This window comes from Molossus molossus, unplaced genomic scaffold (assembly GCF_014108415.1).
Source record: "Molossus molossus isolate mMolMol1 unplaced genomic scaffold, mMolMol1.p scaffold_m16_p_1, whole genome shotgun sequence".
Taxonomy (NCBI): Eukaryota; Metazoa; Chordata; class Mammalia; order Chiroptera; family Molossidae; genus Molossus; species Molossus molossus.
Window position 1 is genome coordinate 179458160 of NW_023425344.1, and position 287129 is coordinate 179745288.

At 41.3% G+C, this 287129-nt stretch overlaps 5 protein-coding genes, 1 non-coding gene and 7 pseudogenes across 19 annotated transcripts; 4 read left to right on the plus strand and 9 right to left on the minus strand.

Moving 5' to 3' along the window:
- Positions 1-22862: 22862 nt before the first annotated feature.
- On the minus strand, positions 22863-23570 carry LOC118620837 (annotated as a pseudogene).
- A 4022-nt stretch (positions 23571-27592) lies between these two features.
- Positions 27593-27844, minus strand: LOC118618683 (annotated as a pseudogene).
- A 301-nt stretch (positions 27845-28145) lies between these two features.
- On the minus strand, positions 28146-31842 carry LOC118620905 (annotated as a pseudogene).
- Positions 31843-68589: 36747 nt separating this feature from the next.
- On the minus strand, positions 68590-69396 carry LOC118620963 (annotated as a pseudogene).
- A 7776-nt stretch (positions 69397-77172) lies between these two features.
- On the minus strand, positions 77173-89598 carry CCDC32 (coiled-coil domain containing 32). Of its 4 annotated transcripts, none has more exons than XM_036266688.1 (4): positions 89533-89598; positions 86921-87176; positions 81080-81236; positions 77173-77809 (listed from the first exon to the last, which is right to left on the minus strand). In XM_036266688.1, the coding sequence occupies exons 2-4, from the start codon at positions 87162-87164 to the stop codon at positions 77671-77673; spliced, it is 540 nt and encodes a 179-aa protein (XP_036122581.1). In that variant the 5' UTR covers positions 87165-87176; positions 89533-89598; the 3' UTR covers positions 77173-77670. The 4 variants fall into 4 exon arrangements, with proteins under 4 accessions (XP_036122581.1, XP_036122600.1, XP_036122591.1 ...); XM_036266707.1 differs by having other exon boundaries at positions 89529-89575; XM_036266698.1 differs by lacking the exon at positions 89533-89598 and adding an exon at positions 87298-87416.
- Positions 84274-85283, minus strand: LOC118633113 (annotated as a pseudogene).
- Positions 89599-94421: 4823 nt separating the features above from the next.
- Positions 94422-99015, plus strand: RPUSD2 (RNA pseudouridine synthase domain containing 2). The gene is made up of 3 exons (XM_036270831.1): positions 94422-95053; positions 97116-97412; positions 98093-99015. Exons 1-3 carry the CDS (start codon positions 94430-94432, stop codon positions 98825-98827), a joined length of 1656 nt encoding a protein of 551 aa, XP_036126724.1. The 5' UTR covers positions 94422-94429; the 3' UTR covers positions 98828-99015.
- On the minus strand, positions 96009-96372 carry LOC118635864 (annotated as a pseudogene).
- Positions 99016-103543: 4528 nt separating the features above from the next.
- On the plus strand, positions 103544-107739 carry LOC118621018 (annotated as a pseudogene).
- A 15048-nt stretch (positions 107740-122787) lies between these two features.
- On the minus strand, positions 122788-122869 carry TRNAS-GCU. The gene has a single exon. It is a non-coding gene; the product is annotated as a tRNA-Ser (tRNA).
- Positions 122870-123200: 331 nt separating this feature from the next.
- Positions 123201-209876, plus strand: KNL1 (kinetochore scaffold 1). 8 transcript variants are annotated; one of them, XM_036260029.1, is made up of 26 exons: positions 123201-123329; positions 128481-128532; positions 130162-130201; positions 131082-131141; positions 144562-144623; positions 167679-167731; positions 167959-167992; positions 168971-169008; positions 174395-174447; positions 175270-180336; positions 182950-183088; positions 183504-183571; positions 183940-184038; positions 186202-186317; positions 191502-191592; positions 192132-192248; positions 193127-193214; positions 199818-199895; positions 200053-200092; positions 202201-202302; positions 202721-202821; positions 206658-206726; positions 207758-207867; positions 208054-208172; positions 208841-208963; positions 209710-209876. In XM_036260029.1, exons 2-26 carry the CDS (start codon positions 128498-128500, stop codon positions 209843-209845), a joined length of 7038 nt encoding a protein of 2345 aa, XP_036115922.1. In that variant the 5' UTR covers positions 123201-123329; positions 128481-128497; the 3' UTR covers positions 209846-209876. The 8 variants fall into 8 exon arrangements, 6 of the variants coding, with proteins under 6 accessions (XP_036115922.1, XP_036115959.1, XP_036115946.1 ...); XM_036260023.1 differs by lacking the exon at positions 123201-123329 and adding an exon at positions 124561-124588; XM_036260053.1 differs by lacking the exons at positions 123201-123329; positions 202721-202821; positions 206658-206726 and adding an exon at positions 124439-124588 and having other exon boundaries at positions 202201-202219; positions 207808-207867.
- A 10366-nt stretch (positions 209877-220242) lies between these two features.
- Positions 220243-252460, plus strand: RAD51 (RAD51 recombinase). 3 transcript variants are annotated; one of them, XM_036247454.1, is made up of 10 exons: positions 220256-220345; positions 220770-220809; positions 223779-223916; positions 230853-230970; positions 232313-232404; positions 240818-240912; positions 250414-250527; positions 251294-251423; positions 251637-251758; positions 252240-252460. In XM_036247454.1, the coding sequence occupies exons 2-10, from the start codon at positions 220807-220809 to the stop codon at positions 252361-252363; spliced, it is 936 nt and encodes a 311-aa protein (XP_036103347.1). In that variant the 5' UTR covers positions 220256-220345; positions 220770-220806; the 3' UTR covers positions 252364-252460. The 3 variants fall into 3 exon arrangements, with proteins under 3 accessions (XP_036103340.1, XP_036103354.1, XP_036103347.1); XM_036247447.1 differs by lacking the exon at positions 220770-220809 and having other exon boundaries at positions 220243-220345; XM_036247461.1 differs by lacking the exons at positions 220770-220809; positions 223779-223916 and having other exon boundaries at positions 220243-220345.
- A 1148-nt stretch (positions 252461-253608) lies between these two features.
- On the minus strand, positions 253609-275759 carry RMDN3 (regulator of microtubule dynamics 3). 2 transcript variants are annotated; one of them, XM_036247429.1, is made up of 13 exons: positions 275703-275759; positions 275147-275340; positions 270871-271063; positions 269215-269358; positions 262264-262549; positions 261399-261501; positions 257715-257775; positions 255831-255906; positions 255596-255673; positions 255315-255413; positions 255000-255053; positions 254780-254860; positions 253609-254539 (listed from the first exon to the last, which is right to left on the minus strand). In XM_036247429.1, the coding sequence occupies exons 2-13, from the start codon at positions 275331-275333 to the stop codon at positions 254486-254488; spliced, it is 1416 nt and encodes a 471-aa protein (XP_036103322.1). In that variant the 5' UTR covers positions 275334-275340; positions 275703-275759; the 3' UTR covers positions 253609-254485. The 2 variants fall into 2 exon arrangements, with proteins under 2 accessions (XP_036103322.1, XP_036103326.1); XM_036247433.1 differs by having other exon boundaries at positions 275619-275758.
- Between the last annotated feature and the right edge of the window lie 11370 nt (positions 275760-287129).

The window sequence follows — 287129 nt, forward strand, 5'->3', positions numbered from 1 at the left end:
GTGGTGGAGTTGGTAGGTGTGCCCAGGCCGAACAGCGGGGCTGGACCCAGGCGTGGTGGCCTAAAAAGACTACTGAATTTTTACTGCGTAAGCTTGAAAGTGTAGAGAGCAATGCTGGACTTAAGGGTTTAGATGTATGTTCTCTGGTCATTGAGCACATCCAGGTGAACAAAGCTCCCAAGATACAGCATAGAACTTACAGAGCTCAGGGCTGGATGAACCCACTCATAGGCTCTCCCGCCACACTGAGATGATCCTCACTGAGATGGAGCAGATTGTTCCTAAACCGGGAGAGGAGGTTGCAAAGAAGAAAAGAAAGGAAAGTTTACGGCCAGGGAGTATATTCAGCATAAAATAAATGCTAATATAGTTTTAAAAGTCCTGACCAGTTTGGCTCAGCGGTTAGAGTGTTGGCCTGCAGTCCAGAGAGACCCGGGTTCGGTTCCTGCTAAGGACGCGTACCTCGGTTGCAGTTTGTCCCCGGCCCTGGTTGGGTCATGCGGGTGGCAACAACTCGATGTGTCCCTTCACATCGATGTTTCTCTCTCTCTCCCTCCCTCCCACTCTATCTGAACAAAAAATGGAAAAAAAAGTCCTTGGGTGAGGATCAAAAAAAATGTTTTTAAGAAATAAAAATTAGCCCTGGCCGGTTTGGCTCAGTGGTTAGAGTGTTGGCCTGTGGTCCAGAGAGACCCGGGTTCAGTTCCCGCTAAGGACGCATACCTCTGTTGCAGTTTGTCCCCGGCCCTGGTTGGGTCGTGCAGGTGGCAACCACTTGATGTATCCCTTTCATGTTGATGTTTCTCTCTCTTCCTCTCTCTCCCTCCCACTCTATCTAAACAAAAAATGGAAAAATGTCCTTGGGTGAGGATAAAAAAAAATAATAATAATAAATAAAAATTATAAGATAATAATAATGGCAAGTCCATGCATATACAGATGCATATAAACTCTTAAGAATCTAAATATTATTTAAAAAGATACACAAATGTTAAAACGTTAACATTAAACTAGGGACAGAAGAGTTCAGTGGGGTCCTTCCCCTATATCTGGTTTGATCCCCATCATCTATCAACTTGATTCTCTCAGAAAATGAAGGTGGTGGACAGGATGATTCTTCTGAGCATACGCTCCAACAAAGGTCTCTTTCCACAAATTTTAAGGCGGTTGTCAAAGCTGATGGAAAGATGTTAGAGGCAGCCGTGCGAAAGCAAGTGCCTGAGGCTTGCAGAGAGAGCAGCCAAAGTGTGGCACCTTTCTGCCATGCCCACTCTTCTGCTCAGCCCCCAGAGTAGGAAGAACTCACTCCTGTCTCACAGTTTCTCTCTCCCCTCCATTCCTGTCAGACCCAAGTCTGAGCTAAAGCCAAAATGTGAATTCTGTCTGCCTTGCACAGACCTTGCCTTGCAGCACCCCTTGTCCTCCTGCGGGTCTTTCCCCCACTCTCCTTCAGGCCCGACCAGCTTTTCTGGAAGCATCATTTACACTTGAGGGTGAATTTAAATCTCTGAATCACCTTCGGCAGGGTCATAAGCATTTATACTTTAATCTCTAAAGTGATTCTAGACTTGCAAGGAGTTTGTGATTGTTATTTGTCACCACTCCCACCCTCCTCCCAGAGGGTCCTTTCCGCTGGAAGTTCACCCCAGGCAGGAGGTGGCCTTCTTCCCCCAGAGAATAAGTGGCTCCAATAGGAGACCCTGCCGTCCTCTGGCCAGTCCACTTGGCATCCTTCCTCAGCCCACCCACCTCGTTCTCCTCCAAGACGTGGAAACATTGATATTTGTTCAAGTGAATTGTGGCGCAAAGGAGATATTTTTGTAGCTCTGGCGTTTTTCTTAAACCCAACGAAGAACGCAGTCACTAGGAGAAACAAGCACCAGATATCTGAACATAGCTTACTGTCAAATAACTATCTCTGAAAACCCTGCCTTTAATATTTGCACGGTCTATGAATAAATGTGTTTCAGGTGTGCCCAAAGCCATTTCTAAGTAAGTCCCAGCACTCTTGGTGTAGGGCATCTCTGCTGTCAGTATGACTGTGCCAACGAGATACGAACACAACGTTGCAAACATTCTCTATTCTGCTGACATGTATTTCAACTTTTCGGGATTCTCTTCTTTCCAGGTAAAAAGGATAAAATAGAAGGAGGGGCACTTGCCTCTAAAATGGGGCCTTTGGGTGTCAGAAACTAGAGTTAGGAGATTTGGGGCATAAGCACGCAGATAAAAAAAAATGTTGATTTCATAGGGAATATAGACAATAATATTGTAATAACTGTATGGTGTTATATGGGTACTAGATTTACAGGGTGATCACTTCATTGGTTATATAAATGTCTACTCATTATGTTGCACACCTGAAACTAAATATTATATGTCAACTATAATTTAAAAAAATTTTTTAATATTTTTTAAATGCTGATTTCTATTCAGTACCAAGTCAGTGTTGTTAATGTCTTCAAATGGGTCATAATGACTGAAGTGTTGGGATCCAAAATGATTGAAATAATTCTCTACCTTTGCTTTTGGGTATCAAAGTTGTGGGTGTTATTTTATATTTCAGTATCCAAGTCCCTTGTCCCTCATGGTTCTCATTTGTTCCTTGAATGAATGCCATGTGCTCATGTTTCCACAGCAGACCCTTCTTCTTGGTTTTCAGGTGGCCTCAGTGCTGTTTGGAGCAACCCAGGCAGTGGTGGTGAGACGTGGGTGCTGATGCATGCTATGAGTCAGGGATTCTGATGCACGCATCCATCACAGTGATTAGTCTCTTTTCCTGTCACTTCCTGTTCCTAGTAGATCAACAGGCTAAAAATGCCCCCGTATCAGTCATTGTTTACCAAACCATCTGCACACAGAGATCATGCTGTTTAGGTTTGCAAGTGCATACCCAAAATGAACATTTGTCTTGTTGCTGCCATGATAAATGCAGCAATCCCACCAGAATCAATGCTCCAAAGATTCATTAAGGGGGCACCGATTTTGTTAGTATGTGAATCCTATTGACAAATGATGGCTATGTTTCCACTGAAATATGGTACTTGCTTCAGTGAATCCTAATGTACAGTTTTCTACATCACAACTGCAGGCTCTAACAGAATAATCAGGCTTCTAGAAAGAATTGTTGTCCGGCTGGTGTGGCTCAGTGGTTGAGCATCGACCCATGCCCCAGGAGGGTGCCGGTTCGATTCTCAGTCAGGGCACATGCCCAGGTTGTGGGCCAGATCCCCAGAGGGGGGCGTGCAGGAGGCGGCCAATTGATGTTCTCTCTCATCGATGTTTCTATCTCTCTCTCCCTCTCCCTTCCTCTCATTAAAATCAATGAAGAAAAAAATTTTTTAAAGAATTGTTTATACCCATTGTCTCTATTTTCCAACTTCCTATTTATTCTTCAGCTCTGGCCCTCACCACTTTATAGAAACATCTTTCCCCAAGGTCAAGATCTAGGGACCTCTGACTCACTCGATCGAGTGGGCATCTTCGGGCCTCATTCTTGACATCCCAGCGGCATTCAACCCAGTGGACCAGCGTGTTCCTGAAACACCCTCCTCTCTTGGTTTCTAAACAACCCCCTCTGCTGGTATTCCTCTTCCCTCTCTGACCCTAACTGCCCCGGCAGCTCTGTGGTCTCATCTCCATTCAGTCAGTGAGTTTGCAGCGCATCAAGATCGGGGGCCTCTTTCTCTCTCACTGTATGTTTTCTCCACCAGCCATCCATTCGTGCTCAATGTTTCAAGTACCATATATGTCAATAGTCCAGGCACACGCTAATGTTAGTTATCACCTTATTTTTGGCACTATGGAGATGGAGTAGAGACAGAGAGAAAAGGAGGCATTTTGGAGGTAAAAGGAACAGGGCTGGTGATTGACTAGAGTCCTGATTTTGGGAGTAAAAGGTGTTAAGCAAGAATCCCAGGTGTGTGGCCTGTGGAGCTGGAAGAAGGCGGTCATGTGCACTAGTTATTCCCCAAGAAAAGGAAGAAGGAGTGGGGTTGGGGGGGAAGAAGGGAAAGGAAAAGAGGAGAAGGAGAAAGGAGGGGAGAGAAAGGAAGCAACAAACCAGCAAGTGTGGCTCTGTGCCCATCCCTGCCACAGTGCACATGACCACCACTCTTCCAGCTCCACAGGCCACACACCTGGGATTCTTGCTTAACACCTTTTTCTCCCAAAATCAGGATTCTAGTCAATCACCAGTCCTGTTCCTTTTACCTCCAAAATGCCTCCTCTGTCCTTAGGGTAAAGACCCACATCCTCAGCAGTAAGCCCTGCGTGGTCCCACCCCATCCTCCTCTCTGACCTCCATTTCCCAGAACTCTCCCACCACACAGGCCTTTCAGTTCCTCAGCTACCCCTCTTCCCTGCCTCCCACAGGGCCTCTGCACATGCTGTTTCCTCTATCGGAAATGCTCTCCCTCCCTGGCTCCACCAAACTTTGCCTGTGTAACTCCTTCTCGTCCTTCAAATCTTCTCAATTGTCACTTCCTCAGGGGAGCAGCCTCCCTGACCCCCTAGAGTAGATCAATTGGCCTGTCACGAGCCCTCACAGTGAGATGTACCTCATCTTTATGGCACCCCTGTCTATGTGTGCTTACATATCTACTGGTATAATCATTTAATTAATAGCTGTCTCTCCGTTAGCCAGTGGGTAGGGGCTGTGTCTCTAGCTTGCCTTCGTACCCTCAGCTTAGCTTTAGAGTCTTACCTATTAGAAATACTGAAAGTGTTTAACAGTTTAACAATAAAAGTAGCATTTCAATATTGCTTTAAAGAGCTATTTAATGGGTTTGTATATATATATTTACTTAAATGACCAGAAGTAGAGAGGTTCCCTACTCTCGCCTTTTTTCTTGTTGAATGTGTTTCAGTCATGGGTGAGTCTACAAAAATGAGGAAACGGTGGGCACCCAAAACGTCAGAGTTTACAGTAAATGGTGTTTTTGTTGCCCCCGGTCATATTTAACCCTCGAATGTTCTGGGTGGTTATTGCACTTGCTGCTTATCACTGTTGCTGTAAATGTCTCTCGAGGCTGCCACTTGTTTCAAGGGACTGTGAATACATGCCTCCCAATTCTGGACATTTTTTTTTTAGCTTTATCATCATGTTTTCACAACCTGACAACCTGGAAGTCAATCAGAGCATAAACAATGCCAATGATCTCTAATGACCAGCCCCTGGCACACTGAAGTCACTGGGTGAGGCCCCCGCGCCCTGGGCCCACCCTCTCTACTGGGCCATCTCCACTGGCTCATGCCCAGCTGAAGCTGCCCTCGCTGTGCTTGCCTCCCCCACCTCTGCCACTCTGTAGCTGCCACTTTCTTACTGCTCCAGCCACTGACTGCCAGAAAGAGACCAAGGTCACTACCCCTTTCAACTGACATTCAACTGCAGCTGCCGTCCCCCTTCAGTGCAAGGGAGGGGTGATGGCTCCTCCAAGCCCCGCTCTCTCTAGTCTAGGCCAAACCCTGAACAGTCTGGCTTGTGAGCAGAAATCCAGCTAATTTCCCTGGATGCTGCCCACCCAGGTCGCTTCTCTCAGAAGGTTGGGGCAGCATTTTTCTACCTTTCTTATTTAGGAGAGTTTGTTTTGGAGCACCCAGAGCCCAGCCTTAGATTCCAACGTCCTGCTGATTCCCCAGGACACACAAACGGGTCTTCATGTAGGGGAGGATCTGGACACCAGCTCTGTTATCCTAGACCCTGAGGTGGCCCCACCATAATCCCTGCTGCCCTTTCCCCTGTGGAAACATCGCTCCACACCCTCTCACCCCTCACACAGTCTCTGCCTCCTCAGCTCCGTCGTTACTTTCTCAGGGAAGCCTTCTCTGACCCGAAGACCAGATCAGATCTCTCCGTGGTTTGCTCCCCTCTCCTCGGTAGCTCTTACTACAGTTTGTAATTCTATATTTGATTTCTATCTACATCCCCCTCTAGAAGATAAGGTCATCGAAGGCAGCAATTCTGTCTTTTTTGCCCACCATCGTGTCCCCAGCACCCTGCACAGCACCTGGTCCGTGGTAAGGGCTCCATAAGTATTTATCAGATGAGTGAATAAACTATGATTCATTTCATTATGTATCCATCTTTCGAGAGCCTGTCTTCAATAAATCCATTTCTCTGTGACGGCAAACAAAGCACTCTGGGGGTAGTCACTAACCAGCAAGCACTGCATGTGTGAGCAGACACTATTTCTACCTGTGGGCTTGATACTCCAGCCCCATATTTTATTAAAGTATTTAACTTTGGCTGGCGGGAAGTTAAACCTGGCTCTGGGGGAAGGGGTCATGTTACGACACTGCAGATAAGTGAGGATACTAGCGCCAGGTGAGGAGGAGGCTGCAAGAAGGCCCTTGCTCCTGCCTGGGGACTTTCTACCTCCTTCCTTCAGCTGTGTGGATTGCAGAGGACTTGAAGAAGGGGTGGACAGTCCCAGAACCGACTGGCAGCTATTCCTACAATCCCCCCAGTCGTGAGGTGGCTCTTTGGAGGGGTCTCATAATGGGACCGTGTGATTGGCCTCAAACATTTCCAGATTTGATTTGTGGTTTGGCAGGTCATCACACCCTGTATTGTTGGACGATGACAACAATCGGTTTGACTGAAAACGACAACAAAGTAGATGTGATGTAAAGGGGTGAGGCTGGCCTTAGAGTCAGAACCATTATCCGGTTCACTGGTTCTCAGTACAAGTCACACATCAAGAATGAACCCCCAGGGAATGGAAGGAGAAGCTCCTGCAGAGCAGCATGGGAAGGTGGAGAGAGCACTGGGCTTGTGGTCAAGGTTCTGGTCTTGCCATAGGTGAGCTCTGTGTTGAGCACTTTGCATGTATTCTCTCATTTAATCCCACAATAGCCCAGGAGGGTTCTTATCATTACCATTTTTCAGATAATAGAACCAAGTGTTAGACTAAAAAGAAAAATGTGCCTGAGATAACACACTGAGTAAATGTCAGAGCCAGGATACGAAGCCAGATCTGTTTGACTCCACGTGGACCCACTTAACCCTGGGATACACCACCCATCAGGAAAGTTGGGTTTGAGCCCTGGTTCTTCCATCATGGTGGTTTGTGTTGGAATAATTGTTTCATTTCTATAAAAGTTTCATTATCTGCAAAATGTAAATAATATCTATGGTGGAAGGGTTCTGTGAGAATTAAAAGAGACAACGTGGATGGAGTCTTTAGAACTGTGCTAATGCACCAGCCACCAGCCACACGTGGCTACTGAACACCTGGACTGCGGCTAGTCTGAACTGAGATGTGCTGCAATCATAAAATATACACTGGAGTTTTGAAGACTTAGTATGAAAAAAAAATGCAAAATATTTTATTAATATTTTTTCATATGGAATATATGTTGAAATAATAATATATTGGGTTAGGATATTACCAAATTTGCCCTGGCCGGTTTTGCTCAGTGGTTAGAGCATCAGCCTGTGGTCCAGAGAGACCCGGGTTCGGTTCCCGCTAAGGGCATGTACCTCGGTTGCAGTTTGTCCCCGGCCCTGGTTGGGTTGTCCGGGAGGCAGCCACTCGACGTGTCCCTTTCACATTGATGTTTCTCTCTCTCTCTCTCTCCCTCCTACTCTATCTGAACAAAAAATGAAAAAATGTCCTCGGGTGAGGATAAAAAAAAAAGATATTACTAAAATTAATTTCACCTTTTTTTTATTATTATTATTGACGTTAGAGAGAGAAAGGAAGGGAGAGGAAGAGAGAGAACATTGATCGAACACCTCCAGCACAACCCCCACTGGGATCAGGCCCACAACCTGGGCATGTGCCCTGACTGGGAATCAAACCAGCAACCTCTTGGTACATGAGTTGACACTCAACCACTGATCCACACCGGCGGGGCTCTTTATAATATTTATTTATATTTGTATTTTTATTATTTATTTATTTTTTAATTTTAGAGAAGAAGGGAGAGAGAGATAGAAACATTGATGAGAGAGAACATGGATGAGAGAGAACATCGATTGGCCACCTCCTACATGCCCCCCACTGGGGATTTGGCCCATAACCTGGGCATGTGCCCTGACTGGGAATTGAACCAGCAACCTCTTGGTGCATGGGTCGATGCTCAACCACTGATCCACGCTGGCTGGGCTCTTTTTACCTTTTAAATTGTGGCTGCTAGAAAGTTGAAATTACGTATGTGACTCATATTTCTATTGGATAGTACTGCTCTAGAGCACTATAAAGATGAGTGATTATTGTTATGATAATTTCATACATTATTATATTCCATTTCACCACTAAGGTCAGCACCTAGACAGTCTGACATAGAATGAGTCCTCGTTTTTCTATACATGTTTTAATTAATTTGTAGGTCTTAATCCTTTGAATTCAGTCTGTCTGATGTGTGTTTTATTGTTTTTCAAATAAACAAGGTCTTCCAAGTGGAGGGAAGTCTCTATGTCTGAGTATATAGATGAAAATTGAAAACATTCTGACCCAGGTTCTTTATTTGGGTAACTGGAGAGTAAGCCTCATCTCTTGGAGCACAAGAATCACATTTCCCTTACACATAGGGAAATGATCCCCGGTTTTCTTCCATTGCTTAAATGTTGCTTATCCCAAGTCCTAATAATATCTGAATCATTACAGTTGTCTCAAACCACTGTCTATCAAAGCACATCATTTTAATGAATGCCTAAATTTCATCTTATTATTCTGGACCTATCATTTCAGTCTAGATCATTTAGGATCCTGATTCTGTCACTGAGCATCATGCTATCCCGCTCAGCTTTGTGTATGTCTGCAAATTTCTTCTAAACCTTCTGTTGGTCATTCAGGTCAATAAATGAGAAAGGGAGTCGAGACAGAACAGTCAACTAAATTGTAAACTTCCATTAGGACAGAGGGACCACACTTACATAGTTGAAATAGAGGACTGATCTACATTCCATATTGCAGGAGATTGAAACTTATAATGAAATGATTTTTGCTTTAGTTAGGGTAACACTACCTATGTAATACAGAAGCCCCAACACTGCAGAGGTTTAGTATAACAAAAGGTTCTTTCTCCCTCACATAACAGTCCAGTGCTGACGTTCCTTCTGGTGACTCAGGCTGAGGGGATGTATTTCCTCACCTGGCTCTGCCATCTCTTAGGACTTTGTCCTCCTCTTTAGCCAATCAGCAAAGAGAAAGCGCCCACATTTGTTAAGCCTGGTCTGAAAGTGGTATACAATGACTTTTGTTCACGTTCCATCAACTTGAATTTAGCACATGGTCCCACCTAGACACAGCGGAGCTAGAAATGCAATTCCGGTATGGAAAGCCCCTTCCTGGAATACACTATACTATGAAAGAGGAACATGATGTCTGAGTCAGCTGTCCATTTCTACTGCCTTAGGGTAACTATTTCCATAAGGATGAAAGCAAAAATGTCCAGATGTACTTTCAGACTTCACCATTACCCATTATAACTGTCCTCAAACACATTAAATAACACTTCAAATGCATTGTGTAAACTAATAGGAATAATAAAAGAATGTGTAACCACTTATATTTTAGAGGGACACTACACTACTGCACCACAGGCAATGGTCATATAAGTGTACCCTTGGAGGAAATGAGTTAGGCATGGGGGATAAACAGAGAGTGACAAGATGGCCCACATCCATCTCTATTCACTCCATTAAAGGGGCAGATGCAGAGAGAGGTCAAATGAGTCAGCTTGAGGGAGGCTGTAGTCTAGTCTCTGTCTTATAAACCTTCAAGTTGGTAAGGAAGTGCAGTGTCAGCTATTTTCCTCTTTCAATTTTAGTAACAAAAATTTCATGGTTATTCATATTGGCTCTCTCGGCCAAAGTTTCTGGATGACTTGCCAACTAAACAACTTAGAAAGATGGCTTAATACCTAAATTATCATATAAAGAAGTGCAGCCCTGGCCTGTTTGGCTCAGAGGTTGGAGCGTCGACCTGCGGACCAGAGTCCGGAGTTCAGTTCCCGCTAGGCCCTAGCGGCTAGGGGCATGTACCAAAAAAAAAAAAAAAAAAGAAGTGCAAAATTATGTAAAATGTTAAAGGGTAAACATGAACAAAGACCCCTCACTTTCTTTATATTCCCCCATCGTGCCTAACAGCGCCTCTCCACAGCAGGCTCCTGCTAAGTATCTGTTGGTTTTTATTACTTAAAGTGGAGCCAGAGTTTGTTATAATTGTATCTTACCTGAGCATTCTATTCTAAAGTACTTATTTTAATAGTTATATGTATTATAACTATTAAATGTATATATATTAGACATCAATTTTCCCTCATGGATATTTCTTTCTTTGATGTAAAAGTGGTACATTCTATAAAACTGTGAGGTCTTCCCATATCTTTAGTTCTGAATCTGCTATCCAGCTCTGAATCTGGCAATTGGTTAAGGAACTTAATTTCTATTCTTTATATGGAAACATAATTAATAAAATGTCTAAAAACATCTGAATATGGACATTTTTCTGTTTGAAAGAGCAGTTACTTTGATCATATCATGCTTATTTATCTATGTATTAACGTAAGGAAGGGGAGGGGATCAACATGGAATAAATGCCTTGTAGTCTTACAAAATTTTAATATATTCTGCTAGGTTTTGTTGTTTGTTTTGTTTTCATTTCTGCAGAATCCACTGCCCCCCTCTCATTATGATTTTTTCAATTAAGTTTATTGTGGTAACATTGATTAATAACATTATATAAATTTCAGGTGTACAATGTTATCATACGACATCTGTATGCTCAATTCTGTGCTCACCACCCAGAGTCTGTCACCATATATTTGATCCCCTTTACCCTCTTTGTCTTCCTTCAACCCTCTTTCCCCTCTGGTAACCACCATTCTGTTGTCTGTAACTATGAATTTGTTTTTTGTTTGTTGCTTTTTATTTTATTTTATTTTATTTTATTTATTTTTAAATCCTCACCCAAGGATTTTGTTCAGATAGAGTGGGAGGGAGAGAGAGAGAGAAATATCGTTGTGAAAGGGACACATCGAGTGGTTGCCACCCGCATGACCCAACCAGGGCCGGAGACAAACTGCAACCGAGGTACATGCCCTTAGCGGGAACCGAACCCAGGTCTCTCTGGACTGCGGGCCGACGCTCTAACCGCTGAGCCAAACCAGCCAGGGCTGTTGCTTTTTATTTTATATACCACATGTAAGTGAAATCATATGATTCTTGTCCTTTTCCATCTGACTTATTTCACTTAGCATACTCTCAAGATCCATTCATGTTGTTGCAAATGGCAATATGTCATCTTTTTTATGGCTCAGTAGGAATTTCATTGTATATATGTGCCACATCTTTATCCAGTTGTCTATTGAATGACACTTAGATTGTTTCCATGCCTTGGCTATTGTAAATCATGCTATGTTCTGCTGTTTTAAGACGCTCCTCCCTTAAAGTGGGAGGATCTTTTTTTATCTATGACTAAATCCCAGAAGCCACACACACACACACAATGTTGATATAGTTAATCACATTAAAAAGAAAACACTCCTGCATGACAAAAATACTATAAGCAAAGTCAAAAGACAATGTAAAATTTGGGGAAATATTAGCAAATTGCATAAACAAAAGCTAATTTTCCTGTAATATAAATAACTCTTAGAAATAAAACAAACCACCCGGCCAGTGTGGCTCAGTGGATTGAGCGTCATCCCATGGACTGAGAGGTCCCGGTTTGATTCCTGGTCAGGGCACATACCCGGGTTGTGGGCTTGATCCCCAGTGGGGGTCGTGCAGGAGGCAGCCGATCAATGTTTCTCTCTTGATGTTTCTATCTCTCTCTTCCTTCCTCTCTTTCTAAATAATCAATAAAAACATATATAAAAAAGAAATAAATAACCCAATAGAAAAATGAGCAAAGGATATAAAAGACTATACATAGAAAATAAATACAGCTCTGGCCGGTTTGGCTCAGCGGTTAGAGCATCGGCCTGCGGTCCAGAGAGACCCGGGTTTGGTTCCCGCTAAGGGCATGTACCTAGGTTGCAGTTTGTCCCCGGCCCTGGTTGGTTGTGCGCGTGGCGACCACTCGATGTGTCCCTTTCACGTCGATGTTTCTCTCTCTCTGTTCCCCTCTCTCCCTCCCACTCTATCTGAACAAAGAATGGAAAAATGTCCTCGGGTGAGGATGATTAAAAAAGAAAAAAAGAAAAAAAGAAAATAAATACAATGGGCCTTAAATATATAAAAAGATGTTCAACATCATTCATAAGTGTAAATTAAAACTACACTGAAAATATTTTTCACTAAGAGTATGGCAAAAATCTGAACCTTTGATAAACACTCTGTAGGTGAGAGTGTGGGGAATAGGAGGCTGTTGTGGAACCGCTTCTGCAGAGTTAAAGGGTAAACATGACAATTTGACAATATCTCTCAAATCGCTTACCTTTCCACCCAGCGATTCCACTTCTAGGAAGTTACCTCAAAACTTAACTTATGTACAAAGTGACATGTATACTAGAGTATTCATTGTATTATTGTTTATAATAGCAAAAATACTGGAAACAACCTAAATTTCCATCAATAAGAGGAGTGGCTAATTAATTTATGGTCCATTCCTACAGTGGAATACTATAACATGATGGGAAACAAAAACTTTTTTAAAAATGTGTTTTAAAATTGATTTGAGAGAGAAAGAGGAAGGGAGAGGGAGAGAGAGAGAGAGAGAGAGAAACATCTATGAGAGAGAATAATAGGCTGCCTCCTGCATGTCCCTTACTGGGGATCAGGCTCAAAACTTGGGCATGTGCCCTGATTGGTAATCCAACTGGTGACCTTTTGGTGTGTGGGACAACACTCCATCAACTAAGCCACACCAGCCAGGGCTGGAAAAAAATCTTTTTTAATAAGGAAGCTCTCTGTAGCTGACATGGAAAGACGTTAAGATATACTCAGGAGAAAAGCAGATGCAGAGCAATGTAAATGTATGCTACATTTTGAATAAAAGAGGGAATTATTTTACGTGCTCATTAGCACATAAAGAAACTCTGGGACCTGACTAATAACAGTGGAGGAGAGTGGAAGGGAACTGGTGGCTAAGAGATGCCAGTGGAGGAAGAATTTTATGGAAAAGTTTCAAATATCTTCCGATGTTTGAACTTTGTTAATGTATTGCTTATTCAACAAGTTCAACTTTAAAAAGTAATAAGATCTTGCCCTGGCTGGCATGGCTCAGTGGTTAGAGTGTCGGCCCAGGCACAAAATGGTTGCGGGTTTGATTCCAGTCAAGGACATGTACCAAGGTTGCAGGTTCAATCCTCGGCCCTGGTTGGGGCACATTCGTGAGACGACCAATCGATGTGTCTCTCACATCAGTGTTTCTCTCTCTCTCTCTACTCTCTCTCCCCCTCCCCTTTCCCCTCCCTTCCATTCTCTCTAAAAATCAATGGAAAAAATATCCTCTGGTGAGGATTAACAAATAAACAAAAGTAACAAGATCTCAGTGAACTTTTAATTCAGCTTTGGTAAAATGATGATGGTTTCAAGAAAATGTGAATTTTCATGCCCAGTAACATAATTGTATGGTACAGATCATCTTGTATGGCCTGTCCTGTGCCCAAGTCTTTTCTCCCTAATGAAAATGCCAGCCCTCACCCCTTCAGGAGCCTCCACAGTGTCTAACCTGGGCACCCAGTCAGGATCTGAGGACAACCTGTTGGTTGATTAGGCCTCTCAGATTTTCATCACAAGCACTTATGTGTTTTTCACTTCTTCCTTTCAAATAATTCAAACTATTAGAACAAAAGGAGAAGTAAGGTAGAAAGTTGCCAGGTAAATTGAGCCTTCTGAGAGTGCATCTTCAGGTTTAAAAAAAAAGCAGATTCCATTTCATTGATGCAAATATGTTTGCTTTCTGTTCAGTCAATTACCTATTGTATGTTGGATGGTCTTTTCTGGTTCAAATGGCTGTCTGCATCAAATGACAACATTTAAAAATCTATTTCCTCACTATGAAAAATCTATTTCCTCCATTCCTGTTTCAATGTCGACAATTCTACCGCAGAATCTGCAAGTTGGTGGTGTCGTTCAGCTAAAGGAGAATTCAGCTGAGATGTCTGATTTTACAATACAACTGTGATCTCACTTCTCCATGTGAGCTGCTTCCTGAAAAATCACTTATTGGAGGAAAGACAAAGAATGTAAGACTCCAGCATCCGCTGTGCTGACTGCTGAGGCTGCAGTCACAGGGGCAGCCAAGTCAGACAGACTTCTTGCCAAGGCCTGAGCCCCCCCCCCCCAAGAGGTGTAAACCTGCCTTCCACCAGCCTCTGGAGGTGAGAGTGGGTCTCCCCTGCAGGAACTTCAGAGAATCGTTTCTAGGCAAAGCATTCTAGCCTCTTGTTTATCGGGGGCCTAGGTATAAAGGGCAGCTTACTACCTGCCAGCCTGCAGCTTCCTGGTGGGGGAGTCTGGGCCAGCAGTGGTGGGCCAGGGGCCTGAGAAGATAGGGAGAAAGGGTATCATCTGCTAACCCCCAGGCTGGGGCTCCAGGACCCAGCATGGACAGCACTGTCTCATGACTGCACTGGGTCCCTCCCCCAGGACAGAGAGTGAGCCACTTAAGGCTGAGTCCCCTGGGATTAGCACCCTCTTCCCTCCACCTCACAACCTTTTTTTTTTCCAGCCCCAGCTTTTCCTCTTTCTAATTCATTCCCAACTAGAGAGACTCTAAAACACTATGCTTAGACAAGGTATTTGGGGGCAATGAATTAATCTGGCTGGGCCTCATTTCCTCTTTTGTATAATAATATCAAACTTCACAACCTTTAGAAAACTGTATGTTAATTTCCTATAAAGTTAAATATACACTTACTTAATTCAACCCATAAATAACTGCCCAAGAGAAATCTATGCCCACTGAAATACTTGCCTACAAATGTTCATTGCAGCTTAATTCATAATAGCCGAAGACTAGGAACAATTCAAATGTCCATCAACAAGTAAACAGAACACATTGTGATGTATTCATATAACAGAATACTACTCAGCAGTAAAAGGAACAAACTTCTGATACATGCTTCAGCATGAGCAGATCTCAAAAGCATTATACTAAATAAGGCAGACTCTGTGATTCCCTTTATATGAAGTTCTAGAAAACGCAAAGCTAATCTATGTAATAAGAAGTCAGAACAGTAGTATCATTGGATGGTATGGACTGAGAAGGGCACAGGAAACTTTCTGGAGTGATGGAAATGTTCTTTATCTTGCCTGAGATGGTTACATGAGTATACACATTTGATAAAACTTATAGAATTGTACTTTAAATGTTATGTTTTATGTAAATTATATTTTAATTTAAAATTATCTTTGGCCCTGGCCCATGTGGCTCAATTAGTTGGAGCATCTTTCCCTGAACCAAAAGGTCAAGGATTCGATTCCTGGTCAGGGCACATACCCAGGTTTCGGGTTTGATCCCTGGTTGAGGCGGGTACAGAAGGCAACTGATCGATGTTTCTCTTTTACATCAATGTTTCTCTCTCTCTCCCCCTCTGCCTCTCTCTCTCAAATCAATAAAAACATATCCTCGGGTGAGAATTTTAAGAAATTACCTTTAAAAAATAATAGAACCTATCTTACAGGGCTTTTGTAATTATTAAATGAGTGCATATGTAAAGTGTTTAGAGCAGTATCTAGCACAAAGGTCTTACCATTTAAGTATTTATATACCATTTATAGTATATTCATGTATTTATATAGGATTTGTATATAGTATCTGTAATTAATCTAAAATCCGTGACACTGTGGGAAAGACTTACATTTTAAAGTATTATGTGACAGAATTTTTCACAAAGGAATTCACACTGGGGGAGGAGGAATCATACCACTGTCCCCACCTCATAGGAGGTTGTGAGGATTAAATGGGCCATGTATCTCAGCTACATTTGTATTTGATTAATCATAGTTTAATTGTGGATAGTTAAGTCATCCAATTTAACTTCCTGACATAATGTCTATATCTGTGAAATACTGCTTCAAGTTCAAATACCAAAGAAGCACAGAATGAAGCAAGGAACACCACACATTCTGTGACCCGGATGCCACATATGCAACAATTCCATGATGACTGTAGGTGCACCAGAAGACTTCACCTCAGATGTGGCTATTTAAACTGTCCCTCTGTGAGGCTGCTTGGCAGGAGAAAGGGCATGACTGCCTGGGTTTTAATGCTGATCAGCCCTTATTACATGTGGTATTGGGAAAGATACTTAATATCGCTAAGCCTCAGTTTCCTCATCTGTAAAATGGGAATAATGCCTACCCTATGTGGTTTTGGGGGTGATTGGATGAGAGAAGTTATGTGTTTCAGAAATAAAAACTGTGCTGATCTCTGCAGAGGGTGAATGCTGGCAATGAGAGGGTCTTTTTTCAGTAGGCTGTCTGGTGTGGGACAAAGTATGTGTTCCCATGAGCAGTTTGGGAAAGGCAGGACCCAGCTGCTCTTTTCTATATGAGGAAAGGGAAGAGATGGAGAAGCCCAGAGAAAGATCTTGGAGGGAGTGCCTGGGGCTGGGCGAGATTCAGAGGTCTCTAAGAGAGAGGATGGGGAACAGCCAAAAAGGCAAATAAGGAAAGAAATGGTTAATGAAATGAAATGCTGCATCCAGTGCTGTAGGTATAAAATTCCCTTCCCTTGGTCTCTTCTATAAGCCTTCAAAAAAATCTGTAAGATTTACTAAAGTTCTTGAGTAAATGAATTTTTTGTAGAAGAGTGAGAGGAATTGCTAAGTCCTGCTTTGAGGCTAGTACAGGGAGAAAAGGTAGGCTGCAAACACCCAAATCTGGATCACTCATCGGCCTTGCACAGTCCTGGGTTCTAGCAGGAGGGCCTGCCTCAGCCACACCGCGGGCTCAGGTCAGTGCCCTAGCACAAGTGGTCTGTTTGTGCCTTCAGGTGGGCGCTGATGCGGTGAGGATGTGGCTACCTTGGCCTCCAGTTCTGCCTTGCCTGTGGGCCAGCAAAACCTCCCTCTCTGGGGTGCAAATGATTTCCCGTCTCAGTTTAGCTCCCTGCTGGTCGTAGGCACCGGGCAGTGACCGGCAAGCCCACTCAGCCGTCGCGCCCCGCCGCGGCCTGGAGTGAATCTGCCGCCTGGGTTCTCGTCCAGCCCCCCAGGGTCTGACCACAGTGGCCCATAGTCCGGCCGCTGACTGGACCCTGTGCTCCCCTCGGCCCGAGGCGGGAGTGCGGCTTTGCTCCCTGAAGCCCTCTGCTCCTGACTCCGGCCTCACGCCGGCAGCCTCCCCCTCCCCGCTCCCCACCGGCCTGCTCGGCAGTGCGCAGGGGCACGTCCCCGCCCAGCTTTCTCCGGCCGGGCCAGGGTCACGGTCTGGCTCCTCCGCTCGCAGCGCCACCCCCTGGCGCCGAGCCAGCCGGAACGTGCGGCCGATCTTCTCTCGCAGCCGGTTCCGCGGCAGACCCGCCCGGCTGGCTCCCGAGACGCGGGCGGAGGGCGGGCCGCGGGCCGGTGGCCGCCCGCCCGAGGTCACTCGCGCCAGCTGAGTTCACGGCGCGCTAGCGTCCCTGGGGCCTGAGCTCTGCCTGATCGGAACAGAATGTTTTAGACCCGAGTTTTAAGACCACGCTCCCGCTTAGCTTGGACTGGGACAGGCGTGTGTAAAACAGGGTCACAGCCTCAGTGTGCTCAGGTGGTGATGCAGCTGTGGAGGAGCCAAGCCTCCTACAGGTAAGTCCCGGGCAGCCCTCCAACCCACCGCAGATGTCAGCAGTTCTGACCTCTCATCATTACTGTACTTCACCCTGCCCCTCTGCTTCCCAAACCTCTATTTTGGTGATACTCCCCTCTATTTTGGAACTCCCCTGGCTCTGACACCTGTGTCTGCTGAGTGTCCATCTTTCTCCTCTTCCTCTTCCATCATCCATTCTTCCAACTCTTCCTCTTCCTCCTCCTCCTCCCCATCACCCTATCTTCTCCACTTACTCAATCTCCCCCAGACTCTTTCTAAACCCTACCCCTGACATTTAACCATCATCACAACCCCTGCTCATTTAACAACTTTAGCAATAACGCTAGTACTCAACTCCCATCCCCATTCTCATCCCTGTGTCCCAGTCTTCACAATTCTGTGGCTATTTCTGGCTCCCTATCCCTCACCTCACTAATCTCCATCCTTAATGAATGCTCCAAACACTGCCCTCCACCAGCCATCTTCATGGTCCCTGACTCAGCCCTCACCCCCAACTCCCTTGAATCTAGAGTCACTGTCCCAGTCCAGCACAGAACCTTCTTCTGACCAGGCCTGATGGAGTTTGTGTAACATACTGCTGTCCCCAGACCCCACTCCAACCTGTACGCTCACTTGTAGCCAGAGCTATTAGTGGAGTCCAGAGGCCTGGCAGGATCCTCTCTTGTCCAGTAGGCCTGCTGAAGGTTCACAGAGTAGATTCAGCATTTTCTACCCAAAGGATTAGAGCCCTATTCTTTAATCTCACCTGCCTTTGAGGGTCCTGCATCCTCTAAGGACCAAGAGATGTTTAGAATGTCAGCTAAACATTCCAATGAATAATTGGTAAAGGAAACAAGGGCTGGTTTGATCCTCAAAGTTTTGGTTGCCCCTGTTTCCTGAAGTTGATAATGGCAACATAGCCACTTTACCTCTGTAGGACCCCGCCACACTTAGACTGGACAGCCAGTCACATGCCAAGGGAGCCTGTCCTCCCTTTTCCAGGGGCACTCAAAATGTGTGCTATGGATGGGTACCCAAGAAGATATGTGTGTACAGGTCCCTCATGTCCAGAAAGCTGTTCTTGGCCCATTACTGAGAATATACTATGTCCTGCCTCTGGATGAAGTCAGGAGTTAATCCTTTCAAGGATACACATAAAAATAGGGTTTCTTGCCCAGCTGGTGTGGCTCAGTGGCTGAGCATCAATCTATGCACCAAGAGGTCACTGGTTCCATTCCCAGTCAGGGCCCATGCCTGGGTTGTGGGCCCCAGTAGGGGACATGCAGGAGGCTGCTGATCGATGGTGATGCTTCTCTCTCTCATCAATATTTCTCTCTTTCCCTCTTTCTTCCTCTCTCTCTAAAAAATCGATAAAAAACATTTTAAAAATAGGGTTTCTCATATTTTTGGATTTTTTGCACCAGGAAAAACATTGGCTAACTTTTTACTTTGCCAAGTTCATTGATAATAACTGCCATCTACTCTCACCAGCATTTCATTTATAAACAAACTTCTTAATTATAAAACTGGAATGATGTCATTGAAGGATTACTAACAGATTTTACTTTTTGTTTTGAAATGATTTCAAACTTACAGAAAAGTTGCAAGAATAGTACAATGAACTGCTATATACATTTTACTCAGATTTGCCGATTACTAACATTTTTGCCATATCTGATTTATCATCGTCTTTCTCTCTCCATACACACATACACATACACACAGAGAGAGAGGTAGATGGAGAGGAAATGGTCTCTATATATACATAAATTTCTTATCTGAACCATTTGAGAGTAAATTATGGGTATGACAACTTTTAATCATGAAATACTACATTACTATTATCAAAATCAGGAAATTTAACATCATTGATACAATACTATTATCTAATACACACAACTTATTCAAATTTTGTCAACTGTTCCAATAATGTCCTCTCCCCTCCCCCTGCTGATGCAGCTTCCTCCTCTCCCCTTTCTCTTCCTTCTCCTCTTCCTCCCCTTCTCCTCCCTCTCCTTCCATTTCCTCCCTCTTCCTTCTCTTCCTCTTTCCCTTCTTCTTTTCCTCCCCCTTCTCTTCCTCCACCATCCTCTTCTAATACCTATTGTTATCTCCAGTTCAGGATCACATATTGCATTTAGTTATGACTCTTTAGTCACCTTCAATCTGGAACAGTTCCTCCACCTTTCTTTGTCTTTTATGACATTGACTTAAAAAAAAAAAAAAATACAGCCAGTTAATATGTAGAATGTCCCTCCGTTGAAGTTTGTCTGATGTTTTCTCATGATTAAATGAAAGCAATGCATTTTTGCCAAGAATACCACAGAAATGATGTGTCCTTTCTCAGTATATCACATCAAGAGGCACATGACATTTGTTTGTCCTATTTTGAGAGATGTTAACTTTGGTATCTTGGTTGGAATGGAGGCAACTAGGTTTCTCCACTGTGAATTATTTCTCCTTTGGAATTGGTAAATAATTTGTCAGGTGAATTAAAAAGTCTTTTAAATGATATAAAATTGGCTTTTTGGAAAACTCACTTCATAGTCCTTATTTTCCTCATTTTGCTCTTGCCTGGTGAAAATATTCTCAAGATCATCAGTGAGCCATAGATTGGCTCTTGAAAATCACTACATAAAGATGCAAACAAAATGTTCATTTTTCTGTTGTTGTTGTTGTTTTTTTTCATCCTCACCTGAGGACATTTTTCCATTTTTTGTACAGATAGAGTGGGAGGGAGAGAGAGGAAGAGAGAGAGAGAGAGAGAGAAACATCGACGTGAAAGGGACACATCGAGTGGCTGCCACCCGCATGACCAACCAGGGCCGGGGACAAACTGCAACCGAGGTACATGCCCTTAGCGGGAACCGAACCCAGGTCTCTCCAGACTGCAGGCTGACGCTCTAACTGCTGAGCCAAACCGGCCAGGGCAAAATGTTCATTTTTCTAATAAATACTGAGTTCTGCATATGTCAGGCACTGTTCCAGATGCATTCTCCATCTAAACGCTTCTTGTTAAAATTTTATTCTTCAATTACAGTTTACATTCAATATTATTTTATATTAGCTTCAGGTGTATAGCATAGTGGTTAGATAATCATATAGTTTACAAAGTGGTCCTCTTCGTATTTCAAGTACCTACCTGACACCATACATAGATATTACAATATTATTGACTGTATTCCATATACTGTACTTTACATCCCCAAGACTATTTTGTAACTACCAGTTTGTATTTCTTAACCCTTCACCTTCTTCACACAGTCCCCTAATCCTCCTCCCTTCTGGCGACCATCAGTCTTTCTCTATCTATGAGATTGTTTCTATTTTATTTGTTCATTTATTTCACTTAGCATAATACTCTGTAGGTCCATCCATACTGACGCAAATGGTAAGATTTCATTCTTTTTTATGTCCAAGTAATATTCCACCACACACACACACACACACACACACACACACACCATATACCACAGCTTTTTTATACACTCATCTATTGATGGGCTCTTGGGTTGCTTGCTTAGTTTGGCTATGATGAACTTGGGGTGAATATGTCTTTTCAAATTGGTGTTTTGGGTTTCTTTGGATGTATACCTAGAAATGGAATGCTGGATCATAAGGCAATACCATTTTTAATTTTTTGAGGAAGCTCCATACTGTTTTCCATAGAGACTGCACCAATCTGTATTCCTACCAACAATGCAAAAGGGTTCCCCTTTCTCCACATCCTCATCAACACTTGTTTGTTGATTTATTGATGATAGCCATTCTGACAGGTGTGAGGTGATATCTCATTGTGGTTTGGGTTTGCATTTATCTGATGATTAGTGACATTGAGCATCTTTTCATATGTCTGTTGGCCATCTGTGTGTCCTCTTTGGCAAAATGGCTATTCAGGTCTTCTGCTGACTTTTTAATTGGATGTTTTTGGTGTTGAGTTGTATGAGTTCTTTATAAATTTTGGATATTAACCCCTTATCGTATATGTCATTGCCGACTATGTAATTGAAGAATAAAATTTTAACAAGAAGCATTTAGATGGAGAATACATCTGTTCATTTTGTTGATGGTTTCCTTTGCTGAGCAAAATCTTTTTAGTTTGATGTAGTCCCATTTCTTTATTTTTCTTTTGTTTCTCTTACCCAAGGAGATATATCAGAAAAAAATATTGCTAAAAGAAATGTCAGAGATTTTACTGCTTATGTTTTCTTCTAAGAGTTTATGATTTCAAGTCTTACATTTAAGTCTTTAATTCATTTTGAGTTTATTCTTGTATATAATATAAGAAGGTGGTCTAATTTCAGTTTTTTCATGTATCTGTCAAATTTTCCCAGCACCATTTATTAAATAGACTGTCTTTACTCCTATTGTACGTTCCTGCCTCCTTGGCCACATATTAATTGACCATATAGGCATGAGTTTATTTCTGGGCTTTCTATTCTGTTTCATTGATCTGTATGTCTGTTTTTATGCCAGAACCATGCTTTTTTATTTTATTTTTTTATTTTTATTTTTGTATTACTATAGCCTAGTAGTATAGTTTGATATTAGGTAGTGTGATACCACCAACTTTGTTCTTCTTTCTCAAGATTGCTGTGGCTATCCAGGGTCTTTTGTGGTTCATATCAATTTTTGGACCATTTGTTTTAATTCCGTAAAAAACACCATTGGTATTTTGATAGGAATTGTGTTGAAACTATGGATTGCTTTAGGAAGTATGGACATTTTAATGATCTTATTCTTCCTATCCATGAGCATAATATATGCTTCCATTTATTTGTATCTTCTTCACTTTCTTTCTTCAATGTCTTATAATTGTTTGAGTACAGGTCTTTTACCTCCTTGATTACATTTATTCCCAGGTATTTTCTTTTCTTTTAATGTCATTGTAAATGGAATTGTTTTCTTAGTTTCCCTTTCTTTTTCTTTTTTTTCATAAATGTTTCTATTTTATTGTTTCTTCTTGTAATAAAGGGAAGAGGATAAAACCATAGGTAGCTTTGTCTTCCCAAATAACCCCCACCCCACACTGTTGTACAAACTGCTTGATTTGAGGGTGCCTAGCCCCTGAGGTAGTTGCATGGAGTCTCATTCCCAACGAGGCTGGATGGAGGAGAGTGTGGGGAATGGAGGGAAAAGGTGTTGGAAGAATCTCTTTGTCCTGTGCCTCCACCTAGCCTACTGTCCATCTTTTTCTACGCTTTGCTGGTGGTTCTTGGTGGGGTTGGTGCAGGTCAGCACTGAACAGCACTGCTTGGGCCCAGCCAGCATAAGGTCCCCACAGGCTCCGGAAAAAGATTCCTAGTTCCTTGTTGGCCTGGGGGCTTGAACCCTTGGCCTGGGTTGTGGTGGGGTGCCAGCTGTAGTCACATTGGGCGATCTGCCACACATGGACATCCACTGGCACGGCCTGGGGCTTGTCTAGGGCCATCAAGCAGATGCAGTTGGCCACCTTGGTACCCACAGGCAGGGTGGGGAGGGCCTTGTGGGCCTCTTCGTAGGGGGCCTTTCATAGCTGCTGTAGCCAGGGCAGCCTACCTTGTTCTTTAAGGATGGCTTGGGCACTGGTATTCACATAGCGGGCACGGTACCCAAGGCCCAGCTTCCTGAGCTTAGCCTCCACCTCCAGCCCAGCCAGGGCCTGCAGGCTGGGGAAGCCATGGTAGGTGACATCATCGAGCTGGATGATTTGAGGTCCAAAGGCCTGGCAGAGCTGCTCCACCATGCCAGTGATGTGGGCATTGTTGTTGTTGGATGAACAGATGAAGGAGAAAAGGCACTCGAAGGGGTCCTGTTGTAGGAGTCGGACACCGGAAGGATTGTCCAGAAGCCAGAACCAAGTCCAGGTGCAGCTCAGAGCGTGGACGGGATAGAGGCCCATAGGGCCAGGGCTGAGGATAGAGTATGATGCCCCATGCTCTAGTTTCCCTTTCTGATAGTTCATTACTGGTGTATAAAAATGCAACCAGCCCTGGCCGGTTTGGCTCAGCAGTTGGAGCGTTGGCCTGCGGTACAGAGAGACCTGGGTTCAGTTCCCGCTAAGGGCATGTACCTTGGTTGCAGTTTGTCCCCGGCCCTGGTTGGTTGTGCGGGTGGCAGCCCCTCGATGCGTCCCTTCACATCGATGTTTCTCTCTCTCTCTCTTCCTCTCTCTCCCTCCCACTCTATCTGTACAAAAAATGGAAAAATGTCCTCGGGTGAGGATTTAAAAAAAAAAAATGCAACCAATTTTGCCCTGGCCTGTATGCTCAGTTGATTGGAGCATCGTCCTGTATATCAGATGAGATTGGGTGTGTTCAGGGTGGTATGGCCATAGACCATTGTACTGTATATTAAAAGGTTGTGGGCCCTGGCCAGTTTGGCTCAGCGGTTGGAGCGTTGGCCTGTGGTCCAGAGAGACCCAGGTTCGGTTCCTGCTAAGGGCGTGTACCTCATTTACAGTTTGTCCCTGGCCCTGGTTGGTCATGTGGGTGGCAGCCACTCGATGTGTCCCTTTCACGTCTATGTTTCTCTCTCTCTCCCTCCCTCTCTACCTGAACAAAAAATGGGAAAAAAAAAAAGTCCTCGGGTGAGGATAAAAAAAAAAAAGGTTGTGGGTTTGATCTCCCAGGAATATACAAAGGCAACCAATTGATGCTCTCTCTCATTGATTTTTTTTCTCTTTCCTTCTCTCTCTCTCCTCTTCTTTCCCTTCTTCTCTTTCTCCCTCCCTTCCCCTCTTTCTCTAAAACCAGTAAGTTTATCCTTGGGTGAGGGTTAAAAATAAATGCAACTGATTTCTGGATATTTATTATGTATCCTACTACTTTACTGAATTTTTTCAGTAGTTCTAGTAGTTTTTTGGTGGATTCTTTAGGGTTTTCTATGTACAGTATCATGTCATCTGCAAATAATGAGTTTTACTTTTTCCTTTTCAATCTGGATGCCTTTTAGTTCTTCTTTTTGTCTGATGGCTGTGCCTAGCACCTCCAGTACTATGTTGAATAAGTGTGGTGAAAGTGGATGTTCCTGTCTTATTCCTGATCTTAAGGAAAGTGCTTTTAGTTTTTACCCATTGAGTATGATGTTAGCTGTGGGTTTGTCAAATATGGCTTTATTATGTTAAGAAATGTTCCCTCTATTCCCAATTTGCTGAGAATTTTTTTCATCATAAATGGGTGCTGAATTTTGTCAAATGCTTTTTCTGAATCTATTTATGTGATCATATGATTTGTATCCTTCATTTTGTTTATGGGGTGTATCACGTTAATTAATTTGTGGATATTGAACCAACCTTGTATCCCAGGAGTAAATCTCACTTGGTTGTAGTGTATGATCTTTTCAATGTATTGCTGAATTCAGGTTGCTAATTTTTTTTTAAATACTCACCGGAGGATATTTTTCCATTTATCTTCAGATATAGTAGGAGGGAGAGAGAAAGAGAGCGACACAGACAGACAGACAGACAGACAGACAGACAGACATATGAGAGAGACATATCGACCAGTTGCCTCCCACAAGACTCCATCCAGGGCCGGGGACCCAACCACAACCGAGGTATGTGCCCTTGACTGGAATCGAACCCAAGACTCTTTGGTCCGCAGGCCAACACTTTAACTGCTAAGCCAAACTGGCCCAGACAGGTTGCTAATATTTTGCTGATGACTTTTGCATTGATGTTCATCAGGAATATTGGTCTGTACTTTGTTTTCTTTATAATGTCTTTATCTGGTTTTGGAATCAAGATACTGCTGGCCTCATAGAATAAACTTGGGAGCCTTCCCTCCTCTTGAAATTTTTGGAATAGTTTGAGAAAGATAGGTGTTATTTCTTCTTTGAATGTTTGGTGAAATTCACCTGTGAAGCCATCTGATCCAGGACTTTTGTTTGTTAGGAGTTTTATAATTACTGCTTTGATTTCATTAATTGTATTCAGTCTGTTCAGATTTTTTGTTTCTTTTTTATTCAGTCTTGGAAGATTAAATAATTTTTTTTTTCCTTCATTGATTTTAGGGAGAGAGAGATAGAAACATGGATGAGAGAGAACATCGATTGGCCACCTCCTGCATGCCTGCCACTGGGGATTTGGCCCACAACCTGGGCATGTGCCCTGACCAGGAATCAAACCCATGACCTCTTGGTGCATGGGTTGATGCTCAACCACTGAGCCACACCAGCCAGTCGTGTCTTGGAAGATTTTATGTCAAGGAATTTATCCACTTCCTCCAGATTGTCTAATTTCTTGGCATAAATCATTGTGCACAGTATTTTCTTATAATCCTTTGTATTTCTGTGGTGTCAGTTCTACCTTACCTTTCATTTCTGATTTTCTTTATATGGGTCCTTTCTCTTCCTGTCTCCCTCCCTCCCTCCCTCCCTCCTTTCTCCCTCCTTCTTTTCCTCCCTTCCTCCCTTCCTTCCTTGTTTCTTGGGGTAGGCCTGGATTCCTGTGAATTTCCCTTATAGAACTGCTTTTGTTGTATCCCACAAATTTTGTTTTTGGTATTTTCATTTTCATTTGTCTCAAGGTATTTGATTTCTCCCTTGATCTCATTGTTTACCTATTCATTGTTTAGTAACATGTCATTTAGCCTCCGTGTATTTATGTGTTTTTCAGTTTTTTTCTTGTAGTTGATTTCTAGTTTCATACCACTGTGATTGGAGAAGATGATTAATAGGATTTCAATCTTCTTAAATGTACTCACACTTGTTTTGTGGCCTAACATGTGATCTATCCTGGAAAATGTTCCATGTGCACTTGAAAAGAAGGTATATTCTGTTGCTTTGGCATGAAATGCTCTAAAAATATCAATGAAATCCATCTAGTCTAATTTGTCAATTAAGGCTGCTGTTTCCTTGTTGATTTTCTGTCTGGAAGATCTATCCAGTGATGTCAATGGGGTGTTAAAGTCCCTTACCATGACTGTATTACTGTCAATCTCTCTCTTTATGTCCATTAATATTTTCTTTATATATTTAGGTGCTCCTGTGTTTGTTTATGTTTACAAGGGTCATATCCTCTTGTTGGATTGATCTCTTTATCATTATGTAATGTCCTTCTTTGTCTCTTTTTATAGCCTTTGTTTTAAGGTCTATTTTGTCTGATATAAGTATTGCTACCCTAGATTTTTTTCCCCATTTGCATAAAATATTTTTTCCATCCCTTTACTTTTAGTCTGTATATGTCTTTCGATCTGAAGTGGGTCTCTCATACACAATATATGTATAGGTCTTGTTTGTTTGTTTGTTTGTTTGTTTCTAAATCAATTCATCTACTTTATGTTTTTTTATTCAAGCATTTAATCAATTTACATTTAAAGTAATTATTGATAGGTATGTAGTTATTGCCATTTTATTATTCATATTTTTAATCTCTTTTTCCTTCATCTTCTTAAAGAATTCCCTTTAATATTTTTTGTAATACTAGTTTAGTAGTAATGAATTCCTTTAGCTTTTCCTTGTCTGGGAAACTTTCTATTTCTCCTTCAAGTTTTTTTAATTGTTAAAACTAGGTGAAGTACATACAAGTTTTTATTATACTATTTTTATGTGGCTCAAAAATCACCTAAGAAAAGTTTTAAAATTATACAGATAAATTTTAGCACATATGGGGCATGAGGCCATTTCATATAATCATGCAGTCTATTGCCTAGCACAGAAGAGGTGGTCAAATATTGATAAAATAAAAATTAAAAACAAAAATACTTACTTTGAAGCCCCTCTTACTGATCTAGGTACTCTTTCCAACCTAGCTTCTTGCCCAATCATCCAGGTTTTTTACACATACACAGTGTTACACTTTTCCAACAAGTATCTCTTATTAGTTAAGCCATGATTTAGGACCCCTGTGGTGGGATGTACCCAGGTCCCCCTTCGCCTCCCTGGGAGAAAGCTAGAAGACGGGGCAGGTGGGGTGCAGCCAGTTCAGATCTTCCCAGGAAATGTGCCTTCCGCTTGCCAGCCGTCCCAGGCTGACACCCAGCACATGGCGAAAAGGGACTTGTACACATGCCAGTACCATTCGCATATGGAGACATCACCCCTGTTAGCAGTCATTGTCTTCTCACAGAGGAGGCAGTTCTGCCATTAGTTCCTGATCTGGTTTTGGGTGGGGAAGTTGCTGTCAAAATGGGCAGTCTGATAGCTCTTGTTTTTGGTCTTGATGTCTTCTGCCATACTGCTGACTCTTAAAAATGCCCCTGAAGCTGCTTGTAGCTCAATAGACCCTCAGCCTCCTTTTTTTTTTTTTTTTTTCAGGTTGGCAGAACCAGCTGAGGCTTTGTTTTAAAAAAATTTTTTTGATTTGGCTTTTAGTGGGGGCGTGGGAAAGAGGCGAGACAGTCCCCCAGGCAGTAAACTCCACCCCAAGGTGAGCTGAGGACTGGGGCTGAGCCTCAGGTGGCCTCCTGTGCTCACCACTCCCCTGCACAGCTCCTTTCCCACAGGCTGGCAGGACAGGAGGGACCACAGTAGTCATTCACTTGAGCAGAACATCAGGTGACTCAGTCACCAGCTTCCCATTGTGGTTCTCAATCTTCTTCACAACTACTGTCTTGGAGGAGCTGGTGCTAGTGCGGCTGAAGGAGCCAGAGTCCCCGTCAGAGCCCAAGCTGGCCTGGAAGCCCAGGCCATAGCTGAGGTTCCTGAAAGATGGGCTCAGCACACCTGAGTAGCTGCTGGTGGTCTTGGTATGGATACTCATGTTCTGCATCCCAGACTCCAGCTGGTTCTCCTCGCCCTCCAGCAGCTTGCAGTAGGTGGCAATCTCCATATCCCGGGCCAGCTTGACCTTCATGAGCTCCTGTACTTGTGCAGCTGCCTGGCCATGTCCTGCTTGGCGGTTCTCAGAGCAGCTTCCAGCTCAGCCACCTTGGCCTGAGCATCCTTGATGGCCAGCTCCCCATGCTGCTCGGCATCAACGATGGCGGCCTCCAGGGATGCCCTCTGGCATTTGAGGCCCTTGATCTCAGCCTGGAGTCAGCTCATGTTCTGGTTCATCTCAAATATCTCAGTCTCATGCTCGGCCGGTGTGACTCCGTGGTTATGCTTGATGTTTTCCCAGAGGTCCCTTAAAAAATCCTCTTTTTAAAAAAATTCTTTTTTCTTTTTGCTGCTTCGATTAGGTGTTTTCTGCTACCTTGTCTTCCAAATCACTGATTCGATCTCTGTTTCATCTGATCTGCTATTATTTCTTCCAGCGTATTGTTCATTGCAATTATTGTCTTCATTTCTGAATATTTCTTTTTTGTGGTTTCTATGTCCTTTTTTATGCTTACTATCTCTTTGTTGAAAGTTCTCACCAAGTTCATCTATTTTTTTCCTAGGTTACTTGAGCATCTTCATAACCATTGTTTTGAACTCTGTATTTGTAGATTGCTTGCCTCCATTTCGTTTAGTGCTTTTTCTGAAGATTTATCCTGTTCTTTCATTTGGGGCATGTTTCTTTGTCTCCCCATTTTGGCTACCTCTCTGTGTTTGTTTCTGTGTATTAGGTATATCTACTACATCTCCCAGTCTTGGTAGTGTGTGCCTTAGGTAGTAGGTGTTCTGAGTTGCTCAGTGGAGCAGTGCTCCAGGAGTGTCACTTGTGTGGGTTATGTGAGCCCTCCTGTTGTAATTGAGTCTAGATGGCTGTTGGGACATCCATGGGTAGGGTTAACCCTCAGACTGGTTGGCTGGGAGGATTGGCCCTGACCATATGTTTAAGCTGCTATATGGTACTTGACCCCAAAAAGCCCCAGCGGGATCTAGTGTCTGTTGAGATCTTCCTTTGTGTGTGCTGCTTGTGGAGTTAATCAAGTCATGCCCTGTTGTGGTCTGAATCCAGCTACTGGGTATGCTTATTCTGAGTCCTCTAGGGAGGGACTCCAGCACAGGTCAATGTCAGATGCTGCCTGTGACCAGCCCTGGGCTATCTGTTAGGAGCTCAAAACAATCCATGGTTGGTAGCTGTCTGTGCTGGGCCTGGGTGCATGTGGGAGGGGCCAAGCTGTGTACAGAGGCCAGCTGACACCAGTACTGGTAGAGCAGGTCAGCACAAGGCCCAAGGTACTCTAAGACACATTGCTACCAGTCAGCTGCCCTTTAGGCTCAACCACTGAAAGAGCTTCGGGCGGTATTCCAGTTGCATGAAGTAGGTTCTCAGGAAGTCACCAGGCAGGGGCAAGTAGTGTTCACCAGGTTAATACAGGTTCAAACTTAGCACCAGTGCTGTGTCTGAGACGACTCAGTAAAAGTCTCAGAGTACACTGAGGCCAACCACCACCTGCTTGGGGCATGGGGACCTTTGCAGTGGGACAGGGTCTCAGAGAGTCGTCAGAGTGGAGCCAGGTGAGTTCATCAGATTAAAGCCGATTAAGATTTGGTGTTGTAGAGGGAGAACTGCACAGGCACCATGGCACCTCACAGGCATGCAGGAAGGTGGCCCTCACTCTTAAGCCACACAACTCAGCCTTTCCCTGTGTGTCTCCAGCACCCCCAAACCTGACCACCCCGAGCTGAGCAGAACTCCCTGAGAGTTTTTTAAGAAAGACTGCCCTGGCCCTGGCCAGTTTTGCTCAGTGGTTAGAGCATCGGCCTGCGGTCCCAAGAGACCCGGGTTCAGTTCCCGATAAGGGCATGTACCTCGGTTGCAGTTTGTCCCCGGCCCTGGTTAGGTCGTGCGGGAGGCAGCCACTCCATGTGTCCCTTTCACGTCGATGTTTCTCTCTCTCTCTCTTTCCTCTCTCTCTCCCTCCCACTCTATCTGAACAAAAAATGGAAAAATGTCCTTGGGTGAGGATAAAAAAAAGAAAGAAAGAAAGACAGACTGCCCTGGCCAGTTTGGCTTAGCTGTTAAAGCATTGGCCTACAGACCAAAGAGTTGCGGGTTCGATTCCGGTCAAGGGCACATACCTCAGTTGTGGTTCAGTCCCCAGCCCTGGCCCTGGTCAGGGTCCTGTGGGAGGCAACCAGTCGATATGTCTCTCTCACATCAATATTTCTCTTTCTCTCTCTCTCTCTCTCTCTCTCTCTCTCTCTCTCTCTCTCTCTCTCTCCCTCCCCCCTTCCCTCCCACTCTATTTGACAATAAATGGGAAAATATCCTCAGGTGATGATTTAAAAAAGATTGCAATATGGGCCCAGGTTGGCTGCTATGGGCAGAGCCTACAGTTGTATGTGTGCTTCACAGGGTGGGGCCTCAGGGAGTCTCAGGGTAGAGCTAGTGCAGATCCCCAAGCTAATGCAGGGGAGGGGCAGGTCTGAGGATGGGGAGGGGGTGGGCAAAAAGGAACAGTGGCTCTGGTCAGGTGTGTGGAGATAATGGCACTTGCCCTGAAGCCATACAACTCAGTCTCTCCCTGTATATCTCTGGCACCCCTAAGCTTGCCTGGAATTCCTTGAGAGTTTTTTAAGAAAAACTACAGCCCTGGTCAGTGGCTCAGTTGTTTAGAGCATCATTTCATACACCAAAAGGTAGTGGGTTTGATTCCTAGTTGCAACCAGTCAATGTCTCTCTCTCACATTGATGTTTCTCTCTCTTCCTCTTTCTCTAAAAATCAATAAAAACACATCCTCAGGTGAGGATAAAAAAGAAAGACTGTAGTGTGGCCCCCCTGTTGGCCAATGCTGACGGAGCCCACAGCCATGTGTGACCTTGGCAGGGCAGGGCCTCGGGGTGTCATCAGGTTGGAGCTAGTACAGAGCTACCCGAGCTAATGCTGTATTGGGGGAGTGCTCGACCCAGGAAAGAGGGTGTCCATGGCAGTCTGGGAGAGGGACTCAACACAGGAACATTGGCAGATGTTTTATCCCTCTCCCTGAAGCCACACAACTCAGTCCTCCTTGTATGACTCCTGCACCTTCCAAGCTGTCATCCCTCTGCAGGAGCCGAGGGTGAGTGCCTGTGAGCAATATTTTGCATATTTTCCCTTTAAGACAATGCCTGAGTTTCCAGCAGTCTCCCATCTCACAAGGGCAGACTGTATCCCTGCTGGTTTTCACAGCCAGCTATTATGTGTGTTTCTCTTCCCAACACTGGTGCTCTAGGTTGGAGATCCTGACGTGGGGTTGAGACCTGTCGCTCCTCAGGCAGAACCTCTGTAGCTGAGATATACCTCCAGACTCTCAGCTGCTGTATATGGGTGTGGGGCCAGCCCTCCTTGCATCTCTGGCCCTCCTACCAGTCTCGACATGGCTTCTTCTGTATGTCCTTAGTTTTAAGACTTCTGTTCAGCTAATCTTCAGATAGTTATCCAAGTTGAGTATTCTGTAATTTAGTTGTAATTCTGATGTGGTTGTGGGAGAAGGTGAGTGCAGCTTCCACCTACTCCAGCATCTTGGATCCCTCCAAACCCTTCTTTAGTCAACCTGGATAGACCAGCTTGGGTTCCCAGGGCCGTTTCTTGAGCTACTTGAGAGCAGGAGCTATTACAGCACACAGTAAGTTATGTTTCTAAAACCCAAGAGACACAGTCCTGCCCTCAACTCCATGGATTCAGCAAGGTTGTCCTGTGTGAAATAAATAACATCACTTCTTTAATGTTTGGTAGAATTCACCTGTGAAGCCATCTGGTCCTGCACTTTGATTTGTTAAATGCTTTTTTTTTTTTTTTTAATCCTCACCCGAGGATATTTTTATGTTTACCTTGAGACAGAGTGGGAGGGGGAGAGAGAGAGAGAAACATCAATGTGAGAGAGACATATTGACTGGTTGCTACTCACACAACCCCAACCGGGGCTGGGGATGAACCACAACCGAGGTACGTGTCCTTGGCTGGAATTGAACCTGGATCTCTTTGGTCCATGGGCCGATGCTCTAACCACTGAGTGAAACCAGCCAGGGCTATTAAATGCTTTTTTGATTACTACTTCAATTACATTGCTGGTATTTGGTCTGTTTAGATATTTGTCGTTGTTAATCCTCACCTAGGATATTTTTTCCATTGATTTTTATTAATTAATTAATTAATTTATGTATTTATGTATTTATTTATTTATTTATTTTTTATCCTCACCCGAGGACATTTTTCCATTTTTTTGTTCAGGTAGAGTGGGAGGGAGAGAGAGGAACAGAGAGAGAGAGAAACATCGACGTGAAAGGGACACATCGAGTGACTGCCACCCACACAACCAACCAGGGCTGGGGACAAACTGCAACCGAGGTATGCGCCCTTAGCGGGAACGGAACCCGGGTCTCTCGGGACCACAGGCCAATGCTCTAACCACTGAGCAAAACTGGACAGGGCTCCATTGATTTTTAGAGAGAGTGTAAGGGAGAGAGGGATGGAGAGAGAGAGGGGGAGAGAGAAAGAGAGAGAGAAAGAGAGAGAGAGAAATATGGATGTGAGAAAGACACACTAATCATCAGAGAGATGCAAATTAAAACAACAATGAAGTATCACCTCACACCTATCAGAATGGCCACCGTCAACAAATCATCAATCAACAAGTGTTGGCAAGGGTGTGGAGAAAAGGAGACTCTAGTACACTGCTGGTGGGAATGCAGACTGGTGTAGCCACTATGGAAAACAGTATGGTATTTCCTCAAAAAATTAAAAATTGAACTGCCATTTGACCCAGTGATCCCACTTCTAGAAATATACCCTAAGAAGTCTGAAACACCAATCAGAAAGAATATATGTACCCCCATGTTCATAGCAGCACTATTTACAATAGCTAAGATCTGGAAATAGCCCAAATGTCCATCAGTAGATGAATGGATAAAAAAGCAGTGGTACATATAAACAATGGAGTACTATGCAGCTGTAAGAAAGATCTCTTATCCTTTGAGTCTACATGGAGGGACCTGGAAAGTATTATACTAAGCAAAAAATGCCAAACAGAGAAAGGCAAGTTTCATATGATCTCACTTATTTGTGGAATATAATGAACATAACAATCTAAGGAATGGGGTAGTCCCAAAGACATGGAAGTGGGGTAAAGACTGACAATCCCCAGAAGAGGGGGTGGTGGGGGAGAGACAAACCACAGAACTTATATGCATGTATGCATGAACAATGGACATGGACAACAAAGCTGGGGACAGGGCTGGGAGGGGGGGAGGGGGGAATCAGTGGGGGGAAAAGGAGAAAAACTAATTAATTAATTAAAAAATAAATAAATAGCCCTGGCCGGTTTGGCTCAGCGGTTGGAGCGTCAGCCTGCGGTACAGAGAGACCCGGGTTCGGTTCCCGCTAAGGGCACGTACCTCGGTTGCAGTTTGTCCCCGGCCCTGGTTGGTCGTGCGGGTGGCAGCCACTCGATGTGTCACTTCACATCGATGTTTCTCTCTCTCTCTCTCTCTCCCCCTCCCACTCTATCTGAACAAAAAATGGAAAAATGTCCTCGGGTGAGGAAAAAAATAAAATAAAATAAAAAAATAAATAAATAAATAAATAAATAAATAAATAAATAAATAAATAAATAAAATAAAAAATAAAAAGACCACACACAGGAAAAAAAAAAAATGTGAGAAAGACTCATGATTGGTTGCCTCCCACATGACCCTGACCAGGGCCGTGGATCAAACCTACAACCCAGGTACATGCACTTGACTGAGAATCAAACCCGTGACTCTTCAGTCCATGGGCAAATGCTAACCTCTGAGCCAAACCAGCCAGGGTGATCTGTTTAGATTTTGCACTTCTTCCTGGTTCAGTCTTAGAAGGTTATATATACTTTTACAAATGTATTCATTTCTTTTAAATTGTCAAATGTGTTGGCATATAATTGTTCATAGTATTCTTTATTGATTCTTTGTATTTCTGTGGTATCTGTTGTAACTTCTCTTTCATTTATGATTTTATTTATTTGGACGCTCTTTTTTTCTTGATGTGTTTGGCTAAAGGTTTGTCTATTTATCCTTTCAAAGTTTTATTGATCTTTTCTACTGTTTTTACATTTTCTATTTTGTTTATTTCTCCTCTGATCTTAACTCTTTCCTTTCTTCTCTTTTCTTTTTCTGCTTCTTTTATATGTAGATTTAGATTGTTTAATTGGGATTTTTCTTTTCTTTTTTTTTATTTTGCTGACATTATAGTATTTTAAGAAAATCATTGTAAGTTTTCTCCTCACTATCATATGGGAGAAAGTCTTCAATTTTTTTATACTTAAAAAGGCTCCTAATTCAGTGATTTGGGAAAGTATCTTGGTAATATGTGAAACACTTTACAAAATTCATATTCACTTTGACTTGGGAATTTAACAAAGAAAATAACCATGAATTTCTGTATAGATTCAGCAACAAAGATGTTCATCCCAGTATTGTTTATATCAGTGAAAAACTGGGTAGAATTTAACTGTTCAACAGTAAAGGATTGATTAGATAAACTATAATTAGTCACCCAAAGAAAGGAATACCATGCATCCATCAAAAATGTTTTGGTATTAGCCATGTGTTGATAATTGTTGAAGCTGGGTAATTTGTATGTAGGAGCCCATTATGCTATACTCTCTACTTTTGTATACTTAAACTTTTTAAATTAAAAATAAAGTGTTGCAGAACAATGTTTAGCAAGTGGAAAGATATTCATACAATATATTTAGTTTATTTTGGGGGAAAATGTGTACTGTATGTCCCCATTTAAATACATATATATTTATATATTAAATATATTAAATATGTATATTTATACACACACATACACACACACACACACACACACACACACTTAGAGAAAATACATACACTTAGAAAAAAGACTGGAAAAAATATACACCCAAGTGCCTAACCTGGGTTATCTCTGGAGATTGTATTTACAGGTAAATTTTATTATTTTATTTTTCCTTAGTTCTACTTTGTAAAATTTATAAAAAGTGAATATGAATTACTTTTATTTTAAGAAAGAAGAATAAAAATATTGTCTGAAGGAACATTACTGAATTATCCAATGTATTCTGAGAATATGAAGGAGCCCCACTGAAGGTCCCTGGGGCCTTATCTAGAGGTGGGACCATCCCCAGCCACAAGGTGGCAGTGCTGCTTGCTGAGGCCACCCTCCTTGGGCAGAGCACCCTCTGCTGCATCCTTGAGAGTGTCCTCTGCCCCCTGCTGTCCTCTTATCCTGAAAACACAGGGGCATCCTCTGAAAGAAGAAAGACAACCTGGTGTACACTGGCAGCTCCTCCCCCTCTCTGGCCTAGTTTAGGGGTGCAGATGGTGTGGGTCAGTAGAAATGACAAATCAGGAAATGTTTCTTTTCTTGGGGAAACTAGGAAACCTCCCTAACCAATACTTGTCTAGTTATCTCTAGATGTGATTGTTAGTGGCTGCCAGTTTGAGAGTGAAAAGGGGAGAGAGAGAGAGAGAAAGAGAGAGAAATACGTTTTTAATGATGCATTCTGCATGTTACTAATTGTGTCATTTTCCTCATTTTTGTGTGTGTTTGTTTTAATGCTTACAACCTATTCTTTTATTATAAAACAACAATGTGGATATAAAATGTTGAAGAAAACATTTACTTTGTACCTAATTCTACACATATTTTCTTCTGTTTTTCAGATCACACATTGTTCATCATATTGGAAATCCTTTCTATACCTGCCTTTAAAGCAGAATCAATGCTCTATACTGATATAATTTCAGCAAATAACTTAATAACCAATATGAAGTGTATTGAAGCATGGTATCATTTTGTATTATGCTCGGTGGGCTTATAATAAAAGTACTTTATTTATAAAACAATAATGTAACTATATAAAATAATTTTCTAATTAAGAAAATGTTTAGTAATTTATAAAAGTGGACATTTGCATAATGGGTGTTTTTCACAATTCACCTACTTGTGTAAGCATAAAATTTAATGTTTTTAGTATACACTTGTCCCTTGTTTATCGTGGTTAATCCATTCCAGACTCTAGAGGTTGCACCTGGCATTGAAGGATTCCTGGGGTGCTCGGATACACAGGCCTACAGTCCATACGTACAGTAATTTTAATTTTAATTGTAATACAGGGGTGTATAATTGATTCAGACAACCGAGTGCACGCTGTATCATTTTCACTGTCTTGATTGACTTTTTAATGAATATATTTGAAAAAAAAAACGCTATAGAGTGAAGCTGCGAAAGTCGAAGCACAAAGTGGTGAGGGACGACTGTACTTACAGAGTTCCTCTACCATCTCCACAGTCCATTTTAGAAAATTTTTATCAACCCCAGAAGAAACTCCATAGTCATTCCCCATTTCCCCCCAAACTCCCTCCTCTGACCTAAGCAAGCACTAATCTGTTCTCTATATATATGCTCCTTCTGGACATTTCATATGAGTGGAATCATACAATATTTGGTCATTTGCAACTGGCTTCTTTTACTTGGCATAATATTGTCAAGGTTCATTGATGTTGTGACATGTATCGGTAATTGTTTTTTTTTTTTTTTCCTTTATTAATTTTTAGAGAGAGAGGAAGGGAGAGAGAGAGATAGAAACATTGATAAGAGAGAAGATCAGCCCTGGCCGGTTTGGCTCAGTGGTTAGAGCGTTGACCTCCGGTACAGAGAGACCCGGGTTCGGTTTCCGCTAAGGGCATGTGCCTCGGTTGCGGTTTGTCCCCGGCCCTGGTTGGTCGTGCGGGTGGCAGCCACTCGATGTGTCCCTTCACATCGATGTTTCTCTCTCTCTCTTCCTCTCTCTCCCTCCCGCTCTGTCTGAACAAAAAATGCAAAAAAAATGTCCTCGGGTGAGGATAAAAAAAAAAAAAAAAAAGAGAGAAGATCAACTGGCTGCCTCCTGCATGCCCCCCACTGGGGATCAGGCCCACAACCTGGGCATGTGCCCTGACCGGGAATCGAACCTGCGACCTCTTGGTGCATGGGTCAACCAACGCTCAATCACTGAGCCACACCGGAGGGGGGGGTAATTAAGTTTTTTAAATTGCTATATAATACTCCATTGTATGGAATTTTACTTATCCGTTCATCAATTGATTGATATTTGGGTTGTTTTTACTTATTGGTTTTTATGAACAATGTTGCTATAAAAATTTGTATACAAGTTTTTATGTGGATATGTTTTCATTTCTCTTGGGTATAGACCAAGGTAATTCTGTCTGACTTTTTGAGGAACTACCAAACTACTTTCCAGTTGCAATATATGTGGGTTTCAATTTCTCCACATTCTAGACAACACTTGTTATCTATCTTTTAGATCATAGTCATCCTAGTAGGTGTGAAGTGGTTGTTTCCTTATGGCTTGATTTGCATTTCCATGGTGGCTAGTGGACATTTGCATATCTTTGGAGAAATGTCTATTCAGAGCCTCTGCTCATTTTTTAGTTGGATTATTTGTCATTTTATTATTGTGTTGTAAGAGTTCTTTATATATGCTATAGATACAAGCCTTTTAGCAGACATCTGATTTGCAAATATTTTATCCCTTTCTATGGGTTAAATTTTTACTTTCCTAATGGTGTTCTTTGATGCCCATAAGGTTTTCATTTTGATAAAATTTAATTTATTTTTATTGTCACTTATGTTTTACCCACTCCAGGGTCACAAAGATTTATGCCTATATTTTCTCCTTTTTTTCTTTATTGACTTTTCTTTATTTTTTATTTTATTTTATTTTTTATATTATTTTTGTTACAGATGTTTCTCCTTTTTTACCCCACTGACACCCTCCTCCTAATCCTGCCCACCCCGTCCCCAGTTTTGCTGCCAATGTCCATTGGTTATGTGTACATGCATGTAAGTTCTGTGGTTTATCTCCTCCTTCCCCCACCACCCCCTCTTCCAAAGGTTGTCAGTCTGTACCCTACTTCCACATCTCTGGGTCTACCCAATTCCTCAGACTGTTATGCTCATTATAGTCTGCAAATAAGTGAGATCATATAGTATTTGTCTTTTTCTGCTTGACTTATTTTGCTTAGGATAATACTTTCCAGGTCTCTCCATGTCGTCTCAAAGGATAAGAGATCTTTCTTACAGCTGCATAGTACTCCATTGTGTATATGTACCACAGCTTTTTTATCCACTCGTCTACTGATGGGCACTTGGGCTATTTCCAGATCTTAGCTATTGTAAATAGTGCTGCTATGAACATGGGGGTACATATATTCTTTCTTATTGGTGTTTCAGGTTTCTTAGGGTATATTCCTAGAAGTGGGATCACTGGGTCAAATGGCAGTTCAATTTTTAATTTTTTGAGGAAATACCATACTGTTTTCCATAGTGGCTACACCAGTCTGCATTCCCACCATCAGTGTACTAGAGTCCCCTTTTCTCCACACCCTCGCCAACACTTGTTTGATGATTTGTTGATGGCGGCCATTCTGACAGGTGTGAGGTGATACCTCATTGTTGTTTTAATTTGCATCTCTCTGATAATTAGTGATGTTGAGCATTTCTTCATATGTCTCTTGGCCATTTGTATGTCCTGTTTGGAGAAGTGTCTATTCAGCTCCTATGCCCATTTTTTAATTGGATTCTTTGTCTTCCTTTTGTTGAATTGCATGAGTACTCTATATATTTTGGAAATTAACCCCTTATCTGATGTATCATTGGCAATGATGCTCTCTCATACAGTGGGTTGCCTTTCCATTTTGATGGTTGTATCTTTTGCTGTGCAGAAGCTTTTGAGTTTGATATATTCCCATGTGTTCATTTTTTCCTTTGTTTCTGTTGCCTTCGGTGATGTATCAGTGAAAATTCTGCCGCATATGATGTCTAAAATTTTGCTGCCTACATTTTCTTCTAGGATTTTTATGGATTCACGGGTCACATTTAAGTCTTTTATCCATTTTGAGTTTATTCTTGTGTAGGGTGTAAGTTGATGGTCTAGTTTCATTTTTTTGCATGTAGCTGTCCAATTTTCCCAACACCATTTATTAAAGAGGCTGTCTTTACTCCAGTGTATGCTCTTGCCCCCTTTGTCAAATATTAATTGAGCATAATGTCTTGGGTCCATTTCTGGGTTCTCTGTTCTGTTCCACTTGTCTATATGCCTGTTCTTGTGCCAGTACCAGGCTGTTTTGATTACAGTAGCTTTGTAGTATAACCTGATATCTGATACTGTGATCCTACCTACTTTGTCCTTCTTTTTCAAGATTGCTGTGGCTATTCGAGGTCTTTTTTGGTTCCATATGAAATTTTGAGGTATTCTAGTTCTGTGAAATATGTCGTTGGTATTTTGATGGGGATTGCATTGAATCTATAGATTGCTTTGGGTAATATGGACATTTTAATTATGTTAATTCTTCCAATCCATGAACAAGGTATGTGCTTCCACTTTTTTTTTAATCCTCACCCAAGGACATTTTTCCATTTTTTGTTCAGACAGAGCGGGAGGAAGAAAGAGGAAGAGAAAGAGAGAGAGAGAGAGAGAGAGAGAGAGAGATCAACGTGAAAGGGACACATCCAGTGGCTGCCACCCGCATGACTCCAACCAGGGCCATGGACAAACTGCAACCAAGGTACATGCCCTTAGCGGGGACTGAACCCAGGTCCCTCTGGACCGCAGGCCAACGCTCTAACCGCTGAGCCAAACCAGCCAGGGTGTGCTTCCACTTTTTGATATCTTCCTCTATTTCTTTTTTCAATGTCCTGTAGTTTTCTGCAAATAGGTCTTTTACTTCTTTGGTTAAGTTTATTCCTAGGTATCTTAATTTTTTTGCCGTGATGGTAAATGGGATTGTTTTTTCAGTTTCTCTTTCTGTGACTTCATCATTGGTGTATAAGAATGCTGTCAATTTCTTGACATTAATTTTGTATCCTGCTACTTTGCCAAATTCATTTATTAAGTCTAGTAGATTTTTGATGGAGTCGTTAGGGTATCTATGTATAATATCATGTCATTTGCAAATAATGACAGTTTCACTTCCTCCTTTCCAATTTGGATCCTTTTATTTTTTCTTCATATCTGATTGCTGTGGCTAAGACTTCCAGTACTATGTTAAATAAGAGTGGCAAAAGTGGGCATCCCGGTCTTGTTCCTGTTCTTAAGGGAAATGCTTTTAGTTTCTGCCCCTTGAGTATGATGTTGGCTGTAGGTCTTTCATATATGGCCTTTATTATGTTGAGATATGATCCCTCTATTCCCACATTGCTGAGCGTTTTTATCAGAAATGGATGGTGGATTTTGTCAAATGCTTTTTCAGCATCTATTGATATGATCGTGTGGTTTTTCTTCATTTAGTTTATGTGGTGTATTACATTTATTGATTTGCAAATATTGTACTAGCCTTGCATCCCTGGGATGAATCCCACTTGGTCATGGTGAATAATTTTTTTGATGTATTGCTGGATCCGATGTGCTAGTATTTTGTTCAGGATTTTGGCGTCTATGTTCATCAGGGATATTGGCCTGTAGTTTTCTTTCTTTGTAGTGTCTTTTTTTCTGGTTTTGGAATTAGAAGTATGCTGTCCTCATAAAATGAGTTTGGAAGTCTTCCTTCTTCTTGAATTTTTTGAAATAGTTTGAGGAGAATGGGTGTGTTCTTTTTTGAGTGTTCGGTAAAACTCCCCCCTGAAGCCATCTGGGCCTGGGCTTTTGTTTGCTGGAGTCTTGATTACCTCTTCAATTTCCTTAGTTGTTATTGGTCTGTTCAAGTTTTCTATCTCTTCCCAGTTTAGTTTTGGGAGACTGTGTTTCTAGAAATTTGTCCATTTCGCTTAGATTGTCGAATTTGTTGCCATATAATTGATTGTAGAAGTTGTTAAGGATCTTTTGTATTTCTGTGGTGTCAGTTGTTACTTCTCCTCTTTCATTTCTGATTTTGTGTATTTGGGTTCTCTCTCTTTGTTTCTTGGTGAGTCTAGCTAAGGGTCCATCAATCTTGTTTATCTTTTCAAAAAACCAGCTCTTTGTTTCATTGATCCTTTGAATTGTTTTTTTTTTGGTCTCTATGTCATTTATTTCTGCTCTGATCTTTACTATTTCCTTCCTTCACTTGCTCTGGGGTTTTCTTTTTGTTTGCTTTCTGTAAGAACGAGGCGGTGCTGAGTAACCAGAAGAGTGCAGGTTTATTGAGGGAAAGACCTGCTGGGCTATGTCTAAGGTGAAAATAGCAACTGGCTCGTCCAGACTAAGGATTTTTAAACTTAGGGCTGGGGTGAGTGGTCGTCCTTGATTGGTCAGGGCTAGGGTCTCCTGAAACTTGTTTTTCTTGTCAAGCAGCCATTTGTAGTTTTGGGTGGGTTAGGGTAGTTCTGTCATTCTGCCTGACTGGAGTGATGGGTTTTGGTTTTCTGGAATGAGAGGCTTAGGGCAAGGTTAAACGATAAGAGACTGGGGGCATCCAATATGAAAGTAAAAGATTTAAGAGGCTTGGGGCAGTAATATGGAAGTTACGAGCTAACACTTTCTAGTTCTTTGAGTTGTGAGGTTAGATAGTCTATTAGAAATTTTTCTTGTTTCTTGAGGTAGGCCTGTAGTGCTATGAACTTCCCTTTCAGAACTGCTTTTGCTGCATCCCATATATTTTGTGTTGTTGTGTGTTCATTTTCATCGGTTTCCAGGAAGTTTTTTGTTTTTTTTTTATCCTCACCCGAGGACATTTTTTCATTTTTTGTTCAGATACAGTGGGAGGAAGAGACAGAAAGAAACATTGATGTGAAAGGGACACATCGAGTGGTTGCCACCTGCACAACCCAACCAGGGCCAGGGACAAGCTGCAACCAAGGTATGCGCCCTTAGCAGGAACCAAACCCGGGTCTCTCTGGACTGCAGGCTGACGCTCTAACTGCTGAGCCAAACCAGCCAGGGCTCCAGGAAGCTTTTAATTTCTTCCTTGATCTCCTCGGTAACCCATTCATTGTTTAATAACATGCTATTTAGCCTCCATGTGTTCAAATGTCTTTGCATGTTCTTGTTGCAATTGATTTCTAGTATCATGCCATTGTGATCTGAAAAGATGCTTGATATCATTTCAATCTTCTTGAACTTGTAGAGATTTAGTTTGTGTCCGAAGATGTGGTCTATCTTTGAGAATGTCCCATGTGCACCTGAGAAGAATGTGAATTCTGTAGTTTTGGGGTGTAATTCTCTGTAGCTATCTATTAAATCCATTTGGTCTAGTGCTTCATTTAGAGTCTCTGTTTCCTTGCTAATTTTTTGTCTAGAGGATCTATCCAGTGATGTCAGCGGGGTGTTGAAGTCCCCTGCTATGATTGTATTGCTGTCAATTTCTCCTTTGAAGTCCTCCAGAAGATTTTTAATATATTTTGGTGCTCCTATATTGGGTGCATATATGTTTATCAAGATTATATCTTCCTGTTGGATAGATCCTTTCAATATTATGTAGTGGCCTTCTTTGTCTCTAGTTGTGGCCTTCATTTTGAAATCTATTTGATCAGATATGAGTATTGCTACCCCAGCTTTTTTTTCCTTTCCGTTTGCTTGGAAGATTTTTTTCCATCCCTTCACTTTCAACCTATGTAAGTCTTTTGTTGTGAGGTGGGTCTCTTGTAAACAACATATAGATGAGTCATGCTTTCTTATCCAGTCAGCTACTCTGTGTCTTTTTATGGGAACATTCAATCCATTTACATTTAAGGTGATTATTGATATGTACTTATTTATTGCCATTTTTGTTTAGTGTGGTTATATTTTTCTTCCTGTTTCTTCTACTAATTATAGCAGTCCTTTTAACATTTCTTGCAGTGCTAATGTATTCCCTTAGCCTTTTTTTTGTCTGGGAAGCTCTTTATTTGACCTATTTTGAATGATAGCCTTGATGGGTAGAGTAGTCTTGGATTCAGATCCTTGTTTTTCATGACCTTGATTAGTTCGTGCCATTCCCTTCTGGCCTGTAGTGTTTCTGTTGAGAAGTCAGCTGATAGCCTGATGGGGGTTCCTTTGTAGGTAACCTGTTGCTTATCTCTTGCTGCTTTTAGGATTCTCTTTGTCTTTAATTTTTGGCATCTTAAGTACTATGTGTCTTGGTGTGGGCCTGTTTGGGTTCTTTCTTGGGGCTCTCTGTGCTTCTTGAACTTGAATGCCTTCTTCCTTCACCAAATTAGGGAAGTTTTCTGTCACTACTTCTTCAAATATATTCTCTAACCCTTGCTCATTTTCTTATTCTTTGGGGACTCCAATGATGCAATTATTATTATGTTTCCAGTTGTCCCTCAGTTCCCTTAAGCTGTTTTCTTGTTTTTTAATTGTTTGTTTTTTTTTCTTTTGGTTTTCTGATTGATTGATTTTTTTCTACCTTGTCTTTTAATTCACTGATCCAGTCCTCAGCTTCCTCTACTCTGCTGTTTAGACTTTCCAGGGTGTTCTTTATTTCTGATATGTCATTCTTCATTTCTTCTTGGTGGTTTTTAATTTACAATTGGTTGATTTTCAACATTTCTATGTCTTTACTCATGGTGCTCATGTCCTTACTCATGCTGTTGAGCTTCCTCAAGATCATGGCTCTGAATTGTAGCTCTGTTAACTTGCTTAACTGCACCTCATTTATCTCACCTTCGGTAGAGGTGTCTTGTTCTTTCATTTGGCATTTGTTTCTTTGTTTCACCATTTTGGCTATCATAGTGGGCTTTGGAGCCTGTCAAATTTTCCCTGTGGGTGTTAGAATTCTGCTATTTGTGGCTCCTTCTCCTGGGTTTGGATGAGTGTGGGAGGACCCATTAAACACCACTGTCAAGTCTTACTTTCCTGGGCAGAGTTACAAGCTCTCTGTTATCCTCTAGCTTTTTGCCTAGAGGCTATCAGTAGCAGTTACTTGAAGAGCCTTGGGTTCTCAGTTGAATGAAAAACTCCCTCAGGTGCTCAGCTTAAGGGGATTTCTGAGGGTGGGGCAGATGCTGGTTGTTAATGAGTCGCAATTTGCATTTCAGTGGCCCACCGGGTGGGGTTGAATCTCCCAGGGAGGGGCCGCTGCCTCTCTCCAGAGCCCTGGGAAGGAGTAAGATGGCCACCATTCTGCATGGCTGCAACTGAACAAAAGCTCTGAGCACCCTCCAAATCCAAATGTACACACACAGTTCCAGTCCAGTCCGCCCTTCCTCTGCCGGAGACCAAGGTGAGTGGCAGTGACTATTTCAGCGTCTGTCCCAGCTCTGTGCTGTGGCACCGCTTGGGAGTTTAACCCTGAGGGCGCTGCTCACAGCTAAGGCCGCTGCTGTCCATGGGCTCCCTGCCCCCCTCTCGCACCTCTGCAGTCCTTCTAGGATCAAGTCAGTGTCCCTGGTTATATGATCCTCGCAAGCTGCTTTTCTGTTGCTTTTTTCCTGACAATTTGTCTTTATTTTAATTGTAGAGGAAGAGACCAGAACTCACTCTCTCCACCATCTGAGGATATAGAAGGTGACTGTAAACCAGAAAGAGGACGCTCACGAAGAACTTAATCATGCTGGTACTCTGAGACTTCCCAGCCTGCAGAACTGTGAGAAATGTCTGTTGTGTAAACCACCCAGTTTACTGTAATGTGTTATTGCAGCCTGAAGAGTCTAAGACAGACCTCATCCTGGCAAACTGGGAGTGAACTGTGCCCTTTCTCTAAAAGTCCCCCGAACTATGTTATGTTTCCTAAATTTTGAAAAATTTCTTCTGAATATTTCAAAGCCATACTGTTTTGTATCTATTTCTAAAATCTCAGGGAGGCCTGCCCGTTCTCTTCAGTCCCCTATAACTGACTCTGCTGCTCTTAAGTGACCTCTCACCCAGATCCAGGTGTTTCTCTGACCTTGCCCTGGTGCCACTAGGGCCTACATGATCCTTAGAGCTGACCTGCCTGACCTCCCCTTTTTTTTTTTTTTTTTATCCTCACCTGAGGACATTTTTTCCATTTTTTGTTCAGATAGAGCAGAGGGAGAGAGAGGAAGAGAGAGAGAGAGAAACATCAATGTGAAGGGACACATCGAGTGGCTGCCACCCGCACGACCAACCAGGGCCGGGGACAAACTGCAACCGAGGTACGTGCCCTTAGCGGGAACCGAACCTGGGTCTCTCTGTACCGCAGGCCGATGCTCCAACTGCTGAGCCAAACCGGCCAGGGCATGACCTCCCTTTTTTATTCCTTAAGCTTTGAGCACAGGGACCAAGACTTTCAGGATTTAGCCACTGGAACATGAACCCCCTGCTCAAGGCATATTGGCTGGCTCTGGCCTGGGTTCTCCAAGCCTTAGACACCACCCGCCCACGATGTTTGGCCCGCCCAAGGCCCAGATCTCTGGAGGTTTCTCCTCTGGTGTCTCTCCTTAGGTATAAATAAAACAGTGTTCTGATTAATTGCACATCTTGTCCTTGGCTTTTTTCTCTCTGCCCCTGCAAGTTATCTTGAGTAGTGGTTGGGAGTGGTTAGGCTTTACTGTTCTTTCCTACCGAGAGAGCAGGACTAGAGGCAACCTCCAACAACACCTCGTGTGGGCTGCCTACTGCAGCCTCACTTCACACGATGTGGCTTCTGTAGCCAGAGCCAGGGAACCTTAAAGATGCTCATACCCCAGGGGTAAACACAGTTAACAGTGGTCACTGTCCTTCCAGAGCTTTTTTTAGGCACATGAAAATAGATGGGCTTGTTTGTAAGTGTGGGCGTGGTCATTTTCTTTTGAAAACAGTCTGAGGTCATATTCTTTCAATTCAATAAAGTATTTGTTTATTACCTACCACATGCTAGGCAGTTTTTGATCATTGAAAATAATTCTGCCATTTGCTGTTTTTGCTCAAAAGCATCAAATCTTTCCATGCCACTCTATAATGGTCATTTTTTTTCATTGTAAAACATTAGTGTATTTATCACTTTAATGTATTTTATCCTCTGATAAATATGGAATTTACTGAAGTTCCTCCAGCTACTTCTATCACCATCACTGAGTGTTTGTGACAACTGATACTGAAGGGAACTTTTCGTGGTTGGAGGACAGCATGTGGAGACGAAGTAGAGCTGATGATGGCCCCTGAGCACCTGGGACATTGAAGGCCACATGAAGAGCCATGGGCGGAATTGTAGAGTTTTAAGCAAGAGCAAGATTAGAATTTTATTTTGTTTTACTTTCCAGTTTTGAGATATAATTGACACATAATATTGTATTAGTTTTAGATGTATAACATAATGATTCGATATATGTATATATTGCAAAATGATCAGCACAATAAGTTTAATTAACACCCATCACCTCACATAATTACAGATTATTTTCTTGTGATGAGATCTTTTAAAATCTACTCTCAGCAACTTTCAAATATACAATCCAATATTGTGAACTGTAGTGAACATGCTGTACATTATATCCCTAGAACTAATTCATCTTATAACTAGAAATTTGTACCTTTTGGCTAACTCTACCTATTTCCCCCATCCCCCAACCCGTACCTCTGACAACCACCAATCTGTTATCTATTTCAAATGAGTTTGCTTTTTTTAGATAACACATGTAAGTGAGATCATACACTATTTGTCTTTCTCTGTCTGACTTATTTCATTTAGCATAATGCTTTCAAGGTCCATCCATGTTGTTGCAAATGGATTGTTTTTCTTTATATAGCTGAATAATATTCCTTTGTGTACATATAACACATTTTCTTTATCCATTCATTCACCGACAGACACTTAGTTGTTTTATGTCTTGGTTATTGTAAATAATGGTGCAATGAACAAGGGGGTACAGATATCTCTTTCATGTCCTTTGGATATATACCCAGAAGTGGAGTTGCTGGACCATATAGTAGTTTTATTTTAAAAACTTTTTTAGGAAACTCCAATTGTTTTTCATACCCGCTGCACCAATTTACATTTCAGCATTACACAAGGGTTCTCTTTTCTCCACATCCTTGCCAACACTTGCTAGTTCTTGCCTTATGTTTTTGTTTTGTTTTTTATTGATTTTTTTGTTTGTTTGTTTTTTTAGAGAGAGGTAGAAACATCAATCAGCTGCCTCCTGCCTCTGGCATGCCCCGCACTGGGAACTGAGCCCGCAACCCCAGCATGTGCTCTGATTGGGAATCAGTGACCTCTTGGTGCATAGTTCGACATTCAACCACAGAGCCACACCAGCCAAGCAGCTAGTTCTTATCTTTTTGATGATAGCTATTCTAACAGGTGTGAAGTAGTATCTTATTGTGGTTTTTATTTGCATTTCCCTCATGATTTTTTTTTTTTAATTCTCACCTGAGAACACTTTTTACATTCAGAGAGAGAGAGAGAGAGAGAGAGAGAGAGACATCGACGTGAGAGAGACACATCAAGTGGTCGCCACCCACACAACCCCAACTGGGCCGGGGACAAACTTCAACCGAGGTACACCCCCTTAGCGGGAACTGAACCCAGGTCTCTCCAGACCGCAGGCTGACGCTCTAACCGCTGAGCCAAACCGGCCAGGGCACATTTCCCTGATGATTAGTGATGTTGAGTACATTTTTATGTACCTGTTGGCCATTTGTATGTCATCTTCAGAAAAATACCTATTCTATTTCTCTGATACTTTTTATTTCTTTATTAATTTTAGAGAGAGAGGAAGGGAGAGGAAGAGAGAGATAGAAACACTGATGACAGAGAACATCAATTGGCCACCTCCTGCATGCCAGCCACTGGGGATTTGTCCCACAACTTGGGCATGTGCCCTGACGGGGAATTGAACTGGCCTCCTCTTGGTGCATGGGTCGATGCTCCACCACTGAGTCACACCAGCTGGGCTCTGACCACTTTTTAATCCAATTGTTTGGGCTTTTTTGTTTTGTTTTGTTTTTGTGCTATTGAGTTGCATGAGTTCCTTATATATAGGGTGTTCCCCGAAAAATGTATACAGGGTGTCTGTAGATTCTATTACATTTTGAAAATAAAGTGTATTGTCATAAACAATGGTTTTATAATTACACTTTTTGTGTGTGTACATTTTGGGGGGACAACCTATATTTTGGATATTATCCCCTTATCAGCATATAATTTACAAATATTTTCTACCATTCTATAGGTTGCTTTTTCATTGTGTTAATGGTTTCCTTTGCTGTGCAGAGCTTTTTAGTTGGATGTAGTCCCACTTGTTTTTGCTTTTGTTGCTTTTGCTTTTGGTGTCAAATCCAAAAAATCATTGCCAAGACTGATGTCAAGGAGCTTACTAAGTATGTTTTTTTCTAGGTGTTTTATGGTTTCAGGTCTTATATTCAAGTCTTTCATTTATTCTGAGTTTATTTTTATGGTGTAAGACAGTGGTCCAGTTTCAGTCTTTTGCATGTGGCTGTCCAGTTTTCTCAACACCATTTACTGAACAGACTGTCTTTCCCCATTGTATGTCCTTGGCTCCTTTGTCATAAGTCAACTGACTATACATGCATGGGTTTACTTCTGGGCTCTCTAGTCTGTTCCATTGATCTATGTGTCTGTTTTTATGCCAATTCCATACTGTTTTGATTACTATAGCTTTATAATACAATTTGAAATCGGGTAATGTGATATCTTTAGCTTTGTTCTTTTTTTCTCAAGACTTCTTTGGCTATTTGGGGTCTTTTTGGTTCCATACAAATTTTAGAATTATTTGTTCTATTTATGTGAAAAATTCCATTCAAATTTTTATAGGAATTGCAGTGAATCTGTAAATTGCTTTGGGATCTGTCATTTTGACAGATGACTGTACCTCCAAAGCATGGAAGCATAACTCTACAACTTTTTTTTTTAGCACAAAATTCTCTAATTTATTTGTACATTTTTTAAAAAATATTTTATACTTACTAGTGTTTTCTGGAATAGGAATACACTTTGGGACACACTGCATTAATTTCTTCCAAAGTTATTTCCAGTGCTGGATTTTATTTTATTTTTTAGCTTCTTGATTTATTTTCTTTTCCAATTTTTATTAATTTATTTTTGTTACAGATGTTTCTCCTTTTTCCCCCTTAGACACCCCCCCCCATCCTACCCCTTCACCCCTCTAGCATTGTTGTCTATATCCATTGCTAATGCATGCACGCATATAAGTTCTTTGGTTCATCTCATCATTCCCTCCACCCCCTTACTCTGAGGTTTGTCAGTCTGAACCATACTCTTTTCTATGTCTCTGGATCTATGTCGTTCATCAGCCCACCTTGTTCATTATATTCCACAGATATGTGGTATTTGTCTTTCTCTGATTGGCTTATTTTGCTTAGCATAATACTCTCGAGGTCCCTCCATGTTGTCTCAAAGAATAAGAGATCTTTCTTTCTTACAGCTGCATAGTATTTCATTGTATATATTGTAAATAGTGCCGATATGAACATAGGGGTACATATATTCTATCTGATTGGTGTTTCAGGCTTCTTAGGGTATATTCCTAGAAGTGGTATCACTGGGTCAAATGGCAGTTCAATTTTTAATTTTTTGAGGAAACACCACACTGTTTTCCATAGTGGCTGCACCAGTCTGCATTCCCACCAGCAGTGTACTAGGGTCCCCTTTTCTCCACACCCTCGCCAGCACTTGTAGTTTGATTCACAATTTCTTTAGTTCCTTAATTTTAGACATTCAGATTGCCTCCATATATTTTTCTATTATAAATAATGCTGTTACAAATGCCTTTTCATTCAACCTTGTGCACATTTGTAAATATTTCTGATAGGCTCCTATGAGAGGAATTACTTAATTAAAAGGAATGTGCTAAATATTGTTAAATATTGTACCTAGGTATCAAGATTGTGCCCATTTATTCTCCTAATGCTAGTGTATGAGAAGACTCTGTTCCCTGTGGTCTATAAGTAATTTTGTCCATTGTTATTTGGGCAGTAACCTTTTCAATAAAAGCAGCCTCAGCTGTTGATATTGACTGAGCAACTTGTGACCTTCAGCACAGGGCACTTGTAGAGTATACATTAAAAGAGGGCAAACTCTAGCAGCTCCCAAGGATACGCGTTAGATTTGACTAATACTTGCCCCATTTAGTCATGTGCTTTCACATGCAATTCTCTTTTCTCCTTTACCACCATCCTCTGAGGTAAGTGTCATCGTGCTTTTATAGATGAGGAGACAGGTCCAGGGAGGCAGACTCCTCCAAATCACAGGGTTAACAAGTTAAGAGCCAGGGAGGAAGACAGCATTCCAGGGTGGAGGGAAGAGTAGCAAGGGCAAGGCCATTATTAACCCTAGGGCTTGGGTGGGACCAGGCCTGGGTCTCAAGGCCAGAGCCAGACCAGTAGGGATGAAGAGGGGCTGGGAATGATGCTGAATTCCTTCCCATGGGCTGCAGGGTATGGGATCTGTTCTGTTTGCACTTGCCCTGGTTGGATATGAGGCAGAGGCTGCAAATATGGAGAGAGAAATGCCCTGCGTCTGGTAACACAGAAGAGCCAAGGGAAGAGTGGGGCGGACTGTTTCCCTGGTGATAGCGGAGGTGTGTATGCGTTGATTATATGTATGCAGGCCTTGTCCACATGCTAATGAGAAACCTCTCCCATTCTTTACCTGGCTGCTACTCCAGTCACTACCCAGGGCCCTCAGCACCGACTTCATTCCTCCAACAAAAAGCACCCCCTTAAACAATCTTGTATAACACGGGCTCTAAGCTGGGAGTTCCAAGGACAGACTCTTGTTTAACCACTTTGGCCTCCAGCACTTGTAGTTTGGTCCTCAGAGCTCAGTGGTTTGAAGCAACATTTTCAGCAGTCTCTGGTGTGGGTGGGGGGCCAGTAGGGAGCTAAGTGACTTTCCCTTGAAATTCCATTCCTCCGGAAGCTTGGCCCAAGTGGACAAGTTTCCTGGATCACAGAAACCTCTGTAGCCCTGTACCTGCAGAATTCCAGTCCTGAAAAAGGAGCCTCCCCAGGGGTGGCTCCATCTCAATCCCTCCTCCACATAACCTGGGGGTTGGTACAATATACCATCCCCTCTATCAGGCATTTTAAGGGAGCCCTGCTCACTGGCAGCATGATTGACCTGGTGGTTTACTGGTGTTTTGAGATGTGAGATGCCCAAAGACTGCAGAGATGAGCCCTGCATTCTGAGCCTAGTGAGATTGTGGTCCAGGATCTGAAGAAAAGAAGATAAACTCTCTTGGCCTTTTTATTTGTAAAAATAATAAGAAATCTATCCTGAGATTATATAAGAGAATGTCTTTATTTTTAGGAAGTGTGTGTGTGTGTGTGTGTGTGTGTGTGCATGCAGAGAGAGAAAACATGCAAATAATTGGAGATCCTGGGTAAAATGTGTTTGGAAATTCCTTGTGTGCACTGGCAACTTCTGTAAATTTGAAATATATCAAAATTAAATGCTGTCCTGGCCAGGTGGCTCAGTTAGTTGGAGCATTGTCCCATACACCAAAAGTTTGGGGATTTGATTCCTGGTCAGGGCACATACCTAGGTTGCAGGTTTGATTATTGGTTGGGGCGAGTATGGGAGGAAACTGATCAATGTCTCTCTCTCTACTTTCCGCTCTCTAAAATCAATAAAGGGGAAAAAAATTAAATGCTGACAAAAAAATCAGAATTACAAAAATCAAAGGAGCATATTTAGGTAAATTAATTCTCATTCCCACCAGACTAGCTTAAGAATGTGTAGATTTTGAATTATTTTTAGCCAGTTGTCATCATGGACAATTTGGTAGTCTGCCTTTTTTTTCACTTAATATCACTCCTGAGCTGTTCTCTAGTCTACTACACATCCGCAGTAGCTATCATTTTAATGACTTATAATATTCCATTACATATCATAATTTATGCTTTCCTGTTGAGAAACACCCAAGAGGAAGAAGGGGGTTCATATTCATTCATCATGAACTTGGTACCAGGTGCTATTCACCACAGGCTATGCATAGGCATTATCTTATTTGACCCTCACGATTCTACTACGATAAATATTTTCACCCCCAATTTAGGGATGAGTTGCTTATAAAAGCCAACCTCATTCAATTAGGGCAGATTCAGAATTCAATTCCAGTCTCTCTGATTCATCAGCCCCTCCCAAGCCTCTGCTCAGGCCTTCCCCCGGCTTTCTCCTGACTGAAAGCTTTCTCCTCCTCCCACTGCCCAGCTCTTCCTCTGCACTGCGGCTTCTCCCCTGTATTGTCGTTCTTAACTCGCGTCTCAACTCTAAGGCTAGACTCTGGGCTCTTTGAGGGTAGAGTTCACAGCAGATTCATCTTTGGAGGCCTCAACTTGCTTAATTAGTGTCTTATACATAGCAGGAGCTCACATAATTTTCTTTCAGTAAACACTGTATTTATGCAAGACCTACTATGCCCCAGGCACTGTTCTAGATTCTTGGGACATATCAGCAATTCAATAGACAAAATGGAGCTGACATTTTGAAGGAAGATGATATACAATAAAGAACATACATAAAAAATAAGAAAAGTATATATTATGTTAGGAGGTACCAAGTAAAATAGAAAAATGCAGCAGGGTAAGGAAAATAAGGGGGTACATGAGGAGGAGGTGTTTGCATTTTAAGTAAGTCATCAGGGTAGGCCACACTGAGGGGTAGCATCTGAGCAGACTTGGAGAAGATGAGAGCATGTGAATAGCACATGGATGAGTAAATGAACAAATAAAATTACTTTTATGACTCATTCTAACTGCAATTAGAAAGCAGGCATTTAAAAGGGCTGAGACCCTAAATTTGGAAAGAAAAATTCCAAAGAGAGATAAGATCAAAGTGTAAAAGATTATACCAAGCACAAGAGGTGAACAATGACTCATTCCAGAAAGAATGCCAATCTGCTGCCTCAAAGTCATTTCGGAGCAAACAAAGAACACTGCTGTAATTTACACATGGCAAGCAGCAAATAAGTGAGACTTATGCTCTTGAAGATGACATAGGCTGAAGCAACAGGACAGTTCCCATTAAACCCACAGATGCAGGCCCTGGGGTCAGTGACTGACAGTTGGAGATATTTGTAGGGTATGCCCCAACCCTTTGATGTGATCCAGGGTAAAAGTCTATTCTCTTGCCAGGTGAGGACACAGGACCTTGGTAGGCTGGGCCCTACCAAATAGTTCAGATGACCCTGGACTGTGTATCTTATGTCAACTAACACTGAGAGTCTTTTCCTTTATACTTCACTCCATTGATATTTGTTAAACAAATTGCAAGTTGCAGGCATAATTATTAGAGTTGTGGCTTTTAATATATTTTTTTCTATATTGATTTTAGAGAGAGAGGAAGGGAAAGGAAGAGATAGAAACATCGATGAGAGAGAACATCGATTGGCTGCCTCCTGCATGCCCTCCACTGGGGATTGGGCCCACAACTTTGGCATGTGCCCTGACTGGGAATCGAACCGGCAACCTCTTGGTTCATGGGTTGATGCTCACATACACCATGCTTTTTGGCCAGGTTTTGGATATGACATTTTGACTGAAGTATATTTTTTTAACAATTGATTTGCTTAATACATAATTTCCAACTTAAATGGTCTGCTTCGCATAGAATGCTTCTGTCATAAATACGTAATCATAAATTCAATTAAATGAATCATAACTGAAATATGTGAAGTTGGCTTAATAGTTAGAGAATTTTTATACAAATAAAACCTTAGTTTGTGAAGTAACTGTCTCCTGAAAATGTGTTCAATATATGTAGATTTTTGTTTAAATTTTCTGAAGAGTAGAGCCCACTCTAAAGCACATTGAACACTATAGTGTTTTGGGTTTCTTTATTCCTCACCCGAGATATTTTTCCTATTTATCATTAGATAGAGTGGGAGGGAGGGAGGGAGAGAGAGATAGAGACAGAGAGAAACATCAATGTAATAGAGACACATCGACTGGTTGCCTCCCACACAACCCAATCAGAGCCAGGAACAAACTGCAACCGAGGTACATGCCCTTGATCAGAATCAAACTCGAGACTCTTAGGTCCGCAGGCCAACACTCTAACCACTGAGCAAAACTGGCCAGGGCTGGACACTATAGTTTTTAAAATGTACTTAAGTTTTCTATATGCTGATATGAAATGTTCTCCAAAACAGCAAAGTACAGGTCAGCCCGTATTGTATGCTATCATGTCTATTAAAAGTATAGATGTAGAGACTCATATATTCCTAGAATATCCCTGGAAGTATACAAAAGGAATTGGTAATAGTGTCTGTCTCCCAGAAGGAAAATGAGGTGATTAGGACAGGGGAGCACTGGCTCATTTGGCTCGGAGGTTAGAGCATCGGCCCACAGACCAAAGGGTCATGGGTTCAATTCCCAGTGAAGGGTTTATACCTGGGTTGCAGGTTCAATTTCTGGCCTGCATGCTGGAGGCAACTAATCAATGTCTCCCTCTGTCTCTCTCTGTCTCTCTCTGTCTCTCTGTCTCTCTGTCTCTCTCTCTCCCTCTCTCCCTCTCTCCCTCTCTCCCTCTCTCTCTCTTCCTTCCACTCTCTCTAAAAATTAATGGATAAAATATCCTCAAGTGGGGATTAACCAAAAAAAGAAGACAGGAAAGTGGGAAACATTTTCACTGTATGTCCTTTTATATCTTTTGACACTTGTTTCATGTATATGCTTAACTTGGTCAAAAAATAAAATAATTTTTAACACAACATAAAAAAATAAAGCATTGATGTTTTAGGATAATTATAATGTCAACACAATGAAATGAAATAATGAATGTTAGTGTTACGACACACTGACAGGGTCAGGAAAAATACATTCTGAGTTCAGGAAATGCTATCTCTTAAGTTTTCTCTTTAAGTGTAGACTAGTATTTTAAGTTAGTTGACCTCAATTTTGTTTTAAAGATTTACTCAAGATAGAGCTTATTTGCATGCCTTTATCAGATAGAGACCTCTGCTCTGATTTCACAAAGGCTACTATGTCTGCCCTTCAATTGACTTTTATTTTTTACATTGCAGCTTCTGAAATGTGAAGACTTTAGTAATTACATGAGCCACAGATATGAACACATAAGTCACAAAAGACAAAAGACAAATCTTAAACTGATGCATGGAAAACATTCCACCTCAATAGTCAAAGAAACTAAAACAAAAAAATTCCTTATTCAATTAGAAATGTATTCAAAGGTTATTCCCAGTTGAGAGGAGGATCTGGTGAAACTTGTATATATCATTGGCTAAAATACAAATCAACTCAGCCCACCCTGGCCGGTTTTCTCAGTGGTTAGAGCATCGGCCTATGGACCAGAGTCTTGGGTTTGGTTCCCACTAAGGGCACGTACCTCGGTTGCAGTTTGTCCCCGGCCCCGGTTGGGGTTGTGTGGGTGGCAACCACTCGATGTGTCTCTCTCACATCGATGCTTCTCTCTCTCTCTTCCCCGCTCTCTCCCTCCCACTCTATCTGAGGATAAATGCAAAAATGTCCTTGGGTGAGGATAAAAAATAAATAAACAAACAAACAGCCCTTTCGCAAAGCATATGTTAGTTCACCCAGCCATAAAAATACAAATGTCTTTTAACCTGGCAATCCTACTCTGGGAATTTGTCCTGAGGAAATTTTTCCAAATAAGAGAAAAGCTCTGTGGTAAGCTCTTCACTACAGCGGTGCCCATCTTAGTGAAAACAGGATGGGCTAGCAGGGGCATTGGTTTGGGGGCCAGGTGTCCATGGTTTGAGAGTTTGATTTCAGGATCTGCTGCTTTGTATCCATGTAGTCTTGGATACGTGACTTGCTATTCCTGAGCCCACATCTGCCAGGTTGGAAGGAGGGAAATCAGGTTAGGAAGATCATGTGGGACCAGATTACGGAGGATCTTGACTGCTAAACTAAGGTCTCCAGGCTCTGTGCAGTCAGCAAGAGGACCATTTGCAAGTATTTGATCAGAGCTCTGCATCAGGAAAATTAACCCAGCAGTGGCATATAAAATAAACGAAATGAGTGAGAAGGTGGAGGTGGGAGGCCACTTAGAAGACTTCTGCAGTAGTCTGTATGAGAGGCAGTGACTAATTAAATGAAACAGCCCAAATTGTGTGAGTATCTTGTGGGGGAGGAGCCATTATCATAAATTGCGCGCCTTCCTGTAGCATCTGTTTTATAGTCTGCACTGGGCAGAAATATTAGATAATAACTAACACCTTATATTTCTAAAACCCTTTGCAGTCCCCAAAGTATTCTCATGTATATTATCTCATTTGATCTTATAGGGTGTTTTTAAGTTGATATTTGTGAAGTTTTCCCGGATACTGGAGCCAGTCCTATGGGTTTATAATTTCCAGGGTCCACTCATCCTCTCCTTTTTCACTTAGCTTCCTTTTGTTCAGTGTTCAGGCACTTGGCGGTTTTTTATTTAAAGAAAGAAAAAGTGGCTGAACAATCCACCAGGCTCCTTGCTTAAATCCCTTTGAAGGCAGATAAGTCATCAGTGTGCTGGATTGGGGCACATTTATTTTATTTAATCATTTGTTCATCTTTCTCTGCTTGCAGTGGAGTTTCACATGTCCCACCATATGCTGTTCCCAAGATGCTCTGCGCACATAAGTGAGAGCCCAAGGGGAGACCTAGAGTTTCCCCCTCCTCCCTCCAGCTCCAGCCCTTCCCCCGTCCCAGGGAGGGGCCTCTCTCTCTGGAGGCTCAAAAAGGGATCCCAAGGCACACAGACCCCAATCCAGGAGAAGTGGAACCAGGATCACCCAGGAAATCTGAGGCCAGGGCCCACTGCAACTCCGGGCTTCTGGATTCCAGAGCACTAATGAGCAGGGCTGAGGGGTAATTAAGACTGTGCTCAGTTCCACATCACACAGCACAGCTGCAGCCAGTCAGAAGAAGGGAGAGAGAGGAAGACAGGAAGGATGCCTCCAGCCCCCTCTTCTCACTCTGAGCCCGCTCTCCAGGGCTCTTTAGTGCTGCAAGCGGAGTCAGTGAAAGCCATAGGACGAGCGGACAGGTATAGAAAACAGCTGCCCAGGGCTGGAGAGAAAGCATCCAGATGCCAGCCAGGTGTTACTGCTCCATCCCCCCGTGGTGTGCCAATGGGCCAAGTCATGTTTTTATTAGAGGTGAGGAGTCCCCTGTCTTGCAACCAGCCTGGCACTACAGGACCTGCAGCAGAGTAGGGCCGCGGTCTGACAAGGAAGCGGAGGCGTGGCACGTACCATCTACTACTACTCATTAGCATGCAGGTATGCTGCTGTCTCTGGGGAGTCTGGGACCTTCTCTGGTTCATACCCCAGACCAAGAGTCAGCTCTGGGTGGGGATCAAGAGCAGTAACAAATAATCAGCGAGGGACACTGAGCCAAATTCTGGAATTCTGCAGTTCTGGAGATCCACAGATCAATACGACCCAGTCCAGTTCAGAAAGCACGCCCTCTGGTGGGGGAGCCTGTGTAAAAACAGAGATATGGCTCCTATGATAGTGATAAGAAAAAGTTCTGAGGGCAACTGAGTAGCGTAGGGTAGATTGAGGCGAGTTTTACTTGGACAGTGGCATTTGATTTGAGCCTTTAAATAGAACATAGATTTACCAAAAAGATGTTTTTGGCAAAGAGAATAGACTGAGCAAATGCACGGGGCATGAAATAGCAGGTGGCCTCAATTCCCAAAGAGGCCCACAACACATAAACCTGTGAAACAGGGAAAGGGCAGTCTCAAAGTCGTTGCATCTTCGGCAACACTGTGACCACTTCCAAATATACAAATCAGAACTCATTTCAAATAGCCTTTTAGAAGTGTGCTAACCGATGACCGCAGGGTCTGCCATCCCCTCTCCTGCTGAGTATCGCAAGCCTTCCCCTTCCCCTATCTGACTGCCACAACAGTAGATCTCCACGGGGTTTGGGGGTGCACTGCTATATAAAAGAAAACCTGGAATGGTGGTGTGTTAAGTCACCCACCTCTTGTCTGGTGAGTGCCCCTTCACCTTTCCTGAATGTGGATTTTCAGTACCTGACAAGACTTTATTTTTCATTCTGAGGTTGTGATCTCATTTTCCATAGCAGTGTGTCCAAGGGGCTTGAGATCTCTTGTGTGGCCATGACTTGAAAGTCTGGAAATGAGATCCACAGGTGAGCTGTGTTCTCTGTGGAGCTGACCTGAGGCTACCCTGTACCCCTTGACTCCACCGCAAGGGGTCACAGGGTTACGGGGTTCCTGTGGGTACCTCTTCCTGGTACCTGCAGGTGTCCTTCAATAGGAAAAAGAAAAGATGTGGAGAGGTGTGTATGGGCTGGGAGGGGTACTGGGAGTCCAAGCCTCCTTCAAACACAAGCAACAACTGACCTGGCTTCCTTTCCTGTGCCCTTGTCAGAGAAATGGACACTGGGGTCCATTCTTGTCTGTGCCCCCTGACCCGGCAGGTGTGAGAAGCAATTGCAGCCCTTTAGAGCTGGGGCACGCCGAGGAAGGATTAGAATGCCTGTTATTTTTAGTGTCTTTCTTTGGACTTTTGCATTTATAATATTTCTATTTTTGAAAGAATCATTTGGCTCTTTTTATTTTAGCATATTTTCCTTACAGCAATAAAGGCTTTTGCAATATGGAAAAAGTGACATTTGATCTGAAGGAGTCTGGAGGGGAGGGAGCTCTGAGTGTGGGGAACTGACCTTTAGTAACCACCTACCCAGCGCTGCGAGCGTAAAGTGCAAGCTGAGCCTCCAGGAATGATGTCTAGTGCCCTCCACAGGTCAATTTGCAATGGGAGTCTTGGTGACTTCCAGGGGCTGTGTTTGCATGCCTGTGCTTCTGTCCCTCCCTCTCTCCCGAGGTTTCTCTAGAGGGCTACGGACAACCCTCTGTCCTGTCTCTCACTGTTGCCAGCTGTCCCAGTTCTAAGTCCTCCCTCTCTCCTTTCAGCCCAGCCCGGAAGCCTGAGGGCTGGGCCCCAGGGAAGCAGTTGTTGCTGTTTTTCCCCAGCTCCCGCTCAAACCTGACACCCACAGAAAGGTCAAGCCCACGTGGTTCCTCACGTCCCCTTCCTGGCCCGCCCTGGTTGTTACCATGACGACCGCTGGGCTGGAAATGTCCTTAGCCACCTCTTCTCCTCGGGTAGCTGTCCCAGGCTCTGTTCTCAGAAAAGCCACTCCTGCCAGGCATTCCAGAGTTATGGGGCTTCTAGGAATACAGACAGACAGAAAAACAGATCAAGTCCGAGGCACACACTGACTGAAACAAAGAGAAACGAGCATACTGAAGGGCACAGAAAATATGAAGATGCAAGAAAATGAGGTGGTGGCAGAACCTCAGAGATGCGGGAATGAGGGATGCATAAAGCAAAAACAGGGTCTGAGATGGAAATAAAGACAAAGATAGGCACAGGGGACCCATGAGGACATAGGGAGACAGAACCCCAAACTAAGAGAACAATGGAGAGGGTCCCAAGGGAGGAGGAGAAGAGGAGGAGGTGAGACGTGAGCTTTCACGTGCCCTCATTCCCAGCCAGTAAACCACCTGTTTTGAGCAGGGTTCGGATCCAATAGCTTTCTCTTTGTCTCCTTCTTTCTGAGGTCTCAGCCAAGTTCTTCCTCTGGCTGGATGACATTTGCCACCTTAGGATGGACCTCACCCTAAGCTAACAAAGATAAAATTGAATGCCACCCCCCCACACACAAACCCCTCCCTGCCCGTGGGAGGCTGTTGGTTCTATTTCACCCCAAACTCATCATAAATATCTATTCTTAGCCTCACCTCTCCCAGGAGGTGAAATGGGCATCAGAACACTGAACAGGGATATTAAGAAATGAGGCAGAATATCATCTCTAATGTGTGGACATTGGAGAGATAAAGCCCCTGGTGGCAATTAACATGAAAGAGGAGAGAAGAGCCCAGCTAGAAAGTCAGTAAGTACCAGACAGGGGTGTAGGGTTGCGAGGGCGAGAGGAGCAGAGGAAGGAATAGAGACAGGTTCAGAGCTGTGACTGAGGCAGGGCAGAGGAGAAATAACAGGAGAGGTGGGCTGGCTTGGCTAGGTCCTCTGGGTCTGGCCAGGAGCCCTGCCTCCAACCTCAGTGCAATGATTTCCCATCTTTGAAGTGTCTCCAAGGCTTTGAGTGAGGTCTCTCAGGGCCTTTGAGTTCTTGGTCATTCTTAGCTTTTTCTTAAGAAATAATGAGCCCGGCTCGTGTGGCTCAGTGGGTTGAACATCATCCCATGGACTGAGAGGTCCCAGTCAGGGCACATGCCCAGGTGCAGGCTCAGTCCTCAATGGGGGGCATACAGGAGGCAGCTGATCGATGTTTCTCTCTTCACGTCGATGTTTCTATCTCTATCTCTCTCCCTTCCTCTCTCTTAAAAAAAAAAATCAATAAAATATAAAAAAAAAAAAAAAGAAAAGAAATAATGAGAACATCAGCAGAGGAAACTCTGGAGCCGATCTAGCCTTTGATTTATCCTGACCTTGATCACAGTGTGGAGGGAATAACGGAGTCAGTGTCCCTAATGTAACCATGTTCCAAACTCATGTGTGGGTGCAGAGTAGAACAGGTGGCAGCCTGAAGAGCCCACTGCCTTGGTGCCCTCCGCCCACAGTGCCCAGTGAGGGAACTGGGCCCTGAAGGGAGACTTGAGTGCCAGAGAATCAGGAGTGGACATCCAGACAAGGCAACGCTGAGCCAGCCAACCTGGTGAACACACTGGGCCACGGAGGCTGGAATGTGAAAGTCAAGGGTCCCATATTCCTGGAAGATGGGTCCTGGACTGGGCAGGAAAGGGACTACGGCAGATGTTGTTGAAGCCCACATCCCTTTAGCCGTCCTTGCCCCTGCAGCTGCGGGGGACAGTTGTGGTGCATGCGCACAGCTTCCCACCTCTCCGCTTCTCTGCTGGAGGCTCAGCCCCTGCAGGGCGGCCTGGAAATAGCAGGAGCTTAACACTCCCAAAGGGCAAACTTCAACCAATGAGAGATGGGCACTGGTGGAATTACACTCCAGATTTCCCCATCCCTCAACGGGAAAATTCTGAGCTGCGATCTTTATGGTTCCTCAGAGTGATCCCAGGTGTACTAAGCCCTGCTCCATGCACCCCTCCCTGTCTCATTCCCCTTGCTCCCCCACTCCTGCTCACTCCCCCAAAACAAACTGCCTCCACCCAAATCCTTGCACACTGACTGTGTCCCAAGGACATAAAATAACACAAGGGCTATCTTTCTGTGCTCTTCCCAGCCGGAGTCTGCCCCACAGGCTGAGCTAAGATAAGAAGTGTTAGGGCTCTGCCTCTGACCACATACTTGTAGGTGATCAGGTGTTTGTCGGAAGGGATCATTATCGCCTGGGGGGTGGGGCAGAGCTGACTTATTAGCAGCAAACCCCCATAAGTCTCCACTGAACAACCACAAACTTTCACAACTGGAAAGGACCTTAGGGGTCACCTGACCTGGCTTTCTATGCAAGGCAGGCATCCCTTTTACAACCTCTCTGACACCTGCTTAAACAGCTCCAGTGACAGGGAACTCACTGTCTTTTATAAGGTAGCCCTGTCTACTCTTGGACAGCTACTAGAAAGTTCTACTTATAATGAATGGTAATTGATCTCTCTGAAACTTCCCCTCGCTGGTCCTAGTTTGTCCTTTGTACTTCAATGTCTCATTTTTCTACTCAAGACTTCTCCAAGTATTTTAAGGCCAACCATGTCTATTACATCTTCTATTTTCCAGACCAGATCTTATTGCCTTGAACTTTCTTCAAATGACTAACCTCCTCCACGTGAGTTTGTTAGCGCTCATATTTCAATGTGGTACCCAGATGATGCTTCAGAATAGTATGACCAGTGCAGAATATATTTTTATACTTCTATATCGGTAAGTACATTTCCACTATTGAGTCCTAGAATTTCAACTCTTTTGGCAAGTACACAAAACTGCTGACTCAATTGAACTGTAAAGACACTGAAAATGTGTTGCTTTGGCTTCTCAGCATCCTTTTTGCTTTTCTTCAGGCAACAGCAGCTCTCCTTTACTTCCTACTCTTGAATGTTCTGGTGGGATTAATACCACAGTACCTTGTGCCCCTAGTTATAACTTTGGACCCAAGATTTAGGCCCACCCAATAAAAATTTCCTTTCCCTAGTCATAATAATTGGTTGAGTGATGAGCATGTGACCAAGGCCAGGCCAATTAGAGTCGTTCCTTGGGGTTTATTATATAAAGTTGGAAGGGAAGGCTGTACCACTGGATTTGCTAAAATAGGACAATGTGCAGAATTCCCAGAACTCTCTGTACTATACCAACACACAAAGAAAAGTTAAGAGTGAAAGAAAGAGGAGACTTCCGATATTTATTGAGTTCTTGGATCCAGCTGACCTTGAGACCAACTCCAGTTCTTGATCATCTCATTCAAAAAGGACATGAGGCCCTGGCCAGTTTGGCTCAGCGGTTAGAGCGTCGGCCTGCGGTCCGGAGAGACCCGGGTTCGGTTCCCGCTAAGGGCACGTACTTCGGTTGCAGTTTGTCCCCGGCCCTGGTTGGTTGTGCGGGTGGCAGCCACTCGATGTGTCCCTTCACGTCGATGTTTCTCACTCTCTCTCCCTTCCTCTCTCTCCCTCCCATTCTATCTGTACAAAAAATGGAAAAATATCCTCGGGTGAGGATAAAAAAAACAACAAAAACAAACAAAAAGGACATGAGGTTGAAAAACCAAAACTGATCCTATTCTTTTTTTTTTTTTTTTTTTCCTCACCCGAGGACATTTTTCCATTTTTTGTTTAGGTTGAGTAGGGGGGAGAGAGAGGAACAGAGAGAGAGAGAGAAACATCGATGTGAAAGGGACACATCGAGTGGCTGCCACCCGCACAACCGACCAGGGCCGGGGACAAACTGCAACCGAGGTACGTGCCCTTAGCGGGAACCGAACCCGGGTCTCTCAAGACCGCAGGCCGACGCTCTAACCGCTGAGCCAAACCGGCCAGGGCGATCCTATTCTTTAAGATGCTCATACACTCTCAGTAACCCATCTCCTTACCTGTGCACGTATGCATGCACACACACGACACAATCCCTCACCCATCTCTGCCTCTGCCTCTTCTCTCCCTACTTTTGTCACCCGCAAAAGGGCCAAATTTTAAAAAGCATATTAGGTCAGCAGGAAGGGAGAAGAGAGTCAGTCTTTTGGGGAAGTGAAAACCTTTACTTCAGAACAATCTGTGACACGTGGCACTTGGGAAACAGAAGTGGGGAGAACGAAAGGAGGTGAGTATCTCTCAACCACACGTTGACTCATGGGGGCAGCACATTGATGGGCTTCGTGAAGCCTGGAGCTGAAGGGTGGGGACTCCAGGAGCGGAGGTCCACCGTCACTCCAGTCTGGCCTGTAGGTGGGAGTATTACGCAGCAAGAGCACATGTTCTGGAGAGAGCAGGCCTGGCTCTCAACCCTGGCACTATCGCTTGCTAACCACCTACCACTGCCTTGTGCCATCCCCAGACGCTATGCCTGGTTCTTCCCACTCTCTCACACATCATTCCACTCAAGTACCAAGTTCCAGTGGTCCTTCCCCCTAAATGCTTCTCACATCCACTTCTAATTTCATTGCCACATTCATGTAACCACAAACTCAAATATTTCTTCTGCCCCATTCCCGGTCTCTACCTTCTGGGACTCAAATTACGTTTATTAGATTGTTTGATATTGTCCCACAGCTTTTGGAAGCTTGGTTTTGTCCCTCTCCCCCAACCCCATTCCTTTTTCTCTTTCTGTTTCATTTTGAATGATTTCTATTGACCTTTCTCAAGTTCATTGGTGCTTTCCTCGGCGGTGCCTACTTATTGAAAAGCCTGTTGAAGGAATTCATCTCTGATATCATGGTTTATTTCTAGCATTTCCTTTTGACTTTATGATAGTTCCCACATCTCTACCGAAAGTCCCCATCTGTTCATGTAAGTTGCCCACCTTTTCCCACTGTACCCTTTAACATATCAGTCATTATTATTTTAAAGTCCCTGTCTGGTAGTTCCATCATCTGTATTATCGGTGACTCTGGTTCTATGGATTTCTGTATCTTTTGACAATGGATTGGTTTTTTTCTTTCTTGTCTTTTTGTGTTATGTAAATTTTCTGTTGAAGTCCATTCTGTGCAGAACAGCAGAGACTGAGGTAAACAGCATTTTTGCCTGGAAGTGGGCATGCCTCTTCCATCAGCCTGTTGGTCTGAGGTGGGAGGAGTCAACAGAGCTCGGAGCCAGGCAGGGTTTGGGTTTTGTTGTTGCTGTCATCACCTCAGAGCAACACAGGCTTTGAGTTTCTCTAGTGATGGGCTGCCTAGAATGGGGACCGGGGTGTCAGAGGGTTTTTCTGTGATCCTGCTTCACCCTCAGCTTTTCGGCCATCCTGCATGCCGGCCCTCCACCAGTGGTAGACTGCTATTGCTTGCCATCTGGTGCTAGGCTCGTGGAGGGGGTCTCTGTTATCCTGGTTCAGCTGCAGTCTTAGGCGGGTCCTATGTTCCTGAGCTTCAGGAGGAGGGCTTTCTCAGTATTGCTGCCCCTACTCCTGTGACAGCCAAACTTGGCCTTTTCTCTATGGTAGGTTTTGGGTGGCCAGAGTTCCCTGCTCTCTCCCCCAGATGAATAGACCTTTGCTTGATTCTTTAGCCCAAGGCAGTTTCCTGCTTCTTGGCTTAGGGTAGAGAGTTTTTGCTTCTGTTCTTCCCCCAGAAACAATGGATCTTTGCCTGTATTCAAGAGGGGCAAAAAGTTTTGTTTGTTTTTTTAAAATATGTTTTTATTGATTTTTGAGAGAGAGAGAAAGGGAGAGAGATAGAAACATTGATGTGAGAGGGAAACATCAGTCAGCTGCCTCTTGCACACCCCCCACTGGGGTTGAGCCCAAAACCCGGGCACATGCCCAGACTGGGAATCAAACTGGGACCTCTCAGTCTGTGGGACGACACTCAGTCCACTGAGCCACACAGGCTGGGCAAGAGGGGCAAGTAGCATTTTAGCCCTTACCCCAAAGCAGCTGAGTTTTGCTTTTATTCTTCCCTGGAAGCAAGAACTTGCCCCTCCCTCAGTGGTTTAAGGCTTTTGCTTAAAAGAGGATTGTGGAAGCAGCTGAGGCTGTCTTCGTTCCCCTAGCAGCTGCCCTCATCAGTTCGTATTTGCCTGCACCAAGGAGGAGAGCTCTTTGCCAGTCCTGCCCTGCTCCCCTTTTTCTCGTGAACCTCAGGGGAGGCCTGTGGAAAAAAGCTTGCCTGTGAGTACAAACTCCCCTGTGCCCACTAGCCCATGTGTAGCCTTCAAAATTGTGTTACGTTTTTATTGGGTTCTTCTTACCTGCTTTTATGACAGCCACCTCTTTCTCGCATGGTCAGCTAAAGTGGAAACAGGTCATGTGTCCCTCTCTCTCTTTGAAGAGGCTTTACTTGGTTACCCTGTGACCTCAGCTTTCTGAGGGCTCAAGAAAAGCTATGCTTTTGGAGATTATTTGGCTATTTCTCATGGTTAGGGTGGGAGTGGTATTTTCTTACAGCATTCCACATCCTAAGTAGAAATAGAAGTCCTCGTCACTATCATCTCTTCCTCAGACAGCTGCAGCCGCCTCACAGCTGGTCCCCTGCAGTTCTGCTCCTCTCCATACTGCAGCCACTAAGTATAAAAATTCAGTCACCATCAGAAACTAGAAGGAATACAAATACTTTAAATTAACTACATAAAATCTGAGACCTAGGTCATATTGTACCACTTATCTATTGCTGAGTATCAAACCAACCCAAGACTTAGAGGCTTAAACTATGAAATTTCTTTTGTTCATGAATCTTCAGGGCTTTGAGAGACAGCTGGGGCAGCTTTAAGACTCGGGCCTGCAAGTGTCCATCAATAGATGAGTGGATAGCCCTGGTCAGTTTTGCTCAGTGGTTAGAGCGTCGGCCTGCAAACCAGAGAGGCCCGGGTTTGGTTCCCGCTAAGGGCATGTACTTCGGTTGCAGTTTGTCCCCGCCCGGGTTGGGGTCATGTGGGTGGCAGCCACTCAACGTGTCTCTCTCACATCGATGTTTCTCTCTCTCTCTTCCTCCCTCTCTCCCTGCTGCTCTATCTCAAGATAAATGCAAAAAATGTTCTCAGGTAAGAATAAAAAAGAAAAAAAGTAGATGAGTGAATAAAAAAGTTGTGTTACATATATATACACAATGGAATACTATGCAGCTGTAAGAAAGAACAATCTCTATACTTTGAGATGACATGAAGGGACCTGGAGAGTATTATCCTAAGGGAAACAAGCCAATCAGAGAAATACAAATATCACATGATCTTACTTATTTGTGGAATATAATGAACAAAACAAACTGATGAACAAAATAGACCCAGAGACATAGAAGTAGGTTACAGACTGACAAACCTCAGAAGAGGGGGTGGGGGAAAGGAAAGAGATAAACCACAGAACTTATATGCATGTATGCGTAACCAATGGACATAGACAACAATGCTGGGTGTGGGGGGTGTCGATGGGGGAAAAAGGAGAAACATCTGTAACAAAAATTAATTTTAAAAATTAAAAAAAAAAAGTCTTGGGCCTGAAACGAGTGGAATCATTTCTATGTCTGATGTCTGGGTGGGAAGACTTCAAACAGCTAGGGACTAGGCTGCCGGGAGCACCTGTCTCTGTGTGGGCTCTCTGGTATGGTGACTTCAAGGTAGTCAGACTTCTTTCTTGTTGGTTCAGAACTACCGAGGAGCATGTTGAGAGAGAGAGAACCCAGGTGGAATGTTTGCGTGATCTATTCTCCAAAGTCACATTATTTATGCTGTACTCTATTAGCAAGGCTCTTACGTAGGTCTACCCAGGTTCAAGGGAAGGGAATATTGACCCAACACCTCAGTGGAGGACCATCCTCATCACCCTGTAAGATCAAAGTATGGGATGTGATATATCGATATAGCCATCTTTGGTAAATACAATCTGCCATACACGATTCTGTTTGTTCTGTAATAGTGAGAAAAATTAACATCAAAGAAATCAAGCTAAAAAAGGAAAACCACAGCCCTCCAATTGCATTATTTCATGTAGACATATTGCCAAGTGTGAATTTGTGTTCCTCTAATCAATTTAATCATGTCAAGCCCATGTCAGCCATAACCATCTTTCTAGATGCAAATCTGGGCCTGTCACTGGCCCTCTTAATACAACCCCTTTAGCTCCCTGTTGTCCCCACAATAAATTCCAGACTCCTTAACATGGCTTATTTATTCTCAACCTCACCTTTTGATGCCTCCTCCTTTGTCCCTTATGCTCCAGCTACACGGCACTAATTTCCAGTCTCCAAACTTTCTTTTGCATTCATGCCATTGTATATGCTTTTTTTCCTCTTCTGGGACTTTTCTCTGCCTCCATGCTCTATCCCTTTATTCTCTCTGCTATTCATTTTTCTGGACTTGGCTTCCTAACATGGCCTCTCTCTTACCTACCACTCTGATCTTCCTAGAGTTCTCACATCTCCTTCCTCTATGCTCTCAAAGCCTCCTGTGCTTACACCTAGGCTCTAGTGTAGTGATTACAGCACTAATTAGGTAGGCCATAGCTTCCCCTTCATCAAATTCCATGTGGGAAGATGTGGTTTCGTTGTGTCGTCCCCCCCACACCATTAATTTATACATTTTTAATTGTTTGCATGTATTTACATATGTATGTACATGTACTATAAGATTCTTTTCTAAGAAGCATTACATAATAAATGGATACTGTAAAAAGATCCGATTCGTTAAAAGTGACAAACATTAACAGATATATACAAAACTCAGCCTGACCAGCTTGGGTGTGGGCCTGTAATGAAACATGGGGCACCAGCTTCCCAGGTGATAACCTTCACTAGAGCAGGGTGGGGATGGAGGAAAAGATCACAAGACCATTAAAAAAAAATCAGATAACTAGACGCAGATTAACTGTAAACAGTTCTCTCTCCCTGGTGGACTAAAAGAGTAAGCTTCTGATGTCGATTCCACCAGAACAATTTCTACAGCTGGCCCATCCTCTTGCTATATGAGGGCTGATGTAGTGGGTGGGCAGACCCTGTGGAGCCATCACAGGCCTAGGCCGCTGGAGTCTGTCTGCTTGTGTCAGATGTGTGTGCGCATGTGTGTTGTAAGGGTAGATGAATGTGTCTGGTGGGGGTCTTTTTGGCAGCTGGATATGAGAGATGGCTTTATGTTTTGTTTGAAACAGGAGAGGGGGATTTGTGTTGGAAGGCCTAAGGGTGTTCTTGGTTTGTGAAGCGTTCTGTGCTCTGCTCTCACTGCCTATTCAGCAACTGCAGCTTTCCAGCCAGGCTTTGGCCCGGTCATTCTTGTCCAGTTTGATGGGTCCAGGAAACTCATTGCACAGCTCCACCTCCGTTTCCTGTTTAAGTGCATTCTGTGCAGTCGTCTGGAATGCCCGCTGCACGTCCATGGTGCTGGCACCGGTCTCGAAGTCGGGAATGTTGTTTTTGCTCTGGCACCAGGCCTGTGCTCCTTTCGTGGCCACTTATGTGTTTTCACGGTCAATCTTATTTCCCAACACCAAGAAAGGAAATTTTTCAGGATCCCGAGGACTGGCCTGGATGAGAAACTCATCTTTCCAACTATCAAGGGTTTTAAATGTTCAGGGCAGTCAAGTCAAATGCCAGGATGCAACAGTCTACACCTCTGTAGAAGGCCACACCAAGAGACTGGAACCGTTCCTGTCCTGCTGTCCCAGATCTGCATTGTCTGTCATCCACCATCACCTCCTTTGTCAGAAAGTCTGCTCCTATTCTGGCTGTGTACTGATTACTGAATTTCTTGTTCCCATATTGGTTCATGAGTGATGTCTTACCAACTCCAGGATGATGACGTTCAGCAACTCAGCCACTCTGCTGGGGACTCCGAGCCAGGCCTGTCATGAGGGCTCCATCCGAGAAAGAGACAGAATGGAGGACAGGGACAGAAGAGTCCAAGTTCCAATTCCAACAGACTCTTCCAAGACAGCACCAATGCAGCCACTGACTTGGGCTTTAGGGCCAAGACTCTAACTCTGCTCTGGTTTCCGCCACGGCTGCTGCCTGGTTTTGTTTTATTCACCATCTCGCATGGTGCCTGAAGCGCTGCAGGGGCTCAACAGACATTGGTTAGATGCATGAATCTGTGCCTTCAGTAACCCCCTTCTGGGTTCAAGTCAACAGCTCTCCCCACAAACCCAAGATTGCTAAGGCAGTGTCCTGTCTTGAATCTTGTAACTGAAGTAGGGCCAAAGCTCGTTGGAATAGTGTAGAATTTTGAGGAAAATACTGTCTCATGTGACTGGAGCTATTCTCAGTCTTGGGGACTCACTCCAAGGCAGAGCCGGAGAGTGGCTCCAGGGACTCTTCCCTCTTCCAGCAATAGTCCTTTTGGGCAGGCCTGCCTGGGAGGGACACACTTGGGCACTAACTGGTAGGGTATTTGTTTCCTTGCTGTGCCTTTATCTAGAGCCTATTTCTGGAGCAGGTACTGGGGGTCTGCCTGTGCCGTTCCAGCACGGATCTTGCCGAGCGCTGAGTGATGAGTGCATGCACCGAAGAGAACAGTGGTAGTCACTTAGCTTATCTCCCTGGCTCCAACCCAGACTTCTCTGGATAGACCAAGTTATTACTGCTTTGCCCTTGTTGGTAATTGTCCTTCCCTGGCCCTGAGGTTCAGTAATATTTATTGCTCCATTTGCTCTAACTTTCTGTTTCACTAAGGACATGAGGAAGGAAGAAAGTTTGGGGTGATAAGAAAGGCTCTCAACTCATAAATTTTACTGATTTGAGGAAGTCCTAACTAGAGTTCTTTGGGAGTTTCCAGGGTCAAAGGAAACAGATCAGTATTTTTGGCCAATACTATTTTTCCTATGGTTGTTCCAATTTCTGAAAGGGAACTGGAACACAAAGAGGTCATTTGATTTATTTATGACCACACAGTAAGCCACAAGACAGATAAAGATAGCACCCAAGACTCTTGGTTTCAAATTTAGTGCCACTTAAATAGCCTAAGGTAAATCTACATTAATAAGTTAGCTTTGGGAACTAATATCAAATTTGTTTTTGGTAGTTTCACCTTTTTTTAGATTTTTTTTTTTATCCTTACCAGAGGACATTTTTCCATTTTTTGTTCAGATAGAGAGGGAGAGAGAGGAAGAGAGAGGGAGAAACATCGATGTGAAAGGGACACATCGAGTGGCTGCCACCCGCACGACCAACCAGGGCCGGGGACAAACTGCAACTGAGGTATGCGCCTTTATTGGGAACCGAACCTGGGTCTCTCTGGACCGCAGGCTGATGCTCTAACCGCTGAGCCAAACCGGCCAGGGCTCACCTCTTTTTAGAGCCATCACTTAAATTGTCACCTCTAAACCAATTCAGAAACCATGGTTACAACTTATTGGACTCCTTTCTGTGGAAACCTATCTTTATTGAAGAGTTAAGCGAGAAGGTAAGCAGAGACCTGGGACCTTCTCCTCATACTTCATTCAGGTTTTCATGTGAGGCTAAAAGCCTTTCAATCCCACAATTCTTTTTTGGTTCCTCTAAATCAACTCCCCACCTTCTCATACTAAAATTTCTGTTTCTTGAAGAGAAAATGGGAGGGAGGTAGAGAAAAGGCAAAGTTAAAATCTTGTCTGAATAACAGATATACTACTTTCTGGTACAGAAATATTCCTTAACCATTTTATGATCTGCTCTTTGGGAGAGTGTTTTGAGACCTTATCACTTTTTTCCCTTAAATTGTTTATTATGCCGGGAGCAGAAAAATCATACTCTTTTGGATTTCTAGTCAAGATGGCAGTGTAGGTAAACACGGTACTCGCCTCCTCCCACAACCACTTCAAAACTACAACTAGCCCTGGCTAGTGTTGCTAAGTGGTTAGAGCAGCAGCCCGCACATCAAGGGGTCACAGTTTTGATTCCCAGTCAAGGGCATGTACCTGGATTGCAGGTTAGATCCCTAGACCCAGTCAGGGAGCAAGCAGCAGGCAACCAATGAACGGATGTGTGTCTCTCACATAGGTGTTCTCTCCCTCTCTCACTCACCCTCCCTACCTCCCCCCTTCCACTCTTTCTAAAAAAAACTACAACTAAACTACAGAATAACCATCATTCAGAACTGCCTGAAATGTGGCTGAGTAGAAATCCTACAACTAGGGAATTAAAGAAGCTACATTGAGACTGGTAGGAGGGGCAACTCGAAGAACAGGTTGATCCCACACCCACGTGGGGAGGATAAAAATCAGGAGGGAGCCCTGACCAGTTTGGCTCAGTGGTGGAAGTGTGGCCCATGGACTGAAGAGTCTCAGGTTCAATTCCTGGTCAAGGGCATACACCTCAGTTGTGGGTTTGATCCCTGGCCCTGGTCAGGTTTTTGTGGGAGGCAATCAATCGATGTGTCTCTCTCACCTTGATGTTTCTCTCTTTCCTTTCCTCCCTCCCACTTTATCAGGAAAAAAAATCAATGGAAAAATATCCTCAGGTGAGGATTTTTAAAAAAGCAGGAGGGATCAGCTACCAAGGTCCCCACTGAGGAGCAAGGGGTCCCAGCCCCACACCAGGCCCCCCAACCCAGGGTTCCAGTGTCAGGAAGAGAAGCCCCCATAAATTCTGTGGGATTGAGGCTGAGGGAGATGGGGGGCTCCTGTAGTCCCAGGCAGTTCCCCTTAAAGGACCCACACATGGACTTACTCGGACTCACTCTGAGCTCCATGCTGAGGCAGTGGCTCAAAGGCACCAGGAACATACAGAGAGGAACCGGACAGTCCAGCATCATGCAAGAGCTGGGGGCAGTTTTCTCCCAGACAGAAGTGCTGGCAGAGACCACTGGTCCTTGGATGAGCCCTCCCCCACAAAACCCTCAGGCAGGTGCCATATCTGAGACTCTATCAACCTGGCTCACACTGTTTGCCCCACCTTGGTGATTCCCTGGTGATGCTCCACTCAAGTTTCAGGCCCACCCAAGCTGTTTCCAGTGGCTTTTCCATACGAATGGTCTGTCTTGGCTCATACTTCAGATTTTCCTAAAATCTCTCAAACCAGCAGCATCTGGCCTTGGTGTGCCCTGTATCTCTCTCTGAGTGGCCTCAGTCCCAGCACCAGCAGCAGCCAGCCTTGGTTCACAGCTTGGCCTTGCCTGAGCACCACCAAGCCCAGGACAAGTAGTCGCCATCTGCAGATCGCTTTGTAGCTTATGCCAGGTGGTCCTGGGCAGAGCACAGGTGGCTGCTGACCTTGGCCTGCACCTCCTGGGAGGCCCCACAGCCAACACATGCAGTGGACAGCTTCAGACCACGTTGAAACACCACCAAACCACCTCCACAAGTGACAAACTCAAGGGGTAGACTCAGCAGGCACCAGAGCCTCCTTGAAGTAAGTCCTGCTCTGTGAGATGGATCCCTGCACAGGTGGTCAGAGGTCAGTGGTCAGTGGTCACAGCCAGTCCTTGCAGCTGATGGGCCTGGAGGTAAATCCCTCCCATTGATAAGAGAACAGCAATCAAGGTTCAACTGCAAGAGGAGGGTGTACACAGCCCACATAGGGGGTACACCTTGAGTGCCCAGCTTGGGTAATGGGGAGGGAAGCTGTGCCACTGGACCCTACAGAACACCTACTGCATTAGGCCACTCTACCAAGCCTGGGAGACATAGCAGCTCTACCTAATACAAACACAGGAAGGCTGTCAAAATGAGGAGACAAAGAAACATGTCCCAAATGAAGAACGAAACGCCAGGAAAGAAAGAAACAAACAAACAGAATGGAGATAAGCAATCTACTAGATTCAAAGTTCTAAACACTGGTTATAAAGATACTCAGTGAACTTAGTGAGAACCTCAACAGCATAAAAAAGGACCAGTCAGAAATGAAGACTACACTAACTGAAATGAAGAATAATTGACAGCGAATCAACAGTAGAGTATATGAAGCTGAGACTCAAATCAGCCATTTGGAATATAAGAAAGCAAAAAAAAAACAAAAAACAAAAAAACCCTATCAGAACAGCAAAATGAAAAAAGAATTTAAAAAAATGAGGATAGTGTAAGGAAACTCTGGGACAATTTCAAGCATACTAACATTCGCACCACGGGGGTGCCAGGAGAGAGAGAGAGCAAGAAATTAAAAACCTATTTGAAAAAATAATGACAGAAAAATTCCCTAACTTAGTGAAGAAAATAGACATACAAGTCCAGGAAGCGCAAAGAGTCCTAGACGAGATGAACCCAAAGAAGCCTACACCAAGACACATCATAGTTAAAATACCGAAGGTTAAAGACAGAGAGACTCTTAAAAGCAGCAAGAGAAAAGCAGTTAGTTATGCACAAGGGAGCTCTCATAAAACTGTCAGCTGATTTCTCAACATAAACTTTTCAGGCCAAAAGGGATTGACAAGAAATATTCAAAGTGATAAAAAGCAAGGATCTACAACCAAGATTACTCAAGGACACTTAGAGAACTTCCCAGACAAGAAAAAGCTAAAGGAGTTCGTCACCATCAAACTGGTATTAAATGAAAAGTTAAAGGGTCATCTTTAAGAAGAAAAAGACAAAAAGCAAGATAAAAACTACAATCAAATGGCAATAGCCCTGGCCAGTTTGGCTCAGCGGTTAGAGCATTGGCTTGCGGACAGGAGAGTCCCGGGTTCGGTGTCCGCTAGGGGCACATGCCTTGGTTGTGGTTTGTCCCCTCCCCGCTTGGGGTTGTGTGGGTGGCAGCCAGTCGATGTGTCTCTCTCACATCCATGTTTCTCTCTCTCCCTTCCCCCCTCTCCCTCCCACTCTATCTAAAGATAAATGCAAAGGTGTCCTCTGGTGAGGATAATAAATAAATAAACAAACAAACAAACAAACAAATGGCAATAAAAACATATCAACTGAATCTAAAAATCAAAACAAACAAACAAGCAGTACAGAAACAGACTCATACAGAGAACATTTTGATGGTTGCCAGACGGGAGGGGGATGGAGGAGTTGGGTGAAAACGGTGAAGGGGTTAAGAAGTACAAATTGGTTGTTACAGAATAATCATGGGGATGTAAAGTACAGCATAGGGAACATGGTCAATAATATTCTAGTAATTATGTATGGTGTGAGATGGGTGTGAGATTTATTGGGATGATCACTTATTAGTTATGTAATGTTTAATCACTGGGGTGTACACCTGAAACTAATATAATAATGTATGTCAACTGTAATTGAAAAATAAAAAATAATTTAAAATACAAAAAGTTTTTTAACCTTAGTCTGTTGTGTTTTTTTTTACCTATCCATCCAGCTGAAGCCATCCAGTGGCCCTAGAGGAAGAGGGAGGTCTGAACCCCAGGCAGAGATGGCAGCTTGCAAGCTCAGTCCAGAACCAGATGATTGTCAGTGTCTGGCTTCCTCAAAGTATCTGGGGAACATGAGGCCCACTCTAGGTCAAAGGTATCCTACCAATAAAAAGCAGTAAGAATAGAGCTAACACTATTGGTCAATGAAAAAAAAAAAGGAGGAAATATATCTGGCAATTACAACAAAAGTATTTATATAATTAAGCAAGGATATGGAATCACCTGGGTGATTATCATCCTTTCAAACAAGGCAAATACTTGATTTAGATATGAGCAATAGGCAGTAAAATTTCAGACATTTCTCGTAGCAATATTTGTGTCAATATTTCTCTCAGGAAAGGAAAACAAAGGAAAAAATAAATAAATGGGAGTACATCAAACTAAAAAGTTTTTGTATGGCAAAAGAAACATCAACAAAATGAAAAGGCAACCCATGGAATGGAGGAGTATATCTGCCAATTATACTTCTGATAAGGTGTTAATTTACAAAATATGAAAAAAACTTATACCCAAAAAAAGAACTTATACAACTCAACATCAAGAAGACAACACAATTAAAAAATGGGCAGCCCTGGCTCAGCGGTTAGAGCATTGGCCTGCGGACTGGAGAGTCCCAGGTTTGGTTCCTGCTAGAGGCATGTACCTTGGTTGCAGTTTGTCCCCGGCCCCAGTTGAGGTTGTGTGGGTGGCAACCACTCCATGTGTCTCTCTCACATCGATGTTTCTCTTTCTCTCTTCCCCCCTCTCCCTCCCGTTCTGTCTGAAGATAGGTGCAGAAAATGTCCTCAGGTGAGGATAAAAAAATAAAAGGGGCAAAGGGCCTGAATAGACACTTCTCCAAAGAGGACATAAAGATGGCCAATAAACATGAAAAAATGCTCAACATTACTAATCATCAAAGAGATGCAAATTAAAACCACAATGAGATATCACCTCAGGCCTGTCAGAATGGCTATTGTTAATAAATCAGCAAACAGCAAGTGATGTCTGAGGATGTAGAGATAGGGAACCCTCATACATTATTGGTGAGAATGCAGATTGGTGCAGCCACTTTGGAAAAGAGTATGAAGTTTCCTCAAGAAATTAAAAATGGAACTGCCTTTTGACCCAGCAGTCTCACTTCTGGGAATATCTGAAGAAACCCAAAACACTCATTCGAAAGAATAAATGCACCCCTATGTTCGCTGCAGCATTATTTACCATAGCCAAGATCCGGAAACAGCCCAAGTTTCCATCAACAGATGAGTGGATAAAAAAGCTGTGGTACATTTACATAATGGAATACTACTCAATCTGCCCAGCCAGTGTGGCTCAGGGGACTGAGCATCATCCATGGACTGAAAGGTCCCAGCTGGATTCCCGGTCAGGGCACATGCACCGGTTGGAGGCTCGATTCCCAGTAGGGGGTGTGCAGGAGGCAGCCAACTGATGTTTCTCTCTCACATCAATGTTTCTATCTCAAAAAAATATAAAAATGAAGGAAATCTTACCTTTTACAACACCATGGATGTCCTGGAGATTATTATGCTAAGCAAAATAAGCCAGTCAAAGACAAATACCATATTATCTTACTTATATGTGTAATCTAATGAACAAAATAAACTGATGAACAAAATAGAAACAGAAGCATGGATACATGGAACAGACTGACAGCTGTCAGAGGGAAGGAGGGTTGAGGAGCTGAAGGAAAAAAGGTGAAGGGATTAAGCCAAATATATATATCACAACAGTGTGGTGATAGCCAGAGGGAAAGAGGGGGTGGAGGTGGCCAAAGGGGAGATAAACAGGGATGGAAAGATTTTACTTTGGGTGATGGGCCAAATGCAGTATGCAGACGATATTTTGTTGAGTTGTACAGTTGAAACCTGTATGGTTTTGTGAACCACTGTCACCCCAATAAATTCAATAAAATAAACTAAATAAAATGAGCAAATGTTCTCTGAAGATTTTTATGGCCACCCTGCTCATCATTAGGGCCTAGGAACCTATAACCCAGGAAGAAGCTCCATAGAGCCATTGTCTCCAAAATGTACCCTCAGAACACAGAGGTTTGGTTTGTCAGAGGGCATGTGTTAAAATCAGGACGCTAGCAAAAGTTACCAGCTCACCTGCATTGGCGTGATTTTGTGTTTACCTCCCCACTGTCTGGGAGCATCTCTCTGGGAGGAATCAGGTCAATTCCACCACACACACAGCTATTCTGATGAGAAAAGTTGTATATGGACAATACCAACTGAACAAGAACACCGTAAACAAGGAGGAAAGTAAACTCAGCCAAAAAAAGCTGCTACAAGTAACAAGCAGGTAACTAGTCAAGCAATGGTGTCAAATACCAAAACCATATTTGCAAATATAATTTGGAACTTAGCCCTTTATAAGTGCAGGAGGAAGTTAGGGGAGAAGCCATTCATGAAATTAAAACACACACACACACACAAACACCCACCTTTTCACACTTCTTTCTTCCATTTTCCCCACAAGGAACAAATCAGACAAAGAAAAGCCAGTCTCTTTTCCTAAAGTCTTCATATTTATTTTGGACTTGTTAGAGAAGCCCCAAATGGGGCTTGGATTTAAGGAGGCAGACTTTACTTTCCTTGGCCCCGCTCACCCCTGACAAGTTACCAAGGGAATGCCTGGGATACAGGCAGGAAAATCCAGAAGCAAGGGAAAACACGGCTCACTTCACTTATACATTATACACAAGGGCATCAGCTTCTGCACATACATTTACACCTGGGTCCTTCACTAGATTCTCAGCAGACTTCTCACCTGCAGCACCAGAGCTCAAGCAAGCTGTGAGACATACAGGAAAGTGGTATTTTGATCCAGCATGCACTGGGTCAGTCACTTCATCCAAGACAGTCACACGTGCCAGCCCCAAGCAAGTCCACAGGGACCCGCAGCTGTTTGCTTTGTGGAGTGGAAGGTTGGGCTTTTTCCCTCCCAAGTTTTTCCTTGCTGCTGCTGCCGAGCTCTCCACTGTTCCCTCTGGACTCAAGACAGCTGCTCCACGCAAGTGTGTGTGTGTAATTTATTGTTTCGCTGCCGCTGGCTCATCCCCAGCCACTGGATTCTCAATCTGTGACTCTGGAGGAATCAGATATTGGACCTCCTCTGTACTGACGGCTACTTTATCTGGCTGGAGCCACCTCTTGAAATGTTCCAAGGTGCTAAGAAAGAGCAAGAGAAAAGGGGGACTGCATCAGACCTCGATGATTAATTACTTAATGATTATCTCAGTTACTCAAATATTGCCTTCCCACCCACAACAAATTTCTTCCTACAATTGTTTTTCACTGCTAACATGGGGAGACTGACACTCCTCTGACAGCTGTGCATCCTGGCAGCCCCCAGGCATAATTTACCCCCTGGTGGGCACTTTGGCAATAAACAGCATCAGACCTCCTTCAAATGCAGCGCCTCTAAAAGCTTGAAGAGCTTATGCCTCAGTCCCGTCTCTTTTCCCCTCAAAACTGGAGAGGAGAGAAATTGTCAAGGGGAGGAAATATTCAAATAAATATCAGTGAGGCAGAAACCTGAACATCTTGAAATCTCATACCTGAGGCAGTATGAGATTCAATTACGTTTAGTTGCACTGAACACAATTTTGTTTGTGGGCCTTTTGTTTTTTAGTTCATCCTATAGCAAGTCCCCAAGATGGAAACATCTGAGCAGCAATGTCCCCCACAAAGGAATGGCCACTATACCAGAAGGCCCCTTTTTGTTTGAATCTGTGGGGAGGGGAGAAGTGTTCCCCTACTATGTTCCTTAAGTACACAGGATCCTCATTCTAAAGCCATTAGACATTCACAGTAAAAGATAAATGACCAGAAATAATGTTAATCTCATTCTATGCTCTTCAAGAGCACAAAGTCTTTAAGCCAAGCAATAAAGCCATAACCAGTAGATTTAAGAACACTGTTAGTACCCCGGCTGGTTTGGCTCAGCGGCTGGAGCGTTGGCCTGTGGTCCAGAGAGACCTGGGTTCGGTTCCTGCTAAGGGCATGTACCTCGGTTGCAGTTTGTCCCCAGCCCTGGTTGGGTCATGCGGGTGGCAACCACTTGATGTGTCCCTTTCATGTCGATGTTTCTCTCTCTCTCCCTCCCACTCTATATGAACAAAATATGGAAAAATGTCCTCGGGTGAGGATAAAAAAAAAAAAAAAGAGGGTCACCTACCTGGCCTTCATCACAGAGATGAAGAACCACATAATTTCCCTACAAAATGGCTGTTTAAAACATAAACTTTAAAGTTTGAAAACAAACACTTATCTACTGTTTCCTGGTGCTCGCTCTGAACAATGATAGAAGTGTTCCCACAGATGTAGGCTCCGGGGAACAGCAGCCCAGCCCAAGGCACTTAGAAGCTACACAGGCATTAAATCTTCATTTACCACACTTTTTGTAGAATTATTTCTATAGAGAAGGGAAAGCCACATTATTCTGGGTACTGATAAATACACAGAAATGTTAACTTGATGCTGATCTGATTTCAGAGAAAAAGAATTCCTAGTTGAGAATTAGGCAGGAGAAAGTTTTATCTTTTCTACTTAGAACTGGAGAGGAGGGAAATATTCACCAAATTATTAGTGAGTCAGACATCTGTGTATCTTCAAGTATTTTGTGTTTGGAGCAGTTTAAAACTCAATTGGGTTGAGCCTTTAGATACAAAACAAGAGCAAAATTTGTATTATTTTCTGAACCCCGAGAGGGTAGCTGGCCTGACCTTAGATGCCACACCAATTTCTGAAGGATCTCAGGGACTGCTGATTCAGTATTTAAGATAATGTAAGGGAAGGTACTTTGCAAATTAAAAAGTAATATGTAACTATAAATTTTATTCACATATTGTCCACAATTTCAGCAGCAGTATCTTCATCTGACACCATGGGACTCTCAAAATCAATGTTAATGATATGTTTTAAACTTAGGTTCTAAGTCACACTCCCCTAAGACCTTTTGTTAAAATTCAGGGTTTTACTCCCCTCACTGATCTTTATTTTGAATAATTTGTTACTGAACTTTACATTTCTGGTAAGAAGAATAACATTAATAATAGCTAACACTTGCATAGTACTTACCATGTACCAGGCACTGTTCTAAGCACTTGACACACAGTAACTCATTAAACCCTCATAATAACCTTATGAGGCACACACAGTTTACTTACCCAAGAACATACACAACCAGTAACTGACAGAGCCATCTTCCCAGTGTCAAGCGTTACCCTGCTTTGTGGCAGAATGCCCTCTCTACTTTCTGCATTGGGCCCACCTGCGGGTACTGTTCAAATCCTGTCTCCTTGCCTGGCGCAAACACCAGAGCTCAATGGTCTCTCAAATCCCAAAGCAGGTTCTATCTCTTCTTCTCATCTGGCCCTTCTCTTATGCTGCCTCATATTGTTAGGTACATCTTTATATACATTTGTCATCTCTCTCCAACTAGTTTCAGGGCAAAGAAAAAGGGTGTTAAACTTTCTTACATCTCCCCTCCACCCTACCTCACCCCAACCCTATGACATGAAGCACAGTGCCTTCACTCAGTAGAGGCTTTAGTCTACACAAATTTGTGTGGCTACAATTTGACACAAACTTGCCCTGGCCAGTTTGGTTCAGCGGTTAGAGCGTCGGCCTGCGGTCCTGAGAGACCCGGGTTCGGTTCCTGCTAGGGGCGCGTACCTCGGTTGCAGTTTGTCCCCGGCCCTGGTCGGTTGTGTGGGTGGCAGCCACTCGATGTGTTCCTTTCACATCAATGTTTCTCTCTCTCTCTCTGTTCCTCTCTTTCCCTCCCATTCTACCTGAACAAAAAATGGAAAAATGTCCTCGGGTGAGGATAAAAAAATTAAAAAAAAAAAAAAAAATTTGACACAAACTCTGTCATGCAATGGAGTTTCAGGGGTAAGATGGAGATTGATCTTTCCAGTTGCTGATTGATTACTACTTTCTCAAGTGCTGTATATACTTGTACCTAAATATGAAGACAATAGCTCTGACTGGTTTGGCTCAGGGGAGAGCATCAGCCCTCGGACTGAAGGGTCTTGGGTTTGATTTCCAGTCAAGGGCACATGCCTGGGTTGCAGGTTCAATCCCCGGCCCCAATCGGGGTTGTGCGGGAGGCAACCAATTGATGTCTCCCATACATCAATGTTTCTCTCTCTCTCTTCCTACCTAAAAATCAGTGGGAAAATGTCCTTGGGTGAGGATTTTTTAAAAAGTGTAGCTGGAGTATTTGCCTTTTGGCAAAAATACTCTTTGTAAAAAATCTGCTGTACTAAGAGCAAATAGAGCAAATTGACAAAGGATGATTTTAGTTTAGAAAAGCTGGTATTGATATCGACTAATTTCTGGACACGGATGTCACTCTCCCTGAATTCTTCACAGAAAAAGAAATGCCCACAGTAAAACAGACTGTCACCTAGAAGTGGACTGGGAATCAATTACCTCTCATCAGAATCAAGTCCATCCACAAAGAACTCTGAGGCTAACTTTTCCTGGAGGAACCGATCCCAGCATTCCTTCTTGGCTTGGGCTAGGGTTCGAAGCATGTCTTTAGAAGTCACTTCCTGATTTAAACCTTTGATTCTTCTCAGTTTATTCTCTAAAGAGAGAAGAAATGGAGTGTAACAAGGAAAGTGAGTATGAAAGGAAATTAAGTTTAAAATGCAAATGCTGCCCTGGCTGGTTTGGCTCAGCAAAGTGTCAAGGGTCTGAGTCCCTGTCAAGGGCACATACCTGGGTTGCAGGTTCGATCTTTGCATGCGGGTGGCAATCAATCGATATTTCTCTCTCTCTCTCCCCCCACCCCTCCCACCCACTCTATCTAAAAATCAATGGAAACCCAGCCAGTGTGGCTCAGTGGTTGAGCATTGGCCCATGCACCAAGAGGTTGCTGGTTTGATTCCTGGTCAGGACACATGCCCAGGTTGTGGGCCAGATCCCCGGTGGGGGGCATGCAGGAGGCAGCCAGTCGATGTTCTTGCTCATTGATGTTTCTCTCTCTCTCCCTCTCCCTCTCACTTCCTCTCTCTAAAAAATCAATAAAGAAAAAAAATTTTTAATAAATAAATAAAAATCAATGGAAAAATATCCTTGGGTAAGGATTAACAACAACAAAAAAGCTAATGTCAACTTAAAAAATTCTCTCACTGATGAGCACATATATTTTTCTTTTTCTTGCACAAGGTTTTCACTTTACATTGTACCACAGAAATGTTTAACTCTGGAAAAGGGAAAAACCATTGGTTCTCATAAATAAATTGATGGCATGTTTTCTTTGAAATCACAGAAGCCCAGCAGGTATCTCTCTAAGGAATGTATGTTTTCCCTGGCTTGACATGTGTATACTATCATCTTTTTTCAACTCCTTGAAAATAGTCTCTCTGAGGAGTAAATGGTTTTTCTTTTTGTTACAGTGACATGCAGTGGTTGCCAAACCTCATGAGAAAGAATCAGAGAAAATGATGAGAGATCCAATAGTTCATTAGACACTAAAATTGATAAGAACTCAGTAAGAGACTTTTAAGATTACTGTGTGTGATTAAATTCTTGATTAAAGAGAAGGAATCTCCCAACTTTAAAAAAAAAAGTTTTTATTGACATTTTTAGAGAGAGAGAAGGGAAAGAGAGATAGAAATATCGATGTGAGAGAAAAACATTGACCGACTGCCTCCTGCATGCCCCCCACTGGGGATCGAGCCTGCAACCCAGGCATGTGCCCCGACCAGCAATCAAACCAGGACCTCTCAGTCTATGGGACAATGCTCAATCCACTCAGCCACACCAGCCGGGCCTCCCAGCATTTTTAAAAGTTGCTCAATTTGTAGCCTGGATGTTGGAACCTAATAAAAACAAACATCTTGCTCTGGCCAGTTTGGTTCAGCAGTTAGAGCGTTGGTCCACGGATCAGAGAGTCGCAGGTTCGATTCTAGTCAAGGGCACGTATCTTGGTTGCAGTTCATCGTTGGCCCTGTTCAGGGTCATGCACGAGGCAACCAGTCGATGTGTCTCTCTCACATCAATGTTTCTCTCTCTCCTTTTCTCCCACTGTCTCTGAAGATAAATAGAAAAATATCCTTGGGTGAGGATTAAAAAATAATAATTTTTTTTAAATCTTGTAATCCCTTTGAGAGTGTTCCATATGGCTTCCTAATGCAAGATGTTTAATTATTCTTATTTGGCCTTGGCCAGTTTGGCTCAGCAGTTAAAGCGTCAGTCCAGAGAGACCCGGGTTCGGTTCCCGCTAAGGGCGCGTACCTTGGTTGCAGTTTGTCCCCGGCCCTGGTTGGTCGTGAGAGTGGCAGCCACTCAATGTGTCCCTTTCACATTGATGTTTCTCTCTCTCTTTTCCCCTCTCTCCCTCCTACTCTATCTGAACAAAAAATGGAAAAATGTCCTCGAGTAAAGATAAAAAAAAAAATTACTCTTATTTCCATTTTAAGTGTAACTGTTGAACAGATATCCCCTTTGAAGAATATAAGAAAGGATATCACCATGTACTGTCTTAGTTTAGTCTTTCCTTCAACTATAATAAATGGTTAAGCAATAGTTTTGGGGGTAGTGGACATCAAGCCCAGAACCAATAGAAACTATGATTTACAATCCTGTTTTCATTTCTAAACAAGCCACATCAGCTACCACTCATCGATAAAAACAACAAATACCTTTTGTTGATGCAAGTTACCAAGAGCTCACACATGTTAAACACCTGCAACTGATAAATAAATATTTGAGGAACTTTTTCTCCTTAAGGATATTAAAAGGATTATGTATATCTCACATTAAACTGGCTAAGTTTTTCATTGTACATCTTAGTGAATTCTCTTTGATATAGTTTATTTGGCACTAAAAACAATCTTTAAATGTCTGGCTTTTGCTGTCAGGGTGGAAGGTACTCTTGAGCTGGAAAAGGTCTTCCCCTCTCGGAGTGTGCTGAGTCCCTGATCAGGTGTGATCTTAGTGTGCACGGAGAAACAGGTGCCATTGCATTCTCCAAACCTGCCTGCCACTGTCTCCCAGGCTCTGCCATGGGAGCCAGAAATGGTTCTTATTTTCCTCAGAGAAGGAAATTTTAATCATCTTAACTGATTTTAAAAAATATCAAGGGAGTTTTAACTTTCTGAACCAATCAAAATTGTCACAGAATCCATGAAAGTTTCTTTTTCTTTTTTTTGGATATTTTATTCTAGATCTGGGAAATTTTTTTAAAGGGGGGTAAGGGGATAGGGAACACATCATTCCATATACCATTCTAATTTAGCTGACATTAATTACGAAAAGCTAAAGCAAATATATATGTGTGCAAATATTTTATATACACATACATGTTTTTTCAGATTATAGTCTCGTAAGTGTTCACATATTTACTCTATTTTTTGTTTCTTTATAAACAAACTTGAAAGTCATCAAATGCATCCTCATACTACTACCTCTGCCTCTTCACCAATCATTTAATATTGTTTGGATTGTATTCGCTCTGTGTGTTTTAATCACTTATGTGATGGGTCAAACTATAGATTAGAAGATGTAAAGGATATACTTGCTCTAAGTTGTACTCTATGTGTCCAGTTGCCCATTACATGACTTTTTCACCATCATTTGGAACTTTACACATCTTGTAGTTCTCTACGTAGACTATTTCAGCTTCTAGTGCTGTATATATCTACGTCTTCTGGATGGGACTGCCTGTGACCCGTGAGCTTGGGGTCAGTCACAAATTGTGTAGCACCTGAGGTGGATTCTAATTTGGTCTTCGTTTCAGAGCTGAGTTCTGTTGGCAAAGTGACTGAGTGTTTCAGGTTGCGAGTTGTTTTTGCAGGTATTTCTATTTCAGCAGAGTTTCCTTGCTTTTTTTCTTTAGGTTCAGGAGGTGACTCTTTTTTGTTGTCTTTTTTGTCCACAAACATTTAACTGCTTCATAAATTTGCTGGCTTGAAGCACATGCCTTTTTCCTAGTTACTTTCGCCACTATCTGGATTGTACTGGATAACAAACAGTTGTTCCTAAAGTGGCCAGTCCCAGTAGAAAACCAATTTAAAAAAATTTTTTTTTTATTGAAGTTACAGCGAGAGAGGAAGGGAGGGGGAGAGATAAAAACATCGATGAGAGAGAACATAGATTGGCTGCCTCCTGCATGCCCCCCACCAGGGATGGGGTCCACAACCTGGGCATGTGCCCTGACCAGGAATCGAACTGGCAATCTCTTAGTGAGTGGGTCCACGCTCAACCACTGAGCCACACTGGCCAGGAGAGAACCAATTTTCTTAAATCTAGAACCTTTTCTTGATGAAACCAAACCTGCCAATCCTTTTTGGAAGAAAATCTCATGGTGGATTCTTCAAATAAACATATGCATCTTTCCAAAATTGTACTGTATCCATTGTGCCATTTTTCACAAAGACATAAACACCCTTGCACCAGACAGTATAAGGACCAGCTGTAGTGTGGATGGAGGCAAAGCCCATTTATATATTACCAGGCTGTTCTTCAACATATTTAGACTAGAGAGGTGGTGCAGTATATAAGGGAAACTGCTCTGGTTTCACTAGCTGCTATTTGGATTCCTCCTCTTTGCTGCATGTACACTTATAGATGAGAACATCAGACCTGCAGGCAGAGTTGTCTGCTTTCCCACCCTAATGGCCACCATGTCTATGACCCATGAAAGTTTCTTATAACCCTTGGGCACAGAGAACCAACAAGCCAAAGGATCTGATTCTTCAGCTTTCTCAGCATTGTTTCCTCTCCTTATCATCATTAAACAGATGTTCTGACTATTATAAAACAGAATTGTCAACCTCCTCAGCCATGGCTGCAAATATTACTATCCTATCTCTGGTGGCTTCCTGAAAAATCTCACATTACACTCTCATCTTTCTCATTATCCATCATTCCACCTAAGTTTTTCTAGTATTTTTTTCCTCCAGTACACCATTAGCAAAATTCCTTTTGTTTCTCCAAGATATTTCTTAGCAATCATATAAACTCTATTCTGACTTTACTATTTTGTTTTTTTAATCCTTACCCGAGGACATTTTTCCATTTTTTGTTCAGATAGAGTGGGAGGGAGAGAGAGAGAAAGAGAAACATCAGCGTGAAAGGGACACATCAAGTGGTTGCCACCCGCACGACCCAACCAGGGCCGGGGACAAACTGCAACCGAGGTACGTGCCCTTAGCAGGAACCGAACCCAGGTCTCTCTGGACCACAGGCCAACGATCTAACCGCTAGCCAAACCAGCCAGGGCTATTCTGACTTTTCTTTCTGTCCTTCCTCAGAAGCTGATTTTTCCTGATTGCCTTTCCTTCCTCAAATAATTATTCCCAGGTTTGGTTTTGTCACACATAGATGGGTCTCATGAATGTTCAATAACAAAAATATATCAATTTTAAAGCATGGCAGTCACTGCCCTAGACTGGTATTTCTCTTTTCCTTAGCATGGGACACTCTGAATCTCTTCCCTGTGCTTTGAGTCTCTCCAAATACTTACACTTAAGGCCATAGGACAGAACAGTGAAGATGTGTTCATGAAATATTAAGAAAATAGCCCTGGCTAGTGTGGTACAGTGGTTAGAGCACTGGCCTATGCACGGGAGGGTTGTGGGTTTGATTCCCACTCAAGGGCACTTACTTGGGTAGCAGGTTTGATTCTCGGCCCCCAGTCAGGGCACATGCAGGAGGCAACCAATAGTAGTGTCTCTCTCACATGGATTTTTTTCTCTCTCCCCCCACCCGCCTCCCTTCCATTCTCTCTAGAAATTATAATCCTCAGGTGAGGATTAACAAACAAAACAAAAAATTTAAAAAATAAAATAGCTAATAAGAGGCAGAATGAATTTTACTTCAACATGCTCCCATTCCAACAATCGACCTATTTAATATAACAGTTTTTCAAACTGTAGCTTCAGAAATCCACATGTAGCTCTGGACCATGACCCTTTCCTTCAGGGTAGCATAAGGTTTGATACTTTTGAATTATTTGAATATATGAGCCACCAATAGTAGGCAAGAGGGTCTAAAGAATTCCAAGAAATAAAGCAGAATTTAGATAAAACAGATGCAAGAGATAACAAAGACCGTTTTAAGGGATGTACAAGGAAAAGAGGGTCCTTCCCACAAGCAACCTGAAACACCACTTAACTTACATCTGACAGATACATGTGGTGAAGACAAAAAAAAATTATTTAAGAACATAAAACCAGGTTTGAGGTAAAAGAACTTCAACAGGCATCTTTAAAGCCATCAATTTATAATTTAAAAAAATAAATAAAAGGCCATCTAACTTACCTAGAGATGCTAAATATACTTCTGAGTCCTGCAAGGGAGCCCAAGGCTTTATAGCTGGCTGAGTAGCAAAGTCTGGGACCTCCCTCTGGCCTGTGCTGGCAGGGTAAGAATCCATAAAGGAGTCTGAGAAGGCATTTTTGGCACCATCCTCTTGGTCAGGATTTGGCAGACAGGAACAGATTTCAGCCCAAAGATCCGGGCCCGATTTTGTGGCTGTAGAGTCAATGCTCTCAAACATTTTCATTTGGAATTTGAGCTGAAAAAACAGAAGCTCAAGTGAGCAAGGACTGACTTTAGGATACAGTATAAGTATGTAGTACCCAGATATGTTTACCCATTGAAGGTAATAGGCTCTTAAGAAATTTCTCTTAACAAACCTTAAAATGTTTTCTATTAGGTTTCTGTGTTACAGATTTTTTAAAACGATGACAAAAAGGTAATTTGGTTCCTCTTCTGGGTCTGCACTCAAGTTGTTTTCATAATGAAGTTGTTTTGTTTTTTTCTTTATTGATTTTTTAAAGAGAGGAAGGGAGAGAGAGAGAGAAACATCGATGAGAGAGAACATCGATTGGCCACCTCCTACATGCCCCCCACTGGGGATTTGGCCCACAACCTGGGCATGTGCCCTGACCAGGAATCCAACCAGTGACCATTTGGTGCGTGGGTCGAGGCTCAACCACTGAGTCACACCAGCCGGGCATGAAGTTTGTTTTTGTATTTTTTTTTATCCTCACCCAAGGACACTTTTCCATTTTTTTGTTCAGATAGAGCAGGAAGGAGAGAGAGAGAAATATCGCCGCGAAAGGGACACATCAAGTGGCCGCCACCCGCACGACCCAACCAGGGCCGGGGACAAACTGCAACGGAGGTACATGCCCCCAGTGGAAACCAAACCCAGGTCTCTCTGGACCGCAGGCCAACGCTCCAACCGCTGAGCCAAACCGGCCAGGGCTGAAGTTTGTTTTTAAAAATGTAATTTCACCCTGGCCAGTGTGGCTCACTTGTTTGGCTATTTTTCCGTACATCAAAAGGTTATTGGTTCAATTCCTGGTGGAGGCACATGCACAGTTGCGGGACTGATTCCTGGTGGGGGTTGTTTCTCTCTCTCCCTTGCTCTTACTCCAAAAATCAATAGTATCTTTAATTCCATATATACATATGGAATTTCTACAAGCCAGATACAAAAGAATAAATATTGAATGATTCCACTTATATGAGGTGCCTAGTAAGTTAAATTCATAGAGACAGAAAATTGGACAGTGGTTGCCAGGGGTTTTGGGGATTGGGGAATGGGAGTTATTGTTTAATAGGTACAGAGTTTTTCAGTTTGGGAAGTTCTAGAGCTGGATGGTAGTGATGTTTGCACAACAATGTGAATGCCACTGAACTATACATCTAAAAATGGCTAAAACTGCCGGGCCAGTGTGGCTCAATGGATTGAGCATCATCCCATGGACTGAGAGGTTCCAGTTTGATTCCTGGTTAGGGCACATGCCCTGGTTTCAGGCTCAATCCCCAGTGGGGGTGTGCAGGAGGCAGCCAGTTGATGTTTGTCTCTCACATGGATGTTTCTGTCTCTCTCTCCCTTCCTCGCTCTCTAAAAAATCAACAAAAACATATTTTAAAAAATAAAAATAAAAATGATTAAAATGGTAAATTTTACATTTGTATGTTTTAAAACATACACACACGTGCGTGGACATGTCTAGTGAAGACAATCATCCAGAACTTTTCTCTAAAACTTTTCCAAATTCAACTACTCTGTCCTCAGCCAATTAAATTCTGTTTTCAATAGGGCACAGACTAAAGGTCTTGCACAGTTCCATATACACAAGGATAATAAAAGTGCTGCTTGGTGAAAAGTGTCTCTCAGAGAGCACTGTCATATGCAAAGGCCCATTTGCTCATTATATGGAGAAGTTGATCTGTATGCCTTGTGTTCTTTTTTTTAATAGTCAGAAACACTGAAAAATATAGACATTTTCATCATTTTGCAGATGAAAAATCAGAAGGGTAACTTGTCAATGGCACATTACTGATATAGGGTGAATCCTTGATTGGAAAATAGACCTGTGACGCTCCAAAATCCATGTTTTTACCCAATACCATTCTGCCGGATTGGGAACATCCTTAAAGTAGCCCAAGCATAGGTAGGTGGTAAGGGCTACACACAGCGCCTGGGGCTTTCATGACCATCTAGTCTTATGGGATGGGCCTTTGAGATTAGGAAGGTGCATGCATAAAGGTCTGAATAGTTCCAGGAGAGCCCAACCAGCGCAAGGGCTCGGAAGTAAAAGGGACAGATATGTCACGGTGGCCCTAAATGAACTGATGCCGGGAGCCACAGTGAACCCCCACCCTCATCCCAAAATCGTTTAAATGCACCCAAATCAAAAATTTGCTCACACCGGAGCCCCGGTCCCCCTTCCCTCCTAGGAAGTCCAGAACAGCGCAGGGCACTTTGGTGTCCAGACCCCGGGCCTCAGTCACTCTGGCCTCAACGACTGGCTGGGAGGGATGAGTCAGGCTCCGAGGCCTCTCTGTGGTATTCCGGGATAGGGCTGGAACCGCCAACACAGAATGCTGGGTCCCCCCGCCCCCTCCTCACCTACCGCAACAGCCTGCCCAGCAGCCCGCAAACCCTCCGCTCAGCTCTTGGTTTCTGGCAGCCGGGAAGAAATGGGTGGGTGGAGTCTCCGAGTGACGGATCCTGGAAGTCCTCCAACCACAGGCCGACCTGGTGATGTTCTGTGCGTCCATAGGTCGGGTGGATAAGGAAGTGAGGAGGTGAGTGCAAGGAGGCGGTGGGCGGGCCTGTTGTTTCCGGGAAACGGTGGAGTCAAGTTATCCCGGCTCCTGCTTTTCCCTGGAGCTAGATTGATTCCATTTATTTCTGTGTGTTCCCGCCACTCGGACAGTGCCCCCACCCATCCCCAGCTCGGATGAGGAAGTTCGGTTTTCAAGGCCTTTAACTTTGCTTGGTTTTCTGAGCGCGTTCACCTCGTTAGCAATTCTCTGGGCCACTGGCTCCGAAAATTTCAGCCCTACAGCAACTTCGCAAACCAAGTTAGAGCACTTCTACCGCTAGGAGGGGGAAGGCGGAGACTTCTCTTACAGGAGACCCATGTCCCATTTAAGTTATGAAGCTTTCCTTCATTCATTTAGTGACTAAGACGCCAAACTATTGCTGGGTTCTAGGCATTGTGTTAAGCGGGAATTCAAGACAGATAGACTTGGTATGGGTCCCGGAGGTCTTTACAGCTTAGTGTAAGAGGGTGCGCCACGGGGCAGACAACTTTACAAATAACAGCAAATAGTTATAGAGTGTGGCCAGAGTAGTTGAAGAGGAGGGTGGTTTTGGGAGGTGTGTGTCTGACACACTTTTTAAAAAGGAGATGACCTGTTCCGCCGTTGTAGCTCAGTGGATTGAGAGTCCTCCAATGGATTGAGAGGCCCTGGTTGGATTCCCTGTCAGGGCACATACCTAGATTACAGGCTGGATCTCCAGTGGGGGCGACCAGCAGCTGATAGATGTTTCTCTATCACATCAATGTTTATATCTCTCTCTCCCTAAAAAAAAAAAAATCAATAAAAAGATGATCTTTGCCTTGGCCAGTGTGGCCCAGTTGGTTGGGCATCATCCCATGCATCTTCCTGGTCAGGGCACATGCCCAGGGTTTCAGACTTGATCCCTGGTGGGGGACATGGAGAGGGCAGCCAATAGATGTTTTGCTCTCACATCGATGTTTCTCTCTCTCCCTCTCCCTTCCTCTCTCTCTAAAAATCAATAATAATAATAATAAAGATGACCTTTGCCATCTTTTAGCTGAGATGCAACTGTTTCTCACACCTACAACCCCAATTTCCAGGGCTTACTCCTAAAAAAAAGTGCAGAAAGACATTAGCCAACCATCATCAGTAACTTGTCGTATGATGTAGTTTCTAGATAGGTAGGTCCAAAGCCAATTAATATGGTTATGGTATTAATAACTGCCAACATGTGAAAAGAAAACTACGAGGTACTCTGTTGCTCACATATATAACCATTCTTAGAATATGCAAACAGAAGAAATTGAAAAGCAAGGAGGTTACAAAAAAGCAAATAATAGGCAAGATTTTGACAGTGCTTATTTACAGGGAATAACCAGAAGCGTGCAATCTCCTACTGACAGACCCTTAAGAGTCCAGCAACTACCACCCAATGTAACATGAATCTGGCAGCATCTGATTCATAGAAAGGGGCAGTCTCATAGGCTTATGGGTGCTTCATCAAACTGCTCTATGGTCTCTCAACTCACTTATGCCCTTTTCTCTGATTTCCTGCTCACTAAACTCTTGATTTCCTGCTCACTGAACTCTTGATTTCAAATTTGGCCTCTTAAATATCTTGATAAGGATGCCTTTAACAGTAGGCACAAATGGAATACATTTTATAATGTAAAGTTACAGTTGTAAATTGCAAATTGGCACCCTCAGTGATTCACCCATGTCCTCTGAGTAATTAGTGTGTGTGATGAATAAATCCAAACCAGATCCTGGACTTGCACACCTGAAACCATGGTGATCTTCTTCTTTCCAATGACTTCTCACACTGGGAAACCATGTGAAGGCAGTTAGCATTCCTCCATTTGGGACTATGCTTAGGACCTGAATAGACATTTCTCTAAAGAGGGCATATAAATGGTCAATAGACACATGAAAAGATAAGCAACATCACTAATAATCAGGAAAATGTAAATTAAAACCACAATGAGCTATCACTTCACATTTTTCAGAATGGCTATAATCAATAAATCAACAAAAAAAAATGTTGGCAAGGATGTAGAGAAAAGGAAACCCTCTTGCACTGTTGCTAGCATTTAAATGGGAAAACAGCATGGAGGTTCCTCAAAAAAATAAAAATAGAAATACCTTATGACTCTCAATTCCATTTCTGGGTATTTATCCCAAGAAACCCAAAACACTAATTTGAAAAGACACATGCACTCCTATGTTCATTGCTGCATTATTTACAATAGCTAAGATATGGAGGTAACGTAAGTATTTATCACTAGATGAATGGATAAAGAAGATGTGGTATATAAATACAATGGAATAGTATACAGCCATAAAACAGAATGAAATCTGCCCTGGCCAGTTTGGCTCAGCGGTTGGAGCATTAGCCTGTGGACCAGAGAGTCCCGGGTTCAGTTCCTGCTAGGGGCACGTACCAAAAAACAAAAAAACAAAAAACAAAACAGAATGAAATCTTACCATTTGCAAAAACATGAATGGACCTAGAGGGCAGTATGCTAAATGAAATAAGTCAGAGGAAGACCAATACCATTGATTTCACTTATATGTGGAAACTAAAAAACAAGATAAGCAGAAACTAACTTATAGAGACAAAGAACATTTGATAATTGACAGATGGGGAGGAGTTTAGGGGGATGGGTGAAAAGAGGGAAGGATTAAGATGTGCAAATTTCCCTAGCTGCTGTGACTCAGTTGGTTGGGTGTTGTCTGGTTTGGTTCAATTTCCCCCGACAGAGCACATGACCAGGTTGCAGGCTGATCCTCAGTAGGGGGTATACAGGAGGCAACTGATCCATGTTTTACTCTCACATGGATATTTCTCTCTCTCCCTCTCTAAAAAAAAATCAATTAAAATATTTAAATGATGCACACATTGCCAGTTATAAAAACAGTCATGTCAAGTACAGCATAGGGAGATATAGTGAATAATATTGTAATAATTATATATGGTATCAGATGAGTTCTAGATTTATCAGGGCAATCATTTTGTAAGTTACATGAATGTCTAACCACTATGTCATATACCTGAAACTAATATAATATTGTATGTCAACTGTAATTTTAAAATTATTTTAAAAGCCCCCAAAATATATTAGACTCTAATTTAACAGCAGTGCAGTTAGCACACATATATTTTTTATTTGTATCCCAGACCAGCTTATGTCTTCTTTGAGATCAGGAACCATGCATATCTTTCTTACCTCTGTACCTCCAAAGCCAAGTGATGCCTGGCAAATGTTCAAAATTTGTTTGGTGTGTGAATGTTTGAATTAGAACTCTCATGGTCAAGAACCACAGTGAAGTGGAGCTAGAACTTGTGATTCCTTCTTTACTCCCTTCTTTATGTTGTAACGAGGGTGATCCTTTTGGAATGGAGATCCGATTATGTCACACACACTCTTTGATGATGTTCCATTACTCTTAAAATACTTAAATCCTTATCATAGAGTTCTTAGTTCAACTAATAGAACTCATTCTAGACAGTTTGAGCTGTAAAAGGATTTGATTTAAGCTGCTTTGTCCAATAGAGCTTTCTGTGATAAAAATATTCTGTATCTGAGCTGTCCAATATAGTCACTGGCTTTATGTGGCTATTGAGCTCTTGAAATGCAACTTGTACAATTGAAGAACTAAATTGTAAGTTTTATGTCATTTAATTAGTTTAAATTTAAATAGCCACATGTAGCTAATGGCTACTCTGTTGTACAGCACAGGATTAAAAGATATTAAGTAGTTTAGAAAATCTCACATCCCTGTGACTGTTTTTATAACTGGCAATGTGTGCATCATTTAAATATTTTTAATTGATTTTTTTTTTTTTTTAGAGAGAGGGAAGGGGAGAGAGAGAGAAACATCCACGTGAGAGTAAAACATGGATGGGCCAGAGAATGAGGCTCCGGGTCTATAGAGCCAGGAAATCTCCTAAACTTACTGAGGAACTGCTCAGGGAACACCACACTGCCACTAACCATAAACACTGCAACTGGCATTGCTGACTGGGAACTGGACACGAGAACCTCTCCCACTGTTAGCCCCCAAATCAGATTCCAATACTATAGGATCAGACATGATGCTTGCTTTCTCAGCTATGTATCTCTCTACCAAAGGATCTGGCTGATCAATAGAGGCCAGGTTAAATACCAATGTCCAAGATGCAAAGGAAGCTAGGAAGGGTTTGATTCTTTTTTATTTTTTCCTTTATTGATATGAGAGAGAGAGAAAGAAAAGAAGGGAGAGGGAGAGAGAGATAGAAACATCAATGGGTGAGAACATCTATTGGCTGCCTCTTGCATGCCCCCACTGGGGATCAAGCCCACAACCTGGGCATGTGCCCTGATCAGGAATCAAACCAGAGACCTCTTGGTGCATGGGTCATGCTCAACTACTGAGCCACACCGGCTGAGCGGGTTTCACTCTTTTAAAGTATGCAGTACAGTGCTTAAATATTCTTAGCATATTCAGAATTGAGCACTCTGTTTTGTTAAATAAAGTTCCTTTCAGGTGCTTTTCCATACCCAAGAAATTTTGAGTATATCTATAAGAAGTCAATGCTTTTAATGAGTCTTTCTCAGACTCTCAACTCGCCACTCAAGTCATTCCACTCATTCCCTCACTCCCATCTTCGCAGTCCCCGCCTCGGCGCTGGGGCTCACTGATTGGCTAGTACTGAGTGACGTATTCAGATCGCGACCCAGGAGTGGCGCCGGCCCGGTTATGTGGCTTGGCGGCCGCGGGCTGCTCCGGATTCTCGAGGAGTGTTTTAGCCTCACGTGCCTCAGCTCTGCCAGGACTTGGGGTGGGCTTAGAGGCTCGATGGCCGAAACGCTCTCGACTGGGACGGAGGCAGCGTGCGAGCTGAGGGCTCCGACTCAGCAAAACGGAGACGCGGATGGTGACGTGGGGGATGAGCGACCCCCAGTGTGGCCGGAGCTGTCTGCTCAGGGAGTGGAGCTGGCCCCGGGGTTCGGGAAGCAGGCCACCGGGAGCGAGGAACAGGCCCCGGCTGCGGCGCCGGTACCAGGCAAGCGGAAGAAGCGGCGGGGCGCGACTGGGGAGCGTGTAGTGCCGCCCCCGAAGAAGCGGCGGTCAGGGGTGAGCTTTGCCGATGAGCACTTCGCAGAGACCAGCTACTACTTCGAGGGCGGTCTGCGCAAAGTGCGGCCCTATTACTTTGACTTCCGAACCTACTGCAAAGGCCGGTGGGTGGGCCACAGCTTGCTGCACGTCTTCAGCACTGAGTTCCGGGCCCAGCCACTGACCTACTACGAGGCCGCGGTCCGAGCGGGGCGCCTGCACCTCAACGAGGAGCCGGTGCGGGACCTCAGCATTGTGCTCAAGGTGGGGTCTGATGGGGCCAGTCGGAAGGGGGCGAGGAGAGGGGCAAGGGTTGTTTTTTGGTTTGTTTGTGAGCTAGTAGGGCATAGGCACTGGAGTAAAATTGGGGTAATTCTCGCTTTCACTTGGAACAGTCTTTTAGTTCCCTCCTCTTACCCCATCTCCGCAAGTATCCTCAGTGCTTCAAAAACACTTTCTTGTTTCCAAGGGATAAAAGTTGGGATTCTCGTGGCTCCTTTTATGTAGTCTTGTGCCACTGGCAAAGACATTGACCACTTTCTGTTTTGCATTGTGGATCCCTGTACAGGTAGTATAGGAGAGGCTATAATTTATGTCTCCTTGCTATGTGCTGGGCACAGAGTTAAGCATTTTAAGTATTTGAACATTTACTTTTACCGACAGCCTTGTGGGGTAGGTATTGCCACCTTATTTTACCTGTGAGGAAACTAAATTAAGGTAAACCTCACAGAGGTAAGGGAACAGTGTCGCCTCCAAAGCCTGTGTTCTTATAATCACTTAAGTTATTTATTATAGAGCCTGATATGATAGAATTGTGAACTATCAGGGATAAAGACTATAGCTGTCTTGCCCAGTGTTTTGACCCTTTAAAATTCCTTCACAGTTAAGAGGTACCAGATATCCCTGGCTAACCAGGTTGTGAGGAGAGACAAAGTGATTTCAGAATTTAAGAAGTGGGTGGCTTGAAGTCCTTCTCCCATCCCAATTTTGAAAAGCACAGGTCTAGTTTAGCCCTCACATTTTACAGATAAGGAAACTGAGACTTAGAAAAGTTAAGTGACTTGCACTGAACCAGTGGGAAATCCAGGTCTAGAGCTCAGATCTCTGGACTTAAAGCTTGGTGTTATTTCTTCTTCTTTTTTTTTTTTACGGAAAAGACATTTATTACCAAACTATAAATTAGAGGTAGAGGGTGGGGTGGGTGGGAAGAGCCAAGTGGTCACGTTTGGGGCCTCTGCTCTTTGTCTTTGTCCTCTTGGGCCTGGATTCGGAGCTCCTCCTCCAGGGCTCCTTGGCTTGGACCACCTTTGACTGCAGGTAGGAGCCGCCCACAGATTTATCGTTCACCTTGAATAGGTGTTCATAGTTCTTCTGGATTTCCTTGGGGTTCAACTTGGAGACATTGAGCCTCCTGAAGGCTGAGGGTTAGCCGGACACGTTAGAGGCAGCTGCAAACTGGTGTCCAGCACATCCCCGGGCATCAGTTGCTGCCCATCTGGCTGCAGACTCCTGCAAACAGCTGCAAAGGCCCTGCCCACCACCTGTGCCCCCATCACAATGATCTGGGCCAGGTACTTGGCCATGACCAACACTCTGCCTTGGGAGCACAAGCTCCGTCTTCCAGGCCCTGCGGCCCCACCTCAAGGGCAGCAGGTGGGTCAAAGGTCAAGGGAAGCTACCTTGGTGCTATTTATTCAAGGTCACGAAAAGTGAAGATTTGTGGAGGGTTTTTTCCCTCCGTTTTAGAAAAATTTACCTTTCATTTATTTATTTATTTTTTAAATCCTCACCCGAGGATATTTTTCTATTTATCTTAAGATAGAGTGGGAGGGAGAGAAAGGGAGAAAGAGATAAACATTGATGTGAGAGGGACACATTGACTGGTTGCCTCCCACATGACCCCCACCAGGGCCAGGGACAAACCGCAACCGAGGTCATGCCCTTGGCAGGAATTGAACCCGAGACTCATCGGTCCTCGGGCCGACACTCTAACTGCTGAGCCAAACCAGCTAAGGCAAAAAATTTATCTTTTAACTGTAACATTATTGTAGAGAAAATACAAATAAGCAAAATAAAAACCATCCATAATCCCACCACCTGGAGATAGTACCATTAACATTTTTATGTATATCCTTCTAGTTCTTTTCTGGTGCCTGCTATTTGCCTGTGTGTCTGTCTGCATTTTTACAAAATAAGTATGCACTATGCATACTACATTTTCTGTGTAAGGATATACTGTGATCATTCTTCTGTGTTAATAAATAATAGAGGAAACTGACACAGGTTGCTGGTCCCTGTGCTGATCGATTGCCTATGTCATTGGCAGGACAATGACTTCTTGCGGAACACAGTGCACAGGCATGAACCACCAGTCACAGCAGAACCTATCCGCCTGCTGGCTGAGAATGAAGACATGGTGGTTGTAGACAAGCCTTCTTCCATTCCTGTCCACCCCTGTGGCCGCTTCCGACATAACACAGTCATCTTCATCCTGGGTAAGGAGCACCAACTTAAGGAGCTACACCCACTGCATCGGCTTGACCGCCTTACCTCGGGGGTCCTCATGTTTGCCAAGACAGCAGCTGTTTCGGAGAGAATACACGAGCAGGTTCGAGACCGTCAGGTGAGCCTGGTTTTTGTCTCATGCAGGTCACTTTCTAAGCTCACAAATGCTGTGTGACAAAAGGGCATCACAGACTTCTGTCTAAAGTGGGCCTTCATATTTGTCTAGTCAAGTTTCCTACTTTCAGAGAGGTCAACACCTAAAGTGCTAAAGAAAAGTTATTATCGCTTATCTTTCAAGATATTTATAGAGATGGCATATACTACCTATCGTGGTAGTTTGCTCTTTTGAAGTTTTAAAGTGCTGATGGGTTGAATGGGGTTTTTAAGATTGTGGGAAGAGCCTTGGTGGAAAGATTGTGAATGAAATTGGAAGAGGCTTGGGTAGAAGAGTTAAATGGTGATGATTGTGGTCTTGAGACTTGTAATTCTGGATCTGATACATATATTGAGTGCTTACCGTATACCAGGCTAAGTACCAAGTACATTAGAACCTAACTTACTGAATTCTTATAACAGCCATTTGAGGTAAGTGCTTTTCTAATCTCACTTTTTCTAGACAAGTTAATGGGATTTAAAGAAGCTAAGTAATGTGCTGAGAATCACAAAACTGGCAAATGATGGAGCTAGGGTTTTTACCTCTTCTACCTGGCACAGGTGCAGTCCTCACCACTTGCAGAGGGTCTGGGCTTCATGAGTTTACACTTTGTGCTGATTTTCTCCCTCTTCCCTCCTGTGTAGCTGGAAAAGGAGTACGTGTGCCGGGTGGAGGGCGAGTTCCCTGCCAAGGAAGTGACCTGCAAGGAACCTATCTTGGTAGTGTCATACAAGGTAGGGGTGTGCCGTGTAGATACTCGGGGCAAGCCTTGTGAGACAGTGTTCCAGAGATTGAGCTACAACGGCCACTCCAGTGTGGTGCGGTGTCGGCCACTCACAGGTCGCACCCACCAGATCCGAGTCCACCTCCAGTTCCTGGGCCACCCCATCCTCAATGACCCCATCTACAACTCAGTGGCCTGGGGCCCCTCCCGGGGCCAGGGCGGCCACATTCCAAAGACAGATGAGGAATTGCTGCGGGACCTTGTAGCAGAGCACCAAGCCAAGCAGAGTCTGGATGTGCTAGATCTCTGTGAAGGTGACCTGTCCCCAGGACTCACTGACTCTACAGCTCCCTCCTCGGAGCTGGCCAAGGACCATCTAGAAGATTTGGCTGCATCCGCCCAAAAGATGGATGGAGTACTTGAGGCAGCCCCTCAGAATCTGGATGCAACAGCCCTAGCACCAAGGAATGCAGCTGAAACAGATGTTGTGAATCAAGAGATAGACCCCCTCTGTGCAGAGTGCCGACTGGTACGACAGGACCCCTTGCCCCAGGACCTTGTGATGTTTCTTCATGCCCTGCGCTATAAAGGACCAGGCTTTGAGTACTTTTCACCCATGCCTACCTGGGCACAGGATGACTGGCAAGAGGATTGATGGCTGTGGATTATGAAGGGATTAATTCTTGGGTTGGAAGAGGCCATGGAGTAGAAACTGATCTCATGGGTTGATATTCATTGTTTGTATAAGGAGTAAGTTGGGCTCTTATAGGAATTGCTTATATTTGCTACCTCTTTCAGCTAGAGTTCGGGGACTTTTTGATTTGTAAATATATACCTTTTTCTTATACCTTGTGTGTCTGGTTTTTCTACTTCTTTTTATTTTATTTTTTAATTTTTAATTTTAGAAGAAATGGGAGGGAGAGCGAGAACCATCGGTTTGTTGTTTCACTTATTTATGCATTCATTGGTTGATTCTTGTATGTGCCCTGACTGGGGAATGAACCCGAAACCTTGGTGTATTGGGACGATGCTCTAACCAACTGAGCTACATGGCCAGGGCCTTTTTTTGGGTTTTGTTTTTAATTGAGGTAAATTCACATAACATACAATTAATCATATTAAGGTAAAAATGCCACTATTTAGTGGCATTTAGTACATTCACAGTGTTGTGCAACCATTTCATCTTTTCTAGTTCCAAACATTTTCATCACCCAAAAAGAAACCCATGCACAAGAAACACTGATTCCCCATTTCCCCTTCCTCCTAGCCACAGGTAACCATTAATCTACTTTTTGTCTTGATGGATTTGCCTATTCTGGACATTTCATATAAATGGAATTATGCAATAAGAGATCTTTTGTGTCTGTCTTCTTTTGCTTAGCATAATGTTTTCAAGGTTCATCCAATTTATAGCATGCATCAGTACCTCAATCCTTTTTACGGCTGATAATATTTCATTGTATGAGTATACTACATTTTTATATCCATTCATCAGCTGATGGATATCTGAGTTATTTCCACCTTTTGGCTGTTGTGAATAGTGCTATGAACATTTGTGTACAGATTTTTGTTCGAATTTGTATTTTTAGTTCTTTAGTATGTACCAAGGAGTTGAATTGCTGAGTATTTGGTAATTCTTTGTTTAACTTTGAGGAGTCATGAAACTTTTCCACAGTGGATGAGCCATTTTACATTCCCACCGGCAACACACTAGGTTTCCAATTTCTCCACATCTTCACCAATACTTATTTTCTGTTGTTCTGATTAGCCTACTGGTAGTGAAGTGTTAACCTTGTGGTTTTGGTTTGCATTTTCCTATTGATTAATAATGTTTAACATCTTTGCATGTGCTCGTTGGCCATTTATGTCTTTGGAGAAAAATCTGTTCAGGTCTTTAGTCCATTTTTTAATTGGATTGTTTGCCTTTTTATTGTTGAGTTATAAGAGTTCTTTATATATTTTGGATATGAGACCATTATTAGATACATGATTTGCAGATATTCCATTTTGTGGGTTGAATATTTAAGTTTTGTTTTTTGTTTTTCTTTTTTGATTTTAGATAGAGAGGAAGGGAGAGGTAGAGAGAGACAGAAACCGATGAGAGAGAACATCAATTGGTAGCCTCCTGCATCCCCCCCACCTGGGGATTTGGCCCTCAACCTGGGCATGTGCCCTGAACAGGAATCGAACCGGCAACCTCTTGGTGCATGGGTCAATGCCCAGCCACTGAGCCATACTGGCCAGGCCATTCACAAAAATTTTAATTTCTGTGTGTATGTGTTAAGAACATTTACATGAGATATACCCCTTTATAAAATTTTTTGTTTTAAAACTTTTTTTTCCCTTTATTGATTTCAGAGAGAGGAAGTGAGAGGGAGAGAGAGATAGAAACATTGATGAGAGAGAACTTCAATTGGCCGCCTCCTGCATGCCCCCCACTGGGGATCGGGCCCGCAACCTGGGCATGTGTCCTGACTGGCAATCAAACTGGTGACCTCTTGGTGCGTGAGTCAATGCTCAACCACTGAGCCACACCAGCTGGACAAATTTTTTTTTTTAATTTTCACCCAAGGATATTTTTCCACTGATTTTTAGAGGGAGGGGGAGAGAGAGAGAGAAACATTGATGTGAGAGAGACACATTGATTGTTTGCCTCCTACAGGCACCCTGACCAGGGCCAGGGAATGAACCCAAAATCCATGTACAAGCCCTTGACCAGGAATCAATCCTGTGACCCTCTGCATGGGCCAATGCTCTAACCACTTAGCACACTGGCCAAGGCACCCCTTAACATTTTTATGTGTACAGTACAGTATTGTTAACTATAAATAGAATGTTGTACAGCAAATCTCTAGAACTTAATCATCTTGCAAAACAAAGTTTATCCCCATTTCCCCCTGCTCCCAACCCCTGATATCACTGTTTTACTCTCTGCTTCTATATGTTTGACTGTATTAGATACCTGACAAGAAAATCTTGTTTTCTTTTACTCACTACTTACAGAATACTGTATACTTCAAATACGTGGGGGTTTCCCCACACCAAGCAGTTCTCTGAGACCAGCTAGGTGTCCTACAGTTGTTTTTTTTAAAGTATGTTCTTTTATTTTTTTATCCTCACCCGAGGACATTTTTCCATTTTTTGTTCAGATAGAGTGGGAGGGAGAGAGAGAGAGAGAGAGAGAAACATCAACGTGAAAGGGACACATCGAGTGGCTGCCACCCACATGACCCAACCAGGGCTGGGGACAAACTGCAACCGAGGTACGTGCCCTTAGCGAGAACCGAACCCGGGTCTCTATGGACCGCAGGCCGACACTCTAACCGCTGAGCCAAACTGGCCAGGGTCCTACAGTTTTAACTCAATTCTGACACTGTCTTATCTGGAGAGAGGGTCAGATGTCACAAACTAAGGGCTCAGTCCTGCATTGCCAGTCTGAAGTTCAGGTTGTCACCTGTGCTTCTGACCAACCATAAATCAAAGGTTCCCGCAACCCTCTTACTGGGTTTAGTCATTTACTAGAATGGGTCACAGAACTCAGGAAAATAGCTTACTTGCTAGATTACTGATTTATTACAAAGGATACAAATGAATGGCCAGATGAAGAGAGATATAGGGTAAGGTCTGGAAGGGTCTTCAGCATAGGTGCTTCTCACCCAGTAAAACTCAGGGTATGTGGATGCCTTCTTGTTTACCAATCTGGAAGTTCTCAGAACCTAGTCAGTTGTATGTCTTTTTTAATGTATGTCTTTTTTGAATAAACATCTATTCAAATCCTTTGCCCATTTTTAAGTTGGCTTATTTGTTGTTGTTTTGCTATAGAGTTGAAGGAGTTCCTTATATTTTAAAATATTAATCCCTTACAACCAATAGGGTTTGCAGATACTTTTTTCCTTAGATTGCCTTTCAGTCTGTTAATTGCTTCCTTTGCTGTGCAGAAGCTTTTTAGTTTGATGTAGTCCCACTTGTCTATTTTTGCTTTTGTTGCCTTTGACAAGTTTTAATTTTTGTTGTTGTTAATCCTCACCAGAGGCTATTTTTTCATTGATTTTTTTTTTTTTTTTTGAGAGTGGGAGGGAGGGAGGGAAAGAGAACCATCGATATGAGATAGACACATCAATTGGTTGCCTCCCATACGACCCTGACCGGGGCCAGGGATCGAACCTGAAACGCAGGTACATGCCCTTGACCGAAATTGAACACATGACCCTCTGGTCCTCAGGCCAATGCTCTAACTGCTGAGCCAAACCAGTCATAGCTGATAAATTTTAATTTTGATGCAGTTCAACTTTTTTTGTTGTTAATTGGCTTTTGGAGTTATATCTGAGAATCCGTTGGCAAATCCAAGGCCTATATTTCAAGAGTTTTATAGTTTAGCTTTTACATTTAGGTCTTTGATCCATTTTGAGTTGATTTCTATATGTGATGTGAGATAGGGTTCCAACTTTTTTCTGTTACATGTAGATATCCACTTTCCCCAGCATCATTTGTTAAAGAGACTGGTCTTTCCTCATTGAATGATCTTGGCATTCTTGTAGACAATCAATTGACCATAGATGCATAGGTTTATTTCTGGACTCTTGATTCTTTTCCATTGAGCTCTCTGTTTATCCTCTCCCATAGTTTTGATTCAGTTCCTGCAAAAAATGGTGATGGGATTTTAATATTTTCATTGTTTTTTAGAGAGAGAGAGGGAGAAACATCGATGTGAGCGAGAAAATTGATCAGCTGCCTTCTGCACGCCCCCTATGGGGGATCAAGCCCACAACGCAGGCATGTGCCCTGACTGGGAATCAACCTGGCAACCTTTTGGTACATGGGACGATTCCCAGTCAACTGGGAAGCCACACAGGCCAGGGCGGTGATGGGATTTTTTTAATTTAATTTTTTATTGTGGTAAAAAACATAAAATTTACCATTCTAGCTATTTTTTTCCCATTAGAGTAGGAAAGGGAGAGGGAGAGAGAGAAACATCAGCATGAAAGGGACACATCAACTGGTTGCCTCCAGCTTGACCCCGACTTGGGGGTGGGACAACACAAACCACAATCAAGGTACCTGCCCTTGACCAGAATCGAACCCGAGACTCTTTGGTCTGCCAGCTGACATTCTAACTGCTGAGCCAAACTGGCTAGGACCCATTCTAGCTATTTTTAAGTGTACAGTTCAGTAATGTGGAGTATACTCACGTTGTGTAAAACATCTCCAGAATTTTTTCCTCTTGTGTGACTGAAACTCTATACAACTCCCCTTTACCCTCCAACCCTGAGGCCCCGTTTCTGTTTCTATGAATTTGACTACTTAAGATACCTCATATAAGTGGAATCATACACTTTTATCTTTTTGTGCTTGGCTTATTTCACTTAGCATAATGTCCTCAAGATACATCCATATTGTAACGTGATAGGATTCCTTCCTTTTTAAGATTGAATAATACTCCATTGTGTATATATATCACATTTTGTTTATCTTTTCATCCATTTATGGACACAGCCTGCTTCCACCTCTTGGCTATTGCGAATAGCACTGCTATGAATATGTGTGAAAATACCTCTTAAATATTCCACTTTCAATTATTTTGGGTATATATCCAGAAATTGTATTGCTGATTCAGATAGTAGTTCTACTTGTAATTGTTTGACAAAGCTCCATACTGGTTTCTATAGCAGCTGCATCATTTTACAATCCTATCAACAGGGAGAGTTCCAATTTCTCTACATCCTCACCAACATTTATTATTTTCTGTTTTTTTTTTTTAAGTAGCCATCCTAATGGGTGTGAGGTGGTATCTCATTGTAGTTTCAATTTCCATTTCCCTGGTGATTGGTGACATTGAGCATCTTTTTATTTGCTTCTTGACCATTTGTATATCACTTAGGGAAATGTCTAGTCCAATCTTTGTGCATTTTTTAGTAGGATTATTTGATTTTTTGTGTGTGAATTCTATACATATTCTTTATATGTTCTGGATGTTAACCCTTACAGATATATATTTGCAAATATTTTCTCCTATTCTCATTTTTTTGTTCTGTTGATTATGTTCTTTGATACACAAAAGTTTTGGGGTTTTTGTTTTGTTTTGTTTTGTTTTGTTTTTTGTTAATCCTCACCTGAGGATATTTTTCCATTAATTTTTATTTATTTATTTATTTATTTATTTATTTTTATTTTAACTATGTTTTTATTGATTTTTTAGAGAGAGAGAAGGAAGAGAGAGATAGAAACATTGATGTGAGAAAGAAACACCGATCGGCTGCCCCCCGCAGAGCCCCCACTGGGGATCGAGCCCTCAACCATGTGCCCCGACCTGGAATCAAACCAGGACCTCTCAGTCCATGAGATGACTCTCAATACACTGAGCCACACAAGCCAGGCTATTTATTTTATTTATTTATTTTAAAATATTTTTTCTTTATTGATTTTAGAGAGGAAGGGAGAGATAGAGAGAGAGAAACATCGGTGAGAGAGAACATCGGTTAGCCACCTCCTGCATGCCCCCCACTGGGGATTTGGCCCACAACCTGGGCATGTACCCTGACTGGGAATCGAACTGGTGACCTCTTGGTGCATGGGTCGACACTCAACGAGTGCGCCACACTGGCCAGGCCAGGCTATTTATTTTTATTTCATTTTTTTAGAGAGAGTGGAAGGGAGGGAGGGAGGGAGAGAGAAACATCAATGTGAGAGAGACATAATCCATTGGTTGCCTCGCAAATGCACCCAGACTGGAACTGGGGATCAAACCTGAGACCCTTCAGTACGGGAGGTAACTGATGGACCAGCACTCTGACCACAGAGCCACACCAGCCAGGGCCACAAAAGTTTTTAAGTTTGATATAGTCCCATTTTCTTCTAGCAGTATTTTGTCATTTCCAGTGTACATGTTTTATACCTCTTTTGTTAAATTTAATACAAAGTATTTTATTATTATTTATGCTATTTTAAATGGAATTATTTTCTTGATTTTATTTTGAATTGTTCACTGCTAGTATATAGAATTACAGCTGGTTTTTGTGTTGATTTTGTATCCTGCAACTTTGCTGAATTTACTAGCTTAATAGTTTTGTGTGTGTGTGTGTGTATTCTTTAAGTACATGTGTGTATTTTTTTCATGACATTTGCAAATAGAGATAATATTATTTCTTCTCCTCTAAACCCTCTGTGTACTCTATTTTCCTTTCATTTGAAACTTGTTCATGTTTTCAAAACGGACATTTTTAGCAGCCATTAACTATATTAGAACAATTAAGAATTACCTAGTAAATTGACTGGTGGCAGCTGGAAATGTATAAGTATGACTTGTGGGCTTTGAGAGGTTCAGAGCAGTGGTGGCACTGGCAAGGACTACAGTGACAACAGGAGCAAACCCTGGGCCTGTGGGTCACCATTCTGATGGTGGAGGAGGTTTACTGTAATTATGGCATCCTAGCCAATAGCACAGAACAAGTGGGCCAGCATAAAGATACCTATCAAGTGCCCCAGTAAGGTGGCTCAGTTGGTTCGAGCATCGTCCCACACACCAAAAGATTGTGGGCTTGATCCCCCATTACTGCCCATACCTAGGTTTCGAGTTCAATCTCTGGTCAGGCAAGTACAGGAGGTTACTGATGGATCTCTTTCTAGCTCTCCCTTTCTTTCTAAAGTTAGTAAGCATGTCATTCAGTGAGGATTAAAAAGAAAAAGATACCCATCAAGTGATATTGGGTGGTGTGAAAGGTGGTGCCAAGGAAAAAAGATTAGTAGCTCAGTTTATATCAAAATTCTTTAAGCATTTTCCAGAATTGGCTGTTTCTTCATCCTCTGAGGATGAAGATGTATGAGTTCGCTGGCAAGCAATTAAGAGCTTCCTCAATTTGCCACTAGAGAAAATCTTTCCCTAGGGGCAGATACTCTAATCCAACTTTTGCACAAAAATGACTGCAGAATTTAACTTAGTGAATAATGCCCTGTTAAGTTTATTTAAGATGGATGCAAAAGGGACTTTAGGTGACTTATTCAGCCATATTCTTCAAGGAGAGGACATTGTTAGAGTACAGGCAGTCAAAATCCTTTCTACAAAATTAAGACTTGCCCAGCTGGTGTGGCTCAGTGGTTGAGCATTGACCCATGCACCAAGAGGTTGCCAGTTCAATTCCTGATCACTGCACAGGCTCAGGTTGTGGGCCAAATCCCCAGTGGGGTCATGCAGGAGGCAGCCAATTGATGTTCTCTCTCATCGATGTTTCTGTCTCTCCCTCTCCTTTCCTCTCTCTAAAATCAATAAAAAACAAACAAACAAACAAACAAACAAAAAACAACACTAAAAAAACCCACAAAATGTTAAGACTTTACCAGATGAACTCTTAACAAAGGTAATAAAAGAACTTATACTTACTGAATCCAAAAAAAATCCTAGAAGATCTGACTCGTGAAGAATGTGTCCTGTTCATGGGTTGAAAAGCTTTTAGGTGAATGGAAAATGACAACTTACAGAGTTAGTAGCTGAACAGGCTGACCTGGTACAAACCCTCAACCTGTCAGAGCCTGTGTGGACAGGCTCTTAACAGTGCATTTGGCAGGTGGCACCCCTCTTCTCCAAAAATGTGCATTCTACAAGGTTTGCGACTTACTTCTGTGAGTAGGTTAACCCTGACCTCAGCTCCTTGACTACCCAGTGGAAAGTCTGGATATACAGTTGAAGGTATTGAAACTATTGGTGGAGATGAGTTCATTTTGTGGTGACATGAAAAACCTAGAAAAAAAGTTAAGGAAACTGATAAATTAGTGAAGTACATGCCTTCCTCCAGAAGAAGCAGAAAATGGGGAGAATCCTAGCAATGAAGAACCCAAGCTTCAATTCAGTTATGTGGAATGTTTGTTGTACAGCTTCCACCAGTTGAGCTGAAAATTTCTAGATTTTTAAAAAAATATGTTTTTATTTATTTTTTTAGAGAAAGAGGAAGGGAGAGGGAAAGAGAGAGAAACATGATCGGCTGCTTCCTGCTTGCACCCTACCGGAGATTGAGCCCACAACCCAGGCGTGTGCCCTGACCAAGAATCAAACCAGTGACCTCGAGGTGCATGGGATGACAATCAAGTGAGCCACACTGGCCAGGGCACAAAAACTTCCAGATTTCTTAACAGCCAAACTGAATATAGAAAAGTTCAAAGATTTAAAATTAGGCTGCAGTACTTTGAACGGGGCCTGAAGGTTTGTATCAGACAACCCTTGGCTCTCCAGGGTAAAATAGGCAAAGCCTTAACAACAAACGAGAACAAGATTAAAGTTGTTGCATTTAAAATAACAAATAATATCAATGTTTTAATCAGGGATCTCTTCCACATTCCTCTATAAGAGCTTCTATAAGAGCACAATAACATTATCCTGGAAACATATAGGATGTTGAAATTTGGCAAAAGAGAGCTAATGAAGATACAACTTCCGGTTCACCACCCAAGAAATCTCCAGCAGGACCCAAAAGGGATGTCAGGCAGATTTATAATCCTCCTAGTGGGAAACAGAGCAGCAATTTGAGCAGCTTTACTTATGAGCAGAAAGGAGCCCTCCGGGGAAGTACAGGTGGCTGAGGTTGGGGTACATGAGGAAATCATAGTGAGGGAAGACTACTGAATAAAACAACATACTCTTCAGCATTATCATGAACTTAATATACTTAAATTATATTACTCATTGGATGGCTGGGGATGTACCTTTAAAAGAATTGCTGCCTTTGGCTAAAAAGTAATGTTCTTTATACCTTTGTATGTATAATCTACTTTTGTAACAGACCATGGTTATATGTCCAAGGTAAAACCAAAATGATATTTTGGGATGCTTTGTGCACAATCTTGAGTTGTTTTTGCAATGTCATTATTCAAACTTCATATTGTGGCTCTTTTACTTTTAAGCATCTTAATAATTTGTTATTGAGAGTTATTGAAGTCTAATATGTAATGAAATCCAGTCCATTTCTGATAACTGGTAAAGATAATCAGTTTTGAAAAGGTACTGATTCTGCCCCCCCCCCCCAATATATGGAGAAGAGTCATGATCAATCTAAACATTTTATTTTAATTCTAAAAAAATTAAGCTGCTAGGCAATAGTTCAGCATTTCTACCTAGTGTCATAAGAGCAAATACTTACCAGCTTCCTTAAAATGTAGAAATGACATTACATTTTTAGGAGAAAGCACGTTGCTTTGCACTGCTTACTTAACTCTTCTCCATATGTTGTGACATCAACTTTTGAATATGGAATCTTAGTATTTGAATAGAAATGTGAATATATATTATACATACATATACATATCTGTGTGTGCATGTGTGTGTGTGTATGCATGCTACAAAAGTTGATTATACAACATAAGTCCTTTTTTTAATTCCAAGAATGAGTAGTCTTTGACATGGTGATTATCCTTTTGAGGCTGAATCCACTATTAATTTGTTATCTAGGTTTTTCTCCCAGTAGTAAGGGATTTTGAGTCAGTTGTACCTACATGATTATTATTACTTAAAACTAAAAATAAACAAAGGCTGCATTTTCAAAGATTAATTTGGAAATCCCTGTTGGAGAAATACAGCCAAAATATTAAATCTGATGCACAAATAGTTTTCTACAGGATGACAGAATAATTTAAAATTTGGGAATTTAGGAATTTACCACCACCAAACCAGCACTGCAAGAAATGCTGAAGGGACTGTTGTAAGGAGAAGGAGAAGAAACAGAGAGAGAGAGAGACAAAGAAGAATACAGGCATAAAATAAAAATGGCAACTAATAACTATCTATTAATAATAACCTTAAATGTAAATGGCTTACATGCTCCAATCAAAAGACATGGGGTAGCTGATTGGATAAGAAAGCATGACCCATATATATGCTATCTACAAGAAACTCACCTCACAACAAAAGACTCACACAGGATGAAAGGTATGGAAGGTATGGAAAAAAATTTACCAAGCAAATGGAAATGAAAAAAAAGCTGGTACAGCAATATTCATATATAACATGATAGATTTCAAAACGAGGGCCATAACAAGAGACAAAGAAGATCACTACACAATATTAAAAGGATCAATCCAACAAGAGGCTATAACACTGGTAAACATATGTGCACCAAATATGGGAGCTCCAAAATATATTTAAAAACTTCTGGAGAACTTCAAGGGAGCAATCTTAGTGGATGATTTTAACACCTCACTTACACCACTGAATAGATCTTCCAGACAAAAACTTAACGAGGACATAGAGTCCTCAAACAACGACCTAGATCAGTTGGACTTAATTGATATTTACAGAACATTTCACCCCAAAGCTGTAGAATATACATTCTTCTCAAGTGCACATAGGACAGTCTCAAAGATAGACCACATGTTAGGACACAAAGTAAGTCTCTACAAATTCAAAAAGATTGAAATCATATCAAGCATCTTCTCAGACCACAATGGCATGAAACCAGAACTCAATTATAACAAAAACATTCAAACACTTGGAGGCTAAATAGCATGTTATTAAACAATAAATGGGTTACCAACGAGGTCAAGGAAGAAATTAAAAACTTTCTGGAAACCAATGAAAATGAACACACAACAACACAAAATCTATGGGATGCAGCGAAAGCAGTTCTGAGAGGGAAGTTCATAGCACTATAGGCCTACCTCAAGAAACAAGAGCCCTGGCCGGTTTGGCTCAGTGGTTAGAGTGGCCTGCAGTCCAGAGAGACCTGGGTTCAGTTCCCACTAAGGGCATGTACCTCAGTTGCACTTTGTCCCCGGCTTTGGTTGGGTCGTGTGGGTGGCAGCCACTAGATGTGTCCCTTTCATGTCGATGTTTCTCTCTCTCTCTCTCTCTCTTCCTCTTTCTATCACTCTGTCTGAACAGAAAAATGTCCTCGGGTGAAGATAAAAAACAAAAAACAAGAAAAATTCCTAATTGACTCTCTAACCCTACAACTTAAAGATCTAGAAAGAAAAACCCAGAGCAAGTAGAAGGAAAGAAATAGTAAAGGTCAGAGCAGAAATAAATGACATAGAGACTAAAAAAACAGTTCAAAAGATCAATGAAAAAAAAGCTGGTTCTTTGAAAAGATAAACAAGATTGATGGACCTTTAGCCAGACTCACCAAGAAACAAAAAGAGAGAACACAAATAAACAAAATCAGAAACGAAAGAGGAGAATTAATAACTGACACCACAGAAATACAAAGGATCATCGAAACATACTATGAACAATTATATGCCAACAAATTGGACAATCTAGGCGAAATGGACAAATTTCTAGAAACACACAGTCTCCCAAAACTAACCTGGGAAGAGATAGAAAACTTGAACAGACCAATAACAACAAAGGAAATTGAAGATATAATTAAGAAACTCCTGCCCTGGCCGGTTTGCTCAGCGGTTGGAGCGTTGGCCTGTGGTCCAGAGAGGCCCGGGTTGGGTTACCGCTAAGGGCATGTACCTGGGTTGCAGTTTGTCCCCGGCCCTGGTTGGGTCATGCGGGTGGCAACCACTCGATGTGTCCCTTTCACATCGATGTTTCTCTCTCTCTCTCTCTCTCTCTCTCTCTCTCTCTCTCTCTCTCTCCCCCTCACTCCCACTCTATCTGAACAAAAAATGGGAAAATGTCCTCGGGTGAGGATAAAAAAAAAAAAATGGATAAAAGACTTAAATGTGACTTGTGATTCATAAAAATCCTAGAAGAAAATGCAGGCAACAAAATTTCAGACATCATACGCTGCAGAATTTTCATTGATACATCACCTAAGGCAACAGAAACGAAGGAAAAAATGAACACATGGGAATACATCAAACTAAAAAGCTTCTGCACAGTAAAAGAAACAATCATCAAAATGGAAAGGCTACCCACTGTATGGGAGAGCATCATTGCCAATGATCCATCATAAAGGGGTTAATTTCCAAAATATATAGAGTACTCATACAACTCAACAAAAGGAAGACAACCCAATTAAAAAATGGGCAGAGGAGCTGAATAGACACCTCTCCAAACAGGACATATAAATGGCCAAGAGACATATGAAAAAATGTTCAACATCACTAATCATCAGAGAGATGCAAATTTAAACAACAATGAGATATCACTTCACACCTGTCAGAATGGCCACCATCAACAAATCATCAAACAACAAGTGCTGGCAAGGGTGTGGAGAAAAGGGGACCCTAGTACACTGCTGGTGGGAATGCAGACTGGTGCAGCCACTATGAAAAACACTATGGTGTTACCTCAAAAAAATTAAAAATTGAACTGTCATTTGACCCAGTGATCCCACTTCTAGGAATATACCCTAAGAAACCTGAAACACCAATCAGAAAGAATATATGTACCCCTATGTTCATACCATCACTATTTACAATAGCTAAGATCTGGAAATAGCCCAAGTGCCCATCAATAGATGAGTGGATAAAAAGTTGTGGTACATATACACAATGGAGTACTATGCAGCTGTAAGAAAGAAAGATCTCTTATCCTTTGAGACAACATGGAGGGACCTGGAAACTATTATCCTAAGTGAAACAAGCCAAGCAGAGAAAGACAAACATCACATGATCTCACTTACTTCTGGAATATAATGAACTAAAGAAACTGATAAACAAAATAGACCCAGAGACATAGAAGTAGGGTACAGACTGACATTCCTCAGAAGTGGGGGGGGGGGGAAGGGAAGGGATAAACCACAGAACTTATATGCATGTGTGCATAACCAATGGACATAGACAACAAAACTGGGGACAGGGTGGGAGGGGATAGGGAGGAGGTAGTCAATGTGGGGAAAAAGGAGAAACATCTGTGACAAAAATAAATTAATAAAAAATAAAATAAGGGAACAAAAATAAATAAATAAAATTTGGGAATTTAATAACCAGGGCAACCCAGGGAAGTGACCTGGTAACATGGTGTACCAATAATAAAGATGCTCTCTCAGTTTGCTTTTGCCACTTTGAAGATATTAACTTCTCAGTTTATTAATAAAAATTATTGTATAAGTTAGCCAATAGAATCTTTATGTTAAAACAACAGATGGGAATTTGTGGAGTGTTTAATGTCATTGGCATTTTTAGTTGTATAGGTTCTTTGCTCTGCATTTGAATGTCTCATATATTTTTGTTCCACAGTTAATCCTCCCTCTCCAAGTTTGCTATTCAAGTCTAATGTCCGAGTGACATTTTCTAGTAGCTTGACATATTTTTTGAGGCATAGTATGTTATAACAATGCAGGTCTCTTCATTACAGTTACCTCTACATTGAGGAAAAAGCAAAATACCTTTGTTAGAATTACTGAACGTTTATGTGCATGTTTGTGGGGAAATATTATTTATTATTTATTTTTTATTTTTAATCCTTATCCATGGAAGGTTTAGAGAGAGAAAGGGGGAGAGAGAGAGAGAGAGAAAAATCATGTGAGAGAAACATCCATTAGCTGTTCTCCTTATGTGACCCAACTAGGGATCTAACCTGCAAGCCAGGTATGTGACCTGCCTGGAAATTGAACCAGCAACGTTTGGCGCACGGACGACAGTCAACCAACTGAGCCACTCTGGCCAGGCAGGAAATATTTTTAAAAGACTAGAATGGCCCTGGCCAGTTTTGCTCAGTGGTTAGAGCATCGGCCTGCGGTCCAGAGAGACCTGGGTTCAGTTCTCGCTAAGGGCACGTGCCTTGGTTGCAATTTGTCCCCGGCCCTGATTGGGTCGTGCGGTGGCAGCCACTCGATGTGTCCCTTTCACGTCGATGTTTCTCTCTCTCTCTCTCTCTTCCTTTCTCTCTTTCCCACACTATCTCAACAAAAAATGGAAAAAGTGTTCTCGGGTGAGGATTAAAAAAAAAAAAAAGACTAGAATGATATGAGTGAGCAAAAGAAGTTAGTAGCTTGACTAATGGGCGGTAGCAACAATCTAAACATTCCAAAAGACTAAGCTGAACCTAAGCTCCCCTGGAATCAGAACAGACATAAGAACATGGAATTGCCATTTGAAAATTGTGACCAGGTAGTCTGGACCTCAGAGGCAGGCCAGCCAGTGGCCTAAAACCATTTCAAGTACAAAAACTATATTGGGACTACAGTTATATAAATTTGAACATTAAGTGTAACTTTTCCTCTTTTTTAAAGAATATTTGTAAACTCAAAGCTGAGCAGAAGTGACTTTACTTTCTCAAATTTGATATTGAGTTTACTATGTTTCTTCCTTTACCACTTCATTGTTTCTCTTCCCTTTCCTAAGGCAATAGTGCATAACTTGGGTTATTTTTGCTTCAAAATTTTGAATGAGAAACTTAATGCCATGATTTTTTTCTTTTGCAAGGCACCTGTTTATCACCTTGTTCAGAAGTAAATGTTCCCTTATGCGTTTTTCCTTTTGTAATATTGAAAAAAAAATTGCCTAGTAGAGTGGAACATGCACATAACCAATGATTCCACTTCTAGCTATATACCCAGAGAAACACTTGTATGTGTATAAAAACATTTACAGCAACATTCTTGTAATAGCAAAAAAAACAAAAACAAAACTAGAAACAAAATATCCATCCAGAAGAGACTGAGTACCTAGTTGTATATTCACATAATTGTATGCTAAGCAGCAGTGCAAAATGAATGAATTACATGGATAAAACAGTGTTAAGTGAAATAAGTCATGGATGAGTAATATAATATTCCACTTATAAAAAATTCAAAACCATAAGACGAAATATTTTTTAGGGGTATATACATGCATAGTTGGTAAGAAAAGCAAAAGGATGATTGACATAAAATTCAGTAAAGTACTTATTTCTTTGGTAGAAGGATGTCAGCAGGAAGGAGCACATAGGAAGATTCAAAGGTACTAGTAATGTTCTGTTCTTAAGCTGGGTTGTGTATACATAGCATTGGTTTTATTGTTCTTTTAAACTGTACATGTATAATATGTTATATATGTGTTGTATCATTCTATGTGTGTTTCAAGGTAATTTTTTTAGTATTTTGTCCATTTATTTATTGTTTTTTAATTAAATTAAATTATATTTTTTATCTTTATTGTTGAAAGTATTACATATGTCCCCCCTTCAAAATAAATTTTTTTTTATCTTCACCCGGGGACATTTTTTTTTTTTTTTTGCACTTATCTTCAGATAGAGCTGGAGCGAGAGAAAGATAAAGAGAGAGAGAGAGAGAGAGAGAGAGAGAAACATCCATGCGCGAGAGACACATCGAGTGGTTGCTGCTCACAGGACCCCAAAAGGGGCCGGGAACAAACTGCGACCGAGGTACATGCCCTTAGCGGGAACCGAACCTGGGACTCTTCAGTCCGCAGGCTGACGCTCTATTGCTGAGTCAAATCGGCCAGGGCAAGATAAAATTTTTTTATTAAAAATGTTAAAAGATCTTTCTTTTTATAACCTTTGGTTATCTCTGAAATACTGATTCTTCTCTTAAGGTCTATTTGACCTCCATGCAGCTGGGTTGAGTACTACTCCCAAATGCCTAGATCATGGATCACTTTTATCAGAGATGGAACGAGAATACCATATGTCTGGTGTTTTGGAGACTATAATGGCAAGCGATATATAATAATTTACAAAAGTGACCAACCACTTTAATATGTCTTAGCAGATTCCAATACTGCTTCTTTATCATATAAGAACTGCAGGATTTAGCTCCAGCTGGGTGGCTCAGTTGGTTGGAGCGTCATCCCATACACCAAAAAGATTGCAACTTGGATCCCCAGTCAGGGGAGTATAGGAAGCAACTGATCAATGTTTCTCTCTCACATCAATGTTTCTCTCTCTCCCTTTCTCTGTTTCTAAAAATCAATAAACATATCCTTCGGTGAAGATTATTTTTTTTTAAAGTGGGATTTAAGAGCAACTATGGCTTTGGTATTGTAGATTTGGCATGCTCTCAGATGCAAAGAGAGCTCTGTCCCTTGCATTTTCTAACACATTTGCATGGCATCTATACACAAGATTCTTGAAAATACTTCATTAACTCAAATAAATAATAAATTATGCAATTTTTCTTTTTTCTTATAAACTTTTCAACATTCTAAATGTTGAAATTAAAGTAGGTTAAGAATTTTTAAAGAATAGCTTTATATCTATATCTAAATGCAAAATCATCCAGAATCAGAATTGAGGCAAATATGTAAGGATTAAGAATTTTACAAGACAAGAAATGTCAAAGATTGCCTGCAAACCACCAGAAACTAGGAAAGAGGTGTGGAACAGATTCACTCTCACCACCCCCAGAAGAAACCAACCCTGCTGACGCCTTGATCTCAGACTTCTAGTCCCAGAACTATGGACCATTTTTGTTGTATAAGAAAAAAAAAAAAAAATTAAGTACTGCATCATGGGCTTGAATAAAGACTGCTTCTGTTACATACTAGGTTATACCAAAAAATGATTACTGACAGTCACTGAAAGGAGAGTTGATTGGGAATAATCTTTTCAGTGAGTATACAGAAACCACTGTCAAGGAGCTATTTCAATGTTCTTTTTAAGCTAAAAGAAAAAAAAAATTATTTTCAGGTGCCAAATTTCTTTGTTATTCAAGGTTTTAAAAATCAGGCTCAGACAGTATGGCTTAGTGGATTGAGCATCTTCCCATGGACTGAGAGGCCCTGGTTCAATTCCCAGTCAGGGCATACGCCTGGGTTTTGGGCCCGATCTCCAGTAGGGGGCATGCAGGAGGCATCTGATCAATGTTTCTCTTTCACATGGATGTTTCTATCTCTCCCTTTCTCTCTCTCTAAAAAGAAATCAATAAAAACATATTTTTAAAAAGTTTAAAGAATCAGAATTTTAAATCCATAACTATATTAGCTATCAACAGAAAGTTGATCATTGAGATGAGTTGGGCTTTTATAATGGTCTGTTTTTATCATTTGGTATGCTGTCATAGTTCATAACAAATACAGCCTTCATTTGTCTATCAGTAACATGTAAGCATTTACTGAAGAAATTTGATCTAGAATTGGTAAATATAAATCAAAACTTATAGATAACAATCTTTGAGAAAGGCAGAGGGGCAAAAAGTACTTACAGTCAAGTACTTTTTATTTAGCCAAAAGAGAAATAAGAAAAACTTACTACTCCATAGTATCACAATAAAAAAAGGAATTGTTGCTTCTGTTTCTAACTCGATGGAATCATCAGGTTATGTCCCCAGGTCTTGCCTTCATCCATTAACTTTAGCCTATTGGGGTTGGGTTTAACACAGTTTTACTTCATTCTGCAGATTTCAAATAAAAAATTATTTTGATATTTAAAATGTGGGTCATTCCTCCTCCTCAAAATGATGAGAAGGAAAGGTGTAACTAGTTGTTGCTTGTTATCTATCGGTAGCTATCTCAGAAGATGATACAAAGCATGGATATCACAAGTTTATTCCCCTAGTCTGTTGGTGTTTATTCACTTCGTCTTTCCTAAGCAAAGTTACTATAAACTATAGGTCCATTTTTGCTCTATTGATTTTCGATATGAAAAAAAAATTCATTTTAATTTCAACTCTGTGGACATTTCCAGAAGATGTTATAGCAAGGTGAATGTTTTCACATGATAGCATGCTGTTCAGGGAATGATTTGAGCAAATAAAAATATTTCATGTTGATCTTACAAACTCTGAGAAGAAAGCCTAGATTCATTCTTGAACCTCTCCAGGCCTTGTCATGACTGTTTTCCCAGAGATGGTTCTTCAGTGGGACCATACTTCCTAATGGTAAGAGACCAACTAAACTAATTTCTGTCATTGACAGCCTCTCAAAATTAATCTTTGCAAGTCTTGCAGCCTGGAGTCTGTGTTTTCTTGCAAGAGTTAAATCAACTATGGAAAACCAAACAAACAAAAAGCCATTGATTTCAATTCTTCCTTCAGAACTATGTCATATAGGCCTGCTGATACATAAGGGCCTGCCTGGCTGCAGAGCATCACCAACTGAATACTGGACAGTTCTCCCCAGAGCACCTTATTCTCCAGACAAATGGGTCTTCTTCCTGAAGCTGGACTCAGAGAATGAAGAACTATTTCCTGGGTAGATTTCAAAATGGTGGCAGGGTGAATGGAAGCTACACAGACCATCTCCCAGGACCAAACTGGAATTACAACTAAAATAAAGACAAATTGTCAATAAAAACAAACAAACAAACAAAAAACAGAAAAGCAACTGGAGAGGACTTGTATAACCACGGACAGAAAGAGGACACTAAATTGAGCCTGGCAGGAATTGCAGAGGCACGAGAGGGCAGGCTGGGAGCCCATGGACAACAGCTGTCTTAGCTGTGAGCAGCTCCCTTGGGGTTAAAATCCCAAGCCAGCTCCACAGCGCAGAGGGCCAGGACAGAGCACTAAATTAGCTGCAGCCACTCACCTTTGGCTTTGGCAGAGGGAGAGCATATTGGACTGGAACTGTGTGGAAAGACTCAGGATTTGGAGAGCTGGGAGGCCACTGGGAGTTTTGTGCTGAATCACTTATTAATAGGACTGATAGGACAGTAGCCATATTACTCAAAGAGCCCCTTCCCAGAGCCTCAGGAATTTAACACCACCTAGCCAGGCCAGAGAAATGCAAATTGAGGTTCATTAACAGCAAGCAAGCATCTGCCTCACCCGCTGGAAATTCTCTTACCCTGAAACACCTGAGGGATCTTTTATTCAGTTGAGGGCTACAAATCCAGGCTCACCAAGTAACTGAGACTAATAGCCTCTAGGGAAAAAGCTAGAGGATAACTGAACCTTTACTGGGCTTGCAAATCTACCCAGGAAAGTAAGACTTGACAGTGGTATGTAACATGAACTCCCTCACACTCACCCAAATCCAGTAGAGTAGCAGTTCTCAACCTGTGGGTTGCAACCCCTTTGGGGGTTGAACAACCCTTTCACAGGGGTCGCCTAAGACATAACATTAGCAAAATTACAGTTATGAAGTAGCAACTAAAATAATTTTATGGTTGGGGGTCACCACAACATGAGGAACTATATTAAAGGGTCACAGTATTAGGAAGGTTGAGAACCACTGCAGTAAAGGGAGCCACAACAAGCAGAACACCAACACAAGGAAAATTTGGCAGGCTCCACTGAGACGGCCAAAATGGTAAAAAAAAAAAAAAAAAGAGAAACAAATTCCAAATGAAAGAACAAGATAATTCGACAGAAGATGAAATAAATGAAAGGGAATTGAGCAAGATATCAGAAGGAGAGTTCAGAGTAATAATCACAGGGAAGCTCAAGAGTGTGAGTAAAGATATAGAAGCATTGAAAACCAACCAATTGGAAATAAAGAAGGACATAGCAGAAATAAAAGAACACATTGGAAGAAATAACCAGCAGAATAGGGAGGGCTGAGGATCAAATCAATGAATTAGAAGACAGGGTAGAAAAAATCGCCCAATCAGAGAACCAAAAAGAAAAAAAAAAAAAACAGTAAAAACAGGAAGACAGCCTAAGAGAACTGTGGGACAATACAAAATGTAACAACATCCGCATCATAGGAGTTCCAGTAGAAGAAGAAAATGAGTAAGGGTTAGAGAATATATTTGAAGAAATAGTGACAGAAAACGTCCCTAACTTGGTGAAGGAAAAAGGCATGCAAGAACAAGAAGCACAGAGAGCCCCAAGTAAAAAAACCCAAACAGGCCTACACCAAGACATAATAATTAAAATGACAAAAATTAAAGACAAAGAGAGAATCCTAAAGGCAGCAAGAGATAAGCAACAGGTTACCTACAAAGGAACCTCCATAAGGCTATCAGCTGACTTCTCAATAAAAACACTACAGGCCAGAAGGGAATGACATGAAGTAATCCAGGTAATGAAAAACAAGGATCTGATTCCTAGGCTACTCTATCCAGCAAGGCTATCATTCAAAATAGAAAGTGAAATAAAGAGCTTCCCAGACAAAAAAGGCTAAGGGAATATATTAGCATCAAACCAGCACTACGAGAAATGTTAAAAGGACTGCTGTAATTAGTAGAAGAGATAGGAAGAAAAATATAACCACAATTAACCAAAATGGCAATAAATAAGTACATATCAGTAATAACCTTAAATGTAAATGGATTAAATGCTCAGATCAAAAGACAGAGGAGATGACTGAATAAGAAAGCATGACTCATATATATGTTGCTTACAAGAGATCCACCTCACAACAAAAGACTCAGGTTGAAAGTGAAGAGATGGAAAAAAAATCTTCCAAGCAAAAAGAACTGGGGTAACAATACTCATATTCGATAAAATTAGACTTCAAAAGGAAGGCTGTAACTAGAGATAAAGAAGGCCACTACATAATATTGAAAGGATCTATTCAACAGGAATATATAACCTTGGTAAACATATATGCATTCAATATAGGAGCACCAAAATATATTTTAAAAACTTCTGGAGGACTTCAAAGGAGAAATTGACAGAAATACAATCATAGCAGGGAAATTCAACACCCCATTGACATCACTGGATAGATCCTCTAGACAAAAAATTAACAAGAATACAGAGATTCTAAATGATGCACTAGATCAAATGGAGTTAATAGATATCTACAGAGAATTATGCCCCAAAACTGCAGAATTCACATTCTTCTCAAGTGCACATGGGACAGTCTCAAAGACAGACCACATGTTAGGACACAAATTAAAACTCCACAAGTTCAAGAAGATTGAAATCATATCGAGCATCTTCTCAGATCACAATGGCATGAGACTAGAAATCAATTACAGCAAAAACATTTAAACATATGGAGGCTAAACAGCATATTATTAAATAATGAATAGGTCACCAAGGAAGCCATAACCGGTTTGGCTCAGTGGTTAGAGTGTCGGCCTGCAGTCCAAAGAGACCCAGGTTCGGTTCCCGCTAAGGGCACGTACCTCGGTTGCAGTTTGTCCCCAGCCCTGGTTGGGCCATACGGGTGGCAACCACTCAATGTGTCCCTTTCATGTCGATGTTTCTCTCTCTTTCTCTCCCTCCCACTCTATCTGAACAAAAAATGGAAAAATGTCCCCGGGTGAGGATAAAAAAAAAAAAAGGGCAGAGGACCTAAAGAGACACCTCTCCAAATAGGACGTACAAATTGCCAAGAGACATATGAAAAAATGCTCAACATTACTAATCATCAGAGAAATGCAAATTAAAACGACTATAAGGCATCACCTCATATCTGCCAGAAAGGCTGCCATCAACAAATAAACAACAAGTGCTGGTGAGGGTGTGGAGAAAAGGGGACCCTAGTACACCGCTGGTGGGAATGCAGACTGGCGCAGCCACTATGGAAAACAATATGGTGTTTCCTCAAAAGATTAAAAATTGAACTGCCATTTGACCCAGTGATCCCACTTCTAGAAACATATCCTAAGAAACCTGAAACACCAATCAGAACGAATATATGTACCCTTATTTTCATAGCAGCACTGTTTACAATTGCTAAGATCTGAAAACAGCCCAGGTGTCCATCAATAGATGAGTTGATAAAAAAGTCGTGGTACATATACACAATGGAACACTATGCAGCTGTAAGAAAGGGAGATCTTTTACCCTTTGAGATGACATGGAGGGACCTGGAGAGTATTATGCTAAGTGAAATAAGCCAATCAGAGAAAGACAAATACCACATTATCTCACTTATTTGTAGAACATAATGAACAAAAAAGCTGATGAACAAAACAGATCCAGAGTCATAGAAAGGAGTAAGGTTCAGACTGACAAACTTCAGAGGAGGGGGTCAGGTGGGAGGGATGAGATAAACCAAAGAACTTGTATGCATAACCAATGGACATAGACAACAATGCTTGGGGGTGGGAGGGATAGGGAGGAGGGTATCTGGGGGGAGAAAGGAAAAACATCTGTAACAAAAATAAATTGATTAATTAAAAAGAGAAATAAAAACCAGTGATAGACCAAAACCAACAAACAAACAAAAAACTATTTCCTGACACTGAAGTGGTAAGAGAGCTGGAATATCTTAGTAATGCAGTTGATTGTGCAATGGTTCTTTCTTGCATGGACTTCCATAGGTTGAGGGGTCCTGCAATTGTTCAGGATGCGACTTGGGGAGAGGAACCCTGATGTTGATGGAGAATGGCTTCCTTGAGCTGTGTGGATTGTTGACAAATTTGGTGGATTAATGAAGATCTTTCCAAGCCTAGCAGCCACTACTATAGAACTATCTTGTGCAAGTCTTGCGGTTGCTGCTGCTCCAGTAGATGGCGCTTCTAACTCTTATATTGCCCTTCTTTATAAATTGCTTTTTAATTAATTCAAGTATTTTTCCCCCCGGGCTTTTAAATGATCTGGCATGTTGTTGATTCTTTTGGTTCTCTTAGAACAAGGTAAAAATGGTTCTTATAGATCAAGAGGTCATAAATGCAAATCAAAGAAGGGGGCTGTCAAAGCAAGTCTTACTGTAATTTCATATGAAAGAAACCACAAATGAACTAAGCATGAAAACAGGTACAGAAATGATGAATAGAAAAGGAAATTTCCACTCAAATTTTATTATTATTTTTCCCCTGTAGACACGTACAGTGCTTGGTATTTTCAGAACTTCTACAGCTGAAGATTTTCCTTTGAGAAGAGAATCCACTCACTTTTTATTTGTAGAGAGTGGACACATTGATAGCCCTGTCCATTTTCTATAGGAAGTCATCACTGCAAGAAGCAGGCAAAACTCAGAAAAATGATGCGGGCTTACTCGTTTTTAGAGAGGCTGCTGCATTGATGGGCAATTTAAATACTGTCTGGCCAGTGCTGGGAGAATCCCAGGGACTACGGGAGCATCTAGGAGGGGACCAAAGATTCTGAAGCAAGAGGGAGCATATGGACTAGTTGAAGGAAATTTATTGAAGGAGCTGCAGGTTGCAAGGCTAGAGAAGGCTTGATGATAGGGATGACATACAAGCTGAGTGCTGAAGGAGGAGCAGGAGCCCGCCAGGCAGGGGTAAATGGGAAAGAGGTATTGGGGAGTGGGTGCCTGTTCCAAAGAGGAGTAGGGAAAACATCTGCAAAGGTCTTGGGGGTGGGGGAGGGAGAGAAAGGGGCATATCTCAGGAAAAGCTTAAGATCAGTGACTATTAGGTATTTATGCATTCATTGTTTGATTCTTGTGTGTGCTCTAACTGGAGATCGAACCTGCAACCTTGGCGTATGGGGAGGACGCTCTAACAAACTGAACTACCCCGCCAGAGAAGCAGTTGCAGAATTTGAGCAGCTTTATTAGGACTGCATCTCCTGTGTCAAAACCAAGAATATGTTTGTCTAAAACAACAGGCAATCCCTCTTTTGTTTGATTTACTTTAGCAACCGCATCCTGTCAGACGCTCCTGGACCAAAATGTAAATTGCCTTAAGCATTAACAGGTAATCATCAATATTCTGAATCTGAGGAAGATTAGCTAAAGCCATTACACCAGCCTTAAAATCAGGATTATTTACATCCAAATTAATCAGTGGCTCTGCATTTTTAGCTGCATTGTCAGCATTTCTTCCGTTTTCTTTATGTTGGGTCAGAACGCTCCAAAAGCTGTAATTTAAATATCTCAGCCGTGAAATTAGTGGTGCTAGAGTAAATAGACTAGTAAAGCACAACTGGAATCTATTCAACTATTTCATTTCTTCAAATAAATTCATCTGTTCGAATCTGAGGCAAAAACTACTTTCGACGAGGATGGGATTCGAACCCACGCGTGCAGAGCACAATGGATTAGCAGTCCATCGCCTTAACCACTCGGCCACCTCGTCCCAGCAACCTCTCTCTTCCTGGTAGCTATAGGGAGTAATACTAGGGGATGTGACGCAATATTATGGCGGCCGCCATTTTGTACGGAAGCAAAGAGCCAATCTTTTTTATAGCGAGTAATCAAAAGAAGATGGCTGCTCCTGCGACATGGGAGATCTGCATTGAAGGAAATAAAAGAAAATTCGGTAGAAAATGAGAAACCTTGAAGGGTAGAAAACTGGCATACAGGCTGGAAAGGAAACTGGATAGACGGAGCCCTCGAAAGGGGTCGCTCTGGCGTCTAAAGGGCGGAGCCGACGCAGAGAGCGGCTTTGCGCTTGCGCATCATCTGGGCGGTTAGATTTGAATACTGCACGAAGGCAGTCTGGTTGCTTGAGGAGACGTCGGGAGGCGGCGGTGAGCTGATGTCCGCCGACCCCAAACAAGTCTGAGAAGAATTTGGCAAACAGGAGGCTACGGCAGGTAAGGAGAATGACCCTTTCGTTCGGGGCTTCTGGCGGGGGGTGCAGGGGGGTGCGGTTTTGTCTGAGCGCTCTGAACGCCCCGCGGTGGAAGGTTGGGGACGCTCCCTCAGTCGCCAGGCGGCCCACGGAAGCGCCGGGCCCAGAGTGGGGCTCTTTCTTTCCTCGCTGGGCCTGCTCCTTGTGCCGCCTCCCTCCTGGCCGGCACGTCCCATCCACACCTGGAACCCTTGGGGCGGGCTTGCTTGTCCGCGGCGCCTCGCCGTCTTCACCCGCGCTCCCGGACTCTTCCTCGCACCCCTGCAGCTCTCCTTCCTTAGGGAGCTCTGGGCTGTCCTGATTCCAGTCTTTTCCTAGCTATACATGAAATGACAGCAATCAGTGATGTTCAACTCTCAGCTTGGCGTGGTTTATTTACAGTGTTTGGAGTGTTAGCAGCACTGACGTTCGGTTTCCTGCAGATAAAATAACATTGGCAAATAAGCAGATATAGGACGCCACAAACGAGGTGGTTGTTAATCCTCACGGGAGGATATTGTTTCCATTGATTTTTGGAGTGGAAAGGGGGAGGGGGAGAGAGAGGAACATGGATGTGAAAGAGACACATCCATTGGTTGCCTCCCCCACGCGTGGGGCTCACACCTGCCATTCAGGTACTTGCCCTTGACAGGGAATGGAACCTGTGACCCCGCGTGTGCCGCCGGCGCTCCAACCACCGAACCATACTGGCCAGGGCACAAATAAGTTTTTATAAACCTTCCTCTTTTTATTATTAGCTAAGAGTTAAAGCCCTTTTTCTTGCTGTTTATCTCAATATTAGAGTTTAAGAAAATGATTTTTTTAAAATTGCTGATTGGAATTTTAAAGATACGTTTATACAGATGTCAGAAGAATATGCAGAACTTACTCTAGATATTAAGATTGAAGTTTTCACTTCAGCGAATTGGATCAGTCGGATTCCTCAGATTATTTGTTGGTTTCCTTGTTGTCTTTTGCTAGGGCTGGGAGCGGATGATTGAGAGTCTCTAATCTAAAAGAGTTTATAGTCCAGAAAGGGACATAATATACATAAATAACTATAATATACACAAATAACTATAATACAAGACAATGTGAAGGATTATAGGACATTTGAAAGTTGTGTAGAAGCACAGAGAAGGAAGACCTTATTTGAAACCTCTAACAGTGGAGAAACTAAAGGAGACTTCATGGAGAAAGTGGCATATGAGGTGTAACTTGAAGGAAGAATGATTTATAGAGGTAAATAAATGTACTGTAAGATTTTGTTATTTGAAGGTTGAGTTCAAAGCAGTATAATTCTTGACTATGTGATGGCTGGAAATGTTTACAAGATGTCAAAGAGATGAAAACTGAGTAAAAATGTTTTGAGTAGTAGTATTAATGATATGTTTGGTGGTAAATAAGAGACTGTATTAGATACTCTAGATATAGATAGGACAGCTGTCCAATAAAACTTTCAGTAATAATGGTAATGTTTTATATCTACACTGTTCAATTCGGTACCCATTAGTCACATATGATTATTGAGATCTTGAAATGTGGCTATTGTAACTGAAGAATGGAATTTAAAATTTTATTTTAATTAATTTAAGCTTACATAGCTACTGTATTGGACAGCACCGGTCTAGAGCTTGTATCAGTGGATGCCATGGAACATAATAACTCTAGTTATTAGTAGTATAAATGCAGGAGAGGACAAAGAGCCAGAAAGTAAATATTTCAGTCTGTGCAGACTACATGGTCAGTGGCATGGTCTTTGCCACATATTCTTCTTTATTTGTTGTTATGTTTTGTTTTCTACAACCCATTCAAAATGTTAAAAAAAGAAACAAACCACTTTAAGGGCCTGTTTGGCCTAGTAGCAATAGTTTGCAGACCTCTGGGTTATTTAGACTAGTAATTTCTTGGCTTTTATATGATGCCTTTACACCAAAAGATATACCTAGAATTCTATTTGTTTAATAGGTCCAGACAATTTCAAAAGTTATTAAGTTGAAACAAATGTATGTCCTAACTATAGAGTAGTGATTTGGAAAAAAATGCATAAATTGAAGGAAAAGATATTTTAATTTTATTTTTAATAATCACAATTATTTATTAATCGAATATGTGTGCCTGTTGAACACTGCAAAACTTCTCAAATTTTGGAATTCGATTGGACACTGCCTCCCTCATTTCCTGTACCACATTGATTAATAGAACTGCTTTATATCACAGCATCTGTCAAAGACCCAGCTTTGCAATAATATATTATCAAAACTAATGTAATGTAAATGGGTACTATTTTGAGCTAGTAGTTCACACAGTACCTGGACATGTGGAGAACTGCCATTTCTCACAAACTTTAAATATCTCAGGACACCACCAGGCGGTGTGGCTCAAGCAGTCGCTGCTTTGATACCTGGTCAGAACACATGCCCAGGTTATGGGCAAATCCCCAGTGGGGGACATTCAGGAAGCAGCCAATCAATGTTCTCTCTCATCGATGTTTCTAACTCTCTCTCTCTCTCCCTTCCTCTCTCTCTAAAATCAATAAAGAAAAAAAGTTTTAAATGTCTCAGGACACCTCTGTGAGTATGCTGTAGCACCTCGGGTTTCCAGGTGCAGTTTTGGAACCACTCAATAATCAACTAATGTGGCAGTGATCAAGAGTTAAGCCGTAACAGCATTTTATAAGTGAGGCTTAACATGGGAATCTGGGGTCTCCTCCATTTCTGATGGAGATGGAACTTATACAGTTATGTGATAAATAGAATATTTTAAAAAGGAGACTTTAATAATTTTTAAATCTCATCACTTAAGTGCCAGCTAGTCTGTAGGTTAAGACAGGAATGATGCTCAAAGATGATTTCAAATAGTGAAGATGTTTAGGTGATTCTCATTTGGTTGTATTTAATATCATTATCTGTGAATTTGAATATGTCACTGAATTTGAAAATATTCCCAAAAGGAGAAAAAACATGCAAGTCAGTGATCATAAAGGTAACTTTAAAGAATTGTTTCTTGATAACTCATTCAGCAAATTAGTACTGTGCTAGGTTCTCAGACTATAACAGTGAACATAAGAGACACCAACCCTATTCTCATAGTTTACACTTGGGGCAAGGGCAGTTTGGGGAGGTAACAAACTACAGTGTGGTAATGCTACAAAGGAGACATACACAGTGCAACAGAGTGTTTTTCTTGACTTGCTTGTCAAGAGAAAATATCAAATATAAATCTAATGACTCAGGAAAGCTTTGTGTGTGCAAGAATAGAAATGCTAGTGTGGCCAGCATAGTGAGTGAGGAAGACAGTGGTATGAGATGTAATATGAAGTCTGAGAGGCAGACAGGGACCAGATCTTGTAGAGCTTTGGGGGTCCTGGTGATATCTCAGTATGATGGGAAGCTATTGAAGGGTTTTAAGTAGGGGACTTTTTTTTTTTCCTTTATTGATTTTTAGAGAGAGAGTGATAGAAACATCGATGAGAGAGAACATTGACTGGCCACCTTCTGCATTACCCCCACTGGGGATCCGGCCCATAACGTGGGCATATGTCCTGACTGGGAATCGAACCGGTGACCTCTTGGTGCATGGGGTTGACGCTCAACCAGTGAGCCACTCTAGCCGGGCATCCCCTTCCTCCTCCTTCCCTCCTCCTTCCTCCTTCTTCTTCTTTCTTCTTTCTCCTCCTTCTTCTTTCTTCTTCTTTTTCTTCCTTCTTTTTCCTTCTTTCTTCTTCAATTGATCTTAGAGAGAGGATGGGAGTAAGGGTGGGAGAGAGGGGGAAAAAAAGCCATCAGTCCTGCATTCTAGGTATGTGCCCTGTACAGGAATCAAACCCACTACTTTTTGGTATACCAGAAGATGCTCCAACCAACTGAGCCACACCCACAAGGGCATACTTGTTTGATCTCAAAGGGAAAGTTTTCAAATTTTCACCATTAAGTTGATGTTTGCTGTTTTTTTTTTTTTTAATTGATATTGTTTGTTAGATTAAGGAATTTACTTTCTATTCCTATTGCTAAGTTTTCCTTTTTCTTTTTGTTTTAAACACGAAAGGATGTTAAAGTTTATCAGGCTTTTTTTTCCCCCTCACCCAAGGTTATTCTTCCATTTATTTTCAGACAGAGTGGGAGGGAGGGAGAGAGACATTGATGGGAGAGACACATCAATTGGTGCAGGACCCCAACCTGGGCTGGGGACCAAACTGCAACCAAGGTACGTGCCCTTGACTGGCACCTGAGACTCTCTGGTCCGCAGGCCAATGCCCAGAATGCTGAGCCAAACTGACCAGGACTCATCAAACCTCCTTTTTTTCTTTTTATCCTCATCCGAGGACATTTTTGCATTTATCTTGAGATAGAGTGGGAGGAAGAGAGTGAGAGAAACATCTATGTGAGAGAGACACATTGAGTGGTTGCCACCCATACAACCCTGCCTGGGGCCGGGGACAAACTACAACCGAAGTACATGCCCTTAGTGGGAACCAAACCCAGGCCTCTCTGGTCTGCAGGGCATCAAACTTTTTAGTGGTGAAGATGAGCATATGATTTCCCTTTTTATTTTATTTATTTTTGTCAATCCTTACCCAAGGATATTTTTCTATTGATTTTTTTTTCTTTTTTCTTTTTAGATAGAGTGGAAGGGAAGGAGGGGGATAGTGAGAGAGAGAGAAACAGCCATGTTAGAGACACATCAATTGGTTGCCCCTCACATAACCTTGATCTGGCCCAAGGGATCCCAGGTACGTGCCCTTGACTGGGAATTGAACCCACGACCTTTTGGTCTGCCAGCTGATGCTCTAACTGCTGAACCAAACCGGCTAGAGCTATAAGCCAGAAACTTTTTTAAACTAGAGAAAACTTTTATTTTAGCTACTAAAATCCATATCATCCCATTCAGAATTAGTCACTGATTTTTATCTAAATGTGAAAAATTTCCAGGAGTATTGATTATAATAGAGTAGGTAGTTTAGATTCCTAAAAATTTTTCATCTTCTGGCCCCATAGTATAGCTTTCCTTCCTTTTTTTGTGTCTTCCCCCAGAAAGTAATGCTGAAGTCAGAATTCTGCTCTTAATATCTCTTCATGAATTGTACTTTCTCTTCTTTCTTTCTTGCCTTTCTAATATTGTGTGTTTGTTACAGAAAGGTTTCCTTCAAAAATGGATGGGATGTCTTCAGAGACTAATGAAGAAAAGTAAGTTCATGCAATGCCTCTCAAAATGTTAAACTCTATCAGAGAAGACACTTCTTCAATAGTAAGACCTATTCACTTTGTAATATTTACTTCTTTTCCCTGGAAGAGAAAAAGATTCCAGAAGTTATCAATAGGTCTTCCTTGTCATATATATTTAAAAAAAATTTTTCTTTATGGATTTTAGAGAGAGAGGAAGGGAGAGAGAAACATTGATGAGAGAGAACATAAATTGGCCACCTACTGCATGTCCCCCACTGGGGATTTGGCCCACAACCTGGGCGTGTGCCCTGACTGGGAATCAAACCGGAGACCTCTTGGTGCATAGGTCGCTGCTCAACCAGTGAGCCACACTGCCAGACTCCTTGTCATATATATATATATATATTTATCTTCACCCGAGGACATTTTTCCATTTTTTGTTCAGGTAGAGTGGGAGGGAGAGAGAGAGAAACATCGACATGAAAGGTACACATTGAGTGGCTGCCTCCCGCACGGCCCTGACCCAGCCAGAGCCGGGGACAAACTGCAATTGAGGTACACTCCCTTAGCGGGAACTGAACCTGGATCTCTCTGGACCACAGGCCAATGCTCTAACCGCTGAGCCAAACTGGCCGGAGCTCCTTGTCATATTTTTAAATAAACTCATCTGGAGTCAAAACTGAGAGAGGCTTTAGAGACCATGTCTCATCTCTTTAATTTAAGGATGAGAAAATTGAGACACAAGGAAATGAAATGATACGTCTAATGTTAGCATCACAAACTGGTAGCCTTTTTACAGAGGCATACTTTTTTCCCCTAAACAGTGTTTTAAAATTTTTTGGTTGCCAAATTTCAAAAAACAATTAGATTTTCAGTTTCTCTTGAAAAATCAGCTGTTGCTACACTGGGCTTATATTTAAGTTTGGCAACAGTTAACCTGACTGGAGTAATGGCTACGGACTTTAGACCAGGCAGGAACTCTCCATTATAGTCTCCACCCCACCTATTTTTCTTGCACTTACTAAAGTATGTGTTTAGCCTCCAAAGGCATTTGAATTTTCAAAACCTGGTCTAAAAATCATACAGTAGTAAAACCAGAGCTAGAGTCTCTTGATTTATAGCCCATTTATCTTATAATTGTACCTCTATAAATATTTTAAATTATGTTTACTGTGTTTTAAGAGCTAGTATAGTAGTATACAATATGAATTTTAAAATACTGACTTTCTAAATATTGAGTTTAAAGTGTTATAAATTTTGCTAAGTGAAAGTGATGCTACATTTTGTGGGGTTTTTTTGGTTAATCCTCACCGGAGGATATTTTTTTTCCTATTGATTTTTAGAGAGAGTGGAAGAAAGGGATGCGGGGAGAGACAGAGGGAGAGAAACATCAATGTGAGAGAGACACAGCGATTGATTGCCTCCTACATGCACCCTGACTGAGGCCAGGGATTGAACCTATAATCTGGGTACGTGTCCTTGACCAGGAATCAAACCTGTGACTCTTCAGTGTGTGACTAACACTCTGATAACTGTGGAGTCACATTGGCCAGGACAGCGATGACCAATTGAAAAGCATGTAAGGGATGTATGGGCTTTTGAAAACTCAGTCTTTTCTCAGTGTTTATGTAAATTTTTTTTCTCTTTCAGTGACAATATAGAGAGACCTGTTAGAAGACGACATTCCTCAGTAAGAAACACTGAAGTTAATTGTTAACGTTCTTGGAATGGTGACTGTATAAACAGTAATTTTGACTGTGGCATCACCATCCCACCCCCACTGGCTTCTATTGCTCTCTGGATAAAGATGCAAATATTTAACCTGGTTATAGTTCTATACATATATTAAAATTTTTCTTTTATTAATTTCATAGTAATTTGATTAATTATAATGCTATGTAAATGATACTTCAATAAAGCTGTCTAAAATATATATATTTAAACTGGTGTACAAAGCTATAGCAAGACACAAGAAAATCCAGCTTAAACTGATTTGAGCTAAAAATTTGGGTTATGAAATTGAAAAATCCAGATAGTAATAACTTTAGGTATGATTTACTGACCAGTGGTTACAACAGTATCATCAGTACTAGGATTTCCTTTCACTTTTTCTACTCTAACTGCTTTCTCTGGGTAATCTCCATAGTGATTGCTTCTGGAAAAATAGTGTCTATTTTCTCAAGATAAAAGAAAAACAACTCAAGATTGAATTGTTTGGCTTAATTATCTCAATATGGATTAAGTCCTCATTCCTGAACCAATCACTGTTCCTGAGAAAATATCATGTGCAGATTGTTTTAGACCAGGGCTACATGTTATACCCTATGTTGGGATGGAGCTTCACCCAGGCCACAGAGTTGGCAAAATAATTGGGGAATGTGGGCAGGGAGAAGGGAATAGATACCAAATGTTTAAATGAGCCACAAAGTGTAGCACTGAATGGTATGAATTTGAGGAATTTGAGTTTTTTATAGGAATTTTAGCATTTCTACCTTTCTACTCATGGTATAACTTTAAATGAACTAATTACTAATAGATATGTTGGATTTTCTTCAATAATTCTCTTCTAGATTTTGAAACCTCCTAGGAGTCCTCTTAGGGACCTCAGAGAAGGGAATGAAATAGTTCAGGTAAGTTTCTAATGCAAATGCTTTATAGATGACTATTTTCAGTGATATTGTTAATAGTCAGAAATTTTGTTAGCCATATGAAGTGAGAACATCATAAATTTTTCTCAATTGAATATGAACAAATAAGAATCTCATGGCCTTCAGCTTAAAATCCAAACACTTGAATAAGCGGGTGCTCATGATTTTTAATCCTTATTTACTTTGCAGCCTTCTTTCTTGCCACTCTGACATATATATCTCACCATTTGGAGTTGCTTACTATTCCCCAAACAATATATGAACTCTCAAACCTGCAAGTACTTACATATGATGTTCTCTGCCTAGATGGTAGTTCTTCATTCTTCTTCTTTCTCCCAACATTTTTTTTTTTAATCATCACCTGAGGATATTTTTCCATTTATCTTCAGATAGAATAGGAGAGAGGGAGAAAGGGAGAGAGAGAGAGAGAAACATCAATGTGAAAGAGACACATTGATTGGTTGCCTCCCAGGGCCGGGGATGAACCGCAGCCGAGGTACATGCCCCTGAGCAGAATCGAACCTGTGACTCATTGGTCGGTGGGCTGATGCTCTAACCGCTGAGCCAAACCGGCCAGGGCTCCCAACATTTTATTTAAAAAATTTTTTTTTTTTTTTTCCATTTTTTGTACAGATAGAGTGGGAGGGAGAGAGAGGAAGGGAGAGAGAGTGAGAAACATCGACGTGAAGGGACACATCGAGTGGCTGCCACCCGCACGACCAACCAGGGCCGGGGACAAACTGCAACCGAAGTACGTGCCCTTAGCGGGAACCGAACCCGGGTCTCTCCGGACCGAAGGCCGACGCTCTAACCACTGAGCCAAACTGGCCAGGGCTAAAAAATTTTTTAAACATACTGAAAAGCAGAAAGAATTTTACAGTGAGTGCTTTTATAGTCATCTAGATTCTACAATTAATATTTTATCACACTTTATAATAATTCTGTAGCCCTCTTTATTTAGTGATTCCTATTTGTCTGTCAAGACTCAGCTGTGGAATCACTTGTCTCAGAAAAATCATCCTCTACGTTTTTTATCGTAATTGTTTACTAATGTCTTTTCTAAATTGAGAGCTCCCTAAAGGCAGGAACTTTATCATGTGTTTTTTAAAATTTATTGTGCCCAGTACATAATGACTTTTAGTACCTTTTGTTGATTGATGCAACACAAATAGTTTTGGAGAACATGTAATTCTGCGTGTTCATTCTACTTTGGCTTCTTTAATAATTTTTTTTTTTAACTTTCACATTTTTAATTAATTTATTTTTGAGGTTTTATTTTTTATTGCAATTTTTATTAATTTATTTTTGTTACAGATGTTTCTCCTTTTTCCCCCCATCGACACCTTCCTCCCGATCCTGCCCCCCCAGCATTGTTATTTTTCTTTTTTCAATTACAGTTTACATTTGATATTATTTTGTGTTAGATTCAGGTGTACAGCACAGTAGTTTTACAGTTATAATTTTTTTTTATCCTCACCCGAGGACATTTTTTGTTCAGGTAGAGTGGGAGGGAGAGAGAGGAACAGAGAGAGAGAAACATTGATGTGAAAGGGCCACATCGAGTGACTGCCACCTGCACGACCAACCAGGGCTGGGGACAAACCGCAACTGACTGATGTATGTGCCCTTAGCGGGAACTGAACCCAGGTTTCTCTGGACTGCAGGCTGATGCTCTAACCTCTAAGCCAAACCGGCCAGGGCTACACTCATAAATACTCACAAACTGTTTCCCTTGATATTTTCCATACCTACCCGGCATCATACATAGCTATTACAGTATTATTGACTATGTTCCCTATGCTCTACTTTACATCCCCATGATTATTTTGTAACTATCAATTAGTACTTCTTAATTCCTTCATCTTTTCCACCCAGTTTCTCACCCCCCATTCCCCTGGCAATCATCTATCTATTCTCTGTATCTATGAGTCTGTTTCTGTTTTGTTTGTTTGTTTGGTTCTTTAGATTCCACATATAAGTGAAATCATATGGTATTTGTCTTTCTCTGTCTGACATATTTCACTTAGCATAATAACCTCCAGGTCCATCCATGCTGTCACAAATATAAGAATTCTTTTTTTTTTTTTCCTATGGCTGAGTAATAATCCATTGTATATATATGTACCAAAGCTTTTTTATCCATTTGTCTATGGATATGCTCTTGGATTATCTTGGCTATTGTAAATAATGCTGAAATTAACATAGTGATGCATACATTCTTACAAATTAGTGTTTTTGGTTTCTTCGGATGTATTCCCAGAAGTGGAATTGCTGGGTCATAAGGCAGTTCCATTTTTAATTTTTTGTGAAACCTTCATACTGTTTTTAATAGTGGCTGCATTCCCACCAACAGTGCATGAAGGTTTGCCTTCCATCCTTGCTAACACTTGTTGTTTGTGGATTTATTCATGATACCATTCCAACAGGTGTGAGGTGACGTCTCATTGTGGTTTTAATTTGCCTTTCTTTGATGATTAGTGATGTTGAGTATCTTTTCATATGTCTATTGGCCATCTGTATGTCCTCTTTGGAGAAGTGTTTATTCAGGTCCTCTGCCCACTTTTTCATTGGATTGTTTTTTTAGTGTTGAGTTGTATGAGTTCTTTTTTTTTTTCCTCACCGGAGGACATTTTTTTTTTTGCATTTAATTTTAGAGCGGGAGGGAGAAGAGGAGGAAGAGAGAGAGAGACACACACATCGAGTGGTTGCCACCCACGCGACCCCAAATGGGGCCAGGGACAGACTGCAACTGAGGTACGCACCCTTAGCAGGAACTGAACCTGGGCCTCTCTGGTCCGTGAACCTATGTTCTAACCGCTGAGCTAAACCGGCCAGGGCGTATGAGTTCTTTACAAATTTTGGATAGTAACCTCTTATTGAATGTATTATTGGCAAATACGTTCTCCCATTCAATAGGTTGTCTTTTTGTTTTGTTGATGTCTAATTTTTCTATTTCTCAAATAAATTAAGCTTCTTTTTGCATTAGGGCCTCTGTACACATTCTGCCTAGAATGCTTTCCCTTTATCCAACTCTTCCTCTGACTACTAATACTTCAGGTTTCAATCTAAATGTACTGTCTCAAAAAAATCGTTCCTGGTTCTCAGGCTAAAAAAGTTTTTTTATGTAGTTTTCCTTTATATCACTTATCACATTTTGAGTTTTATATTTGAATGGATTATAAAAATATTTTTATTGATTTTTTTTAGAGAGAGAGGGGCAGGGAGAGAGAGAGAGAAACATTGATTAGCTGCCTCCTGCATGCCCCCTGGGCTCAAGCCCAAAACCCCAGCATGTACCCTGTCCAGAAATTGAACTGGGACTTCTCAGTCAATGGGACAATGCTCAATCCACTGAGCCACCCTGGCCAGGCTTAAATGGATTTTTTTATTTTCATGTCTTTCACCATTAATTCCTAGTAGATAGGTCTGTATTTTCTTTACCACTATTTTTCTATCACTTAGCACAGAATTTAGAATGTGTGTGTATTTTTTTAAAATGTTTTTTTGTTTTATTTATTTATTAGCTTTTAAACTGAATTTATTGAGGTGACCTTGGTTATTAAAATTATATAGATTTTGGGGGTACAATTGTATAATCATCATCAGTATATAGTATTGTGTGTTCACTACCCCAAGTCAAGTGTTCTTCCATCACTATTTATCTGCCCTTTTATCCTCTACTATGTCCCTCCCACCCACCTTTCAAAAATGTTTTTAATGAACTTTCAATGATTAAATGACAGATTTCATAGACTCATAGAGCTTTAAAATCAACAGGACCGCACTAGGAATATTTTGTTGTTCCTCTGCATGGAGGGTAAAAGGCGAAAGATTTATATGATCTGAAGAGAAACCAGAGTATTGTCACCAGTAATCTTGAATCTAGTTTTTTTCATTTTATAGATGAGAAGTGAAATCCAGAGATGTTAAATGTTTTGTCTAACCCCACACACCTAGTTAGTGACATACTTCAAATTAGTGCTCTAATCTACTGGTTTCTAATATACTACACAGATTTGTTTTGTTTTGTTTTTTAGTAAGAACTGTTAGTATTTGGATCTGAAAATACTGTTGAAGAGCAGTAGAAAACCCCAGCCATTCAATACTTGAAATAGTCTAGAAATTTCCCTTCCTGTTACTTCTGATAGAATTAGTCAAAGTTAGTTTACAGAGACTACAGCAGGTCAAGAAAGAAGTAGATATAAGTACCTTTAGAAGAATGTAGACCCAGTCTGTGTAAGGCCACACTGCCTAGATCCACCATGCCTTCTAAGAATACTGAAGAAAGTGGAGTTTGTATTTTGAAGATCAATTCCAAGGAAGCTAACTAGATAAGTTGCTTGTCACACATACCTTTTTCATTCATGCTGAATATTTCACTTTATTTATTTATTTTTTATTTTTTTCTTTATTGATTTTTAGAGAGAGGAAGGGAGAGGGAGAGAGAGAGAGAAACATTGATGAGAGAGAACATCAATTGGCCGCCTCCTGCATGCCCCCCACTGGGGATCGGGCCCACAGCCTGGGCATGTGCCTTGACCAGGAATCGAACCAGTGACCTCTTGGTGCATGGGTCGATGCTCAACCACTGAGCCACACTCGCCGTGTTGAATACTTCACTTTTGATCCTCAAAGATTTCTGTAAAAAAAAAGCCTTTCTAGAATAAAAAGACATTGTATTAAAGTTGTAGAAAAAAATTTAAAAAAGAAATGTATTAGTGTCTTTTAGCTTTTTACTGTGTCAGTATTATTGTCATATTAATCTCAAAGTCACCTGTAGCATGTGCCAGGATGAACATTCCTGATTCTTTGGTATAATAAGATTTATGTTCATGTATTCAGAATTAACATGGTAAAATTCTCTGTGGATTTTGTTTCTCTATCTTGCTTTTTGTATTTGGTATCTATGTGAGCAAAATAGTTTGCTCTTGCTAAGAAATATGAGGAAAGCCCTGGCCGGTTTGGCTCAGCGGTTGGAGCGTCGACCTGCGGTACAGAGAGACCTGGGTTCGGTTACCGCTAAGGGCACGTACCTCGGTTGCAGTTTGTCCCCAGCCCTGGTTGGTCGTGCGGGTGGCAGCCACTCGATGTGTCCCTTCACATCGATGTTTCTCTCTCTCTCTTCCTCTCTCTCCCTCCTGCTCTATCTGAACAAAAAATGGAAAAATGTCCTCGGGTGAAGATAAAAAAAAAAAAATGAGGAAAAATGAAAATAGTATATTATAATGAAAAATGCTCAGCATTACTAATCATTTGGGAAATGCAAATTATAACCACAATGAGATGTCACCTCATACTTGTTAGAATGACTACTATAAAAAAACAACAGAAAATAACAAGTGTTGGCTGGGATGTGGAGTAATTGGAACCTTTGTGCTTTGTTGTGGAGATGAAAAATGGTGGTACTTCTATGGAAAACAGTATGGTGGTTCCTCAAAAAATTAAAATAGTATTATCATATGACTAAGCAATTCCACTTCTGGATATTTACTCAAAATAATTGAAAGAAGGGTCTTGAAGAGATGTACACCCCTGTTCATAGCATCATTATTTACAGTAGAGGGAGGAAGCAACCCAGTGTCTGTTGACTGATGAATGGACAAACAAAATATGGTATCAATGGAACATTATTCAGCCTTAAAAGAAGAAGGGAATTCTGACCCTGGCCTGTGTGGCTCAGTTGATTGAGTGTTCTTCTGTGCACTGAAGGATTGCCAGTTCAGTTCCCCTTCAGGGCACATGCTCAGGTTGTGGGTTTGATCCCTGGTAGGAGGTGTGCAGGAGCAGTTGATTGATGTTACGCTCTCATATCAATTTTTCTTTCTCTCTCCCTCTCCTTTCATCTGTCTCTAAAAAACCAAAATCTTGGGGGGTGGAAGTGGGGATGAGGGGGTTAATGGAGGAGAAAAAGGGGGGTATATCTGTAATACTTTCAACAATAAAGACAGATTTTTTAAAAAGCAAAAAAATCTTAAAAAAATAAGAAGGTAATTCTGGCACGTATTACAGCATGGATGAACCTTGAGGCCATTATGTTAAGTGAGTAAACCAGGCACAAAAGAAAAAGAAAACTTTATGATTCCACTTACGAAGTACCTAAAGTAGTCATATTTCTTTTTTTTTTTTAATATATTTTTTTTTATCCTCACCCGAGGACATTTTTCCATTTTTTGCACAGATAGAGTGGGAGGGAGAGAGAGGGAGAGAGAGAGAGAGAGAAACATCGACGTGAAAGAGACACATCGAGTGGCTGCCACCCGCACGACCAACCAGGGCCGGGTACAAACTGCAACCGAGGTACATGCCCTTAGCGGGAACCGAACCCGGGTCTCTCCGGACCGCAGGCCGATGCTCTAACCGCTGAGCCAAACCGGCCAGGGCTATATTTCTTTTTTTTTATCCTCACCCGAGGACATTTTTGCACTTATCTTCAGATAGAGTGGGAAGGAGAAAGGGGGGAAGAGAGAGAGAAACATCGATGTGAGAGAAACATATCAAGTGGCCACCACCCACACAACCCCAACTGGGCTGGGTACAAACTGCAACCGAGGCATGTGCCCTTAGTGGGAACCGAACCTGGACTCTACAGTCCACAGGCTGATGTTCTAACCACTGAGCCAAACCGGCCAGGGCCAAAGTAGTCATATTTCTTGAGACAGGAAATAGAATGGTGGTTATAGAAAGTTTAGGGAGGAAAGGGGAGTTGTTTAATGAATATATAGTTTCAGTTTTGCAAGATGAAAAGAGTTCTAGAGATTGGTTGTGTAACAGCATAGATGCCCTGGCCAGTTTGGTTCTCCAGTTAGAGCATCGGCCCTTGGACCGAAGGGTCGCAGGTTCGATTCAGGTCAAGTGCATGTAACTGAGTTGCAGGTCTGCGGGAGACAACCAGTCAGTGTGTCTCTCTCACATCTCTCTCTCTCCTTCTTTCTCAATTTGTCTTTCTGCCTCCCTCCCTTCTACTCTCTCTAAAATTCAATGGGAAAATATCCTCAGGTAAGGATTAACAACAACAACATGTAGATATACTTAACTCTACTGAACTGTACACTTAAAAATGGTTAAGATCACCCTGGCCGGTTTGGCTCAGCGGTTAGAGCGTCGACCTGCGGTCCGGAGAGACCCGGGTTCGGTTCCCGCTAAGGGCACGTGCCTCGGTTGCAGTTTGTCCCCGGCCCTGGTTGGGTCGTGCGGGTGGCAGCCACTCGATGTGTCGCTTCACGTCGATGTTTCTCTCTCTCTCTCTCTCTTCCTCCCACTCTATCTGAACAAAATATCGAAAAGAATGTCCTCGTGTGAGAATTAAAAAAAAAAAAAAAAAAAAAAAATGGTTAAGATCACCAAGAAACAAAGAGGACCCAAGTAAATAAAATCAGAAATGTAAGTGGTGAAGTAACAACTGACATCACAGAAATACAAAGGATTGTAAGAAAATACTATGAACATTTTATATGCCAACTAATTGGACAACCTAGGAAAAATAGACAAATTCTTAGAATCATACAGTCTTGCAAATTTCAAACAGGAAGAGTCAGAAAACCTGAACAGACCAATAACAACTAAGGAAATTGATTCCTAGCAAACAAAAGCCCTAGTCTGGATGGCTTCATAGGGGAGTTTTACCAAATATTCAAAGAAGAACTAACCCATTCTTTTTAAACTATTCCAAAAACTTAGAGGAAGGAAGACTTTGAAGCTGTTTTCTTGAGGCCAGCATAATCCTAATTTCAAAACCCAATAAAGATACTATAAAGAATGAATTACAGGCCAGTATTCCTGATGAACATAGATGCCAAAATCCTTAACAAAATATTAGCAAATTGGATTCAGCAACATATCAAAAGAATTATTCACCACAACCAAGTGGGATTTATTCCAGGGGTTCAAGGCTGGTACAGTATTCACAAATCAATAAATGTGATACACTACATAAACAAAATGAAAGATAAAAATGATATGATCATATCAATAGATGCTGAAAAAGCATTTGACAACATCCAGCACCCATTTCTGATAAAAAACATTCAGCAAAGCAGGAATAGAGGAATCATACATAATAAAGACCATGTATGAAAAACCTACAGCTAGCATCATACTCAGTGGGCAAAAACCAACAGCATTTCCCTTAAGAACAGGAACAAGTCAGGGATGTCCACTTTTGTCATTCTTACTCAACATAGTACTGGAAGTCTTAGCCATAGCAATCAGACAAGAAGAAACAGTGAAAGGCATCCAGATTGGTAAAGAGGAAGTGAAACTCATTATTCACAGATGACATGATATTGTACATAGAAAACTCTAAAGACTCCACAGGAAAACTGCTAGGTTTAATAAATGAATTCAGCACAGTAGCAGGATAACATCCAGAAATCAATGGCATTTTTTTTTTTTTTTATTCCTCACCTGAGGATACTTTTCTATTTATCATCAGACAGAGTGGGAGGGAGGGAGACAGAGAGAAACATCAATGTGATAGAGCTACATCGACTGGTTGTCTCCTGCATGACCTGACTAGGGCCGGAATGAACTGCAACCAAGGTGCATGCCCTTGATTGGAATCGAACCCACAACTCATTGGTCTGCAGGCTGACACTCTAACCACTGAGCCAAACTGGCCAGGGCTTGATGGCATTTTTATACACCAATAATGAACGTTCAGAAAGAGAAACTAAAAACAATTCCATTTACTATAGCAACAAAATATTAAGATATATAGGAATAAACTTAACCAAAGAGGTAAAAGATCTGTTCTCAGAAAACTACAGGACATTGAAAAAAGAAATAGAGGAAGATATAAGAAAGTGGAAGCATATACCATGTTCATGGATTGGAAGAATCAACATTATTATTATTATTATTATTATTATTATTATTTTTAATCCTCACCTGAGGACATTTTTCGATATTTTGTTCAGATTGGGAGGGAGAGAGAGAGAGAGAAACATCAATGTGAAAGGCACATCAAGTGGTTGCCACCCACATGGGCCGGGGACAAACTGCAACCGAGTTACGTGCCCTTAGTGGGAACCGAACCCAGGCCTCTCTAGACCGCGGGCCAGCGCTCTAACTGCTGAGCCAAACCGGTCAGGGCAAAATCAGCATTATTAAAATGTCCATACTAGCCCAGCCGGTGTGGTTCAGTGGATTGAGCATCGTCCCATTGACTGAGGGGTGCTGGTTAGATTCCAGGTCAGGACATGTGCCCAGGTTGCGGACTTAATTCTCAGTAGGGAGTGTGCAGGAGGCAGCCGATCAATGTTTCTCTCATTGATGTTTCTATCTCTCTCCCTCTTTCTAAACATATCAATAAATGCCCTGGCTGGTTTTCTCAGTGGTTAGAGCATCGGCCCACGGACCAGAGAGTCCTGGGTTTGGTTTCCGCTAAGGGCACATACCTTGGTTGTGGTTTGTCCCTGGCCCCGGTTGGGGTCATGTGGGTGACAACCACTTGATGTGTCTCTCTCATATCAATGTTTCTCTCTCTCTCTCTCCTTCCCTCTCTTCCACTCTATCTGAAGATAAATGCGAAAATGTCCTTGTGTGAGAATAAAAAATAAAAAACTTTTAAAAATACCATTAAAAATGTAAAAAAATAAAATTGAAAAAATAATTTCTATACTATCCAAAGCAATCTACAAATTCAGTACAATCTTTAATAAAATACCAATGGCATATTTCTCTTTTTTTAAATCCTCACCTGAGGATATTTTTCCATTTATCTTCCGTTAGAGTGGGGGTTGAGGGGGAGAGAGAGAGAGAGAGAAGCATCTATGTGAGAAATATGCATACGCATTGATTGGTTCCCTCCCACACAACCCTGACCAGGGCCGGGGACCAAACTGCAGCTGAGGTGCATGTCCTTGACTGGAATCGAAGCTGCTACTCTTTGGTCCATAGGCTGACGCTGTAACCACCGAGCCAAACCAGCCTGCACCAAACAGCATAGATCACAGATCTACAACAAATACTCCAAAAGTTTACGTGGAATCATAAAAGATCCCTAATAACCACAACAATCTTGAAAAAGAAGAACAAAGTGGGAGGGATCACAATGTCAGATATCAAGTTATACTACAAAGCCATTGTAATCAAAACAGCCTGGTCCTAGCACAGGAACAGACATATAGATGAATGGACAGAACAGAGAAGCCAGAAGTTGACCAAAGACATTATGCTCAGTTAATATTTGATAAAGGAGGCAAGCGCATACAATGGAGTAAAGATAGTCTTTCAATAGATGGTGTTGGGATAATTGGACAGGTACGTGCAAAAAAGAAATTAGCCCTGGCTGGTTTGGCTCAGCAGTTAGAGCATTGGTCTGTGGTCTAGAGAGACCCGGGTTCGGTTTCCGCTAAGGTCACGTACCTCAGTTGCAGTTTGTCCCCGGGTGTGTGGGTGGCAGCCACTCGATGTGTCCCTTTCACATCGATGTCTCTCTCTCTCTCTTCCTTTACCTCCCTCCCACTCTGTCTGAACAAAAAGTGGAAGAATGTCCTCGGGTGAGGATTTAAAAAAAAAAGAAATTGGCCTTGGCCGATTTGGCTCAGCGGTTGGAGCGTTGGCCTGCGGACCAGAGAGTCCTGGGTTCGGTTTCTGCTAGGGGCACATACCAAAAAAAAAAAAAAAAAAGAAATTGGCCATCAACTTACACCATACACCAAGAATAAACTCAAAATGGATAAAAGAGTTAAATGTAAAATCATGAGACCATAAAAATTCTAGAAGAAAATGCAGACAGCAAAATCTCAGACATCACCTCAGAATTTTCACCTATACATCACCTAAGGCAAGAGAAATCAAGGAAAAAATTAAAAAGTGGGACTACATCAAACTAAAAAGTTTCTGCACAGCAAAAGAAACCAACATTAAAATGGAAAGGGAGCCCACTGTATGGGAGAACATACTTGCCAATGATATATCAGATAAGGGGTTAATATTCAAAATATATAAAGTTCTCATACAACTCAACCAAAGGAAGACAAATAATCCAATTTTAAAATGTCCAGAGGACCTGAATAGACATTTCTCCAAAGAGGATATACAAATGGCCAAGAGATATATGAAAAAACGGTCAATGTCACTAATCATCAGAGAGATGCAAATTAAAATGACTGAGGTTTCACCTCACAAATGCCAGAATGGCTGCCATCAACAAATCATCAAACAAGTGCTGGTGAGGATATGGAGAAAAGGGTACTATAGTACACTGCTGGTGGAAATGTAAGACTGGTGTAGCCACTATGGAAAACAATATGGTGTTTCCTTAAAAATTTAAAAATGGAATGATCCCACTCCTAGGTATATATCCTAAGAATCCTGAAACACCAATCAGAAAGAGTATATTCACCACTATGTTTGTAGCAGCACTATTTACAATAGCTGAGATCTGGAAACAGCCCAAGTGTCCATCAGTAGAATGAGTGGATGAAGCGATGGTACATTTACACAATGGAATACTATGCAGCTGTAAGAAAGAAAGATCTTTTACCCTTTGAGATGACATGGAGGGACCTGGAGAGTATTATGCTAAGTGAAATAAACCAGTCAGAGAAAGACAAGTATCACATGATCTCACTTTTTTGTGGAATATAAGGAATAAAATAAGCTGATGAACAAAATAGATCCAGAGACATGGAAGTCGGGAACAGACTGACAAACTTCAGAGGGAAGGGGGTGGGGGTGGGAAGAGATGAACCAAAGAACTTTTATATATGTGTGTGTAACTAATTGACACAGACAACAAACAGTGCAGTGAAGGTGGGTTGGGGGGGGAGGCAGGCGGGGGATGGGAGTGGGGGAGGGTGTCAATGTGGGGGAAAGGAAGGGACATCTGCAATATTTTAAACAGTAAAGATAAAATTTTTATGTTTGTTAATCTTCATCCGAGGATATTTTTCCATTAATTTTTAACAGAGTGGGAGGGAGGGAGAGAGAAACTTTGATGTGAGAGAGACACAGCAATTGTTTGCCTCCTGCATGACCCCAACTGTGGTTGGGGTTTGAACCTGCAACCCAGGTACGTGCCCTTGACTAGGAATCAAACCACAACCTTTTGGTCCACAGGCCCATGTTTTAACCACTGAGCCAAACCAGCCAGGGCAACATACTTTTTTTTTTTTAATGGTTAAGATGCTTGAGTACATTATGCTAAGTGAAATAAGCCAGTCACAGAAGGACAGATACTGTATGAGTCCACTTATATGAGGTATCTAAAATAGTCAAACTCATAAAACCAGGGGCACAGAGGAGGGGGAAATGGGAATTGCTAATCAACAGGTATAAAATTTCAGTTATGCAAGATGAATATGTTCTAGAGATCTGTGCAATGCTGTGTCTATAGTTAACAGTATTGTACCTTTAAAAATCTGTTAAGAGAATAGGTTTCTTATAAAGTGTTCTTACCGCCCTGGCCGGTTTGGTTCAGTGGTTAGAGCGTCCGCCTGCGGTCCGGAGAGGCCCGGGTTCGGTTCCCGCTAAGGGCATGTACCTCGGTTGCAGTTTGTCCCCGGCCCTGGTTGGTCGTGTGGGTGGCAGCCACTCGATGTGTCCCTTTCACATCGATGTTTCCCTCTCTCTCTCTTCCTCTCTCTCCCGCCCACTCTGTCTGTACACAAAAATGGAAAAATGTCCTCGGATGAGGATTAAAAAAATAATAATAAAACTAACCTTTTAAAAAAATAAATAAATAAAATAAAGTGTTCTTACCACAATAAAATAAAAATTTTAAAAGTGCTTACGATGGTAAATTTTGTTTATATGTACTTTACTACAATTAATTTTTTTTAATCTTAAAAATAGTATAGTAAGGTTATCATAACAGGCAACAACATTTGTTTTTTCCTCAGTTTTGTTGTTGTTGTTGTTAATCCTCACCCAAGGATATTTTTTCCATTGATTTTTAGAGAGCATGGAAGGGAGGAGGGAAGGGGAGAGAGAGAAACATCGATGTGAAAGAGATACATTGATTGGTTGCCTCCTGTGCACACCCCAACCCAGGCCAGAGATCAAACGTGCAACCCAGATATGTTCCCTTGACTGAGAATCTAACCTGCCATCCTCTGGTGCGTGGGCAGATGCTCTAAGCACTACTGAGCCATGGTGTCCAGGGCTATTTTCAGTTTTTCTTCTTCATAGGAAAATAGCCATTCACTTAAAAGAGAGAGAGGGTAAGGGGCAGTAATCTCCTTAAATATATGTTGTTTGTTTCAGTATGCTTCTTATTATTCACACTGAAAATTATATTCATGTTTGTTGAGTGCTTCTACATTGCAATATTTTGGAGAATCAAATTAATAATAATATAAAATTATTACAGAATAAGACTTGGTCTGTTTGTAGTACTCTGGAGACCTAATTCACAGTGGTTTCATTAAGAATCATACCATATATTCTCTGCCCTTAGGAGCCCAGTGCTTTGAGAAATAAGAAAAGCTCTCGTCGAGTCAGCTTTGCAGATACTATAAAGTAAGTTGAAAGGAAAAATAATTTAAAATGACTGGTAATGCTTTGTTGTGTGTCAAACTAAATATGTTGGTGCTGACTCAGATAATCTGTTTCTTTTCTTTTTGTTAATCTTCACCCAAGGATATTTGTCCATTGATTTTTAGATAGAGTAGAAGGGAGGGAGGAAGAGAGAGAGAGAGAGAGAGAAACATCGATGTGAGAGAGACACATCAATTTGTTTCCTTTTGCACGATCCCGACTGGGGCTGGGGATCGAACTTGCAACCCAGGTATGTGTCCTTGACTGGGAATCGAACCCACGACCCTCTGTTCCTTAGGCTGACACTCTGTTGAGCCAAACCAGTCAAGACAGTAATCTGTGTTTCTATTAGATGAGCATTAGAAAATTATTATTTAAAAGGTTGTTGTTGCCCTGGCCGGTTTGGCTCAGCGGTTGAGCGTCGGCCTGCAGACCAGAGACTCCCAGGTTCGGTTCCCGCTAGGGGCACATACCACCAAAAACAAAAAAAATAAAATAAAAGGTTGTTGTTTAGCATTATGCTTAAAAGGAAAACATTGAAACTATTCCCTCTAAAGTCAGAAACAAAACTATTAAGTCTTACTACTGTCATTTATTGTATTGGAGGTGCTAACCAACAAAAAATAAAGTAGACAAAGAATTGGAGTTACAAAAATTGCAAAGATGGAGGTAAATCTATTACTTTTTGCAAATTTTATATTATGAAAATCCAAGAATATCAGTTGAAATACCTCTACAGACAGACATAAGTAGTAGGATATAAAATTAACAAGGAAATCAACATATTTTCTCTCTATAAATAATAATCTGATAGAAAATAAATGTTTTTTTCTGTTACATTTTGTTGCTGTAAATATGATAATAAAACCATATAAAGAAGAAAACATGCCCAGCTGTTGTAGTTCAGTGGCTGAACATCAACTCGTGTACCAAGAGGTTGCTGGTTCGATTCCTGTTCAGGGCACATGCCCAGGTTGTGGGCCCAATCCCCAGTGTGGGGGCATGCAAGAGGTGGCCAGTCGATGTTCTCTCTCATCAATGTTTCTATCTCGCTCTCCCTCTTCTTTCCTCTCTCTCTCAAATCAATAAAGAAACAAAATTTTTTTTAAAAAGAGAAGAAAACATTACTAAAGAATGCTAAAGGATAAATATACAAATGAAGACATAACAAGTTCCTGAATAAAAGATTCAACATCATAAAGATTTCGTTTCTCCCTAAATTTGTTTATTAATTGAATATAATTCTTATATTGTGTTTTAATGATTATATTCTTGATGTTTAGCAGTATATTTATTTTCTCATTGATTCAAGAGTCATTTAATAGAGAATTTAAAAATATCTAAGTGGTAAGGGCATTTTGTTGTTGTTAATTTTTACTTATATTGTAGACAGAATGTTAATCTTGTATTATTTTTATTTCTATTAGATTTTCTTTGTAATCTTGTATATGATCAATTTTTGTGCATGATCCATAGATACTTGAAAAGAAGGTGTGTGTGTGTGTGTGTGTGTGTGTGTGTGTATATATATATATATATATAATTTTGTTTTTCTCACCAGAGGATATTTTTCTCTTTATCTTTTTCTGTTTATCTTCAGATAGAGTGGGAGGGAGGGAAGAAGGGGGAAAAAGAGAGAGAGAGAGAGAAAGAGAGAGAAATGTCACATGACCCTGACCAGGGCTGGGCACGAGCTGCAACTAAGGTATGTGCCCTTGACTGGAATTGAACCCATGACTCATTGGTCTGTGGGCCAACGCTCTAACCACTGAGTCAAACCAGCCAGGGCAAGATATATTTTGTAGAGTTTGATAGTTATATCCACCTTATACCTTATGTTATTTGGGTATTTTATAATTTTCCATAATTTTAGTCATTTTAATCTGTCATGAATTATAAAACAGAGGTAAATTAATCTCATTGATAGTGCATCTTACTCTATCTCTCTTTATACTTCCAGTCATTTTTCTTTATGAATGTTGATCCTCTGTTCATTGGTATGTCATCGTTATATTGTCATTTGGAATTGCACTTTCTAGCACTATGAAATATTTTTTTTGGTTTTGTTTATTGCTTTTTTTTTTAATCCTCACCCAAGGATATTTTCCCGTTTATCTTCAGATAGAGTGGGAAGGAGAGAGAGATAGACATCAATGTGAGAGAGACACACTGATTGGTTGCCTCACACATGACCCCAACCAGGGCTGGGGACCAAGGTACGTGCCCTTGACTAGAATCGAACCTGCAACTTTTTGGTCTGTTGGCTGACGCTCCAACTGCTGAGCCAAACTAGCCAGGGCTTATTTATTTCTTTTTCACCCAAATTCTACCTAGACTGATATTAAGATTATTGTTTCTGCTATATTTTTGTTTTTATTTGTCTGGTATTCCTTTGTGTGTTGTTCAACCATGTATGAACAATGGTAAAATTAGTCTACTTACTCTCCCCCAACCCAATTTTAATCAATAATCTACCTTTGTACTATTAATATGTTTAAACTTCAATTAAAACTTGACCCATGCACCAAGGAGTCACCAGTTTGATTCCTGGTCTGGGCACATGCCCAGATTGTGGGCCAAATCCCCAGTGGGGAACATGCAGGAGGCACCAGTTGATGTTCTCTCTTATTGATGTTCTCTCTTATCAGTGTTTCCATCTCTCTCTTCTTCTCCCTTCCTCTCTCTCTAAAATCCATAAAGAAAAAAAACCTTTATTTTTAAAAGATGAAATATTGCCATTTGTGGCATTGTTGATGATCTTGAGAATCTTATGCTAAGTGAAGTAAGTCACATGGAAAAGGACAGCGCTGGATGGTGTGGCTAAGTTGGTTGGAGCATTATCCAGTACACCAAAAGGTTGTGGTTTGATTCCTGGGCAGGGCACATACCCAGGCTGTGTGTTTGATCCCTTGTCAGGGTTGTATGGGAGGCAACGATCTATGTTTCTCTCTGACATTGATGTTTTTCTCTTTCTTTCTTCCTTCCTCTCTCTCTAAAATCAATAAAAACATATCCTTGGGTGAGGATTCAAAAAATGAAGAAAGAAAAGGACAAGAACTGAATGATTTCATTCATGTGTGGGTTATAAAACAAGTAGCAAATGAACAAACAAAAAAACAAGCTTATAGATACAGACAACGGAATAGCTAATTACCAGAAGGGTTAGAGAGAAGGGGAGGGAAGATGAAGAGGGTAAAGAGAGTCAAATATTTGGTGCTGGAGGGAGACTAGACTTCAGGTGGTGAGTACACAATAGAGTGTACAGATATATTATAAAAATATATACATGGGAAAAAATGTATTGTTTTATATGTTATCCTTTGGCAGTTATAATAGGTGAGGCAGTTAACGTATTTCTACCTCTCACCTTCTGTGCATCATTCCCTTTCCAATTTTTTAAGTTGTATCATATTTTTCTCTTTTTCTCTCAGTATTTGACATTAGGGAATCTGTCAAATTTGTTTGTCTTAGTTCTATTATATATAGTATTTTAATGTTCACACCAGTTCCTTTGCTATATATAGTTGCCCTAATTATCTCTTGGTTGGAAGAAGTTTATTCTTTCCCCAAGTTGTTGGGTGCTCAAAACTGTTATAATCTTTTTTTTTTAATCCTCACCCGAGGACATTTTTCCATTTTCTGTTCAGATAGAGTAGGAGGGAGAGAGAGAGAGAAACATCGACGTGAAAGGGACACATTGAGTGGCTGCCACCCGCACGACCAACCAGGGCCGGGGTGCAAACTGCAACCAAGGTACGTGCCCTTAGCAGGAACCGAACCCAGGTCTCTCTGGACCGCAGGTCGATGCTCCAAACGTTGAGACAAACCAGCCAGGGCTCAAAACTGTTGTAATCTTTATACTTAAAGAAGGTCTGTATGGATATAAAATTTTCATTTATATTTTCTTTTTTTAAGGAACTTGTTAATGTGGTTCTGTTATCTTCTGGCATTGAATGTTTCTATGAACAAGCCTGAGGAGTGCATGATTTCCCCCCTCATGAAATGATTGGATCTTTGTGACAGGCTGCCTAACAGATTTATCTTTGACGTTTATTGATTTTATTAGGATATATCTCAATTTTTAGTGTTTTGGGTCTTGAATCTTGAATTGATCTTTAAATATTTTTTTCTATTCCATTATTTTAGATTTCTCTAGGGACTCAATAATTTATGAACACAAATTATCTTTATATTCATTGTTTTTTTATTGCATTATTTTCTTAATTTCTTATATTTCTTTTTTATTTTTAAAAATTTATATCTTTTTTCATATTTTCCAAAGTGCTTATTCAACCTTGTGTCCCTTCCAGTTTTGCCTTCATTCTGTGATGATTATATGTTTTCTTCTGCTTCTTTCATAAGTTCCATCTATTTGTGTTTCATTTCTGCTGTCTTATTATCTCTCCTTGAGTTCTTGTATTTCTGCTTTCATTTCTTTCATAGAGGTGATTGTTTTGCTATACTTTGTAAATCCTTTGCAAACTGTGTGTGTGTACAGTTTTTATCTGCTCTGGGACAACATTTTCCTGATGACTATTTTACTTATGTTAATAAATTGCTATGTTTTTCTTCCATACTTATATAGGTGTGTAGCCTTATATAGTATTTTTTTTTCTTTAAAAAAATTTTTATTTCTTTTTATGGATTTTTTTAGAGCAAGAGGAAGGGAGAGGGAAAGAGATAGAAACATCGACGATTGAGAATATTGATAGGTCTCCTCCTGCATTCCCCCACTGGGGATCAGGCCCACAACCTGGGCATGTGCCCTGACCGAGACTCGAACCAGCAGCCTCTTGGTGCATGGGTCGATGCTCAACCACTGAGCCACACCAGCTGGGCTATATATTTTTTCTTCTTCTTTTTAAAAATCTTAACCCCAGGATGGGTGTGTGTGTGTGTGTGTGTGTGTGTGTGTGTACATATACACATACACACATTTTTTTAAATCCTCACCTGAGGATATGTTTATTCATTTTAGAGAGATAGGAAGGAAGAGAGAGAGAAAGAGAAAGAGAAACATCCATGTGAGAAACATTGATTGGTTGCCTCGCATACACACCCAGTTGGAGATCAAACCCACAACCTAGGCATGTGCCCTGATGGGGAATTGAACCTGCAGTCTTTTTGGTGTATGGGATGATATTCCAGCCAACTGAGCCACTAGGCCGGGGCTGCTTTTCTTTTTTTTAATCTTAATTATGTCTTTGTAGATCCTGTACTTTTTACTCATTGAGTGAGTTGGGTTTTCCTCGACCGGGTATTTTCAAAACATTCCTGTGGAGAGTGGAGGGGTATGATGGTATTCCTGGATAGCTGTTTATCTATTTTAAAAAGGCTCTCTTCATCAGCCTGTGGTCCAGAGAGACCCGGGTTCAGTTCCTGCTAAGGGCACGTACCTTGGTTGCAGTTTGTCCCCGGCCCTGGTTGATCGTGTGTGTGGCAGCCACTCGATGTGTCCCTTTCACGTCGATGTTTCTCTCTCTCTCTTCCTCTCTCTCCCTCCCATTCTATCTGAACAAAAAATGGAAAAATGTCGTTGGGTAAGGATAAAAAAAAAAAAAAAAAAAAAAGGCTCTCTTTTTAGCTATCATAAAGACATACTATTTAATATCAACTTTTTCATATTTAATTTTCTGTATACCTCAGACTGCTTCAACTTGGCCTTTAGTGAGGTAAGCTCCTAGATCAATTTAACCTTGAAGTTAAACATTTTAGGATGAAGCTTTATTGTTTCATGTCCAGAAATCTTTCTAGCAAAGTCCTGGTCTTTAATCTATGTTGTTTCCCATTCCTCTCTGTCTCCCTAATTTTTTTTCTTAGCAAACCTTTAGGATCACCCACATTAAAGAACTCCAGTTCCATACCTGAAATATAAAACATGATTTTGCATTAGGATAGATATATAGTTGCCCAGGATTTCAGTTGTGGGGCTGTTAGGTACCTGTTTTCTTCTTTTCCTTAGATGAGTAGTCAGGTGATGGTAAGGGGTGTAAAAGGGGTTCCCAACTTGCAGTAGACAATGTATGACATCTTTGGTTACTCAGTATGGAGTTCCAAACAGTAGATACCTTCTAAAATATAATTTTTTTGCTATTGATTGATAGTAATTTTAATTGTTTTACATGTTTTTTATTAATCTTCTATCCATAAATTAATTTATGTCTTCCTGGATAAACATGAGTTGTCATTATTTCATGTGTTGAATTTTGAAATAAAAGATGCATAATAAGATTTAGTACAATCAGGGAAGACTAGCTATTGCCTGCCGGTAGACTTCCATAGGTGGTATATTCCCTGATGAAATTATCACTGTCTTCCTAGATCTTGCCCTTGACTTTGCAGACTCTCTCTCTCTCTCTCTTTTTTCTTTTTTTTTGGTCTGTATCCAAAATCGGTTGATTTCTCAGAGATGGGCTTATGCTGAACAGATTCACTACTACTAAATATATCATGAGAAACAAATTATATGAATCAGAACACTTGTTTAAGTAGATCAATACATTCCTAATAGACATTGTTACCAGCACTGGGGTTCTTGGGTTCCCCATGATAGAAATCAAGAGGAAATCCCAGAGACATTTCCAGACAGATTTTATTAAGCTTATGCTTGAGCACAGGGGAGGTGGCAAAGAGGAAAGGAAGGTCCTTAGAACTTGCTTGGGGCTGGCTCTGCGTGGCTGCTTTTTTATCCTCACCTGAGGACATTTTTGCATTCATCTTCAGATAGGGTGAGAGGGAGGGAGAGAGGGAGGAGGAGAGAGAGAAAGAGAGAGAGAGAGAAGCATTAGATGTGAGAGAGATACATGGATTGGTTGCCTCCCACACAAACCCAACCAGGATCAGGGATCAAACCTGCAATTCAGGTACATGCCCTTGACCAGGAATTGAACCCCTGACTCTTTGGTCTGTGGGCCAACGTTCTAACTGTTGAGCAAACTGGCCAGGGCTCTTCTTTTTTTAAATGTAATTTGGGTCATTCATTGTTCATAGTTTTCAGTGTTAACTTTCCTTTTATTGTATGATAGCAATCTTATTAAGTTCTAATATTTTTTTGCTATGAAACTTTAATGTTTTAGATAACTTCATAATTATCTTTACCTATGTTTCTTCATAATTTCCTAACTTTGAAAAGTTTCAATTTGTACCTTATAGGTTGTAGATTAAGTTAAAAATAGCTAATTTAGCCCTGGCCAGTTTGGCACAGTTGTTAGAGCATCGGCCTGCGGTCCAGAGAGACCCGGGTTCGGTTGCCGAACCGTGGTTGCAGTTTGTTCCCGGCCCTGGTTGGGTCATGCAGGAGGTAGCCACTTGATGTGTGCCCTTCACGTCGATGTTTCTCTCTCTCTCTCTCTTCCTCTCCCTCCCTCTCACTCTGTCTGAACAAAAAATGGAAAAATGTTCTCGGATAAGGATAAAAAAAAAAGTTAAAAGTTAATTTAGTCAATAGCCATTCTTTTTTTTTTATCCTCACCCGAGGACATTTTCCCTTTGTTGTTATTGTTGTTGTTGTTGTTCAGATAGAAGAAGAGAGAGAGAGAGAAACATCAACGTGAAAGGGACACATCGAGTGGCTGCCACCCGCACGACCCAACCAGGACTGGGGACTAACTGCAACCAAGGTACATGCCCTTAGTGGGAACCAAACCCGGGTCTCTCTGGACCACAGGCCGACGCTCTAACCGCTGAACCAAACCGGCTAGGGCTCAATAGCCATTCTTTTTTTTTTTTTATTCTCACCCGAGGACATTTTTTGATATTTTGTTCAGATAGAGTGGGAGGGAGGGAGGGAGAGAGAGAGAGAGAGAGAGAGACATCAACGTGAAAGGGACACGTCAAGTAGTCGCCACCCACACAACCTAACCAGGGCCGGGGACAAACTGCAACTGAGGTACGTGCCCTTAGCGGGAACTGAACCAGGGTCTCTGGGGACCGCAGGCCGACGCTCCAACCACTGAGCCAAACCGACCAGGGCTCAATAGCCATTCTTTAATAGGGTGGTTCAAATTATTCATTATTTATTAAGATTAGCACATTTATTCTCCCTTTATTATTGGGTAAATTTAATTTCATTGTAGATTTTTGCTTATTTATTTATTTTAGAGAGAGAGGGAGAGAGTGATAGAAACATCCATGAGAGAAAACATCGATTGGCTGCCTTCTGGATGCCTCCCACTGGGGATTTGGCCCACAACCTGGGGCATGTGCCCTGGTGAGGAATTGAAATGGCAATCTCTTGATGTAAGGGATGACACTCAACCACTGAGCCACACCAGCTGGGCTTGTTTTGCTTTTAAATAAAAAATGGGTATTAGATATTATTAAATGCTTTTAGATCATCTATTAAAATGGTTGTATAGGTTTTCTACTTTAGTCTTCAATATGACAAAATCATTTTATGTTATTGAACAAAATACTGAATTATCTCTGCATTTCTAGGATAAATCCAACTTTGTCATGAAATTTTCTTTTTAGTGTTAATAGATTTAATTTGCTGATAATTTGAGATTTTCGTAATAATATAGGTGAGATTGGCCTATAGATTTTTTTTGTGTGTGCTAATCTTACTGTTGGGATACTATAAGTCTTATAAAATCAATCAGAAAATCTTTTATTTTCTATGCTTTAAACACTTTATTCTTTTTTTGTTTGTTTCTTTATTGATTTTAGAGAAAGTGGAAGGGAGCCCTGGCCAGTTTGGCTCAGCGGTTAAAGCGTCGGCCTGCGGTCCTGAGAGACCCGGGTTCGGTTCCCGCTAAGGGCATGTACCTCGGTTGCAGTTTGTCCCCGGCTCTGGTCAGTCGTGCGGGTGGCAGCCACTCGATGTGTTCCTTTCACATCGATGTTTCTCTCTCTCTCTCTCTGTTCCTCTCCCTCCCACTCTACCTGAACAAAAAATGGAAAGGTGTCCTTGGGTGAGGATAAAAAAAAAAAAGAAAGGAGAAAGTGGAAGGGAGAGGGAGAGAGAGATAGAAACATTAGTGAGAGAGAACATAGATTGGCCGCCTCGTGCATGCCCCCCACTGGGGATCAGGCCCACAACCTGGGCGTGTGCCTGGACTGGGAATCGAACTGGCGACCTCTTGGTGCATGGGTTGATGTTCAACCACTGAGCCATACCAGCTGGGGGTATGCTTTAAAACACTTTAAAAGTGACCTACAAAACTGTATAGTCTCCTTTCCACTTTTGTGCCCCATCTATTCATCTTCTATCACCCAAATAGATCTTTTTATTCTTCTGGTAATGTTTATGCAGATACAAACCAACACAGATAGGCATTTTTTTTCCCTTCTTTTGTACATAAATGGTAGCATGTTACTTACATTTTTATTTAAAAAAATTTTTTTTTTCTTTCTTTATTTTTATACAGAGACGAAGGGAAAGGGAGAGAGCGATAGAAACATTGATGAGAGAGAACTTCAATTGGCCACCTCCTGCATGCTCCTCACTGGGGATCAGGCCCACAACCTGGGCATGTGCCCTGATCAGGAATTGAACCACTGACCTCTTGGTGCATGGGTTGACACTCAACCACTGAGCCACACTGGCCGGGCCATTTTTAAACTTAACTATATATTGGCAATCTTTCTATATTAAAATGTAAAGGGATTCCACTACCTTTATTTATTTGTTTTTTCTTTATTGATTTTAGAGAGAGAGGAAGGAAAAGGGAGAGAGAGATAGAAACATCAATGAGAGAGAACATCGATTGGCCGCTTCTTGCATGCCCCTCACTGGGGATTGGGCCCACAACCTGGGCATGTGCCCTGACTTGGTGCATGGGTTGATGCTCAATCTTTGAGCCACACCAGTCAGACCCGCTACTTTTATTTTTTAACACTATGGATAGACTTTTTTAAATAAATGGACCAGGTACCTTTATAAGGTGAACATCTTTGACTACCTTTTCAGTTTCTACTGTTTACTATTTCTTCTGCTTCTTCAGCTAATTTGATCACTTATATATACCTAAAAAAATATCATTCTTTTTTTCAAATACTGCATTTAAAGTTATACATGACATTTTCTTAATTTTAAAAAATAGTCTCTATAGTCTACTTATTTCTAATGTTTATTATTCTCTATCTGTTCTAGTATTTCGCTGCTTCATCGCCTAATTTTGTTCATTTATATTTTCCTAGTCAGTTATTGATTTTTGTTTTTCAAATGTATAGGTCTAAAGTTATACAAGGTATTCTCATAATTTAAAAAAAAGAGTGTGTTGTCTACTTTCTTATTTCTAATATTGTTTATTTTCATTATTACCTTTTTTAAAAGCATTAAGTAAAACCTTTAAATAAAGCCTTTTATTCAGTAATTAGAAATAAGAGTTAAATATGCAAAGACACCTCACGCTGGCTGGGTGGCTTAGTTGGTTGGAGCGTCATCCTGTACAACAAAAGGTGGTGGATTTGATTCATCATCAGGGCACATACCTAGGTGTTGGGTTTGATCTGTGGTCAAGCGTGTATGTGTTTCTCTCACATCAGTGTTTACCTCTCCCTCCCTCTCTCTCTACTCCCCCCCTCCTCTCTTTCTAAAAGTCAATTAAAAATATATATATTCTTGGGTGAGGATTTAAAATATATATATATATATATATATGCCTGGCCCGTGTGGCTCAGTGGACTGAGCATTGGCCCATGGGCTGAGCATTGGTCCCCGTTTGATTCCCGGTCAAGGCACATGCCCAGGTTTTGGGCTCAATCCTCAGTAGGAGGCATGTAGAAGGTAGTTAATCGATGTCTCTCACATCCATGTTTCTATCTCTCCCTTCCTCTTTCTCTAAGAAAAAAATCACTAAAACATTTAAACACACACACACATACACGCAAAGACCCTTGAGAGAGTACAAAGGTCTGGGTTACACACACAAGTCTAAGAGAAGTGGAAGTATAAAAAGGTTATTGGGAAGTTTTTTTAAAAATTCCAATTACTCTTTCTTTGTTTTCTATTATATGATGAAAAATTATAACACACAAAATAGAGAAAATCGTATCATGAAAACTCGGGTATTCATTTTCCAGCTACAGCTGTCAACTGTGTCCACTCTTGTTTCACTACACCCCCTACCCCCACTTAGTTTCCTTTCCTCTCCTACTGAATTATTTTCATGCTTATCCCAGATGTATTTCATTAGTTATATTTTTAAAAGACAAAATATATATATATATTTTTTAATCCTCATGACAGGACATTTTTCCATTTTTTGTACAGACAGAGTGGGAGGGAGAGAGAGGAAGAGAGAGAGAGGGAAACATCGATGTGAAAGGAACACATCGAGTGGCTGCCACCCGCACGACCAACCAGGGCCGGGGACAAACTGCAACCGAGGTACATGCCCTTAGCGGGAACCGAACCCGGGCTTCTCCGGACCGCAGGTGGACGCTCTAACCGCTGAGCCAAACCGGCCAGGGCAAGACAAAATATTTTTAAAGATTATATTAATAATGCTATTATTACATCTTTTAAAAGCCAGCAGTAATTCCATGATATCATCCAGTATCTAGTCAATGATCATATTTCTCTGATTGTCTCGAGTTTTTCCTCCCAGATGATTGGCATGTCTCAGTATCCTAACAAAGTTAACACATTCCATTTGGTTATGTGTCTTAAATCCCTTAATCTTTAGGTTCTCCCTCCCTTTTCTTTTTAAGAAACTGAGTTGTTTGTCCTATTGAATATCTTACTTCCTGAATTTTGCTGATTGTATCCTCATGGGATAACATTGTTTAATGTTCCTCTACAGTTGATTTCCTGTCATTTGGTTGTTAGAGGTGGAATTCTTGATTTGACTTCAATTTGATGTTTTGGACAAGAATATTTCATAGGTTGTGTCCTGTGCTTCCACCAGATGGCACTTACTGTTCAGTTATTTCATTTTGTGATGTTAATAGTCATTGATGATCATTGCCTAGATTCATTACTTCTTTAGAGCTTTTGGTAATTGATAATATTCTTATTCTGTCATTCCTTCTTCATTTATTAATGGCACTCCTATTGAGAGGATTTTAACATAAAGCTATTTGTTTACTCTTAATTATGGTTCAAATAGGAAAGGCAGGTTAAATGCTTGGGGGTGTTTTTTCCCTTTATTTACTAGTTTTCAGTATAAGTTGACTAATGAGATATTTCCTTCTAGTATCTTTATCTAAATATCTAAATCTGAGTACCTATATCATGAACTTAAATATATTTAATGTGTTTCAGTAGTTGTAATTATTATTTTTATTAGTACTGAGATTATTTTTATCTTTGACCAGTAGAATATCTTCAGATTGGTTTCTGACATTTACTGTAACACCAGTAATCTTCAATAGCTTCTTTGCTTTATAGAGTAACAAGATTTTCATGGTCATTTTAGTATTATCTGCCCCAGACCTGGAATTAGCCATTTCTCCAAGGAGCAGCTTAATTCTTTTTAGTAGTAAATGGCATTTAGAAACCACAATATGGATGCTATAGGTTTTCCTCACTATTGAATTAGTCATTATTTCTAGGTCATTCTTCTTGATGTGTTTAGTTGTTTTTTCCTTCTGACTTGTTAAAGTTTCTTAACTGTTAAGATTATCAGCCCCACCCCCTTTTTTTATCTGCATTGCAATTTTTTTTTCACCTGTTTTAATTTTCCTTAAAATTAAACACCTGTTGGTATTTTCCTGTATAAAAGTTTTCCACTTTTTACCTGGCCAGTGTGCCTCAGTGGTTGAGTATCGACCCATGTACCAAGAGGTCATCTGTTCGATTCCTGGTCAGGGCACATGCCCAGGTTGTAGGCCCGGTCGCTAGTGGGGGGCAGCAGGAGGTGGCTAATCGATGTTATCATTGATGTTTCTATTGCCCTCTCTCTCTCCTTCCCTCCCTAAAATCAATAAGAAAATAAAATAAGGAACTCTTACCTTTAAAAAGAATAAAAATAAAAGTTTTCCATTTTTATATGGTCAAATTTGTCCATGTTTTTGTTTCTGGTGTCCAGATTTAAAATATCAGATGCCAAATTATTTTTTAAAAGTCACCTGTATTTTTTTCTGATCTCTTCATAGGTTCATTTTATTTAGTCAATCTAGCATTTATTTTGGTGTTTATGAGTAAGTTGGAACAATCAAGCTGATTTTTGTATTGCTTTGTTTTTTTATCCTCACTCAAGGACATTTTTTGTTCAGGTAGAGTGGGAGGGAGAGAGAAACATCAACGTGAAAGGGACACATTGAGTGGCTGCCACCCGCATGACCAACCAGGGTCAGGGACAAACTGCAACCGAGGTACGTGCCCTTGACCAGAATCCAACCTGTGACTCTTGGGTCTGCCAGCCGATTCTCTAACTGCTGAGCCAAACCGGTCAAGGGCCAGTGCTTCTATTCTTTCTGTTTTCTGTGTTTTTCACATTTGCTCTGTTATTAATCCTTACTTTACTTATTCTGTTCCTTCTATTATGTTTATAATGAGTTGGCTAGTTAAAAACATGTTCCCAGAAGTCAACAGGAAACTTATGAGACAAGAAGGGGTACCTGGGATAGAAATTCTTTTTCTTTTCTTTTTTTTAAAGAAAGAGTTGTCTGATTTATTTATTTTTTTTGTTTATTTATTTATTTTTGATATGTACCCCTAGCGGCAACTGAACCCAGGACTCTCTGGTCCGCAGGCTGACGCTCCAACCGCTGAACCAAACCAGCCAGTACCTCGGTTTCAGTTTGTCCTCGGCCCTTGTTGGAGTCGTGTGGGTGGCAACCAGTCAATGTGTCTCTCTCACATCGATGTTTCTCTCTCTCTCTTCCCCTTTAGAATTTCTTTCTTAACTGTCCATAAAATACAGTTAGATATATAAGAGAATTCAGCATTTTCTATTCAAGTTTATGTTTTGGATAATAGGATGTTAAAATTAGATGAAACCTTACCAAGAGACTATAGTCCCAACTCTCCATTTTTAAGGTAAGGAGATTAAAGCCAGGGAGGTGATGTGACTTTCCCAAGGCAATATAGGTAGTGACAGAGCCACAATAATATTGTAGGTCCTCTGCCCTGACTGGTTTGGCTCAGCGGTCAGAGCATCGGCCCGTGAACCAGAGAGTCCCGTTCTCAGGTTCCCACTAAGGGCATGTACCTCGGTTTCGGTTTGTCCCCGGTCCTTGTTGGAGTCGTGTGGGTGGCAACCAGTCAATGTGTCTCTCTCACATTGATGTTTCTCTCTCTCTCTTCCCCCCTTTCTCCCTGCCACTCTATCTGAAGATAAATGCAAAAATGTCCTCGGGTGAGGATAAAAAAAAATAATAATGTAGGTCCTCTGATTCCTGGTCTACTGTTTTTTCCACTATTTGATTACCTTTCCCAAATGCTGTTATACTTATTCCACCTTTCTTTTTCTTTCCTTAGAAATAATCTATTCACTATACTTACTCTTCTAAAATGACTCTGGGATATTAAAAGGAATTTTAGATTCAAAACCAAAAAAACCTGGAACAAGTTCTGACTTATCACTAAATAGCCCCTAGTTCAAATTATTTAACTTATCAGAGCATCAGTTTTCTCCTTTCCTAGCATGGAAATAATAGTTCTTACATATTCCATATAGTGTTATTACATCACCAGAATAAGATAATATATGTTATTACAGAAGGTGTCAATTTAAGTAATATTAAACCATGTATAAGTAGTGTTTCAAAAAGATATTCTTTGTTAAAATAGATCAGTAATTTTTCACTGGTGGGCCACAAGAATTTTTAAAACATGCAGCACCTGACTGTTTAGTAAGGAACACTGACCTCTTTTCCATTAGATTGTCTAAAAAAAAAAAAATTACAGCAGCCAAAACAACAGTAACCACCGGGGTGAGTGCCCTGTCTTGAACCATAAATATATGGGTTATATAATAGAGTTGCATCTTATTGGTTACATCACATAATAAGGTTGTCTGATTAATTCTTGGCACCAGAAATCCTTATATATAAGGATAGGCAGCTGGTTTTTAAAAAAGTCACTTTGAAGCAAAAAGGGTATAGGTAATTATAATTATTATTTTTTTGTAAATGAATCAAAATTATACCTATATTTTTTTGTCATATTAGCAAAAATTATAGATTTTTGGTGTGTCACAGAATTTTAGTAATTAGTTTATGTGTGTCATGGGATGAAAAAAGTTGAAAATCACTGAAGTAGATCAATTGAAAAAGAATCAAGGTGCAGAGAGGTTGAAGAGGATAAAGGGGGTCAAATATATGGTGATGGAAGGAGAATAAATTTTGAGTGATGAGCACACAATATACAGATGATATATTATAATACTGGACACTTGAAGCTCATGTAATCTCATTAACCAATGCCACCCCAATAAATATAATTAGAAAAAAAGAATCACAGGATTTAGACATAGAAACAAGTACAGTAAAATAGATATAGAAAACAAGTATAGTAAAACTCTTAAAACTCCCACGTAACTAAATTGTTAGAATTAGCCTATATCCTCCATTCCCCTTGTAAAGCATACTGATTGATACCTACAGTACACTGAACACTGTCATGTCCATAAACTTCAGATCTACGAGTTGATTGGCTAGCTTACCAAGGAGTGTTTGTCTTGTTTATATAGCTGAAATTGTAATACATAATTTCATGTAATATTACATAAACCAATGAAATTGAGCTCAAAGGCAAAGATTGTTATTTCTGTGAAAATTGTATTGAACAGCTATGGAAAGGTTGATAAAGATGAATTTATTTTTAAAAATGCTTTCAAATTTGGTATGAATGAGACAAGATTAAAGACAGGGAAATCAGTCATAAAAATTGAGAAGTTTTCTGTGTTAATATTGCTTTAAAGTGTATTTAAAAACTTTATAGCCCTGGCCTGTTTGGCTCAGCAGTTAGAGCATTGGCCTGCGGTCTAGAGAGACTCGGGTTCGGTTCCCACTAAGGGCAGGTACCTCAGCTGCAGTCTGTCCCTGGCCCTGGTTGGGTCGTGTGTCAGGCAGCCTCTTGATGTGTCTCTTTCACATCGATGTTTCTCTCTCTCTCTCTTCCTCCCACTCTATCTGAAGATAAATGCAAAAGTGTCCTCGGATGAGGAAGAAAAACCAACAACTTTATACACACTGTTCCGTTTTTGTGTCCTAAAGATTGAAATCACTTATGTATTGTTTTCAGGTGTTGGCAAATTTCTTTTTGCAAAGAAATTGATAGAGCGTTTTGTTTCTGCACTCTGTCTGGTAAAGCGCTTCCCCAGCACTTGGTCTTTGCAAGGCTGTTCTTGACTGTTTTCTTCTTCCATGTGGACAGCACTACCAAGAAAGCTTGTAATTTTTTTTCTTTCTATTTAATCCTCACCTAAAGACATTTTTTTCATTTATCTTCAGAGAGTGGAGGTGGGCCGGGGAGAGAGAAACATTGATGTGAGAGAGACACATCAATTGGTTGCCTCCCACATGATCCCGACCAAGGCTGAGGACCAAACCGCAACTGAGGTACATGCCCTTGACTGGAATCAAACCCATGACTCTTTGGTTTGTGGGCCAATGCTCCAACTGCTGAGCCAAACTGGCCAGGGCTAAATTTTCTAAGAGATCACACAGTTGTTTCTGAACCTTGAATAGGAAGACATCTCATTTAGATGGTTAAAAGTATCTGCCAAGTAAGCCAACCCAAGGATACAGTTTTTTCCTTCAAAATCTTTCCAGAAGTGGGCTTTCTTCCCCAGAAAAAGTGAGATTTCTGCTGTCAGTTTGAACAAATGCTTTAGAACTTGTCCTTCAAAAGCCACTGAGAAGCACTTCAAATGACTGTTTGCCCATTTCCTGATAAACTTGTTCAAATGCAATGATTGAGAGACCTGCTTCTGATAAAGTCGATGACTTTTATGAATGTTGGCAAAACATCTTTCAGGATGTTGAAAAAGTCTTTATTGCCTGTGCGCGTCTGTATAAAAAGCATTGAGTGATTATGACAAGGAGAGCTTTCTCTATCACTAAGCTTGCGAGATCAACTTTGCAGGAGGCCCATCTGCACAGAGAATGAACCCTTTCTATTCAGGCGAAGTTTTATTTGTCAAAAAACCTTTTTACCACTTCCAAAACATTGATAGCCTTTGTAGTTTGCAAAGGTGACTCACAAAGTAAGAATTCTTTGGTAGCATCAGCATGTCCATAGTGAGCAAAAGCATGAGCAAAAAGCCTCCATTGGGAATGGTAAGGCTGCTGTTTCCTGAAAGACCTGCTTTAAAATGTTGAAAGAGATGTCATCTACTCTAGAACACATTACATCATTTTTTTGTTGTTTTATCCTCACCCGAGGACATTTTTTTCATTTTTTATTCAGATAGAGTGGGAGGGAGAGAGAGAGAAACATCGATGTGAAAGGTACACATCGAGTGGCTGCCACCCGCACGACCCAACCAGGGCCGGGGACAAACTGCAACAGAGGTACGTGCCCTTAGCGGGAACCGAACCCGCGTCTCTCTGGACCGCAGGCCAACGCTCTAACCAGTGAGCGAACTGGCCAGGGCTAGAACACATTACATCATTTGACGAGGGAACTGCTTCCAGTGTCTTCTTTTGATCCAGTCCAGAAAGTGGCTCAATAATTTCTGTGTGCATTCCCTGACACTCTCACATGCCTCCCTACCAGTGTGGGAGACTTTTCTTCAGCTCTTGTAAACAGTTTTAGAGGTTTCAATAAAAGCTTCTTGTGAAATAGCCAATCCAAGTGTTGGAAGTGTTCCAGCTTTTTTTTTTTTTTTTTTTTTATCCTCATCCGAGGATATTTTCCCATTTTTTGTACAGATAGAGTGGGAGGGAGAGAGAGGAAGGGAGAGAGAGAGAGAGAAACATCGACGTGAAGGGACACATCGAGTGGCTGCCACCCGCACGACCAACCAGGGCCGGGGACAAACTGCAACCGAAGTACGTGCCCTTAGCGGGAACCGAACCCGGGTCTCTCCGGACCGCAGGCTGACGCTCTAACCGCTGAGCCAAACTGGCCAGGGCTGTTCCAGCTTTTTTGAATTGAACTTTCCTTACACAAAACCCCCTGCATCCTGATGCATTGTCAGGATGTATTGTGCCTTTCCGTTTTGCTGGTTTCATTCATAAAATTTTTTCAGTGCAAAAAGCACTGTGGCTTTTGTGTCCTATCGTGTTCTGTATTAAAAGTGAAACTAGGGGAAAAAAATACCTTTATACGTACACTAAAATTGTACCAGTAGATCCAAACTCAGAGTAAAGACCTCAGGTTGATATAAAGAGATTTGCAAATTAAAATCCAAGTGGGTTTGTTTGCTTGTTTTAAGATATTAAAATTGAATTTTAGAGAGAAACATCAATGTGAGAGGGAGACATTGATCGGCTGCCTCCTGCATGCCTGGGGATCAAGCTTACAACCTTTTGGTACACAGGAAGACATCCAACCATCTGAGCCACACCAACCAAGGCTAAAGTCAAAATTTTTTAAATGGTTAAGGTATATGTGGATCAGTTATGATTTCTTGTTTAACCTGTTAACCGAGAGGGACATATAAATATGTCAAACGTTGCATACAGTGAAAAGGGAATTCCCCGGGAATTCCCCGGTTAACAGGTTAAAGATATTTTTTGATTAATTGACCAACTACTGATCCTGCTCATAGTAAATAAAAAGTCTTCTATTGTTCTGTTGTAAGTCATTTTGAAGAAAAGTTGTTTCAGTACACCTTGTAGTTATAAGCTTGTTTTGTAGTCAGACAGATTTGGGTTTGCATTTTGGTTCTGCCAGTTATCAGTTATATGACCTTGGTAGTTACTTAGTCTCTATGATCCTCAGTATCCACATCTGTTAAACAACATGCTAATTGTTATAATCATTAAAAATGCACATAAAGAACTTAACACAGTGCTTGGCACACAGTATACTTGCAAAATGAAGGGTACTTAAAATATTAGCAGAATGAAAATGAACTGATCAAATTTGTCAAGGCAGATATCAAATGCTACTTCTACATGAAACTTAATCATCCCAATGAAAAGAGATTCCTTCCTCTGGGGTCCATGCCACCTTATCTGAACTGCTAATAACAGAAGTCAGTGAAGTAATGTTTATAATCACTGTTCTAGCTCTCTAGTGAAAGCACCTTGAGGTTAAGGATCATGTGTCAGACTCTAGTATGTAGCACCAGGTATATAGTGAGTACTTAATGTTTGCTGAATAAAATTATCTAGGTTATTGGGAGTAATAAAATAATGATTCTGTCTGGCTGGTGTAGCTCAGTGGTTGAGCGTCGACCCATACACCAAGAGGTCGTTGGTTTGATTCCCGGTCAAGGCACATGCCCAGGTTGTGGGCCTGATCCCCAGTTGGGGGCATGCAGGAGGCAGCCAGTCAGTGTTCTCTCTAATCGATGTTCCTATCGCTCTCTCCCTCTCACTTCCTCTTTCTCTAAAAATCAATAAAGGAAAACAAGATCTCATAAAAAAATAATGATTCTGTCAGAGCTCATTAAAACACTAACAGTTTTTGCCCTGGCCAGTTTGGCTCAATGGTTAGAGCGTTGTCCCTCAGACCAATGAGTCTCGGGTTCAGTTCCGGTCAAGGGCATGTACCTTGGTTGCGATTTGGACTCTGGCCCTGGTCGGGGTCATGCCATGTGGGAGACAACCTGTTCTTTCTTACATCAATGTTTCTTTCTCTCTCCCTCTCTCTCACCCTCCCACTCTATCTGAAGATAAATGGAAAAATATCCTTGGGTGAGGATAAAAATAAAAATAAAAACTAACAGATTTTAATGTGGTAAACTAATTTTGGCATTTAAAATATTAAGAGTATCTGATAGCCAGGCTGGTGTGGTTCAGTGGTTGAGCATTGACCCATGCACCAAGAGTCCCTGGTTCGATTCCCAGTTGGGGCACATGCCCAGGTTGTGGGCCAAATCCCCAGAGGGGGGCATGCAGGAGGTGGCTAATCTATGTTCTCTCTCATCGATGTTTCTCTCATTCTCCCTTTCTCTCTCTAAAATCAATAAAGAAAAAAATAAAATAAGAGTACCTGATATAGCAAAGAGGAAGTTGAACTCAAATTTTTTTTACCTATCAAAACATAGTATAAAATTTTTCATTTTTTTCCATTAGTTTCTATTCAGTATTATTTTGTATTCGTTTCAGGTGAACAGCACAGGGGTTGGACAATCATAAACTTTGCAAAGTGTTTCCCCTAATATTTCCAGTACCCACCAGGCACCATACATGGTTATTACATTATTATTAACTATATTTCCTATGTTGTTTTTTACATCCCCATGACTGCTTTGTAACTACCAATCTGTATTTTTCTATTTCTTCACCTTTTTCACCCAGTCCCCAAACCCCATCTCCTCCTGCAACTGTCAGTCAGTTCTCTGTATCTGTGAATCTGTTTCTGTTTTGTTTGTTTATAGTGTTCTTTAGATTGCACTTATAAGTGAAATCATATGGTATATTTGTTTTTCTTTGACTTGTTTTAATTATCATACCATCCATGCTGTCGAAAATAGTAAAATTTCATTCCTTTTTATGGCGAAGTAATCTTACCACAGCTTTTTTTTATCCACTTGTCTGTTGATGGGCTCTTGGGTTGCTTCCATATCTTGGATATTATAAATAATGCTGCAGTCAACATAGTGGTGCATATATTCTTTCAAATTAGTGTTTTGAGTTTCTTTAGACAAATACCCAGAAGTGGAATTGCTGGGTCATAAGGCAGTTCCATTTTTAATTTTTTGAAGAACCTCTATATTGTTTTCCATAGTGGCTGCACTAATCTTCATTCCCACCAACAGTGCTTAAGAGTTCTTTCTTTTCCAGATCCTTCCTAACACTTGTTTATGGATTTATTGATGATAGTCATTCTGACAGGTGTGAGGTGATATCTTGTTATGGTTTTAATTTGCCTTTCTCTGATGGTTAATGATGTTGAGCACCTTTTCATATGTCTGCTGGCCATCTCTATGTCCTCTTTGGAAAAGTGTCTATTCAGGTTCTTAGCCCATTTTTAAAAAAATGTTTGTTTGTTTATTGATTTTTTTTTTTTAGAGAGAATGATAGAAATATGTGAGAGAGAAACATCGATCAGTTACCTGCTGCACGTCCCCTGCTGGAGACTGAGCCCACAACCTAGGCATGTGCCCTGACTGGGAACCAGGACCTTGCAGTCCATGGGGCAGCACACAATCCACTGACCCACACTGGCTGGGCTCTCAAACCATTTAATTGGATTATTTGTTTATTTGGTATTGAGGTGTATGCATTTTGTTTTTAATAAATTTTGGATATTAACCTCTATCAGATGCATCATTGACAAATATGTTCTTCTATTCAGTGGGTTGCTTTTAATTTTGTTGATATTTTTCTTTGCTGTGCCTAAAGTTTTTAGTGTGATGTAATCCCATTTGTTTATTTTTGTTGTTTCCCTGGCCCAAGGAGATATATCGGAAAAAATATTACTAAGTGAAATGTCCATGGTTTTACTGCTTATGTTTTATTCTAGGAGTTTTATGGTTTTGAGTATTACATTCAAGTCTTTAACCCATTTTAAGTTTATTCTTGCATATGGTGTAAGAAAATGGTCTAGTTTCATTTTTTCGCATGTATCTGTCTAATTTTTTCCCAATACCATTTATTGAATAGACTGTCTTTACCCTATTTTATGTTCTTGCCTCCTTTGTCAACTATTAATTGACCATATAGGTGTGGGTTTATTTTTGAGCTGTCTATTCTGGTCCATTGATTTGTATGTTGGCTTTTATGCCAGTACCATGCTGTTTTGATTATTTGGTGTAGTATAGTTTGGTATCAGGTAGCATGATTCCTCCAATTTTGTTCTTTCTCAAGGTTGCTGTGGCTATTCTGGGTCTTTTGTGGTTCCATATAATTTTTGGAATATTTGTTCTAGTTCTGTGAAATACACCATTGATATCTTTTTAAAAAAATTATTGATTGGTTTTTTAGAAAGAGAGAGGAAAGGGAATATATAGAGAGAGAAACATCAATTTGTTGTTCCACTTATTTATGCATTAATTGGTTGATTCTTGTATGTGCTCTGACTGGAGATTGAACCCTCAACCTTGGGATGATGCTATAACCAACTGAGCTATCTAGCCAGGCTCCCATTGATATCTTTTTTTTTTTGTAATCCTCACCCAAGGATATTTTTCTGTTTATATTCAGATAGAGTAGGAGTGAAGGAGAGAAAGAAACACTGATATAAGAGAGACACATCGACTGGCTGCCTCCCGCACAACCCCAACTAGGGCTGGGGATGAAACACAACCGAGTTATGTGCCCTTGACCGGAATTGAACCCGCGACTCGTTGGTCCATGGGCCAACACTCTACCGCTGAGCCAAACTGGCCAGGGCTCCCATTGGTATCTTGATAGGAATTGCATTGATTCTATAGATTGCTTTGGGTAGCATGGACATTTTAATGATGTAAATTATTTCTAACTATGAACACAATATATGCTTCCACTTATTTATATCTTCTTCAGTTTTTTTCTTCATTATCTTAAAATTTTTCATGTACAGGTCTTTTACCTCCTTGGTTAAATTTATTTTTAGGTATTTTATTTTTCTGATGCAATTGTAAATGGGATTGTTAATCTCCTTTTCTGATAGTTCATTATTGGTGTATAAAAATGCAATTGATTTCTGGATATTTATTTTGTATTCTGTTACTGAATTTATCAGTTCTATTAGGTTTTTGGTGGACTTGTTTGGATTATCTATATACAGTATCATGTCATCTGCAAACAATGACAGTGTTACTTCTTCCTTTCCAATTTGGATGCCTTTATTTCTTCTTCTTGTCTGATTACTATGGCTAGGACTTCTAGTACTATGTTCAATAAGAGTGGTAAAAGTGGACACATCTCTGTCTTGTTCCTTATCTTAAGGGAAATGCTTTTAGTTTTTCCCCATTGAATATGATGTTAGTTGTGGGTTTGTCATATATAGCCTTTATTATGTTGAGATAAAAAGAGTATAAATTAATACCATAGTGTTCTAATTCAAAATTACAGATTTTCATTTATCTTTCTTTTATTTTCTAGGGTATTCCAGACAGAATCACATATGAAAATAGTGAGAAAGTCAGAGGTTGCAGGTAATACATTAATGCAATCCCTGCTAAGTCTGTTTTGTATAAAATTTTACTATAGGTATGTAACCAGATAATTGATATAAATTATTATTTATTTTATTGCTTAAAAAGTATAACTTGAGCCTTGGAAGGGGCAGTTTTGTTTTTATTGTCGATAATGTCCTTATGCAATTTTTCTAATGCTTTATCAGTGTATCCTTGAAATTTTTTAATTTTTTTTTAATTTTTAGAAACAGAAGCAAGAGAAAATGTTCTATTTACACAGTGAGTAAGGAAAATGTGATTCAAATTTTATTTTAAAAGTTACATATTCCTATTAAAGTAATTTTTAAATTAATATCCTTTTTGTTTTTTATATTTGTATCCCATTTGTGGAATACTTAGGATTAATTAAAAAAACACATTTTTTGCAGAATTTAATATACTGTTATATCTGATAAGTATGTACATTGTACAGCTTACTCTTTTATTTTTTAAATATCTTATTTTATTAGTTTTTTATTTTTAATCTTCACCCAAGGATATTTTTCCATTTGCCTTCAGATAGAGCAGGAGGAAGAGAGAGAAAGAGACACATCGATTGGTTGCCTCCTGCATGACCCTAACCAGAACTGGGGATGATCTGCAACCAAGGTACATGCCCTTGGTCGGAATCGAATCCGGGACTCTTTGGTCCACAGGCCGATGCTATAACCACTGTGCCAAACGAGCCAGGGCCTACAGCTTACTCTTTTAATATAGTGATGAGCCCGACGAGAGGCTTAGTGGATTGAGTGTCATGCCATGGACTGAGAGATACTAGTTTGATTCCCATCACTGTTTCTCTCTCTCCCTTTCTCTCTATCTGTAAAAAGTAAATCAGTTTTAAAAACTAATCATATTAATAGAGTGATGAAATACTCTTTTTTTATATATAAATCCTTAAATGTATCAGCTGTTATGAAACAGTACCAATCTTCAGATTTTTTCATTAAATTTATTTTTATAATATTAATACATAGAAAAGTAAATACTAGTAGCTCTTGAACAAATGAAAAGATATTTATCTTTAAAAGAGAAATATAAACTTAAGACTATATTGAGATATAATTTTTCATCTAATCAGTTAAGAATATGTAGGTAAAATATCACTCATTACTAGTGGGTATAAAATGTAGAAGGCAATTGGCATTATTATTCAACTGTTGTGATTCTTGGTAATTGTATGGGGTACAGATTTTTTAAACACTTTTTCAATTTTAGGACTATGAATCCAGAAGATAATGACTGTGAGATTACTGGTGGGTACTATCAGAATACTTTTCTTATCATATACCTTTTTCTTCATCCAGATTTCTTGATAAGTAATACCTAAAAGAATCATGAAAAAGAGAGTGTGAAGAGAGCTCTGTTCGTTACACAGAATTTTCCATTTACAGTTTCACAAATTTACTTTATTTCTTCCAAACCTGCTGTCACTCTTGTTTTTTCTATCTTAGACCCTCACTCAGATCTATTCACTCAAGTCAGGAATTGAGACATTTTTTAACATTTGCTTCCCTGTATCTATTTTATTCCACTGTCATTTTCTGTCCCGTCTCTTAAATATCATGCAAATCTGTTACCTTTTATCTCTACCTTCTGCCACTGTTTGAATTCAAGTTCTTATTCTTTTTTTGGTTATTGTATATAGTTTCTTATCCTTTTAATTTAGTCTACATATTTCTAAATTTGATCCTATTGCCTCCTAGCTAAAATTTGTTCAATGAAACTTTTTTTTTTGTATAAAACCCACACTCCTCAGCGTACACTTAAAAAGCCCTTTATGATTTGGCTTATCTTCTCCAACCTTATTCTTTTTCTTTTATAGGCATCCTTTCCTCCAGCCCATGAGGAACTATTTGCAATTCCCCATGTGAAATATTTTCCTGCCTATATCCATTGTATATGCTATTTTCTCTACCTAAAATGCTCTTCCTACTACAGTTTGCCTATCAGTCTTCTCATTTTTTACTTAACTTAGCTTAACTTCAGTGCTATTCAAAGTAACCAGTCCATAAACTGTTACAATCCATGACAAAAGAGGAATTTACACTTGAATGTAAATCAGCTGTGGCAGCAGGCTGCAGTTAGGTTAGCTAACATTTTTTCTTAGCAAAGCTGTCTTGATTAAGGAAATACTATATGATTTATATTAGCTGCAAGCTCCTTATTCCATCATGAATTGGTAACATGAATTGGCACCATACATTAAGGGCTCAGTGGTTGAGTGTTGAACCATGGCACCAAGAGGTCTCCAGTTTGATTCCCAGTCAGGGCACTTGCCCAAGTTGTGGGCCAAATCCCCAGTGAGGGGCATGCAGGAGGCAGCCGAACGTTGTTCTCTCTCATTGATATTTCTATCTTTCTCTCCCTCTCCCTTCTTCTGTCTCTCAAATCATAAAGAAAAAGAAAAAAGAAATAAAAATACTGACTTAAATGGAGTCTTCTTTGACAAAACCAAGAAATTAGTCACTCTGTCCTGTGCTTTCACAGCACTCCTTTTCTTTTTATTTCTTTTTATTTTTTTTTATCCTCACCCGAGGACACTTTTTCATTCTTTGTTCAGATAGAGCAGGAGGGAGAGGGAGAGAGAAACATCGATGTGAAAGGGACACATCGAGTGGCTGCCACCCGCACGACCAACCAGGGCCGGGGACAAACTTGCAACCGAAGTACATGCCCTTAGCGGGAACCGGGTCTCTCCGGACCGCAGGCCAATGCTCTAACCGCTGAGCCAAACCGGCCAGGGCACTCCTTTTCTTTTTAATTCTTACCTGAGGATATTTTTTCTATTGATTTTTAGAGGGAGTACAAGGGAAGGAGGGATTGGGAGAGAGAGAGAGAGAGAGAGAGAGAGAGAGAGAGAGAAACAGAGAGAGAGAGAAACATTAATATAAGAGACACATCAATCAATTGGTTGCCTCCCACAGACACCCTGACCAGAGCCAGGGATTGAACATGCAACCCAGGTATGTGCCCTTTATCAAGAATCGAACCTGCGACCCTTTGGTGTGTGGGCTGACACTAACCACTGAGCAACATCGACCAGGACACAACACTCCTTTTACTCTCAGTCTATCATAGAATTTATCACATTGTAGTTTTGCTATTTACTTCTGGCTCTCTTGTTAAAATATGAACTTTGTGAGTCCAGAAATTTAGTCTTCTCTTTGTGCTTTAGTAGATAGTTGTTTTGGGTCACATAATAGGTTCAGAAGCACTATTTGTTAAATAAATGAGTGGAAACTTGATAAATAGGGCTTCCAATAAAAAGCCTATAATTACTTCATCATGTTTAATCAAGGTTGCTGTAAACTCTTTGAAATGTTCTAAAGATTTGCTTTTATTTTAATTTTTTCGTTTTGTGTTTTAATTGTATTGATTTTGGAGAGAGAGAAAGAGATAAACGAATGTGAGAGAAAAACATTGTTGTGAGAGGGAAACATTGATCAGTTGCCTCTCATAAACACCCCGACTAGGATTGAACCCACAACCCAGGTATGTTCTCTGACCAGGAATTGAACTCAAGACCCTTTGATGCACAGAATGATATTCCAACCAACTGAGCCACACCAGCCAGGGCCTATTTTTATTTATTATTATTATTTTTTTTTAATCCTCACCCGAGGACATGTTCATTAATTTTTTTTTTTTTTCCTCACCCAAGGACATTTTTTTCCATTTTTTGTTAAGATAGAGTGGGAGGGAGAGAGAGGAAGAGAGAGAGAGAGAAACATCGACGTGAAAGGGACACATCTAGTGGCTGCCACCCGAACGACCAACCAGGGCCGGGGACAAACTGCAACCGAGGTACGCACCCTTAGCGGGAACCGAACCCAAGTCTCTCTGGACCGCAGGCTGACACTTCATCTGCTGAGCCAAACTGGCCAGGGCTGTTCATTGATTTTTAGAGGGAGGAGAAGAGAGACAGGGAAAGAGTGGGGGTGGAGAGAGAAACATCCATCGGTTGCTCCTTTCTTTTTTAATCTTCACCTGAGGACATTTTTGCATTTATCTTCAGATAAAGTGGGAGGGAGAGAGGGGGGAAGAGAGAGAGAGGCACATGGAGTGGTTGCCACCCACATGACCTCAACCGGGTGGGGACAAACTGCAAGCAAGGTACGTGCACTTAGTGGAAATCGAACCCAGGATTCTCTGGTTCACAGGCCGACGCTCTTAACCACTAAGCAAAACCAGCCAGGGTGATTGGTTGCTTCTTGTATGCAGGTGTATGGGACAACATTCCAACCAACTGTGTCACACCAGCCAGGGCCTTTAAGCTTAAGTATTTTTAAATGTGTTTTCTTTCCTATTATAGTATCTTTAATCCCATATCTTTAAAGTATAGTTTTTTGCCTTGCCGGTGTGGCTCAGTGGTTGAACGTTGACCCATGCACCAAGAGGTCACTGGTTTGATTCCTGGTTGGGGCACATGCCTAGGTTTTGGGCCCAATCCCCAGTTGGGGGCATGCAGGAGGCAGCCAGTCAATGTTCTCTCTCATCAGTGTTTCTCTCTCCCTCCCTCTTCCTTCCTCTCTCTTTAAAACCAATAAAGTAAAAAAAAAATTTTTTTAACCCAAAACAGCCCTGGCCAGTTTGGCTCAGCGATTGGAGCGTCGGCCTGCGGACCAGAGAGTCCCCAGTTCTGTTCCCGCTAGGGGCATGTACCAAAAAAAAAAAAACAACCCAAAAACAAAATAAATAAAATATAGTTTGTTATCTAAACCTTTATATTTTAATTCTAAAATGTCTTGAGTTTAATTTCTTATTTCCATTTTCATTGTGTCTTGCCCTGACATAAATGGTCATCATGTTGTATCTGAACTATTACAGTAGTTTCCTTATTGATTTATCTTTTCTTGAATCTACTTTCTTCTCTTCTAGAATTATTTTTATAAAATGCTCATTTTGTCATGGGAATGTCTAGGTTCATTAACACAGAATAAAAGACATGTCAAAATCTTACCCTAACATTTCAGTCTGATCAGTTGGTACTCTTTACCATGTAACCGCCACTATCCAGGAAATGAAAATGGAGAAGTAAAGGGGGGAAAAAGTAGTCCAAATTTTCTACTTTTAAAATTTGCACCACATTCTAAAAATATTTAGTCACACAGAGAATACAATAACCGTCTCTGTCCCTAACATAGGACAATTTAAAGTCAATAAAATTTAATATCTAAGTCCTTACAAAGGGCTTAATAACTAATAAATCTTTAGTAAATATAGTAGTCCCCCCTTATCAATGGGAAATATCCCCCAGTGGATATCTGAAATCACAGATAATACCAAATTCTATATACGCTATGTTTTTTCCTAGATATACATACCTATGATAAAGTAAATTTATAAATTAGGCAAATAGGCCTGGCTGGTGTGGCTCAGTGGATTGAATGTCGTCCCATGGACTGAGGGGTCCTGGTTCGATTCCTGGTCAGGGCACATTCCCGGGTTGTGGGCTTGATCCCCAATAGGGGTTGTGCAGGGGCAGCTGATCAATGTTTCTCTCTCACATCAAAGTTTCTATCTATCTCTCCCTTCCTGTCTCTCTTAAAAAATCAATAAAAACATATTTAAAAATTTTTTAAATTAGGCATATAGAAGCCCTGACCGGTTTGGCTCAGCGGTTAGAGCCTTGGCCTGGGGTCCGGAGAGACCTGGGCTCGGTTCCCGCTAAGGGCACATACCTCGGTTGCAGTTTGTCCTCGGCCCTGGTTGGGTTGTGTGGGTGGCAACCACTCAATGTGTCCCTTTCACATCGATGTTTCTCTCTCCCCTTCCCACTCTATCTGAACAAAATATTGAAAAGTGTCCTCGGGTGAGGATTAAAAAAAAAAATTAGGCATATAGAAGATTTGTTCTTATCACAGACTTTAGCAACCTCAGCATACATTTTTTTTTTTCTTTTTCTAGCAAGTGGAGAAATTTTACCTTTTCACTTAAAGGAAGCATATTCTAATGGCCAGCATCACTACTCTTGCACTTTGGGGCTATTAGAAAGTAAAATAAGGTTTTTTTTATCCTTACCCGAGGACATTTTTCCATTTTTTGATCAGCTAGAACGGGAGGGAGAGAGAGGAAAAGAGAGAGAGAGAGAAACATTGACATGAAAGGGACACATCGAGTGGCTGCCACCCTCACGACCCAACCAGGGCCAGGGACAAACTGCAACCGAGGTACATGCCCTTAGCGGGAACCGAACCCAGGTTTCTCTGGACCACAGGCCGACGCTCTAACCGCTGAGCCAAACCAGCTAGGGCAAGGTTATTTTTTTAACACAAGCACAATAGATCTGATAACCAAGATGGCTAATAAGTGACTAACAGGCAGGCAGTATATACAGTGTGGGTATGCTGGACTAACGGATGATTCATGTCCCAGGCAGAATGAAGCAGGATGGCTTAAGATTTCATATTGCTACTCAGAATGGCATGCAATTTAAAACTTATGAATTATTTCTGGAATATTCCATTTAATATTTTTAGACCATGGTCGACCAAGATAAGTGAGACCGCAAAAAGCAAATCCACTGAATAGGGGCTACTGAACCTGTAACTGATGAAGAACCTAAACAAAAGGAAAGTTAGGCTCTTGGTGATATATATTTTTGTCACTAACTATAGTTTTTTCTTTTTTTCTCAATAGGAATGAACACATTGCTTAGTGCTCCCATTCAGACCCAGATGCAACAGAGAGAGGTATGAGTTAATGCAAGTGCTTTTGTATTTTAATTTTCCTTAACAGTTAAAACTTTTGAAAACTCAGAATTTAATGGTAATGGCAAGATTTAGGGGTTACCTACCTAAATGGACCCATAGACTGGAAAAACTTCCTACCCTTTAAGTTAACTATGGAAAGTTAAATTACTGCCAGTTTAAGTAACAGGGAAAATATATTAGTTGTATCAGGACTCCTCAAATTTTAATGGGCATAGGAATCATCTCAGGATTTTGTTAAAATATAGATTCTTATCCAGTAGATCTAGCATAGGCCCTGAGATTATATACTTATAACAATCTTCTGGGTGTTACTAGTGCACTGGTCTATAGACCATACTTTGAGTAACAATGAATTTGATCATATCCTAACAAATAAAATCACTGCACTATGATTCAAAGAGAACCCAACTCCCAAGAGTACAGTGTTCTGTGAATTAGCCATCATCCACTTAACCCTTTCTGAATCTTTTTTATTTAAAATCAGAATGACCTATCTAATACAGTAATTAGAATTTTTATTATATTTGCATTTGGTATTGTCAGTCCTTTTTATTTTTTAATCATTCTAATGGATGTATAATTAACCTTGAACTTTTAATTTGTCTGGAAACACTACAAGTATTCAAAGACTATAGAATAAATTTTAATAACATTACATACTACACACCACACAATTGATTCAAACAAAGCAATGTATCATGAAACCATCAGTGATAATTATTTATATAGTACATGTTATAAAATACCTTTTTTAAAGTTTTCATTTTATTTGATTTTTTAAATATTTTGCTTTCATTCTAGATTTCAATTACAGAACACAACCATGAAAAGAAACATTCAAATGACCAGACAGTCATCTTTTCAGATGAAAATCAGATGGACCTGACAGCAAGTCACACCGTGATGATTACCAAAGGCCTTTTAGATAATGCAAAAAGTGAAAAGTCCACCAAGATAGATACCACATCGTTTCTGGCTAACTTAAAGCTTCACACTGAGGATTCAAGAATGAAAAAAGAATTAAATTTTTCCATGGATCAAAATACTAATTCAGAAAAGAAAATAAATTTCAATAACTTCATAAAAAGATTGAAAACAGCGAAATTTAATGCTTTTTCTACAGGACCTGATAAAGAAAATTCTGAGCTGTCTCTTCATTCCAAAGAACCTGAGGCCTCTTCCGTACATCAAATGCATGTTTCCCTTAATGTAGATGAAAATAGCAGTAATATAACTAGAATCTTTCAAGAACAAGATGATGGGATGAATTTCACCCAGTGTCATACAGCCAATATTCAGAGTTTGGTTCCCACATCCAGTGAGGCCAGCTTAAGAGAATTCAAAAGTGATGATATTACAGTTTATGGCAATGACTTAATGGACTTGACAATAAACCACACTCTACAAATTTTACCCTCAGCAGATAATTTATCTGAAATAGAAAATAAAACTCAGACTGTCATGATGGATGTTACAACAGATTGTACAACTAAAGCTCCAGGAAAGAAGACATTCTTTGAGAATAAATCAAATGCTGCTTTTCCAGACTCTTCCTTAAACCCTAAAGGTGAAATACATATTACCAGAGGTCACGTTATGGGGACAGAAACTCACACAGTCACACAGACTTCTAATCAAGATGTCAGAACATTCGCCATGATCCCAGAATCTATATGTTCCAATCCAGCAATTCAAGATTATAAGACAGTTATGTATTCTAGTTGTAATGATGCCATGGAACTGACCAAGTGTTTTTCAAGTATGAAAGAGGAAAAAAATTTGCCAAAGCATGACCGTAATTGTGCCAAAATATATTATAATCCAGATCCCAACTCTCTTCTCATAGAGAAAACTATTTATTCAGGAGAGGATAGCATGGACATTACCAAGAGTCACACAGTTGCAATAGATAATCAGATTTTTAAAGAAGGTCAGACAAATGTACAGATAACAGCCATACCAATATCTGAAAAAGAAATGATGCTCCAAAATCACATAACTATGTCAAAAGATGAGGAAATGAATTTAAATTGTAGCTCAATTCCTCATATATCTAAGGGAAAATTACAACAGGATCAGGCAAATCCTGTTTCTGTTTCATTGACTGGCAAAAAGACTGTAATTTTTGCAGGTGAAGATGAGGATTTGACTAAATGTCACACAACTAATTTAGGAAGTCAAGCTGTTCTTGCATCTTATAATGTAGCATCAGAGGATGCCAGTAAATCTCACTCTGACAGCAAAAACCTTTTAGATGAATGGGAAAAAATGGCCAAAAGTCATAATGAACTATCCCGACAACCAAAAATAATATCTAAAAACATCCTAACTGACACCTGGGGCAAAGAAATAGATCAAGTTTTGAAGATTTCACCCTCTCTCCATAAAGTTTCTCCTCAGTCAGTTGATATTAACCAGGACAAAGCAACAAGCTATAATATAGTATGCTCTGGTGGAGATCTTAATAAACAAGTAGCACTGGGAAAGAATAGAAATACAGTTTTATGTGAGCAATCTTTGTTTTCCACCACAAAACTATTTTCATCAGAAGGACGATCTGCCATGGAAAATCATAATAATGCTGTTAACAGTCATATAGTAAAATCTGTACCAGGCCAGGATTCTAATCTGCCTGAGTCACTGAGAAAAAGTTCAAACAGTCTCACCCTTGACTGTACTCATGACAAGATAATTATTTGTTCAGAAAAGGAGCAAAATATGGATTTAACCAAGAGTCATACTGTTGTCATTGGATTTGGTCCTTCTGAAGTACAAGAACTTGATAAGACTAACTTAGAAAATACTAACAGCCAACTAATAAACAGACAGGTAGCTGTAAATGTTGGAAAATTTAATAAAACTCCTATAGAAAAAACTGGAGTGTTTATTTTTAATGATATGGATGTGTTGGAGGGCAGAAGTGTGCAGAAACCTAGATTTCTGAATGAATTGAAAGATGTCAAAATTTGTGGAAAGGAAAGTATTGACAGATTAAAAATTGATAGGACTGTTATATTTTCAGAGGGTGATGAGAATGATATGGATATCACCAAAAGTTATACATTGAAAATAAATCATAGACCTTTATTTGATAAACATGATTCCCATTTAGTGCCTTTGGCTGGAACTTCGAAAACTGTTTTGTATCCATGTGGGCTGGATGACATGGAGGTCACTAGAAGTCACACAACTGCCATAGAATGTGAAACTGTCTCACCAGATGAAGTAACTACCAGGCCTGTGGACAAAACTGTAATGTTTACAGATAATCACGATGAACTAGAAATGACAAAGTCCCACACTGTTTTCATTGACTACCAAGCGAAGGAAGGAACTGTGCCTCCAGACAGATCCGACTTTGAATTATCCAAAAGGAAAAGCCTAGGAAAACCAAAAGTGACTTCTCCTGACGAGGAGAGTGTTTTCTTTCCAGAGAATGGTGAAAGTAACCATTCAGCAGCAAAAGTCAACCAGCTAACACTATGTGGGGAACGGTCTAGTGGTCCTGTAGAAAAAGCTGTAGGATTTATAGCTCATGAGAACATGGAAGTGTCTACATCAACCATTTGGAAAAATAACAAAGATGTACAAAAGCCTGAATTTCTGAATGAACCTCTGTCAGGCAAAAGTCAAAGAAGGAAAAGCCTTAGACTAAAAAATGACAAGCCCATTGCATTTTCAAGTAATGATAAAAATGATGTAGACATCATCCAGAGTTGTACAGTGGAAATAAATAACAAAAGTGCCCTGGAAGACAGAAAAGACTCCTCTTTGGTGCCTTTGGCAGGAACTTCGAAAACTGTTTTGTATACATGTGGGCAGGATGACATGGAGGTCACTAGAAGTCACACAACTGCCATAGAATGTGAAACTGTCTCACCAGTTAAAATAACCACTAGACCTATGGAAAATACTGTGGTGTTTATAGATAATCACAGTGATCTGGAAGTCACCAAGTCCCATACGGCTTTCATTGATTGTCAAGCCACAGAGAAAATACTTCAAGAGTGCCCTAAATTAGCAGTAACAAAAAGAAAAACCTTGGGTGTTTCTTTTCCTAAGGATGGTAGTAGCTCTGTTCAAGAAATCTCTAAAAGACAAGCACAGGCTGTAGAAAACAAAATTGTTCTCCAAGCTGAGCCAAAACATCATGTGATACCCTATTCTAATACATTGTCTGGGGATCAAGGCAAGACAGAAATCATCACATTCCGTAGTACTGCTACAGATGAAAAGGTCATGGCAAAAGTTGTAGACCAGGCCTATACTTTGGAAAAAGCCAAACTTGAAAGCTGCCACTTAAATAGCACAGATAGAAATGTAGATTTTGCAAATAGTCATGCACCTGCTGTTTGTGGATCCAGTGATAATTATTCCTGTTTACCAAATGTTATTTCCTATTTTGATAATTTGGAAGGGAATGTCATGTCCTTATGTGATCAAGATGAGAAAGCCAGTGATTGCCCAGTGCAAAATGATCTTGCTTATGCAAACAGTTTAACCAGTGAATATTACTTGAAATCTGATGGACTGCCTCTCTCTGCTCCTTGTTCTTTGTTAGAGAAGGAAACAGTTATTCAAACTAATACCAAAGGACAGTCAGGTAACTGTGTCATAACAGTGCTCAAAGATCAAGACCTGATTAAGGAGCACCAAAATCTATTAACTAACCAAACTTTAGTATATGGTCAGGATTTGGGAAACGTGACCGAACTTGATTCAAAGCAAGTATCTTTTAAGCTTCCAGAGGATCAAATGGAAGACATTGTTCATAATGCAGAACACAGTTTAAAGCAGACCTTTGTTGATGATGTTTGTGTTGGTTCTCAGCCTCATCTCTCAACCCACTTACCTCCATTACCTCAACAAGGACAGAGTATTATTAATAAGGATAAAACAATATTGTCTAAAGCTGGAAGTAAGAGCTTAAATATTGTTATAAGAAATTCCTCTGTTCCCGCATTTGAAAACGAGTCCAAAATGCTCAATGAGAAACAGTTTACTGTAGCCTGTGAAAAAGAACTGAAGAAAAATATCCAAACAGCTAAATGTAAAATAGACACAGACTTTCACAGTAATTCAGACTTGACTAAGCAAGTTATCCAAACTCATGCCAATCCTAAAGAAGCATCAGAGCCTGTAATTGCATCTAATGCTGCAAGTTTTAGTAGCAAACCAAATCTGAATGGGAAAACTGAAGAATTTTTAGATTTCCAAGCTATTCATATACCACCTTTTCCGAAACAATTACTTGAATTAGTAAATAAGGCAGACAGTGATATGAGTATAGTGCAAGCTACAGAAATAAATAATATTAACACAGTGTCCAACAATGTTAAAGATGATAGAGATGAAGAAAATAAATTTTTTCATAACGGAGCTGAAACCAACTCTGTGCCATCAATGACAGTTGTAAAAGATAAAGTGAGGAGATGTTCTTTGGGAATATTTTTGCCCAGATTGCCAAACAAGAGAAATTGTAGTGTCACTGGTATTGATGACCTGAAGCAGATTCCATCAGATACAGCTGATTTAAACCACTTAGAAACTCCACCAGTCTCCAGTAAAGATTCGGGCATTGAATTTATTTCAGATAAACTGAACTTAAGTCCATCTCAGTATATAAATGAGGAAAATCTTCCTGTATATCCTGGTGAGATTAATTCCGCAGACTCTATTAGCATAGAAACTGAGGAAAAGGCTTTGATTGAGACACACCAAAAAGAGATTTCACCATCTGAAAATAAAATGAAAGAAACCTACAATAGCCAAAAAAGAACTTGGGTACCAGACGATGATGATATTCAGAATGAGAAAAAAGTCAGAAAAAGTGAGATTAAGTTTAGTGATACTGCACAAGATCAGCAGGTGAGCTCTGTCTTGAACTAAGGAATGTTTTGATTTTTAAAAATGTATGCGCAGTCTTGATTTTTAATTTTAGTCTTGGGTAATCATGAATTGCATATTTTCTATTATAGGCCTGAGGAAATATTTCTTTGTAGAATGTTAAGGAATTACTTGACTAACAGCTAGACTTAACAATTTGAAGTGACAAATAGTCACAAAAAATGAAATGGAAAGTAGTACAAAAATTAATGTTGAAATTGTATAATTCTGAATATTCTGTTACCTCTGGTGATTTCTCATGGTTTTGCATATGAAAATTTCTAGGCAGGATATAAGTAGTTTGAAAAGTTATCTTCAGTGTTATAAATATTTGGAGGGTAAAAAGTTTTTTTATTATGCAAAAGAAAAGCTGGACTGAATTTTCTTGGCTAATGAGGATATGGAGAAACTAAAAGTCCATTTCTTTTTTTTTTTTTTTTTTTTTCTTTTTTTTTTTTTTTTTTTTTTTTATCCTCACCCGAGGACATTTTTTCATTTTTTGTTCAGGTAGAGTGGGAGGGAGAAAGAGGAACAGAGAGAGAGAGAAACATCGATGTGAAAGGAACACATCGAGTGGCTGCCACCCGCACGACCGACCAGGGCCAGGGACAAACTGCAACCGAAGTACGCGCCCTTAGCGGGAACTGAACCCGGGTCTCTCAGGACCGCAGGCCGACGCTCCAACCGCTGAGCCAAACCAGCCAGGGCTAAAAGTCCATTTCTTTAGTGGATGGGAAAATGAGTAGGTCAAGCCCAATATCTCAAAGTGAAGTGAGATTTTGTATTTATGAACGAGGTTGTAGATGTTGTAGATATTAAAGTTGAGGGACACTGCCCTGGCCCATATGGCTCGGTTGGGCATCTTTCTGTGCACCAAAAGATTGCTGGTTCAGTTACTGGTCAGGGCACATGTCCAGGTTTCAAGCTCTATCCCTGGTAGGGTGTGTGCAGGCAGCAGTCAGTGTTCCGCTCTCATATCATATAGATGTTTCTCTCTCCCCCTCTCTCTTTCTCTCTCTCTAAAACAATTAATAAATCTTTAAAGTAAAGGGATACTGATTTGGATAATTTGGAAGAATAAAACCTGTCACTCAGAGTTTTATAAGTGGAAAAATAAAGATTAAAAGTATCAGACGTTTGCCTTGGCTGGTGTAACAGCTGGTTGGGCGTCGTCTGGGCTGCAAAAGGTTGCGGGTTGGATTCCCCGCCAAGGCACCTACCCAGATTGCAGGCTCAATCCCTCGGTAGGGGTTGGCAGGGGTCTTGCAGGAAGCAACCAGTCTCTCTCTCTCTCTCTCTCTCTCTCTCTCTCTCTCTCTCTCTCTCTCTCTCCTCCCTCCCTCCCCTCTACCCCCTCCCGCCCTCCCACTCTATCTAAAGATAAATGGAAAATATATCCTCTGGTGAAGATTAAAAAATAAATAAATAAAAATCAGTAATATATTTTTAAAGTATCAGAGGTTCATAGAAAACAAAGCTTAAGCCCTGGCCGGTTTGGCTCAGCGGTTAGAGCGTCGGCCTGCGGTCTGGAGAGACCCGGGTTCGGTTCCCGCTAAGGGCATGTACCTCGGTTGCAGTTTGTCCCCGGTCCTGGTTGGTCGTGCGGGTGGCAGCCACTCGATGTGTCCCTTTCACATCGATGTTTCTCTCTCTCTCTCTCTTCCTCTCTCTCCCTCCCACTCTGTCTGTGCAAAAAATGGAAAAAAATGTCCTCGGGTGAGGATAAATAAAGAAAACAAACTCTTAAGGAATACATAAGCTTAGAAGATGATTAACAGTTCTATAACATGAGGTGTTGAGGGAATGGTTTGTCTGTGAAGCTTTGAGAAAGTAGTATCAGTAATATAAAATGTATACCTGAATAGGTTCTATGAAAATTAGTACTGTTTTGTTCAATAAATATTTATTGAGTGTCTGCCATGTCCTAGGTACTATTTAGATTGCCAGGAATGCCTCAGTGGGAATTTATAGACAAAAATCTGCTCTCATGAAGCTTACATTCTAGCATTTAGATAAAGAATATAATGTCCTCAAAAATATATGTAAGTAGGTAGACGAAAATAACATTTAAGGCTGTAAAGTCAAATGATTAAAATGATAAAAAAAGCATCACATGACTTATTTGACTTCAACCAAAGGAGTTTTGGTTACCAAAACAAGAAAGTACTAAAGCCTGGAAATAAAGTTTCTTTTCTGTACTCTAGCCAGGGACACCATATACAGCCAATTTTCTCTTCTGGTTTTCTGCAGTGTGATAGCCCTGACCCTGGTGGCTAGTAGTTGAATAATTGGATAGGTCAACATTTGATAGCTCATAAGATCTGACTGTAACTTAGATAACATTTGAGAAATAATTTGCTTATACAGTGTAATGCACAAAGCTATCTCTATGTATTTTAAAATAAAATTACTTTTAACTCTAAAGGCTTCAGTTGCCTGTTATTTATTCTAATTCTTTGCTAAGGGATCTTCTAAGATTTATACATAAAATTTATGTTAGAAGTATTTCTGTTAGTGATCAACAAACATTTAATCACTATAAGTATTCCGTATTATAACTTTATCCTAATGATGTTCCTTAATTGATAATTTCAGATTTTTGATCACCATGTTGAAGGGGATATAGATAAAAATGCTAACAGTATATTGATAAAAAGCCTGGGCAGGACCCCATCTAGTTGCAGCAGTTCTCTGGATTCGATCAAGGCTGATGGAACCTCTCTGGACTTCAGCAGTAAGATAATCTTCATGAAAGCTAACTAATACAAGTCATCTGCTTACTTGACTAATAATAAATGTATTTCAGTTCAGGAGATGTTTGAAATTTGTTATAAATTTGGGGGTTATAAATAGTTGGTAAGTAAAATAATGTTTACTTTATATTTAATTCTTAGCTATTTTAATAAATAGAGAAGTGAAGTAACTACATGGAGTAGATCAATTTTTTTAAGAGGCTTATACTCAGTAGAGAAATATTGAATGGAGACTTAAAGTGTAATATACTTTGCTCTACAAATGACTGTCTTTCCAGCAAGATCCTAAAGGATAGCTTCAGGAGTATAAACCACACATAAACCTGAATGATAACTAAAATTAAGTTTACAATTTAATTTTGACTTGTTCATCACCTGAATTTACCTTACTTATAGCGTACCGTAATAGTCAAATGGAATCACAGTTTCTCACAGACACTATTTGTGAAGAGAGCTTGAAGGAGGTATGTTAAAGGATTTCCCATTTCTAATGTAATTAATTTCCTTATTTTGTTTTCTCTTTTTTTAATTTAAAAAAAATTACGAAATGTTTTAAATATATAGAAGATGAATTTTCTTTTCTCTGTTAAGAACCCAGCATGGCAGTAGAAATAATGATTAGAAGACTTAAGTTTTTTTTTGTTGTTGTTTTTTCCCCAATTCTACTGTTACTGAATAACCTTAAGAAATAAATTTTAGATAAAATCTATTCATGTACAGCCTACAGATATCTGTATAGTATTTTCACAAATATATGCAAAGTACAAATAAGGTGGTTATAATCAACGAGTTCACCTTGAATAGTCATGCAAACTTTTTTTTCTTTCCTCAGAAACTCAAAGATGGGAGAATAACAATAAAGGAATTCTTTATACTTCTTCAAGTCCACATTTTGATACAGAAACCCCGACAGAGCACTCTCCCAGCCAAAGTAAGTGCAATTTCTTGGCAAAATAGTTGCCTCGGTTAGAATATATTATACTTATTTACTAAACTGCATCAAAGCAAGCTTTTATTCAGGGGGAAAAAAAGAATCTAAGGACGTAAATTTTCCTGTAAAAGTTTTTCTATAATAGCTATAATTTGTGGTTAGCATAAAAATCAATATTATGCCTGGCTGGTGTGACTCAGTGGTTGAGCATTGACCCATGCACCAACAGGTTGCCAGTTCAATTTCCAATCAGGGCATATGCCCAGGTTGTGGGCCAAATCCCCAGTGGAGGGACATGCAGGAGGTGGCCAGTAGATGTTCTCTCTCATCAATGTTTCTATCTCTCTCTCCTTCTTCCTTCCTCTCTCTCTAAAATCAGTAGAGAAAAATATTTTTTTAAAAATGATATTTTATATTATGAATTTTCATAAGGTAAAATTTTATATTTCTCATTTCTTGTCATTTATTTTGTTTTTGATACTTTTTTCCTGAACATATGCTCTTTCCCACAATTATAAAAATCTAAGAATAGCAATTTTTTTGTTTTAAATATTTTTTTATTGATTTTAGAGAGAGAGGAAGGGAAAGAGAGAAAGAGCTAGAAACATCAATGAGAGAGAACATCGATTGACTGCCTCCCCCGTGCCTCCCAGTGGGGATCGGGCCCACAACTTGGGCATGTGCTCTGAGTGGGAATTGAACCGGCCACCTCTTGGTGCATGGGTCGATGCTCAGCCACTGAGCCACACCAACTGGGCTAAGAATAGCAGTTTTTAATAAACATTTTTCAAAATAAACATGTAAGATCACAGAATATTTGAATAATACAATCAACAAACTAAATCTAAAAGATTATTAGAAAAACATAATACTTTCATAGGAATATTTTATCTCTTAAGTCTGTTGAACATTTAAAAAAAACAATTATGCCCTTAGCCACAAAGAAAACATTAACAAATTTAAAAAATGGAGATTTTATGGACCATATCATCTGATCTTAATCCAATAAAATTAGAACTAATAAAAGGCCTAAGCATTCTTTAGGTTCTTAGAAATTAAGAAGCAGCACAGCAGGTTTGGCTTAGTGGATTGAGTATTGTCCCATGAACTGAGAGGTCCTGGTTGGATTCCTGGTCACAGTACATGCCCAGGTTGCGGGTTCATCCTTAGTGGTGGGTGTGCAGGAGGCAGCCAATCTATGTTTCTCTCTCACATTGATGTTTCTATCTCTCTCCCTTCCTCACTCTCTAACAAATCAATAAAAACATTTTTCCTTAAAAGGCAGGAGGATAGTTAATGCAGGTAAATGGTAAAGCTAATGAATTTTTAGGTGTTGATTTACTTAAAATATTGTATAGCCAATTTTTCCCCCCACCTTTGTTGAGTGACCAGTTGGTGCATGGGTTGAGGCATAGCCATTTTAAAATCACAGCCCTGCTGGTGTAGCTCACTGGTTGAGTGTTGACCCCGTGCACCAAGAGGTCACTGGTTCGATTCCCGGTTAGGGCACATGCCCAGGTTGTGGGGCTGATCCCTGGTGGGGCACATGCAGGAGGTGGCCAGTCAGTGTTCTCGCTCATCGATGTTTCTCTCTCTCTTTCTTTCCCTCTCTAAAATCAATAAATAAAAAATATTTTAACAATAAATAAATAAAATAACTTACAGCCCTGGCCCGTTTGGCTCAGTGGTTAGAGTGTCGGTCCACAGACCAATGAGTCGCTGGTTCAATTCCGGTCAAGGGCACGTATTTTAGTTGCAGTTTATCCCTGGCCCTAGTTGGGGTCATGCGGGAGGCAGCCAGTCAATGTGTCCCTCTCACGTTGATGTTTCTCTCTATCTCCCTCCCTCCCTCTCTCTCACTCTATCTGGAGATAAATGGAAGACTATCCTCGGGTGAGGATTTACAAATAAATAAATAACATCACAATTCCATGTAAGTGGAACATCTACAGTTTCCCTAAACATCTGTGGAAAATGGACTTTGATGTCAGAGACTTGAATTCAAATTCAAACTTATAACATTCCTGGGTGTAAGAATTTTAATAGAGTATTCAAATTTTTCTTTGTTGAACTTTAAAATATAGACATTCTGAAACTTGAAACAGTTCTTAAATATGGTTTGTTTTCAAAACACCAGTTTTGATGGACTGTTTTTTTTTCCAGTTTACTATAAACACTCAACCTACTCCAGAAGATCTGATGTTAAGTCAATATGTTTACCGACCCAAGATACAGATTTATAGAGAAGATTGTGAGGCTCTTCGCCAAAAGATTGAAGAGTATGAAAGTTTTCATTTTTCTGTGTTTGTTGGGTGGGTGAACAATCTGTGTGGTAAGGTTTTCATTAGAATAATACTGGCATAGAAAAAAGCTGATGGGCCCTGGCTGGTTTGGCTCAGCGATTAGAGCGTCGGCCTGCGGTCCAGAGAGACCTGGGTTCGGTTCCCGCTAAGGGCACGTACCTCGGTTGCAGTTTGTCCCCGGCCCTGGTTGGGTTGTGCGGGTGGCAACCACTCGATGTGTCCCTTTCACATCGATGTTTCTCTCTCTCTCCCCCTCCCACTGTATCTGAACAAAATATGGAAAAATGTCCTCGGGTGAGGATTAAAAAAAAAATGTATTAAAAAAAAAAAGAAAAAAGCTGATGGCATTAATTGGTGAGATAATACAGTATGCTTATAGAAAGAGTTTAGCTTTCAGATTGAAGTTCAATTCTGGCTATAACACTAACTAACATTATTTAAGTCATTTAACCTTTATTTCCACATCCATAAATTGGGGATGATAGCTACTCAGAAGGTAGATATGAACAGTAGAAAATTATGTATATAAAATGTTTTGATTCCATTTTTAACAAAATATGCCCTCAGTGAACAATTATTAAATTATGACATCATAAATTGATTGCAAAGCAACATCTTCAATAGAGAGATGTCACTTTATAGATTTATATATAGCACCTAAAAGCAAGAATGTCTTAGGGTTTGTAATTTAATCACATTTGCCTTTGATTTGCATGTATAAAAGAACATGGTTTTACCCAGACTGTAGCTTAGTGTTTTGGTATATATAGATACTGTGGATTAATTTACAAATTTGGTACAGTATATCTAGATTCCCACAGGTAGATTAGGACTTGCAACCCAAAATAATCTTTATATCATACTTATCTAGAGCTATCTGACTAAATCTGAACCAATCTAGCAGAAAAGTATGTAGTCTTAAAAACAGAGACTTAAGATACTGTCAAATTATTACAACAAATACATATATTGAGCACCTGCTATGTGTTAGGAACTGTTCTAAGTACTGGGGTTCTTCATTGAACAAGTCAGACAAGTTTCTTCATGTTGTTTAAATGAGTTGGGCATCTCATGATTTGTTTAAGAATGTTTTATTTTTAATGAAATACAATGAGTAGTCTGTTTAGATGTGCTCTACTATTTGATTTTACATTTTTATGCCTGTATATATCTTTAACTCTGATAGAAATTTATTTCTTCTGCTTATTAACAAGAGACTAATATATATCTTTGCTACTTTTATAAATGCTATTCTGTAAAGGTGAAATAGGACTTCGAACTGAATTGGGAACTTTTATTTAAAATAATTGTTACAACTTCACAAATATGCATTTACAGGCCATAAGGATTCTTTATTAGCATTGTGTTTTCATGTTGAAATAAGCTGATAACATTAAGAAGAGATATCTATTTGTGAGGGGTTTTTTTTTCCTTTCAAAACTTATCTTTATTGTTACGCGTATTACAGCTGTCCCTCCTTTTTTCCCCCTTGACCCACTCATCCCCACTCCCTCCCCACTTCCACCCCCATCAGGCCTTCCCCACACTATTGTCTGTGTCTATTGGTTATGCATATAAGTTATTTGGTTTTTCTCTTCCTGCCCCACCTCCCTCCTTCCCTTTGAGGTTCATCAGTCTAACAACCAATTTGTACTTCTTAATCCCTTCACCTTTTCACCCACACTCCCAACACCCCTCCCATCTGGCAACCACCAAAAAGTTCTCTGTATCTATGAGTCTGTTTCTGTTCTGCTTTCTCATTTTGTTTATAGATTCAATTGTTAATAGATATTTATAGATTCAATTGTTAATAGATATGTATTTACTGCCATTTTATTGTTCGTATTTTTGTTCTTCTCCTTCAAGAAGACCCTTCCACATTTCATATAATACTAGTTTGGTGGTGATGAACTCCTTTAGCTTTTTCTTATCTGGGAAACTCTTGATATGTCCATTGATTATAAATGATAGCTTTGCAGGATAGAGCAATCTTGGTTGTAGGTCGTTGCTTTTCATCACCTTGAATATCTCTTGCCACTTCTTTGTGGCCTGCAAAGTCTCTTTTGAGAAATCAGCTGACAGTCTTATGGAAGCTCGTTGTAGGTAACGGACTGCTTTTCTCTTGCTGCTTCTAAGATTCTCTCTTTGTGCCCTGGCTGGTTTGGTTCAGTAGTTAGAGCATTGGCCCATGGACCAAAGAGCCCAGGTTTGATTCCAGCAAGGGAACGTACCTCGGTTGCGGTTCCTCCCCAGCCTTGATCGGGGTCTTGCTGTCTCTCACATTGATGTTTCTCTCTCTCCCTCCCACTCTGTCTGAAGATACATGTAAAAATATCTTTGGTTGAGGATCAAAAAAAAAAGATTCTCTCTTTGTCGAAACTTTTGCATTCTGATGATGATATGTCTTTGTATGGACCTCTTCAGGTTCACCTTGTCTGGGACTCTCTGTGCTTCCTGGACTTGTATGTCTGTTTCCTTCACCAAGTTAGGGAAGTTTCCTGTATTCGTTTTTTTTTTTTTATCCTCACCCAAGGACTTTTATTTGCATGCATCTTCAGATAGAGCGGGAGGGAGAGAGGGAGGAAGAGAGAAAGAAACATTAATGTGAGAGAAACATATTGACTAGTTGTCACCCACACGACCCCAACCGAGGCTGGGGACAAACTACAACCGAGGTACGTGCCCTTAGCAGGAACCAAACCCAAGCCTCTCTGGTCCATGGGCCGACGCTCTAACCACTGAGCCAAACCGGCCAGGGCTGTCACATAGGTTTTCAATTAGATTTTTCAAATTGGTTTTCAATTTCTTGCTCTCTCTTCTCCTTTTGGCACCCCCATGATGTGAATGTTGGCACACTTGAAGTTGTCCCAGAGGCTCCTTACATTATCATCATTTTTTAAAATTTTTTTTCTTTCTGCTGTTCTAATTGGTTATGTTTTGCTTCCTTATATTCCAAATCAATGGTTTGCTTCTTGGGTTGCCTACTCTACTATTGAGTCCTGTAAATTACTTTTTTTTTAATTCTCACCTGAGGACATTTTTTCATTTTTTTGTTCAGATTGAGTGGGAGGGAGAGAGAGGAAGAGAGAGAGAGAAACATTGATGTGAAAGGGACACATCAAGTGGCTGCCATCCACATGACCCAAGCAGGGCCGGGGACAAACTGCAACCGAGATACATGTTTTGAATTCTTAGTGGGAACCAAACCCGTGTCTCTTGGGACCGCAGGCTGATACTCTAACCGCTGAGCCAAACCGGCCAGGGCTGTAAATTACTTTTTATTTCAATTAGCGCATCCTTCATTTCTGTCTGGTCCTTTTCTATGCTCTTGAGGTCCTCACTAAATTCCTTGAAGTTCTTATGAAGTTCCCTGAAATTCTCACTAAGTTCATTGAGCATCCTTATAACCAGTGTTTTGATTTCTGTATCTGTTAGATTGCTTATCTCCATTTCCTTTAGTTCTTTTCCTGAAGTTTTGTTCTGTTCTTTCATTTGGCACATGTTTCTTTGTCTCCTCATTTTGGTTGCCTCTTTTGTGTTTGTTTCTATGTATTAATTAAATAGAGTTGTTATGTCTCCTAGGCTTCTTAGAGTGGCCTATTGTAGTAGGTGTCCTGTAGGGTCCAGTGGCACAGCCTCCCTGGTCACCCCAGTCAGGCCCTTGAGGTGCACCCCTCATGTGAACTTTGCACCCTTCTGTTGTAATTGAGTCTTGATTGCTGTTGGCACATCAGTGGGAGGGATTTACTCTGGCTGATCAGCTGCAAGGACTGGCTGTGCCCACTGACCTCTGACTACCTTGGATGATCAGCTGTGTAGGGGCCCACCACACAGAGCAAGGCTTACTTCTGCAGGGCTCTGGTGCCCACTGAGGCCACTCCTTGAGTATGTCACTTGTGGAGGTTGTTAGGTGATGGTGCTTCCATGTGGTCTGTGGCTGTCCACTGGGTGTGCTGGCTCTGGGGTAAGGTCAGCCACTGCCTGTGTTCTACCCAGAGGTACTAGGCATAAGCTACAAAGCTATCTGCCAATGACTGCTTCTTGTGCTGGGCTTGGAGGTGCCCAGGAAAAGCCAAGTTGTGAACTAAGGCTGGGTTCTTCTAGTGTGGGGCCCGGGGCCATTTAGCTAGAGGTATGGGGCTCCCTGAGGCCAGATGCTGCTTATTTGAGAGAATTTAGGAAACTCTGAAGCAGGAGCCAAAACAGGCCAATCCTATGGTAAAGCCACTGGAAACAGCTTGGGTGGGCCCAAAAGTTGGGTGGGGCAGGGCCTCAGGGAATAACTGTGGTGGGGCAAACAGTGTGAGCCCCGTTGCTGGAGTCCCAGATATAGTGCCTATCTGCAGGCCTCTTGGGGGAAGGGCTCACCAAAGGAACAATGGCCTACACCAATGTCTGTCCTGGAGAAAGCTGCCTCTCCAGCCCTTACCCCTATGCCGAACAACTCAATTCTTCCCCTAATGTCTGTGTTGGGCGAGCCCCTTAAGAAGAACTACCTGGAACTCCAACAGCCACCATCTCCTCATCCTCAATTCCTGCTGGATTTTACAGCCATAGTTATGGGGACTTCTCTTCCTGGCACTGGAACCCTGAGCTGGGGGTCCTGGTATGGGACAGGGACCTCTCACTCCTCAGGAAGGACCTTCAGAGCTGAGGTATCTGTGTTGATTTTTATCCACCACACGGATGTGGGACAACCTGTCTGTGCCTCAAACCCGCCTACCAATCTCGTGGCTGCTTCTTCAATTTCATAGATGTAGGACTTCCATTCAATTCTGAAGGATGTTTCTTCTATAGTTCAGTTGTCATTTTGATGCGGAGGCGAGTACCGTGTTTACCTACGCCACCATCTTGACTATAAGTCGTGAGAAGTTGTTTTTTTTTGGTATATGCCCCTAGTGGGAACTGAACCCAGGACTCTCTGGTCCACAGGCCAATGCTCCAACTGCTGAGCCAAGTGGCCAAGGCTGTGAGAAGTTTTTTGATTCATAACATTTTTTAACTGTTGAAAAATAATAAGGCTGGTCACTGTTCTTGAATGAATTCCCCTCTTTTTATGTAGAAAAGGGAGTAGGAAGAATTAAGTAGGCCTGTAGATCAGCGTTGATTCATTTAAGTTGACTTCTGAACCCTGTACTAATGAACTTTTTTATATTTTAGATTAAAGCTTTCTGCACTGAATCAAGATAAACTGTTGACTCATGTAAATAGGAACCTATGGGAAAAAATGAGACATTGCTCTGATGAGGAGGTACTTTTGTCTCGTTTTCTGAATGGGAATCATTATAGACATTTTGAACAATTCTTATTATGAAATAGGTGACTATTACTTGGTAATTAATGATAAGTTCCTTAATTTACTTCTCAGATGTAGTATGTTACCAAGGTTTTAATTATACATGAGTAGTTATAATGTATAATTTTTTCAAACCTGAATTTATCAATTTAATATATGAAATGGAGTTGAGGTTTATTTAGAGTTCTCTCCTTGTTTATTTTTCACTTAGATTTAGATGAGGAAAAGATTTAATTAAATAAATAATTAAGTAACTCATTTAATGTGTCCTAATATATTAAAAGAGTTTTATTAAGTAAGGGCCTGTCATTTTTAAATTTCTAATAAAAGCAGGAATCAAAATTAAAATATTTGGTTGTGCTTTTAAACTATTCAGTGGAATTAAATTTGTAAATGAGAAGTGCCCTTTAGGTATCAGAGTTTAGAATGGGCAAAGCTTAGCATGTATCATCTGAACCAGTCTACTCAGATCATTTGCCTTTTCTAACTTACAGCTGAAGGCTTTTGGAATTTACCTGAACAAAATAAAATCACATTTTACAAAGATGACTAAAATCTTCACTCACCAAGGAAAAATAGCTCTCTACAGCAAGCTGGTGCAGTCAGCTCAGGTAATTTGATACAGTTAATAGCACAGAAGGAAAGATCTATTAAAATTACTTTGTGATGGTTGTGGAATATGAAGACTGTTTCTTAGACATATGAATGAGACTTGGGCAAAAACTTAGAATTGGTCATGAGGGGGAGGGTTCAATTTATTAAAAGTGGCAAATCTTAGAATCTTAAGTAATTTTTTTTCTTTTTATTGAATTTATTGGGGTGACACTGGTTAACAGATTTATACAGGTTTCAGATACACTTTTGCACAACACATCATCTGTACACAGTATTGTGTTCACAACCCCTTGAGTAATTCTAAAATGTATTTACTAGTATGGGCCTATTTCTTATCTCAAATTTGTTATCCATTATACATATTGAAATAAAACAATATAGGATTCTGATCTTTCATTGCTAAGGCCTATACTATTGTATTATCTTTCACATAGTTCATACCTAGCTGTGTAAGTTTGTGTATGTGTTTAAAGTAGCATTTCCCAAAATGTCCTTTAAGAAAGGTTCTGTATTTAAAAACGTTTTATTAGCAAATAAATCTGGGAAATGTTATATGCAGTATTACCCTTTCAGAGAAATATAGCAGTTACCATATTAATGTATACAGTTAAAAACCTTTTTTAAGAAGTCTAAAAAGAAAAAAAATGCTATGATTTGTTAGACCAGTGTTTCCCATATTGATTTGACCGTAGGATATTTTTAATGAATTCTTTTTTTGAAACAATATTTAAATCGAGACTGGAAACTTTGACCTTCATTTTAAGATCTGTCTGTTCATGATTTAGAGCAATTATGTCAGCTATTTAAAACATGATAATGTTATAATGTTTTATTTGGAACTTTAACTTGACAATTTCTAATACTGTGTGTTTAGAATGAGAGGGAGAAACTCCAAATAAGAATAGATGAGATGGACAACATACTTTTGAAGATTGCTAACTGTCTCACTGAGGTGGAAATGGGTAAAGTATTTTGAATATTTTTTCAAAAGAAAACTTAATTTTATCTAAATGCTTTCTTTCATACAGATTGCTGGTAACACTATGCTGATGCCTTATATTTGTAGCTCAAGACATGAAATTAGAGTAAATTAAAACTCCTTTACTATGGTCCTCCATAACACTATCAACAACAGATGCCCAAGATAATAAGTCTCTTTGGAAAGCTCTTCATAATCTAGATCATAATCAGTTTTTTGTTGGGTTTTTTGTTTGTTTGTTTGTTTTAAATATGTTTTTATTGATTTTTTGGAGAGAGAGGAACATGGATGTGAGAGAGACACATCAACCGGTTGCCTTCTGCATGACCCCGACCAGGGCTGGGGACCAAACCGTAATCAAGGTATGAACCCTTAACTGGAATTGAACCCAGAACCGTTTGGTCCGCGGGCCGACACTCTAACTGCTGAGCCAAACCAGCCAAGGCAGTGTTCTGTTTTTTAAATAGATGAACTTATCTAAAAATGAACCCTTCACCCTGGCCAGTGTGGCTCAGTAGGTTGGGCATTGTCCAGTACCCCATAGGGTTACCAGTTCAATTCTAGTTCAAGGCACATGCCCTGTTGTGGGCTCGTTGGGGAGGTGGCTGATCAATGTTTCGCTCTCACACATCATTGTTTCTCCCTCTCTTCCTTCCTCTTTCTCTAAAAATCAATAATGTTTTTTAAAGAAAATAAAAATGAACCTTTCAGTTTGACATGTCTTAATCCCAACTTGTTTAGTATTGTTATCCTGAAACTACTTTCTCAGAGACCACAAAATTCCACATAATCATCAAATTTGGTAACTCTCACTCCTTAGCTATCTTGACCCATTTAAGCATTTGTGAATGTGATTATTATTTTCTTCTTGAATCTTGCATCTCCTTGACTGATATTGCACTACCCTGACCCTATTCTGTTGTCCTGGTTGTTTCTTTTAGCTCTTCTGTTGGCCTCTCTCTAATTGACCCCTATGTAGGGATTTAGATTTTATCATCTACTCATTTCTGTATTCTCTCTCTTTAATGCTTTCATCTGCCTTAACAATTCTGTTTATATGAATGATTTCCAAATTCAGGTAAATTCATCAAGCCTTTGTTGAGCACCTTCTGCATGCCAGATACTATGTTTGCATCAGAAAAAAATCTACGTAAGAAACAGATTTTGCTGTTAGTAGCTTATAATCATTTTGGGTGAGGGCATCTTTAGCCTCTCTGTCTTGAGTTCCAGACTCAACTTTTCTAGCTTCCTGCTGAAACTCTGCAAACATGTCCTTGAGCATCATAAACTTTGTGTGAATAAATGGAATTTATCCTTTTCCCATTTCCAAAATAAATCTGAAAACATGTTTTTCCTTTAATGTTTCTTGTCTTTATTGATGGCATCACCTTATTTATTTATTTATTTATTTATTTATTTATTTTCTTAATCCTCACCCGAGGACATTTTTCCATTTTTTGTTCAGATAGAGTGGGAGGAAGGGAGAGAGAGAGAGAGAGAGAGAGAGAGAGAGAAACATTGATGTGAGAGAGACACATTGAGTGGCTGCTACCTGCACGATCCAACCAGGGCCAGGGACAAACTGCAACCGAGATACATGCCCTTAGTGGGAACCGAACCCAGGTCTCTCTGGACTGTAGGCCAACGCTCTAACCTCTGAGCCAAACCGGCCAGGGCATCACCATTTTTATATATTGTAAAAAATTCAAAACTTTTATTGTCTTCGAGCCTCTTATCAAGTTCTGTCATATCTGCTTCTTCAACATTTCTTGTATTCTTTCCCATTTCCATCAAGGCTATCATTAATTCTGAAATGTGCTATTTGAAGCCTTCCAACTTGAAAAATTTTACACTTTTCATTCTATCTCCTTCCAGTCCAACCTGCATATTGCTGCCAGAATACTAATTATGGACAGTTTGTATTTAATATGAAATAAAGTCCAAGCTCCTGAGCTTGACATACAACATTTTCTACAGTCATTTTTAGATCTTTTTCTTTCTTGCATGATTTACTGAATTACTCCTTTACACATTCAAAATTCCAACCAAATCTTGTCATTTCTCTGCAGTCCTGCCACTCTGTCTTTGTTAATACATTTTTCTGTTTTTTACCAGAAGTGGTCTCTATCTCCCTTGAGCGTCTGTGGCAATTTTGTTAGTATTTCTAATAGTACCTATCACATCTACTTGTAATTATAGTAACTTTTGTATAGTTTATCTTCCTAGCTAAATTGTGAATTTCATGGGAACAAAGATTAGCTTTTATTTTTTTCCATATGCTTCAAAATTTTTTTTTATTTTATCCTCACCCGAGGACATTTTTGCATTTATCTTCAGATAGAGCAGGAGGGAGAGAGGGGGGGAGAAGCAGAAGAAGAGACAGAGAGAGAAAGATCAATATGCGAGAGGCTCATCGACTGGTTGCCTCCCACATGACCCCAACCAGGGCCAGGGACAAACTGCAACCAAGGTACATGCCCTTAGTGGGAACTGAACCCAGGACTCTCCAGTCTAACTGCTAAACCAAACCGGCAGGGCTCAAAATTCTTAAAACTATGATTTTCACAGAATAAATGTCTATTACATGTTTTCTACATTGAATTGATAAATATATGAATTTTATAATCTTAGACTGCCCCACCCCTTTGTTCATTATCTTACTTTCTTCTAAATGGGGTGCGGGGGAGAGCCACTAGGCCTGAACTTCTTTTTTACTTTATTTATGTTTAAATTTTATTTTATTTTTTTGTTAGTCCTCACTCGAGGACATTTTTTCCATTGATGTGTGGAGAGTGGAAGCAGAGGGAGAGAAATAGAAACATCAGTGTGAGAGAGACACATTGATTGGTTGCCTCCTGCATGCACCTCAGTTGGGGCCGGGGATCAAACCTTAAACCCAGGTCGATGCCCCTGACCAGGAAACAAACCCATGACCCTTTGGTGTGTGGGCCGGTGCACCAACCACTGAGCAACACTGGCCAGGGCTTAATTTTTTTTGTTTTGTTTTGTTTTGTTTTTGTGGTACGTGCCCCTAGCGGAATCTAGCAGGAACCGAACCTGGGACTCGCTGGTCCACAGGCTGACGCTCAACCGCTGAGCCAAACTGGCTAGGGCTTAATTTTTTTTTTTTAAGACAGAGAGAAAGAGAGAAACAGCAATTTGTTGTTCCACTTATTTATGCATTCATTGGTTGCATCTTGTATGTGCTATTACCAGGGATCAAACCCACAAACTTGGAATATCAGGATAACACTCTAACCAACTGAGCTACCTGGCCAGGGCAGGCCTGAATTTCTAAACTTCCTGCTACCAAACAAACCAAACTTCGATAGATCGAACCCACAACCCAGTTATGTGCCTGGCCCAGGAATCAAACCAGCAACCTTTCGGTGCACAGGACAACACTCAACAAACTGATCCACTCTGGCCAGGCTCCTCTTTTTTTTTTTTATCCTCACCTGAGGATATTTTTTCATTTTTTGTTCAGGTAGAGTGGGAGGGAGGGAGGGGGAGAGAGAGAGAGAGAAAATTCGACGTGAAAGGGACACATCGAGTGGCTGCCACCCATGCGACCAACCAGGGCCAGGGACAAACTGCAACCCTTATCAGGAACAGAACCCAGTTCACTCGGGACTGCAGGCCAATGCTTTCACCGCTGAGCAAAACCATCCAGGGCCTATTTCTTTCTTGTTCCTTCATTATTCCTTGAGCAAATATACTGAATACCTAGTAAGTGTCATAAATAGTGCTCAGTGCTAAGAATACTATGGTAATTAAAAACAAAAACTCTGGCCCTGGATGGTTTGGCTCAGCAGTTGGAGTATCAGCCCATGGACTGAAGAGCTAAGGGTTCGGTTACGGTCAGGGGCACGTACCTCAGTTGCGGTTCAGTCCCCAGCCCTGTCCCTGGTCAGGGTAGTGCAGAAGGCAACCAATCGATTTATCTCTCTCACATTGATGTTTCTTTCTCTTTCTCCCCCTCCCTCCCACTCTATCTAAAGATAAATGGAGCCCTGGCCGGTTTGGCTCAGCGGTTGGAACGTCGGCCTGCGGTACAGAGAGACCCGGGTTCGGTTCCCGCTAAGGGCACGTACTTCGGTTGCAGTTTGTCCCCGGCCCTGGTTGGTCGTGCGGGTGGCAGCCACTCGATGTGTCCCTTCACGTCGATGTTTCTCTCTCTCTCTCTCTTCCTCTCTCTCCCTCCCGCTCTATCTGAACAAAAAAAAAAAAAGGAAAAATGTCCTCAGGCGAGGATAAAAATAAAATAAAATAAAGATAAATGGAAAAATATCCTTGAGTGAGAATTTAACAATGACAACAACAACAAAAAAACCTCTGTACCCTGTGGAGTTTTTAGTCTAGATGAGAATGTAAGAATTAAAGAAATAATGTTATAGTAAGTGCTATGGAAGAGAGGTTACATGTGCTGTAAGGTCCTGAAACAGAATTCCGACCTAGTTGAGTCAGGAGAGACTTCCCTCTGAGGAAGTGACATTTAATGTATGAAGAATGATGAGTTAAAATGAGAATGGGAGGGAAAGCACACTATTCAATATGAATAACACATGCAGAAGCCCTTCTGTGGGAAAGAATGTACCAAGTACAGGGGTCTGAAATAAGACCAACATGGCTAGAATAGAGAGAACAAAAGGGAACATTGTCTGAGACAAAGCTGGAGATGTCACTAGGGGCCAGGCCAAAGAGGGCCTCTTAATGATTTCTGACTTTTTTTTTATCCTCACCAGAGGACATTTTTCCATTTTTTGTTCAGATAGAGTGGGAGGGAGAGAGAGAGATAGAGAGAGAGAAACATCGACATGAAATGGACACATCGAGTGTCTGCCTCCTCCCACATGGCCCTGACCTAACTGGGGCTGGGGACAAACTGCAACCAAGGTACGTGCCCTTAGTGGGAACCAAACCCTGGTCTCTCTGGACCACAGGCTGACGCTCTAACCGCTGAGCCAAACTGGCCAGGGCAGGAGTTATGACCTTTTTTTTTTTTTTTATCCTTACCCGAGGACATTTTTCCACTTTTTGTTCAGACAGAGCGGGAGGGAGAGAGAAGACGACAGAGAGAGAGAGAAACATTGATGTGAAAGGGACACATCGAGTGGCTGCCACCCGCACGACCAACCAGGGCCGGGGGACAAACTGCAACCGAGGTACATGCCCTTAGCGGGAACCAAACCCTGGTCTCTCTGGACCGCAGGCCGACACTCTAACCGCTGAGCCAAACTGGCCATGGCAGGAGTTCTGACTTTTTTAAAAATAGTGAACAGGCATTTGAAGGTTGTTAAGCACTGTCTACAGTGTAGAGATAGGATTTGAATAGATCAGTAATAAATGTAAGTAGTTCAGTAGTTATTGAATTGGTATGGTGAAGAAAGAACAGTACACCCTGGCGGGATAGCTCAGTTGGTTAGAGCATTGTCCCTCTACACCAAGGTTGTGGGTTTGATTCCCAGTCAGAGCACATACAAGAATCAACCAATGAATGCATAAACAAATGGGACAACAAATAGATCTTTCTCTCTCAAATCAATAAACAAAAAACATTTTTTTAAAAGGACAGTAGTGCCCTGGCCAGTTTGGCTCAGCGGTTAAAGCATTGGCCTGCGGTCCGGAGAGACCCGGGTTCGGTTCCCGCTAAGGGCATGTACCTCGGTTGCAGTTTGTCCCCGGCCCCGGTTGGTCGTGCGGGTGGCAGCCACTCGATGTATCCCTTTCACATCGATGTTTCTCTCTCTCTCTCTGTTCCTCTCTCTCCCTCCCACTCTACCTGAACAAAAAATGGAAAAATGTCCTCGGGTGAGGATAAAAAATAAATAAAAAAATAAAAGGACAGTAGCTTAGCTAGGCCAGTGTGGCTCAGTGGATTGAGCATCGTCCCCATGGACTGAGTGGTCCCGGTTTGATTCCCGGTCAGGGCACATGCCCAGTTTACAGGCTCAATCCCCAGTTGGGGTTATGCAGGAGGCAGCCGATCAATGTTTCTTTCTCACATTGACATTTCTCTCTCTCTCCCTTCCTGTCTGAAAAAAAAATCAATAAAATATATTAAAAAAAATAAAAGACAGTAGCTTACATTAAGGGAAGCTGGTGATGGTGAAGAAAAAAAATTTAAAAATGTTTTTGAATCTAAACTTGGTTTGGGTTGGGGTTGAGAGTGTGGTTTTAAGGATGATTCCAAGGGTTTGGGTTTTTTTTGTTTTTTATTGACACTACTACTGGACGACTCTAAGGTTTTAGAAACAAAGTAAATAAAAAAACGTTAAATGTGTGTGCATTCAGTATCTATTCTTGCTTAGTCCATAGGCTTGCCTAATGATAACTTTGATTATGAAAATTTGTATAAACAATTTCCAACTCAGAATGGCCCTTGAAAATCTGCTATTAGAGATCACTGTGATATGGCTCAAAGTTCAGTTGTCTGCTACTAGAAGCACGTTTTTTTATGAAATTATAATTATGTCACAGTGCTTTATTGGCAAGGAAAGGTGGGAGAAAGAGCATCTCTTCTTTTTGTGTCCAGTTTTTAAATTATTTTTGACTTGGTTATTTTAATGCACATTGTCTACTTTAGAAATAAAGAATTTGGGGGATGAAGAGAAAGATATTCCTATGGAAGAATGGGATTCTGAAATGAGAGCTGCAGAAAAAGGTAACTGAATTAATCAAGGAGATAAATGGGGGGGAACTTTTGTTCTGAGTTTATTTCGGTGAGATTAATTGAGCTAGAATTTGTAATAAACAGGTGATTTTTGTAACATTTCAGTGTGTTTATTCTGATAGATTTGTTTTTACTTTTCTTTTCAAAGAACTGGAACAGCTGAAAACTGACGAAGAAAAGCTTCAAAGGTCAGCCTTCAATTTGAGTGTTAGAAAATATGCTAAACTTCAAAAGGTTAAATGACTTCCTACCCCCAGAAACAGACAAGACTGAGGACAAGATTATTGACTAAGACTGATTCAGGGTTTTGACCTTAACCCCTGGGTTGACAATATTTTCTAAGCACTATTGTTTACAGGGAATTACTCCAAGGCAGTATTTCTCCAGCTTGAATAATATCAGGATCCTTTTTTTTTTTTCTTGGTACCTGCCCCTAGCGTGAACCAAACCTGGGACTCTCTGATCCACAGGCCAACACTCCAACCACTGAGCCAAACCAGCTAGGGCTCAGGATCCCTTTTTTTTTTTTTATCCTCACCCGAGAACATTTTTCCATTTTTTGTTCAGACAGAGTGGGAGGGAGAGAGAGAGAGAGAAACATCAACGTGAAAGGGACACATCGAGTGGCTGCCACCCGCCCGACCGACCAGGGCCGGGGACAAACTGCAACCGAGGTACGTGCCCTTAGCGGGAACCGATCCCGGGTCTCTCTGGACCGCAGGCTGACGCTCTTAACCACTGAGCCAAGCCCACCAGGGCTCAGGATCCTTTTTTAACAATCCCCTCCCCCAACAAAAAGCCCTGGCCAGTTTGGCTCAGCGGTTAGAGCGTCGGCCTGCGGTCCTGAGAGACCCGGGTTCGGTTCCCACTAAGGGCGCGTACCTCGGTTGCAGTTTGTCCCCGGCCCTGGTCGGTCGTGCGGGTGTCAGCCACTCGATGTGTCCCTTTCACATCGATGTTTCTCTCTCTCTCTCTCTGTTCCTCTTCCTCCCTCCTACTCTACCTGAACAAAAAAAAATGGGAAAATGTCTTCGGGTGAGGATAAAAAAAAAATCCTCCCCGAAGGACATTTTTTCATTGATTTTTAGAGAGAGGGGAGGGGGGACGGAGAGAATAAGAGAGAGAGAGTGAAACATCAGTGTGAGAGAAAAACATTGATTGGTTGCCTCACATACACACCCCGACTGGGGCCAGGAATTGAATGCGAAACCCAGGTTTATGCCCTGACCAGGAGTCGAACCCTTGACCTTTCAATGTATGAGACCATATTTCTACCAACTGAGCCCCACTGGCCAGGGCTCAGGATCCTTTTAAAGAAGCCCTGGCCGGTTTGGCTCAGCGGTTAGAATGTCAGCCCGCGGTCCAGAGAGATCTGGGTTCGGCTCCCGCTAAGGGCATGTACCTCAGTTGCAGTTTGTCCCCAGCCCTGGTTGGGTCGTGTGGGTGGCAACCACTTGATGTGTCCCTTTTACATCGATGTTTCTCTCTCTCTCTCTCTCTTCCTCTCCCCCCCCCCCCCCACTCTATCAGAACAAAAAACGAAAAAATGTTCTTGGGTGAGGATAAAAAAAAAAAAAAAATTAAATATAAATATAAATAATGACAAAACCAGTAAAATTTTCATTGACAACATTAATTTGACAGGTGATGTTTGGCTGAAATTAAATTGATGCTAGCAAATGACTAATAAAGCATCAGTTCTATTTAGATCTAATAAACTAAACAAAACCAAATGATGGTATGTCTCAGTTTTAAGGTGGGCAGTCTCATGATCTGCATTATGCTTATATGTTTTATCATCAAAATGAAAATGTAAATTTTAATAATAATCTCAAAGAAAATGAGAACACCCAAGAATATCTTTATGGATTCTATTTGAGAGCCATTGACTTAGGCCTTTCCTCATTAGACTTAAGCTTCTAGATTCATGTTTATTCCAAAACACCCCACTTGAGAATGCAAAAATGGATGCCATTCACCTCATTGGAGAGCCATATAGCATGTGACTTTTTGTCATAAACCTTTTATTTATTTATATAATATTTCTTTATTGATTTGAGAGGGAGAGAGATAGAGACATCAATGAGAGAGGAAGTCAGTTGGCCGCCTCCTACATGTCCCCCACTGAGGATCAGGCCTACAACCTGGGCATGTGTCCTGACCACCAATCAAACTGACGACTTCTTGGTGCATAGGTCAACGCTCAACCACACCAGCCGGGCAAAAGCCTTTTATTTTAATAGTGTCCAAATTCTCTAACAATGGATTTATTTTTATGTGAATACTCTTTTTGCAGAAATCTCTTAGAACTAGAGGTACAGAAAGAGCAGACCCTTGCTCAAATAGACTTTGTGCAGAAAGAAACAAATACAACTGAAGAGCTACTGGATCAGTTGAGGTAAGGAAAAGCAGGTGTCATTAGTTTGTGTTTTATCCTGTGCCTTTGTGGTTGTGGAAACCTACTAGCTGACATGTGTTTATAGTATGTAACACTGGTTTTAACAATGTAGCCTCCAAAAGAGTCAATGTATTCAACACTAAGTTGAAAGTATACAAAGTGAGAGAGCTATGGAATTGTAATTTTAAAATATTTAATAATTTCTATTGCCTAGACTTGATTTATCTCTGATTTACCACTCAAGATTGAGTGAATTATTATTATTTTTTGAAACCATGTTTGTACATTCACAATATTTGAATTAAAATGTTGTCTCCCTATTCAGTAGAAAAACTAGCAGCTGTTGCTGTTACTGTTTGGATGGTACTCTCTCCTTTTATCTCAAAAACAAATGTTTTTGTCTTGTTTATCTCTCCAGCTTGTCTGAGTGGGATGTCATTGAGTGGAGTGATGATCAAGCTGTATTCACCTTTCTTTATGACACAATACAGCTCACTATCACTTTTGGAGAGCCAGTAGGTGGGTAACAAAAGTAAGAGTATACCTCTGCAGAAAAATATATGGCTAAGCTAAAATCTTTATTTTAATAGAATAATAACTATTGACATAATAAAAACACTGCTGAAAATCTTAGAAGAGGTGGTCATCTCAATTAGTCAGAATATAATTTTGTTTCTATTTTACTAGATAAATAGTAAAATAAAAATTCAGCTAGTGAAAATTGCCCTTGGTTGAATTACATTAGACAGTAGAAATTTTACCTGTCCAAATACTGGATCAATATGCTATTTAAATCTATTTACTCTGAGTTCCTTTCTTTTATGACGGAGAATTTACTCTAATGGCTGGTGACTATTGACTGTATTTTTGTACTTCAGTTAACCTAAAAGTTAATTGGAAGTCCAGAGAGGACTAGCTGTTTTGTTGGATTTGTCTGTCAGTGTCTTTAGGTCTTTTCTCTTGAAACAGTTACCTTCATTATAGCCAACTGTGGGTAAACATGGTCAAATTGGAATTTAGGATCTTTATTCTCTCCCAACCTCCAAACATGATTCTCTTTTGAAGTTCTCTCTCTCTCTTTAATCCTCTCCTGAGGATATTTTTCTATTTATCTTCAGATACGGGGGGTGGGGGGGGGGAGGAAGAGTGAGAGAAACATTGACGTGAGAGGGACACATCGACTGGTTGCCAGGACCCCGACCAGAGCCAGGGAGGAACTGCAACGAAGGTACATGCCCTTGACCAGAATCAAAACCTGAGAGACTCATTGGTCTGCAGGCTGACACTCTACTGCCGCTAAGCCAAACTGGCCATGGCTCTTTTTTTTTTTTTAATCCTCACCCGAGGATATTTTTCCATTTTTTGTACAGATAGAGTGGGAGGGAGAGAGAGGAAGGGAGAGAGAGTGAGAAACATCGACGTGAAGGGACACATCGAGTGGCTGCCACCCGCACGACCAACCAGGGCCGGGGACAAACTGCAACCGAAGTACGTGCCCTTAGCGGGAACCGAACCCGGGTCTCTCCGGACCACAGGCCGACGCTCTAACCGCTGAGCCAAACTGGCCAGGGCTTTTTTTAAGAGAGAGAGAGAGAGAACCATGAATGTGAGGGAGAAACATCAATTGGCTGCCCTGCATGCCTCCCACTGGGGATCAAGCCCGCAACCCCGGCTTGTGCCCCGACTGGGAATCAAACCAGGACCTATCAGTCAATGGAATGACACTCAATCCACTGAGAGTGGCTGGGCAAAGTTCTTTTTCACAATAAATACTATCAATTCCATCCGGGTCCAAAATTAAAACTTAGGAATCACTCTATACCTCTTTCTCCCTTACCAGGCATATTTAAATCATTAGTAAGATTAACTGATTTTAACTTAATATTCATCCACTTTTTTTTTTTTTTTTTTTTTTGCCTCTTCTGTCCATAGTCATCTCTAACCTTGATGACTACAATAACATTCCAGTTTGTCTTTCTAGATCTTCTCTTTTTCTTCTCTAGTTTACTCTCTTTCCTATAACTATAATGGTTGTTAGAAATCTGGTCATACACCTACTAATCTTAGACTAATGATCAAAATATTTAATATAGCCTGTAAAGCTCTTTTTTTCTCCTTTTCTTGCCTCATCTTACATTGTTCTTTGTATGTCAGGCACAATGAATTTCTTTTATTTCCTTAAAAGATTATGGTCTTTCCTTTTTTTTTTATCCTCACCTGAGGACATTTTTCCATTTTTTGTTCAGATAGAGTGGGAGGGAGAGAGAGAGAGAGAAACATCGAGGTGAAAGGGACACATCGAGTGGTTGCCACCCGCACGACCCAACCAGGATCAGGGACAAACTGCAACTGAGGCACATGCCCTTAGTGGGAACCGAACCCGGGTCTCTCTGGACCGCAGGCCAATGCTCTAACCACTGAGCAACTGGCCAGGGCAGATTATGGTCTTTCATTCTCAATCATATTCCATTCTACCTCAGGACCTATATACTGATGTTTCTTATACCTGGGAGCTTTTCCCCAGTCTTAGTCCATTCAGGCTGCTATAACAAAAATACCATAAACTGCCCTGGCCGGTTTGGCTCAGCGGTTAGAGCATCGACCTGCGGTCCTGAGAGACCCGGGTTCGGTTCCCGCTAAGGGTGCGTACCTCGGTTGCAGTTTGTCCCCGGCCCTGGTCGGTCGTGCGGGTGTCAGCCACTCGATGTGTTCCTTTCACATCGGTGTTTCTCTCTCTCTCTCTGTTCTTCTCTCTCTCCCTCCCACTCTACCTGAACAAAAAAATGGGAAAATGTCCTCGGGTGAGGACAAAAAAAAGAAAAAAAAAAAATACCATAAACTGCGGTAGCTTATAAGCAACAGAAATTTGTCACAGTTCTGGAAGCTGCAAATCTGAGATTGGGTGAGGATCTTTTTGCAGGTTGCATACTTCTGATTGTATCCTCACATGAAAAAGGCCAAGCTAGCTCTCTGGGGTTCTCTCATTTTTTTAACATTTTTTTTTATTGATTTGTTTGAGAGAGAGAGAGAAACATTGATGTGAGAGACAAACATTGATTGGCTGCCTCCTGCATGCCCCCTACTGGGGATTGAGTCCAAAACACAGGCATGTGCTTTAACCAGGAATCAAACCAGGGCCTCTCAGTCAATAGTAGGATGCTCAATCCATTGAGCTATACTGGCTGGGCTCTGAGGTCTCTTTTATAAGAGGTCTACCCTCACGACCTAAGCACCTCCCAAAGTTCCCTTATACCATCACATTGGATATTAGGATGTCAACATACAAATTTGTAGGAAACACAAATGTTTGGACCATAGTACCCCCTCTTCACTAAATAAATTTCTACTAATAATCCTTATGATCTCAGCTTAATTATCATTTTCTCAGGGGAGTTTTACTGGACGCTCATTATAACTATTCCCTCTACTACTTATCTTCCTGTTTTATTTGTTTGTTTGTTTGTTTTTATCCTCACCCGAGGATATTTTTCCATTTTTTGTACAGATAGAGTGGGAGGGAGAGAGAGGAAGGGAGAGAGAGAGAGAAACATCGACGTGAAGGGACACATCGAGTGGCTGCCACCCGCACGACCAACCAGGGCCGGGGACAAACTGCAACCGAAGTACGTGCCCTTAGCGGGAACCGAACCCGGGTCTCTCCGGACCACAGGCCGACGCTCTAACCGCTGAGCCAAACTGGCCAGGGCTTATCTTCCTGTTTTATATTCTTATTGCCTCCTGAAGTTTTTCTTAATAATGTTTATTACAGTTTGTAGTTGTTGGTGTGTTTATTACTGCAGTTATCTGTGTTCCCCTGAGCTGTGCACTTCTTGAAAGTATAGATTGATCATGTCTATTTGTCTCATGATTGAATCCAAAGTAAAAAGAATCAGAACTTATAGAGACAGGAGATAACTTTTGAGTCTAGAGAAGCAAGCAGCTATTCTGGCTACCTAAAACTCCTTACTAAAATGCTAAAAACAAATAATTTTTACTCTATTTGTACAAAGATAGTAGATGTGGGAGGTCATATCCTCTTTATATGATTCCTGAAAATAATATTATCTTTGCACAACAGGTAAGGGTTAAAGGAGAAGGCCTTGATAAATATACTATAGAAGTATTACATCTTAAATTTCTTACAAAGGCCTGCCAGTCAGTATAGTTCAGCAGTATCAGGGGAGCTTTTGCCTTATAGAGAGAAAAATGTGATTCAAGTATAAACCTTCAACTGTCTATGAAAAAGTCCAGCTACCCAGAAAGAGTAGGACTGTAAAGTTCTTGAGTTGTATGTAGTTTGTAGTTTAAAATCAAATAATAAAAAGAAATACTGTTCTTATTCTGGTTCTTCCTAGTTGGTCTCCCTTTCCTGAACAAGGTTTATAGGAAGATTGTTGACCTGAATTTTCAATCTCTGTTAGATGGTAAGTTCAAAACATTTAAGCCACTAAAAATGTTTTGGAAATTTACAAGTGTAAATTGTTCCTTGAGAATCCTCACATACTAAGTTAAATAGACATAATAATAATAATAATGTTCCCTTAGATATGTGTAGTAGACATAAAACTGCGAGGATAATGTTCCAAATATTGGGTAGGTTTAAAAAGAAATGATTTTTTTATTATTATGACTAAATCTTTTTTGTTGTTGTTAATCCTCACCAAAGATATATTTTAGATAGAATGGAAGGGAGGGAGGGGGAAAGAGAGAAACACCAATATGAGAGAGACACATTGATTGGTTGCCTCCCACACAACCCAGACTGGGGTTGGGTATCGAACCTGCAACCCAGGTACATGCCTTTGACCGGGAATCGAACTGGAGACCCTTCAGTCCAAGTGCTGACGCTCTTAACAGCTGAGCCAAACCACCCAGGGCATGACTAAATCTTGAACAATGATTAATAATAGTTATTTTCATAATCTAAAAATTACCATTGTATTTATTTTGTATCAGGCATGTATATTACTTACATCGATGCTATGAGGTAGGTATTATTCCCCATTTTACAAATTAGGGACCTACAGCTCAAAAGAGATAAGTGTTGTGCTTAGGATTATTCAGGTATTAAGGAAAGACAGGATTTAAACTCAGAATTATGTTACATTTAAGACTATGCTCTTTTTTTTTGTACGCTCCCCTAGTGGGAACCAAACCCGGGACTCTATGGTCTACAGGCTGATGTTCCAACCGCTGAGCCAAATTGGCCAGGGCAAGACTATGCTCTTAACCAAGTTTTATTCTGTATGTGATAAAGACTTTGAGTTTTTATAAAAGTGTCTTATGTGAACCATATATTCTAATTTATATGTTTGAAAATAAAATGGAGAGGATACTTAGACACCTAGCAATTTGAAGGTATTTCTGGTTTGTATAATATTTCTAGCTTATATATATGTATATAAAATATCTGAATAATTCATACTCTGCTTTTGATTTTTTTTTTCTTCCTCAGAGGATAAAGCTCCTCCTTCCTCCATTTTAGTTCATAAGCTTATTTTTCAGTACATTGAGGAGCAGGAATCCTGGAAGAAGAAATGTACAACACAGCATCAGGTGTCCAAGGTAAATTCTAATAGATGTCTATAAAGGCAAATTATGTTATCTGTCCCAAAAAGCAGACTAAAATTTTATATGTATAATAGTGGATCTTGAAATGATAAATATATTAAATTATTTAACTTTGGGGTTTCTTTTTAAAAGAGCCACTAAACACTGAAATGTTTCCATAATTTCTTCTATTTTTCCCAGATGCTTCAAGAAATCTCACTGGTAGTAAGCCATTGCAAACTCCTTGGAGAAGAGATTGAGTTTTTGAAGAGATGGGGACCAAATTATAACCTAATGAACATAGATGTGAATAATACTGAGTAAGTGTGTTAGTTCCCTAGGGCTACCATACAAAGTATACTGCAAATTGGGTGGCTTAAACAACAGAAATTTATTATCTCAGTTCTGGAGGCTGGAAGTCTAAGAGTGAAGTGTCAACATGGTTGGTTCCTTTAAGGGCTGTGAAAGAGAATCTGTTTTATGCCTCCCCTTTAAATTCTGGTGATTGCTGGCAATTTTTGGTACTCCTTGGCCTGTAAATATATAACCCCACTATCTGCTTTTTATCTTCACATGACGTTCTTCCTGTGTGTATGTTTGTGTTCAAACGTCTCCTTTTTATAAAGACACCGGTCATTTTGGATTAGGGACCCACCATACTTCAGTAGAACTTCATATAACTGCAATGACCCTATTTTCAAATAATGAGGTGCACTGGGGTTAGGGCTTCAACGTATGAATTGGGGTTGCACAGTTCAATCATTAAAGTAAATAGTAGAAAACTTTAAAAAATATTTTATTAATGAGTTTCATGACTAGTAATGAAAAAACGACAGTAATACTTTGTTTCAGATGTTTTACCTTCTGTCTGAGAAGGACAAGAAATAATGTACACCTAAGTTTCATATGCCATTGTAAAAAGAAACTATGTTTGTCTTTCATTCTACTTTTGTTTTGTATTTTTAATTGAGGATTTTGTTTTTTACAGATTGAGACTTTTATTCTCCAGCTCTGCAGCATTTGCAAAGTTTGAGATAACGTTGTCTCTCTCAGCCCAATATCCATCTGTCCTGTTACCTTTCTCCATTAAAAATCACCTTGGAAATATTAGGTAAGTGAAGGACCAGCAGGATAGGGCTTTCAGCTACTTTTTTACCTTTGTTATAGAATTTGAAAGATCCTTCAAAGTGGTCAATAAATGATAGACCATAGTGAAAGCCAAATGTTACTTCCCTCTGACTTCACTTTGAAGAGTGTTCTTTTAAAGTCAGTGTCCTTCATTGCTATCTCCAGAGGTTGCTGGAGACCACTGGTCTATTCTTTTATACTTGCTCCACTTTTTAAATACTCTTACCTAAAATAAGAATCAAGAAGGAAAAAAATCCTGCATTTAGCCCAGGTCATATGTGAATATCTTTTATGATGTTAAAAACAGAATAATCATTTAAAAAGTTGTACAGTCATAATGTTTTTCTCAATTAGCCTATGGAACCAGACCTAAAAATACTTAATTCCTATTATATATTGTGTGGCTTTTTAGACACATTGCTAACAGGTTGTGAAGTGGCAGAATTGAGAATGTACCCACTTCAAATCCATCAGCAAACAATAATTGTCCAACAGTTTAGATTTTTATAGCCAGAGAAAGAGCTAGGTCAGAATACCTCACAATTACATACAGAATTGATCCTTGGGTTTTTAGAATCTCAGTTCAAACTGAATAGTCGAATTGTTTTTAGAAATGCCTATTTGTGCTTCCTGGGAGATCAAGAGACTGTACCTAAAAACATGAGTTCCACTGAAATGGAAATAAGTATAAGTTTCCATAAAAATTAATTAACCTTTTGTTTTTTCCAGCCAAGATGAAATTTCTGCCCTTCTATCTAAAGTGCCACTGGAGGACAACTACCTAAAGAATGTAGTCAAGCAAATTTACCAAGATCTGCTTCAGGGCTGCGATTTCTACCATTTGACCCTTGGACCACAGCTGTAGCAACCAAGCACAATACACTTGATAATGATATGTTAGTCTCAATCGCTGTTTAATCTTCATCCTCAGGTCCTAGAAAGAAGCCTAGTAAAATTCCTTCTGATGATTATTTAGTTAATTTGTAGGGTTAGTTTTTAAAGGTCTACAGTCAGGAATAATGAAAGGCCTCAAATAGTCTGCTTTCAACTTGCTTATCTTTCTAGTAAAGGTTTAAGTAGTAGAACACTTAGGGACAGCCCTGGCCAATTTTGCTCAGTGGTTAGAGTGTTGGCCTGCAGACAAGAGAGTCCCAGGTTCGGTTCCCGCTAAGGGCACTTACCTTGGTTGCAGTTTGTCTCCAGCCCTGGTTGGGGTCATGTGGGTGACAACCACTCAATGTATCACAATGTTTATTTCCCCCCCCGCCCCCTCGCTCTATCTGAAGATAAATGCAAAAATGTCCTCAGGTGAGGATAAAAAAAAAGAACACTTAGGGACAATTTCTCTTAACTAAAATGGGTCTCTCTGCTTTAGTACAAGCCCTAAGGAGTAACTTTTAAGTGTAAGAGCAAGTGTAACCACTGACAAAAACATAAAGTTATTTCCCCATATATAGAGCTATGATTTTTAGGTTTCCTGGCTTCTGCCTGGAATAGTGACGGGCCTGTCTGCAAACTACTCATCCTTCTTTTTCTCCATTCCAGAAATGTTATTAAGAGAAAGCAATAGCCCTAGTAGATTTGGCTCAGCAGTTAGAGTGTCTGCCTGCAGACCAAAGAGTCGTGGGTTCAATTCTGGTCAAGGGCACGTACCTCAGTTGCTGTTTGGTCCCCGGCCGTGGTTGGGGTCATGTGGGAGGCAACCAATTGATGTGTCTCTCTCACATCAATATTTCTCTCTCCTCCTTCCCCTCTCACTCTATCTGAAGATAAAATGAAAAAATATCTTCGGGTGAGGATTAAAAAAGAGAGAGAGAGAAAGCAATAGCACTCAACTATTAAGATTGTTTGCCATTTTTCTTAAGGGCCTTGCCTCCTTTCATTATATAATGTCTATTAGTGTTTTCTTAGTAAGCATAATTTTGTAGGGAAAGGTAATTGATTTTGGCCTAGTACATATATGTAAATATATTAATACTAATTTTGTGTTTGTGATATAGTAAGGAAATATATAGAAATATACAGAGAAGTTTAGAGAGATATCATATCTTCTGTCTGGGCAGTTTCTATCTTTCTGAAGAATGCCTTAAAGCAATATTTTCAACTTCTTTTATTAAATAATTATACATCAAACAATATCATACCCAAAACACCAGTTTTGTCAAATTCTGACAGTAGTAATGAACTTAATATAAGTACTGGTTTGTGAAGCCATACCTTTCTCATATATAAAAATTAAAATATCGCTCTGGATGGTGTAGCTTAGTTGGTTGGGTGTAGTCCTGTGCACTGAAAGGTGGCTGGTTCAATTTCTGTTCAGGGCACATGCCTGGGTTTCAGGCTTGATCCTGAGTAGGGGACATGCAGGAGGCAGCCATGACATCAGTGTTTCTCTCTCTCTAAAAATCTTTAAAATAATAAAATATCCATTTATATTGAATGATCATTATTATCTGTGAGATAAATAGAAAAGACTTTTACCCAAACTTTAGCCAAATCCTAATGATAATTTTTGTTTATATTTAATTCTAAACTAAAATATATTTGCATTTTTAAACTAACTCATCTTAAAATTTTACTTTATACTTTACAATTAGATTAAAGTCCTGTGGATTCCTCTTGGTTTGCTTTGACTTCTGAGTTATTAGTCAAAAGACCACATGATCTTTTAAGCTTTAAAAGTCAACACAACTCATTTGCCATAAAAGTCAAGATGTAGTTATTCCTTGTTTCCACGAACTCCTTGAAAAACATTTACAGTCACCAATATGATCTGTTTCCCATGAAATTTAAATTACTTTTCTTACTGGAGTAGTTTTATTTCTTTTCTGTAAGCCTAAATAGTAGAAGTTTTGTTTTATACATTTTCAGTTCCTAGAATTATCAGTTCCAAAATGATTTGGCTTGTAATGATGGTTTCTGTTTTCTTGGGTTTGGAGTACTGATTGTAATATTTACTTAGTTATTTGATTTTTTTCAAAGTATTGCCCTTTCTATTAAAAATTTTGGAAGTTTTTCCTTTACTGATTGGAAGCACATTAATTTTTGCACTTTTAAAATAAGTTTATTATATGAATTATTTTCTAAGCAGTGTCTCTTTATGAACTGAAGAGTATTTTTACCATGTTTCCAAAAGACCTCTGATGATATGTCAAAGAAAGCTCCCTGTAGGTGTATAAGGACAATGTTCTAACCAATTGGGCTACCTGGCCAGGGTTAGTCTTCTTATTTTTAAAAATGTTTAACCTTGCCCTGACCGGTTTTGCTCAGTGGTTAGAGCGTTGGCCTGCAGTCCAGAGAGAACCGGGTTCGGTTTCTGCTAAGGGCATGTACCTTGGTTGCAGTTTGTCCCTGGCCCTGGTTGGTCATGCGGGTGGCAGCCACTTGATGTGGCTCTCTTCACATCGATGTATCTCTCTCTCTCTCTCTCTCTCTCTCTCTTCCTCTCTCTCTCCCTCCCACTCTACCTGAACAAAAAATGGAAACATGTCCTCGGGTGAGGATAAAAAAAAAAATGTTTAACCTCAATCTAATCATGAGGAACTAAGTAACCAAATCTAGACTGGGACATTTTCTAGAAAACTGACTTGGACTCTTCAAAATGTCGTGTCACCTGGCTGGTGTGGCTCAGTGGTTGAGTGTTGACCCATGCACCAAGAGGTCACTGGTTCAATTCCCAATCAGGGCATATACCTGGGTTGCAGGCTTGATCCCCGGTAGGAGGCATGCAGTAGGCAGCTGATCGATGTTGATGTTTCTGTCTCATTGATATTTCTATCTCTCTCCCTCTCCCTTCCTCTTTCTCTAAAATCAATAAAAACATATTTTTTTAAAAAAATGTCAGTGTCATCCAGGCCAGTTTGGCTCAGCAGTTAGAGCATCGGCCCACGGACCAAAGGGTCATGGGTTCCGTTCCTGGTCAAGGTCACATGCCCGGATTGCAGGTTTGATCCCCCACCCCAGTCGGGGTTGTGCAGGAGGGAACCGATCGATGTGGATGTTTCTCTTCCTCCCTTCCACTAAAAATCAATGGAAAAATATTCTCAGGTGAGGATTAACAACAAAAAATGTCAGTGTCATGAAATCAAAACAAAAAGATGGGGAATTCTCCTTGATTACAGGAGACTAAAGAGACTCAAAAAACAATGCTTAATCCTTGATTGAATTCTATATTTAAAAAAACAAACCTATAAAGGATATTTTGGGGATATGTAGAAATTTTAATATAAACTATATATTAGGATATATTCTTGACTAGTGTTAAATTCCTTGGGTGTGATAATAGTGTTATGGTTCTATAGGAGAATGTCCTTATTAGGATATACATGTCTGAAACTTAATATGTGTGTGTAAGAGAGAGAAAATGAGAGATAGCAAAATGTTAACAATTGATGAATCTAGGTAATGGGTTCATGGGTGTTGTTTAATTGCACTGTTCTTTCAACATTTCTGTAGGCTTGATATTTTTTAATAAAAAAATTGGAAGTGATGAGTTTTGCTTGGTGTCCAAGTAACTAGAGGTAGTATAATTCTGAGATTTCACCCTTATTTCTGTACTGTCGATATCCTTAACCCATTTTTCTGAGTTATTTATCTTTCTCATAGAATTGTAGGATGTCTTTAAATATAAGAAAAAATAACTTTGTGATAAAGGTTGCCAAATTTCCTCCCGAGTTTGTTGTTTTGACTTATGATGTGTTTTGCCATTAAGAATTTTAAAGATATGCCCTGGCCAGTTTGGCTCAGTAGTTAGAGTATCAGCCCTTGGACCAGAGAGTCCTGGGTTCGGTTCCCGCTAAGGGCACATACCTTGGTTGCTGTTTGTCCCTGGCTCTGGTTGGGGTTGTGTGGGTGGGGACTAATCAGTGTGTCTCTCTCATGTCGATGTTTCTCTCTCCTCCTCCCTCTCCCTCCCACTCTTTCTGGAGATAAATGCAAAAATGTCCTTGGGTGAAGATAAAAAAAAAGAAAGGAAAGAAAGAAGGGAGGGAGGGAGGGAGGGAGGAGAGAGAGAGAGAGAGAGAGAGAGAGAGAGAAAGAAAGAAGAGAAGAGAAGGAAAGGGAAGGGAAAGGAGAAGAAAGGGAAAGGGAAGGGGGAGGGGAGGGGAGGGGAGGGGAGGGGAGGGGAGGGGAGGGGAGGGGAGGGGAGGGAAGGGAAGGGAAGGGAAGGGAAGGGAAGGGAAGGGAAGGGAAGGGAAGGGAAGGGAAGGGAAGGGAAGGAAAGAAGAAGCTCTGGCTGGCTCAGCGGTTAGAGCGTTGGCCTGTGGTCTGGAGAGAGCCGGGTTCTGTTCCCGCTAAGGGCGCATACCTCGGTTGCAGTTTGTCCCCAGCCCTGGTTGGGTCATGTGGGTGTCGACCACTCGATGTGTCCCTTTCACATCGATGTTTCTCTCTCTCTCCCCCTCCCACTCTATCTGAACAAAATATTGAAGAAGAATGTCCTCGGGTGAGGATAAAAAAAAAAAAGATATATAGCCAAATGTATTATATTATTGTTTGGAGATTTGTGTCATACTTCACTTTTCCCCATTGTAAGATCCATGATTTCTCTTAGAACTTCTGTGGTTTAATACTTTACATTTATATCTTAATCCATTTAGAAATTTAACCTAACATAAATGATGACATAAGGATTCAAATTAATTTTTTTCACATGGCTATGTGGTTTTCCCAGCACCATTTAATAAAGTCTGTTTTCCCCACTGATTTAGAATGCCTCTTTTATCATATACTAAATTTCTCTATGTATTCATATATGTATATGAGCATGGTAGGCAGAAAAATATCCTAATTCCTGAATCCTGTGAATGTTACCTTACATGGCATAGGGACTTTGCAGATGTTTTGAAGGATCTTGACACAGGCAGACTATCCTGGATTGGCTGGATGGGCCCAGTGTAATCGCAGTGGTCCCTCTTTATAAGGGAAGCAGGATGTCAGAGTCAGAGAAGATGTGATGATGGAAGCAGAGGTCATTGATTGTTTGGCTTTGAAGACAAAGGGGACTTGAGCCAAAGAATGCAGATGCCTTTAGAAACTGGAAAGGGCAAGGAAACAGAGTCTTTCCTAAGACCTCCTGAAGGAACATAATTCTGTTAAAACCTTGATTTTAGCCTAGTAAAACCCATTTAGGAATTCTGACCTCCATAACTGTAAGATAATACATTTTTGTTGTTTCAAGCCACCAAATATATGTTAATTTTGTTATAACAGCAATGGGAAACTAAGACACTGGGATAACTATTCTGTTCCATTGACTTAACTTTTTTTTTTCTTTTTTATTGATTTTAGAGAGAAAGGAAGGGAAAGGGAGAGAGAGAAACATCAATGAGAGAGAACATCGATTGGCCACCTCCTGCATGCCCCCCACAGGGGATTTGGCCCACAACCTGGGCATGTGCCCTAACCAGGAATCGAACCAGTGACCTCTTGGTGCATGGGTCGATGCTCAACTACTGAGCCACACCAGCCGGGCAACCTAACTTTTTTGTACAAATATCTTTTAATTATTGTAGTTTTATAATATCTTTTAATATCTGGTCAGTTCAGACCCTTTTATTTCAGGATTTCCTGGCTCTTGTTTTTTATTTTACCATATAAAGGTGAGAACTAGCTTGTTCAGTTCCCCCAAATTTATTTTTGGCATTTTTACTGAGATTACATCACATTAAATTTAAAGATCAATTCAGGGGGAACTGATATCTTTTAAGCTGTTGAGTCAGTACATAGTATGTTTTATTTGTTTTGTGTCCTTTAATATCTTAAAGTTTTCTCATATAGGATGTACACTTTTCTTTTTAAGTTTATTTCAAGGCATTTTATATTTTTGTTACAATTTTAAAATTATCACATAGTCAAAAAAATGTATACTAAAAATTCAAACAATATAAAAATGAATATAGAGGAAGGCAAAATCAGCCAAAAGCTTACTAAGCATTTTTCTACACACTAGGTTCTCTTAGCTATAAAGAAGGGCAATGACTGTTGGGTAGGCAACCAACAGTGATTGCCAAAAATCTCATTGAGATTTCTATTGAAAATTCATTGATTTTGAAGAATTTTGAAGTTTATAATACTAAGCCTTCTCCTCTGGGAACATAGTTTTAGATACTTTTCCATGTAGGTCCTGAGCATTTCTAAATTTTTATTCTTAGATATTTATGGTTTTAATGAAAGTGTTTCTAACATTTTACCAGTAAGCAGATGATGGTAGCTTATTTTTTCTTGATTGTGTTAAGGAAACATATAATTACCTTTTTACACCTTAATCAGGAATTTATGTTTGAATTTTATTGAATGATTTTTCAAATGATGAAATTAATTTTTTTCTCTTTGCTCTATTAGTATTAATAAAAGACATCCTAATATCAAATCATCCTTGCACTACTCAAAAGGATCACTTGGATACTGGGTTCCCCTTTCAAATTTCCCTTTCTATGTTCCAGGCTGACTATGCTGATGAGATTATTTTTCTTTAGACAGAAGATTAGGTTTCTGCTGGTTGAGTTTTGGTCTTATCAGAGGTTGCCTCCCTGAGATTTCAGATAGGTCACTTAGGTTATAATTAAGGATATATCCAAAACATTTCAATTATACATTTATATAAATATACTCATGAATTGCTAATTTTTTTTATCCTCACTTTGGATATTTTTCCATTGATTTTCAGAGGGGGAGGGGGAGAGAGAGCGAGAGAGAAACTTCGAGCACCACCCCAACCAGGGCTTGTGATTGAATCCACAACTCTCTGGTCCTGGCAGGCTCTCTAACCACTGAACAAAATGGGCCAGGGCTCATGAATTGCTAATTTAACTATTAGAAATCTAGTTTGTCTTATTTCCAAGTTCATAGTGGGTTGTCTTGGAGCAAAGGAACAGAAAACTACTCAAATTGGTTTAAGCAGAAAAAAAGGACGATTCATTCGAGTGTAGGGTTATCTCATAGACCTTAAGAGCAATAAGTGCTGTTGGGTTCCTGAGAAACTGGAAAAGAGATCTAGAAAGCAGTCAGAATTCAAAAGTGTTTCTTTCTGTCTCAGACTCTCACTTTCTTAGTCTCTCTCAATTTTTTAAAATGGATTTTTTTAGAAAGAGAAATGTCTATTTGCTCCATTCATTCATGCATTCATTGGTTGACTCTTGCATGTGTCCTGACCTGGGATGGAACTCTCTACTTTGAGGTATCAAGAGATGCTCTAACCAACTGAGCTACCGGGCAGGGCAGTCTCAATTTTTAATCTTCCTGCAGATGGGATTTCTCTGATTTAACATCCACACAGCCACAAGAATTTAAGTTTAGTAAAGGTCAAAGGCTTGTGACTTCACTTAGCCAAGAGGAGTTATGGATTTGCAGATGCTCTAAGGAGTATACAGTCGTCCTTCGTTTATCGCAGTTAATTCGTTCCAGACTCTAGTGGTTGCACCTGGCGTTGAAGGATTCCTAGGGTGCTCAAATACATAGGCTTACAGTCCATACGTACAGTAATTTTAATTTTAGTTGTAATACAGGGGTGTATAATTGACTCAGACAACCGAGCACACGCTGTATCATTTTCACTGTCTCGATCAACTTTTTAAAAAATTTTTTCCTTTATTGATCTGAGAGAGAGAGGAAGGGAGAGAGAGAGAAAAACATCGATGAGAGAGAACATCGATCGGCCACCTCCTGCATGCCCCCCCACTGGGGTCAGGCCCACAACCTGGGCATGTGCCCTGACTGGGAATCGAACCAGCGACCTCTTAGTGCATGGGTCGTCGCTCAGCCACTGAGCCACACCGGCCTGGTTCCATCAACTTTTTAATAAATATATTTGAAAAAAAACGGGATAGAGTGAAGCCCCAAAAGTCAAAGCGCGAAGTGGCAAGGGACGAATGTATGTGAAGAATGGGAGGTAAATGTGGGTATCTTTGGTATGGCAGGCAGCTCATAATTATCCCCAGGTACTATCTATAATTAATCACTGTTAGGTTGTTAGGTTGCTTGTACTTCCAGAATGCTTCCTGAATCAGTTGTCACTGCTTTTTAACTCAAGCCTTCATCTCTTGCCTAAAATACTGCAAGAGCTTCTTAACAGCTTTTGTTGCCTTTACTCTCTTAAAATTTATCCTTCAATGCCACAAGGTAATGGTGTGAGGATTAAATGGAAACTATGAACTTTAAAGCACTCCACAAATATAAAGTAGTGGTGGTGGTGGTGGTGGATATAGATCTAACCATATGACTGGTCTGCTTAAACACTTTCAATGATTTCCCCGTTACTTAAAGACTGAAGACTAAAGCTCCACACACGGTCTTAAACCTCTTCAAAGCCTGAACTAAAACGTAACTCTCCGCCCCGAGAACCTCTTATGGCCTATCTCCTCCCTCACCAGACAATTCTATTCTTTGATTCCGTTAAATTTCTATGTGCACAATGCTCTTATTTGCTTGTCTTCCAATGCTGCTGCTTCGCCCGGAAATCCTATTCACTCTTGAAAACCGGAATAACAGATTAATTAAACTCCAGTAAATCATGATAAGGTTCACCCTCTCAAAATCAATGCCTCCTTCCTCTGGAGTTGTGCAAATCTCCAGCAAAGTACCACAGCTTGACTAATATTCAGCCGTGTTTTTCCTCCCCATCCACCGGCTCGATTCCCCAGTTTCATCCATCTACTCTAGCTGCCCTAGCTCCACCAGGGGCCCGGAAAGCGCCTGGCTCCGGGAATTCGAGTCAGAGGCTCAGCCCTCCTGGTAGTGCCAAGCGCTCGCGTTTCGATACTTTTAACGAAGAGGAGGGCTCGAGCCCGGCTGTTTCCCAGACGCTGAGGAGCTACGTCCGCCCGGTCCGCCCGGGTGCATGCTGGGAGATGTAGTCTCCAGTCGACCCCACCAAGTTTTGAGTTGTAATCCTGGAAGGCGGCAACCCCCAAATTTTGAGTTAGTCCTAAGGAATAAAAGGAAGAGGGCGACACAGAGTATCAAGCCAGGTCACGTCCTTTCGGCTCAGCTCCGGGGCCCAAGCAGCGGCGGGACAGGCTACAGGGCGGATCCGAGAAGGGCGGAGAGACGTTACGTTGACGCGGGCGTGAGAGGGTTTGGCGGGATTTACGAAAGCCGCCGCCGAGCGCGCGCTGCAGCTGGAGGCCGAGGCCTGTGGGGAGCTGAGGCGTTCCCGAGGCGCGCAGTTGGGAGCTGAAGCTCGCTTGGGTTGTGTGCAGAAGGTCGGAGCAAAGAAGTGGGGCGCACGCGAGGGCGTCTGGAGGCCGTCCCGGGTCGGGCGCGTGCCGGCCACCGGACGGAGGTCGGAGCGAGCAGCGCTGCAGGCCCGGGTGAGTGTGTCGGGCGCAGACGGGGTCCCTTTCCACCGCCAGGTGCGTCCCGCCGTTAGCCAGGCCGGGCCGGGCCGGGGCTCCCAAAGCCGGCTTATGGGCCCCTCCGCGGCAAGTGAGGCAGGGGCGCGCGCGGGACCAAACGACCTCGGAGCTCGTGGCGGCGAGAACAGAAGCGGACTCATCTTGCGAGCTGGGGGACTTAGTGAGGCCTTCATTTCCAGCACCCAGTTTGTGGGCGTGGCGAGGACGTCGAGATCCAGAGACTGTAGAGACTCAAAATCTCAGCTGTTGTATGTTAGAGCCAGGGTTTCCGGTTTCGGGCCAGCCCTCCATGACACCATGCTTTGCTTACTCCAGTTGCCAGTTCTCTAATCGGAAGACCGTTCACGTGATGCCTAGGGAATTATTTGTTATTTAACTTTTTCTCTAGTGATTTGAGAGAGCCAGCGAGGGAGGGAGAGAGAAACCTCGATGAGAGAGAACATCGATTGGCTGCCTCCCTCCTGCATGCCCCCCACTGGGGACCCGGCCCACAACCTGGGCATGTGCCCTGACCGGGAATCCAACCGGCCACCTCTCGGTGCGTGGGGTCCACGCTCAACCACTGAGCCACACCGGCGGGACTACCAAGTAATTTCTTAAAGAAATTTATTGCAAAACTAAGTTTGCCCCCGCTGGTGTGGCTCAGTGGGTTGAGTATGGTCCCATGGACTGAGAGGTCCTGTTTGATTCCCGGTCAGGGCACATGCCCAAGTTTCGGGCTCATCCCTGGTGGGGGGTGTACAGGAGGCAGCCTATCTATGTTTCTCCCTCACCTCGATGTTTCTGTCTCTCTCTCCCTTCCTCTCTCTCAAAAAAAATCAATGAAGACATTAAAAAAATAAAAAACTAAGTTTGCAGCTCTGTACTTCCTCTAGTGTTCTTCCTGATGACCATCTGTATTTTTCAGTATTGAGCACTGAGTAATGGCTATGCAGATGCAACTTGAAGCAAATGCAGATACTTCAGTGGAAGAAGAGAACTTTGGCCCGCAACCTATTTCACGATTAGAGGTATGTGCTTAGTTGTTAATTGGGGAATTTTAAAGCTTTATTAGATTCTTCTACCTATTGGGAGAAATCATAGCCTTTATGTAAATCAGCGGTTCTCAACCTGTGGGGTCACAACCCCCTTGGGGGTCAAACGACCCTTTCACAGGGGTCGCCTAAGACATAACAGTAGCAAAATTACAGTTATGAAGTAGCAACAAAAATAATTTTATGATTGGGGGGTCACCACAACATGAGGAACTGTATTAAAGGGTCATGGCATTAGGAAGGTTGAGAACCACTGAGTAAATCATTGCTTTACTGCCTATGGTCAAGACTCAAATTAGTTTTCAGAAGGGTTGTCAAGGGTCCTGTGGAAAGGCTAAACATCTTAGATGTCTTCTTTTGTCGAGAATTCTCCTCCTACTTCATCACTTTTCTTTCTCAGAGCTGGATTGTCAGAAACTAAGAAAAGCCCTAAGACCATGGTAAGAGTGTGCTGTTTGTATTAAGTATTAAATTACAGTCCAAGGTATTACACTGGCCTGGCCAGTGATGCAGGGAGGAGAGACTCAAGTATGTGCTGAAGTTAATGGCAAGACAGCTGTCATGATCAGGGAGAAGCATTTGTAGTTGTTAAGGTATAAGTGTTATGGGGAAGGAGACCTGGCCCTGAACGGGTCTGTCTAGAGCCAGGCGGTAGTGTGTGGGTTCTTGACTTTGTGCAGGAAAAATTTCACATTAGTCCAGGTGAATTTTAGAGGATGTTTATTAAAGCTGGGGATGTGAAACGAGAAAGGGCTAAGGAAGTGAGCCAAGGCTAGTCTGCTTTGGCTCATTAAGAAGTCAGAGAAGCCCTGGCCGGTTTGGTTCAGTGGTTAGAGCATCGGTCTGCAGTCCAGAGAGACCTGGGTTCGGTTCCCGCTAAGGGCATATACCTCGGTTGCAGTTTGTCCCCGGCCCTGGTTGGGTCATGCGGGTGGCAGCTACTCGATGTGTCCCTTTTACATCGATGTTTCTCTCTCTCTCCCTCCTACTCTATCTGAACAAAATATGGAAAAATGTCCTCAGGTGAGGATTAAAAAAAAAAAAAGAGAAGCCCTGGCAGTTTGGTTCGGCAGTTAGAGCAAGGCGTCAGGGTCGTGGGGTTCATTTTCCAGTCAAAGGCACCTACCTGGGTCGTAGGTTTGATCCCAGGCCCCAGTGAGGGTTGTGCAGGAGGCAATCAATTGATGTATCCCTCTCACCTTCTCTCTCCCTCTCTCTCCCTCCCTTTCCCTCTCTCTCCTTCTCTCTCCCTCCCTCTCTCCCTCCCCCTTCCACTCTATCTTAAAAGCAATGATATCCTTAGGTAAGGATTAAAAAAAAAAGTCAGAGAAAAGGGGGCCTTGGAGACAGGTTCAGGGGATTTGTCTGGGACCAACTGCTGCTGCCCATTGCTCCCCTGGTTGCAAGCCTCATGAGGCCCCTTAGAGTTTAGGAGATGCATGCCCCCGGAAGAGGGGGGGGGGGGGGCGTGGACATGCTCTCCCTACCAGGCTGGAGAGCGCTGCCTGGGTTCTTTGTCTTGAGGCTTTCATCTCTCACTTGCAGGTGAGAATTTTAGGAGAAGTCTCTGGGGAAAGTTTCAGCAGAATATTCATCAGTTTTCTAGGTGTGCTCCTTCAGGGTCGTGGTCTCCATTGATTGGTCATTGTCAGGACAGGAGGTAGTTAGTCACTGCAGCTGGTTCTGGTGTCCCCCACCTGGTTTTCTGGGTCTGGAGCTGAAATATAACTGAGGCCTAGATGTCATTTCTAGGGAGATGACCAGTTTGTTCAGCTATCTGTCTCAGTTTGCCTATTTCACTTGCCCTGGCTTATGGGCCTGTTTCATTAGAGCCAGGCTGTAATTCAGAACTCTGCACAAGAACATCAAGCACCAAAGCTGGAGCCTTACACTATTTCTGCTCATTGTATGGAGGATCCTGTGTGAGTGCTGGTACATGGGCTGAAAGAAGTAGAAGAGAAATCCTCCATTCTTTGTCTCTTCCACATAGTCTTTCTAGCTCCCGCTAAGCTTCAAGACTCCAGACGTTACCAACAGGTTTGTGATAAACATTAGAAAGTTCAGAGTCATAACTTTCAGTATCATGAGCACCTTTTTTTTTTTTTTTTTAAATCCTCACCCGAGGACATTTTTCCATTTTTGTTCAGATAGAGTGGGAGGGAGAGAGAGAGAGAGACATGGATGTAAAGGCAACACATCGAGTGGCTGCCTCCCGCACGACCCCAACCAGTGTTGGGGACGAATCCTAATCGAGGTATGTGCCTTTGACCAGAATCGAACCCGCAACTCATTGGCCCGTAGGCCGATGCTCTAACCGCTGAGCCAAACTAGCCAGGGCATGAGCATCTCTATATGCATATATGTGTATTACTTATTGCCTAAATATTAAATACAGACAAGGTTTCTATGGCAGATACCATTCTCTCATCTCCCAAAGCTTCCCTGACTCCCTAATACATACACATCCCCCCACTAACTCATACTCTCCCAGAAGCCGTGCTTTCGATGGCTAATAAAAACCAAAGCTGACTTTGTATATAGGGAGAAAGAAATGGTTTGTTTGAGAATTGGTGTACAAAATCATCTGTTTTTAGAGCAGAGTCTTCTAGTCATTGTGTTACAAAAAGATTTTTTTGTTTTTAAAGATTATTGATATGCTAAGATAGTGCTCCCCTCAGCTCTGGGGCAGCCTCATCTGTTAACCCCAGTGTAGTATAAAAAATATCATTTTTTTTATGTGTGCTTGATGCGAAAAACATTGGGAAATACTGGCTTACAGTGGCCTTTTGGACCCAGGGTCTCAGAGTTCATTTAGCATCCCAGTCATAAGACATTGAGAGTTACAATTTCCAGTAGTTGGAAGTTACTGGTTTAAACCCAATTGATGATGAGTCCATTTTATTTTATTTTATTTTATTTTATTTATTTTTATTTTTTTTTATTATTTTTTTTTAATCCTCACCCAAGGACATTTTTCCATTTTTTGTACAGATAGAGTGGGAGGGAGAGAGAGGAAGAGAGAGAGAGGGAAACATCGATGTGAAAGGGACACATCGAGTGGCTGCCACCCGCATGACCAACCAGGGCCGGGGACAAACTGCAACCAAGGTACATGCCCTTAGCGGGAACCGAACCCGGGTCTCTCCGGACCGCAGGCGGACGCTCTAACCGCTGAGCCAAACCGGCCAGGGTGAGTCCATTTTAATGTACATGTGATAGTGCTAGATAAAATCTCCTGGTTGTGATAATTTTTTTATTACATGCCTTATATGTAGGGCACACTTTTCAAAGCTTTTGCATATAATATCACAGTTCTTCCAGACAGCTCCATGAAATAGGTAGGGCAAATACTTACATTAGACAGATGAGAAAACTGAAGTTTAAATTTATCCATTTTCTTCACTTGCAGCAATGTGGCATAAGTGCCAATGATGTGAAGAAATTGGAAGAAGCTGGATTCCATACTGTGGAGGCTGTTGCCTATGCACCAAAGAAGGAACTGATAAATATTAAGGGGATTAGTGAAGCCAAAGCCGATAAAATTCTGGTAAGAACTGCTTACGTGACCTAGGAAGGCACTGGAGGGAGTAGTACAAAAGGGTATACAGTGAAAGGTGGTGGTCTTCCTCCTTCCATTCCTTGTTGTGTCATCTTGTTCCCCTTTCCAGGGGTGACAGCATCATTACCAGTTAATTATCTCTGTATGTGCCTTCTTGAATAAATTGGATTTTTCTCTAAGGAATTGCAGTATCATAGGTTATGACATAAATGCTCTCAAGTTGACTACCAATTTGCATTCCCACCAGCAATGAGTGGTATATACTTTATCTTTCTAGATACTATGACCTCATACCTTAGAAATATTCTTCAGCCCTGGCCAGTGTTGCTGAGTGGTTGTAGCATTGGCCTGCATACCAAAGGGTCATGGGTTTGATTCCAGTCAAGGGCATGTACATAGGTTGCAGGTTTGATCTTTGGCTGGGTCAGGGTATGTGCAGGAGGCAACCTGTAGATGTCTCTCTCACATCAATGCCCCCCGCCCCCCTTCCAGTCTCTCTAAAATTCAATGGAAAAAATATCCTCTGGTGAGGATTAACAAAAAATAAATAAATAAAAAAGAAATATTCTTTTGAATGCAGTCACATAAAACAGTTTCAAAGAAGCCCAGCTGATGTGACTCTGTGGTTGAGCATTGAGCTATGCACCAAGAGGTCGCCAGTTCAATTCCCGGTCAGAGCACATGCCCAGGTTGTGGGCCCAATCCCCACCCAGTTGGGAGCATGCAGGAGGCGGCCAATTGATGTTCTCTCTTATTGATGTTTCTATCTCTTCCTCTCTCTCTAAAAATCAATAAAGAAAAGAAAAGGGGGAAAAGTTTAGAAGAATATTGACACAGGATAATGTTTTTGATACAAGAAATGTTAAAACGTGTTGTGTATGTATGCACACACATACTACATACATGATTGATTTTTGTTTTTAAAAATGTATTTATAAATATATAGCACAATCACAAATACACAAATATTAATGTTACTTTTGAATGGGAAGAATATAAGCAATTTTTATTTTTGCCTCAATTTTTTGAGGTCTCTACTTTTTATTTTTATTTTTTTTAAACATTATTTTATTTTATTTATTTTTTTATCCTCACCCGAGGATATTTTTCCCTTTTTTTGTACAGATAGAGTGGGAGGGAGAGAGAGGTAGGGACAGAGAGAGAGAGAAACATCGACGTGAAGGGACACATCGAGTGGCTGCCACCCGCATGACCAACCAGGGCCGGGGACAAACTGCAACCGAGCAACCGAAGTACGTGCCCTTAGCGGGAACCGAACCCGGGTCTCTCCAGACCGCAGGCCGACGCTCTAACCGCTGAGCCAAACTGGCCAGGGCTCTACTTTTTTTTTTTTAATTCTCACCCAAGGATATTTTCCAACAGAGTGGAAGAGAGAAAGAGAGAGAGAAATATTGATGTGAGAGAGACATATTGACTAGCTGCCTTCTGCACGACCCCAACCAGGGCTGGGGGCTGAACTGCAACTGAGGTACATGCCCTTGTCTGCAGGCCAACGCTCTAACCACTGAGAAACCAACCAGGGCTACATTTTCTATAATAAACATATTTTCGTTTCAAATAGAAAAGCTATTTTTATTGCTTGAATATTAAAGTCATATTAATTAGACCCTCAGTATGTATAATTTGTTAGTGAACTAATCACAGGCAAGATTCTTTAATAATGATAAGAGGGTGTGGTTTCTTATCATACACTTGGTTTTTTTAATATCTTAATAAATGAGAAAAAAGTGATTTTACTGGCTTCACCGAAATCCCTTATAAAGCACTTTAACTTTGAAATCCCATTGCTTTCACATGTTATCATTTTGCCTTCATAATGACATGGAGAAAGAAAAGTAGAGCCAGTATTACTTGTTTTACTGCTATTAATCCACATAAAACATACAGTTTTACAGAAATTTTCTCTGAAAAATAATCTTGTAAAAGCTAAAGAATCTTGCAAAAGAGTACATTCTTTGTTATTGGGTACATGTAGTTTTGCTATGTAACTTACTCAAATGGACATCTGAGATTTATGTGTATACTTATTTAATATCTTAAACACACAATACATACAGCGCCCAGTAAATTCTGTTTTATTGGGTTTTATACGAAGAGCTTTGAATTTTTCAGCACTGGCAGAGCTGTTACTCCATTTATTTAGTACCACTATGTAATAGTAATTTAGTCAGGGCTCAAAAATCATAAGGAATTCTTAGTTTGAGAGGAAAGATGTCATTTATTGGATTACTCAAAAAGAATGTTTGGCCCTGGCCGGTTTGGCTCAGCTGTTAGAGCGTCGGCCTGTGGGCCAAAGAGACCCGGATTCGGTTCCCACTAAGGGCACATACCTCGGTTGCAGTTTGTCCCCATCCCTGGTTGGGACGTGTGGGTGGCAACCACTCAATGTGTCCCTTTCGTGTCCATGTTTCTCTCTCTCTCTCTCCCTCCCACTCTATTCGAACAAAAAATGGAAAAATGTCCTCGGGTGAGGAGAAAAAAAAAAGAATGTTTGAAGTGGTGACTTAATTAGAAGTAAGAGTTCTGAGTCCCTAATACCTTATTGTAAGACTGTGATATTGACTAAGCCAGTAGGTGTCCCTAAAGTCTATTTGTTGTTTATTTTTGAACATCAGTTTTTGTGGCTGAACAAATCCTGACAGGATCTTTATTTATGCCTTGTAAGACCTTCTTAGTTTTAGAAGTCAAATTAATGTTCTCCTTCGGTGAAAACATACAAACCTGTAATAAGTGAAATGAGATGTGCGAAATGATATAGATATGTCTTTTTATATATTTGTCCTGTTGATTTCAGACATTTTATATTGTGAATTTCTGGTGAGTAAAGATTGTGCTATTTATTTTTTTTAATTTATTTTTTTTATTGATTTTAGAGAGAGAGAGGAAGGGAGGGGGAGAGAGATAGAAACATCGATGAGAGAGAACATTGATTGGCTACCTCCTGCATGCTCCCAACCTGGGCATGTGCCCTCACCGGGAATCGAACCAGCAACCTCTTGGCGCGTGGGTTGACACTCTGCCACTGAGCCACACCGGCTGGTCATATTTACTTTTATTTATTTTTCCTTACAGGTGTTTTAAATTTTTATTATATTTTTATTTTTTGCAATTTGTGCTATTTACTTTTTTTTTTATCCTCACCCAAGGACATTTTTCCATTTTTTGTTCAGATAGAGTAGGAGAGGGAGAGAGAGAGAGAGAGAAACATCAATGTGAAAGAGACATATCTAGTGGCTGCCACCCACACAACCCAGCCAGGGCCGGGGACAAACTGCAACCGAGGTACGTGCCTGTGCTATTTACTTTTAAAGGCTAAATAAAATTTATTCAGTACTGTGGCTATTCCCTCCCATTCCCCCAAAATCTTGGAATTGAGACTTTTCAGCAAGAATATCCATAGTCACAATGGAGAAAGGAAACTATCTCCAGAATTATTTATTTTTATTTTTCTTACTAAATTTATTGGAGTGACATTGGTTAATAAGATTATATAAGTTTCAAGTGTACATTTCTGTGATTCATGATCTGGGACCTTGGAAACATTATGTTTAGTGAAATAAGTCAGTCAGAAAAAGCTAAGAACTATATGATTTCACTCATATGTGGGATATAAATCTGAAACTTAGACACAGACAACAGAATGGTGGTTACCAGAGGGAAAGGGGGTGGGAGATAGTAAAGGGTAAAGGGAGTCAAATATATGGTGATAGAAGATGAAAGGAGACTCAAGAAAAGAAATCCAAATTCAGAATATAAATCAGAATAGGTGAGAGAATGATACTGTGAATGAAGCAATTCAGAAGGTGCCAGATTCTCCTGTGGCTTTTTCCACATTTTCAGTTTAAAGAAATTGTTAGTGGCTTTTATTGAGCTATTCTTTCTTGCTTGGTATACTATCATAGCACTGACAGATTCAGCATGGATATTTTTGTAATATTTTCCTTTTACTTGCTATCTTATGTCTTGTGTCCAAGGGTTGATAGTTCTTGGCTATTGAAAACTTCTAAACACTTCTACCTAGCACAGATGAAAGCAAGCTTATTATGTTAAGTGTAAGAATAGAAGTAAAGTTCTGCTAGGTTACGCAATTAGATGGTTTTTTATTTCAAATTTCACTTTGGTTATAATATTCTGTTCCTTTAAGAACTCATAGACTAGAAAATGTAGGGAATAAAATGAAAAGTAGGTAAAGCATCTCCTTCTGAGTTTTCTCAACATTTTGTTATTAAATTTTCAACTTAGAAAGAACTATACAATGAACAATTATATACCCACCACCTAGACCAGCGGTTCTCAACCTTTGGGTCGCGACCACTTTGGGGGTCAAATGACCCTTTCACAGGGGTCGCCTAAGATGTAACAGTAGCAAAATTACAGTTAAGAAGTAGCAACTAAAATAATTTTATGGTTGGGGGTCGCCACAAAATAAGGAACTGAGAACCACTGACCTAGACTATACCATTAACATTATGATACTTGTTAACATTATTAACATGCTTGCTTTATCACCTCTCTGTTTATCTCTCTATCTAGCAGTCAGTCCGTCTTGGATATTTTTTATGCTTTTCAAAGGAAGTTACAGATATTAGTACATTTTCCCTAAATATCTTAGCATACATTAACTAGATTTCAATATTGATGTATAGTTTTTTCTCCACTCTCTTTGGTGATTTTATTTTCTAAATCTTCATTCATCCTGAAGATTAGTAGAAGTTACAAGAAGAGAGATTACAGAAAATAGAACGAAAGAAATTCTCAAAGAAATAACACAATAAACCTTGACAGAGTTAAAGGGAAGCAGAAGTCTTACATAGTAAGACCCCATGGAGTATCAAAGACCAACACCTAGATAGATCAGTGTGAAATTTCAGTATACCAATCATGAAGAGAAGATTCTGAAAAGATTTCAGAGAGAAAAAAGGAAGGAACAACAATCAGAAAGCACATTTTCTATCAGAAATCTGTATAGTAGAAGCAGGTAGAGCAATACTTTTAAAGCTCTGAGGGAAAATAATCTTAAACATAGCATTCTATTTATAGCAATATTATTAATCAAATATTAGGGCAGAATAAAACATTTTCAGAAATATAAGAATTCAGAACATTTTTCTCTCACCCACTTTTTCTTAGGAAGTTACTTGGGGATATACTTTACCAAAATGAAGGTGGAAAAACATAGGATCTAGGTTAGAGTGGTTCCAACTCAAGCCCGGCCAGTGTTGCTCAGTGGTTGAGCATCGACCCATGTACCCAGAGTTCATCGATTCAGTTCCCCATCAGGGCACATGCCAAGTTGTGGGTCCAATCCCCAGTGGGGGGCATGCAAGAGGTGGCCAATCAATGTTCTCTCTCATTGATGTTTCACTCTCCCTCTTCCTCTCCCTTCCTCGCTCTCGAAAATCAGTAAAGAAGAAAAATATAGAGAAGTTTAGAGAAAGTTTTTAAAGTATAAGTTTAATCTCTTTACTTGATATTGATCTATTCATATTTTCGTTTTCTATTTTTTTGGTAGTCAGACTCAGATTATTAATTTTACTGAATTTAGACTCAAGTTCTACTGATCTTTTGGTGCCTTGACTTGGATTCTTCTACTTGAATTTGCTAGTTTGAGTCTTTCTAGAAATTTGCCTATTTTGTCTAAGTTATTTATTGGCATCGTTTTATTTTTGTTAGATTAATAATGATGTCCCCTTTTTTATTCCTGATTTTAGTCTTTGGTGGGGATGGGGTTTGCATAAAGATTTATTAATTTTATTGATTTTTTTCAAAGAATCAACTTTGGTTTTGTTGATTTTTCTCTATTATAATTTTGTTCTCTGGTTTATACTCTAATCTTATTTCCTTCCTTCTGTTTCTGTTTAATTTGCTCTTCTTTTTCTATTCTTTTTTTTTTTTTATCCTCACCCAAGGACATTTTTCCATTTTTTGCACAGATAGAGTGGGAGGGAGGGAGAGAAGGGGAAACATCGACGTGAAGGGACACATCGAGTGGCTGCCACCCGCACGACCAAGCAGGGCCGGGGACAAACTGCAACCGAGGTACATGCCCTTAGCGGGAACCGAACCCGGGTCTCTCCGGACCGCAGGCAGATGCTCTAACCGCTGAGCCAAACCAGCCAGGGCGCTCTTCTTTTTCTAATATCTTAAGGTGGAAGGCTAGGTTATTTAAGATTTTTCTGATATAGGCATTTACACCCATAAATTTTCCTTTACACACAACTTTTGCTGCATCCCATAAGTTTTGGTGTTTGTGTCTTTATTTTTATTCATCTCACAGTATTTTCTGATTTCCCTTATGGTGTCTTCTTTGATTCTGGTTATTTAGGAGTATAGCGTTTAATTCCCACATATTTGCAAGTGCATTAATTTTAGATTTTGGAATCAACTGATAGACTGACCATTGAAGACATATCAGTAACTACAAAATAGGATATAAATGTCTCAGAAAAAGTAAAAGGTAAAAGAAAATGAACAGCTGACAGAGGTGAGGAAGTAGATCAAAAGACAAATACCTTCATTTAATAAAGTTAAGAGTTAATAGTCTTTGGTTAATGGAACAGGAAATGAATGTTTAGATATATTTTGGACCTTGTACTGTATTGTCACATTTGTCATAAATCAGATGGAGTACATCTATGTGTGTCTATAATAGTTTTTTTAAGTATATGAATGTATTACTTGAATTGTCCATTTAAACATTAATCTTCATGGAGTCTCTAAATTAGCTTAACCTTTAGTTGCCAAAGAGATAAAGTAATCCTAGAACTAGAAAAATAGTATTTTGATGATTTCTTAAAGAGAAATCATGATGGAAATTTGTTAGATGTTGTCTCTTCCTACTATATGCCTGGGTCTTGTTTTGGTAAGCTTATTTTTTGGTCTGACATTTCTTGTTTTTCCCAGACTGAGGCAGCTAAATTAGTTCCAATGGGTTTCACCACTGCAACTGAGTTCCACCAAAGGCGATCAGAGATCATACAGATTACAACTGGCTCCAAGGAGCTCGACAAACTACTTCAAGGTGTAGTAATTCCTTATCCTATATTGTGAACTGCAGTTAGCAAAGCACCCAGGTCATAGAACAAAACTAAAGTATATGGGTAGAATTTGTATGTTAGATATGATTAAGAGATGAGAGAATGTCCACACTGATGAAATAAGACTGCTGCAGGGAGGGACCTGACTTATAACATACTAACATTATCTACCAGCTAAATAGTTTAATCTCCTTTTAATATTATATTCAGAGAGTAAGCTTCTTCTGCCTAAAGAAATTATTTTAACCTTTTACTTTAACACAAGTTTGAGAATCTGATGACTGATTAAAATACTCCATGTTTGAATACCACATTGTAGTGTACACTAATCTTTAGGACTTGATGTAAAGCTGTAGTTTTGTGGGGTTTTTTTTTTAAGTTTTTTTTTTATTTTTTATCCTTACCCGAGGACATTTTTGCATTTATCTTCAGATAGAGCAGGAGGGAGAGAGGGAGGAAGAGAGAGAGAGAGAGAAACATCGACCTGAGAGAGACACACCGAGTGGTTGCCACCCACACGACCCCAACCAGGGCGGGGGACAAACTGCAACCGAGGTACGTGCCCTTAGCAGGAACCGAACCCAGGACTCTCTGGTCCGCGGGCCGACGCTCCAACCACTGAGCCACACCAGCCAGGGCACGTTTTTAAAAATTATTTATTTTTATTTTAGAGAGCGAGGGAGAGAGAGAGAGAGAAACATCAATTTGTTGTTCCACGTATGCATTGGTTGATTCTTTTTTTATCCTCACCTGAGGACATTTTTCCATTTTTTTGTTCAGATAGAGTAGGAGGGAGAGAGAGAGAAACATCGACGTGAAAGGGACACATCGAGTGGCTGCCTCCTGCACAGCCCAACCAGGGCTGGGGACAAAGTGTAACTGAGGTACGTGCCCTTAGTGGAAACTGAACCCGGGTCTCTCTGGACCACAGGCTGATGCTCTAACTGCTGACCCATACCAGCCATGGCAATTCTTGTATGCTCTGACTGGGGATCAAAACTACAACCTTGGAGTATCAGGACAATGCTCTAACCAATTGAACTACCCAACCAGGGCAGAAAGCTGTGGTTTTTGAAAATTTGAAAATATTGCTGTCCTAAGTTAGATTTGATTCTTGCTGCTTCCCCAAATCGTTCACGTTTTCCTTTTTTGGATTCAAAATAGCAGGAGTTCAGGAATCACTCTTAAATTTGAGTATTAACCTTCCCTTTTGTACCACTGTACCCACCTGTAAATATCTTTCTGATGAACTCCAAGAACTTTTCTATGATTACTGTTTCTAAACATTTGTGTTGTGCTAAGAGTTGTTTCTTATTGCTCTGTTAGGAGGAATTGAGACTGGATCCATCACAGAGATGTTTGGAGAATTCCGAACTGGGAAGACACAAATATGTCATACTTTGGCTGTAACTTGCCAGGTGAGCTGTTGAGCCTCTACTGAATCAAATCAGCAAGAACAAGTTCATTTCCACTCTTTTCAAGCATCTTTTGGGATGGACATAAAAGGCACTTTCTCTGTCCTCAAGAATCCTATATGCTAGTTAAGATATATTTCTACTGCACAATTTTCCCACATCATACATTGATTTCAAATACTTTCTTTATCATCCCTCTTCACTAGTCTAGATTCCATGATTCATCATTAAAGTCATTCCTTTACCAATACCCTCAGATTTATATTCCATACCTGAAGAGATGCCATTCTCAATGAACCATGTCTTCTCAGTGCCTATGCCCAAAGAGCTGTTCATACTGGAGGAAAATCATGTCATAAAGCTGATTGGCTTCACTTTAAATTTAAGATGACAAACTTAAGGTTAACATTCAGTACTGCTTGGCAGATCTACTGAGTTTCTCCACTTGGGCATGCTTTTTCCCCCACTCAATAAGACAGCGTCATCATTTCTTTTTCAACCTTCATGTTCTTTAACACTCACTCTCAGCCAGTGGCCTAACTGCCTCTTCATATCAAATCTATAAACCCACCTACACTTATACCCACCTTTTCTTATCTTGGGTTACAATGGAGAAAATTTTTTTCCTTTCAAAGGCCTATCCTACCAATGTGCTCTAGTTACGATCGCCTGCCACCTTCTCAAGGACTTGAGTCCTGTTTTCTGTTCTACCTCTGTATAAGATTATTCTATTGATACACAAACATGCCTAATATCTCCATTAGGAAAAACTTTCCATGGACCAACTTCAGTTTCTTCTTCCTTTACTTATATTCCTATTTGCAGACACATTTGAAAAGAGCGAGTTAAAGAATTGTCTAAGATCATATTGCATTTAGTAATAGTAGATACAAGAATCAAACCAGACTTCAGAACTGATGCTCTCAATACCTTCATAAGAGTCGAAACTAACTGGCTTGCTGTCTGCAGTATTGCTAGTGCCTAAATCAGTGCTTGGCACTCAGTAAATACTTGAGGGGGTAGAGGTGATAGAATAGATATCCTAAGGTATGTCTGATATATTATAAAATTAATGGTATAGAGGAAGTAGCATAACCATTTATGGAAAAGAGAAGGATTACTTCACCCTAGAAGAGTCATGGAATACTTTATGGAGAAAAGATATTGGACCAGACTCCTGAAGAATGCTAAACTTGAACAGGTAAAGAAATTTAAAAAACATTTAACTATAGGGAATGATACTAACAAAAGTGCAGAGGACAGGGAGGCATAATGTATTGAGATGACAATAAATAAACCCGTTTACCTAGTCCAGAGGCTTTATTTGGAAAAGTTGTAGGAAATAAACCATAAAAGGACACATCAAGACCATATTTTAGAAGGTTTTGATTGTAGTATAAGAAGCTTACACTTGGTTCTATAAATAGTGGAAATTATTCAGTGTTTTCAACTAAAGCATAACATGAGCAAAATTTTCAGAAATATTCTGGTAGCAGCCTTATTCAGTGACTTGAAAGGAGAGGGAAGAGTGGAGGATATTTGATATATGGTTATTACAAGCATTCGCTGAGCAAGACTAAACTAAAAAAGTGATACTGGCCCTGGCTGGTTTGGCTTTTTTTTGTGTGTGTGGTTTGAGCGTCTGGCTACAGACCAGGCAGTTGTGAGTTCAATTTTGGTCAAGAACAGGTACCTCAGTTTCGATTTGATCCCCAGCCCTAGTTGGGGTTGTGCAGGAGGCAACTGGTCAATGTGTCTTTCTCACATGATGTTTCTCTCTCCAACTCCCTCCCTCCCTCCCACTCTATCCGAAAATCAGTGGACAAATATCCTCAGGTGAGGATCAAATAAAAAAGTGATACTGAAGGGATATAGTCAGAAGATGTAAAGGGCAGCAATTAATGGTTAACAATAAAAAATACCCCTCAGTCCTGGCTAGGTAGCTCAGTTGGTTAGAGCATCGTCCTGATATGCCAAGGTTGTGGGTTTGATTCCCAGTCAGAGCACATACAAGAATCAGCCAATACATGCATAAATAAGTGGAACAACAAAACAGTGTGCACTACGCCCTGGCCGGCTGGTTTGGCTCAGCGGTTAGAGTGGCAGCCTGCGGTCCAGAGAGACCCGGGTTCGGTTCCTGCTAAGGGTGCATACCTTGGTTGCAGTTTGTCCCCGGCCCTGGTTGGTTGTGCGGGTGGATTAGCTCGCTCACTCTCCCCACCCCCCAAAATCAATAAATAAAGATTTTAAAATAAGTATCTTAGCTGAACAGTGTATTAATTTAGTTAACTAGGGTTTGGGAGAGATATTTTTTTGTTTTTTAAATATATTTTTTATATATTGATTTTTTTAGAGCGGAAGGGAGAAAGAGATAGAAACATTAATTGGCCTAGCCACCTCTTCCACGCCCCTCACTGGGGATCAAGCCTGCACACTAGGCGTGTGCCCCAACCAGGAATTCAACTAGGACTTCTCAGTGCATAAGACAATGTTCAGTTCACTGAGCCATACTGGTGGGATGAGAGACAGTTTTTAATGGAAAGATAAGTTCAAGTTAGTTAAGAGATGGTAGGTTTGAAGTGATGAGACAACCAAGTAAAAATTTCCAGCAGGATTTTTTTTTTTATCCTCACCCGGGGACATTTTTCCATTTTTTGTTCAGATAGAGTGGGAGGGAGAGAGAGAGAGAGAAACATTGATGTGAAAGGGACACATCAAGTGGTTGCCACCCTCACGACCCAATCAGGGCCGGGAACAAACTGCAACCAAGGTATGTGCCCTTAGTGGGAACCGAACCTGGGTCTCCCTGGACCCCAGGCCGATGCTCTAATCACTGAGAAAAACTGGCCAGGGTATTCTGTATTTTAAATAGCACTTTAGTAAAAAATGTTTACTACATTGATGTAATGCTATTCTATAGTTAATTATAAGACTTGTTTTAATTTTTTTTTTTTTTTTAATCCTCATCCGAGGACATTTTTCCATTTTTTGTACAGACAGAGTAGGAGGGAGAGAGAGAGGGAAACATCGATGTGAAAGGGACACATCGAGTGGCTGCCACCCACACGACCAACCAGGGCCGGGGACAAACTGCAACCGAGGTACATGCCCTTAGCGGGAACCGAACCCGGGTCTCTCCGGACCGCAGGTGAACGCTCTAACCGCTGAGCCAAACCGGCCAGGGCATAAGACTTGTTTTAAAAATGTTTAATAGCCCTGGCTGGTTTAGCTCTGCAGTTAGAGCATCAGCCCAAGACCAACGAATTGCAGATTTGATTCCTGGTCGAGGGCATGTACCTCAGTTTCAGGTTCGATCCCCAGCCCTGGTTGAGGTCATGCAGGAAGTAACCAATCAATGTGTCCCTCTCACATCGATGTTTCTCCCTACCTTCCACTCTGTCCGAAAAAAAAAAAAAATTGGAAAAATATCTCAGGTGAGGATTAAAAAATACATAAATATGTTTTATTGCCCTTGCAGGTTTATCTCGGTGGTTAGGGCGTTGGCCTGTAGACTGAAGGGTCACGGGTTCGATTTCCAATCAAGGGCACTTAGCTGGGTTGTAGGTCCTATCCCTGCCCCAGTCAGGATCATACAGGAGGCAACCAATAGATGTGTCCCTCTCACGTTGATGTTTTTCTCTCTCTTTCTCCTTTTCTCCCTCTCTCCCTCCCTCCTTTTCTTCCTTCCCCTATATCTAAAAATCAATGGAAAAATATCCTTGGCTGAGGATTAACAAATATATATATGTATTGGTTTTTAAAGAGAGAGAAACATTGATGTGAGAGAAACATTGATTGGTTGCCTCCCAAATATGCCATGACTGGGAATCAAACTCGCAACCTTTTGGTGTACCAGACGATGCTCCAACCAACTGAAGCACCTGGCCAGGGCAACTTCTGTGCCATAGTTAAAGATGGTATGTGTTATAAAAAATAAAGATTTTGTTAGGATCCTGTGTCTTGCATAGGGTTCACATTTAGTAAAACACACACATACAGAGACTAATATAATGAGGCTGATTTTCTCAAGTCACCCAAGAAAATCTGTCTCTTTACTTTTCTTACATTACAGATATGTCCTTATTAGTCACTATTTCTGTGTTGAAGTAATGAATGCCATTTCTTAAGATAAGAAAATACTGGCTCTGGCCAGATAGCTCAGTTGGTTAGAGCACTGTCCTGATACACCAGGGTTACGGGTTCAAGTCCCTGGTTAGGGCACATACAAGAATCAACTAATGAATGCATAAATAAGTGAAACAATAAATTGATGTTTCTCTCTTTCTAAAATCAGTAAATAAATAAAAATTTTAAAATAAGTAAAATAAAATTAATTAAAAATTAAATAAAATAGCCTGGCCAGTGTTGCCCAGTGGTTGAGCGTCAACCCATGCACCAAGAGGTTGCCGGTTCAATTCCCAGTCAGGGCACATGCCCAGGTTGTGACCAAATCCCCAGTGGGGAGCATGCAGGAGGCGGCCACTCGATATTCTTTCTCTCTCATCGATGTTTCTATCTTCCTTTCTTTCTCTCTCAAATCAATAAAGAAAAATAAATAAATAAAAACATAGGAAAATATTCTGATTCTTTATAAATAAAATTTTATCTAACAGCATGAGGCTCAACTTGATAGTCTGTTTTTCTCATCCTTTTCCTTTTTCATTCATCATTTTAATTCTTTCCTCAATTGCTCTACTGATCTTTTCCTTGCAGACCAAAATGTTATATAGTATGTTTTATGACAGCCAAGTTATCAAGTAGACCTAAGCCATTGTTAGCTCTCCTCATAAATAATTCCACAGAGGGAAGAGTTAGGGGATAGGAGAACTTTCAGGATAATAGGGGAGAATCATTGAGAAGAAGAATGGTAGTAAGCTGTGGAAGCTATAGCTTATTGCCTGAGCACCATTAGAATATTGTTAGCTAAAGGGAAATAGTACGTTTGTTTGTTTATTTTTAATCTTCATCCGAGGATATTTTTCCATTTATCTTCAGATAGAGTGGAGGGAGAGAGAGAGAAATATCGATGCGAGAGGGATATATCGACTGGTTGCTTCCCACCTGACCCCAGCCAAGGCTGGGGACAAACTGCAACTGAGGTACCTGCCCTTGACTGGAATCAAACCTGTGACTCATTGGTCCACAGGCCGACACTCTAACTGCTGAGCCAAACTGGCCAGGGTGGGAAATAGTACTGTTTAAATTATCACCCTCACATGGGTCATTTGACATGATATATGACCTATTTAAATTGAAATGTTTTCCTTATGTTGTTCTGACAGGGATTCATGTGGAATAAATATTTAGAGTACAATACACAATAGTTATAGTTACCAGGGAACTTAGCATGTCACACTGATGCTCTTAAGTTGTACAAACAGAATCCTATCCTGGGAATGTTTATTAAGTAGTCAGTACTGCCTGTCAACAATAAACTGAAAGAAAATTCTCAAATAAACATAGCCTCCCTGTAAAAATAACTAAGCATTCACAGGTGGCTGAGTATCTTTTTCAGAGTGTTAATTCATTAATAATAGAAAGGATTACATTTCACCAGTCTAACAGCTAGAACCAGAGGTGTAGAGAGGATGTTAGATTACTACTTAAATCTAAACATTATCTGCTCTCATTTGTTCAGATTTTTTCATCTTAATGAAGTGAAGTTCCATATATGTTAGAACTCTGTTATGGTGAAGTTATAAAAAGTTAAGAGCCAGTTAGGTTGCAAAAATATGAGCAGGTTATGCTTTCTTAAAGCCTTAGAGTAATTTTAAAATTCTGAAAAGATGATTTAACTTAAGTACCAATTTTAAAGGCACATGCCCTTTGACAGAAAATGTGTCGTACAGAACTTTTCACATATGGTCAAGGATAAATGTACAAAGAATTTACACAAGCCCTGGGTGGTTTAGCTTAGTGGTTAGAGCGTCAGCCTGAGGTCCAGAGAGACCCAGGTTCAGTTCCCACTAAGGGCACGTACCTCAGTTGCAGTTTGTCCCTGGCCCTGGTTGGGTCCTGCGGGAGGCAGCCACTTGATGTGTCCCTTTCATGTTGATGTTTCTCTCTCTCTTCTTCTCTCTCCTTACCACTCTATCTGAACAAAAAATGAAAAAATGTCCTTGGGTGAGGATTAAAAAATAAAAGAATTTACACAATAGCATTGGAAAATGGTGAAAGTTTGAAACAACCGGCATTACTATAAAATAGGAAGAAGAGTTAAATTATGGTACCAAGCAGTTAATTAAAAAGCAAACTTGCTGGTGTGCCAATCCAATAACACAAGATGGCTATCGTGACACTGGGAAAGCAAGATGGAGGAGACAAAATGGGCTGGAGTGCAGAGCATGCAGTCCATCCCCTTGAGACTGGCTCAGCAATACACTGGGACCTTGTCATGCCTCTACTGTCAGTCTGCCTACCTGTGTCCAGCTATCTATGGCCTTCCTTCTTGCCTTCTGCCAGCTAGAAAAGAAAGCCCTCTCATGCTAGTACTAAAGATACCAGAAAGTGAGAGAAAGGAGAGCCTCATTCAACTTATTTCCTGGGGACCCAGCCTGAGTGTGTCAAGGTTTTCTCCTCCCTCAAAAACTGAGGCAGCTTCTGCTCTCTGTCCTCTTGACCAGTGGTTCCAAACCTTTTCTCTGTCAAAACTGTCTTTTGTTGTATACATATCCTTTGCTCCTTCCATGGATTTCTATGATTTGAAAGACTTTGCTAACCTGCCAAATGATAACAATCATTTTTCCCTTTTCAAATTAAAGACTTCCATAACTGATTATATGCTAAAAGTTGATGCCCAGAGGTAGAGAATACTGTCTTTTTTTTTTTTTTTTTTTTTTTAATTCCTCATCTGAGGATACTTTTCTATTTATCATCAGATAGAGTGGGAGGGAGGGGAAGAGAGAGAAACATCAATGTGATAGAGCCACATCAACTAGTTGCCTCCTGCATGACCCCAACCAAGGCTGGGGATGAACTGCAACCATGATATATGCCCTTGTCCAGAATTGAACCTGAGACTCATTGGTCCATGGGCCTATGCTCTAACTGCTGAGCCAAACCGGCCAAGGCAAATATTGTTAAGTCTTCAAAGTGCTTTCTGTCTGTTAGCCACTGTGCTAAACACTTTATGTAAATTATTTCATCTTCTAAACAATCCCAGAAGGTGGGTTTTATCTACATTTTACAGAAAAGGAAACTGAGAATATTCTGAGGGACACATAGTGTCAGAACCACATATAATAAAAAGTGCTTGTATGACAATACATAGAAAATTATCTGGAAGATTATTTCCAGGAGACGAGTGATGAAGAGAGGTTTCAATTTTTACTGTACTTTATTCTGTATTTGAAAATTTAATACAAGCATAGGGTATTTTTTTAATTTTTAAAATAAAGGGTTTTTTGTTTTCGGAAATAGGAAAAGAATGAAAATTTGGTGCCTTAATGTAAAATGTCCTAAGGGATTTTCTTCAGAATTTAAAGGTGAATAATAATTTCCACCTTAGGACAGGAGATTTTTAGGGTGGAAAATACCCTTTAGTATCATTCACCTAAAATCTTTAGAACTCAAAGGTGTCTGGCATGGATGGACTGGGGAGCCTAAAGCAGAGATTTCCTTGAGTAGCTCATGAGATAGTTTTCATGGCATTTCTTCCTTTTCTTTTTCTATAATTTATTTTACTTTTTCTCTTTTTTTTTCTTTATTGATTTTTAGAGAGAGAGAGAGAGAGAGACAGAAACATCAATGAGAGAAGAACATCGATTGGCCACCTCCTGCACGCTTCCCACTGGGGATCTGGCCCACAACCTGGGCATGTGCCCTGACTGGGAATTGTACCGGCGACCTCAACTGCCACACTGGCTGGGCCTTTTGTTCATTTTTAACATCTATATGTTACAGTTGGAACAAACACCTTTTTCTTCTTTCTTGCTCATACATTAAACTTGCTAGGGATGCCCTAGGGACATTGCCAAGCTCTTCTAGTAACCCGCAGAAATGAATTCTGTTCAATAAAATGAAATGTAAGTGTGGTTTGGACATGCTAAATTAATTGGGTATTGGATTAGGCTCTCTTTCTTAAAGGGGAGTCAAATGATATTCCAAATGTTTGTACACTTGAGAAGATTGCTTAGTCTTATGTTGTTACGCAGTTATAGAATTTTATCACCTACTTTGGACTATATTTCCAAGCAGTGTAGCTCTGGCAAGAGTTCTAGCTCATGTGCTGTGGGACACAATGAGCTTTGTATCTTCTACTAGCTATCTTTCTCTCAGAAGGGAATGCTCGTTCTTCCTACCTCTGATTGTCACTTCGAAGTGTTAGAGATGGGGGAGATTTATAGAATCAAGGGTAAATTAGTCATTATATCAGAAGTACAGTGTTCATTTCTACTGATCTTTTTGTTCTCTCTAGCTTCCCATTGACCGAGGTGGAGGTGAAGGAAAGGCCATGTACATTGACACCGAGGGTACCTTTAGGCCAGAACGGCTACTAGCAGTAGCTGAGAGGTAGGTTACTGGATTAGATGAAAGAAGTATGGCTGTACCTGTCACTGTTGTGGTTATCAGGATTAGTCTGGCTAAAGAGTATTGTCTTCTCTTATTACTTCATATGCCAAAGTTGCATGTATATAGTAGAGAAAAGCATTCTTTTTTAGTGAGAAATCTGAGTTGCTGCCAGACTGGATAAAAAAACAAGATCCTACCATATACTGTCTTCCAGAGAAACACTTTAGGTTCAAAAACTCAAAACAGATTTCAAGTAAAAGAATGGAAAAAGATTTACATGCAAACGGTAACCATTAGAGAATTTTGGTGGCTACACTAATATCAGACAAAAAGACATATTTACATAAAATATTACTAGGGACAAAGAAGAACATTTTCTAATTAAAAGGTCAGTTCAGCCCGGCCAGTGTGGCTTGGTGGTTGAGCGTCGACCTATGCATCAAGAGGTTGCGGTTCGATTCCTGGTCAGGGCACATGCCCAGGTTGTGGTCCCATCCCCAATGGGGGGCATGCAGGAGGCGACCAATCAATGTTCTCATTGATGTTTCTATCTCCCTCTCCCTTCCTCTCTCTCTAAAATCAATAAAGAAAAAATTTTTTTTAAATAAAATAAAAGGTCAGTTCATCAGGAAGGTATAACTATTATAAACATACACATCTAATAACTGAGCCCAAATATACGTGAAACAAAAACTGACATAATTGAAGAGTGAAATAGACAATTCAGCCATAATAGTTGGGGACCAATATCTCACTCCCAGTAATGCATGGAACATTTATCAAATGCCCTGATAAAGGGCAACTGCAAAAACCTACACCTTGCATCATATTTGATGGTGAAAGTCTGAATGCTTGCTCCTTAATATCAGAAACAAAGCAAGGGTATTCACTCTCACCACTTATTTTCTGCATTGTACTAAAGGTCTGTAGCCAGTGCAGTCAGGAAAGAAAATAAAAGGTATCCAGATTGCAATGGAAGGCAAAACTCTTTATTCGCTGATGATATGATCCTATATGTAGAAAATCCTAAAAAATTACACACACACATAAATACAAACTACTAGAAATAAATTAGTTCAGTAAGGTGGTAGGCTACAGTGTCAATATTTTTCTGTACTAGCAATGAACAGTTCAAAAATTAAGAGAACAGTCCCACCCATAGTAACATCAAAAATAATATATAGTAGCCCTGGTCAGTTTGGCTCAGTGGTTAGAGCATCGGCCTGCGGTCCAGAGAGACCCGGGTTCAGTTCCCCCTAAGGGCATGTACCTCAGTTGTAGTTTGTCTCCGGCCCTTATTGGGTCCCTTTCACATCGATGTTTCTCCCTCTCTCTCCCTCCCACTCTATCTGAACAGAAAATGGAAAGATGGCCTTGGGTAAGGATAAAAAATAATAATAATATTTAGTAATTTAACAAGTGCAAGACTGGTCCACTGAAAACTACAAAACATTACTGAGAAATTGAAATCTGCATAAATAGAGAAATATTCCACAGTCATGGATTGGAAGATGCAATACTATTAAGATTGATAATAAATGCCCTGGCCAGTTTGGCTCAGCGGTTAGAGCGTCGGCCTGCGGTCCTGAGAGACCCGGGTTCGGTTCCCGCTAAGGGCGCGTACCTCGGTTGCAGTTTGTCCCCGGCCCTGGTCGGTTGTGCGGGTGGCAGCCACTCGATGTGTCCCTTTCACATCGATGTTTCTCTCTCTCTCTCTCTGTTCCTCTCTCTCCCTCCCACTCTACCTGAACAAAAAATGGAAAAATTTCCTCCGGTGAGGATGAAAAAAAAAAAAAAAAAAGATTGATAATAATCTCTCAAATTGATTATTAATAATCTCTCAAATTGATCTATGGATTCAAAACAATCCTTATTGAAATCCAGCAAGCTTTTTTGCAGAAATTGACAATATGATTATAAAATTTACATGGAAATGTCAAGGACCTAGAATAGCCAAAACATTATTTGGGGGTGGGGGTGAAATTGGAGGTCTTAGTCTTTCCAATTTGAAAACTTACTATAAAGCAACAATAATTAAAATAATGTAAACAGTGTGGTGCTAGCATAAGGATAGATATATGGATCAATGGAGTAGAATTGAGAGTACAGAAATAACCCTGTTATTTAGTTGCTGGATTTTTTTTTTTTTTTTTGAGAGTATGTGCCCTTAGCGGGAACCAAACCCGGGTCTCTGGTCCGCAGGCCAGTTCTCTAACCACTGAGCAAAACCGGCCAGGGCTAGTTGTTTGATTTTTGACAAAGCTACTAAGGCAATTTAATGAGGAAAATAATAGTCTTTTAAGATAAATGGCTAATGTAATTGGATATCCACATGCAAATATATTTAGACCCTTACCTTATACCATCTATAAAAATTAACTAAAAATGGGTAATAGTCTGGTGATTCCTCAAAAAATTAAACTTAGAATTACAATATGATCTAGCAATTCAAATTCTGGTTATATACTCAAAAGAAGTGAAAGCAGGGGCTCAAACAGGTACTTGTATACCAATGGCTATCCACAGCAGCCAAAAGCTGAAAACAGTCCAAGTATCCATCAGTAGGTGAATGGATGAACAAAATGGCGTATATATATACAATGGAATATTATTCAGTCTCAAAAAGGAAGGAAATTCTCACACATGCTACAGCATGGGTGGACCTTGAAAATACTAAGTGAAAAAAACTGGTTGCATAAAGGTGAATACTGTATGATTCCTCTTATATGAAGTACTTAGATTAGTCATATTCATAAAGGCAAATTAGAATGGTGGTTTCCAGGGGCTGGGGTGAGGAGATTGGGGACTTACTGTTTAATGGGTACAGAGTTTCAGTTTGGAATGAAAAAGTTCTAATAGTGATAATTGCAAAACAATAGGAATGTACTTACTGCCACTAAACTGTATATTTTTAAAAGGTTAAAATGGTAAATTTTATGTTACGTATATTTACAATTATTTTTTAAGATGATAATCTTATTTTATTTTTTAAAATTCTCACCCGAGGATATTTTTTCATTTATCTTCAGATAGAGTGGGAGGGAGGGAGAGAGAGAAAAATATCGATGTGAGAGTGGGGCACATCGACTGGTTGCTTCCCACACGACCCCAACCAGGGCCGGGGACCAAACTATAACTGATATATGTGCCCTTGACTGGAATCAAACCCGTGCCTCTTTGGTCTGCAGGCCAACACACTAACCTCTGACCCAAACCAGCCAGGGCATTAAGATAATAATCTTAAATATAAGATCTAAAATGATAACTCTTAGCGAGGAAAAGAAACAGGAGAAAACTCTGCTAAGAGTCTAGTATCCATAATATATAAATAACTCTTAAAACCAGACAATAAAAAATTAACCCAATTGCCCTGGCCGGTTTGGCTCAGTGGTTAGAGCGTCACCTTGCGGTCCACAGAGACCTGGGTTCAGTTCCCGCTCAGGGCTTGTACCTTGGCTGCAGTTTGTCCCCGGCCCTGGTTGGGTCGTGTGGGTGGTGGCCACTCAATGTGTCCCTTTCACATCGATGTTTCTCTCTCTCTCTCTCCCTCCCGCTCTATCTGAATAAAAAATGGAAAAATGTCCTCAGGTGAGGATAAAACAAAACAAACAAACAAAAAAGAATTAACCCAATTAAAAAATGGACAAAGATTTGTAAAGACATTTCTCTAAAGAAGATATACAAACGGCCAATAAGCACATGGAAAGATACTCATCATCATTAGTCAAAGGAAATGCAAATTAAAACCTGGTGAGTCTGCCCTGGCCGGTTTGGCTCATCAGTTAGAGCGTCGGCCTGAGGTCTGGAAAGACCCGGGTTCGGTTCCCGCTAGGGGCACGTACCTTGGTTGCAGTTTGTCCCCATCCCTGGTTGGGTCGTGTGGGTGGCAGCCACTCGATGTGTCGCTTTCACGTCGATGTTTCTCTCTCTCCCCCTCTCACTCTATCTGAATAAAATATCGAAAAATGTCCTCGGGTGAGGATAAAAAAAAAAAAAAAACCTGGTGAGTCTGGCTGGTATGGCTCAGTGGTTGAACATCGACCCATGCACCAAGAGGTCACTGGTTTGATTCCTGGTCCGGACATATGCCCTGGTGTGGGCCAGATCCCCAGTGGGGGCATGCAGGAAGTGGCCAGTGAATGTTCTCTTTCACTGATGTTTCTCTCTCTCCCTCTCTCTCTAAAATCAATAAAGAGAAAAAATTTTAAATCATGCTGAAATACACCACTGGGATGGCTGTAATAAAAAGGATAGTTACAAGCCCTCATCCAGTGACTCGGCTGGTTGGAGCATCGTCCAGCACACCAATAGGTTGCGGGTTTGATTCCCAGTCATTCCCTGTTAGGGCATATACCTATGTTGCAGGTTCCATCCCCAGTCAGGATGTGTATGGGAGACAACCAGTGCACGCTCTCATGCGTGTGCGCGCTCTCTCTCTCTCTCACTCTCACTCTGTCTTTCCCTCTCTCCCTTTTCCTCCCTCTCCCCCTTCCCCCTTCCTCTCTCTCTAAACATATCCTCCAGTGAGGATTTACAAAAAAAAGATATAGACACCCGGCCGATGTGGCTCAGTGGTTGAGCATCTACCTACGCACCAAAAGGTCACTGGTTTGATTTCCAGTCTGTGCATAGGCCCAGGTTGTGGGCCAAATCCCCAGTGCAGTGCATGCAGGAGGTGGCTAGTCAATGTTCTTTCTCGCTCATCGATGTCTCTATCTCTCCCTCTCCCTTCCTCTCTCTCTAAAATATCAAGAAAAAAAATATTTTTTGTAAAGTAACAAGTGTTGGGAGGATGTGGAGAAACTTAAACCCTAATACATTGCTGATGAGAATGTAAAATGGTGGTCACTTTGGAAAAGACTGTCAGTCAAACTAATTTACCTTATGATGCAGCAGTTTCACTCTGGTTATTTACCCAAAAGATGTGAAAACATGTCCATACAGAGACGTGTATGTGGATGTTTATAGTGTTGTTATAATCTCCAAAACTGATAACAACCCATGTCTGTCACCTGATTATATATACAAGATTCGATGAATATACAAGATTTTTTTATCCATGATGTATTTCCAATATATATGAAATACTATTCAACCATAAAAAGTAATGAAGTACCAGTATGTGTTACAATATGGAGGAACCTCAAAAACATACTAGATGATAGAAGCTAGACATTCTGTATATGATTCCATTTATATGAAATTTCCAAAAAGGGAAAATCTATAAGGATAGTAGATCAAGTGGTTGCCTGCGGTTGGGAGTAGAAATAGAAGTAACTACAAATAGATTTGAGATCATTTTGGTGTGAGGGGAATGTTCTAAAATTGGATGATAGTTGTACAACTCTCAAATTTACTAGAAAGTCATTGAATTTTACACTTAAAGTAGGTCATCTACTGAATCAGAAACAGAGACTGAGGATAGGATTCAGCGATCTGTTTTAACAAGCTCTCCAGGTAATCAAGATGCTTGCTGAAGTTTGAAAACCATGGTCACAGTTGCTAGCTACAGTGTCACCACATTTTTTAAAAGTTCTTTTAAGTACTATGAAAGAGAGAGTAACAGAACCTTGACTTGATACAGCTGAGTTTTTCAAGTTTATATGTTAAGAATCACCTAAGGTATTTGTTTTTTTTGTTTTGTTTTGTTTTTTTTAATCCTCACCCGAGGATATTTTTCCATTTCTTGTACAGATAGAGTGGGAGGGAGAGAGAGGAAGGGAGAGAGAGAAACATCGACGTGAAGGGACACATCGAGTGGCTGCCACCCACACGACCAACCAGGGCCGGGGACAAACTGCAACCGAAGTACATGCCCTTAGCGGGAACCGAACCCGGGTCTCTCCGGACCGCAGGCCGACGCTCTAACCGCTGAGCCAAACTGGCCAGGGCCTAAGGTATTTGTTAAGCATACAAATTTTTATGTGTCTTCCCTGAAAATTGATTCATTAAGTCTTGTTTAGGCCCAAGAATTTTTATTTTTTACCAGGTGTTCCAGGTTATTCTTATCTTTTGAGGAAGTTCTGGAAACACTATGAGAGAGGATGCTTATTTTCAACCAACTTTTTCCAGATTGTGAGAACTGAAAATTCCATGTTGCTTTAGGAACTTAAGCACAGAGGTCCTCATAGTTGTCTTTGGGAACACTGCTAAGAGGAAAGCCAGGATTAGCTCTTTGTTTTTTGTGGGGTTTTTTTGGTAAACCATCCATGTTCTGATAGCAATAGATAATCTCTCTTCCTAATAGTAGATGACATTAATTTTTCTTGAGACAAGACTAGAAAACTTCTGTAGTATGATACTTAGGCCTCTTGAATCTTTTTTTTTTTTTTTAATTTTTTTATTGATATTAGATAATAAGGGAGAGGGAGAGAAACATCAGTCTGCTGCCTCCTGCACATCCCCTAGTGGGGATCGTACCCTGGCCAGGAATCAACTGGTGACTTTTTGGCTCAAGGGACTTTTCGGTTCATGGGACTGATGTTCAACCAACTAAGCCATTCCAGCCAGGTGCCTCTTGATTTTTATAAAAATCCTACAGCCATGCCAGCTGGTGTGGCTTAGTGGTTAAGCATCAACTCACGCACCAAGAGGTTGCTGGTTCCATTTCTGGTCAGGGCACCTGCCCAGGTTGTGGGCCTGATCCGCAGTGGGGGGCATACAGAAGGCAGCCAGTCGATGTTCTCTCTCATCAATGTTTCTGTCTCTCTCCCTCTACCTTCCTCTCTCTAACATCAATTTTTAAAACAAATTTTTTAAATCATATAGCCATGATTTAAATATGGACAATTTGTCCGGCCGGTGTGGCTCAGTTGTTGAGCATCAGCCCATACAAGAGGTTGCTGGTTCGGATCATGGTCAGGGCACATGCCCGGGTTGTGGGCCAAATCCCTAGTGGGGGGAATGCAGGAGGTGGCCGATGTTCTCTCTCATTGATGTTTCTCTCTCTCTCTCTCTCTCTCTCTCTCTCAAATCAGTAAAGAAAAAGTATTTAAATAAATAAATATGGAAAATTTTATCTCTTATTCCTGTTTTATTTGGTCAGGATCCCAAGGTAAAATTTTGTTCTCCATCTCCTTTTGGGCCCAGACTTAATTAATAATTCATCATTATCAATCCACTGAATGCCATGGCTAACCTTTCATTTATGATGATGATGATGATGAAGAATAGCAGATGAAATGTCCGGGAAAGTGTCAGGACTGTGTATGCCTTAAATGAAGAATCCATTGTATGGTGTGGAAAATGCAATTGGGTAGAGTGGCATTTCCTGATATCAAGATTTATCTTACTGCAATGCTATTTCAAGTGCTAGAACATTCTTTTGTTTTTCTACTGGAGAGGAAAACCAATAAATAAAGCTAAATTTCAGAAAAATAGGTTTGACACAGTGTATGTTTTTGTAATGATCGGAGTCATCACATAAAATAGACTGCTTTTTAAAGACTGATAGAATCATAAACATAGAGACTTTTGATTCTCAAAGAATTATAGCACATTGACTTGTTTAAACAGATTCTCTTTTTTTTTTCTTTTTTAATCCTCACCCGAGGGTATTTTTCCGTTTGTCATCAGATAGAGTGGGAGGGAGGGAGAGACAGAGAAACATCAGTGAGAGAGAGACACATCAGCTGGTTGCCTCCCACACAACCCAACCAAGGCTGGGACAAATGGCACCTGAGGTACTGGAATTGAACCCGTGACTCATTGGTCTGCAGGCCAACACACACTGACTGCTGAGCCATACCAGCCAGGGCTTTAATTTTTTTCTTTATTGATTTTAGAGAGAGAGGAAGGGAGAGGGAGAAAGATAGAAACATTGATAAGAGGGATCATTGATTGGCTGCCCCCTGCATGCATCCCTCCAGCCACCTGGGGATTTGGCCCACAACCTGGACATGTGCCCTGACCGGGAATCAAATTGGCCATCTCTTGGTGCATGGGTCGATGTTCAACCACTGAGCCACACCAGCCGGGCTAAACAGATTCTCTTTTGAACTATTACATTAAGGGAGTCAGTATTATATTTTGGACTATATTTTAAGTGACATTAATATGAAAATATGACTTGGGTTAAAATAACATATGTGATTCTCTTTTTGTATGCATATGCATTGTGAGTAAAATCTTTACTCAGCAACATTCAGAATTTACTAGGTATAAAAAATGTACTATGGTAGACAAGCTTAGTGTTCACCCTCAAGGAATCTGTCATCTAGTCAAAGAATGGCAGTGTAGCTCCTCACAAGTGTCACAAAAAGACCTAAATCAGTTTTTTTTTAGAAGTGCAGAAGAGGGAGAATCACATGTATTTGAGAGATACAGTCAAGTTATGAAAGTGCAAGCATAAATCAAATTATCTTTGAAGAAATTATGGTACATTTAGTAAAAATGAAAACCATGTCTTAGGTAGCAGTTATAAAGGTGAGAAAATACAGAGTTTTCTAAGAAAATAAGAGTTTTTTGGTTTTTTTTATCCTCACCTGAGGACATTTTTCCATTTTTTGTTCAGATAGAGTGGGAGGGAGGGAGAGAGGGAGAGAAACATCGATGTGAAAGGGACACATCAAGTGGCTGCCACCCACACAACCCAACCAGGCCCGGGGACAGATTGCAACCCAGGTATGTGCCCTTAGCGGGAACCAAACCCAGGTCTCTGGACCACAGGCCAACGCTCTAACCACTGAGCAAAACCGGCCAGGGCGAAAATGAGAGATTTTATTTGCCTTTTTTAAATGCAAAGGGAAAAAAATCATTATTGAGGTATAACTATAATTACTAGCAAGAAAAGAAATTATATACTTTTTTCTCTTGAATGTCTTAAGAGTTTAAGTCCTTGCTTAGAAGATTTAATTCCTATGTAATAAGTTTATATGAATTTAATAGATCTTTGAGTGATTCATTTTTTTGTTTCGGTCTCTAATCTGTCATGTTGCCCTTGGTCTTTCCAAGAGAACATTGTTTCCTTATATTTGGAAATTTCTCATTCTAATTCAGGAGTCCTCAAAAAATAGATTTAATTTATTCTGAATTCCTGCCAGATAGATCTACTCCAAAGAAGTAACTGCTGACATCTCTCTCTCTCTGTGTAGTTTGTCTGGACTTTTTTTTTTTTTATCCTTACCTGAGGACATTTTTCCATGTTTTGTTCAGATAGAGTGGGAGGGAGGGGGAGGAAGAGAGAGAGAGAGAAACATCGATGTGAAAGGGACACATTGAGTGGCTGCCACTCGCACGACCAACCAGAGCTGGGGACAAACTGCAACCAAGGTACGTGCCCCTAGCAGGAACAGAACCCGGGTCTCTCTGGACCCCAGGCCAACACTCTAACCACTGAGCCAAACTGGCCAGGGCTGTCTGGACTTTTTAATAGAAAGGGAATTAATATTCTTTAGCCCAACACCACTTCTTACCTACTCATGTAGGTAATTTCTTTATTAGAGATGAATTTCTTATCTGAGTTCTGTGTGCAGCCTAAAATTATTCTCTCCTCTCTTCTAGATATGGTCTCTCTGGTAGTGATGTCCTAGATAATGTAGCATATGCTCGTGGGTTCAACACAGACCACCAGACCCAGCTGCTTTATCAAGCATCAGCTATGATGGTAGAGTCCAGGTATGTGCTCAGTAGAAGACAGTGAATATGCTCACTTACCCTGAGTCTTATATAGGCTATTTGGGTACACTGATAGTAGCTTGAATTAGAAATGGGGAGATTTAAGTTTTAATTCATATTTTGACTCTTGCTTTGTGGTTAAAGTCAAGTAACTGTTAAAAAATGAAGCTATAGTCCTGGCTGGGTAGCTCAGTTGGTTAGAGTGTCGTCCTGATACACCAAGGTTTTGGGTTTGAGCTCTGATCAGGGCACATACAAGAAGCAAGCAATGAATGCACAAATAAGTGGTACAACAAATCAATTTTTTTTTCTCCCTCTCTAAAAATAAATAAAATTTTTTAAAAAAGAAACCATAATCCACCTGACCTTGTTGGAAATTTTACCTGTTATATGGTACCTGAGACATGAATGCTATACAAATATTTTTTTTTAATATTTTTTTCTTTTATTGGTTTTAGAAAGGAAGGGAGAGATAGAAACATCGATGAGCGAGAACATCAGTTGACCACCTCCTGCATGCTGCCCACTGGGGATCAGGCCCACAACCTGGGCATGTGCCCTGAGCGGGAATCAAACCTGTTACCTCTTGGTGCATGGGTCGACACTCAACCAGTGAACTACACCGGCCGGACACTATACAAATATGTTAATGAAACATCTATATATACGTATAACTGTGAATATGAAATTTTAGCATAGTAAGAGGGAGGAAGCAGAATCTGATATAAGCTAGAAATAGGCTTCAGAGAATCCCTATTCCCTGTAGGTATGCACTGCTGATTGTAGACAGTGCCACTGCCCTCTACAGAACAGACTATTCTGGTCGAGGTGAACTTTCAGCCAGGCAGATGCACTTGGCCAGGTTTCTGCGGATGCTTCTGCGACTTGCTGATGAGGTGAGTTGTCGGGTGGGGACAGAATAAATCCTGGGGCCACGGATTCCAGGAGCCTTGCTGGGAGGCCAGGACACCAGGGCCTGGTATCATCAAGATTTCAGATATGAAGAGAGACTTGAGTTATTCATTGGTTTGTGGGGGAAAGGAGTGGCAGCAGTAAAGTCCTTGGAATGCCTCTGCCACAAAAAATAACATTTATCCTTTGTCCATCAGTTTGGTGTAGCAGTGGTAATCACCAACCAGGTGGTAGCCCAAGTGGATGGAGCAGCCATGTTTGCTGCAGATCCTAAAAAACCTATTGGAGGAAATATCATTGCTCATGCCTCAACAACCAGGTAAAGTGATGGGATAGATGACTTCATCTTGGAATGTCATGTTAACTATGAAGTAGACGCGAAGATGTAACATTTCCCTGTTAAGGCTACTGTTGTGTAGTTAGACAAAGGAGCTCTTACTCAATCTAATTGTCAAGCTTTGGTTAGTATAGGTGTTTGCTTTTAGTTCATAAAAGAATTAAAAGCCCTCAAATGTGGAGGACTGAATATGAAGAATGGATGCGGCTCTCCCTCGTTATTAAAAGAAAATAATTGTTTTAATATGAAAAATCCATCAGGGGTGGGGGCGGTGGGCAGGAAGGGACAACAGGGCAGAAATGGTTTCCTCCAGAATGGAAGTGCCGCAAGGAATACAGAGAGATCCCAAAGGTCCTTCTAGGAAGTATATACATCCAAAGTTTTTTTTAGTTCTATCATAAATAGGAATATAATTTTTTATTATAATAACTTTGTGGTGTTTTGGTCTGTGTTTTTGAGTCAGACTGTACCTGAGAAAAGGAAGAGGGGAAACCAGAATCTGCAAAATCTATGATTCGCCCTGTCTTCCGGAAGCTGAAGCTATGTTTGCCATCAATGCGGATGGAGTGGGAGATGCCAAAGACTGAATCATTGGGTTTTTTCCTGTGGTAAACCTTCATGCTGCAACCTAATGGAGAAGACTACTCCCTGGCGTTCTTTGCAGGCCTCTTCCTGTTGTGACTGCCAAAAAAAAGCTTCCGGGAAAACAGCTATTGTATCAGATTTTTGGTGGTGTAAACAGGAGACAGGTCAGTAGTTACAAACTGATCTGAAATGTTTATTACTTCTCTAGAGAGTGTATTAATCTCTATGTGAATTCTTTGGGTTGGGGGTGGTGGTATGGAATACCTTTGACAGAGCCTTAAGGTTGACTCAGGACTAACAGATGGACAATACTGTGTCTCTAAGAGAACTAAAGCTGGGGAGACCTGACTTCTCTCACTGTCTGAATAATGTTGAAAAAAATGTCTAAGGAATGGGTCTCCTCACGGGTTCTTTTTCTCTGTCAGTAAATCTGTCAGTCAGACAGAGGTTTTTTTTAGTTTGTATGCCTGAATTATCTTCTGTAAGACTTTGTTTTTAGTTAAGGAGTACCGAGCAGCTGGGCCACTAGCCCTTTACCATCTACTTGCTTGAGGTTTTTTGTACTGCTAAGAGCAATTCAAGATAATTCTGGAATCTTAAGCATTTCAGAGACTCAAGTAAGTAGAATCAGTGTGGGGATGCTAATAAAGTAGTTTATTTGCAGTGACTACTGTTTATAGGGGTTATTCTGGTACAAACTAAATATTGGGAGTTAGGGCCTTTATATCCTTTTGGCACTGGGCAAGGGTGATCAGTTTCTATTGCTCTAAAATTTAAAAGGGAAAGCCTATATTCAGATGATTAAGTTTACTATCCTTCAATCTAACAGATTATTACAAGATGGATATATCACAGCTTTCCTGTGGCCTTTTGTTTTTATTGTGTAAGTCTCATGTTGTAGAGAACTCTGATGCTTTCCTGGATTATTTGACTTCAGGGGTTTGAGATACTTTTCTTTGCATTTCTTAGTGCCTCTCAGCTACTAGTGGGAGGAAAGGCAGTGAAAATCTTTGCTGGTGCCTGTGTTGATCCTACTTTATATAGGGAGATAGTTTAATGCAGCTTTGTTTTAAAAGCAGTTCTGTTCCCTGGCTTTTAAGAATGGAGGTCTTCTCTTAACAAAAAAAACAAACCTTGTGTGGTATAATAAAACCACAGTGACAGATTCTGGAATGAAAGTTTGATTCTTGTATAAAAGCATTTAAATGCTTTTGACCTAGAAATTTGTCTCAGTTTTTCTCATAGGTGGGATTAGGTTTTGTGCTGGTGGCTCTGAGTGAACATGTGTGGGTCAGGGAACACCTGCTTAGTTGGAATAGGCCTTCTTTGGCTAAAAATCAGCTCTCTGTCTGTATTTTACAAGTAACTAAAAATTTCACTGAAATAGCATGTAGCAGGAAACAGTTATAAAAGTGTCAAGAATAAGGAGCTAATAAATAAACAAAGGGGAATATAATTACTTCTAATCAAATCTGGTTTATTTTAAGCTTACCAAAAATATATTCAGGCAACTCCTCAGATCATCATTTCACAGTCTCATAAGCCTTATGCACTGTTGTCATTCCAAAAGCAGCCAAGACTGGAAGTCAAGTGGTCCAGCCCCTCAGCCCAGGAATACAATTAGAATCTACATGATAGGTGAGAAGGGGCAATATCCATGGACTGCCCTGACCCTCCCTTTTACCTTGGTAGGTAGGGTGTGATCATAGGATTAGGGAATTTGGTGCTGAATATCAATCAGTGAGAAAGTACAAGTTCTGTGTTTTGTCCCTCTAGCTCTTTGAAGTTCATTCACCTTACCAGCAGTTGGAAGGCAGCCTTCAGTTCTCACCCACACTCAAGCTTAGGACAGGTCTTGATTTTTCAAGAATTCACATTCACTTAAGGGAAAATACAAGAGAAACCCAGGCCTTAAGTACATCCCCAATTTCAAATTAATCAGGGATTAGAATAAATTAACCTCTGGAATGGTAGGAAGTGCTGGTTAGACCATGAGTCAGGATACTCCCTTAACCAGTTTTGCTCAGGCTCCGATCTAAGCAAGGTCTAAGGGAAAAAAAGGCTTGATTTTCATCCCCCTTAAGTAGTGGTATTTCACAAGTCATGAAGGCCATTGAAATGTGGTTAGTGTCCTAAAATTACTTCCAGTTCTTCCAGTTCCTTCTGGAAAGCTGAATCCTAGGGAGACAAGAGAACAAGACTAGGACCCAAAATCTAAAAGTCAACATTTCCCAAACCACTGGTACCCAAGAAGAAGGGCCCTTTGCTTCCTTTCGGATCTGTTATAGCACCTAAATACAAAAGTGAAGACCCTTTTCTAGGAAAGTAAGACTTTAAGGGAAGATTTTCTTTCTTGGAAAGGTCCAGGGAGGACTCAATAATGGAACCCAGTGTGAGAAAAGCTCTTAAAAGCATTACCTCGTTAGTGACATCTGGCAGCTCCATGGCCAGCTTCACCCACTGTCTAGCTTCAGAGTTTTTTCCTAGTTCTCTGTAGCACTGAGAAGAGACAACAGTGAAAACCCGGGAGAAACACGACTAGGAGACTATAACTGGATAAATAGGTATGCTTTTAGGAGTTTCCAGAATATTATCAACATACATATTTTTCATCTGTGTTGAAATAGGTTGAGTTTACCTTGGAAATATATACCCTTCCTGCTTTGGAAAATCCTGGTTGTAGTTCTTCAGCCTGGAGAAAGGAGGAGCGCATTTCAGTAAGGTGTTCCCCAAATTCAAGTAAGCTCTAAAGTATATTAGAGATTTCCAGTCCCCTACCTGGAGACTGATTTAGTGAGTCTGGGAATTTATATTTTTTATACGCTCTCAGGTCGTTCTGATTTTCCCAAACAGGCAAACAAAACTGGCCCCTACCAGAAACCCAATTATGTTCTTAGGAAAAACAAGGCCACCCAGGCATTTCTGGCTGCTGTCTACCCCCCCCCCTCCATACCTTTAGGAAGCTCTGGAGGGCATCCTCAATAGTAGCACTAAGAGGGCTTTCAAACAAGGCTGTAGCAGTTTTTTTTTCTAGCCAGCTCAGGTGAGCAACCTGCCACCAAAAGATCAAGGAATGAATAAAAAGTTTAAAAATTTTTAGAAATATTGCCATTTTCTATACTGAAAACAAACAGGGTCAATGGGGCTGAGTCCAATCAGTGACATGGCTGTTCAGAGGACACAGCATGTGAGCCAGGCTGAGGCCCCTACATTAAGGCCTGGAATTTAGCTCACCTGGTAGCACCACCTGCCAAGGAGAAAGTGTGCCATAGGGTTTTCTGGCTGGAGAGCAAGGGCTTGGTCCACATGTTTCTGAGGGGGTAAATGTAAATATAAACTAACATCAGACACCAGAGTTGATAAGGAAAGAGGGCGAGTCATAGAGGTGATAGGAACACCCTTTGCAAGGAGCTAGGATGGAGCAGGGAAGATGGACAGCACAAGGGAAAAACGAGAAGCCTCTCCTCACCTTGAAGCTAAAGCCACTCTGGATGCGCCTCTGGATGCCCTCATGCTCAGCCAGCTGACCACAAAGCACTGCATACCTAAGAGGAAAGCAGCAGCAAGCTCAGGGACAAGGGAAGGGCTCCCCACCCATCTCCTAACGGCACTGCCCCTGCACCCTCAACTAGAGCTGAAAATTTTCCCATCTGTATATAATTCCTCTTTTCACAGACCTATGGTCCCATTTCATAGTCTTTTGCAAACATAGTGGTGGGCTCTCCAACGTATACATACTAGATACAAAAGAGCTGGATCTTCCAGAGTAAATCTTTTTTATTTATTTATTTATTTTATCCTCACCTGAGGACATTTTTCCATTTTGATGTTCAGATAGAGTGGGAGAGAGAGAAACATCGATGTGGCTGCCACCTGCACATCCCAACCAGGGCCGGGGACAAACTGCAACTAAGGTACGTGCCCTTAGCGGGAACCGAACCCAGGTCTCTCGGGACTGCAGGCCAACGCTCTAACCGCTGAGAAAAACCGGCCAGAGCAAAATCTCTCTTATACTTAATATTTAGGCACAGTCTCAGTCCAAATTACCAACAAATTTCCCCTCATAATGAGTACAGCCGTAGGTGTCATAAAAACTTAAAGAGCAGTTCTCTGATATCAGCTTCAAAGGGTAAGAGACCTGAGAGCACTGCTTTTTGTCTCCTGAGCACACAGTAAAAGGTCTTATTAGCCTTGGAAGTATGCAGGTACACTATTAGTAAACTGTACTCTAGGACAAATTGGGATGAGATGCTCTAGGAGTTTCTATGATGTTATCTTGGGAACCAATAGAAGCAGAGGAAGAAATGCCTCGATTTCAGCCATCTCTTTCACATCCTTCCCAGGGGAACAAAGCCAGCCAGCTTCCCATCTTATGTCTTTAGAAACAAAGGTCTCATTACCCCATTTCTTTGGCATTGTTTCCAGAAGCACAGTTGATATTAAATGAGTGTCTAAAGGCCCAAATTGCTTTTTCATATATTCGCTAAATATCGGTGGGTATTGTATCAGATTCTTCCAGAGCCTCAGTTCCATTTTTTAGTCCAAACAGCTGTTCCCTAAGAATAGCTAAGAAAGCATAAGGCCAGTTTCCATTCTTCCAGGAGCCACAGGGAAGTAGCACCCATGACACCCTAGAAACTGATGACCTGGCCTCTGAGGAGACTCCTTGCAGAGATCAAGTTTCAGCGACAGATAAAGAGCCCCTCTCAGCTCACGGTCTGAGGACAGAGATATGGAAAGCAAGAGGGGTGGTAGGAAAGGAATGTTTTCCCACTCTGAGGTGCTAGACCCAGGCCCCAGGACACGAGTTGGCCCTGACCCATGCAAATTGGCAGAACTTTGCCTCATATGAGACCACAAACAGGGCTGATGTTTTTGTGAGCTAATAAATTGACTACTGAACTTACTGAGGGTGAACTCACATCCACTTTTCCCCATGCAAGCCAAACAAAGAAGCCAAAGCCAACCACCAGCCAGGGATAGCAGCTAGGGGAAAGAGGAGGTTGTGCAGGACAGGGGAGCTGCAAACTTTGGCCCAGCCTCCCTGGGAAGCCAAGAACCACAAGTTTTGTAGGTAGGGTGACTTACAAAGCTGCTCATTTCTCCAAGCCCCAACAACAAAAAAGCCTGTACTCTCCCCTGCCTCATCCTGAGGGCACCTGCCAAAGAAAACTTCCCTGGGTCCCCAGCTGGGGTAGGGTGGGGCACATGGAAGGAAAGGCCAGAGCTCCCCCTCCTGGTTCTGTTGGCAAATCCTTTGTGGCCAGGGCAGAGACAGTAAAGCTCCACCCCCTCCACTCATCTCTGCTCTAACCCATTCTGCTTTTCATGGTACTCTACAGGGTGTTATTACCATTGGTGACAGTCAGCACTCTCATCCCCCTTCTCCAGAGCGGCCTCCACTTCTTCTTTTCCTGTGGAACAAAAGTGATCCAGAGTTGATAAGGGCTCCCATGCACACTTCCTAAAAGGAAGAATGACTACTTCAGCTCTCACCAATTCTTACCCAGCCTGGACTTTAGAAATAGTTGTGAACTTAGAATGAAAAACTGTAAGTAGTTTCTCAGGCATGACTTCTTCACCTCACCTTCCCAATCTCCACAGTCAGCTGTCCCAGCTACCTTGTTTTTATGATACTCACTGGTGTGCTCCCAGCACTTCAAATATAAAAAGACCCAAAGCCAATCTGAAACTGCCGGACAGAACTGACCCTGGAGGGTTTTTGATTTGGGGTCTGTGATAGGCTTCAGGGTGTCCATGAATCCCTCCAAAGTTACATAAACTTTTAGGTACATGTACATTTTATTGAGAAGATCCACAGCTTTGATCCTTTGATTCTCAAAAGGATCCAAAAACATTCATCACAACTCTAGGCCAAAACTTACCAGAGCCAAATGGACAAGAGGTGACTTGCACTTATTTAGTCTTCAGTTTTCTAGGCACCAAGACTAACAAGGAAGTTGAGGCCTAAATACATGAAAGGTCTTGACAAGAGTCCCCTAGAGTGACAAAGAGCCTGGAACCCTCCAGATGAGGACCATCATGCCTATTATGCAATGGAGAAAATAGCAGCCTGCAACATGGCACTTGTCCTTTGATTAAAATAGAGAGGCATGGAAGGGAACATGGAGAAAGTGGAACAAAAATAATGTGTTGAGGTGGTAGACTGACTAATCTGAAATGTTTCTTCATCCTTAAGTGATAGTAATGATGGTATGTTGTATATGCAACAAATTTTTTTATCCTCACCCGAAGACATTTTTACATCTATCCCCAGACAGAGCAGGAAGGAGAGAGAGAGAAACATCAATGTGAGAGAGAGACATGGCGTGGCTGCCACCCATGCGACGGCTGGGGACAAACTGCAACCAAGGCACATGCCCTTAGCGGAAACCGAACCCGGGACTCTCTGGTCCGCAGGCCAACGCTCTAACCGCTGAGCCAAACCGTCCAGGGCAACAAATATTTTAAGACAGCTGATGAGAATGCTGCATCTCCCTTTCCAAACAAAGAATGCCCCCACCAATGAGGGACATAGTCTCTTTAGGAATTTCTCTCTGCCCCTTCAAAGTACTGTCTCATCTCACTAGGAAAATAATAGTGAAGAGTGAGAAACAGTTTCTGTCAAATAGGACACGGGTGAACAGATAATCGTCTGAGATCCCAAAGAATGACCGCCTCCTGGTGGTTCAGCTTCTGGAGATAGAACAAAATGAAGAACTTTAAACCCAGCAAGGATGGTTCTGAATAGCTGGAGTCCCAGAACAGGACCTTCGAAGATGCTACGCAGCCATATGACCTCCAGTAGGAACAGACTCGTCGTCCAGGGGGCTAAACTCAGGAAACCAGACCAGTGCAGGCTGTAGCTGCTCCTGATAAGAGCTGATCAATGACCAAAGGGAAAGGAATTATTCTTGGTGGTACCAAAAACCCAAAAGCTGATCAGAATCCTCACCTGAAATTTAGATGGGAAAGCAGAAATTTTTAAAAAGCACCTTTTGTTAAAATTCCCAGGGATTTTTCTGAAGATCTATAACAATAAACATTTGAATCAATTGGCCTGTTCTTTCTATATCGACTTCCTAATTCTAGGAATGTTTAGAACAGTCACCTTGAGGTATTGTCAGATTCTACATGAGTGGTTCTCAACCTTCCTAATGCTGCGACCCTTTAATACAGTTCCTCATGTTGTATGTGGGTGGACCTGCCTGGAGACGGACAGAGGAGCTGTGTCTCGGTTCCTAAGACCATCAGAAATATGTGTTTTCCGATGGTCTTAGGCAACCACTGTGAAAGGGTTGTTCGACCCCCAAAGGGGTCGTGACCCACAGGTTGAGAATTGCTGTTCTACATTATCAAATACATATTCAATAACCTTTGCAAGGCTGTACATAAAAAGCGGGAAAGTAGCCCTGGCCAGTTTGGCTCAGCAGTTAGAGCATTGGCCTGCGGTCCAGAGAGACCCAGGTTCAGTTCCCACTAACAGCATGTACCTCGGTTGCAGTTTGTACCCGGCCCTGGTTGGGTCGTGCGGGTGGCAGCCACTCGGTGTGTCCCTTTCACATCAATGTTTCTCTCTCTCCTCTCTCCCTCCCACTCTATCTGAACAAAAAATAGGAAAATGTCCTCAGGTGACGATAAAAAAAGAAGTGGGAAAGTAGACAAATCCCTTTTTTCTCTATTTTAGAGAGAGGGAAGCAGAAACATCAATGAGAGAGAACACTGATTGGCCGCTTCATGCATGCCCCCGCCCCCACCGCCCCCACCCTATTGGGGATAGGGCCCACAACCTGGGCATGTGCCCTGATCGGGAATCGAATCTGTGACCTCCTGATACATGGGTTAACACTCAACCACTGAGCCATACCAGCCAGGCAACAAATCCATTTTAGATAACTAACTGAACCTGGAACAAGACCTGGAAGCCCACTGATGGTACATGACTCAGTGTGTAGGGAGGTAAGACATATCACCTTCCCCACAAAACCAGTCACTTTTTATTTAGACATGCTTAGAGAGAGGAAGGGAGGAGGAGAGACAGAAAGAAACATCCATTGGCTGCCTTCCGTACACACCCCAACCAGGGATCCAACCTGCAAACTGGCTATGTGCCCTGACCTGGAATCGAACCTACAACCCCTTGGTGCAGGGACAGTGCTCCAACAAACTGAGCCACTCCAGCTGGACCAGTCGCTTTTTAAAGTGCCAGGATTCTGCCCTGGCCGGTTTGGCTCAGCAGTTAGAGCGCTGGCCTGCGGTCCAGAGAGACCTGGGTTCAGTCCCCGCTAAGGGCACGTATCTCGTATCTCGGTTGCAGTTTGTCCCCGGCCCTGCTTGGTCGTGCAGGTGGCAGCCACTCGATATGTCCCTTTCACGTTGATGTTTCTCTCTCTCTCTCTCCCGCTCATTCTATCTGAACAACAAACGGAAAAAAATGTCCTTGAGTGAGGATAAAACAAATAATAATAAAGTGCCAGGACTCAGTGACTTCACAGCAGAGAGGGATGAGCCCTGAGCCTGGCATAAGTCAGATGCACTCTACCCCCTGGGTACAGACTTGGTAATGGAGTAGCTAAGTAGGTCCCAGAGACTTCTAACTTAGCAGTATTCTCCCAAACTACTCCTTACAGGTATTCACCAAATATACTCCACTAATATTCTTAGAATACCTGCCCCACAACCTCTATAACTGAAACCAGATTCATAAACCGCAGGGAAAAAAAACAAAACCCTCTTCAGATTAAGAAAGGAGGCTTTGCCCTCTTTGTGTTGGGTAGTGAGAACAAAGAATTAGGCTGATATGATACAAATACTCCTAAATGCATGCACTAATGATATTCAGATCACAATGATATGCAGAGAAGCAGAGACTATTCTCTGTATCAAGGAAGCAGGGATCTCTGGGAGCCCGAGTTTGTCTCTAGTGAGTGAGCCACAACTGCCCTGATAGTCTGCACCTTGGTAGTTCCTCTGGACCCCAAGTAGATGGGCTGGCTCCACCCCTATACCTTCCCACAGGGAACCTGTCAGCACTTACCATTTAGAGCATATGACTTCTTCTCGCTCACCTCCTCAGCAAGCTCACACATGTCACTATAGGCCCGGGCCAAGCGCCAGAGAAAGTCCTGCCGACTTCCATACTAGAGACCAAACAGAGAAAGGGTTGGAGGCCCCTCTTTCCTCAGAGAATTGGGGCTTGGCCTTCCCACACCCTATGTTTGAGTTTCCAACATAGTGTGTTACAGATGCTGACTGACATTACACCAGTTTTATGCATGGTCTTCTACCCCCAAATGATCTCCCTTTTCTTGGGCATTTTCACATTTTTTTCATTGTGTCAGCAAGACTTCTTTTGCTGTGCCTTGTTACATCTTGGAGTTGACCTTTCCTCCTTACAGTATTAGCAGGCCAGAATGCCCTCCCTCTACAGTAGTGCACAAAAAAAGGGGCAGTTCTAACTTTGGGGGCACTTATACTTGGGTGAGCATAAATTCTGGCAGTGAACCTAAGAAGGGAACTGTGGTTGAGTGAGCTACATGCTTATCCCTGGTGTTCGAAACTTCAAGAGGGGTAGGCAGCTTGTGCTCTGCGTCAAGGGAAATAAAAGGGCTTTCCAGTTCTCTCCGTTTCCCTCTGCTGTGAGGGTGGAGTTCTTGGAGTAGGAAGCAGAGGAAAGCCCTCAGGAGGCAGCTCTGGAGCAGGCATAAGCCTAGGCCTCTAGGGGTAGCATTTAGCTCCTTGGAAGAGGATGTGGAACCCTGGACAGGTACAGAACCAACCATCTCACCCTCATTTTCCTTCCCATGTCACCTTGCAGTCAATAACCACAGTGGCCTCCTCTCATTCCCTAGGAATCAGCAGGGAAGGGGGGAGAAAGGGAGGACAGGCAGCTGGAGCCTCACCGCTAGCTTGTTGTTGAGCAGCAACTGGAAGCCTTCTCGCTTGCTCTGCGCACTGCCCTGGTGCAGCTCGTCAGCCTGCCGCAGGAGGGGCAGCACAGCCTCCAGGCCAGGGGAGGCGTCAGCCTCCAGGTCTCTGGGGACAGGGCCTGAAGTCACCTCTGCCTCCAGGTCCAGAGAATCCTTTCTCCCCATCTTCACAGTCTCACAGCTTACTTCATCTTCCCCATCTTCACTCTCCCTGTCCGAGTCCCGCTCATAGTCAGACTCAGCATTAGCTGTTGTGTAACTGGCAGAGAAATGTAAGTTACAGGGTCAAAGGAGGGGATCATTCAGCCTCAGAGCCCTACGGTCTCCCCTACCCACAAAGAGGGACTCTCCATGATGCTGTCGTCCAGAGCACCAAGTATGAACCATTCCCCCCACCTATGGCAAAAACTAGTCCTCTAGAGAAAGCTTCCCATGGGAACCATGGGTGGAAAAATTATTTAGGGAAAGAGTGACCAAATCCAGGAGCACATTCAGGGGCTATTATGAGAACCCCCTGCTTAGCTATCACCAAGTCTGCCAGTAAATGGACAAAAAAGAAAAAGCCTAGAAAGGCATGTACAAGCCCAGCTGGTGTGGCTCAATGGTTGAGCGTCGACCCATGCACCAAGACGTCACTGGTACAATTCCCGGTCAGGGCACATGCCCAGGACGTGGGCCAAATCCCCAGTGAGGGACATGCAGGAGGTGGCCAGTTTATGTTCTCTCTCATCAATGTTTCCATCTCTCTCTCCCCCTCCCTTCCCCTCTCTCTAAAATCAATAAAGAAAAGAAAAGAAAAAAAAAAGGTGTGTACCAGAAGGCTGCCAGTTGACCTCTCTTGGCAGAAGAATTAAAAAGAAACTATTAGCCCTGGCCATTTTGGCTCAGTGGTTGAGCGTTGGCCTGCAGACCAGAGAGTCCCAGGTTCAGTTCCCGCTAGGGGCACATACCACCAAAAAATAAATAAAAAAATAAAACTATTGCCCTGGCCAAGTTGGTTGGAGCATCGTCCCACACATCAGAAGATTGTGGGTTAGATTACCAGTTAGGGTACATACCTAGGTTGTGGGTTTGATCCCCAGTTGGGGTGCATAAAGGAGGCAGTCAATCAGTATTTCTCACATCAATGTTTTTTTCCTTTCCTCTCTCACTTAAAAAATAAAATAAAACATATCTTCACCCTGGCCAGTTTGGCTCAGCGGTAGAGTCAGCCCATGGACCAATGACTCGCGGGTTTGATTCTGGCCAAGGGCATGTACCTCAGATGCAGTTCGTCCCTGGCCCTAGTCAGGTAGTGTGGGAGGCAGCTGGTTAATGTGTGTGTGTCCCTCTCCCTCTCTGTCCCTTCCACTCTATCTGATGATGAATAGAAAAGTATCCTAGGGTGAGAATTAAAAAAAAACAAACCTGCCCTGGCCGGTTTGGCTCAGCGGTTAGAGCATCAGCCTGCGGTCCCGAGAGACCCGGGTTCAGTTCCCGCTAAGGGCATGTACCTCGGTTGCGGTTTGTCCCCGGCCCTGGTTGGTCGTGCAGGTGGCAGCCACTTGATGTGTCCCTTCACGTCGATGTTTCTTTCTCTCTCTCTTCCTCTCTCTCCCTCCCGCTCTATCTGAACAAAAAATGGAAAAATGTCCTCGGGTGAGGATAAAAAACAAAAAAAAAACAAATGAATGCATAAATAAGTGGAACAACAAATTGATGTCTCTCTCTTCTCTCTCCCCTCCCTCCCCCACTTCCTCTCTCTAAAATCAAATAAATAAATAATTTCTTAAAAAGATAAAAACTTTGCCCTGGCCAGTTTGGCTCAGCAGTTGGAGTGTTGGCCCAAGGACTGAAGGGTTACAGATTGATTCCGCTCAAGGGCACATACCTGGGTTGTAGGTTTGCTCCCCAGCCCAGGTTGGAGTCAGGCAGGAGGCAACCAACTGATGTGTCCCTCTCATATCGGATGTTTGTCTCTGTTTCTCTCTCCCCCCGCCCCCTCCCTCCCTCCCACTCTCTAAAAAAAAAAATCAATGGAAAAATGTCTTCGGGTGAGGATTAGCAACAACACAAGATAAAAATGTTAATATAGGTGAAGCTGATCTGAGCTAGATGGCTCACCAGGCTCAGGGTTTGTCAATCATTTTTGCTTTATCAGCCAAAGGCATCTGTCAGAACCAACATGGGCAGCCACAGATATCCACATTTTCTTTCTCAATTCATCGTGTGCCTCTATCCCAAGTCAGCCACCAACCCTAACCTACAGTAGGAGTAGCCCTTGCAAACCTTTGGAATTGCTGGGGGTGGGGTGAGGGCCACTTGCAGCTGGGAGCAGGAGAGGAGGAAGATGCAAAAAAAACCACCTGGGAAGGTATCTCTGGGGCTACCATAAGCCAGGGGTCTCCTTGGGAGCCCAACCTTGATGCACCCAAGTTTTTCTCAGATCTTGGCCTCTACCAACAGCTGATTAGTATGTTTTTCCTAACCACCTAATGAATCAGACAAAAATAGCAGGGGAGAAGGTAAGACTTCTAGGGTCCAGAATCAGACACCAGAAAGGCCTCTGGACTGAAGGAAAAGCAGGTTCTGTAAGCCAGAAGGTTCTGAGCACAGAGAAGACTTTTAGTGATAGCCTTCCTCCATCCTGAAGTGGAGTACTGGGGAAGGATCACTATTGCTGGAGCAACACAGAACTGAAGGAGAGATGTGGGCTGAACGCTGCAGGTCAGAAAGCCAGAGATGGCAAGGAGGCAGGCTCCACCTAGAAGTTACCAGGTGAGCAATCCATGTGGAGTGCTGCTTTATAGAGGAGCTTCCCGAATTCTCTAACGAAGGGGCCCTAATAAGGAACAAGGTATTTAAAATCTTAACTTTACCCTGCTCTTTAAGTTTATCCGAATATCTTTCCCCTCTAACAAAGTGCAGTAAAAATTTTAGGAATTAAAGGGACAAGAAATGGCATCAGATTCACAGTCAGCCTGAGTGGGGATGAGTGAGATCACACAGCGGCATCCTAGAGAAACTCCCGACTGATTCCTAGGGCCGGGATAAAAAGCTGCCCCTACTTAGCCCATCCAGGCCCAAAGACAAATGGATGAACGGGTTATCTGGGGTGGAAACCCGAGTCTCATCACCTCCAGTTGCTAGAAACAAGGGGAGATCTCATTCCCTGCTGGACTGAAGACTGCCTTGGCCAATCAGGAGTCTCCCAGGAGGGACCCCTGCTCTTATGCTAGAGCATAGGCATTAGCAGTCTCCAGGAAGCTGAGCCAGGAGGAAAGTCCTACAATTTGTGATCCCTCTTGGTCCAAAAGGCCAAGGAGAGAGGTTAGGGGGGCCTTACTGCCACCCACAGTGAGAGGTGGTAGAGCCTTGTGAGGCAGGGAACCTCCAGCAAGGCTGGCACAGTGAGGAGGCCTTTTATGCACTCAGCCCTTTATTTATTTACTTATTTACTTACTTACCTACTTATTTTTCTTTATTGATTTTAGAGAGAGAGGAAAAGAGAGGGAGAGAGAGAGAAAAACACTGATGAAAGAGAATATCGATTGGCCGCCTCCTACATGCCCCCCACTGGGGATTGGGCCCACAACCTGGGCATGTGCCCTGACCGGGAATCGAACCGGCGACCTCTGGTGCACGGGTTGACGCTCAACCACTGAGCCACACCAGCCGGGCCTCAGCTCCACTTTAAAGATCTCTGCCTCACTAATTTGCAGGCTCGCTGCCTGGCATGCAGTGGGCAGGCAAGCACTTGCTGAGTGAGCACTGACATCAGCCTCATGGGCTCCCAGGGCTTGAGACTGATCATGTGCCAAAGCCACATGGGCTGCCATCCCTACATTCACATCATGCTCTCACACCTCTTGGGCCACCAACCCAGTTCTTGAAGAAATCCACAAGGGGGGGGGGGGGAGCCCTTTTGTTGAACATGCCCTGCATCTTTTGAGATCAACAAGATATTGGCAAGGCCCTCTGAAGAGGCCATTTGGATCTCTACACTCAGACTGAACACACTGTTCTCACAGTGGGTGGAGGACCCAAGGCTCCCTCAGAGCAAGGAGCCCAGTGCTATCCTCCTCTACTCCTTAAATGATCAAGGACTCAGTTACACGTCTCCCCTCCTAGCAATTAAGTTTCTTTCCTTGAACTCCTCCTAAACCCCATTAGAGGGGGGGAGCCAAAGCATCCAAAGACAGGTATGGGCCCCAACCCAGAGACACTCAGAAGATCTCACCTAAATGAGGTGATGCATGTCCAAGGAGCTGAGCTCACGGCAATCCCTCTTGGCTGGGATGCCTGGTAAGGCTTGCTGGAGGAGCTGGTGTTTTAGGGTAAGTTTGGTTTTTACCCTAAGGAAAACCCTTAGGGAGGGAACTAACGCTGTGTTTGTGACAATGCTCAGGGAGCAAGCTCAAAGACCCACACAGTGGTTCTGCCTCTGCTAATCAGTCAGTCCTCTGGAAACTCAAAGTTGCTATTTCATTTGGGGGTGGGGGTGGGGGGGACTATAGCTTTCAGTGGAGTTGAGTAGCCCATCAAATATTCTTATCCTTTTATCCCTCAAAGAGGCACTCCTTCCTCAAGGACCATATATTCAAAGTCTCATTCCAGAGTTTGAGGTCTCCTCCCATAATTTCCCCTTGACCTATATGGCACTGACCATGGCAAAAAGAATTATTCACTTTGGCCACTGCCCCAGATGGCAGCCAGCTAAACCAGAGTCTTGCATCATACTCTCCCACATTGGCCTCCACAAGCCACACAATCACTCATGGGGCTGAGCCTGCTGAAGCTATAATTAAGAAAGCCTCCCCTGGCCGGTTTGGCTCAGCAGTTAGAGCGTCGGCCTGCGGTCCCGAGACCCAGGCTCGGTTCCCACTAGGGGCATATACCTCGGTTGCATTTTGTCCCCAGCCATAGTTGGGTTGTGCGGGTGGCGGCCACTCGATGTGTCCCTTTCACATCGATGTTTCTCTCTCTCTCTCCCCCTTCCACTCTATCTGAACAACAAAATGGAAAACTGTCCTCGGGTGAGGATAAAAAAAAAAATCCTGATCTTTGGGCAGAGCTATGACTCTCTTGTTCTACCAAGTTCAAACATCAATTCCCGCCCTGGCTGGTTTGGCTCAGCGGTTAGAGCGTCGGCCTGCGGTCCAGAGAGACCCGGGTTCAGTTCCCGCTAAGGGCACGTACCTCGGTTGTAGTTTGTCCCTGGCCCTGGTCGTGTGGGTGGCAGCCACTCAATGTGTTTCTTTCACATCGATGTTTCTCTCTCTCTCTCTGTTCCTCTCTCTCCCTCCCACTCTACCTGAACAAAAAATGAAAAAATGTATTCGAGTGAGGACTAAAAAAAAAACATCAATTCCCTACCCAAGTGATCTGCTTCCTTGGGTACATAAAGATGCTCCTGCCCTGGCCGGTTTGGCTCAGCGGTTAGAGCGTTGGCCTGTAGACCAGAGAGTCCCAGGTTCGGTTCCCGCTAGGGGCATGTACCTTGATTGCAGTTTGTCCCCAGCCCCGGTTGGGGTCGTGTGGGTGGCAGCTAGTCGATATGTCTCTCACATCAATGTTTCTCTCTCTTTTCCCCCTTCTCTCCTTCCTGCTCTATCCAAATAAAAAATGGAAAAGTGTCCTCGGGTGAGAATAAAAAAAAAAAGCTTTAGCCCTGGCCAGTTTGGCTCAGCGGTTAGGGCATCGGCCTGCGGTCCAGAGAGACCCGGGTTCTGTTCCCGCTAAGGGCACATGCCTCGGTTGCAGTTTGTCCCCAGCCCTGGTTGGGTCGTGCAGTGGCAGCCACTCGATGTGTCCCTTTCACGTCAATGTTTCTCTCTCTTTTCCTCTCTCCCTCCCGCTGTCTGAACAAAAAATGGAAAAGTGTCCTCGGGTGAGGATAAAAAAAAAAAGCTTTAGCCCTGGTTGGTGTGGCTCAGCAGTCAGAGCACTGGCCTGAGCACTGAAGGCTCTTGGGTTCGATTCTGGGTCAAGGGCATATACCTTAGTTGCAGGTTCAATCCCCAGACCCAATAGGGGTCATGTGGGAGGAAATCAATCAACGTGTCTCTCTCACATTGATGTTTCTCTCTCTCTCCCTCCCACTCTATCTAAAAATCAATGGAAAAATATCCTCATGTGAGGAATTTAAAAAAAAAAAAAAAGGAAAAAAAATATCCTTGGGTGAGGATTAACAAAAAATAAAAATAATAAAATCAAAAGCTTTAGTCTGACCAAGTTTGGAAGCTGTCCACAAGACTCCTGACTACTGCCCCATCTCACAATAAGGCCTGTTATCAGACCTGCTGGGCCACCAATTACTTGGGACAGTCAGCTCCCATCTGTAAATCTGACAAGGGAGCAAGCCTTCCCTGGGGAAAGAGGACAGCTACCAGGGGAATGGGAGCACACCTAGTAAAGGAAATAAAGTTCTTGTGACAACACAGGAAAATGCCCAATTAATATTATAGGAAAACAAATAAAAAATATGTCAAAAACAAGCCTACTCAAAGGAAAATAACAGATGTAAGCAGTCATCACTGTTAACATTTCTGTTTGTCTACATGACAAAAGGTGGACAGTTTCTTTTATTTTAACTGTTCTGTATTTATGTATATCCTTACCTTGTTCCAAAAATCTGTATATATATTTCTGTTTAATGTTTTTATTTATTTTTTAAAGAGAGAAACATTGATGTGAAAGAGAAACATCAATCGGCAGTCTCCTGCACGCCCCCTTCTGGGGATCGAGCCCACAACCTGGGCATGTGCCCTGACCAGGATCGAACCGGGACCTCTCAGTTCATGGGACGATGCTCAATCCATTGAGCCACACCAGCAGGCAAAAAATTATTTATAGCAGGTTGGTGTGAATTTTCCATTGGTAAACACTGCTTTTACAAAATGTAACCTAGCTGGAGCCACAATTGCCCCAGGAGAAATGACTCACCCCCCTTCACTCTCAGCATCTGTGAATGTGGCTCCCGAGGTGGCCGTGAAGTAGACAGAGCTGGAGCCAGTGGAGTCACTCCTCTCTCGAGTAAACAGGAACCTTCGCCGCCGACCCACTCTCTGGTTCTCTTCCATGTGAGATCTGAAAAGCAGGGTGGCATTAGGCCCCATCCAGCCTGTCTTTCCCCTCACCATGAAGAAGCCTCTTACTACTGCTCCTCATTAAAGAGCGAAGAACAGAAAAAATCCTGGATCTCGCCCAGGCAGTGTTGCTCAATGGTTGAGCACTGACCCATGTACCAAGAGGTCGCCGGTTCGTTCCCGGTCAAGTCACATGCCCAGGTTGTGGGCCAAATCCCCAGTGTGGGGCACGTAGGAGGCAGCCAATCGATATTCTCTCTCATCACTGTTCCCATCTCTTTCTTCTTCTCCTTTCCTCTCTCTCTAAAATCAATAAAGGAAAAAAAAAAATCCTGAGTCCTGGCCCTGGCCAGGTTGCTCAGTTAGAACATCCTCTAATACACCCAGGTTGCAGGTGGTCAGGGCACATACAAGAATCAATAAAAAGCAGCTAGTTGCCCAGGCCAGTTTTGCTCAGTGTTTAGAGGATCAGCCTGTGGTCCAGAGAGACCCGGGTTCGGTTCCGCTAAGGGCACGCACCTCGGTTGCAGTCTGTTCCCAGCCCTGGTTGGGTCATGCGGGAGGCAGCCACTCAATGTGTTCCTTTCACATCGATGTTTCTCTTTCTCTCTCTCCCACTCTATCTGAACAAAAAATGGAAAAATGTCCTCAGGTGAGGATTAAAAAAAAAGACCCGCTGGTGTGGTTCGGTGGTTGAGCATTGACCCATGCACCAAGAGGTCTCCGGTTCGATTCCCGTTCAGGGCACATGCCCAGGTTGCAGGCTCTATCCCCAGCAGGAGTGTGTGTGGGAGGCAACTGATCAATGTTTCTCTCTCTCTCCCCCCATTTCCTCTCTCTCTAAAAATCAGTAAAAACAATTTATTTATTTATTTATTTTTTATCCTCATCTGAGGACATTTTTTCCATTTTTTGTTCAGATAGAGTAGGAAGGAGAGAGAGGAAGAGAGAGAGAGAGAGAGAGAGAGAGAAACATCGATGTGAAAGGGACACATTGAGCGGCTGCCACCCACACAACCCAACCAGGGCCGGGGACAAACTGCAACCGAGGTACGTGCCCTTAGCGGGAACTGAACCCGGGTCTCTCCAGACCGCAGGCCAACGTTCTAACCACTGAGCCAAACCGGCCAGGGCAATAAAAACATATTTTAAAAAATAAATTTAATAAAAAGAATCAACCAGTGAATGCATGAATAAGTGAAACAACAAATAGATGTTTCTCTCAGATCATTAAATTTTTTTTTTTTTAAATTCTGGGTTGCTACACTCAAGAGAACAAGGGCAGCTCCCTGGACAGACCAGAGCAGACCAGGTTAGTCAGAACAAAGCGTTTCAGCTGCTACAACAGATCACGAAGGCCTAAAAGCAGCAAGGCCAGCTTCCCTGCCAATTGGGTGAGAAGCTATAAAGTTGGCTTCTTCCTTAGAGACAGACAGCAAAGGCCAGAACACAGCTTAGCTGAAAAAGCTGTAGGGGCAGGGGACAAGGCAAGAGAGGAGGCTGCATTACTCACCGGAACTCTCCAACAATCTGCCCAGCAAGGCCCTGCAGGCTGCTCCTCAGCTCCTCTACCTCCTGCCGCAGTGCCACCAGACTGGTCAGCACAAAGTCCAGGCGGTCCAGCACCATCTCCTGCCCTTCTTGTGGAAAGCTGGGCAGCACTGCAGCATCTCCGGCCTCACCTGGGACTGCCCGCAGTGGCTTCACTGAAGGAAGGAGTACAGAAGACAGTGATATCCACAGGACACAGTGAGGAAAAGATCTTACACCTAGAATTCAAGAACACTTGCTTCTCATTGGAGTTTAATTTTCAAAGACCCTTGAGGCTCAGAAAGAATATGTTCACAGTTGAGTCTTGTTAATAAGTCTCGAGTAACTATCCAAAAAAACATCAAGGTCCCAATCTATAAATAAGAGGCCTCTGTCCCATGAACCTTCCACACCAGGGCCTTTGGCAGTATTGCACACCATGGCAGATGATATAAAATGCTTGCAAGAGTGAAGTTCCCCAAAGTCGGGACAGCTGCCCTGCTAGAATAAAATAAAACTCTATATCGGACTATAAGCATATCTCAGAAATATTGTGGGTTCAGTTCCAGACCACTGCAATAAATCAACTGTCGCAATAAAATCTTGCCTTCAATTTGAAAAATAACAATGTCTGTGAAGCGCTATAAAGCAAAGCACAATAAAACAAGGTATGCCTGTATATAATGCCCAAATACCAGTCAATACCAACCATATAGCAAAACTAAAATTGAGTTCAATCAAATTCTCATCTTTCACTTCACAAAAAATAGCAAAGAAAACTCTGAGCTCCATTCAAGAACTTTTACTATCATCAGATGGGGCAAACAGAAAAAGGGTAGTTACTAAGAGAAAAGGTACACTGGAAAAAGCCCATCAAAACCCAATGGAGCCCTAGCTGGTTTGGCTCAGCAGTTGGAGCACTGGCCTGTGGCCCAGAGAGACCCGGGTTCAGTTCCCACTAGAGGCACGTACCAAAAAAAAAAAAAAAAAAAAAACATTGAAAAAACACCATTACCAAGACCTGAATTGAGCTCTAAGTAAATTCCAATAATAAATGCTAATAAACTGAGAGCCACCTAAGGCAATTTTACTGGAAAATGTAAAAACAGGTAAATGAGGGAGGCAGAACCCAAAGTCCAGCAAGCATAAATCTGTGAAACATAGTAACAAACGCCCAACAGTGCTCAAGAATGTGGAGCAACAATTAATATTTGACAAAGGTGGCAAGAGCATACAGTGGAGTAAAGACAGTCTCTCTAGCCCTGGCTGGTTTGGCTCAGCGGTTAGAGCGTTGGCCTGCGGTCTGAGAGACCCGGGTTCAGTTCCCGCATGTACCTCGGCTGCAGTTTGTCCCCGGCCCTGGTTGGGTCGTGTGGGTGGCAACCACTTGACGTGTCCCTTTCACGTCGATGTTTCTCTCTCTCTCTCTCTCTCCCTCCCACTCTATCTGAACAAAAAATGGAAAAAATGTCCTTGGGTGAGGATAAAAATAAAAAAAAAGACAGTTTCGTTAATAAATGGTGTTGGAAAATTTGGACAGCTCCATGCAAAAAAATGAAACTAGACCATCAACTTACACCCTACACAATAATAAACTCAAAATGGATAAAAGACTTAAATGTGACTCAGGAATCCATAAAAATCCTAGAAGCAAATGTAGGGAACAAAATATCAGACATCATACTCAGCAGAATTTTCACTGGCACATCACCTAAGGCAACAGAAACAAAGGAGAAAATGAACACATGGGACTACATCAAACTCAAAAGCTTCTGCACAGCAAAAGATACAATCATGAAAATGAAAAGGCTACCCACTGTATGGGAGAACATAATTGCCAATGATATATCAGATAAGGGGTTAATTTCCAATATATATATGGAGTGCTCATACAACTCAACAAAAGGAAGACAAAGAACCCAATTAAAAATAGGCAGAGGAACTAAATAGCCACCTCTCCAAACAGGACATACAAATGGCTAAGAGACATATGAAGAAATGCTCAACATAACTAATCATCAGAGAGATGCAAATTAAAACAACAATGAGGTATCACCTCACACCTGTCAGAATGGCCACCATCAACAAATCATCAAACAAGTGTTGGCGAGGGTGTGGAGAAAAGGGGACTCTAGTACACTGCTAGTGGGAATGCAGACTGGTGCAGCCACTATGGAAAACAATATGGTGTTACCTCAAAAAATTAAAAATAATATGATGTTACCTCAAAAAATTAAAAATTGAACTTCCATTTGACCCAGTGATCCCACTTCTAGGACTATACCCTAAGAAGCCTGAAACACCAATCCGAAAGAATATATGTAGCCCCATGTTCATAGCAGCACTATTTACAATAGCTAAGATCTGGAAACAACCCAAATGCCCATCAGTAGACAAATGGATAAAAAAGCTGTGGTACATATACACAATGGAGTACTATGCAGCTCTAAGAAAGAAAGATCTCTTATCCTTTGAGAAGACATGGTGGAACCTAGAAAGTATCATCCTAAGCGAAACAAGCCAAACAGAGAAAGACAAGTATCATATGATCTCACTTATTTGTGGAATATAATGAACATAACAGTCTGAGGAATGGGGCAGTCCCAGAGACATGGAAATGGGGTACAGACTGACTATCCCCAGAAGAGGGGGTGCGGGGAAGAGATAAACCACAGAACTTATATGCATGTGTGCATGAACAATGGACATGGACAACAAAGCTGGGGAGAGGGCGGAAAAGGAGGGGGAATCAGTGGGGGGAAAAGGAGAAACATCTGTAACAAAAATAAATAAATTAAGAAAAAAAAAAAGAATGTAGAGCAAGAAAGGTCCTTGGGCTCCAGCAATGTGGCTCAGTGGTTGAGCATCAACCCATGCACCAAGAGGTCACCGGTTCGATTCCTCGTCAGAGCACATGCCCAGTTGTGGGCTGGATCCCCAGTGGGGGACATGATGCAGGAGGCGGCCAATCGATGTTCTATCTCATCAATGTTTCTATCTATCTCTCCCTCTCCCTTCCTCTCTAAAAATCAATACAGAAAAACAAAAATTTCTTTTAAAAAGAAAGATCCCTGGGAACACGGCCACTTTCTCCCAACATCAGCAGAAGAATGACTAAGGCCAAGAAATTACAAACCAAACAAAACAAAATTTAAGGAAAGACAAGCACACTTGCAACACTAGGTTACTACCACATTATAAAATGCTAACAGTTACAATTTAAAATAACTCTTTGAGCCCTGCCAGTGTGGCTCAGTGGTTGAGCGTGGACCCATGCACCAAGAGGTTGCCCGTTCAATTCCTGGTCAGGGCACATGCCCAGGTTGTGGGCCCAATCCCCAGTGAAGAGTATGCAATTATTCTTTAAAGGCTCTTCTAAAACTAACTTTCCTTTTTTTTTTTTTTTTGGTACGTGCCCCTAGCGGGAACCGAACCTGAGACTCTCTGGTCCGCAGGCCAATGCTCCAACGACTGAGCCAAACTGGCCAGGGCTAAAACTAACTTTTCTAAACCACCTGGCATTTGGTGATCAGAGGAAACACCCATTCCCAATTAACACGAGGTGAGATGATCTGAAAGTTCCTCTATTACTCGAACATGAGGTTTGTACCAGCCCTATATACTTTGCTCACATGAGTTCATTTAACATGAAAGTTTTGCAAAACTGAAAGCACTACCCACATTCAGCTGCAAATAAGCACATTCCCAGCCCCGTGCTGTGTTAAGTCCATGGGACCAGGTGACCAGGCCCAATCCTGCCTTTTACTTGCTCTGTGACAACCTTGGGAAAGTTACACAGTCTTTCTTAATCTTGATTTCATCATCATAAGGATATAAACACTTGGACTAGATAGTCTCCAAGGTCTCTTGATTTTAATATTTAATTTAATACGTAAGCCTCAGGACTTTTAATTCCTACAAGATTAGCTTTTCCTTTTGCCTACTTTTAGACTCTTCCTCTATGTATTAAACACCTCACCCAAAACTAAGCAAGTGCCTTTAATACGTATATAGCACTACTGTGGCCAAAACCAAAAGTGAAAACTAAACAACCTTTTCACAATATACTTCCCTAGGATTATAGGAGAAAGGGTACCAAAGAGGGAGAATGCTTTCTTTTCAATAGGCTGTCCAAAAAGGTGAAAGAAACTCTTAGGCATCCGCCTCCACTGTCCTGTCCCACAGGCTCTGCTAAAGGCAGCCTCGAACCCAGGCCCATCCGTCAGCAGTGACTGCGGCCTCAGGGGACCAGCTCCTACCCTGGCGTCCAGGCTCTGAAGTCTGCGTGAAGTCCACAGAGTTGGGCAGGAGCTGGCTCTGGCCATGGCGCTGGGTCCGTTTCCACCGCTGGCTGTAAAGGGCACACAGGAATCCAAGGCCCGCGGCGGTGCCCAGCAACAGTCCCAGCCCGGAGCGGACGCCGCCCAAGACCCCCAGTCTAGACATGATGCACCTGCAGCCCGCGCGAGCCACCGGGAGCGGGCGGGCGGGGGGAGAGAGATTCGTGAGCGTGGTCCATCCGCGCCCCCCACGCCGAACCCCTGGAGATATCTCCTTGCCCAGACTCTGAGACCTCACCCCAATCTGGACCCTAAACTTCCGCCAGCCCCCGGAGCCGAACTACCGCGAAGCAGCCTCCCCTCCAACACGCCCCCTAAGCCCTGATCCCGGAGTCAGGTTTCTGGGCCTCCAAACGCTCCTCTCCAGCCTCACGACACCGCACCCACAAACCCGCCGCCCTGGCCGCAAACTCCTGGCCTCCCCGCGCCCTTTGAAGGTGCCCTGGCCTTGCAGAAAACAAACTCAGACTCTCACCCGGCCGCTCAACATCACGGCAGGAGTCGCCGCCGCCTCACGCTGTCAATGATCGTGACGTCACTAAACGGCACCATCAGCCTCGCGGGCCGTTACGAAGGCGCGATGAGGTGACCTCACTAGGCTGCGCCTCCCGTCCAGGGTTTTTCCCGGGGCGGGGCCTCAGGGGCAGCCAGAGGGGCGGGGCTAGCAGAGAGGCGGGAGAGGAGACCCAGGGAGAGGTGGAAAGTGACTTATTGGGGTGCGTGCTCCAGCAGAAGCTCTTACACTCTGGCTAGCTGAGTTACGGTTTCTCTTCAGACACCCCAGATTACCTGCTGTTCCCGGAACATCTTTCTACCTTCGCGTCTACTGTTGCTTCTTTCTAGGATGACACATTCTCTACCTGGAAAACGTCACCTCCTCCCCACTTATCCTTAACAGTCTGTCCTAACTCCGACTTCATTTATCCCGGCTTAATTTGTTTATGCATTTTTATTCCAACCATTTACTAAACACTAGATAATAGCGTTTTCCGCAGTTCAAATTAGCACAGATAAATTGTTGGTTGGCTGCAAGAGGTCCCTGAGTCCCCAGGGCCAGCTTCTTAAAAACTCACCCTGCACTTAAAAACTTGTATCATACCCCGCCGGTGTGGCTCCGTGGACTGAGCATTGTCTCAGGCATTGAGGGGTCAGGTACCATTCCGGTCGGGACACCAGCCCCGGTTGCGGGCTCGATTCCCAGTAGGGAGCGTGCGGGAGGCAGCCAGTCGGGTCTTTCACTTGTTTCTATTTCTCCCTCTCTCTAAAAAATCAGTAAAAGCATGTTTAAAACAAAAACAAAAAATTCGTATCATTAACCAGGGATAGAGTTATAAACTGTTTTTCCATTTCCAGAATGCAAATGAAATTCTTCCTCTAACATTTGAGTGAGGCTGAAACTTGATCCCTGATTGCTTTAATTGGTTCAGACACCGTTTGGGGGTTTTGTGGGACTTGTACGTATGTTTGTTTGTTTGTTTGTTTGTTTGTTTGTTTGTAACGGGCAACATCATTTGCTTCTCCACCCATTTATGCATTCTTTGGTTGATTTTCCTACAGGCCCTGTCCAGGTTTCAAACCTGAAACCTTGGCATATTGGGAGGACGATCTAACCAACTGAGCAACCTGGTCAGAGCTTTTGTGTTTTTTGTGGGGGTTTTTTTGTTTTGTTTTGTTTTTTTCATCCTCACCAGGACATTTTTGCATTTATCTTTAGATAGAGCAGGAAGATGAGAGGGAGGAAGAGACAGAGAGAAACATCCATGTGAGAGAGACACGTGGAGTGGTTGCCACCCATACGACCCCATCCGGGGTGGGGGACAAACTGCAACCGAGGTATGTGCCCTTAGTGGGAACCAAATCCAGGTCTCTCTGGACCGCAGGCCGAAGCTCTAACCATTGAGCAACTGGCCAGGGCTGGGGTTTTTTTCTTTTTAATTTTTGTTAATCGTTTTTTCTGTGCCCACTTGTGGCCCATAGATTTGTTGTTGTTGTTACGTGCCCCTAGCAGCAACAGAACCCAGGACTCTGGTCCGCAGGCCAACGCTCCAACTGCTGAGCCAACCCGGCCAGGGCCTAGATTATTATAGATGTATTTTTTTTAATTCTCACCAGAGATGGACATGCTTATTGATTTTTAGAGGGAGGGGAAAAGGGAGAAAGAGAGAGAGAGAGAACAACATTGATCAGTTGCCTCCCATACCACCCCAACCAGGGATCAAAACTGAAACCTAGGTTGATGCTCCAACCAACTGAGCCACACCTGCCAGGGCCAATAGACTCTTTTATAATTCCATTTTACTCATGATTTATGTAACTTCTTGTAATTTTAGAAATGAAAAACACATGACTTTTATGGACTATGACTATCAGCATTTCTTAAAAGTAAAAATTTACTTTAGTGACAGCCTAAATATCTAGCTCAGCCCTCCCCCAATTTTTTATTAGATATAATCATTTACATTTTAACTATGAGATATTTTATATAGATGAGTACATTTAATATACATGTACATTGTAAAGAATAATTTAGGCTCTGGCTGGTTTTGCTCAGCGGTTAGAGTGTCGGCCTGCAGTCCAGAGAGACCCAGGTTCGGTTCCCACTAAGGGCACGTACCTCGGTTGCAGTTTGTCCCCGGCCCTGGTTGGGTCGTGTGGGTGGCGGCCACTCGATGTGTCCCTTTCACATCGATGTTTCTCTCTCTTCCTATCTGTCCTTCCCGCTCTATCTGAGTAAAAAATGGAAAAATGTCCTCGGGTGAGGATAAAAAAAAAAAAAAGAATAATTTAGGCTCTGGCTGGTTTTGCTCAGCGGTTAGAGCGTCAGCCTGCAGTCCAGAGAGACCCAGGTTCGGTTCCCACTAAGGGCACGTACCTCGGTTGCGGTTTGTCCCCGGCCCTGGTTGGCTCGTGTGGGTGGCAACCATTCGATGTGTCCCTTTCACGTCAATGTTTCTCTCTCTTTCTCTCTTCCTCTCTCTCCCTCCCACTCTATCTGAATGAATGAATAAATAAATAAATAAAATAAAAAATAAAGAATAATTTAAAAGCAGTAAGGTATCTGCCCCACAAGTTAAGGAAATACTTCATCAATACTTTCTACTCATTCTTAAGGATTTATTTCAATTAGTACCTTTTGAAATACACTAGGGGACTAATTATAATTGTCTCAGTGGTGACAAGAGTTTTTTGTTTATTTGTTTGTTTGTTGTTGTTGTTGTTGTTGTTATAGTTAACATGCACCCAAGGATATTTTTCCATTGGTTTTTATACAGAGTGGAAGTGAGGGAGGGAGGGAGAGAGAGAGACAGAGAGAACATGGATGTGAGAGAGACACATCGATTGGTTGCCTCCCACATGACCCTGACCAGGATGAAGGATCAAACCTGCAACCTAGGTCCATGCCCTTGACTGGGAATCGAACCTGAGACCCTTCTGTCTGAGGGCTGAACCTCCAACTACTTAGCCAAACAAGCCAGTGCAAAAGAGGGGTTTAAAAAAAATTTTTTTTTTTTGGTATGTGCCCCTACGGGAACCTAACCCAGGTCTCTCTGGTCCACAGGCCAAAACTCCAACCACTGAGCCAAACTGGCCAGGGCTTAATTTTAATTTTTAAAATAATTTTTCTTTATTGATTTTAGAGAGAGAGGAAGGGAGAGGGAGAGAGATAGAGACATCAATTGGCTGCCTCCTGCATGCCCTCCACTGGGGATCAGGCTCACAACCTGGGCATGTGCCCTGACGGGGAATGGAACCGGCGACCTCTTGGTGCATGGGTCGACGCTCAACCACTGAGCCTCACCAGCTGGGCAAAAGAGGGTTTTTTTAATTTTTAATTTTTTTATTAAACTTGTTGGGATAACATTGGTTAATACATTATATAATTTTCAGGTGTACAAGATTATAATGTGACATCTGTATACTGTATTTTGTGCTCCCCACCTGAAGTCTAATTTCATTTCGTTACCATATATTTGATCCCCTTAATCCACTTCACCTTCCCCCCTTCCTCTTTCCACTCTGCTAATCACCATTCTGTTGTCTGTATAAAGGTGTTTGGTTTGGTTCTGTTAGTCTGTTACTTTTTGTTGTATATTCCACATATGAATGAAATAATAGGTTTTTGTCCTTTTCCTTCTGACTTATTTCACTTAGTATAATACTGTCAAGATCCATTCATGTTGTCACAAATGGCAATACTTCATCTTTTTTATAGCTGAGTAGTATTTCACTGTATGTATGTCCCACATTTTCTTTATCTGTTCATCCCTCAGTGGACACTGAAGATGTTTTCCATGCCTTGGCTATTGTAAATAATGCTGCAATGTACAAATAACAACAACAACAACAACAATAATAATAAATGAAGCCACTTCAAAATAATATAAATGGAGCCTGAGCTGCCATTCCAGATACATGTTATGCCTCAAGACTTTGGAATGTTAAACAGGGCAAATTAACCTTTGGACTGGGCCTAAGGTTAACATTGCAGTCCTAAAGAACTGTTTGCAACAATAACTAGAAAGCAGGTATTTTGTGTACTGGACTGTGACTATGGACCGAAATTAACAACATTGTTTAGAATTAGTGTCACTATGTTAGCTTATCTGCACCAATAGAAATGCCTTCCTTCTATTGATATAACTTTTCCCCTTCCCTTTCTCATAAATACCCCTTGCCTTTGTCTCCTAATCAGAACATTATTTTTTTTTTAAAAAAAAAAGAACATTATCTGGGCTTCTGCCTGAACCAATGCTTCCCCAATAGCTGTTCTTTTCTATCTCAATAAACGCTTGTTGCCTCTTCATTTTGGCCTTTTATTTTTAGGTTAAGTGTTTTTATATTAAAAGTGTGCTTTTAATATCCTTTCCCTATTTTTTTCTCATTTTTCTCATTTTTCTGAACTGAGCATGTGTTTCTTTTGTAATAAGAAAATATATTAACAACTTTGGAGGGAATAAAAATTCATTTCCTCTGGTGGAATGAATCTTTTTATCTTTCTTTGCTTCTGGGCTCCCATTATACTTGGTTCCTGATTGTTTGCTTTCTGGTCTGTTTACCTTACTGGACTGCTTACCGTTCTGGGACGGGGCTCACACCCGATTCATCTCCATGTCACCTGTGCCTAGCACAGCTCTAACGCAGAAGCCACCCATAAAAGCTGAATAGAGGAAGGAAGGAAAGAAGGAATGACCGATATCCAGGCCCTGCCACCTTGATGCAGCTGCTTTCATAATGAAAAGCTGAATTGTGGAAGAACAATCTCTTCTCTGTCTACAGGGGAGGGAGATCTGCCAGATAAACTGACTATGGCAAGAGGCAAGGCCAGATGGACAGACCAAGCGAGGGAATTCATTTCCCTCCGGGTATTAAAGATGTTATCAGGTAAGTGTGAGGCTGCCAGGGTAATCAGCAGTGGGGTGGGTGATTCTGGATGAAGCGTTCTATCTCATGCTGCATCTGCAGACCAGTTTTGCAAATGCAGTACAGCCCTGGCAACCTGAGCTACCCACCGCCCTCCGGCTCCTCTCCACCTTTCCACTGCCGGCCTCGGAGCAGAGAGGAGAGCAGACGGACCCCAAGCTCCCGTTCTGCTCTCTGCCCAGAACATGACACCTCATCTACCTCCCTCTCCCCAGAGAATTGACAGTCAAATGTCAATTTAGTCAGGGACACTGACCTCTTTTCCCTTAGATTGTCAAAGAATAAGACAACAGCCAACACAACAATAGCCGCCCAGTGTGAATGAATCAAAATAATACCTTTTTTTTGTTGTGTCAGATCGGCCAAAAATATATTTTGATGTGTTGCAGAACTATAGTAATTAGTTGATGTGCCACGAGATGAAGAAGGTTGAAAATCGCTGCCTCCGGGAGGTGGCCTTACCCCCGAGCCTAACCTCCAAGGCAGTGATCTTCCGGCTTCTGCATCTCATGGCACATAAACTAATTACTAAAATTCTGAGGCACACCAAAACATATATTCTATTTTTGGTTGCTATGATGAAAAATAGATGTAATTTTTATTTATTTACAAAATAATAATAATAAAGTAATTACCTACTCTTTTTGCTCCGGTGACTTTTTGAAAAATCAGGTGCCTATACTTTTATATAAGGATTTCTAGTACCAAGAATTAACCAACAGATGCAACCTTATTATGCGATGTGACCAACAAGATGCAGCTCTATTACATGACATATATTTGTGGTTCAAGACAGGGCACTCTAGCCGGGCCGGTGTGGCTCAGTGGTTGAGCGTCGACCCAGGCACCAAGAGGTGACTGGTTTGATTCCTGGGCAGGGCACATGCCCAGGTTGTGGGCCCGATCCCCAGTGAGGAGCATGCAGGAGGTGGTCAATCGACGTTCTCTCTCATTAATGCCTCTATCTCTCTCCCTCTCCATTCCCTTCTCTCTAAAAGCAATAAAAAAAAAAGCAACATTAAAAAAATAAAATACGGCACTCACACTGGACAGCTATTATTACGTTGGCTGTTGTCATTTTCTTATTTGACAATCTAAGGGGAAAGAGGCCAGTGCCCCTGACTCAATAGTCAGATATTGAATGTTTTGGAGTTTTTTTTTAATCCTCACCTGAGGACACTTTTTCTATTATCTTCAGACAGAATGAGAGGGAGAGAGGAAGAGAGAGAAAGAGAGAGAAACATCGACGTGAAAGAGACACATCGACTGGTTGCCTCCCGCACGACTCCGACCAGGGCCAGGGCCCGAAACAAAGAAAACTGAGGTACGTGCCCTTGACCAGAATCGAGCCCAAGACTGTGGTCCGACAGCTGACACTCTAACCTCTGAGCCAAACCGGCCAGGGCAACATGTTTTGGATTTTTCAAATATTGATCTGAGAATATGTGTGTGTGAGAGAGAGAAAGAAGAGAAAGAAGCATCCATCCCTTGCCTCCTGCATGCTCTGGGACTGAGGACTGAACCAGCAACCTGGGCATGTGCCCTTACCAGGAAATCGAACCCACCACCCTTCGGCGCATGGGATGATGCTCCAACCGAGCCACTCAGGGCCAAATTATATTGCATGTTTTAAAAATTATTACAGCACAGGTTGAAAATCACTGCTCTAAGGGGCTTGACACTTGAAACATTTTTTCTTATTTTTTTAAATTGTTCTTATAAATTATTTATAATATTCTTATAAAAGAATATTAATAATACATTTATAAAGATTGAGTTCATTTATATCCCTTTGCACCCATGTCCTAGTATAAGAGAATATCACTTTTGCCTTTTATTTTTTTCATCTGCTACAGTTTTATTAAAGTAACAAAAAAGTGTACATTTGTCCATAAAGCTGTACATTCTTCCATATAAAAACACTATTAGACAATTAGTAACCTTTGTCTTTCTTTCACAATAGCTTACAAACCTACTGCTGTTTAGTTTTACCTAATAGGAGACGTAGGCCTGCTCAACAGTCCAGCTCTGGCATTTTGTTTTTATTTTTATTTTTAAAGAAATTTTTACTTGCCCTGGCTGGTTTGGCTCAGCAGTTAGAGCTTCGGCCCACGAACCAGAGAGTCCTGGGTTCGGTTTCCGCTAAGGGCACATACCTTGGTTTCGGTTTGTCCCCAGCCCCAGTTGGGGTCGTGTGGGTGGGAACCACTCGATGTGTCCCTCTCACATCGATATTTCTCTCTCTCCCATCCTCCCTCTCTCCCTTCTACTCTATCTGAAGATGAATGCAAAAATGTCAAGTGAAAATTTAAAAAAAAAAATTTTTTTTATTAATTCATTTTTGTTACAGATGTTTCTCCTTTTTCCCCCATTGACACCCTCTTCCGGATCTGTCCCCCGCCCCTGGCATTGTTGTCTATGGCCATGGTTATGCATATATGCGTATAAGTTCTGTGATTTACCTCTTCCCTCCCCCAAGTCCCCTTCTCTGAGGTTTGTCAGTCTGTACCCTGCTTCTGTGTCTCTGGGTCTGTTTTGTTCATCAGCTTGTATTGTCATTATATTCCACAAATGAGTGAGATTGTGTGATATTTGTCTTTCTCTGATTGGCTTATTCGTTAACATAATACTCTCCAGGTTCCTCCATGATGTCTCAAAGGATAAGAGATCTTTCTTTCTTACAGCTGCATTGTACTCCATTGTGTATATGTACCACAGCTTTTTTATCCACTTATCTATTGATAGACACTTGTGCTATTTCCAGATCTTAGCAATTGTAAATAGTGCTGCTATGAACATAGGGGTACATATATTCTTTCTGATTAGTGTTTCAGGCTTCCTAGTGGGATCACTGTGTCAAATGGCAGATCAATGTTTAATTTTTTTAGGAAATACCATATTGTTTTCCGTAGTGGCTACATCAGTCTGCATTCACACCAGCATGTACTAGAGTCCCCTTTTCTCCACACCCTTGCCAGCATTTGTTAGATAATTTGTTGATGGTGGCCATTCTGGCAGGTATGAGGTGACACCTCATAGTTATTTTAATTTACATCTCTCTGATGATTAGTGGTTAGCCTTTTTTTGTATGTCTCTTGGCCATTTTTTTTTTTTATTTTCTTTATTGATTTTAGAGAGAGAGGAAGGGAGAGAGAGAGGGACATAGAAACATCGATGAGAGAGAACATCAATTGGCCTCCTCCTGCATGCCCCCCACCGGGGATTGGGTCCACAACCTGGGCATGTGCCCTGACCGGCGACCTCTTGGTACGTAGGTCAATGCTCAAGCACTGAGCCACACTGGCCGGTCTCCCTTTCCATTTTGATGCTTGTTTCTTTTGCTGTGCAGAAGTTTTTTAGTTTGATGTAGTCCCATGTATTAATTTTTTCCTTTGTTTCTCTTGCCTTTGGCGTTGTATCAGTGAAAATTCTGCTGCTTGTCATGTCTGAAATTTTGTTGCCTACAATTTCTTCTAGGATTTGTATTGATTCACAAGTCACATTTAAGTCTTTTATCCATTTTGAGAGTATTCTTGTGTAAGATGTAAGTTGGTGGTCTAGCTTCTTTTTTTGCATGTAGCTGTTCAATTTTTCCAACACCATTTATTAAAGAGGCTCTCTTTTCTCCATTGTATGCTCTTGCCACCTGGGCATTTTGTTTTTCAAGTGAATGGCAAAACGAAGAGAACAGAAAAGATTAAGCATGAGACCATGAGGCTGCTTCTAAAAAGTCAGGGACCTTGCAGACAAAATGCAACAACGTAATCTTCAGTGATTCACAGCTTTGTTTCAACCCACAGGCCAGAATATAAGCTCTTGGTACTGTGGGTGGGAATCACCTTTAAAGGAATAAAGACTGGAAGCAGGGTCTGAGAACACAGCTTGGATGTGGAGAGTTGAAAAGGAGGCTGGAATGCCTTGGGAGTGTTTGGTAAATAGCACCTCTGAGAACTGAGTGGGTAAGAAACCCAGGAAAGGGGGATGCAGTGGGGCGGGGACTTTGGGTTCCCTAAGGGGTAGTAGTAGGAGAGTAGCCAGGTTGACCAGATGTTCTAGCTATGTCTTCTTGTTGTTGTTGTTGTTGTTTTGTTAATCTTCACCTGAAGATATTTTTCCATTGATTTTTAGAGATAGTGGAAAGGAGGGAGAGAGAAACATAGATGTGAGAGAGACACATCCATTGGTTGCCTCCTGCATGACCCCAACCAGGGCTGGGGATTGGACCTGCAACCCAGGTACGAGCCCTTGACCGGCAATTGAACCAGAGCACCTTTGGTCTGTGGATCAATGATCTAACTTCTGAGCCAAACCAGCCAGGGCCTACCTATGTCCTTTTTAAGGTGATTCAGGTTCAGAAATTTCAAGGCCTTCTGAGGACCCCTCACTAATGTCACAGAGAAACCCAAGGTAGTTTTCTGTTTTTTGTTTTTTCTTCAAACCAGAACAGTAAATATTGCACAAGTCTATAGACAAATTTGAATGGCAGTGAGAGAGACAGCAACCTCTCCCAGAGGTCTGAATACCAGGGAGAAAAAACAATGCCCAGTGTTTGGTTTTTAGTGTCAGCCCTACAAGAACATCAAGTAATCCCGCAGAATCTCGGGCTTTCTCCGGGTCAGCCAAGGGATACTGCAAGGCTGAGCAGCCAGCCACAGGTCTGAGGACAGAGGGAGAGATGGCTCCCTCAGCCCACCAGAGTGCGGGAGGTTCTGAGGGCCAGTTCTCCACCCTCCTGGGACTAGGAGGACTAGGAGGCCATACTGCACAGTGACTGAGAACTGTGTTCTAGAAAGTAGGGTAGCTCCATGACTCAACTAAAATGGAGAGGAGAGGGGAGCGTTAGAAAGGAGTATTGTGCTTTTATTTCATTATTTTATTTATTTTTTAATCCTCACCCGAGGACGTTTTTCCATTTTTGTTCAGATAGAGTGGGAGGGAGAGAGAGAGAAACATCGATGTGAGAGTGACACATCGACTGGCTGCCTCTGGAATCGAACCCGTGACTTGTGGGTCTGCAGGCCAACGCTCTAACTGCTGAGCCAAACCGGCCAGGGCAGGAGTGTTGTGCTTTTAAAAAGAAGGCAGTTTTTTCAAAAGAAAAATCGATGAGTTTTGTATAGCTAATCAGATATAAATAATATTGATTTCACAGGTTAGCAATGATAATGAGTGTTTAAACATTTGGTATTAAATCATGTTGTTTCAAGGTCATTAAAATTACAATGTAGAAGCCAGTTTCTGGTGAATTACCCATTTATTTTATACTGTTCTCAGTATAACTGACATATGACTCCACAGTTGCTCATTTAACCAGTAAATCAATTTGCTACCCATCAACTGAGAAACTATAGTCTGAGAACCCATCAGAAACTGGGGAATTAAAAATATGTAAAATGGTGGTCTTTGTCCTCAGTAGACTTCGTAGTCTTGAATACCCGCTTTCCTTTAGTGATGTATTTGATCTGGCTCTTTTTCCTCAAGAGAATCACTTGTATTTTAAGTATAGGTGTATTTGACATTACGTGATGGATAAATGAGTTTTATATAAAGGAAATTGTATGCCTTTTCACATTTTAAAAAAATGTATTTACAATATAGCTTCATAGTGGTTCTCACAAGAACACTTTTTTTTGTTGCAATCAGAAATTATCATTGTAATTTGTCAAATATATAATCGGTCTGTTTTAAAAAAGTAAACAAAAATGTTTGAATGCATCACTTTTCCTGTGGGTCAAGATACAAGAGTGATTTAGACTAAAGGGCTTCTCCCACCTCTAGCTCCTAGTTCCTCTTCCTGGAGGTAGGCACTGCCACCAGCTCACTGGGTACTTTTGAAAAAGATTCTGTGCCTAAACACGTGCATGGGCTGTTTGCACAAATGATAACAAACTATACATAGATTCTTTCAGCCCCCCCCCCCCTTCATATGAGTATGTAGGGAACAAAGAATCTCTACTTTTTTGGCTACATAAGATTCTGTTGAGTGAATACACCATAATTTATTTAATCTATTATCACTGATGAATAGTTAGGCTGTTTCCTGTCTTTTGCTGTTACAGTGATAACCTTGAACCTAATGTTACTATACGTATCTATGCAGGGTATAGCCATAAGCTAACATCCTAAAACTGTAATTTGCACTAAATATAAGTAAAGTCTCATTTTACTGTGTGTTTTGTTTCAGAGGGCTTATTGGGCAGCTTCACAGATAATGCCATTTCTGAGGACATTTTAGCAGAATCAGCAAACTGGAAGATTATTTACCTTTTTTCAGACAGCGATGATGCCGATACTACATGTGATTATAAACTGAAGTGATTCTGCTTCTCTTTGAAAACATGGATCTCTCCTACATGGAGATAAGTTTTATCCATCAGTTCATCCTGGTATGTGAGACAGATTAGGATCACAATATGGTTTGGCTTCTCCCTAGCAGTGTGATTGTGGGCAAACAGCTTATTTTTCTGAAACTGTTGTATTC

What these genes read in the sequence shown, in the direction of transcription:
- RAD51 (XM_036247447.1), top strand. Translation starts at nt 220,259, where the DNA reads ATGGCTATGCAGATGCAACTTGAAGCAAATGCAGATACTTCAGTGGAA. An exon ending in TTCTGCGACTTGCTGATGAG is followed by an intron (nt 251,424 to 251,636) that starts GTGAGTTGTCGG and finishes TTTGTCCATCAG; the next exon opens with TTTGGTGTAGCAGTGGTAAT. An exon ending in GCTCATGCCTCAACAACCAG is followed by an intron (nt 251,759 to 252,239) that starts GTAAAGTGATGG and finishes TTTTTGAGTCAG; the next exon opens with ACTGTACCTGAGAAAAGGAA.
- KNL1 (XM_036260023.1), top strand. An exon ending in GACATTGCTCTGATGAGGAG is followed by an intron (nt 191,593 to 192,131) that starts GTACTTTTGTCT and finishes TCTAACTTACAG; the next exon opens with CTGAAGGCTTTTGGAATTTA. An exon ending in TTTTCAATCTCTGTTAGATG is followed by an intron (nt 206,727 to 207,757) that starts GTAAGTTCAAAA and finishes TTTCTTCCTCAG; the next exon opens with AGGATAAAGCTCCTCCTTCC.
- RMDN3 (XM_036247429.1), bottom strand. Translation starts at nt 275,333, where the DNA reads ATGTCTAGACTGGGGGTCTTGGGCGGCGTCCGCTCCGGGCTGGGACTG. An exon ending in GAAGTCATATGCTCTAAATG is followed by an intron (nt 257,776 to 261,398) that starts GTAAGTGCTGAC and finishes TTTGTTCCACAG; the next exon opens with GAAAAGAAGAAGTGGAGGCC. An exon ending in CCCTCCAGAGCTTCCTAAAG is followed by an intron (nt 255,054 to 255,314) that starts GTATGGAGGGGG and finishes TCCTTTCTCCAG; the next exon opens with GCTGAAGAACTACAACCAGG.
- RPUSD2 (XM_036270831.1), top strand. Translation starts at nt 94,430, where the DNA reads ATGTGGCTTGGCGGCCGCGGGCTGCTCCGGATTCTCGAGGAGTGTTTT. An exon ending in ACCTCAGCATTGTGCTCAAG is followed by an intron (nt 95,054 to 97,115) that starts GTGGGGTCTGAT and finishes TGTCATTGGCAG; the next exon opens with GACAATGACTTCTTGCGGAA. An exon ending in AGCAGGTTCGAGACCGTCAG is followed by an intron (nt 97,413 to 98,092) that starts GTGAGCCTGGTT and finishes CCTCCTGTGTAG; the next exon opens with CTGGAAAAGGAGTACGTGTG.
- CCDC32 (XM_036266688.1), bottom strand. Translation starts at nt 87,164, where the DNA reads ATGAAAATGTTTGAGAGCATTGACTCTACAGCCACAAAATCGGGCCCG. An exon ending in AGTATATTTAGCATCTCTAG is followed by an intron (nt 81,237 to 86,920) that starts GTAAGTTAGATG and finishes TTCTCTCTTTAG; the next exon opens with AGAATAAACTGAGAAGAATC. An exon ending in GGACTTGATTCTGATGAGAG is followed by an intron (nt 77,810 to 81,079) that starts GTAATTGATTCC and finishes GCTCTTTCTTAG; the next exon opens with CACCTTGGAACATTTCAAGA.